This window comes from Rhinatrema bivittatum, chromosome 1 (genome assembly GCF_901001135.1).
Source record: "Rhinatrema bivittatum chromosome 1, aRhiBiv1.1, whole genome shotgun sequence".
Lineage (NCBI taxonomy): Eukaryota > Metazoa > Chordata > Amphibia > Gymnophiona > Rhinatrematidae > Rhinatrema > Rhinatrema bivittatum.
In genome coordinates, this window is record NC_042615.1 from 393,182,621 (window position 1) to 393,470,978 (window position 288,358).

The 288,358-nt window shown below is 45.7% G+C and overlaps 1 protein-coding gene and 1 long non-coding RNA gene across 4 annotated transcripts; one reads left to right on the forward strand and one right to left on the reverse strand.

Annotated features, from left to right (window-relative positions):
• Positions 1-8,282: 8,282 nt before the first annotated feature.
• On the reverse strand, positions 8,283-165,062 carry FUT10 (fucosyltransferase 10). 2 transcript variants are annotated; one of them, XM_029601736.1, is made up of 5 exons: positions 164,939-165,037; positions 103,600-103,947; positions 83,171-83,453; positions 52,406-53,241; positions 8,283-8,850 (listed from the first exon to the last, which is right to left on the reverse strand). In XM_029601736.1, the coding sequence occupies exons 2-5, from the start codon at positions 103,678-103,680 to the stop codon at positions 8,626-8,628; spliced, it is 1,425 nt and encodes a 474-aa protein (XP_029457596.1). In that variant the 5' UTR covers positions 103,681-103,947; positions 164,939-165,037; the 3' UTR covers positions 8,283-8,625. The 2 variants fall into 2 exon arrangements, with proteins under 2 accessions (XP_029457596.1, XP_029457601.1); XM_029601741.1 differs by lacking the exon at positions 103,600-103,947 and having other exon boundaries at positions 164,939-165,062.
• Positions 165,063-165,074: 12 nt separating this feature from the next.
• LOC115091580 lies at positions 165,075-237,467 on the forward strand. 2 transcript variants are annotated; one of them, XR_003856774.1, is made up of 4 exons: positions 165,075-165,314; positions 181,585-181,649; positions 214,782-215,178; positions 236,504-237,467. It is a non-coding gene; the product is annotated as an uncharacterized LOC115091580 (long non-coding RNA). The 2 variants fall into 2 exon arrangements; XR_003856776.1 differs by lacking the exon at positions 181,585-181,649 and having other exon boundaries at positions 165,083-165,314.
• Positions 237,468-288,358: the final 50,891 nt, after the last annotated feature.

Below are 288,358 nucleotides of genomic sequence, written 5' to 3' on the forward strand. Positions count from 1 at the left end.
TCCAATCCTTTGAACCCATCGCAACCTCAGAGATCCAAGCAGTTTTGAAGAAAATGAGACCTTCTTCACATCCCTTCGACCGAATCCTGACCAAACTGCTACTATTAATCCCCAACACCATCTTCAAATCACTGGCTGACATCATTAACTGTTCTTTATCCCAGGGAATCTACCCAGACGATCTCAAACTGGCCTCCATCAAACCACTCCTAAAGAAACCAAACTAGGATCCTATAGATCCCAACAGCTTCCACCCGATCTCCAACCTTCTATTTATAGCCAAGGTCATGGAAAAATTAGTTAATACACAACTATCAGATTACATCGAAGACCACAATATTCTGTTCCCTTCCCAAAATGGATTCCGAAGAGCATTAAGTACAGAATCCCTACTCATTTCCCTGATAGACTACCTCATCATGGGCCTCGATAAAGGTCATGCCTTCTTACTGATTCTCTTAGACCTCTCGGCAGCATTTGACACTGTTAACCACTCCATCCTCCTCAAACAGCTGGCGAACATCGGCATAACAGGAACTGCACTGGCCTGGTTCAAAACATTCCTTGGGAACAGAGGCTACAAGGTTAAAATCCACAATAAAGAATCTCACCGTTATCCTTCCTCCCTAGGAGTTCCTCAGGGTTCCTCTCTGTCCCCCACACTTTTCAACATTTACCTTCTTCCACTATGCCAGTTGTTAACCAAATTGAACCTAAAACACTTCTTATACGCCGACAATGTCCAGATCGTGATCCCCATTAAAGAATCCATCACAAAAACACTTGAATTTTGGGAAAACTGCTTTCAAGAAATCAACTGCCTCCTCACCAGTTTAAACTTAATACTAAATTCTTCAAAAAGCAAATTCCTTCTCATATCCCAGGAAAACAGTAATATCACTATGAATCCACCAGCCAACCTGCACATCTCCAAAGCAAGAGACTTAAGAGATTATTGATAATCATCTAAATCTAAAATCATTTATTAACCAAACAACTAAGGACTGTTTTCATAAACTACATGTCCTGAAAAGAATAAAACCACTCTTTCACTTTCATGATTACAGAACGGTTCTGCAAGCAATAATCTTTTCTAAGATAGACTACTGTAACTCTATCTTATTAGGTTTCCCCTCGTCTCACACCAAACCTTTTCACATGGTCCAAAACACAGCAGCCAGAATATTGACAAACACGAGGAGAAAAGACCACATATCTCCCATTCTCAAAGACCTACACTGGCTACCGATTCACTACAGAATCATACATAAGTCCACAGCATGGCTCTCTGCTTCTACAGCAGGGGAGAAGAAAAAAAAAAAAAAAACAACCAACAAGAGCTGTACAACATAGTCTAGGTAAAACAAATAAGCATGGGTGTAGCTTGCTTATCGCGGCGGTTACTGCCCCTACTACCCCTAACTAATCAAGCTAGATATTTCACTTGCATGCAGCTCCATCACTGCTCTCTACATTAATGGTGGGGGTGGAAGGGGAATAGAACAAGGAGCTAAGAGTAACAGATAAGAATGAGAGAAAAAATGTGTGAGGCTTGCTGGGCAGACTGGATGGGCCATTCGGTCTTCTTCTGCCGTCATTTCTATGTTTCTATTTCTATATAAAGTCATCCATCACCATGCTCCACTCAACCTACAAATCCCATTCAGAAAACATACCTCCACCAGACCTATCAGAGAAGCTTACAGAGATTCACTACATGTACCACACACCAAAACCTCTCAACATATAACATTTAGAGACCGGGCCTTCTCTACAGCAGGACCATCGCTTTGGAACTCTATTCCACCGGATCTTCGACAGGAACCGTGCCTTCTAACATTCAGAAAAAGGTTAAGACGTGGTTGTTTAAGCAAGCCTTTCCAGACCCCAACTGAACCTTAATTCACCAACAACCACAGTCAGACATTCTTTGAACATTGTAAACAATTGCTCTTTCAGTTAAATTCCTCTAGCCTTTTCCTTCTTCTCCCAGTTTTGAACTTCCCTGTTTTATTGTAACTTCAGAGTTTCTCTTCACTTGTTACAGTTTTAGTTTATTTGCATTTTACACCCCCTGTTAAATGTAAACCAGCATGATGTGATCCTTATCTTGAATGCCGGTATAGAAAAACACTAAATAAATAAATAAATAAATAAATAAATAAATAAATAGATAGATAGATAGATAGTGTGCGCACATTTGCGCACATGATTCAAAATACATGTGATTGTGCATGTGCACCCATCTACGTGTGTTTATCGGTGCACTTGCACATGTATTAAAATTATCCTCATACATATTAAGTATAAGCTTTTGTTGCTTTCAGTAGACCTATCTTGTCTTACTGGAGAAAGACTGATCAAAATAGTAAATGAAGATTGGTACAAGGAATCAATAAAATGCAGAGTAAAATTAAAACAATGGGACAGGCACAGATTTTCCAAATCATTGATTTTTTTTTTTTTTTTTGTGAGCAGACATAGATAAATATGTTAGCATGCATGAAACAAAAAAAAAACCAGGATTTAAGGTTGTAATGGCAAAATGCAAATGGCTGAAATAGGAAAGAATACTTTTTAAATTGTAATTGAGTTTATTTGATTTCTAGTGGTATTTAGTATTATACAGATGCTTTTTTCTTACCTTGCAACACAGATGTACTATCAGAAAGTATCGCCACTACCTGGCAATTACAAAAGTACAACAATCTGCAACCAACTCTTTACAATAATTAAGCAAAATAGTAAATTTCTTGGGGATTGTTACCCACCATGGGAAAATTTAAGAGATGGCAAAATGGAGAGCAAATTCAATCAAATAAAAACAATTAGTATTCTATGTAACAGACAGCCATTTTTGGTTACCAGTAAGCCCTGGGTAAGACCTATTTTCAAGCTAGAGTAGTGGAGGTCAGTAAGAACATAAGAACATGCCATACTGGGTCAGACCAAGGGTCCATCAAGCCCAGCAGTGCCAATCCAGGCCATAAGAACCTGGTAAGTACCCAAAAACTAAGTCTATTTCTTTCGGATAGTAGAAAGACTAGGGGGCACTCCATGAAGTTAGCATGGGGCACATTTAAAACAAATCAGAGAAAGTTCTTTTTTACTCAATGCACAATTAAACTCTGGAATTTGTTGCCAGAGGATGTGGTTAGTGCAGTTAGTATAGCGGTGTTTAAAAAAGGATTGGATAAGTTCTTGGAAGAGAAGTCCATTACCTGCTATTAAGTTCACTTAGGGGCAGATTTTAAAAAGTTGCGTGAGCACGAACAAAAGTACGCCTGATTTTATAAGATCTTATAAAATCTGGGGTCGGCGCGCGCAAGGCTGCGCAAAATCGGCTGCCTGCGCGTGCCGAGCCGCGCAGCCTGCCTCCGTTCCCTCCAAGGCCGCTCCGATTTCGGAGCGGCCTCGGAGGGAACTTTCCTTCGCCCTCCCTGCACCTTCCCCTCCCTTCCCCTACCTAACCCACCCCCCCATCTAAACCCCCCCCTTAACTTTGCGTGCGTCGGCCGGGTGCCCCGCTCCGTGGTCCAGTCCCGGGGGCTGTTCCGGAGGCCGCGGCCACGCCCCGGGCCGAAACCACGCCCACGTCGCCGCCCCCGAAACGCCGCGCCCCGCCCCCTAAACGGCGCGTCAACACGCTCCCCGACACGAAGCCCCGGGACTTGTGCGCGTCCTGGGGCTTTACGCGCGCCGGCGGCCTATGCAAAATAGGCGCGCCAGCGCGCGAGGTACCTGCGTGCGTAAATCCAGAAGGATTTCCGCGCGCGGGCCTTTGAAAATCCGCCCCTTAGAGAATAGCCACTGCCATTATCAATGGTAGCATGGAATAGACTTAGTTTTTGGGTACTTGCCAGGTTCTTATGGCCTAGATTGGCCACTGTTGGAAACAGGATGCTGGGCTTCATGGACCCTTGGTCTGACCCAGTATGGCATTTTCTTATGTTCTTATTTTCTTATGTTACTGTTGCTAGTAATAGCAGTGGCTATTTTCTAAGTCAACTTAATTAATAGCAGGTAATGGACTTCTCCTCCAAGAACTTATCCAATCCTTTTTTAAACACAGCTACACAAACTGCACTAACCACATCCTCTGGCAACAAATTCCAGAGTTTAATTGTGCATTGAGTGAAAAAGAACTTTCTCCAATTAGTTTTAAATGTGCCACATGCTAACTTCATGGAGTGCCCCCCTAGTCTTTCTATTATCTGAAAGAGTTTTAGACCTCTCATGATTTTAAACACCTCGAATATATCCCCCCTCAGCCGTTTCTTCTCCAAGCTGAAAAGTCCTAACCTCTTTAGTCTTTCTTCATAGGGGAGCTGTTCCATTCCCCTTATCATTTTGGTCGCCCTTCTCTGTACCTTCTCCATCGCAACTATATCTTTTTTGTGATGCGGCGACCAGAATTGTACACAGTATTCAAGGTGGAGCGATAGAGGCATTAATATTATTACACTTTCCGTTTTATTCACCATTCCCTTTCTAATAATTCCCAACATTGTTTGCTTTTTTGACTGCCGCAGCACACTGAACCGATTATTTCAATGTGTTATCCACTATGATGCCTAGATCTCTTTCTTGGGTGGTAGCACCTAATATGGAACCTAACATTGTGTAACTATAGCATGGGTTATTTTTCCCTATATGCATCACCTTGCCTTATCCACATTAAATTTCATCTGCCATTTCGATGCCCAATTTTCCAGTCTCACAAGGTGTTCCTGCAATTTATCACAATCTGCTTGTGATTTAATTACTCAGAACAATTTTGTATCATCTGCAAATTTGATTACCTCACTCGTTGTATTTCTTTCCAGATCATTTATAAATATATTGAAAAGGGTCCCAATACAGATCCCTGAGACACTCCATTGCCCACTCCCTTCCACTGAGAAAATTGTCCATTTAATCCTACTCTCTGTTTCCTGTCTTTTAGCCAGTTTGTAATCCACGAAAGGACATCGCCAACCAGGGGCGGATTGGCCTATCGGGGGATCGGGAATCCCCCGGTGGGTCGGTCGTGCTAGTCACGTGGTCTGCCGAGCGCGGCCGTGACAGAGCCGCGTTCGGCAGACCACTTGGTATCTCCTGGGCTGGCCTGGGCGGTGAATCCCCGGGCCGGTCTTCATCGGGAATCCGCCGCTGTCGCCACCTATCCCATAACATTTTACTTTTCCTAGAAGTCTCTCATGAGGAACTTTGTCAAACGCCTTCTGAAAATCCAAATACACTACATCTACCAGTTCACCTTTATCTACATGTTTATTAACTCCTTCAAAGAAGTGAAGCAGATTTGTAAGGCAAGACTTGCCTTGAGTAAAGCCATGCTCACTTTGTTCCATTAAACCATGTCTTTCTATATGTTCTATTATTTTGATATTTAGAACACTTTCCACTATTTTCCTGGCACTGAAGTCAGGCTAGCTGGTCTGTAGTTTCCCGGATTGCCCCTGAAGCCCTTTTTAAATATTAGGGTTAGATTAGCTATCCTCCAGTCTTCAGGTACAATGGATGATTTTAATGATAGGTTAAATGCAGCCCCTCCTTTTTCAGGGGTCTGGAATGGCTGTTCCTAGAGAGGTTTTTTTAAGCGGCTCCATAGAAGGAGTCTATGGACAGTCCTGTATGGGTTTTGTGAAGGTAGGAGGTAGCTGGGAACTTTTGTCTTTTTTTGTTTTCAGGCAGTTAGTGCAGTGGAGGAACATGCTATTTTGTTTTTTAAAGAGTATTGATAGGTTTCTGACTGCTCCAAAGACAACATACCCAATACAACACGAGGATCAGAATCGAGAAGTGACATCCGGGACCCTCTGGCATTCAAGCCACGCCCATGAGCAGCATTGAGAACCACACCCCCTATCAGCAGCAGAGGGTACGAGGATTCATCATAAAGAAAGTCAGCTAAGTTTATACTTGCTACAAAGTCTATCTAGACTGAAACTTTTTTTTTTCACATCATAAAGAAAGAGAGTACAAAATCACTGCAGCAGCTGACATGAGTAATTGTGCCAGCGACATACATGAAGAACACACACTTCAACAGCCTCAAAATTCACAGGGACTGGTTAACTCGCTGTAAAGAGATAGAGAAAGAAAAAAAGGGTTAAATAGACATATAGAATCAAACAACACAAAGGATACAACACAAAAAACTTATCTCCTTACCTGCAGTTAGAGGTGTTGATTTTGTCCTGCTGCATTTGCAAGACAGAATTGAGACACAAAGATTCACTTTCTTCATAGTAGCATTAATTACTAAATTCTTGATATAGAAAGTATAGCAGTTGATACTCAAACCATACTTATCTGATTATTTTAAGGTTATCTTCATTTAAAATACTGGTTAACGAAGAATTGAAAGAAAACCAAGTTGTATTAGCTGTGGAAAACTTACAGTACTTTTATAATATTTTCATTACTTGTTTCTCACTGTTTAAACTTGTGCAAATAAATCTGAGTAATAACTCAGAATCTGAAAAAAGGTTATCTGCTTACATTCAAGTTTTTTTTTCCTTTTTGGGTTCTGCCTTCTCTCTCTTCCACTGGGAGAGTCGCTGGGTAGGTTCTGGCCCCCTATTCCTAATATTGGGAGACCCAGTAAGAAGGAGAATTCCTTTTCTATCCTTCCCCCCTCTGGGAAATTAAAATTGGTGACTCTTCTGATACCAACTTCTGCTGTGCCGATGCTGCCTCTGCCACCGCAGCAGGAGGGTTCACTATGAATACACCCTGGAGAGGTGGGGGGTTAGATTGAAATGGAATAGAAATTTTTGAAACTCTTTATGCACTTATTAATTATAGTTGACAGGCACCAGTCACAGTGCTCTATTTTTCTTAGAATCTCTAAACCATTTCAAGATTAAACAATAATGCCAAATGTCATAGGGGTCAATTTTAAAGCATCCATATGGTTCCTGGCGCTCGCACATGCATGCGGCTATTTTATAACATGTGCGCGTCAGTGCGTTCATGTTATATGGTTCCCTTGTGCATAAGCGCGCCGGATTTTAAAATCCGTGCGTGCAGGTTGGGACTTGCGCTCGCGGGGTGGGGGAATTTTCAAAAGCAACACGCGGTGATGCGGGTAGGCCATCCCCAGTTCCCTCCCAGTCCGCTCCAATTAAGAAGCGGACAGGGAGGGAACTTCCCTATACCCCTAGCTAACCTTCCTACTTTTTCCCCTCTCCTCTCTGACCCATAACATCTACCTCTCTATCCTATTTTTGTTTTTTTTTAACTGTCCCGGCTGGCCTCGGCCCCTTCTCCCCGGCCCGCCTCTTTTTGTTGGCCCAGCACTTCTGCATTTACCGGGAGATATGTACATGGCTGGGCTCTTTCGAAAATGTGCTCGGCGCGCGCAGGGCCCGGCCATGGTGCTATCCCCCAGTTTTACGTGCGGACTTTTAAAATTCGGATGATAGGCTATTACAGGTCCGATAGGAAGCTCATAGGGTAAGGTTGAATTGGTTTTATTTGTTGGTTAATGCATCTGTGAAAGGACAGATATGATTAGTTATTCAAACTGTTACACTCATTAGGTATAAATAAAAGCAGCTATGAAAGTTTTGACAATATTAATTTTGAATGTGATAAAAGGCTTCTGGTTAATTTCAGTTCAACCAATACATTTCCGTATGTGTGCACTGTAGCAGATATATTAGAAAACCACTGCCAGTCAGGCCGATTCAGTAAACGCTGCGGGAGAGCTGGCGCTCCGAGGCGAGCGCCCCTCTCCCGAAGCGCGCCCAGGCACCTCTCCTGGGTGTGCGATTCTTTATTTAAATTAGGGCCTGCGCTAATAAGGAGGCACTAGGGACACTCGCGCGTCCCTAGCACCTCCTTATTAGCGGAAGCGGTGACTGTCAGCGGGTCTGACAACTGACGCTTAATTTTACTGGCGTCAGTTGTCAAACCCGCTGACAGCCACGAGTTCGGAAAACGGACGCCAGCAAAATTGAGCATCTGTTTTCCAACCCACGGGCATTTTTTTTTTTTAAGAATTTTTTTTTTTAAATTTTTGGGGCCTCCGACTTAATATCACTATGATATTAAGTGGGAGGTTATACAGAAAAGCAGTTTTTTCTGCTTTTCTGTACACTTGCCCGGTGCTGTCTGAAATTAACGCTTGCCTTTGGCAGGCGTTACTTTCTGAGAGTAAAATGTGTGGCTTGGCCGCACATTTTACTTTCTATATTTTGGATGACTAACTAATAGGCTCATCAATATGCATTTGCATGTGATGAGCGCTATTAGTTTAGGGGGGGTTGGCTGCGTGTTTTCCACGCGCTATTATCCCTTACAGTATAAGGGGTAATAATAGCACGTCAAAAACGCATGGCCAAACGGGAGCTAAACGGTGCACTCGGCCGAGTACATCGTTCTGTATCGGCCTGAATGTAATTAGACCTGCAGGAGAGTCAAAAACAAGATTTTTGATAAGTTAATCAAGAAAAGATATAACATTACAGTGAGCTATAAAAGAGCAGTGACCAAATATTACAATTTACAAAGTACTGAATGAGATATCAAGTAAGCTTTTAAAATACAATATCAGAGGCAGGAATTTCCTTTCTGCGGTGAGTGATCATTTCCTTTTCTTTTTCCATTCCCCTAAAATTAGTTTTTAAACACAAGATTCCAGAACTCCTGAGATGTAAAGTTTATATTCCTGTTCACCAGTTGTCGGAGTACTTGGGCCTCTTTTTTGGATTGTTCAAAGCTAGGTTTCCACATTTCTCTTAGAGGTGTCCAATGTGAACTGCGTGGCAAGAATGTGAAAGCTTCAGGTGATGGACAGCTTAAATGATTGGCCTTCGCAGTCCACCGCTTGAGTTCTAATCCCTGCCAATGATAAAACATGAGAATATTTATTTTATGGGTAGAAAGGCTTTGCAATGCAAATTTCAAAGCAACAGGATACAAGAAAATCATAGAAAAACATTTCATATTTTAAATATCACAACCTGCGAAGCAACTTACTGCAGTATTTCAAATATAGTGATTTCCCTTTAGATCAGTGGTTCTCAACCTTTCTAATGCCGTGACCCCGAAATACAGTTCCTCATGTTGCGGTAACCCCTCGCCCCGCGAGGGCGGGGTGAGGGTGGGGTGAGGGTGGGGCTTTGGTCATATGGGGGCGGGGTTATGGATGGGGTTGGATTTTAGTGCATACTTATTTATTATGACATTTATAAACAGAACCACCATTCCTTATAAAACAATAAAATTAAGAAACATAAAGCATCAGTTATAATAGTAAAACCATACTAATAAAAGAATACTTTAAAATTACTGATAAATAGAATTTCTATTAATTAAAATCATATACATTTTTATAATTTCCCAAACACCAATAATATTTCAAAACAGCACATATATCAAATAACACACAATAATTAAAACTAATAAGGATTTTAAAAAGCCCCTGCTGTCCATACATGGGAGCTCTTGATTTCCAGTCACCCTGATATTGTCGAGGATTAGGAGGTTATCCTCTCTCTCTCACACATACACTCACATGTCCATTCTCTCTCACACATACACTGTCACATACTTACACATTCATGCTCTTATACCCACCATAACCTCTCACTCTCACAGACACTGATACACTCTCAGGGTGTAAGACACTCTCTCCCCCCCCACACTCTTACTCCCCTGGATTTTCTCATACACACTCATGCTCTCTTACTGGCTCCCTCACAACCTCAGAGCCTCTCAGATAAAACTCTATGCAGCAGAAATAATGCTGAATGTTGAGAATTGTGTTATGCAGACTAATCTGGAAAATGCACTAATTTCTACATGAGTCATAATGAATCAGTCCTCAGCTGCAGGCATCAATTGATTATCCTGGCTCCCTTTATGTTTGCCAAATACAGTTCATGTGTAACAGCAATCCTAATTCTCCACCAGATCAAGCTGATTTCACATCCCACTTCATACTTTGTCACCTCCAGCTGAGTCAAACAATTAATCTAATTACTGCCACTGCTGCCACGTGGCTATTGGGGAGGCACTGATTGCTGCTATTGGCACTGAAGCCCATTCTGCTGCCTCCTCTGTGCAGGCCCCGTGGGTTTCCACTTTCTCCATGTTGATCTCGTACATTGTGAGATCCGCCATAGAGAAAGTGCTACTCTTGCACATTCCCAAAGATTACATGTGCCAATCAGTAAAAAGTATTTTTTTTTTTTTTACATCTGCTTCCCTTTCTAATTTTTTGCCATTTCCTTTTATATTGCCTTTTTTTCTATTTCTTTTCTCTCCACCTGTCTTCTTCCCTCAAACACACAGTCAGGTTCTCATTCTCACATGCATTTCTCTCTCACACACACATACACAGGCTCTCACTGGCACAGGCTGTCTGAGTCTCACACACAGGCTCTCTCACACCCCCACATGCTGCCTTGCTCAAGCACAGGCTCTCACTCTTACATGCTGTCTCTTTCACACACACAGAGGCTCTCACATGCTGTCTCTGCAAACACACACAGTCTCTCAACTCATCTCATACTCGCACACACCTCTCTCTCACCTCTGGGCCTCTTCTTTACGGGTTGCCACAGGATGGGCTCTGCAGTGGCCCTAGTCTTCCCGGCCCCACTGCTCCTCTTTTGCACGCGGCTGAAGCGCCTCTTCTACCCACGCGGCTGACGTGCCTCCTCCTTCCTCCCCGTGCGGCTCCGGCAACATTTGTCTTCCGGGGCAGGGCGGGCAGGAAGGAAGTAGAAGGAGCACCTGCAGTGGCTGATACACCTCCTTCCTGCCTGCGCGGCTCCAGCAACATACGTCACTGCGACGCGCTAGCTTTTTGGGCCATGTCTCTTCCCTTTTGGGGTTGGAGAAGGCAGGTCGCCAGCTTCGCCCCGCCAGGGCCGGTGCAAGGGTATTAGGCGCCCTAGGCGAAACGTCAGCTATGCCGCCCCCCCCCCCCCCCCGCCTCCACACACAATTAACTTACATTGTGCATTAATGAAAATAACGAAGTCTGTATTTATAACAGAACACTTATTTGACATTTTTATGCCATGTAAACCATTGAGATGATTTGTCTTATCAACGGTATAGAAACTCTTTTATAAATAAATAAATAAAAATATATAAAATAAACATAAACCAAAGCTATACTTGTTGCTCAAACAAAAAAAGCAGACACATCACATAATATTAAATAATTAAAATGGCAGTCAATCAAGAAAAATGAACTTAAAAAGCCATCTTTACTTACCCCCTCCAGCAGCTCTCTTACTCTTCTTCCATGCAGGCTGTAGTACACACCAGAAGCAGCAGTAGTGGCTAAGCTCTATACCAGGGGGTCAGGAACCTTTTTGGCTGAGAGAGCCATAAATGCCACATATTTTAAAATGTAATTCCATGAGAGCCATACAATATGTTTAAAACTAAATACAAGTAAATGTGTGCATTTTATGTAAGATCACACTTTTAAAGTACAATAAGTCTCTGAAAATATTACACCAGGCCTTAAGACACCAATACATCTCCTATTAGGAAAACGGACCAAGTCAGGCTGCTATAGAGTCCTACACAGAAACAACACGCCAGCAGAAAACCTCACCTGAATCACGTGCTGTCCCTCACCTAACATAGAATAAAGAGACCAAAACGCATAACAAGAAGCATGCAGAAAAAACTGAATTGGAAACTACAACAAGCCAGAGTCTCTGTATGCAGTGTAACAAAGGAAAAAAGAAACATCACCCATCCTTATAAAACAAATCAAGAAATATAAAATCATCAGCAGTAAAACTGTACTAACAAAAAGAACATATTTCAAAACAGCTGATGAGTGGAATAATTAAAAACTCATATAAAACATTTCCAGATACCAACAAAATATTTAAAAATAGCAGACACAAAGACCCAGTAATGAAAAATAATAAGGATACAAAAATTTTTTTGCTCTGCATACCTGGGAACATTTGATATCCAGGTGTCCTGAGATTGTTCTGAATTAGCAGGAGGTGGGGTGGTTTGCTTGGAACTTTCTCCTCTCTCAGTCACATACCAGTGCTCTCTCTCACACTGGCTCTCAATGACACACCTATACACACATGCTCTCAGTACTCACATATACACATGCTTTTTCTCTCACTTATATAGGCTCTTAATTACACATTTACACACATGCTGTCTATCTTTTCACGCTTACACACACACACAGGCTTTCAATCACATAAATACATGCTGTCTTTTTCTCTCACACACAGACTCTCATTCACATGCTTACAAACATGTCCTCTCTTTCTCTCATTTACACACAGGCTCTCAATCACATACTCACATGCTCCATCACCTAAACCAGCTGTCAATCAGACACAGACACACATGATCTCTCTCTTACTTATACACACAGGCTCTTAATCATACATACACATGATTTCTCTCACACACAAAGGATCTCAATCATACACACATACTCTTTCACACAAACTTACACATACAGGTTCCCAATGGTAAACTTACATTCATGCTCTCTCTCTCTCTCACAGGCAGGCTCTCAATCACAGACATACTCTCTTTCACATACACAGGCTCTCAATCATTCACATACATGCAATCTCTCACTCACACACACAGGATCTCAAACACACATGCTTGCTCGCTCATTCACTATCTCTCTCCCCCACCCCGGGAACTCGCGGCGGCAGCAACCTCCTCCCAACGCTAACCTCTTCATTTTCAGCCCTCGCGGAGGCGGAGTCCCATCGGCCGCGGTTGAAACTCCATTTTCCTCCGAGCCCCGCTGCAGTCTTCTTCCCGTCGGACACTAGCGTGGCCTCTTCTTCCTGCGCAGGCACCCGATGCTCTCCACTTCCTCTTCCGGGCCGCGGGAAGAAGAGAGCACGCCGGTGCCGCTGAGTCAGCGGCACCGGCGTGCTCTCTTCTTCTTTAAAATGACTCTTTAAAATGAGCCGACTCTTTAAAATGGCTTGTTACGGCGGTTACTACCCCAAACCAAATAAGCCTGATACTTCACTTTCAATACATATCCAGCATAGCTCTCTGCTTCAACAGCAGGGGAGAAGAAAAACTGATACTTCACGCATAGCTCTCTGCTTCAACGGCAGGGGAGAAGAAAAACTGATACTTCACGCATATCCAGCATAGCTCTCTGCTTCAACGGCAGGGGAGAAGAAAAAAGGATTCGCACTCACAAAGCGGGGAGTAGCCGGCTTGTTACGGCGGTTACTACCCCAAACCAAATAAGCCTGATACTTCACTTTCAATGCATATCCTGCTTCAACCGCAGGGGAGAAGAAAAACTGATACTTCACGCATATCCAGCATAGCTCTCTACTTCAACGGCAGGGGAGAAGAAAAACAACCAATAAGGGCTGAATAACACAGTCTGGGTAAAACAAATAAACATGGGTGTAGCTTGCTTATTGCGGCGGTTACTACCCCTACTACCCCTAACTAATCAAGCTTGATATTTCACTTGGTTGCAGCTCCATCACTGCTCTCTACATTAATGGTGGGGGTGGAAGGGAAATAGAACCAAAGAGCTAAGAGAAACAGATAAGTATGAGAAAAAAATGTGAAGCTTGCTGGGCAGACTGGATGGGCAGTTTGGTCTTCTTCTGCCGTCATTTCTATGTTTCTATGTTTCTATGAGTTTGTTAGTATCCCCCCACCCTCCGGACCCACCCCCCAAATATTTTTAAATACCTGGTGGTCCAGCGGGGGTCCAGCAATGGATGGCCGGCGCCATCTTTAAAAATGGCGCGGGCCATCCAGTGCACCTACCATGTGACAGGGGCCAACCAATGGCATGGATACCCTGTCACATGCTAATGGCAAAGGGCCATCGGCGCCATTTTGTTTACTGGCAGCCGACGGCCCGAGCACTCGAGAATGCTCCCAGGACCCCCGCTGGACCACCAGGTATTTAAACATTTTGGGAGGGTGGGGGGATACTAATAAACTCATTTTAAAGGGTCAGGTTGTGTTTTTAGGTTGTGTCCTTTCTTCCCGCCCCCCCCCCCCCCCAATAACGATAAGAAAACCCACTAAATTAATCGTGGGGTTTCCTACCGCTATCGGGGACCCCCCGATATCTGACGATATTGAAAATATCGGACGATTGAAAATATCGGACGATATTTTCAATCGTCAGATAAACGATTCACATCCCTAACACGCGGGCGTACATTTGTGCGCGCAACCCGGCACGCACAAATGTACACCCGATTTTATAACATGCACGCGCAGCTGCATGCATGTTATAAATTCCGGGGTCGGCGTGCACAATGGGGTGCACGCGCCGAGCCCTAGGGGAGCCCCCGATGGCTTTCCCCAGTCCCTCCCCCCCCCACCTTCCCCTCCCTTCCCCTACCTAACCCGCCCCTCAGCCTTACCTAAAACACCCCCTCACCTTTGTTTAATAAGTTGCGCCTGCCTCTGGGCAGGTGTAGGTTGTGCGCGCCGGCCGAATGCTGGCGTGCGATCCCCCGGCACGGCCGCTGTGCCGGAGGCCTCGGTCCTGCCCCCGCCCCTTTCACAAAGCCTCGACACATACACGCATCCTGGTGCTTGCGTGCGTCGCCGGACCTATGCAAAATAGGCTCAGGGCGCTGGAGCATTTACGTGCACAACCCTTTGAAAATCTGGCCCTATACGTTACAGCTGTCAAACCTGACAAAACAAAACCTGTTTGTTATAAATACATTTGTTAAACAGTTGGGAATCTAAAGAATATAAACTGACCACCTTAATGCTGAATAACTAGTGAGAGGTAGGGACACAATCTTAAATAGCTCTACCTCATGTTGCGCGTCCTGTCCACGCTAGGCCCACGCCCGGGCCTGTTCACCTTGTTCCTGCGCTAACGGGCCCCAGGCTGTCCTCTCCCGCTGCTGCTGCTGCCAGTACCTCCCGTTAGCGGCGCCCCGCGGCAACGTCTTCCAGGCCCTCCACGTCGGGCCTAACTCCACGCTGGGGCGCGGTGTCCTCTCCGGTGCCGGCCCCGCCCCTAGGCATGTGCGCGCAGACCACCCAGCTCTTTAAAGGGCCAACGGCAAGAACCAGCTCCGCGACACAGCCCGATGACGTCACTTAGCCGCCGTATAAAGGCGAGGTCCTGTTCCCAGGACCTCGCCTTGGCAATTGGGTTGAAATCGTGGTGTTCTGAGTTTGCCTATCTCCATGTTCCAGTGTTTCCTTGTTCCAGCATCTCCTTGTTCCTGAGTCTCCGTGTGTTCCTGGCATCCTTCCTCAGGTAGTACCTTACGGAGTGATCTCTGGTACTGACCACTGTCTGCCTGACCATTCTTTTGTCTGCTGCTTGGAACTGACCTCTGCCTGCCTGACCATTCTCTCGTCTGCCGCCTGGAATTGACTGCTTGCTTTGACTACGCTCGGACTGACCTTGGTATTGACCCCTGCTTTGGCTAACCACTTCTGGACTAATACTCTGGTTCTGACCCTTGCACCTCACTCAGACACTCTGTTCTGGCATACTGTGATTACCAGACCACCCTGCTGGGAATCCACCCGTGGCTTCCATCTGACTAGACCTGCAGGTGCTGCCTGTCTCGCCCGGAGAACCTTCCTGAACTGTTACCTCCCTGAGATCTCCAGAGCTTCCAGTTCAGGTCCAGTCCATCCTATCTGCTTCAGCCGCACACCCTTGCTCGTGGTGGGCACACCCCTCCGCTACCTCTGTGGGAGACCATCTGAGGCCCACCTAAGTCCAGGCGGTCCGGGTACCCAAGGGCTCAACCTGCAGAAACCCCGGACTGTTATTGGCGAAGCTCCTGCTAGCCTCTGTCTCCTCATGTGCTCCACCTCCTGGTGGCAGGCGCTCTCTGGATCCGACCAGAGGGCCATACCAATCCTGCACCAGGCCAAGGGTCCATCTCCAGCACAACACCTCATAGACAGACTGATGTACTAAAATACAATAGGCTTAGCACATTATTGTATTTTAATTCCGATTTTGCATACTTTTTTGTGTATTAAATTTACTTGCCTTGTAGAAGAAAGGCAAGATAAAAAAAGATATGATAGAGACATTTAAATACCGCCGAGGTTTCCATGCACAGGACGCAGGCTTCTTTCAATGGAGGATTCCAGAATGAGGGGTCATAGGATGAGGGTGAAAGGGGGCAGACTAAGGAGTAACCTTAGGAATTATTTCTTTATAGAGAGAATGGTGGATGTGTGGAGCAGCATCCCAGCTGAAATGGCATTAGAATGCTCTTCATTAGGTTATCACACAGTTCAGAGCCCTCAACCTCTCTAGGACCCACTGTACCACCGACTTTGCTGAATAAGCCATCATCTAGATATAGATATAACAGCACTCCTTCCTTCCGTAGGGCTGCCAACACCCCCCCCCCCCCATCACTTTGGTGAACATACATGGCACTGTCGCCAAACCAAAAGGAAGGGCACAAAACTGAAAATGGTCTCCCAGAATCATATACCTCAGAACTTCTATAGAAACATAGAAACATAGAAATGACGGCAGAAGAAGACCAAATGGCCTATCTAGTCTGCCCAGCAAGCTTCGCACTTTTTTTTCTTCTCATACTTATCTGTTACTCTTGGCTCTTAGTAACCCTTTGGTTCTATTTCCCTTCCACCCCCACCATTAATGCAAAGAGCAGTGTTGGAGCTGCATCTAAGAGAAATATCTAGCTTAGTTAGGGGTAGTAACCGCCGCAATAAGCAAGCTACACCCATGCTTATTTGTTTACTCAGACTATGTGATTCAGTCCTTGTTGGTTGTTGTCTGTATATAGATCCATTTTTCTTCATTCCCCCTGCCTTTGAAGCAGAGAGCTATGCTGGATATGCACGAGTATCAGACTTTCTCCCCTGCCGTTGAAGCAGAGAGCTATGCTGGATATGCACGAGTATCAGACTTTCTCCCCTGCCGTTGAAGCAGAGAGCTATGCTGGTTATGCATTGAAAGTGAAGTATCAGGCTTATTTGGTTTGGGGTAGTAACTGCTGTAACAAGCAAGCTACTCCCCATTTTTTGTGAATGCAAATCTTTTTCCACATTTCCTCTTGCCGTTGAAGCTTGGAGCAATGTTGGAGTCGCATTAACTGTGTGTATGTTTATTGAATAAGGGTATTCTCTCCAGGCAGTAGCCGTCATTCCCGCGAGCCACCCACTCTTCATTCGCGTCCTCTAGACTTTATGGATCCACAGTGTTTATCCCACGCCCCTTTGAAGTCCTTCACAGTTCTGGTCTTCACCACTTCCTCCGGAAGGGTATTCCATGCATCTACCACCCTCTCTGTGAAGAAATACTTCCTGACATTTTGAAGGCTGCATTGACCTTCTTTAAACTTCTGGTGCTCCTACCTGATTGGGATATGCAATAATGACTCTATGAGGTCTAGTGATATTAGGAACTCTCCCTTGCAAATTGCTGCTATGACCAAACACAGGGTCTCCATAAAAAATGTGGTATTTTGAAGGCTGCATTGACCTTTAAATCCAAAACTGGTCTGAATGTCCCTTCCTTTTTCGAGAACACAAAATAAAGGAAATACCAACCTTTTCCCTTTCTTCCCAGGGAACCAGAACAATCGCTCCGAACTGTTGCAAGTGGTCCACCATTTCACAACCCTCTACCTATTTGGCGCAAGGAGTGCAAGAAGAGACTATGAAGGCTTCCTGCACCGGGCGAGCAAATTCTAACGCGTAACTGTCTTGTATCACTTCCAAGATTTATTTATTTATTTATTTAACTTTTTTTTATATACCGGCATTCATGAACAAGTCACATCATGCCGGTTTACATAGAACAAGGGGTGCAATGAACAGAAGAACTAAACTCGTGCAAGGGGGGAGCAGTTACAAAAAACAGGGGTAGAGTAACTTGGAAGAGCGGAAAGGGGGAGTGGGGAGAGATAGGAACTGTAAGGCAAAATATAAATAAGTTAATAATTAGTTAAATTACTATAAAGAGACATTGTTGTATGAACTGGAGATGGTTAAGAACTGTCCGGGAAGGCTTGTTTAAAAAGCCAGGTCTTTTTTTTTTTTTAAAAAGATCCACTGCTCAGTTGTAATTCTTGCTTCCTCCTCGTAAAGATGGTCTAACAACCCCATGACATCTGGAAGAGGACTGGTCTTGCTTCATTGTGAAGAATTAACCCTCTTAGTTCCTTGACCAGGGGTATCTTGGGTCAGTTTTCACCCACCTTAAAAGGACTGGGTCCTGCCTGTACTGCTGAAGGGGCTCTGTTCTGCTGATACTAGCTGAGACTTTGACCAATCATCTGCAGACCAGTTTCTTAACCATAGCAGTCGCCTGGCCGAAACCATGGACATCATGGAGGATGTCCTAATCAAGGCATACAAGTCATCCTCCACATAGGATACCTCAGCCTCCAAGTACTCTGCCTGTTTCATGGAGGATGATGACAATGTCTTCTTCGCCTGCAACTGCTCAACTCAGTTCAAATAAGCTCTCTGCATAAAACTGCTGCACACCGTAGCCTGGAAACCCAAAGCTGAAACCTCAAAAAATCCTCTTCACGTGAACGTCCAGCATCGGGTCCTGCATATTTTTCAGTGTGGTGGACCCTGTCAAGGGAATAGTGATTTTATTGGTCACCACAGAGACTGAAGCATCTACTTCGGAAGCACCAAAAGCTCAAGTATCTACTTCCGGTACGGGTACAATTTCACTGTTGCTCTTCCAACTTTTAGATCGGTTTTAAGGGTGTCTCACTCCCTGACGAGCTTCTTTAACATCTTGTGGAAGGGGAAAGCCTTAGTTGTACCTCTCAAGCCTTCAATGGCAGGGTCCATTCCTTCCCAGTCTTACACCTCCTGAGGAAGTTGGATGCCCAGTTCTTTAAGCACGTGTGGAATCAAGGGCCACAACTATTCCCTGTGAAACAGACGGATCACCTTAGGGTCATCCCCTTTGGTCACCGGTACCGCCTCTAGATCTGGATCCGAAATGTACTGAGGGGACTCTGCCCCAGAGACCCATCTGGTGGCTCATCCTTGCATTCAGAATCCTCAGACTCTTCCACGGGGTTGCCCTGTTGTCCAGCCAAGCTGAGCACTCTCTGGATGTTTTTGTGCTCCCCCCACCTCCCAGGGAGACTATTCTGTTTGATTTGGAGTGCCTTGGGAAGCTCAGAAAGGGGGGCTGTTTCCCAGCACTCTCTGTGACTCCAACATCACTCTAAGCTACAACAGCAAGAGGAAATGTGGAAAAAAGGATTCGCACTCACAAAGTGGGGAGTAGCTGGCTTGTTACGGCGGTTACTACCCCAAACCAAATAAGCCTGATACTTCACTTTCAATACATATCCAGCATAGCTCTCTGCTTCAACGGCAGGGGAGAAGAAAAACTGATACTTCACGCATATCCAGCATAGCTCTCTGCTTCAACGGCAGGGGAGAAGAAAAACTGATACTTCACGCATATCCAGCATAGCTCTCTGCTTCAACAGCAGGGGAGAAGAAAAAAGGATTCACACTCACAAAGCGGGGAGTAGCTGGCTTGTTACGGCGGTTACTACCCCAAACCAAATAAGCCTGATACTTCACTTTCAATGCATATCCTGCTTCAACGGCAGGGGAGAAGAAAAACTGATACTTCACGCATATCCAGCATAGCTCCCTGCTTCAACAGCAGGGGAGAAGAAAAACAACCAATAAGGGCTGAATAACACAGTCTGGGTAAAACAAATAAGCATGGGTGTAGCTTGCTTATTGCGGCGGTTACTTCCCCTACTACCCGTAACTAATCAAGCTTGATATTTCACTTGGTTGCAGCTCCATCACTGCTCTCTACATTAATGGTGGGGGTGGAAGGGAAATAGAACCAAAGAGCTAAGAGAAACAGATAAGTATGAGAAAAAAAATGTGTGAAGCTTGCTGGGCAGACTGGATGGGCCGTTTGGTCTTCTTCTGCCGTCATTTCTATGTTTCTATATGTTTCAGGAAGGTCATATGCCTGAAAAGCACAAACTCCACTGTGAAAGCCTCTTCTGAGAGTCCCCTCCCAAGAGAGGATGAAGGAGGCAGACCTACACCCTGCTGACTCTTGTGACATGGGATCAGACTCCAAGATGGCCACTATTCCTGCGGTACAGGGGAGAGGTACCTCACCCGACCCAGCTGATTAGGATGTTCTCCCTTCATTGACCACCACTGTTGCGCTGGAACAGCTTTTCTCTCCGGCCTTCCATTTGTCACGCAGCCCTGATGAAGAAAAATGCAACTTTTTATCCCCACAAGCACAGCAGCATTTCCCTGCCTTCATAGCCGCCACCATGCCACCTGCCTGTTCCTGCACGCATGGACAGCGCTCACTGCTAGTCATGGCTGATTCCGGTCACTCCCACAAAGACTGTTGCTGCCTGACACTACTCCTGCACTGTCCCTTGAGCCACATTTGCCTGCTTCCCAGATGTCTGACTCTAAGTAAAGTTGCTCCTTAGTTTTAACTTTTGTTTTTGGCAACTAAAAAGAAAACGTGAAAGGATACTCCCCTGTCTCCAACATCCAGAGCCACTGGAGAGCCAAATGTGAGTAGCAGGGTAACAAGGAGGGAACTGGATTATTGGCTAACCACTCACCTCATCCTGAGGCTGGAGCAAATTAGGGTCACCAACCCCTACTCGCCCACTCAATCTGGGGGATGGTCCTTCCCAGAACTTAACAGCCCAGTGAGTATGATTCCAATTGAAATTTCTGTCCTTTTCTTTTTTTTTTTTACTTCAGACTGCAGGTTTTACCCCTCTACCATCTTCTGGAGACAGAGAAATAGTGAGGGACTGCAGGTAGCACCCTATGTAAAGTATCAGAAAAGCTTTTCTTCTCTGTCTCCATCTGCTGGCAGGGAGGCTAAACTCAGGAATCTGGACTGATCTGGGGTATGAACAGGAAATACTGTTACTCAATATCTTTCTTAAGTCTAGCTGGCTAATAATGCATTATGGACTTTTCCTCCAGAAACGTGTCCAAATCTCTTTTAAACCATACTATGCTAGTCACCTTGACCACTTCGTCTGACAACAAATTCCACAGCTTGATTGTATGCAGAAGAATGAATTTTGTAAGATTTATGCATGTAAAAATTAGCATATATGCATGTAAGTAGCATGTACTCATATAAATGGTAACTTTAAAATGAGTGCAAGGACAGATAAATGGCAATTTTTTATCCTGTGCACACATTATAACATGGCCCTGGTGAGTGTATATGTGCACTTTATTTTAAGCTTGTGTGCGCACAGCAGCATAAGTCGTCTTTGAGTGAATTGTTTTTAAAATGTATTCTTTATTACATTTTTATATTATTATACAAATGATATAAAGAAAGAAAATCGTAGATGGAAGATCCGAGATGGCTGACGGTGTGAGACGTGCTTGAGGTGTTCCTCCCAGGTTCCAGACCAAATTGATTATGCTTCACTGTGGCAGGAAGCGTTGAGCCAGGGAGCGAGTTGTATTACCTTCAACACCTTTGCCTAGAGTCTTGGGCCCAATGGACGCCCATGTGCGCAGGGGATCTCTCAATCCGGCAGACGGTTTGCTAGAGCTGAGCCGGGAGGAAGCGGAACCTGATTCCCTCCCTGAACTTTTGACATCATTTTCCCCAGAGCAACGGTCAGCCCCGGTAAACCCTGCAGAGACCAGAACAGCACAAACGCTTGGCGGAGTGGCACCCTCAGATGTTAGGGAAGCAACTCACGCCTAGGAGCATTGACTGCACCAGAAATTGTCCTGGGGTCCTTTGAAGCCCCTCCGGACACCGAGGACAGTGCTAGCTCCTCTGATCTTCGGCAGCCAGATGAAGAAACTAGTGAACCTGAAATGTTGCCTGAATTGGTAAGGCTTGTTTCTATTACCCTAGAATCTATTTGGGAGGCGATATAGACTTTGAATTATAATATTTCTAAGCAATTTAATTGGGTGATTTCCTCTTTGGACAAGCTAGATAATCACCTGAAAACTGTGGAAAGTGGAGTTGCCCTGAATAAAAGTTCTTGTGTGAATATCAAGATGGAAATTGGAAGAGAATCTGCAGTTCAACAATCCATGATCAGAGAAAATCAGATTCTAACCAACAGATTGGAGCAGCTAGAAAATCAGGTGTGTGGGAAGAATTTGCATATTATTAATTTCCCCAAGGATCCTAAAGTCCTCCCTAAGGACATGGGAGAAGATACCTATTAGAGGTTCTAAAAATTTCAGAACAGACTCTTCCCTTGGTTTCAAGAGTTTATTATATTCCACCTCTTAAGAAGGCTCTGTCAGATCAAAAGGGGTTTCACATTTTGTCGCCAATTGAAACTCCCCAGATGGATCTATCGAATATGTTGGAAACTACTCAAAAGGACTTGATCTCACCAGCTACTCTAATTGTCACCTTTTTACTCGAATCTGACCAAGAATGGATATTGTAATTGTTTTTCTGCCACCGATTGGATACATTCATTGACAATAAGATTTGCATTTATCCAGATCTAGCGAGGCAAACCAAAAGAAAAGAAAGCAAATCCTATTACTAAGGCCTAGGGTACAAGAGACAGGAGCTTTTTTCCTTCTGAAATTCCCATGTAAATATATCATTAAGTATCGGAATGTGTCCTATATTTTTTTCCTACTGGCACAACTTTCAGCCTTTTTTTACCTGCTACTATTCTTGCCTCTTCTCCTATTGCCTTAGATGGAGTATAAAAGCCTAGCATTGACCTGTTGCAAAATAGGTATGATCCCTGAATGCCTGTCTTTCTAATTATTTTCCTAAGGTAGTGATATGGATCCTCATGTAGAGGACTTGGTTAAGAGATAATAATAATAATGATAGTAATAATTATCATTATTTTATTCTTTTCTGTATATTCCTAGAATGATATTCATGTTGTCTCTTATTTATAATTAACAAGTGTATTTCTTGAAAATTATGTAAAATTTTTCAAAAATAAAAAATTATAAAAAAAGAAAGAAAGTCAACTATATCAAGCAATTACAATTCTCAATATACAAATAAATAATAAAAAAATATTTGAACAAGTCCTCATAACAAGGGACAGCTTATTAGGAAAAACGAAGCAAATAAAGGAATAATTCAAACAAAAATAGCCATGGATCCAACCTTGGCCACAATATCACCAACAAATAATTAAGCTTTATCTACCAAGATGTGCGGGGTCCATGAAGATGAATCTGTGACCCTGAAAGCTTATCGCCCACCTACAGGGAAACTTTAGGTAGAATGAAGCCCCAATAGCCAAAACCCAAGGTTTCCATTGGAGAAAATGTTTCCTTCTTAACTGCGTCTCTCTAGAGACATCTGGAAATGCCTGGATCTTTCGTCCACAAAATAAACTGCCCTTATATTTTAAATATTGATGAAAAAATGATTCCCTATCTGAGTCTAGTGCATAAGTACCAACAAAGGTAGCACTTGTTGCTATATCATCAAATGAGGACTGATGAAATAATGAAAGATCAGTACGAGAGAAGGGCACTAACAAATCTGTAGCCCTTTCTTCTGGACTTATGACCTTCCTCTTAGTAGGTAAATAAAACCAATTGGACAATAAAAAATTCCTACCAGGGGAAAATTGTAAAACCTCAGTTACATATTTCTTAAACAATTCATTACCTAAAATAAGACAAGTTTGGGGAAAATTCAGTAACCAAAGCAATTTATTCTCTAATGTTTCACATTTATGGTGGATAAACAAATTATCTTTATCAATACCTGCAGCTATTGAAGAATGTAAATTAGTAACTGCCTCAGAAAATGCATTAAAATTAGTCTCTAAGGTAACTGCTCTGGTCTCTAGATTAAATAATTTAGAAGTTGCTGCAGCTGAGTACTCACATAGCTGGTTCACAGTATAGAACAGAGTAGACTCTTATCCTAGAAATCGCTCTCCAAATGTCCCACAAAGAAATCTCGGCTGGCTCAGTAGAGACAATCATCTCAATTCTATCAGATGACAAACAAACTTGCACAGGAATCGGAACAATGCATGCAGATCTAACTGCTGCAGTTACATCATCTAATACAGGGGTCAGGAACCTTTTTGGCTGAGAGAGCCATAAACGCCACATATTTTAAAATGTAATTCCATGAGAGCCATACAATATGTTTAAAACTAAATACAAGTAAATGTGTGCATTTTATGTAAGATCACACTTTTAAAGTACAATAAGTCTCTGAAAATATTACACCAGGCCTTAAGACACCAATACATCTCCTATTAGGAAAACGGACCAAGTCAGGCTGCTATAGAGTCCTACACAGAAACTACACGCCAGCAGAAAACCTCACCTGAATCACGTGCTGTCCCTCACCTAACATAGAATAAAGAGACCAAAACGCATAACAAGAAGCATGCAGACAAAAACTGAATTGGAAACTGCAACAAGCCAGAGTCTCTGTATGCAGTGTAACAAAGGAAAAAAGAAACATCACACATCCTTATAAAACAAATCAAGAAATATAAAATCATCAGCAGTAAAACTGTACTAACAAAAAGAACATATTTCGAAACAGCTGATGAGTGGAATATCCAATAATTAAAAACTCATATAAAACATTTCCAGATACCAACAAAATATTTCAAAATAGCAGACACAAAGATCCAGTAATGAAAAATAATAAGGATACAAAAATTTTTTTGCTCTGCATACCTGGGAACGTTTGATATCCAGGTGTCCTGAGATTGTTCTGAATTAGCAGGAGGTGGGGTGGTTTGCTTGGAACTTTCTCCTCTCTCAGTCACATACCAGCGCTCTCTCTCACACTGGCTCTCAATGACACACCTATACACACATGCTCTCAGTCACTCACATATACAAATGTTTTTTCTCTCTCACTTATATAGGCTCTTAATTACACATTTACACACATGCTGTCTATCTTTTCACGCTTACACACACACAGGCTTTCAATCACATAAATACATGCTGTCTTTTTCTCTCACACACAGACTCTCATTCACATGCTTACAAACATGTCCTCTCTTTCTCTCATTTACACACAGGCTCTCAATCACATACTCACATGCTCCCTCACCTAAATCAGCTCTCAATCACACACAGACACACATGGTCTCTCTCTCTCATTTAAACACAGGCTCTCAATCACATACTCACATGCTCCCTCACCTAAATCAGCTCTCAATCACACAGACACACATGGTCTCTCTCTCTCATTTAAACACAGGCTCTCAATCACATACTCACATGCTCCATCACCTAAACCAGCTGTCAATCAGACACAGACACACATGATCTCTCTCTTACTTATACACACAGGCTCTTAATCATACATACACATGATCTCTCTCACACACAAAGGATCTCAATCATACACACATACTCTTTCAAACAAACAGGTTTTCAATTACAAACTTACACATACAGGTTCCCAATGGTAAACTTACATTCATGCTCTCTCTCTCACAGGCAGGATCTCAATCACAGACATACTCTCTTTCACATATACAGGCTCTCAATCATTCACATACATGCAATCTCTCACTCACACACACAGGATCTCAAACACACATGCTTGCTCGCTCATTCACTCTCTCTCTCCCCCTCCCCCCCCCCCCGGGAACTCGCGGCAGCAGCAGCCACCTCCCAACGCTAACCTCCTTCATTTTCAGCCCTCGCGGAGGCGGAGTCCCATCGGCCGCGGTTGAAGATTTTCATTTTCCTCCGAGCCGCGCTGCAGTCTTCTTCCCGCGCAGGCACCCGATGCTCTCCACTTCCTCTTCCGGGCCGCGGGAAGAAGAGAGCACCGGCGTGCTCTCTTCTTCCCGCGGCCCGGAAGAGGAAGTGGAGAGCATCGGGTGCCTGCGCGGGAAGACCCGCGCAGGCACCCGATGACTCCAGCGCTGGCACCCGGCTGACACCCGATGACTCCCGCGCAGGCACCCGGATGACTCCAGTCGGCGTGCTCTCTTCTCCTCCCCCCCGCGGCCCGGAAGAGGAAGTGGTGAGCATCGGGTGCCTGCGCGGAAGAAGAGACCACGCTAGTGTGGTCTCTTCTTCCCGCGCAGGCACCCGATGCTCTCCACTTCCTCCTCCGGGCCGCGGGTGGGGGGGAGGAGAAGAGAGCACGCCGGTGCCGCTGACTCCAGCTGTCCTGCCGCGTTCCGCCCGGGCTGATAGCATTTTAAGCCCGGGCGGCGGAGGACCGGGGAGCAGCTGGGTCAGCGGGGAACCGCGAAGTATGGCGACACGTGTCTGCGAGCCAGATGCAGCCCTCAAAAGAGCCATATCTGGCTCGCGAGCCATGGGTTCCCGACCCCTGATCTAATAGGTGCAACTGACTCCCCCATCTCCTGGTTGCTGTGCAGCAGCAGGAGGAATTTCAGTAATCATGTCACCCTGCACTACTTGGGGAGTGCTACTCACATTCAAAGTATCAGTGGCAAGTATGTTAGTACTAGAATCTTTAACTAACATACTTGGTGAAATTAAAGGCCTCGGCAGTGGAGTTCATGCTTCTTGTGAAAGGGAGGTCTCTGCTGATTTGGTATTCAAATTTGCTTGCAGTGTTGAATTAGCCCTTTGAACACATAGGTCCATAGGTCCATGGTTTTAGGTTCGAGTAGATGACAAAACTGAAGGCTTGCTTTTCCTTTTCTTCCCAATCAAACTGGTAGAGGAAGAAAATAAAATTGGCATAAGGCGTGCACCCCTTTGGCGTGCAGGTTAGGTGTGCCTCTCTGTGCCACTTTGAGGGAATTTTAAGAACAAAAGAAATTTCCATACTGGATCAGAGCAAGGGTCAATCATGCCCAGCATCCTGTTTCTAACAGTGGCCAATCAAGGCCACAAGTACCTGGCAAGTATCCAAACACTAAGTAGATCCCATGCTACTGATACCAGTAATAGCAGTGGCTATTTTCTGTCAACTTTGATTAATAGCAGTTAATGGATTTCTCCTCCATAAACTTATCCAAGCTACACTAACTGCCCTAACCACATCCTCTGGCAACAAATTCCAGAGCTTAATTGTGCATTGATTGAAAAAGAATTTTCTCCAATTAATTTTAAATGCGGTACTTGCTAACTTCATGGAGTGCTCCCTAGTCCTTCTATTATCCAAAAGAGAAAATGCCCAATTCACACATACCTGTTCTAGACCTCTCATGATTTTAAAGGCCTCTATCATATCTCCCCCCTCAGTTGGTCTCTTCTCCAAGCTGAACAGCCTTAACCTCTTTAGCCTTTCCTGATAGGGGAGCTGTTCCATCCCCTTTATCATTTTGGTCTCCCTTCTTTTTATCTTCTCCATCGCAACTATATCTTTTTTGAGAAGCGGTGACCAGAATTGTACACAGTACTCAAGGTACAGTCTCACCATGGAGCAATATAGAGGCATTATAATAGTTTCTGTTTTATTTACCATTCCCTTCCTAATAATTCCTAACATTTTGTTTGCTTTTTTGACTGCCGCAGCACACTGAGCCAACGATTTCAATGTATTTTCCACTTTGATCTTTTTCCTGGGTGGTAGCTCCTAATTTGGAACCTAACATTGTGGAATTACAGCATGGATTATGTTTCCCTTTATGCATCACCTTGCACTTGTGCACATTAAATTTCATCTCCCATTTGGTTGCCCAATCTTCCAGTCATACGAGATCCTCCTGCAATTTTTCACAATCCACTTGTGATTTAACTACTCTGAATAATTTTGTATCCTCTGTATTCATTATATTCCTTTCTAGATCATTTCTAAATATATTGAAAAGCACCAGTCCAAGTACAGATCTCTGAGGTACTCCATTGTTTTCCTTTCTTCACTGAGAAAATTGACCATTTAATCCTGCTCTCTGTTTCCTGCCTTTTAACCAGGTTGTAATACACGAAAGGACCCCATCTCCTATCCCATGACTTTTGAGTTTTTTTAGAAGCCTCTCATGAGGGACTTTGTCAATGTCTTCTGAAAATCCAAATACACTATTTAGCGTTGACAGAGGAGATGTGGACCCCTTGCCCAAGGGGGAGTTGACGCTACCTGAGGGAGCGAACTCCCATAGGTCCCCACCGTCGGGAGACGAGGCTGAACTGAAGCAAGGGCCGCTGGAGCTTCACCAATACCAGCCCCGTTCCCCGTAGGTTGAGCCCTTGGGTGCGTAGGGCTGGCTGGACTTAGGTGGGTCCTTGAGAAGATGAAGAAGTCGAAGATGTTCGGTCTGAGGTCAGAAGCCGGAGGATTACCAATTGCCAATCTGAGGTCAGAAGCCAGAGAATCACCAATCGCCAGTCCATGGTCAAAAGCCAAGAATCAACAATCGCCAGTCCGAGGTCAGGAGCCAAGAATCACCAATCGTCAGTCCGAGGTCAGAAGCCAGAAGATCCGTCCAGGAGCTAAAGGATGGGTGGCAGGAACAGGACTCGGAAAGGCAGAAACAGGACTCAGGAAGGCAGAAACAGGACTCAGGAAGGCAGGAAGCAGGAGCAAGAGCACAGTGAAGCACAGACAAACTCATCGAAGCAAGCAGACTCATTGTCAAGTCGAGGAGCATGAGGAAGAGGCTTCTATAAATATTCCCTGACCCTTGACATCATCTGGACAACTGAAGATAATTTTTATGATGTGAGCTCTTTAAATGATTACAGGAGGCGCGGTCGCGTGCCTGCACGCCTAGGAGGGCGGTGACCCGAAGTGGAAGCAGGAAGTGCTGGTGAGCGGCCCGACATCGTGGAGAGGAGTTGGAGGGATCACGCTCCCATCGCAGAGCTTAGCAGGGGTTCGGCAGCCGGTGCTGCCGAGACGAAGGAGGTCAGGAGCCTGCATCGGGGACGTCTCCGCGCAGCCACGGAGGTGCCGGCGGCCGACCCAGCATCGTGGAGGAAGGTAGGAGGGGCCAGCCACGGCGGAACCCTTACAGTACCCCCCCCCCCTTTTTAGGGTGCCTCCCTGGAGGTTTTGGCTTGGAAGGTTGGTCTGCATGGAATTGGATGAGAAGGTTCCTATCCAAGATATTGGCAAGAGGCTCCCAAGTATTTTCTTCAGGACCGAACCCTTCCCAGGGTAGTAGGTATTCCCATTTCTTCTTGTGTTTTCTGACGTCCAGCACCTCTCGGACCTGATAGATAGAGTCATCCTCGGAGGAGAGAGGTTGTGGCTCAGGTGGCACTTTGGACGGCCATGTCAATACCAATGGTTTTAAAAGCGACACATGGAAGGTCTTGTGGATTTTGAGGGATGGAGGAAGTTGGAGCTGATAGGCTACCGCACCTACGCGGCAGAGGATGGGAAATGGACCAATAAAACAAGGAGCAAGTCGCATAGATGGTAGCTTCAAGTGGATAAACCGCGTATTTAGCCAAACTTTCTGACCAGGTCTAAGAAGTTGACTTGGTCTCCGATGACGATCAGAATATTTTTTAGCTGCCTGGTTGGCTTTAAGCAAGGGTTGCTGGGTGAAGGTCTAGAGGTGATGCAATTCTTCAGCGGACATCTGAGCCGCCGGTGAAGGAATGGTCACAGGAACGGGCAGAGGTGGAAGCGGCTGCTTGCCATAGATCACTTGGAATGTGGGGTGCTGGTGGCAGCAGATGGTTGAGAATTGACAGCAAATTCGGCCCAAGGAAGCAGGTCCGACCAATCATCTTGTGTGCTATTAACATAGACGCGTAGGAATTGTTTAAGGGTCCGATTAGTTCTCTCCGTCAGACCATTGGCTTGCGGATTATATGCTGAAGTGTATTCCAGGGTAACGTCAAACTTTCAACAGAGTGATTTCCAAAACCAGTCGGATAGGATGACCTTGTGTAAGCCGTGCAATCAGAAGATATGATATATGAATAACTGGGCTAGCTGGGGTTGCAGAGGGTAACCCTGGAAGTGGCACAAAATGAACCATTTTAGAGAATCGATTGACAATGGCCCAGATGGTGGTGTTGCCTTTGGATGGAGGCAAGTCGACAATAAAGTCCGTTGAGATGTGGGTCCACGGTTCAGTGGGAACAGGCAGAAGTTGGAGCACACCCCGAGGCAACCCTGGGAGCTCTTGTGAAAGGCACATGTGTGGCAAGATTCAATGTAGGATCGAGCATCCCTAGACATCCCAGGCCACCAGTAGTACCGGCGGAGAGCGACCAGAGTCCGGTGTTGTCCAGGATGTCCCGAGCTGCAGGAGTCATGAGCCCAGGTCAGAAATTGACTTCAGAGGCATGGTGGCACGAAGGTTTTTCCTGGTGGAATGGGCATAGTGGCGGCCAGCAGTACCCGGGATGGATCAATGATGAAACTGGGAGGTTCTGATAAGAACATAAGAACATGCCATACTGTGTCAGACCAAGGGTCCATCAAGTCCAGCATCCTGTTTTCAACAGTGGCCAATCCAGGCTATAAGAACCTGGCAAATACCCAAAAACTAAGTCTATTCCATGTTACTGTTGCTAGTAATAGCAGTGGCTATTTTCTGAGTCAACTTAATTAATAGCAGGTAAAGGACTTCTCCAAGAACTTATCCAATCCTTTTTTAAACACAGCTAGACTAACTGCACTAACCACATCCTCTGGCAACAAATTCCAGAGTTTAATTGTGCATTGAGTAAAAAAGAACTTTCTCCGATTAGTTTTAAATGTGCCACATGCTAACTTCATGGAGTGCCCTCTAGTCTTTCTATTATCTGAAAGAGTAAATAACCTATTCACATCTAACCGTTATAGACCTCTCATGATTTTAAACACCTCTATCATATCCCCCCTCCGCTGTCTCTTCTCCAAGCTGAAAAGTCCTAACCTCTTTAGTCTTTCCTCATAGGGAAGCTGTGTCGAAGGCTTGAGAGAGCACATCCACTTTCAAGTTCTTGGCGGCTGGGCGGTATCATAATATGAAGTTGAATCTAGAAAAATTTAGGGCCCAACGAGCCTGTTGAGGATTGAGATGTTGCGCCTGGTGCAGGTACTCTAAGTTTTTATGATCGGTATAGACCTGGTGCTGAGCTCCCTCTAACCAAGGACGCCATTCTTCGAAGGCGATTTTGATGGCAAGGAGCTCCTTGTCGCCAATGGCATAGCTCCATTCCGCTGTGGAGAATTGGTGGGATAGAAAGAGCAGGGATGTAGCGTATGATCGGCAGAGTGCTGGCTGAGAACGGCTCCAACCTCTTTGGATGAGGCATCCACTTCAATGATAAACAGGCGTTGTGGATCAGGATGACGAAGATAGGGCTTGAGGAGAAATGCTTCCTTGAGGCGGAGAAAGGCGGATATCGCCTCAGGCGGCCAATGTTTGGGGTCAGCGCCTTTATGGGTCAGAGCAGTCAGCAATGCCACGATGGAGGCATAGTTGGAGATAAAGGAGCGGTAGTAGAAATTGCTGTAGGGGTTTCAGTCCAGACGGTTGGGGCCAGTCTTGAATGGCCTTCAGTTTCTGTGGATCCATGTAGAACCCTTGATTGGAGACGATATAGCCTAGAAATGGGAAAGCTTTTCTTTCAAAGAGGCATTTTTCAAGTTTGTCATAGAGTTGATTTTCTCTGAGATGCTGGGAAACGTCTTGGTGGTGAGCAGAGAGGGACTTAGAGAAGACTAAGATATAGTCGAGGTAGATGACTACACACTAATATAATAAATCTCGGAAGATTTCATTTATTAAGTTTTGGAATATGGCTGGGGCGTTACAAAGGCCAAATGGCATAACTAGGTATTCATAGTGCCCATCCCTGGTGTTAAACGCCATCTTCCATTTGTCACCCTCCTTGATCCGAATTAAGTTGTAGGCTCCCCTAAGGTCCAATTTGGTGAAGACTTGAACACCCTGGAGACGGTCAAAGAGCTCTGAAATTAAGGGAAGCGGATAGCGATCCTTCAGGGTTATGGCGTTCAACCCCCGATAGTCAATACAGGGACAGAATGTCCTATCCTTTTTGCCCACGAAGAACCCAGCACCTGCTGGTGAGATAGATTTGCAGATGAATCCTCGGTCCAGGTTTTCCTGGATGTAACGTGACATGGCCTGGGTCTCGGAGGACGAGAGGGCAAAGGTGCGTCCCTGGGGAGGCTCGGTTCCTGGTAGCAGGTTAATTGTGCAGTCAAAGGGCCGATGGGGTAGTAGTGTCTCAGCTTTTCGTTTGGAAAAAACGTCTGCGTAAGAAGCATATGGTGATGGTAGGCCCTGAGGCAGGGCGGTCGCAGTCAAGCAGTGTACGGGAGATACCATATTGAGACAAGTTTTGACAGGCCGGTCCCCAGCGGACCAATTGTAGAGTTTTCCAGTTGAACTGGGGGCAATGCGCTTGCAACCAGGGGAGCCCCAGCACGATGGGGTGTATAGACCGGTCAAGGACACGGAAGGAGAGGTGTTCCACATGAAGTAATCCAGTGCGAACCTGGACGGGAGCTGTGACATGGGTTACTCGGCCCGGGAGGGGTTCATCCTGAATGGATGAGAGGACCAATGGAACCTGGGCGTGGACTAGTGGAATCTCGAGGTATTCCACCAAACTCTTCATGATAAAGTTACCTCCGGCTCCCGAGTCCACTAGGGCTAAGGTATGGAATTTGTGGTCTCCTGTAGTCAGCTTGCCCGGCAGAGTCAGTGGAGGTACGGGTGATGCCAGGCCCAGGAAGAGTCCTCCTTCAGATCCTAGGCCCGGGAGTTTCCTGGATGCACCGAGCATGATGACAAGATATGCCCAGCATCACCACAGTAAAGACAGAGGCCGCCTTGCTGGCGTCTACGGTGTTCCTGAGAGGAGAGTTTGCCTCGGCCCAGTTGCATGGGTTTCTCAGCTGAAGCCCCTGGAGGGCCTAGTTCGACCTTCGGAGACAGTGAACGTCGAAGGCGTCTGAAAACACTGGAAACTTTCTTGGAGAGCTGAACCTCTTGGGAGCATTCTTGAAGGCGTCTGTCTATGCGCCCAGTCAAGTCAATGAGGAAGTTCAAGGACCCTGGTAAGTCGCGGGCTGCGAGTTCATCCTTAATTCTTGGGTTGAGCCCTTCCAGGAAGATGGTCCTCAAGCAGGCGGTATCCCAATGAAGTTACGAGGATAATGTTCGGAACTCAATTACATATTCGGCGAGAGTCCGGGAACCTTGGCGCAGGTGTAGAAGAGTCGCTCTGGGGTCGTCAAAGACGATACGGAAGAGATCCAAGAACTCTCTCAAGTTGCCGTAAAACGGGGTCGTCATGCTCCCACAAGGGAGTCGCCCAGGCTAGGGCCTTCCCATCGAAGAAAGACAAGATGTAAGTTGCCTTTGTGACATCGTCAGGAAAGAGGATTGGTTGTAAACGGAAGTGCATGGTGTACTAGTTAATGAAGCCCATACAGGAGCGGGAGTTTCCAGAGAAGCGTGGAGGAGCGGGTAGAGGAATCACCGGTCGGGTACCAGAGGTCGACAGTGCAGTAATAGGCACTGATGGCAAAGTGGGATTCATAGGGCTGGAGTCCAAACATTGGTTCAGGCCTTCTACTGCTGAGGCAAGAGAATCCAGGGCCTTCTGTTGTTCCATAATTCTTTGCGCCATGCCCGGAATGGCTTGAAGAGCCAAAGCCTCTGCCAGATCCATGGACTTGGTAATCTATAGCATTGACAGAGGAGATGTGGACCCTTGCCCGAGGGGGAGTTGACGCTACCTGAGGGAGCGAACTCCCACAGGTCCCCACCGTCGGGAGGTGAGGCTGAACTGAAGCAAGGGCTGGCTGGAGCTTCACCAATACCAGCCCCATTCCCCGCAGGTTGAGCCCATGAGTGCTTAGGGCTGGCTGGACTTAGGTGGGCCCTTGAGAAGATGAGACTATGCTTTGTGCCTTGGACCCTGTCTGCTACCCGCTCCTCGGGGGCCAGTGCACGCATTGGGGACTCGCTCTCCTCAACTACCCCGCTCCTCGTGCTGGGTCTGCATCTACTGGGTTCTAACCTGCAAGGCCTCCCATTCCTCGGGACTACCTCTGGGACAATTCAGCTATCCGTCAGTTCTACAGGGAGGCTTTCCCGCTCCTAGGGGTTGCACCCACAATCTGAACAAGACTGTCCGCGCCTCCCACTCCTCAGGACCGCGCTTACGCTTTACAGTGACTACCAGAGCTTCCCCGCTCCTCGGGGTAGTGCCCTCCAGCTTCTCTGGGACTTTGCACGCTTCCCCGCTCCTCAGGATTGCGCCTATGTACTATGTCGACACTGCCAACATTTCCACGCTCCTCGGGGCAGTGCTACGTCATCACCAGAGGCTCAGCTCAGGCTTCCCTGTCCTATAGGTTGGCCTATGGTATTACATCATCATCTTACACTGTGCAGCTCCTCTCCTTGGGGTTGCCCTCCGGAGTACCTCCTGATTGGCCAAGCCTCACGCCCTCCGCTCTGCGGTCTGTCTGGCACTCCTCCCCTCAGGGTCCCTGCCCAGGTATTGCCTCCAATCTACTCTCCACAGGGGTCCTCTCCTGGTACCACAGGACCTCTCCATTGCCTCACCCAGAGCTCTCCGCTGTCTCTGACCTCGCCTCCCGATGTTGCAGACCTGTGTGGGTCCTTCCCACAGGTAGTAACAACTTGCATCTTGGGCCAAGGGCCCACATACCCACAAATCATAAAAGATTGCCAAGTCCATGGACCCGGTAGAAGTCTGGCACAAAGGATCAGCGAACAGCAAAAGTTCTTAGAGTATCTGGCCGCCGCCATAGACAACCCGAGCTCTCATCTAGACGCTACTGTGACTTCCACTACCACGTCTATCAAGCTCAATACCTCTACGCCGGCTTCTTGGCTGACTGTGCCCTTGCTGGCACCACCGCGCTTTTCTGGAAACCCTCTCCTGTGCCGGGGATTCCTGAACCTATGCAATATGCATTTCTGTCTGCAACCTGCTTACTTCCCAGATGTGATCACCAAGATCAGATACACCCTGGCCCTTCTGGATGGTAAGGCCTTGGCCTGGGCGTCACCTCTCAGGGAGTGAGCAGACCCGGTCATCCGGGACCTTCCATGGTTCCTGGCCTTGTTTCGGTCCATCTTTGAAGACCCTGGTCGATGAGTCATGTGCGGTTCTTTCCTTCTGCATCTTCAGCAAGGCTCTCGCTCTTTAATGGACTATGTCATTGAATTCTGCACCCTTGCGTCGGAATAACATTCGGGTCGATACAGTACAGTGCGCTCCAACTGTTAACCCGCTATTGGACGCGCGTTTTCCCTTACCCCTTATTCAGTAAGGGGCCAAAACGCGCATCCAATCCCCCGAACCTAATAGCGCCCGCAACATGCAAATGCATGTTGATGGCCCTATTAGGTATTCCCGCGCGATTCAGAAAACAAAATGTGCAGCCAAGCCGCACATTTTGCTTTCAGAAATTAGCGCCTACCCAAAGGTAGGCGCTAATTTCTTCGTGCTCCGGGAAAGTGCACAGATATTGTCGGAGATCCCAAAACTTTCCAAAAGTAAAAAAAAAAAAAAAAAAAAAATTGAAGTCAGCCCGCAGCTGTCGGGTCGAAAACCGGATGCTCAATTTTGCCGGTGTCCGGTTTCTGAGCCCCTGGCTGTCAGCGGGCTTGAGGACCGACGCTGGCAAAATTGAGCATCGGTTATCAAACCCACTGACAGCCGCCGCTCTGGTCCAAAAGGAGGCGCTAGGGTCGCGCTAGTGTCCCTAGCGCCTCCTTTTACCTGGTTTTACTGCCGGGCCTAATTAGCATACTGAATCGCGCGCACAGGAGAGTGGCCTGTGCGCACGCCGGGAGAGTGGGCGTTCGCCCGCTCTCCTGCGGACTTTACTGAATCGGCCCGATTGGGAGGCCGACTGCTTATGTTCCATATTCCTCGAAGGGCTGAGTCCCCGGATTAAAGATGAGCTGGCGGCTTGCAAATTGCCCTCCTCCTTGGACTCTCTGATTGATCTTACTGGGCCATCCACCGTCGACTACAAGAACGCTCTCTGGAGTCCAGAACATCCTGGAAGACTACACCAGGGCCATCCCAAGTCAGACGTTCGTCCTCTCCTAGACTGAACCCACTGCAGAATCCAGCAGAGGAGGAACCCAAGCAGATGGGTAGGAGTCGACTTTCACCTATAGAACGTCGACAGCAGTCTGGCCTCTACCTGTACTGCGGCCAGCCGAGCCATGCTATTGCCTCATGTCCGGTCGGTTCAGGAAACTTCCGGGCCTAGGATCTGATGGAGGACTTCTCCTAGGCCTAACCTCGCCATCTTCTCCACTGACAGTTCCCGTATCAATAAAGATGGACAATCAAGAGTTCCACACCTTGGCACTGGTAGAATCCGGGGCCGGTGGGAACTTCATTCTAAAGCAGCTCACGGAACATCTACGGATCCCTACCATCAAGTCTCCAGTACCTACTTCTTTCCTCAATTCATGGGGAACCTCTTCCTGGTGGTTACCCACACTACAGCTCCTATCCAACTATGCACCAGAACCTTGCATGTGGAGACCATCTCGTTCCACATCTTAGACCAGGCCATCTATCCCGTTGTATTGGGACTACCCTGGCTTCAGCAGCACACCCCACACTTTGACTGGGCCACCCTACAGCTCTCTCGTTGGGGTCCTGCTTGTCATAAGAATTGTCTGGAACCCGTTTCACCATTGCCTTGTATGGCAACCACAACCGCCCTTTCTGGCCTTCTGCCGCAATATGCATCCTTCTCCAATGTGTTCTCTAAGAAGGCCGCGGATACGTTACCTCCACATCGCTCATATGACTGCACGATGAACTTACTACCTAATACGGAGCCACCACTGGGCAGAATCTATCCTCTCTCACAGACAGAGAGCCAAGCCATGTCAGAATACATTCGAGAAAACCTGGCCAAGGGATTAATTCGGCCCTCCAAGTCCCCTGCAGGTGCAGGGTTCTTCTTCATAGAGAAAAAAATGGCTCCCTGCGCCCTTGTATTAACTACCGGGGCCTAAATGAAATAACCCTCAAGGATCACTACCTGCTGCCAGTTATCTCTGAGCTCTTCGACAGATTTCAAGGAGCAAAGAACTTCTCAAAGTTAGACCTCTGCGGGGCCTATAACTTGGTCTGGATCCGCGAGGGCAATGAGTGGAAAACCGCCTTTAACACCCGCGACAGACATTTTGAATACCTCGTAATGCCGTTTGGGTTGCGCAATGCACCCGCGGTATTTCAAAACTTGATGAACGAGGTTTTCAGAGATATGCTATACCAGTGTGTAGTCATATATCTTGATGATATACTAGTTTTTTCACAAGACCTCAAAAGCCATCGCAGGGATATTTCTCGAGTTCTACAGCAGCTGCGGGAGAATCAACTATTCGCCAAGCTTGAAAAGTTTTCATTCGAACAGGAGACTGTCCCTTTCCTGGGCTATGTGGTATCTAGCCAGGGGTTTCGCATGGATGCTAAGAAACTGAAGAGCATCCGTGATTGGCCTCAACCTACAGGCCTCAAGGCCCTCCAGAGATTCCTTGGCTTCACCAATGTTGAGATTACTTACCTGATAATCTCCTTTTCCTTAGTGTAGATAGATGGACTCAGAACGAATGGGTATAGTATGCTCGTGCTAGCAGTTGGAGACGGATCTGACGTCAGCACGGGTATATATACCCCAACAGGAAGCGTAGCAACTCAGTAATCTTCCTTGCAAAAGCTGTTATGGATATGTGTGTACTGACGATCAATGAATTAGTGAAACAGGATTCCCCTGACCGATTGATAGGAGCTGGAGACCACCAGCATTCCCAACCGGAAGGCGTCGACCCCTGGCAAAGGGGACGCTCTTATGTAAGCAAAATGACATGGCCTACCTTGAATTGGTGAAACCCATGTATACTGGCAGCCTGGGCGGGATGCCGAGTCCATCTGTCTACACTAAGGAAAAGGAGATTATCAGGTAAGTAATCTCAACATTTCCTGGCGTGTAGCCAGATGGACTCAGAACGAATGGGATGTACAAAAGCTTTACTCCCAGCCTGGGTGGGAGGCTGCCTGAGGACCGTGTAGGACTGCCCTCGCAAATGCTGTGTCCTCCCTGGCCTGGACATCCAGACTGTAGAACCTGGAAAAGGTATGGAGGGAGGACCATGTCGCCGCTTTACATATTTCTGCAGGCAACAGCATCCTGGATTCTGCCCAAGATGCTGCTTGGGCTCTGGTAGAATGAGCCTTGACTTGTAGAGGCGGTGACTTCCCGGCCTCTACGTAAGCTGCTCTGATGACTTCTTTAATCCAGCGGGCGATGGTGGGACGAGAGGCCGCTTCGCCTTGTTTCTTTCCGCTGTGCAGGACGAACAGATGGTCTGTCTTTCGTACTTCTTGTGTCAATTCCAGATATCTGGGCAGCAATCTGCCGATGTCGAGATGGCGTAGTAAACGCCCTTCTTCAGATTTCTTCAAACCCGCCGTGGTAGGCAAGGATATGGTTTGGTTGAGGTGAAATTGTGAAACCACTTTAGGTAGAAAGGAGGGAACCGTGCGAAGATGGATCACCTCAGGAGTGATTCTCAGAAAGGGATCACGGCAGGACAGCGCTTGTAGCTCTGAGATGCGGCATGCGGAACACACTGCCAGCAGAAACACCATCTTCAAAGTTAGCGAACGGAGAGACAGGCCCCGAAGGGGTCTGAAGGTGAATCCAGCGAGGAAATCCAAAACTAGGTTGAGGTTCCACAGAGGCACTGGCCACTTGAGTGGCGGACGAATGTGCTTGACTCCTTTCAGGAAGCGAGAAACATCTGGATGCTTGGCAATGGTCTTGCCATCCCTCCTGGGACCGTAGCAAGACAGCGCAGCCACCTGAACCTTGATGGAGCTTAGGGAGAGACCCTTCTGAAGCCCGTCCTGTAGAAAATCCAAAACAATATTAATTGTGGTCGCATGTGGATTGGTGTCATGAGTATCGCACCAGTCTTCAAATATTCTCCAAATCCTTACATAGGTGAGGGATGTGGAAAACTTGCGGGCTCGGAGGAGTGTATCTATCACAGGCGCCGAGTACCCTCTTTTCTTCAGTCTAGCCCTCTCAATGGCCAGACCGTAAGAGAGAATTGAGCCGGATCCTCGTGGAGGATGGGACCTTGACGAACCAGGTCCCTAAGAGGAGGCAGGGGAAGGGGCTCCCCTGCCAGTAGTCTTCTCATGTCTGCGTACCAGGGTCTTCTTGGCCAGTCTGGTGCCACTAGAAGAACTAGGCCTCTGTGCCTCTGAATCTTGTGGATGATGGCGCCCAGCAGAGGCCACGGAGGAAAAGCGTATAGCAGAGTCCCTAGAAGCCATGGCTGAACCAGGGCGTCGATCCCGTGTGAAAACGGATCTCGCTTGCAGCTGAAGTATCTGGGTACTTGAGCCTTGGACTTGTCCGCTAGTAAGTCCATGTCCGGAATCCCCCAATGATCCACAATCATCTGGAAGGCTGTGGGTGACAGCTGCCATTCCCCCGGATTTAGGCTTTCTCTGCTGAGGAAGTCTGCCGTGGTGTTGTCCTTCCCGGCAATGTGGACGGCGGAGATGTCCTGAAGATTTGCCTCTGCCCAAGTCATCAACGGGGCTATCTCTAGAGATACCTGTCGGCTTCTGGTTCCGCCCTGGCGGTTGATGTATGCTAGGGATGTGAATCGTTTTTTGACGATTTAAAATATCGTCAGATATATTTTAAATCGTCAAAAATCGTTAGAAGCGCGATACAATAGGAATTCCCCCGATTTATCGTCAAAAATCGTAAATCGGGGGAAGGGGAGGGGAAGGGGGAGGGCGGAAAACCGGCACACTAAAACAACCCTAAAACCCACCCCTACCCTTTAAAATAAATCCCCCACCCTCCCGAACCCCCCCAAAATGCCTTAAATTACCTGGGGTCCAGAGCGGGGGTCCCGGTGTGATCTTTTACTCTCGGGCCTGCGGTGAGTTGTAGAAATGGCGCCGGCGCTACCTTTGCCCTGTCATATGACAGGTCAAAGGTAGCGCCGGGGCCATTTTGTTTTTTGTCCCCCAATGTCAGGAGCGTAGGAGATCGCTCCCGGACCCCCGCTGGACCCCCAGGGACTTTTGGCCAGCTTGGGGGGGGCCTCCTGACCCCCACAAGACTTGCCAAAAGTCCAGCGGGGGTCCAGGAGTGACCTCCTGCACTCGAATCGTTTTGCCGTACAAAATGGCGCCGGCCATATGGCCGGCACCATTTGTACGGCAAAACGACGTCATTGTGTAAATCGTAAATTGGGGGAGGGCGGGAAAACCGGCACACTAAAAGATCCCTAAAACCCACCCCGACCCTTTAAAATAAATCCCCCACCCTCCCGAACCCTCCCAAAATGCCTTAAATTACCTGGGGTCCAGAGCGGGGGTCCCGGTGTGATCTTTTACTCTCGGGCCTGCGGTGCGTTGTAGAAATGGCGCCGGCGCTACCTTTGCCCTGTCATATGACAGGTCAAAGGTAGCGCCGGCGCCATTTTGTTTTTTGTCCCCCGACGTCAGGAGCGTAGGAGATCGCTCCCGGACCCCCGCTGGACCCCCAGGGACTTTTGGCCAGCTTGGGGGGGCCTCCTGACCCCCACAAGACTTGCCAAAAGTCCAGCGGGGGTCCGGGAGCGACCTCCTGCACTCAAATCGTTTTGCCGTTCGGCCGGCGCCATTTTGCGCAAAATGGCGCCTGCCGTACGGCAACACGATTCGACTGCAGGAGGTCGTTCCCGGACCCCCGCTGGACCCCCAGGGACTTTTGGCCAGCTTGGGGGGGCCTCCTGACCCCCACAAGACTTGTCCAAAAGTCCAGCGGGGGTCCGGGAACGACCTCCTGCAGTCGAATCGTTTTGCCGTACGGCCGGCGCCATTTATTATTAATACAACAGGCGCACAATAAATGGCGCCGGCCGTACGGCAAAACGATTCGACTGCAGGAGGTCGTTCCCGGACCCCCGCTGGACTTTTGGCAAGTCTTGTGGGGGTCAGGAGGCCCCCCCAAGCTGGCCAAAAGTCCCTGGGGGTCCAGCGGGGGTCCGGGAGCGATCTCCTACGCTCCTGACGTCGGGGGACAAAAAACAAAATGGCGCCCGTGCTACCTTTGCCCTGTCATATGACTGGGCAAAGGTAGCGCTGGCGCCATTTCTACAACGCACCGCAGGCCCGAGAGTATAAGATCACACCGGGACCCCCGCTCTGGACCCCAGGTAATTTAAGGCATTTTGGGAGGGTTCGGGAGGGTGGGGGATTTATTTTAAAGGGTCGGGGTGGGTTTTCGGGATGTTTTAGTGTGCCGGTTTTCCCCCTCCCCCGATTTACGATTTACACGATATTTACAAAAACAAAACCGCGACGAAACGATTCCCTCCCCCCCCAGCCGAAATCGATCGTTAAGACGATCGATCACACGATTCACATCTCTAATGTATGCCACCGTGGTGGCGTTGTCGGACATCACTCTGACTGCTCTGTTCCTCAGTCTGTGAGCCAATTGCAGGCAGGCTAGCCGGACTGCTCGTGCCTCTAGACGGTTGATGTTCCACCCTGACTCTTCTCTGTTCCACCGCCCTTGTGCGGTGAGTTCTTCGCAGTGTGCTCCCCAGCCGCTCAGGCTGGCATCTGTGGTGAGCAGAGTCCACGTGGGGGAGGACATCTTCGACCCCCTGCTCATGTGGTTGTACTGCAACCACCACCGTAACTGGGTCCTCACTCTGGCCGGCAGAGGTAGGTGTGTGGAATAATTCCGGAAGCGGGGGCTCCAGCGAGAGAGCAGGGAGCGTTGTAGAGGTCTCATATGGGCCCTTGCCCAGGGTACCACTTCCAGGGTGGAGGCCATGAGGCCAAGAACCTGCAGATAATCCCAAGCTATGGGCCGGCTGGCTCCCATCAAGGACCGGAGACGCGTCTGAAGTTTTAACCTTCTCTTGGTAGTGAGACTGACTGTGTCTGCCTGGGTGTCGAACTGTACTCCCAGGTATTCCAGTGATTGGGAAGGCTGTAGGCAACTCTTGTTGAGGTTGACTACCCATCCCAGGCTTTCCAGAAGGGCGATCACTCTGTTGGTTGCCCGATGGCTCTCCTCCCGTGATTTTGCCCTGATCAGCCAATCGTCCAGGTAGGGATAGACGAGGATTCCTTCCCGTCTGAGCGCCGCTGCTACCACTACGACCACCTTGGTGAAGGTCCGCGGTGACGTGGCTAACCCGAAGGGCAGAGCCCGGAATTGAAAGTGGCGTCCCAGAACCTTGAAGTGTAGGTAGCGCTGATGATCCGGATGGATCGGGATATGCAGGTAGGCTTCTGACAAGTCTAAGGCCGTGAGGAATTCTCCTGGCTGGACTGCGGTCTTGACTGACTTGAGGTCCAACACGGGCCGGAAATTGCCCTCTTTCTTGGGTACCATGAAATAAATGGAATAGTGTCCAGAATTCATTTCCCAGGCAGGTACTGGGATGATGGCTTTCAAGGACAGGAGCCTCGCCAGGGTAGCTTCCAAGGCTGCCTTCTTGTGTATGGGACACGAAGATTCCACAAACCTGTCCGGAGGGAGATGATGAAAGTCCAGATAATACCCTTCTCGGATGATGGCGAGGACAAACTGGTCCGACGTAATCTCGACCGATCTGGGGTAGAAGAGGGTTAACCTGCCCCCTATGGCTCTGTCCCCCAGATGGATCGGCTGATTCTGATTGGGAGGCACGGCCGGGACCTGAACCCGAGCCGGCTCCCCTCTTGCGCTGCTTGTTCCGAAAGGACTGGTTCCTGGCCTGAGGACGAGGCGCCTAGTAGCAACTCCTATAGGGAGTGAAGCGCTGGGAGCTTCTACCTCTGGAGGGCCTTGGAAAGGCGCGCTGGTTCCTTCTGAACCGATCTTCTGGCAGTCGGGGTACTGGAGAGGTGCCCCATGTGCTGGCCAGTTTATCAAGGTCACTGCCAAACAGGAAAGAACCCCTAAAGGGCATTCTGGTGAGGCGTGTCTTCGAAGGCGCATCGGCTGACCAATTCCGTATCCAGAGCTGCCTCCTGGCGGCTACGGAGGATGAGACCCCCTTGGCTGTTGTACGGACTAGGTCTGATGCAGCATCCATGAGGAACGAGAGAGCTGACTCCATGTCTGTTGCCGGAGCATTGTTCCTGACCTGTGACAAACAGGAACGCGTCACCACTGTGCAGCAGGTTGCGATCCGCAAAGATAGAGCTGCCACCTCAAAGGTCTGTTTCAGGATGGCGTCCAGGCGTCGGTCATGAGCCTCCTTGAGGGCCGCCCCCCCTCAACTGGAATGGTAGTGCGCTTGACCACAGCGCTGACCAAGGCATCCACCTGAGGGCATGCCAGCATCTCCTTGATTGCCGGTTCCAGAGGGTACATGCCCGTCAGGGCCCGACCCCCTTTGAATGAGGCCGCTGGTGCAGCCCATTCCTAATCTATCAGTTGCTGTGCTGCTTGCAAGAAGGGAAAATGGCAGGCTGGAGGACGAAGACCTTCCAGCAGAGGGTTTTGCGTAGAGGGCGCCGTAGTGCTGGGACCTGTAATATCCAACTCTGCCAGGCACTGAGATACCAGGTCGGAGAGATCTTCCTTGGGAAAGAACCGCCTCATGGTTCGATATGGCTCAATCCCCGAGGAAAGCTCCCCCTCCTCCGGGGGTTCGGACTCGTCCTCCAAGACATCAGGGTCCGTCTGAATGGGACTGCTCGGAGGTGGGTGCCCATGATAAGGGCGCGAAGGTCCAGGGGCAGGATCAGCTGGAGTAACCACTGCAGCGGCAGCAGCAGCAGCAGGGCCTGTACGGGAAGCTGACTGCATCTGTACAAAGGCATGGATCCCCTTAAAGAGATCCACCCAGGAAATGGAAGCAGTCTCTAGTCGTCAGCGTACCAGGTCCCCCGGGATCCCAGGTTGTTCGAGACTGCCCGCTAGATCCGGGGTGGCCCCTGGGGAACTGTCAGCAAACCGTGGTTGAGACTGGTCCTGGCCCGAGGCTCCCACTGCCTCCTCACATTGGGCACAAAGGGAGTCTGGCTCCTCGCTATGCGTGGCTCTAAGCTGGCAAGCGGAGCAGAGGCCGAGGGCTTTAATGCCTGAATCAGGAGGCGCCGCCGCTGAAGACGCTGAGACGTTCTGTTCCATTGAAAAATATGCGCTTAATAATATGCGGCAGCAATATGCGCTCAATACAACAGGCGCTCAATAATATGCGGCAGCAATATGCGCTCAATACCACAGGTGCTTAATAATTTGCGGCAGCAATAGGCGCTCAATACAACAGGCGCTCAATAGTGTGCGGCAGCAATATACGCTTAATACAACAGACGCTTAATACAACAGGTGCTCAATAATATGCGGCAGCAATATACGCTTAACACAACAGGCGCACAATAATATGCGGCAGCAATATACGCTTAACACAACAGGCGCTTAATACATCAGGCGCTCAATAATATGTAGGGATGTGAATCGTTTTAGGACGATTAAAATTATCGTCCGATACTTTTAATATCGTCTTAAACCGTTATGGAACACAATACAATACAGATTCTAACGATTTATCGTTATAAATCGTTAGAATCGTGAACCGGCACACTAAAACCCCCTAAAACCCACCCCCGACCCTTTAAATTAAATCCCCCACCCTCCCGAACCCCCCCCCAAATAACTTAAATAACCTGCGGGTCCAGCGGCGGTCCGGAACGGGCTCCTGCTCCTGAATCTTGTCGTCTTCAGCCGGCGCCATTTTCCAAAATGGCGCCGAAAAATGGCGGCGGCCATAGACGAAAAAGATTGGACGGCAGGAGGTCCTTCCGGACCCCCGCTGGACTTTTGGCAAGTCTCGTGGGGGTCAGGAGGCCCCCCACAAGCTGGCCAAAAGTTCCTGGAGGTCCAGCGGGGGTCAGGGAGCGATTTCCCGCCGCGAATCGTTTTCGTACGGAAAATGGCGCCGGCAGGAGATCGACTGCAGGAGGTCGTTCAGCGAGGGTTCCGGCGCCTCGCTGAACGACCTCCTGCAGTCGATCTCCTGCCGGCGCCATTTTCCGTACGAAAACGATTCGCGGCGGGAAATCGCTCCCTGACCCCCGCTGGACCTCCAGGAACTTTTGGCCAGCTTGTGGGGGGCCTCCTGACCCCCACGAGACTTGCCAAAAGTCCAGCGGGGGTCCGGAAGGACCTCCTGCCGTCCAATCTTTTTCGTCTATGGCCGCCGCCATTTTTCGGCGCCATTTTGGAAAATGGCGCCGGCTGAAGACGACAAGATTCAGGAGCAGGAGCCCGTTCCGGACCGCTGCCGTTCCGGACCGCCGCTGGACCCGCAGGTTATTTAAGTTATTTGGGGGGGGGTTCAGGAGGGTGGGGGATTTAATTTAAAGGGTCGGGGGTGGGTTTTAGGGGGTTTTAATGTGCCGATTTTTCGATTTTTCGATTTTTAACGATTTTTAACGATTTTTCACGATATTTTACCCCCCCAAACGGCAACAATATGATTCCCTCCCCCTCCCAGCCGAAATCGATCGTTAAGACGATCGAGGACACGATTCACATCCCTAATAATATGCGGCAGCAATATACGCTTAACATAACAGGTGCTTAATACAGCAGGCGCTCAATAATATGCGGCGGCAATATACGCTTAATACAACAGGCGCTCAATCATATGCGGCAGCAATATACTCTCAATGATAACCAATATGCGCTCATTAGTATGCGATTAGCAACATATACTCAATGAAATCCAATGAAATCCAAAATGCGCTCATTAGTCTGCGGTCAGCAATATACGCACATTGATATACAATATGTGCTCAGTAGTATGCAATATACACTCAAGGATATCCCATATGCGCTTAAGCATAGACAGGCGCCTATCATGGGCGCTCAATACCTGAACAAGGCAGACAAAATGGCGACCTCCACGGCGTGCCACATGCAGGCAACGCCGCCGATCCTCATTCCTCTGAGACCAAAAAGTAAGAGATGTACGCCTTACCTGATCCTTGGCGCTTCCCGGTTGGAACCCGGGCGGTCTCCGGCTGCGGGGGGAGAGGGGAAATACCTTCACCGCTGCGCTTGAGGAAATGCACCCGCTGCCTCGTCCATGCCGGGACCGAGGCGCCTCTTTCGCCACGCCCGAGCCCTTCTCGCCCGGGGGCTACGTCCCTGCCACGATTCGGCCACCGGACCGAGGCCTTAAACCTCCGGGGGATCGCAGAAATCACCCCGGGAAACTCAACTGGGGGAGGGACCCCAAGGGTATCACCGCAGGAGTGCGGGGCTCGATGTTGCTGTAGAAATTTAGTAAGAAGAATATAGAAAGTAGAAAATAGAAAGTAGACTGGAAACACGCTCAGCGAGCGTGCAGGCTCTCCAAACTGCTTTGGAGACGGAAATTACTGAGTTGCTACGCTTCCTGTGGGGGTATATATACCCATGCTGACGTCAGATCCGTCTCCAACTGCTAGCACGAGCATACTATACCCATTCGTTCTGAGTCCATCTGGCTACACGCCAGGAAATTACTATTGCTCTTTTATTCACCATTATTCCACTCTGACTGCACCACTCACAGCCATGACTCATAAAGGGACCAATCCCTCTCAATGGACACCCGAAGCTATGACGGCTTTTCAGGATCTCAAGGCCGCCTTCCTTAAGGAACTCTTTCTCCGTCATCCGGATCCTACACGCCCGTTTGTGGTTGAGGTCGATGCCTCCGACGTTGGCGCCGTATTAAGTCAGTGCTCCACTACTCATACGCTGCACCCCTGTTCTTTCTTTTCTTGATTTTTGCCAGTAGAATGCAATTACGCCATCGGGGATAAAGAACTGCTGGCCATCATTGGTGTTTGAGGAATGGCGACCCTGGCTTGAAGGGGCACAGCACCAGATTACCGTATATACGGACCATAAAAATTTGGAGTATCTATATCAGGCCCAGTGTCTAAACCACTGCCAGGCCCACTGGTCCCTCTTCTTCACACAATTCAATTTCTTATTACGTTACTGTCCTGGCAATAAAAATGGTCGTGCTGATGCCGTCTCGCGGTCATTTGTCACAGAGAATGTACCTGATTCACTGTGGCACATCATAGATCCTGCTAGGGTCATTCTGTCGGCCACCTACCCAGTGCCTCCAGGGAAGACTGTGGTTCCTCGCCCGCTACGACAGAAGATGCTGCAGTGGGCCCACATCTCTCTGACCTCTGGACACCAGGGTCAGTCTAGGACTCTTTCCACCCTTCTACACTACTATTGGTGGCCTAATATTCGAAAGGACACCCAAGCCTACGTCGGATCCTGTCCTACATTCGCTTGTCATAAGCCTCCAGCTGGGAAGCCCTGGGGGTTCTTGCAGCCACTTCCTGTTCCGAGCGAACCTTGGACCCATATTGCCACTGATCTTATAGTGGAGCTGCCTGTCTCCAGTGGGAAGAATACTATATGGGTCACTGTTGATCACTTCTCTAACATGGCGCACTTTGTGGCTCTACCTGGCCTCCCAACAGTGCCCCAGCTGGCCAAACTGTTTTTTTGGCATGTGTTTCATCTCCACAGTCTCCCCAAACATATTTACTGCACATTTCTGGAAATCTCTTTGCAAGAAGTTGGATATTACCTTAGACTTCACGTCAGACTACCACCCTCAAGCCAACGGCCAAACTGAGAGGACCAACAGGACTCTAAAACAACTCCTGTGAGCCTACATGAATCTGCGGCAGGATGACTTGGCCAACCTTCTGCCTTGGGCAGAGTTTGCTTTAAATTCTCATGTGTCCATGTCCACCGGTTCATCTCCATTCCAGCTGGCCTACGGGCGCCAACTTTTGCCACCGCTTCCTCTCCCGCTGTCTGTGGCATTTCCGGCAGCGCAGGCGACTGCTCAAGAATTACATCAACCATGGCGCAGTATCCAACAGCTGCTTAAACACGCTGCCCAGAGATCAAAGAAGGCCTTCGATGCTCACCATCGCTCAGCACTCCAGTTTCAACCTGGAGATAAGGTGTGGCTTAGCACTAAGTTCATTTGCCTCAAACTGCCTTCAACACGCTTTGCTCCTAGGTATACTGGCCCCTTTCCTGTATTAAGCTGCCTGGGTCCTGTTACCTACTGACTTTAGTTGCTTCTGATTCTCTCTGGATTTTCGAAGAAACCACCGGATTCCATACCGTTATCCTCCGAGGCTGATGTCACCTACCAAGTCTGAGACATCTTGGACATCAGGAAACATGGCAGGAGATGGGAGTACCTGCTGTTGTGGGAGGGCTTTGGACCTGAAGAAAACAGCTGGGAGCCAAGGATCTCATTCAACAGTTCCATGCCAAGCATCCTCATAAACCTCCAGGGAGGGGCCTTAAGTGGGGGTAATGTTATGCCCGTCAGTTGCAGACGGCTGCGACCGCGTGTACTTACTTTCTGCACTGCTCTCCTGCCCTCCCTGGGGCTGCTCGCAGCTCAGGCCAGCTTTCACCGCCGCGTTCCCTGGGACTCTTCATGGCGGTCTGGACGATGCCACCGCCGCTGCCACCTTCCTCGACTTTGGGCTTTCCTAGGCGCACACGCATGCCACTGGGCCCTCCTTTGAAGCCTCATCGGTGGGAACCTCAGGGGCATTTCTGATTGATGACATCATCAGACCGGTGTATTTAAATTCCACCTTTGCCCTCAGCTAGCGACTTGGCAACAAGTTCTGTACGTCTTCGACTACTGCCTATGTGTTCCTGAGACTACGCTTCATGCCTTGGACCCTGTCTGGTACCCACTCCTCAGGGGCCAGTGCGTGCATTCAGGACTCGCTCTCCTCGCCTACCCTGCTCCTCGGGCTGGCTCTGTGTCTCCTGGGTTCTAACCTGCAAGACCTCCCGTTCCTCGGGACTACCTCTGGGATATCTCAGCTATCCGTGAGTTCTACACGGGGGCTTCCCCGCTTCTCGTGGTTGCACCCACAATCTGAACAAGACTGTCCGTGCCTTCCACTTTTCAGGACCGCGCTTATGTTTTACAGTGACTACCAGAGCTTTTCCGCTCCTCGGGGTAGCGCCCACCAGCTTCTCTGGGACTTTGCATGCTTCCCCGCTCCTCTGGGTTGCGCCTACGTACCCTGCAACTTAGAACAGACAGTAATTGCAGGAGACTTTAATCTGCATTTTAACAATCAACAATATCAGTCTTCAACTACTAATCTTATAGAAGCTATGTCAGGCTTAAACTTCACCCCTCTTATAGACGTTCCAACACACAGACAAGGCAACACCTTAGATCAAATTTTCATTAATCCTTCTTTTCTTAATCCAAAACTTGATATCACCCCAATACCATGGTCAGATCATTACTTAATAAAAGTTACAGGGAAAATAAAACCTTTAAATACACACATAAATGATCAAAAGACCCACTCAGAATTACGACGAAAGAAACTAAATACAGAAGCTTTCATAAACACATTGATTCCAAAAATCAATCAAAATCCTCACACACAAATTAATAACATGATAAACTACTGGAATGACTGCATAACAGAAACTCTGGACATTATTGCTCCTCTAGAGATGGTTAACAATACCAACAAGAAAACATCATCATGGTATACCGAATCCCTCAAAACAATAAAACGCAAGCTACGGAACCTGGAACGAAGATGGAGAAAGAACCCTCGTCCGGAAAGAAAACAAGAATATTTTACATTGCTTCAAAAATACAAAAAAGAAATAATAAAAACCAAAAAAACCTACTACGCGACCCAACTGAAAAAAGCATACGGAAACCCAAAAATTCTATTCACCATAGTACGAGAATTAACAACTATATCAGAACCACCTGCTATGATAACAAATGATCTCTGTAATAAAATAGCACAATTCTTTACAAAGAAAATTGAGACAATCTCTTCAGAATTTAAACACCTCCCACTGCCAAAATCACTCATCCCAATCTGTGCCTGTAACTTCTCAGAATTCACAAACATAAATGATGCCACAATCATAAATATACTTACCAAATCTAAACCATCAAAAAGTCCTTTTAACCCATGTTCAGGATCCATACTCAAATCAAGTAAAGAACACATTGCCCCTTTCATATCTCAAATAGTAAATGCATCTTTATCCCAAGGAATCTTTCCCGACTCCCTGAAAAAAACATCAGTCACCCCTATACCAAAAAAGAAAAATCAAGATCCTTTAAACTTATCAAATTACCGTCCAATTGCCACATTAACATCCATCGCAAAAATAATTGAATCCGTTGTACTTCACCAAATTTCATCGTACATTGAAGAAAATAACATTCTTCATCAAAACCAACACGGTTTCAGGAAAGGACATAGTACTGAATCCCTTCTCATATCTGTCTTTGACACCATCATCAGAGGATTCGATGCAAACGTAAATTACATACTGGTAATGATAGATATATCCGCTGCCTTCGATACTTTAAATCATACCATACTCCTGTCTAACCTACAGCAAATTGGGATCACAAATACAGCTTTACAATGGTTTACATCATTTCTACAAAACCGTCCACAGAGAATATCCTTAGGAAAATCAAAATCTGACTGGTACACAACTAATACGGGTGTCCCACAAGGCTCATCCTTATCTGCACTACTTTTTAATATCTATCTCTTACCTCTTTGTCGACTTCTAGATGGTTTAAACTTAAATTTCAAACTATACGCAGACGATATCCAATTTATCCTACCTTTCACTGAAACATGGCCCAAAACACTTTCACTACTTCAAATTTATCTAGAAACAATAAAAACCTGGTTAGCTCACAATCGACTCAAACTGAACGCAGCGAAAACAGAACTAATTTACTTATCTACTATTCCTGATTCCACTCAACGCCCTCCAAAAACATTCACTTTTGATGGACAATCTATATCAATAACTAACCATGCTAGAAACCTTGGCATAACAGTAGATTCTAAGTTATCTCTATCAAAACACATATCAGAAACAGTCAAAAAATCATTTTTCAAGATACACATGTTAAAAAAACTAAAGCCACTTCTGCTGTCATCAGACTTCCGAACCGTAGCACAAGCTTTAATATTATCAAATCTGGATTATTGTAATGCACTATACATTGGACTCCCACTATCATCTTTACGCCCACTTCAGCTTATCCAGAATGCTACTGCTAGACTGATTTTCAACCTTCCTAAAAGAGAACATATCTCCCCAGTACTCCAACATTTACACTGGCTTCCCATTACTCACCGCATAAAATACAAAATCTTAACCACTATCCACAACCTACTTTATAACCCCAATTCTATATGGCTCTGCTCTATGCTACACATATATAAACCAACAAGACAGCTCCGTTCCACAGACAAATGTTTACTGGAAATTCCGTCAGTCAGATCTACTAGCTTAGCCCTAACAAGAAACAGAGCTTTCTCAGTTTTTGGTCCTTCCTTGTGGAACTCTATACCAGACAGTATCCGAATGACATCTAATCGAAATGAATTCAAAAAGATGGTTAAAACCTTTCTATTTAATGAAGCATACAATCTCAGTACCACTATTTAAATGTTTACTCTGAATTACCCATATCTGCTTGATACTTGTAAAGAAAGAACTATTTCTGTTTTTATTGTGTCTTATGTTCAAATTGTTTTTATTGTGCATGTAAATTGTAAACCGCCTAGACGGACACGTAAGTGACCCCATGTGCGGTATATAAAAAACTTTTAAATAAATAAATAAATAAATAAATAAATATTGAGACTGCCAACATTTCCACGCTCCTCGGGCCGGTGCTACGTCATCACCAGAGGCTCAGCTCGGGCTTCCCTGTCCTGTGGGTTGGCCTACGGTGTTACATCATCATCCTACGCTGTGCAGCTCCTCCCCTCGGGGTTGCCCTCTGGAGTACCGCCTGATTGGCCAAGCCTCACGCCCTCCACTCTGCGGTCTGTCTGGCACTCCTTCCCTCGGAGAGCCCAGGTATTGCCTCCAGTCTACTCTTCACAGGGGTCCTCTCCTGGTACCGTGGGACCTCTCCATTGCCTCACCCAGAGCTCTCCGCTGACTCTGACCTTGCAGACCTGTGGGGGTCCTTTCCACAGATAGTAACAACTTGAACCTCAGGCCAAGGGCCCACATACCCACAAATCATAACATCTATTCACTTTTTGCCCTACATATGCGTTTATGTTGTGGAGTAGAGATGAGTGTATATCATACATATGTATTAGAAATATTTGCATAGATCTGCTCATGGCTGTTGTGCACATTTGTTTGAAAGTTATCCTCAGAGAGTTTCAAATGCATTCCATTTTGATATTCACATGTGTTTTTTCAAATACATTGGAAAACCAAATGGAAAGCATTTCAAATGAAGGAGATCATTTACTAATCATTTTTCCCATAGACACAGAATAGGGGAAGAGCCTTCGTAAAGCAGGCATAAATGAGAAAAAAATTAAATGAGAATTATACTATGGACACAGCAAAATACACTTAAAAAGCTAGAAAAAAAAGGACAAATAAAAGGAGGGAGGCCATAAATACCTTGTTTTGTCTTCTGATGTTTTCCCAGACTCTGTTACACACCATACACTCAAATGCATCAATGTAGTTGTCCTGCATCATATCCTGTACTCCCCATTTTCGTTCTTTCATGGCAGCCAACAGCTTCCCATTAGAAATGTCACCTTTTAGCTTCCATGTTATATAGGACTTGTATTCAGTATCATTTTCATCCAGTTGCTTGATGTAGCTTGCAAGATCCTGAGGGTGGGAAAACCTGGCAACAAGGATTGCACTTTTGTTACTGGGGAGCCAATCTGCAATGGTAGGAGATCCATAGTACACTGGGATCACCCCCAGCTTTAGAGGCCTCCAGATCTTCTCAGTTATGTAGTCATTGCAAACTGCATTTTCAAAAGCAAGAATGAACTTATACTGGGCCAAGATATGGTGGAACTTACTATTATCCATGGTGGCTGGGTTTTTTAGTTGCTCAGGGAGATCTTTGTTGTGCAGACATTCACCATATGAGTCTACCTCAATGTAATTCATCAGTTCACGCACATAACTGTCTCGGTCTGAAGGAGGGTCACAGTCAGACTGCACGTATGCCAGTGACGCAAGTCTATGTCGCAAGTTGTTTTTCTTTTGCAATGGAACCATGTACTTTAGTGACTTCAACGCCTCTATATTTTCTAAGTACTGAGTGGTCAATGGAAGATGAGAATGTCGACTAAATGTGGCTGTATGATTGAACAAAGTGATGGTAGGCTTGTGGAAGATCTTGTAGTTGTTTTTAGGAGATTCTTCATGAAAAAGAGCCCAGTCATGATAGATTCTCCGAGGGAGGGGTAAGGTACTTATGCTGAAGTCTGTACCTGAACACAAAAAAAAGTGTAAACATTTAATAACCATTTATCATTTCTAAACTGCACCTGAAATATCACCAGAGGCCAGTAATCAAAACAGTAATACTACCAAACCCATTTATTGAATAAATTATTTGTAAATTTCTTAAATAGCAGTTAGAAAAATAAAATCATTCAAAGGATACTTTTCTATTTCTCATATTCAGAGGGAAAGCCGTGTTAGTCTGGTCTAGTAAAAATGACACAAGGCGGGTGGCACCTTATAAACTAACCAATTCATTAAGGCATGAGCTTTTGAGGACAGAGTCCAGTTCCTCAGATGCATGAAGTGCAGAGGTGGATAAAATATATGGAGAGGGGGGAGAGGATACAGAACAAAGAGAAGGCATTGAATAGGCAGCAGGGTGTGGAAACAAAGTGATAATAGCATTATATAGTCCAGACTACTGACAACTGAGATGGGTGTGAAAAGACAGAATGATCTGAGAACATTAAGTTCACAGATAGTTGTCTTGTGCCTTGAAGCCATTGTCTCTGTTCAGACCTAGGGTATTGGCATTAAGTTTTTTTATGAGTTCCAATTTAACAGTTTCATGCTGGAGTTTCCTTCGAAGTTCCTTGTTAGGAGTATGGCAACCTTAAGGTCAGACAGAGAATGTCTTAAAAGGTTGAGATGTTCACCTACTGGTTTCTGAATGTTGTCATTTCTAATATCAGATTTATGACCATTTATTCTTTTATTTAGGGCTGGCCTGTTTGTTCTATGCATTTATCGTTACTATTTTTTTCTAAACAGAAAAGTTTTTTTTTTCCCTGACCTGTTCCCACCATAATACATCTCAGTAGATATTGCTCATCACAATAAACTAGTGTTAGTATCATTCTAGTTTTGCACATCCAAAGTACAAATTCAACCAAAAAAGTACAACAATAACTTCAGGGGCATTTTTTGAAAACAGATCTGTCTGTAAAAAAGCTCCACACATTTATATTTTTTAAAAAATTGGGAAACAAACAAAGAAAGATATACAGATAAATCCAAGAGAAGGTGTAAAAATCCCACTCAGTTGACATTCTGGAGATTTATGCCTTAATTAGGTGAATATCAATCAAATACTGGATTTGCCTGAATATTTACTATCCTAAAGGGGATATTCAGCCACTATTCAGGAACAGGTGAATTTTCAAAGGAGTTACACATCTAAATATAATATACAATTGTAGCAATTTTCAAAAGTCATTTACCTACATTAAGTACAATTCAATGGATTATAATGTAGCAATTTTTAAAAGCCACTAATTGTGGGTAAAGTGTATTTACTCAATTTTAAGTGTGTAAATGTTTTTGACAATTGGGCCCTGTGTTTTGAAGGACTCCATTTCCATCCACAAAAGGTTATTCACCCATTAAGTTATGTGGTCTTTATTCACCTCCTCGAATCCTATACTCTGAATATTTTTACACCTGCTCATAGCAAGGGTAAGTCCAGACAGACTCCCTTTTGGCTGTGTAGCGCCCATGGTTCCAAAAGGGGAAAAGTAGCTTGTGCCAGCATCTGATGATATCACTGGAATGCAATCATGAAAAAAAAGTATCAGAGTCTGGAAAATATCCTATTTTGATGCTTTTTCTTGACAATTTTAGAGTAACTGCAATCACCACAGCACATCAAGGTATTTGTCTTTTGAAAAGTGGCTTTGACAATCCTTATCTACCCAGGAAACATCCTAACAAATTCACTAGTATCACATATAATCCCCTGCAATATTCATCACACCCTCACATTTTCTCCTATACAGCCATATTACTGTGACCTACACTACATAAATGCATTCACACTCCAGCACTCACACCCATTATTTACCTATCACTAAAGCTATTCATTTATATACAGATTATCTAAAATTATTGGACATGGCATCACAGGCAGTGAACAGTATAGGCATGCTGTCATCTGGACCCTAGATTCACAATCTCATTTTCAGCATTAAGGAAAATAATCTTTGTGACAAGATCCTAAAGCACCATTCATTGCCCATAGTGGGGGGAGTCCAACAAGTATTCCTAGGTGGCAAAAGACAAATTGTGGAAAGAAATAGCCTTGTCCATAATCTGTTAAAATGTGTCCCTGCATAAAGCAGGCCACTAATAAAGGAAGTATAGGTACTGCAAGCAAGAGGAATTGGATTCAGAGAACAGCCAAACCTGGGCCCTGAATTTATAGTCCGGGGTACTGATATGCAGACATTAGGGGAAAAAAAACACAGGATTACTTCTATGGCCAAGTCCAAAAGCAAAGCACATTCAAGTAGCATTGTTTGAAATATCAAAGCTGCTCACCCCATAAAAATGTTGCTAGTAGAGTACTACCCTTAACATAAGGCTTGGGTATAACCTGCACAGAGCAGCAGTTACTACTTTTAAGAGAAACATGGGGATAACCTGCATGGACCGGCAGTTACTACCAAAAGAAACTTGCTGGGCAGCCTGGATGGACGATTAATGGTCTTTTAATGCAGCCATTACTATGTTACTAGCAGGCCGATACAGTACAGTGCGCTCCAGTGGAGTGCACTGTTAGCCCGCATTTGGCTGTGTGTTTTCGACGCGCTATTTTTACCCCTTATACAGTAAGGGCTATAGCGCGTCGAAAACACGCCGCCAACTCCCCCGAAACTAATAGCGCCTGCAACATGCAAATGCATGTTGATGGCCCTATTAGTTATTCCCGTGCGATACAGAAAGTAAAATGTGCAGCCAAGTCACACATTTTAATTTCTACCGGCACCGGGAAAGTGTACAGAAAAGAAGAAAAAACTGCTTTTCTGTACACCCTCCGACTTAATATCAAAGCGATATTAAGTCGGAGGTCCCAAAAAAATAAAAATTAAAAATGTGCCCGCGGCCCATGGGTTGGAAGTCGGACGCTAAATTATGCTGGCGTCCGTTTTCCGAACCCGTTGCTGTCCGTGGGCTCGAGAACCAATGCCGGAAAAATTGAGCGTCGGCTGTCAAACTCGCTGACAGCCACCGCTTCTGTCAAAAAGGAGGTGCTAGGGATGCGCTAGTGTCCCTAGCGCCTCTTTTTACCGCGGGTCCTCATTTAAATACTTGATCACGCGCCCAGGAGAGTGGCCTGGGCGCGTGTTAGGAGAGCGAGCGCTCGCCTCGGAGCGCCGGCTCTCCCGCGGGATTTACTGTATCGGCCCGTATGTAATAGAAAATGGAACCTGTTCTGAAGAGAGAACACTTTTAAATTTAGATCCTTCAGTTCTAAATTCATGGTCTCGCATATAATGTCTATTTCTCACAGTCGCAATTATCTTGTAAATTCACCTATTATGTCATTATTTATATAGCCACACAATTGTATATCTTGTAAATAAATCCTTGCAACCTATGCAATTTTGCCTCCCCCTCCCTCCTCCTCCCAATCTTTCCTTCTTGCTACTGCTCCCAAACATTTCTCCTAATGTTATCTCTGTTTATCTATAATTACTATTTAAGTTTCTATATTAAGCCTGGTTGTTAATTTGAAGTTTTAATCACTGTCTTCTTATAAGTTCTATGTAAAGCCTTTGTTTGCTGATTTTGAAGTTTTACTGTAAACCGATCTGATGTTCCTTACGAAGTTCGGTATATAAAAGCCACAAATAAACAAACAAACAAACAAACAAACAAATAAATAAATAAATAAATGGAGTGCCTCAAGTGTTGGTTTTAGGACCGGTTCTGTTAAATATCTTCATGAGCGACACTGTGGAGGGGTTAGAAGGAAAAGTTTGTCTTTTTATAGATGATACTAAGATCTGCAACAAAGTGCACATGCCTGAGGAAATAAAGAGCATAAAAAGTGATTCAAGAAAACTTGCAGAATAGTCAAATATTTGGTAGCTGAGATTCAAACCCAAGAAGTGCAGTCATTCACCTGGGGTGCGCAAATCCAAAAGAGTTGCATATAATGGGTGGGGGGGGGGAGGGTTGTGAAAAATTAATGTGCACGGACCAGGAGAGAATTGTCTGGTGATCTGAAGGGAGCAAAGCAATTTGACAAGGCGGTAGCTATAACCAAATGGATTCTGGCTGCATAGAGAGAGCAAGAACCAGTAGGAAAAGGGAGGTGATAATGTCCTTGTACAGATCCTTGGCGAAGCCTCACCTGGAAATCTTGTTCAGTTCTGGAGCTTATGTCTAAAAGAGGACAGAGACAGGATAGAAATGGTCCAGAGGAAGGTGTGGCGGTCTGTTTCAGAAGATCTATGAGGAGAGGCTGAGGAATCTAAATGTGCACACCCTGGAGGAGAGGAGGTGACATAGATAAGACCTTCAGATATCTGAAAGGTTTTAATGACACACAAACATCAGACATTTTCTACTGGAAAGGAAACTTTATACCTAGGTGTCACAATATGAAACTCCAGGGGAGATAACAGAGCCAACATCAGGAAATATTTCTTCATGAAGCGGATGCTGGTTGTCTGAATGCCCTCCCAAAAGGGGTGGTGAGGAAAGAACAGTTAATGAATTTAAAAGGGCATGAGATAAACACTGTGAATCCCTAAAGGCTTGAGGTTGGTAATGAAGAAATGGGATAATCTATTTAACTTTAGGTGTAACATTTCTGCATGGGAGTAACCTGCACAAAATAGCGGCTACTACCATTAACAGAACACATAGGAGTAACCTGCATGATGCAGCAGTTAGTACCATAAGCCACTTGCTGGGTAAACCTGAAGGACCATTTGGTCTTTATCTGTCCTGATTGCTATGGTACTATGTTATCCTTTGTTACTTGGCAGCAAATCTCCATTAATCGCTCTGAAAATAATTATTCTGTTGGTGTACTACTGGCCTGTTCAGTTTTATTATTTTACATTCCCCCAGAACAATGGAACAATAATGTTAACATGGAAAAGTAACTGCAAATAAAGACAGGCTAAGCCTGAAGTGAGGAAAGAAGCATGGATAGCTTTACAAGAAAGATAATGGAGCAAGACTTACAGAGATCAATTTTCAAAGAAGTCCATACTCAAAAGCATTTAGCAAGCTAACTTAGAAGTTAGCCAGCTACATAAATATTAGGGCACATAACCAGCTAAATTCTAGCTGCCTAATAAGATAGGAAGCTAGAATTTAGCTCACTAATTTAGGAGCATTCAAAAGGCATAACTGGGAGGAGTTAGTCGGCTAAGTTAACCAGCTAACTCTAATATACAGAATTACCCGGACGACTTAGCCAGCTAAATCTGGTCAGGCCAAAGAGCTGTTCTAAGGTTAAATGGTTTTAATTAGCCAGATAACTTTAAGGTAGCCAGCTATATTCAATAGTACGGTTTCACTGTTGAATATTCCTCCAAAGTTAGCTGGCTAACTTTTCTAGCCAGACTGTGTCTGATTATGACCTCGACAAATAATTCATTTTCAGTCCTAGATAGCTAATTTACCCCTAGATTCATCAAGCTATGTTAAAAATAGAAGAAATATGGCGCGTTAGCATCCCGCAATAAAAATATGGATGTAGTTAGGGTAATTACCAAGACAGAGCATCGTGTAAGGATATACTTAAATGAGAGAGGATTTACAAGATTAACACTGGATGATATAATATAAGATGAATATAGTAATGTATATAAAATATGATAAATAAAACTATATAAAATATGATGAATACAGTGAAATAAAGGGGAGGAGGATTGGATGTAAGAGGGGGCACAGGGAGAAGGGGGGAGGGAAAGCAAGAAGAGTGGAGAGAAGGAAGGGGGGGGGAATGGACTCTATTCAGGGTATGCCTGTTTGAAAAGCCATGTCTTAAGCTTTTTCTTAAATTTCTGAGAACATGGCTCTAAGCGGAGATTAGGGGGCATGGAATTCCAGAGGGACGGGCCTGCCAAGGATAGGGCTCATTCCTTAGTGGAAGAGAGGTGTGTAGTTTTCGGGGAGGGAGTGACTAGGCAACCTTTATAAGCGGATCTAGTGGAAGGGAGTCATCGAGCCAGTAGATGTTGTGAGCGTGTAGGGTTTTGTGGATAATGGAGTGTTTGTAGAGTATGCGGGAGGAGACAGGGAGTCAATGGAGTTCTTTGAGGATCGAGGTAATGTGGTCAGACTTGCAAGTGTTGGTGAGAATTCTAGCTGCTGCATTTTGTAGCATTTGGAGGGGTTTAATGGTGGTGAAAGGGAGGCCTAAGAGGAGGGAATTGCAGTAGTCCATTTTAGCAAAAATAGTCATTTGGAGGACAGTGCGGAAGTCGTGGACATGAAGGAGGGGTTTAAGTTTTTTGAGAACCTGTAGCTTGAAGAAACCATCTTTTAAGATTGTGTTGATATGTTTTTCAGATTTAGTTGTTGGTCAATAGTGGTGCCAAGATCCCGTACACTGTTTGGGAATAGATCTAAGGAGGAAAGCCAGTCCACTTTTTGTAAAAGGGGGATCAATTGTCCAGGGAAACCATCTTGAATTTTTTTTTTTTTTTTTTTAGAACTTTGTTCAAGACTCTTAGGTCTAGGATGGGACAGAGTTCTCAACTTCTCTTTGGAATCAGGAAGTACTTGGAACAGAATCCCCACCTTCTTTGCCCTGGTAGTACAGGCTTGACCGCCCTGGCAGTTAAGAGGGAGGAAAGCTCTGCTAGCAGTACTTCCTGATGCGCTACTGGCCTCCAAAATGGGCATGGAGAGCAATTGGTGGGATACCCAATAGGTTCAATTTGTGCCCTTGATGGATGATGGAAAGAACCCATTAGTCCAAGGTTATATTGGGTCACTGGGTCACAAAGAACTGCAGCCTGCCCTCAACAGGAGGGTCCAAGGTCTTGGGTACAGGTGACTGGGCTACATTCCCTATGACCCAGACAAAGCCCTATCCCTGGAGTTGACTGAGGAGCCGGTTGGGGCTTGGCATCTCTGAGTTCCCTGGGATGGTCATGGAAACCCTGATGGTATTGACGGGAGCAAGGGGGTAGAGGATAGTACTTCCTTTGGCAAAAGAAAGACTTACTTTGTCCAGATCTTGCCAGCCTCCTAGAATAAAAATATGTGGAAAGCCATACAAACAGGAAACTGCATGATATTAAAGTTACGAGGACCTCATATGCATATATATAATAGGTGGTTTATAAATGTACTTATTTTAGGTACATTACCATTTTAAATAACCACACAAGTGAGCAAACACCTTTTTAAACATTTTAATCATAGGTCCTCGAACTCTTGTTCTTCCTAATAATATATATTTTTCCAAGAATGCTATGTTTGTGATGTATCACTATTCCACAAAAAGAATTTGTAAACGCCATGGTGGCAGTATAACGCTTTGACAATTTAAGAATTTATTTGAACCAAAACACATTCTGATAAAACATCTGTTTGGGCCCCTAAGGAAAGAGCGCTTCTGGGCCAGGCGGTTAGATGCAAATATGCATGAATTTACCTGATATCAATATGTTTTAAGATAAGTGTCTTATGAGGTCTTTGTAAGTTTAATATCGTGCAGTTTCCTGTTTGTATGGCTTTCCACATTTTGATATATTATTTGCCATATTAAATTCATTTTTTTCATTTATTTTTGGCCTCCTAGAATAGGTAGATGGGTCCGGAATGCTGGCAGAAAGTTGCTGGAGGGTTTCATGGTGGTCCCAAAGTTGGGCCACGGCGTCTCTTACCCTATCTCCGAAGAGATTCTTCCCAGTACACAGCACATCGGCAAGTCATTCCTGTACCTCTAGTTGGAGATCTGAGACCTGCAGCCAAGCCATTCTGAGGGTACCGATTCCCGCTGCAGAGACTCTCAATGCTATCTCAAAAACATCATAGGTTGCTTGGACCTCGTGTTTTCTGCACTCCAGGCCCTTATTCACTGGCAACATGAGGGTGTCTTGCTGTTGTTGAGGCAGTTGCTCAGCCACCTCCTGCACCTACTTCCATATATCCTGCGAGTACTGGCTCACAAAGAACTTGCAGGCAGGAATTCGGACAAAAAGCATGGCACCTTGAAACATCTTCCTCCCAAGAGCATCCATTGCTCTGAGGTTCTTCCTCAGGGGCACTGAGGAATGAGTCCGAGAACACTTGGTCCTCTTGAGAGTGGATTTGTCCACCACTGACTGGGAAGCTGACACTTATCGAATCCAACAGCCTTCTGGACAAGGTAGAACCTGTCCGCCTTCTTAATAACAGAAGGCACTGTGAGGGGGTGTTCCCATATCATCATCAGCAGCTCCTTAAGGACCTCGTGCACCGGGACTGCCACGATCTCCTTAGAAGGCTCTACGAACTGGAGGATCTCAAGCAATTCGAGTCTGGCATCCTCCTCCATTAACAACTGAAATGGATGGCTTCTGAAATCAATCATAAACCCTGCGAAGGTCAAATCCTCAGGTAGAGACTTCCTTCGCTCCTCTGGAGGAGAAGGGTCTGAAGGGAGACTCTGAAGCATTATCCCCCTAGGGGTCATAGGGGTCCTCATCCTCATTGTAAGCTACAGGGGAAGGAGCCCTAAGTGCTCGGCCTTTTTTCAGAGGTGCAGGCACTAGTAAAACGGGATGGGAGACTGCAGGCCTCGGCGTCTCTGTCAGCTCAGGTGGAGCTTTCTCCTCAGAGGAACCGGCAATGACCAACATATCGGTAGGAGGCAGCATCAGTGCCTCGCCAGGCACCGATGCTATCCCAGGAACTGACACAGCTGGGTCGGTAATGCACCAATGATTATGTTGAGCTTCTCCAGCAGTGGTATGGTGCTGTCAGTGCCACAGAATCAAAGCCCTGCAGTTCCTGATCCACCGCCAGCTGGACTCAGCACTCCAGCTCCTCCTCAAACATTACCGATGCTAACACCAACTGGGAGGAAGGAGGGGTGGCCAGATCTTCTTTGGACTTGTGAGGTGGATCTGTGACTGGCATCAGGACTGGTGGAGAACATCACAGATCCCTAGCACTGATGGTGGATTGGCACTCCTCGCTGTGTGGTCGCTTTGGGGGCATCGCAGCATGAGCCCGTACATCCCTGTGCCCGGCACCATGCATTGATGGGAACTGGTGCTAATGTTTCTTTCGCTTCCCTTGATGCTAGGTTTGGTCTTTCCCTAGTTCCAAGGCCAATGATGAGGAACCAGACATCCTCAGCCTGAAGATCAACAGCAGTCAGTCTCTGGTGCCCCATCCACCGATGTCATCGATGGAACCGATGATCCTGCCAATGTTGATGGTGTGGTGTCCATTGGTGCGGCTCCCAGGTCCATCAATGCCAATGTGGCTGCTGTTCCATCTTGTCAAGTCGAAGCCGACGTCCCTTTGGGGTCATTTGGGTGCATAAGCGGCAAACCAGTACGTCATGTGATGCCCCCAGGAAGAGTACACATATCTCATGCAGATCAGTGATGGCATGGTCCTCAGGCACTGGGGGCATTGCCAAAAATTGGACATGGCCATGTCATGCGAAACAAAAGGATCAAAAAACAAAATCGATGGCGGCGGGCATCGAGGCACTGCCACCGAGGAGGATCGACTGCAAAAAGGAAACTAACCAGAATCACTGAAAACCCTGACTAGGAACACTACGGGGAGGTACCTAGAGGGAAACCGGCAACAGAACAAGAAAAAACCCTTGAAAAACTGTGAGAAAAGAGGAAGGTTTTCCACAAGGCCAAAAACAGCCAAAAGTGAGCTCACTCACACCACAAGGCTTACAGCTCTATGGAAAAAGAGACTGGAGAGGGACCCCATGTGGACGCGTGGGCATACATTTTACGCATCGGGGCTCTATCTGATGATGTTACTCATGTGTGAGGACTACCATCCTGCTTGTCTTCACAGAACTCAGAGGTACTCTGCACACAGAAAATTTCAAACTCTGGCATTTGTCTGGCTAATTGCTGCATATCAATTTCTCTGCTTTTTTGTGAATATCAACTTGTATGTAGTTATTTTCTCTGTCCCCTAAAACTACACAAACACAAGGCATCCAGAAGATAAACAAAGTCATGAGAGACAATCTTTAAAAAAAAGAAAACAACCAATAATGACTGGGACAACCCAAGCCAATGCACCCCGAAAGTAAGTGGAAAAACACTGTAGAAAACAAACTGATTTTTCTATTACAAAATGGATCTCTTGAAACGAACATAGAAATGCTAACCACAACTGAGAAAAGATTTTCTAGCTATCAGCTGAAATCACTGAAGGAAGAAATTAAAGCATTGGGAGGTCATGGATGGTGCTAAAATAACTGAAGCCTTAAAATGGGTAACTGTTCATCCTAATCACAATAAATGCCACTAAAGGAGCACAAGAGAATGACAGCTAATGGGTGCACAAATGCATTCTTAGAATACAATGAGACAGGAGTAAAATTAAACTAAATTTCTAGGTCTTAATTTTGAGCACAGTTTTATAATGCTATTATATGTAGAAAAGGTTAAATGGAAAATAACAGTACATAAAAGTAAAATTAAAGAAAGTTAACTCAGATATATGCTGTTAAAATTTAAAGTTTCTTCTTGCATTTTCACTAGATCATGAGCAAGCAGACTGAAATGCTCAAATAAACATCAATCCACAGAGATCATATAACTGCAAACGTGGTATAAAAGGTTCAATTGATCATACTTGGCACTAGTCCTACGCCACGTGGTAAAAATGGGCTTGATTCTTGGTCCTGGCTCCTGCTCCATGGGCCTGAGCTCCAGCTATTGCTTTATAGTGACATCTATTGGTTAGATTAAGAAAACATTTGTGCTTCTTTTCAGTCTGAACTTTAGTTAATGCCTCTCAGCTAGAAAATTGTTGCTATAAAGGCTGAGTAAGACAAGAAGTGAGAGCAAGAAATAGCAAATATCTCCCTCCCCCCCCCCACCAACTGAGTACCCATGTTGCCACAGACCCTCTTGGGACAGGTTCTGATTTGACTTAAGGCCAATGGAGTAGAAAGAGAAAGAAGTGTCTCACTATGTTTGTGACAACCTTCTTTTTTTTTTATTTACATGAAATATATTACACCTTTTTTAGATCCCATTTGACTGTTGTTGCTTGCATGATGTTTGGATAACTTTCTTGCTGTGTCCAAAATACAGTAATTTTATTTATCAGACTAGGAAATGTTATGTGTTTACAAGCAATTCAGTGAGAGCAATTAATATTTCAGTTGGTATTAGAGGACATGAGTAGAAAAAGTTTGCCATGTCAACAGTACAAACTATTTGCTAGATTTATTTTTAAAATTTTAACAAATCCTATATATATACAAATACAAAACTTATATGTGGAGTGTTTAGTTGAGATATTCAGATTTGTGCATTAAGGGAGCAATTTTTATATTACCATCAGAGCTGTAAAGTCTATAGGTACTTACTAAACAGAGTCTTTTCACCAATTTTCAAAGTAAAATGATTTGCATACTTTTACTTAATTTGAAAATTGCTAAAGGAAAAAACCACACGCACAGATCTGCATCTGCTTTTTCCGTGGATAACTGTTCTGATCAAAACTTCATGTCTAGCTTGAAAAGTACAAAAACTATGCATGTAGTTTCCCCACCACACACTACCCCTGTTCTTTCCCCACCAATCAGAATAGCCTCTACCACAGTGCGGGTAAAAGAAAGCATGTTGTGGAACACCATGTGCCCTTTTACCCATATACAGGTTGGACAATTTTAAATGTTTTACCCATGGATATATCTTTGAATAGTGCCTTCTAAATGAAAAAGATATACATCTGAAGTGTGTGCACATTAAATTACCTTTAATTCATACAATTAGTACCTCTCTTGGCAAAACTGCATTCACTATTACAATCTAATTAGATGTCTTATTTTTCTAAATGTTGTGGTAAGATTTATAATGTGGAGACATTTTGCTTGATGATGCTTTGTTTACAGATTTAGTGAAATTCCAAAGCTTTAGTGTATGTAAATTCTGTCTGTCTCTTGATATTACATGGCCTGAATTTATGCATGCATGCACAAAGAGCCCAGGGTTTTTTCTTTTTCATAAGAGCCAATATAGCAGGCCTCGGTGAAATATGGTCTTCATACTGGCCCTGTGTAAATGAAGTCCACATTCTTTTACATTTTCGGGGGTAGATGTTCTCAGGAACAATTCCATGACTTCAAGTCCAAGATGTTATGCATTCTCCTGGCATCTGTAGAATTTTCAGCACCTGAAATGTCATATATAGTAGCTGTGTCCTGCAAAATATTGCATAAATATATAAAATATTTGAAAACATCCAACAAGATGTAGCTCTGAACGCGCTTGGAACATATGGAATTTTAGACTACAGTGTCAGAGTAATGGAACAGCAGTCCAATTCCTTCAAACTATTACTGCAGTGACACTCTTCAGCCCTAAGCAAATTCCTCCAGGGTTTGCTCATTTACAGGGAAAAAACTGCCAGCTCTGTAAATTGAAATCCATTTACTGACCCTGGAAATTGCTGTTCTGTGCAATTGCCTACTATGTCAATTGGATTTTATGCCTCTTGATAGGAGCCATTTAAAAATATACAGGTCAGGTAGTAAAGGATGGATAAATGTAAACTTCCATAGCAGACTAAAATATATTGAACTGCAGTTTCTTAATTCACCTAATGTGATGTCATACAAAATCATTTAAGCTTTGTGTCATCAACACAGACAATGTCATGGAGTCAGTGAGCCCAGTTAATCAAGGTTTGTCTATTCTCCAGTACCTATAGAAAAATCATTTGATGAATCTAAAGACTTTAAGGGACATGCAGTGCACAGTAGTGCACATTATTAGTGAATAGAATTGTCTGAATTATTGCAAGACATTGTACTTTGGACTGCTAGACTGCCATCTCAGAGCTCCAATTTCTGCAAAAGATTGCACCCTCTTCCCTACCAGGCAGCCTGTAAGGGGGGCAAGGCATAGCTAGAGTAGACAAAGCAGAGAAGAAAAGTCACTATGCTCTTTAATCCAGCCCTACACCTCTACTGTCTTGCAGGGAACAGGAGGGGATGGCCAGAATTTTGAGTAGACAAAGCAGAACAGACCAAAGAATAGTTACTCTGCTCTTCAGCCCAGAGGGGGAAAAAGCAGGTAGGCAGGGGGTGGGTTAAAAGAGTAGAGAGCCCTTCTGACAGTGGCACCTATGGCCCATGCCATATTGGTCTTAAGCTTTCTATGGCTCTGCCATGAACCTTGGTGTGAAAACTTCATCAATTTAAAAAATATATCAATACTTTTAAAATAGAATATTAAAGACAGATTACAATAATTTTTGAAATTATTTAAAAATTATCAGCCGAATTTTAATTCCCTTGCGCGCGTAAAAAACAGGGGTTACGTGTGTGGCCGGTCCTTGTGCTCGCATCTTCAAGGGGCCCAGCCACGCACATAACTCCTGTTACGTGCTGGACCCAGATAAAGGGGTGGTCCAGGGGGGCGGAGCTGGAGGCGGCCGGTACAGGGGAAGGGACTGCCGGCGAGTGCAAGCTGCTACTGCTCCAACGGAACAATAAGCAACGAAATAAAATTTAAAAAGGTTGGACAAAGGGTTTAGGGGGTGAGTAGGAGAGGGGAAGGGAGGTTAGGGTAGGGGGTAGGGTAGGGAAATTCTCTCCCTGTCCACCCTTTAATTGGAGCAGATTGGGAGGGAACTGGGGAAAGCCGGGATGCATCACCACATGAAATTTGCTTAAGTCTACCCCCCTTGTGCGGACCTTACGGCCTCAGAAGTATTAGAATCTTGCGGATTCAAGTAATTGTGAGGTCAATATTCAAAAGCCATTTAGACAGATAACCCACATATTATCTGTCTAAATAGCAAATGTGGCTTATTCAGTCACTTATCCGGCTAAATTATAGCTAGAAACTGCTATCCAGCTATAATTTAGCCGGACAAAAAAAGGGCATTTCAGGGCATTCCAGGGAGGATATGAGTTATCCGGCTAACATAGCCGAATATCACATATATCTGTTTACATTAGCCAGATAACTTTAGACCTGCCTTTAGCGCTGGAAGCTTAAATTGTGTGTGTAGGTTATGCTTCTAGCGCAGCTTTGACAGAGGCTGTGCTGGACATCACTGGGAGCGGGTAAGTTTGGATCCCGCTTCTGATATGGGTTTTATGGATTTGGGGAGATGGGAGGAAGGTCCAGGGGGTTGGGGAGTGGCAGCCATGTTATCAAGATGGTAGGAGGGGAGGGCATAGCGGAATTCTTACAAATCCAAGTGGGGGGAAGGTCCGCAGCAGGAGAGGTAAATTTTATGTGGGGTGAAGATTGCAAGACCACTGTGGCCTCTTTGTATTTTGATAATTGTGTGTGGGAGTAAATCGGGGTACAGGAACCTGTACTCCCTTTTTTTTTTTTTTTTATGGACCTGGTGCTACTTACCCTGATATATTTTAAAAATATCTGGATAAGTAGCAAGTTATCCGTCCACACAAGGCTGGATAACTTAGAAAATTAGAAACATTCAACTGGAAATGTATCCAGCTGAATGTACGGAGCAAGTTATCCAGCTATCTTTAGCCGGATAACTTCTTAATTAGGCCTATTGAATATTGGCTTCTATACCTCTTCTGCACCAATGGCAGTAACACAAAATGCAGTACAACGCAGCTAACCAGTCTAGGAGCTGGAAGAAAAATGATAAACTGGAAGCTAGTGGGCCACAGGTTCCTATGCAACATCGTTTCAAAAAGGGAATATTTCACTAAACAAACTTGATTCAATTCTTTGAAAAGATGACAAAGGAACTAGATCAGGAAGGTGCATTTACCTATGACCTCTCTGGACTTCCATAAAGTTTTGGCACTGTTCCACAGAGAAGACTAGTGAGGAAGCCAATCTATCCTTAGATTGGTAGATACATTATATACTAGGGATGTGAATCGTTTTTCTGACGATTGAAAATATCGGAAGATATTTTCAAACTCATCAGAATTCGGGGGGCGCCCGAACCCGATAGGAAAATCCCACAAAATTTTTCGTGGGGTTCTCTTATCGTTTTGGGGGGGCGGTAAGAAAGGGCAATTTAAAATAAACCCCAAACCCACCCCGACCCTTTAAATTTAATCCTTTCGCATCCCCCACCCCCAAAATTTTTAAAGTACCTGGTGGTCCAGCGGGGGTCCTGGGAGCGATCTTCCACGCTCGGGCCGTCAGCTGCCACTAATCAAAATGGCTTTTTTGAAGAGCCATGTTTTTAAGCTTTTTTTGAAGAGTTTGAATTCCTTCATTAGTCTTAATTCCAGTGGTAATGTATTCCATAATAATGGTCCTGCCAAAGATAGTGCTCTCTCTCTAACTTGGGTCAACTTTGCTGTTTTGACTGAGGGTATGGTTAGCAGAGCTTTACTGGCCGATCTGAGATTTCTTTGAGGGACATGTAATCGTAGTGCAGTGTTTAGCCAGTCTACATTTTCGTCATTTATTAGTTTATGAACTGTGCATAGTGTTTTAAATTGCACTCTTTGTTCTATTGAGAGCCAGTGTAAATCTGCAAGTGTTTGGGTGATATGATCTCTTCTGCCTTTTCCAGTAAGTATTCTGGCAGCCGAGGTCTGTAGTATTTGCAGTGGTCTGATAGTAGTATATGGTAATCCTAGGAAAAGTTTGTTACAGTAGTCCGTGCTAGCAAATATTATTGCTTGTAGTACTGTACAAAAGTGTTCCTGAGTTAATAAGGGTTTTAGTCTTCTAAGGACCATTAGTTTTGCGTAGTCTTCTCTTGTTTTTATTGATATGTGTTGCTTAAGGTTCCGTTTCGTGTCTATAATTACTCCTAGGTTTCTAGCTTTACAAGTTGACTCCATTGATTTATTATTTTTAAGTTTGATGGGATTTTGAATTCTTTCAATGTTTTTTTGTTCAAGATGTATAAATTCTGTTTTTTCAATGTTAATTATTAGTTTCATTTGGTTTAACATTGCAAAGTTCAGTGTTTTTTCAATTGATTCTTCAACCGGTAGAATTAATTGAATGTCATCAGCATATATGTAGTGTATGATACCTAGTCCTAAAAAACAAATCGGTAACCGATCCAGTGAGCTGTGTAGCAGTGACGACAATGAGAATCGGATAAAAGAAAGCCCTTTATTAAAACGCCCGACTCTGGCCGAGTTTCGCTCTTTTTGCACAGAGCTGCCTCAGGGGCAACTAGAAATGGACATATAAATAATTAATATACATATATATGAAATAAAACAATATTTAACATAAATGAATAAAAAACTGAATATAAAAATGTATTAATTTGAATTATGTTATAAAATCATTGTATTATAAATAACATAAAATCAGAAAAATTAATACATATATATGTGTTTAGACTTATGGATACAATAACTTAAAAGGCAACATGTATATATGAAAAAATAACTCAAAAGACCACATGTGTATATGAAAAAATAAATAAATAAAATGCAGTGTATCAAGGAGTAAAAAATGTGACAATGTAAAAATGCAAGGAATTGAGAGGTGGTGATCCTGTGTCATATACAATGTATGAAACTATAAACAACATGGAGTCAATAATGGTTTTTGAATAATATAATCATTATATATTTCATGCTTACTTCATTCAAGCAGGACTTGGAAAAGTCAATATCGTATTAATTATCCTAAATATGAAAAAACAAACAAAACAAATGAATATATAAGAATAAACAAACAAAACAAATGAATATGTACAAAAATCAAAAAAATTAAAAGTGAAAAAATGAAAATGACATGAATGTAAATGGCTGTCATGAAAAAAGGAAAAGTAAAAAAATGAAAAATGAAAAAAATCAAAAGTGGATTGTTTGAAAGAAAATGTTGGAATAAAAGATGAATGATTAAAGAACCAAAATGACAATGGATGGATAATTGTTAATGTGATAACTATAGTTAGAAAAGTGTTTAATTTTCAATTGCCAACTAAAGATTAATTAAGTACTTACAGAATACGAGAAATGTATGTGTGGAAAATCTATATTATGCTTAGAGATGGCTTATTTACTGACAGAAGATCTTTGATATAAAGCATTGTAAAATCTGATTGCTCGGATGCTGTCTAAACCACCTTGAATATGATACTTAAAGGGAAATACGCTAAGCATAGTAAGTAGTAAAATTATTACAAAATAATGTATGTTGAAAAATTGTACTATAAGCTGGAATAAAACTATTAAAAAGCCTTTTGATTAAAAAACTAACTGTCATCTTTGTCAGGTTAATTGGAAATAATACATGTTAAAATGAAAAAATGTTTGATAAACATGAGTGAAAAACCAAAATGACAATGGATGGATAATTGGGAAAATCTACCTACAGCGCGGATGATTTCACTCCAAAGCAGTTAGACTTTCATTTGTTCACATAGCGATGCTGTGTGATGTCAGTAATGAAATTGAATGCATTGACTGTAACAAACAAATGGTACGAAATGAATGTAGTATTCAGAACGGCAAAAAACATAAAAACGGCTTATTCAACTACTATTGTATGAGCTGCGGTAACTATAGTTAAAAAAGTACTTAATTTTAAATTACCAACTGAGGTTAAATTCAGTGCTTGCAGGATACGGAAAATGCATGTTTGGAAAATGTATATTGTGCTTAAAGGTGGCTTATTAACTAACAGTATAAAGCATCTGCTTTATACTGTTATACTAACAGTATAATTATACTGTTAGTAAAATTATACTGTTAGTATAACAGTATAAAGCAGATGCTTTATACTGTTAGTTAATAAGCCACCTTTAAGCACAATATACATTTTCCAAACATGCATTTTCCGTATCCTGCAAGCACTGAATTTAACCTCAGTTGGTAATTTAAAATTAAGTACTTTTTTAACTATAGTTACCGCAGCTCATACAATAGTAGTTGAATAAGCCGTTTTTATGTTTTTTGCCGTTCTGAATACTACATTCATTTCGTACCATTTGTTTGTTACAGTCAATGCATTCAATTTCATTACTGACATCACACAGCATCGCTATGTGAACAAATGAAAGTCTAACTGCTTTGGAGTGAAATCATCCGCGCTGTAGGTAGATTTTCCCAATTATCCATCCATTGTCATTTTGGTTTTTCACTCATGTTTATCAAACATTTTTTCATTTTAACATGTATTATTTCCAATTAACCTGACAAAGATGACAGTTAGTTTTTTAATCAAAAGGCTTTTTAATAGTTTTATTCCAGCTTATAGTACAATTTTTCAACATACATTATTTTGTAATAATTTTACTACTTACTATGCTTAGCGTATTTCCCTTTAAGTATCATATTCAAGGTGGTTTAGACAGCATCCGAGCAATCAGATTTTACAATGCTTTATATCAAAGATCTTCTGTCAGTAAATAAGCCATCTCTAAGCATAATATAGATTTTCCACACATACATTTCTCGTATTCTGTAAGTACTTAATTAATCTTTAGTTGGCAATTGAAAATTAAACACTTTTCTAACTATAGTTATCACATTAACAATTATCCATCCATTGTCATTTTGGTTCTTTAATCATTCTTCTTTTATTCCAACATTTTCTTTCAAACAATCCACTTTTGATTTTTTTCATTTTTCATTTTTTTACTTTTCCTTTTTTCATGACAGCCATTTACATTCATGTCATTTTCATTTTTTCACTTTTAATTTTTTTGATTTTTGTACATATTCATTTGTTTTGTTTGTTTATTCTTATACAAGCCGTTAAGCCCGTTAAAACGGGCTACATCCCTCTGTCTCTCACCTCCCCCTCTTTCTCTCTCCCCTCACTCTTCACCACCCCCTCCCTCACCCACTCCTCCCCACCCTCCCTCTCCTATCACTCAGTCCCTCCCTCCCACTCAGTCTCACTCACTCCCTCCCCCCTCTCTCCCTCCCTCTCACTCACTCAGTCCCACTCACTCTCACTCAGTCCCCACTCCCTCCATCCTCTCCCTCAGTCCCACTCCCTCCCTCCCTCTCTCTCCCTCAGTCCCACTCCCTCCCTCAGTCCCTCCCCCTCACTCAATCCCTCCCTCCCACTCAGTCATTCCCTCCCCCCTCCCTCTCACTCACTCAGTCCCACTCACTCTCCCTCAGTCCCACTCCCTCCCTCTCTCTCCCAGTCCCACTCCCTCCCTCAGTCCCCCCTCTCCCTCTCACTCAGTCCCAGTCCCTCCCCCTCACTCAGTCCCTCCCTCTCACTCAGTCACTCCCTCCCACTCTCTCTCTCCGTCCCTCCCTCCCACTCAGTCCGTCCCTCCCTCTCTCTCTCTTCTCCCTCCCTCGCTACCGCCCGCTACCGCCGTCGCCGCCCGCTACCGCCGTCGCTACCGCCGCCGCTCGCTACCGCCGCCGCTCGCTACCGCCGTCGCCGCCCGCTGCCGGTACCGCCGCCGCTCGCTACCGCCGTCGCCGCCCGCTGCTGCCACTGGACGCCGCCATTTTTTTTCTTTCTGAAGCTGCCTCAGAGCGACGTGCTCGCCCGCACATGCGCGGTAGAGCTGGTCTCTACTGCGCATTTGCGGGCCGTCGGTCACAGGCCATTTATAAGGTAGATATTCATTTGTTTTGTTTGTTTTTTCATATTTAGGATAATTAATACGATATTGACTTTTCCAAGTCCTGCTTGAATGAAGTAAGCATGAAATATATAATGATTATATTATTCAAAAACCATTATTGACTCCATGTTGTTTATAGTTTCATACATTGTATATGACACAGGATCACCACCTCTCAATTCCTTGCATTTTTACATTGTCACATTTTTTACTCCTTGATACACTGCATTTTATTTATTTATTTTTTCATATACACATGTGGTCTTTTGAGTTATTTTTTCATATATACATGTTGCCTTTTAAGTTATTGTATCCATAAGTCTAAACACATATATATGTATTAATTTTTCTGATTTTATGTTATTTATAATACAATGATTTTATAACATAATTCAAATTAATACATTTTTATATTCAGTTTTTTATTCATTTATGTTAAATATTGTTTTATTTCATATATATGTATATTAATTATTTATATGTCCATTTCTAGTTGCCCCTGAGGCAGCTCTGTGCAAAAAGAGCGAAACTCGGCCAGAGTCGGGCGTTTTAATAAAGGGCTTTCTTTTATCCGATTCTCATTGTCGTCACTGATACCTAGTCCTGCCAGTAGGTGGCAGAGGGGGAGCATGTAAATGTTAGAGTTGCTGAGAGTGCTGAACCCTGGGGGACTCCTGTCTTTAGTTCGATTTTGTCTGATATTGTGTTTTTTTATCTGTACCTGATAAGATCTATTGTTAAGATAGGATATGAACCATTCAATTGTTTTGTTTTGTAATCCAATTTCTTCCAGTCTTTTCAGTAGTATGTTATGGTTTACTGTGTCAAATGCTGCTGACAGATCCAGTAGAATCATGATGTAGTGTTTTCCGCTATCAAATCCACGAAGTACGTTATCTGTTAGAGAGATTAGTAATGTTTCAGTACTATAGTGTTTTCTGAAGCCATGTTGTGATGGGAAGAGTATGTTATTGTTGTTTAGATGTTCTGCTAGTTGCATTTGTACTGCTTTTTCTATTAATTTTGCGATCATAGGCAAGTTTGAAACAGGTCTATAGTTACTTAAGATGTTTGGGTCACTGTTTTTCTTTTTCAGAATTGGTTTTATTATTGCATTCTTAAGTGAGTCTGGCATAACTCCTTCACTGAGTGATAGGTTAATTATTTTGGTTAATGTGTAGGAGGTTATATCAGCTAGTTTTTTTTATATCTGTGGTGGGAATGGTGTCAATTTTATGTGGTGCAGGATTCAGTTTTTTTATCATGCATTCTACTTCGGTCTGGGATACCTCTTCGAATGTGGAGAATTGTGACACATCTCTTTTTTGCATCTTGATTTCCTGTTTTGTTAGGATCGGAATCTTTGCTTTAAGGTTTGTGATTTTGTCTGAGAAATAGTGTGCTAAGTCATTGCATTTGTTCTCTTGTGGTGTTTGGGGCATCTCTGCTTTATCATTAGTCAGATTTTTTACTATTTTGAATAGCTTTCTTGGGTTGTTTGAAAATTTCTCAATTTTTGAACTAAAGAATTGTTTTTTTGCATCAAGAATTATTTTTTTTATAATAGGCTAGTTGTTTCCTAAATTTGGTTAAATTTTCTGCTGATTTGTCTTTTTTCCACAGATTTTGTTTGATTTTCTTTATTTTTTCATTAAAACAAGGGTTTTTTTGTTTGGGTTCATGGATTCGCATTGTTCTTGTGGGGTTAATGTCGTCTGCCAATTTACTTGTGTTCGTTATCCATTCTGTTGTTGCGTCTATACAATTTTTGTGGTTGAAGTTTATTAAAGTTTCTTCTAATTTATTTTTTAATATGTCATGGTTAAAGGGGGGACGATATTTAAATTCTAAGGGCTCATTTTTCTGTATTTCTTTTGGTTTTATGAATTTAATGGTGGATTGGATTAGGAAGTGATCTGACCATGGAATTTGACTATAGCTAGTATTTATGTGTTCAAGGAAGCTATGATTGATGTATGTCAGGTCGAGTGAGTGGCCTGCTTTGTGTGTGGGTTTATCTGTAATTAAAGTGAACCCCAGTGCTTCCATCATATCGTTTAGTGTCTGGCATGTATTTGATAATGGAAACATGTCCATGTGAAGGTTAAAATCTCCCATTATGATGGTAGGTTTTGATGTGTTTAGGTTTATTGTTAAATATTCTATTAATGGGGATATGTTTAGGTCAAGTAAGCTTGGTGGGCAATAGATAATGCATATTTGAGTGTGTTCAGTATCAAATAGTGCAATTTCATGATTTAGAGGGGGTGTTGTTGGAATCACTTTACATTTAAAAATTTTTTTCAATAATTAGTGCTATGCCGCCTCTGCGTTTATTTATCCTTGGAATTGAGAATATGTCATAGTTTCTGTGTGCTAGTTGATTTTTAATAATGCCAGATTTTTTTAACCATGTTTCAGTGATAGTGATGAAATTTGGTTTAATGTCGTACAATAGGTCCGTAATTATTGGGAATTTCTTTGTTAAAGATTGAGCATTTACTAGAATGAAAGTTAAGGTTAACAGTTTATTTAGAGTTAGTGTGGTTGGATTTTTGGTTTTCTTTACTTTGATGAGATTATGTCGGTTGGTTTTTTTGTTATCCGGTGATTTGTAACTTTCTTTTAGTTTTTGCAAATAGTTGTGCTTGTTGCTGTACTTACATTTGTTGGTGCATGTTTCTATGGGTTGGGCTGTCGATCCATCCCCTCCTTTTAGTGATTCCATCATGTCTTGATTTTGGTGCATGTTTCGATGTTCTAATTCCTTTGGTTTTACCTTAGGCTTTTACCTTAGGCGTACGAAGGGCGTCTACCTTCCCAGCTTCTCATCTTGTCTAGAGTCTTCCAAGTTCCTCGTCTCGTCGAGAGTCTTCCAAGATCCTCATCCACTTCCAGTGTCTGCACGTCTCGAGTCCTCTGTGTCACAAGGCCTCTGTCTGCCCTCATCCATAGTCCAGCCTGCTGCTTCTTGCCGATCCTAAGCGGCAGGTCCGAAAGGGCTGGGAATGGTCGGAGGACTGTTCACATACCAACATCAGCTTGTTGGCTCCGGAAGCATGCAGGTCGAACAGAGGGTTAGTCCTTGTCTTCGTCCATGCTGGGACACGCCGCCAAACCTCGGTTCGGTACTGGATTCGCCTGGGCTCGGGCCGAGGCCCAAGGGCACACTATAACCCCTCAGCTGGGATCGCTCCCAAGCGTCCACGATATGTAACAAGTGGAATATAAATATTTTAAGTAAAAAATTAGTACACACTATTCGCTGACCATCTTTCACCATCCCCCCCCCAAAATCATCCCCAATGAAATGAAATTCAGGCAAGAACACCCCCCCCCAACAAAATAATATTTTTTGGCCTGCACAATCCTAGTAATCAACAGGATCCACTCTGTTGACAGGACAGTGGCCAGCAAGATGCCACAAGGATCAGTGCTAAGTTTAGTCATTTTCAATTTTAAAAGAGTCAGGGCCGGATTTTAAAAGGTTACGCCCGTAAATCCCGGGGGTTTACGCAGGTGGCTTGGCCAATTTTCAAAGGGCCTGGCCACACGTGTAAGTCCCGGGGTAAGTGAAAGTGGCAGTCCGGGGGGGCGGGGCGGTCCAGGGGCAGGGTGGTGCTAGAGGTGCCCGGCACAGAAGCCATTTGCGCACGCGCAATGTTTTAAAATCTACCCCACAATGTGGAAGGGCAAGAAGGGAAAGTGTGATATGAATTTTTTCAACTAAGTAGCCAAGTCAAGGGGATAGATAACATAAATAAAGACTTTAAAAAACTGGAACAAAGATCAAGGGGTTGGCAACTGTCCTTTAATCCAAAAACATGCAAAATAATTTGGGGTACAAAAATCAGGAGCCAACAAATTTTTGAGGGGAATACCTAGTAGTCACCATACAGGAAAGAGACCTATGACTCATTATTATCTTTTTATTTATTTCATGCTTTTCCAGCATAAAGAGTTCAAAGCATGTTACAGCAGTTTAATGTTGCAATACAATTGTTATGACCGTCGGTCGCAGATGGCTGCAACCGTGTCTACTCACATCTTGTGCTGCGGCAGCGGGGGCTAGTCTCCCCTGCCGCGTATCTTCTGGTTCCTCATGGCGGTCGGGACACCGCCGCCACCCACGCTGACTCTGAGCCTTCCTAGACACGTGCCATCAGGCCCTCTTTTGAAGTTGCTACAGCGGGAACCTCAGGGGCATCCCTGACTGATGACATCACTGGGTCAGGGTTCTTAAGCACCGCCTTTGCTCCCTGCTAGCTGACTTGGCAATGAGTTCCATCGCTACTCTACTAGCTCCTGTCTCCTTGGACCTGTGGTGACTGTCGCAGACCCTTCCTTGGATCCTGGACCCTGGCTCAGGTACTGTGCAATGTCCCCGGAGACCTGGTCTCCTGGCTTCCCCCGCTCCTCGGGCTAGCCCTACGCCTTCCAGGAGTCCTACCCGCCGGTTCCCGCTCTTCGGGCTTGCCTCTGGGAATGCTCTCACCACTTGGGACACCTATCTCCGTGCCTCCCCGCTCCTTGGGGCAGCACCTACGTTCTACACCAGAGATTGGCTGTGCTTTCCCGCTACTCGGGGTAGTGCCTATGTTCTACTCCAGAGGCTGTCTGCGCTTCCCCGCTCCTCAGGGCAGTGCCTGCATTCTACACCTGAGACTGTATGTGCTTCCCTGCTCCTCGGGGTAGTGCCTACGTTTTACTCCAGAGACTGTGCTTCCCCGGTCCTCGGGGCAGTGCCTACATTCATACGCCGGTGATTGCTGGTACTTCCTCACTTCTCAGGATTGTCTTCATCATTACCTGGAGACCCAACTCGGACTTCCCCACTCCACAGGTTAGCCTAATTCATCGCATCAGTACCTTCCTCGCTACATAGCTCCGTCCCTCGGGGTTGCTTCTGCAGTATACCTCCTGCCCTTCCTGTCTCGCGCTCCCGCTCCTCGGGCCTGCCTAGCGCCACCCTTTCGGAGGTCTCCGCCCAGGTACTGCTCTCCAGCTCAACCTGCTTACTGTGGGGTTCCTCATTGCGGTGTCTCTCTCCCCACTCCTCAGGACCTCCCCACAGATTCTCTCCCAGAGCTGCATCTGACCTCGCCTCCCAATGTTGTGTATCTGTGGGGCTCCTTCCCACAGGCGGTACCAACTCTCACCATGGGCCAAGGGTCCACTAAACCCACAAACCATAACAGATTGCCAAGTCCATGGACCCGGCAGAGATCTCAGCCCTCCAGGCCATCCCTGGCCTAGCACAAAGAATAAGCAAACAGCAAAAATTCCTGGAGACTCTGGCAGCAGCCATCAACAACTTGAGCACTCATTTAGACGCTACTGTGACTGTCGCCACAACGTCTAGCAAGCTCAATACCTCTATGACGATTCCTCGGCCTACTGTGCCCTTGCTGGCACCTCCACGCTTTTCAGGGAGCCCTCTTATGTGCAGGGATTTCTTAAACCAATGCAATATGCACTTCTGTCTGCAACCAGCGTACTTCCCAGACGTGATCACCAAGACTACCTACATTCTTTCCCTTTTGGATGGTAAGGCCTTGGCCTGGGCGTCACCTCTCTAGGAGCATGCTGACCCGGTCCTTCGAGATCTCTCAGGGTTCCTGGTTCTATTCCATTCCGTCATTTCCGGGTCATCACTTCTCCATCTCCAAGGTTCTCGCTCATTAACGGACTATGTTATTGAGTTCAGAACCCTTTCTTCGGAACTTCACTGGGACTCAGACTGTTTATGTTCCATCTTCCTCGAAGGTTTGAGCCCTCGGATTAAAGATGAGTTGGCAGCTCGCGAATTGCCTGTGTTGTTGGACTCACTGATAGACCTTACTGGACGTATTGATCACTGTCTACAAGAATGCTCTCAAGAGAGTCCCGAGCATCCTGGAAGTCTACCTCGGGTTCATCCCGAACTCGACGTTCTTCTTCACCCAGAATGAACACAATTCAGAATAAAGCGGAGGAAGAACCAATGCAGATGGGCTGGAGCAGACTTTCTCCCAAGGAACGATGTCACCGCCAGAAATCCGGTCTCTGCCTGTACTGCGGCCAACCGGAACATGCCATAGCCTCGTGTCCAGTCTGTCTGGGAAACTCTCAGGCCTAGGTTCTGTTGGAGGACTACTTCTAGGCCTGACTTCACCATCTCCTCCATTGACTGTCCCTGTTCCCATTAAAGTGGATAACCAGGAGTTCCACACTCTGGCGTCGGTGGACTCCGGGGCTGGTGGGAACTTTATATTAAAACAACTTATGGAACATCTGCGGATCCCTACCATCTGCTCCCCTGTGCCGTTATTACTCTCATTCATCCATGGAGAACCTCTTCCTGGTGAGGTTACCCTCACTACTGCTGCCATTCAGCTTCACACCAGGACTCTACACGTAGAAACCATTTCTTTCCACATACTGGACATAGCCATTCATCCTTTGGTCCTGGGGCTGCCGTGGCTGCAGCAACACACTCCGCAGTTTGACTGGGCTACCCTACAGCTCTCTCTTTGGGGTTCCTCCTGTTATGAGAATTGCTTAGAGACAATCTCTCCTCTCTACCTTGTATGACTACCTCACTCTCTCTTCCTGGCCTTCCACCACAATATGCTTCTTTTGCCGATGTGTTCTCGAAGAAGGCCATGGATAGTCTACCTCCGTTCCACTCATACGATTGTGCAATTAATTTGCTGCCTAACACAGAGCCTCCTCGGGATAGGATCTATCCCTATCGCAAATAGAGACCCAAGCTATGTCTAAGTACATCCATGAGAATCTGGCCAAAGGCTTCATTCGGCCCTCTAAGTCTCCTGCAGGGGCAAGATTTTTCTTTGTAAGGTAAAAAGATGGCTCCCTTCGTCCCTGCATCGATTACTGAGGCCTAAATGAAATAACTCTAAAGGACCACTATCCACTGCCTCTAATCTCGGAGCTTTTTGACAGGCTTCATGGAGCAAAAATCTTCTCCAAATTGGACCCCACCGGCAGTGAATGAATGCGTGCCTGTGCGGACCCGGCCTAGATTTAACACGCGACCACCCGCCGCCCGTCTCGAACTAACGCGTGTCCCCCCGCCGCCGCTGCCACCGCCTGGAACAGGCGCCCACCCGCCCGCGGCCTAGATTTAACACGCGACCACCCGGCTCCCGCCGCCGCCGGCCGCCTGGACCCACGCGGCCCTCCGACAGGTATTTAAAATTTTTTATTTTTTCTTCTGACAGGTTTTATGTGTCCCACATCATTACATTTTCTCGATCATCTCTGTATCGCTTTTTTTTTTAAATTGTGTTTTATTGTTTTTGAGTATCTTAAGCGGTGTCGATGTATTTGTTACTAGACTCACAGTCCTAACTTCTACTAGGGGGAGGCGGTAAACTAACACGTTACGGCCGCGGCAAAACAGTGCGTTACTAATGAGAGAACCTGAGTGCCCGTTACGGTATTGGAGGGGAATAGCTAATTCCTTCATTATACAGCTAATTCGTTCATTTACATGCCGGGTGCGGGAAGGGTTACGCGTCTGTTTTAAGAAGCGCTACGGACGCGCAAAACTGGAGACTGTATCGCTGGTTTGCCTTACGCGTCCGAATTGTGCGCAGCGAGCTCGTTACAGACGAGAAATCTTCAACTGAACTTTACTGTATCGAGCTGTCAATTTCCTGCTGCGTTACCGCACAGCCAATAAAAATGGTCACGCCGATGTTCTTTCCAGATCCTTCGTCGTAGAGGATGTACCCGACACCCCGCGGCACATAATAGACCCTACCAAGGTCATCCTGTCCGCCACCTTTCCAGTCCCACCAGGGAAGACGGTGGTCCCTCGCCAACTACGACGGAGGGTTCTTCGATGGCCTCATGACTGTTTGACCTCAGGACATCTGGGCCAGTCCAGAACTCTCTCCATACTCCAGCGGTACTATTGGTGGCCTACTATAAGAAAGGAAACAAGCTTACGTAGAGTCCTGTCCCATGTGTGCCGGTCATAAGCCTCTAGCAGGAAGACCGTGGGGACTCTTGTAACCGCTCCCCATTCTGAGCGAGCCATGGACCCATATCGCGATGGACTTGATCGTGGATCTGCCTGTCTCTAATGGTAACAACACCATATGAGTCACCATCAACCGTTTTTCTACAATGGCCCACTTCGTGGCTCTACCCTGTCTCCCCTTAGCATCACAGCTTGCTAAGCTGTTCATTAAGCATGTGTTCCGGCTCCACGGTCTCCTCAAGCATATCCTCTTGGACCGTGGAGTTCAATTCACTGCACGCTTTTGGAGATCTCTGCAAAAAATTTGACATCTCGTTAGATTTCACCTTGGCTTACCATTCCTAAGCCAATGGGCAAACTGAGAGAATTATTAGAAAGGGAATGGTGAATAAAGGGAATGGTGGAATGGTGAATAAAATGGAAAATGTCATAACGCCTCTGTATCGCTCCATGGTGAGACCGCACCTTGAATACTGTGTACAATTCTGGTTGCCGCATCTCAAAAAAGATATAATTGCGATGGAGAAGGTACAGAGAAGGGCTACCAAAATGATAAGGGGAATGGAACAACTCCCCTATGAGGAAAGACTAAAGAGGTTAGGACTTTTCCGCTTGGAGAAGAGACGACTGACGGGGGATATGATACATAGAAACATAGAAACATAGAAATGACGGCAGAAGAAGACCAAATGGCCCATCGAGTCTGCCCAGCAAGCTACGCACTTAATCCATTTTTTTTCCCTTTTTCTCTCTCCCACCTGTTACTATTGGCTTCCAGTACCCTCCAGCCCTAATTCCCCTCCACCCAATTTAGAGAGCAGCTTTGAATCTGCATCCAAGTGACATCCAGCTCAATTGGGGATAGCAACCGCTGCAACAAGCAGGCCACCCCCTTGCCCCATACTCTTACCCACCCGTTTTTATTTTTTTTTATTTTTTTTTTTTTGTGGAAATAGCAGCCCTCCATCCTTCCGCTCCATGAAGGTGGAACACCAACTACTGGCCACTGGCATCCCGCTCCGTGAATGCCTCTGTGGCTACTGCCGCTCCGTGCAGTGTTTGAATGCCGCTGTGGCTACTGCCGCTCCGTGCAGTGTTTGAATGTCTCCACTTTATTCACGCCCTCTAGACTTGTAGCGCCGGCGCCATTTCTATTAACGCACCCGTGGCCCGAGAGTGGAAGATCACACCGGGACCCCCCCACTGGACCCCAGGTAATTTAAGACATTTTGGGGGGTTCGGGAGGGTGGGGGATTTAATTTAAAGGGTCGGGGTGGGTTTTAGGGTTGTTTTAGTGTGCCGGTTTTCCCGCCCTCCCCCGATTTACGATTTACACGATTTTAAAAAAAACAAACCCGCGATGATCGATTCCCTCCCCCCCAGCCAAAATCGATCGTTAAGACGATCGATCACACGATTCACATCTCTAGTGTGTATGTGAGACAGGGATGGTGCTTCTGTGAGCATATGGTATGTATGTGAGACAGGAAGGTGTGCTTGTGTGTGTGTGTGTGTGTATGTGAGACAGCGGGGTGCTTTGTGTGTGTGGTGAGTATGTGAGACAGGGAGGGTGCTTTGTGTGTGTGGTGTGATTGTGAGACAGGGAGGGTGCTTTAAAAGAAGGGACACATATGACATTTCAAATCAACGAGAGAGCCAGGTATGGAGGTCCCCTTGGAATTTTGATGAGTTGGGAGGTAGGGGATTCTCCCTTGGAGTCTGACCCTTTTGATAATTTTAAATGCTGGGAAGGTGGTGGGAAAGCAAGTGGCAGAGTTCTCACAGAGTTATGCCAGATAGGGTGTCAGTAAAAATATTTATAGAATGTTGACAACCCTGTCATCCCTAGGAATCCTTCCCCTTCCTCAGAAATTTGCTCCCTGGAGATGAGGGGTAGGTAAATGGCAGGGGGTGTGTGCTTGTGACAGTCTTTCCCACACAAATACCAGTATACATTCTTCCTTGCACCTTACTTCCCTCCATACTCACTACCTTTCCATCTCCTCATTCTACCCTTCCCTCCCACTCAGCTCCTTTATCTCCTTTCATTCCCCTCCCCTTATATATCCACTCATTCTTGCCCCCCACACACTTCATATGGGGACGCCTCCTCTGCTGGTGGAGGTTAGAGACCCCATCAACATTACAGCCTTAACCCCATCGCTGCTCGGGGCCCTGCCAGCATTAGCCTTGGGCTCTGTGATCCTCTCCAGCCTTCTCTGCAGCTGAGGCCTGCTTCTTATGCATGGGCAATGGTAGTTCACCTCCAATTTTGAACAAGATAATAAAAAACTTAAGCAAATCGATCTAATTTTTGTTACCTGGAATTGAGAACCCATGCAGTCTTCTCCCAGGACTCAGCAAAATAAAAGACATTGGTCCAAATCTGTTTCCCTTATTCAGAAAATTTCAAAAATTAGAAGTAAAGTATAGTGTGTTCTCCTTACCATAGAAAAGGAATGCTCTAGTCCTTTGGTGATCTTGATAGGTCCTGTTGATAGTAAAGAAACAAACATCTGTGCCACACTGACCTAATCTTCCGGTCTCTCCGGTCAATGGAGACCACCAGAGTAGAATAGGGTATCTACTATCAGCATATGAGGCTGTTATCAAATTGCTGAATGGCTCCTTTCTCTTGAAAAGCTGAAATGACTGCTTCAACTGTGGCTCATCTTCTAAGCCAGAATGCTTTACCTTGCTTTTCTCAAATTTGCCCAGTTCAACCAACACCTTAGGATACAAAACAAAGAAAAAGAATAATGAGTAATAACAGCTACATACTATTTGACTACTGCACTTATGTTGTTAATAGTCTGGTTAAATAGATCCTTCTACTTTGGAAGCTTGGAAAGTCAGAAAGGTGGAAATGTTTCCAGATAGACTTACATAGAAAATGCATATATTTTTCAATATGCACTGTAGGGGTCTATTAACTCATTTAGAAGCAATTAAGAAATAGGCCATGTAACTGTCAAGTATGCAGCCACTTTTAGCACTTGACCTTTATACAAACTACAAAATGAGAAATTACCTGATAATTTCCTTTTCTTTAGACCAGACAGATGAATCCAGAACCCCCCCAAACAAGAGGAGAAAGAAAAAGAGATAAAGGAGAAAGGAGATTAAAGAGACTATATGCACCGCTCTCCTGAGGTGATACCAAAAGGTCCCTCCCTCAGTTGGGTTTTTCCTGGGGTGATACCCATTTGATCCCTCCCCCAGTTAAGTGCCTTGGTTCAGCTGCTGGTTCCCAGTGCGGACTTAGCTGATGGGAGTTCCAACTGAAAGGCTAGTGGTTGAATGCCTTGGTCCGTTAGCTGGTTTTCCACGCAGGACTTAGCAGATGGGAGATCCAGCTGAAAGGCTAGTGGTTGCAGGAAGCCATGCCCGGCAGTGAAGGCAGTAGCTCTCTCCCCCCATAGTAAGAGAGCAGAGCTGTTCTCAGCCAGGACGGGCTGAGATCAGGTAAGGAGTTGCAAAAAAAAAAAAAATCAAAAGAGAGTAAGGGGGTAGAGAGTTTAAGGAACTCCCCCTTCCAGTCTCTGAAGCCTCAGCGCGCTGATCCAACTTATTTCCCTCCTCCGTGGAGGGCTTGGGGATGGTGACAGTCTGGCGGGTTGAGCAGCCTTTTTAGGCTAAGCCACATGGTAGGCCGTGGCAGTGTTCACGCGTTTTGTTTTGTGCATGTCCGCCAAACATCTGGGCCTATAGTCGATTCATGCCTGCAAGTCCAGGTGGGCTGTCCACCTGGGCCGTGTACTTGGACGTTCAGGATTATTTGGGCATCTAGGTTTTGTGCATCCAATTTTTGGATGTCCAGGTTGGTCATACAGGGATAGGCACTCCTTTTCTTGGGCATCCTTATTTATTCTGATGCACAGTTCAACGCTCTGTTTTCAGATGCAGTGGATTTTGTTGATAGTGAACGCATATAATGGATCAGTAATAAAGAAGCCTGGGCGCCTTGCAATGTGTGCTGCGTGCCATATCAGGGCATCACATCCTGGTGTACCCTCTAAATTGTATCAGTTCTGCCTGGAGGCTTAGGGGAGTTCTTCGGCTGTTTTTTGCTGAGCCCACCCTTACCTAAAATAGCAGTAATGGGACCAGAGTAGGATGTGTCAAAGGTTCACCTGGTTTTGAGGCCCCCTAACTGGATAGTCAGCAGGGGAGGAACACTCGGGTGCTAGCCTGTGCCCCCGCCCCCGCCTTTGCCATGGATTCTTTCTACAGGCACAAAAGAACTAACCAAGGTTGACAGTCTGGGATCACAGTTGCGAGATCCCGCAAGGCTGGTGGAGTGGGCAGGAACCAGGGTGAGTCTTGCCCTTCTGCGGGGCATTGTCATGATGACATGGATGATGATGTGGATCCCTGATCCCTGGAGGTTAGAGATATTCCTTCGGGTTTGAAGCCATAAAGAACAGCATAGCGTTTCTTCACAGGGATGAATTGCCATCTCTGGATGTCCGGACAATGAAGGTATTGAGAGTGCCGGGTGCTGAGACCTCAGCTGAGGCATGAGAGAATCTCATTTTGTCTTCCTTGCGTGAAACCTCATGGTTTTTTCCTGTAATGGAGGCCATTCCAGAGTTGATTGATCTTGAGTGGGCACCCCTGAAGCGACTTTTAAAGGGGGAACGAGTCTTGGAAGGACTGTACCCCTGGAGCCAGCTGAGAGAGAGCAGTTATACGTTCCAAAGGTGGATGAGCTTGTGTGTTCTGTCACCAAGCGAACTGCTATTCCCTTAGAGGGAGGGGCGGCCTTGAAGGATGCACCTGAAGGAAGAACTGAGGCCATCCTTAGGCAAGCATTCCAAGTATTGGCAATGGCATGCAGATATCTTCTTATTGTTCCCTGGTGGCTCGCTTTTGTTTACTTATCTCTCAGGTGATCGTTGAATCTCGTGTGAATTCCAGGGCAGTCATGGAACCAGTAGCAGCTCTTTTTGGCGGATGCGGGCTGCTATTTGGTCTGTCCCTCAGCCAGAGGAGTGGATTTGGTGGTAGCGGCCAGGCATCAGTTATAACTGAGAAATTAGTCGGTCCACACGACTTTCAAGTTTAATCTTACAAAGTTGCCCTTAAATGCTCGGTTTTGTTTGGGAGCAAGTTGGAGAAAATGGCCAATAAGTGGGGCAAGTCCCAAGTTCCTTGATTGCTGGAGGATAAGAATCAGATGCCACATCCCTTTAGCATCAGAGACAGTTCTGGGGACTCTTATGTTTTTGACCTTACAGAGGAGCAGCCTTTCAGAGGATTCAACCTTTGGGTGGGTCTCAATCCTTTTGTCCCAGACAGCACAGACGGCATAGACTCTGGTAGTGGATCCTCCCAAGCCTCTCAGTGAAGGTGTACTGACCCAGACCTGGGAACAGGAGGAAGGGGCTCTCCTCTCTCTCTTTTTTTTTTTATCAGAGGTGAGTCAATATCTCGTCAGCCCATTGGGTCATAGAGATGATACGAGATGGATATGCACATGGTATCTCCGTGTCACTTCCTGCACAAGAGGAAGGAAGTGGAGTTGTCAAGGCTCCTTGGTCTGATGGCTATGGTTCCAGTGCCTACGTCTCAGCAAAATACAGGCCGATATTCCATTTCTTTATTTGTGCCCAAGAAGCAGGTTTATTTTTGCCCATCCGAGATCTCAAGGGGGTCAACCAAAATTTGCGAGTGGCTCATTTTCACATAGACACCTTGCGCTCAGTGATAATGGTTGTGCAGTCAGGGAAGTTTCTGATGTCGTTGGTATTGTCCGAGGCATACCTGCATATTCCCATCCAACTAGAGCATTAATGATTCTACACTTCATGGTTTTGAGCACTACCCTTTGGTTTGGCCTCTGTGCCCAGTACCTTTTTCTACAAGATTCTGGAAGAGAGCCTGAACTCAGTTGAGCATGTTGAGCCTGGCAAAGAGCAGTCTTCAGCCTTCCTAGTCGCTAGGGTCTCTCAGTACTGATTTGATACAAAACAGGGCAGGTTGTTCCTGCTGGAGGGTCGTGTTCATTTGTTGATGACGCAGGTGTGTTTATTGATGAACACAATATGCCCGACAGTGTGGTCCTGTCTACAGGTGCTCGAATTAAAATGGTACAGTGGGCGAGGGTGCATTTGTGTCCTCTTCAGCGCACTCTGCTGTCTTGTTGGAGCTCACAATCTCAGACTGTTCAATTCAGCTTCATCTGCCAATGGAGGTTTGCACACACCTGTGATGGTGGTATAATGCGGATCATCTGAGGAAAATAGGATGTTTCCCTAGGCTCACCAAACTGACTGGTGCTCACAACAGATGTGAGCCTCCAGGGTTGGGGAGCTCACTGTTTGGAACTGACAGCGTAAGAGTTCTGGGTTGCAGAAGAGTCTCTCTGGAGTATCAATTGGCTGGAAGCCCATGAGGTCCAGGTGGCATGCTTGCAGCCGAACGATTGTTTTCAGGGTCGAGCGGTTCAAATAATGTCGGACAATGTGACAACAGTGCCTTGTGGAACCAAGAGCCAGCAAATGTCACAGGAAATGGCCTGACTTATGGAATGGCGGAAATGCATCTTCAGGAGATTTCTGCCTCATACATTGCAGAAAAAGACAATGTAAGAGCGGACTTTCTCAGCAGACTCTAGATCCAGTTGAATAGGACTTGTCAAACAAGGCGTTTCAGCTGGCAGTGGATCACTGGGGCCGTCCATGTCTGAATTTACTAGCAACATTTCGCACTGCAAAAGTTACTCATTTATTCGGTCACAGGAGAGATCCAAAGCTCTTGGCCATTGATGTCCTCCTGCAGGAGTGGCCAGAGGGTGAGCTGCAGAATGACTTTTCCCATGGCCTATGTTGGGCAGAATGATTTGGAAGATTGAGAGACATGGGGGAGAGGTGCTTCTGGTGGCACTAGTTTTGCCCAGAAGATGATGGTATGCACTATGCAGATCTGCAAAGGCTTCTGGTGGTCTCTCCCCTCTGGCTTCCGGCGCACAAGGATCTGCTGCACCAGGGGCCTGTTCTTCACGAAGATCTGACTTGATTTTGTCTGACAATATAGCCCTTCAGAGGGCTCACTTGCTAAAGCATGGATATTCTTCTGTGGTGATTGCCACCTTGCTGCGAATGAGGAAGTTCTCCACTTCCTTAGCCTATGTATGGGTTTGGCAAGTGTTCAACACTTGGTATGAAGATCAAAGGGTTCATCCTTGTTCAATTAAGGTCCTGCTCATTGTGGAATTTTGCAGGATGGTTTGAATAAGGGGTTGGCCCTTAATTCCTTAAAGGTACAGGTAGTGGCTCTTGTCTGTTTCAGGGATCAGGTGAATGATGGACCCTTGTCAGCTCATCCAGATGTGGCCCTTTTGAAAGGAATGAGACATCTTTGTCCTCCTTTGTGGTTACTAGTTCTCTTGTGGAGTCTTAATCTGGTTTTGGATTTCTAGTAGAGATGTGTAATCGTTTATCATGAATTAGGCAATTGCAACGAAATTGCCTAATTCGTCGTGGTTCGGGGGCCCCGAAACCCGAAAAGGATTTTCACCGAACTTTGGGGAAAATTCGTTTTTCGGGTTTGTATGGGGAGAGGGGCACATTTTTTTTTTTTTTTTAATTAAAAACCACCCCAAACATTAAGATTAACTATAATACAACCACCCTCCCCCCATCCCGATCCCTCCCCAAGACTTACTAACATCCCTGGGGGTCCAGCGGGGTCCCGGGTTCCATTTGTCCCTCCGTGCCCGGTGTGCCACTGCCAGCTGTGCTCAAAATGGTGCTGAATAGCCTCTGAACTACTATGTCACAGGGGCTACCGGCGCCATTGGTCAGCCCCTGTCACATGGCCATCGGCGCCATCTTGTGCTCATACCATGTGACAGGGGCTGACCAATGGCGCCGGTAGCCCCTGTGACATAGTATGGGCAAAGGCTATCGGCGCCATTTTGATTCCTGGCATCCGACGGCACGAGTGCAGGAGATCGCTCCCGGACCCCCGCTGGACCCCCAGGGACTTTTGGCCAGCTTGGGGGGGCCTCCTGACCCCCCCCCCCCCAAGGCTTGCCAATAATCCCTGGGGGTCCAGCGGGGGTCCGGGAGCGATTTCGTTGTCGGCTGCCAGGAATCAAAATGGCGCCGATAGCCTTTGCCCATACTATGTCACAGGGGCTACCGGTGCCATTGGTCAGCCCCTGTCACATGGTATGAGCACAAGATGGCGCCGATGGCCATGTGACAGGGGCTGACCAATGGCGCCAGTAGCCCCTGTGACATAGTAGTTAAAAGACTATTCGGCACCATTTTGAGCACGGCTTGCAGTGGCACACCGGGCACGGAGGGACAAATGGAACCCGGGACCCCGCTGGACCCCCAGGGATGTTAGTAAGTCTTGGGGAGGGATCGGGATGGTGGGGGGGATTGTATGTAATGTATTAAAATGAATTTAAATGCTTGGGGTGGGGGTTTTTTTAGCTTTGTTTTCCTGCTTAGGGTTTCCTCGTTTTGTTTTTCAAAAAAACTAAACGATAAAACCCGAATTTTACCACGAAGTATCTGAGTCAAAAAACGACCCGGTAGAAAAAAACGAAGCACATCTCTAATTTCTAGCACGCCCTATGTTTCAACCGATGTGTAACATTTCCTTTCGGTTACTGTCCTTCAAAACGGTGTTTCTTCTGGTGATTTCTTCTGTGCATAGAATACCCGAGCTGCAAGCTTTGTCTTACTGGGATCTGTTCCTTTGATGACTCCAGGGGTGATTCAGCCGGTACTATCCATTCCTTTTTGCCAAATGTGGTCCTGGAATTTACTTGAATAAGTCCATTTCCTTGCCGTCGCTGGATAGGGAGAGAATTGCGGAGGAATATCGCCTGTTGTGATCCTTGGATGTTAAGAGACATATTGTGATGTATCTGTAGGTTTCTAGACCTCTCAGGAAGACAGATTGCCTGTTTGTCCTTCATGGTGGAAGTAAACAGGACGAGTCAGCTTCACGAACTACAGTAGCTCGCTGATTTAAGGAGGTAGTCATGGCCACGTATGTGGATGTTGAACAGCCATTGCTAGTCAGGTTAGGGCTCATTCAACTAGCGCTCAGGTAGTGTCATGGGCAGAAGTTAGATTGTTGTCTCCCATCAACATTTGCCGAACTAAGACATGGTCCTCCTTACATATCTTTTCCAGGTATTATCTTCTGGATGTACAGGCCTGGGAGGATGCAGCCTTTTCTCATGCAGTTTTTTTTTTTAATTCTTTAGTTTATTACATTTTCATATTACAAGCAAATCTTGCAATTTGAAATTTCAGAATATGAATATAGCAATTACAAAAAACCAAGAAACATAATACACCATTAAATAATAACATATGCTTATTCTGCATTCTCTAAAAGAAAAAATACGAGAAGCAGCCTATTAATGAGCGTTACAAACTATGGGGGTCATTTATCAAAATGCGCTAAGGTGTTTTCGCATGCGTTAAGGGCTTATCGCATGCGAAAACATCTTTAATGCATGCGATAGCACCATATCATATGGTGCAATGAAAATTTCAAAAAGAGGAGGAGTTAGGGGCGGGGAGTGGGGCAGTTTGCGATGTCTCCTGAAAGGCCTGTTGAGAGAGAGAGAGAGAGAATCTAGCTATAGTGCCCTCTCCCTAGATAGGAGGTGGAGAGAACATTGCCCAAATCTCATCTTGGAGTGAGTTTCCTCTCTCCGTTGGTCCTCAGATCTTCACAAGAGACCACTGATCTGTTCGTACGTCTCACATTGAATGTCAAAGTGGCCCCTAACCCCCTACACCAATACCTAACCCTCACCTCGAGTTACTAGGTGGGTCTACCATAGGGATACAAACACCTATCTAGGGAGAGGGCACTATAGCTAGAGTCAGTCAGTCACTCTCTCTCTCATTTGAGCTCCCTGGGACCATTAAGAATGGTCCCCCAGTGGTTGACTGCAGGAAATACAACAGGTTGCAAAGTCTGAAAATGTTATCACCATTTGCGCTAACTTAGCTCTTCACATAGGTAATTAGCGCAAATTGTGATACACTGTATATTAGCATAAAACATGCCCCTTTTGCTGATACTTATCGCATTTTGATAAATCCAGGCCTATATTAGTAACAAGAAAAAAGTAAGTATTCCCCTTCAACTTTAATTAGCCGGAACTTCAGTTCCCAGTAAAAAATTAAGATGTTCCGGGTCGGTGAATTGATAGTTTTGCCCTTTAAGCTTAACAGCACACCTACACGGGTATTTAAGTAAGAATTAAACCCCCCCCCCCCCCTATCAATTACCTCTTTCCTTAATGCTAGGAATTTCTTCCTATGAAGTTGGGAAGCTCTAATGAGGTCTAGAAATATCCACATCCTGGTCTCCTGGTTCATAGAGAGCAAAAGTACACAATAAGCAACCAGATGTCCGATCTTGTAAAAATTTATTGTGTAGAAGCAAATGTATGCAAATGATCCATTTGCATACATTTGCTTCTACACAATAAATTTTTACAAGATCGGACATCTGGTTGCTTATTGTGTACTTTTGCTCTCACGGCTTTATCATGCAACCTTCCTTGCTGCTTTTTCAGTCACTCCTGGTTCATAGCCCAGTGCTCTAACCACTAGGCTATTCCTCCTCCCAATCCTCTGTCCACAGAATGTTTTTAATCTATTTCGAAAGAAGAATTTCAAAACATTTTCTTTATCTGAGATGAAAACAAACTTTACCAACATAATTCCTCTATTTTCAATATTGATGTCCTCCTGTGACTTCTGAATAAAGTCTGAAATATTCATAGATATCTCAGCAATAGGTTTCTGTATATTTCCCTCTTTATCTCCCAATAATATTGGATCTACTTCTTTTGCCTTTATCTTTGTTGTTGTATTTACATAAAAGGCTCTCACAATTACTGGTATACATTGATCTGGTAATTCCACAGGGCTCATTTGGGGAGCTGTATAGGGCGCCTCGTGGTACAAGGCCTTCTTCTCATCTGCAGGGCAAGCTTCTGGAAGACTTCTGTTTTTAATGCCTTGCTTCTGAGAATGCCTTGCTTCTGAGAATCCTGAGTCTTGAATCCTGAGTTTTGAATCTTGAATCCTGTCCCAGTCTTCAGAGTTCCTTGTGCCTGCTTCCGTCTATGCCTAAGACTCTGCCAGAACCTGCTCCGCTTCAGCATGGTTCGCGACCAGCCACAGGCGGCTGTGTAGGGTGTGCCCCAGTGCAGGCCTCTCCTGAATCTTTGTCATGTCCTGGCTTCAAGGTCCATTGCCTCATCTGGAGTCTGCTTCGTGTTCAGCGTGGTCTGTGACCAGCCATGGGCGGCTGTGTAGGGTGCACTGCAATGCAGTTCTCACCCAGTACTTTCGCCTGACTCCTGAATCCTTGTCTGAAACTTCTGAGCAACCTGAATCCTAAATCCTTGCCTGAAATGTCCCGAGCAACCTGAATCCTTGTCCGAGTCTTCTGAGTATCCAAGTCTGAGTCTGAGTCTCCTGAGTATCCAAGTATACGTCTGAATCCTCCAAGTATCCTGAGTCTTCCTGCCCTCAGCCTCCATCTGGCCTCACACACTTGTTGTTCCCAAGCAGCGGGTCCGGAAGGACTATCAAGTGGCCGGAGGACTACTCTTGAGACCAGCATTGCATTGCTGGATCTCACTGTTGCGTGTAGGTCCAGTGGAGGGCTGAGCCTGCCTTGTTCCAGTTCCGCATATTCCTTGCCTTGTCTTCAGTCCAGCCTTGCTCCTGCTCCACCCATGTTCGTACCTGCTCACCTCTCGTGGTGTGTCTTGGGGCTCCTCCCTGAGCCATGCCGCGATCCAAGGGCTCACATCCTCCCTTGAAATGAGACTGCACCTCCGCGCTCCTAACAGGGCCTGAAGGGCGTGCTCCCTAATACATTTCCTGAGCAGACCAGAGACCTTGGATGCTGAGCCCATCTACATGAGCTCCCCACATCGAAAACAGTTCCCCTGTTCCAGATTTGAAAGAACCTGCCAACAGGACAATGAGTCCCGGAGAGATGGGATGACTTGGATGCAATCCTGGAGGCTCTGAGGGGCCTGGCATCACTGCAACCACAGTGTCCATTGGGCTCTAAGCATGTGTAAACTTGCCAATGGAGTTAGATGGATGGTTGTCGCCATTTGGCCCAACAGCCTGAACATCTTCCAGGCTGAAACCTGCTGGCTGTGCTGAATCTCTGATGAGGCAGGAAGGCCTTGGCCTGAGCCATGTCTAGCAGGGCTCCTGTGAAGTCCAACTGAAGTGACAGGCCGAGATGGTACTTCGGGTAGTTGATAATGAACTCTAGTGACTCCAACACCCAGATGGTCATGGGCAATATCCTGGCAGCTCCTGCCTGAGATGTGCTCTTAACCAGCCAATCGTCCAGATAGGGGAAAGCATGCACTCCCAGTCTGTGGAAGTGCACTGCCACCACAGACAGGCATTTCATGAAGACTTGTGGGGCAGACGCTGACCTGAACGGCAACACCGGGTACTGGAAGTGCTGTTTCCCTACCCAAATTGGAGATACTTCCAATGACTGGGGAAAATCTCGATGTGAGTATATGCATCTTTTAGACAAAGGAAGCATAACCAGTCCCCTTTTTGTAAAAGGGGGATTAAGGTGCCCAGGGAAATCATCTTGAACTTTTCTTTTTTTAGAAACGTATTCAAGGCCCATAGGTCTAGGATGGGATGGAGATGGAGACCTGTTCTGTTTGGAACCAAGAAGTACTTGGAGTAGAATTCCCACTATCTTTGCCCTGGTGGTATGGGCTCGACCACTCTGGTCATTAAGAGGGAGGAAAACTCTGCTAGCAGTACCTCCTGATGCACTACCAGCCCCCAAAAGGGGCACAGAGGGCAATTTGGTGGGATACCCAATAGGTTCAATTGCTACCTTTGACGGATAATGGAAAGAATCCACTGGTCCGTGGTTATACTGGGCCACTGGGTCACAAAGAATTGCATCCTGTCCCCGACTGGAGTGTCCATTGTCGTGGGTATGGGCGACTGGTCCATGCTCCCTATGGCCCAGTCAAAACCCCATCCTGGAGTTGACTGAGGCACCAGCTGGGGCTTGGGGGCTTTCTGCTGCCTGGGACGGCTGCGGGAACCCTGATGGCATTGACAGGAGAGAGGGGGTGGAGGATAGTACTCCTTTGATGAAAGAAAGACTTCCTCTGTCCCTGTCTCGCCGGCCTCCTAGAAGAGGAGGATGGGTCTGGAGTGCTGGCAGAGAGTTGTTAGAGAGGTTTCATAGTGGTCCTAAAGTTGGGCCAGAGTGTCCCTCACCGTATCTCTGAAGAGATTTTCCCCAGTACACGGCACGTCTGTGAGTCATTCCTGTACCTCTGGTCAGAGATTCGAGGCCCGCAGCCATGTCATTCTGAGGGTGCCGATTCCTGCTACAAAGTCTCTCGATGCCATCTCAAAAGCATCGTATGTCACTCGGACCTCATGTTTTCTGCACTCCAGGCTCTTATGCAGCAGCGACATGAGGGTGTCCTGCTGCTGTGGAGATAGCTGCTCGGCCACCTCCTGTACCTGCTTTCAGATGTCCTGCGAGTACTGGCTCATATAGATCTGGTAGGCAGCAATACAGGCAATGAACATGGTGCCTTAATACACCTTCCTCCCAAGAGCATCCATCACTCTGTGGTCTCCGGGAGTGCCACGGAATAGGTCTGAGAATGCTTGGCCCTCTTGAGGGCAGATTGGACCTCTACTGACTGGTAGGGCAGCTTACACTTATCAAATCTGGCATCGTTCTGGACAAGGTGGACCCCGTCCACCTTATTAATGGGAAGAACTGTGAGGGGGTGTTCCCATATCCTCAGCAGCAGCTCCAGTGGTACTGGGTCCAGTGCCATCAGTGCCACAGTACCAAAGTCGTCAGTGCCCATTATACTACTAGCTTGATTTCATGCTCCAGCTCTTCTTCAAACATTGCTAATGCCAACTCTGACTGGGAGGAAGAAGGGGTTGGCCAGATCTTCTTTGTATCCATGAGGTGGAGCTGTGGCTGGCATCAAGACCAGTGGAGACCGTTGTGGACTGACACCGATGGAGGTATAGCACTCTTCACCAAGGGGTTGCTTCAGGGGCATCAAAGCATGAGTCTGTTCATCTCCATGCCCGGCACCTTGCATCGATGGGGACCGATGCCGATGCTTGTTCAGCTTTCCTCGATGCTTGGTCCCGTCCTTCCCCACTGCCAAGACCGATGATGAGGAACCAGATGTCCTTGCCCTGAAAAAGATCGACAATGGTTGGTCTCCAGCGCCCTTATCCACCGACGGCGCTGATGGAACTGACAGTCCCGCCAATGTTGATAGCTCGGTGTCCATCGGTGCAGCTCCTTAGTCCTTCAATGCCGATGGCTCGGACTTCTATTAAGTTCACTTAGAGAATAGCCACTGCCATTAGCAATGGTTACATGGAATAGACTTAGTTTTTGGGTATTTGCCAGGTTCTTATGGCCTGGATTGGCCACTGTTGGAAAAAGGATGCTGGGCTTGATGGACCCTTGGTCTGACCCAGTATGGCATTTTTTTATGTTCTTATACCCAAAGAGCTGTTCTATGTGTCAAGTCAAAGCTGACTTCCCTTCGGGGTCATCTGGGTGCATAAGAACAACCCTGGACATCATGTGATGCCCCCAGGCAGAGGACACATATCTCATTTTGGATCAGTCATGGACATGGTTCTTGGGCAACGGGTGCATCGCCGAAAACCTGATGTGGCCATGATGGACGAAACAAATGGGGGCACAAACCGAAAATGATGGTGAGCAGGCACAAAGGCACTGCCACCACAGGGAATCAGCCACAAAAGGAAATTTACCAGAATTGCTGAAAACCCTGACTACAGGAATGTTATGTTCGTGGACCCTTGGGCCGGTTGGGACAGAGGATGGAGTGCTGTAGGGTCCGCAGCAAGTGTCCCAACCAGGAGGCGATAAAGTCCGTGGATAAGTGAGTCCATGGTTCCGCGGGGATCGGCAGAGGCTGAAGAAAGCCCCAGGGGCGGCCGACGGGAGTCTTGTGTCGGGCACAGGTTGGGCAAGAGTTAACGTAGAGGCGAACATCTCTCTTAAATTGGGGCCACCAGTAATATTCTGAGAGTAATTCCTGGGTCCTGGCTACTCCCGGGTGACCGGCTGTTAGAGAGTCGTGTGCCCAGGAGAGAACCTTTTTCCACAGTCTGAGGGGTACCACCGTCTTCCCTGTCGGGACCGTGTTGGCAGCTGCGAGGAGCACTTTGGCCGGATCAAGAATGTACTGTGGTGAGTCTGGCACATCCTCCATTTCAGCGGTACCGGAGAGAGCGTCCGCTCGAACATTCTTATCGGCCGGCTGGTAGCGGAGATGAAAATCAAAGCGGCTGAAGAATAGAGACCACCTGGCCTGCCGGGGGTGGAGACGCTGGGCACGGCATAAGTATTCCAGGTTTTTATGGTCTGTATAAACAATCATTGGCTGTTGGGCACCCTCCAACCATTGGCGCCACTCTTCGAATGCCAATTTAATGGCTAGTAATTCTTTATCCCCTATTCCGTAGTTCTTTACTGTCGACGAGAACTTCCGAGAGAAGAAGGAACAGGGCAGGAGCCTCCCCCTAGGGGATACTTGACTTAAAACGGCCCCGACGGCAACGTCGGAGGCATCCACTTCCACGATAAACTGTCGTTGGGAATCGGGGTGCCGCAGGCATGGATCCTGGAGAAATGCCTCTTTCAGTTTCTGGAAGGCCTGTAGGGCGGCCGTTGTCCAATTCCTTGCGTCTGATCCCTTTTTGGTAAGGGCCGTCAAGGGTGCCACCAACTGGGAGTAATGTGGGATAAATTGCCGGTAGAAGTTGGCGAACCCAAGAAACCTCTGCAGCGCCTTCACCCCCACCAGTTGGGGCCAATCCTTTATGGCAGCAACCTTCTCAGGATCCATGTGAAATCCCGTAGAGGATACAATATACCCTAAAAAGGGTAACGATTCTTGTTCAAATAAACATTTCTCGAGTTTTGCGTAAAGCCGATTATCACGTAACTTCTGTAAGACCCGACGAACGTCCTGGCGATATGTCTGTAGATCTTTGGAGTAAATTAGTACGTCGTCTAGGTAAACAATTACTGATGTGTGTAACATTTCTCGTAGAACCTCATTCATGAGGTTTTGAAACACTGCTGGGGCGTTGCAGAAACCGAAGGGCATGACCCGGTATTCATAATGTCCGTCCCTTGTGTTGAATGCGGTCTTCCACTCGTCTCCTGGGCGAATTCTAACTAGGTTATAAGCCCGCGAAGGTCTAGTTTGGTAAATATCCTGGCCCCTTGCAGTCGGTCCAAGAGTTCTGGAACCAAGGGCAGAGGATACCGATCCTGCCGGGTAATACTATTCAAGCCCCGGTAATCTATGCAGGGTCGGAGGGACCCATCTTTCTTCGCCACGAAGAAGAAACCTGCCCCGGCTGGAGATGTAGATGGTCGTATGAACCCCCGATCCAGGTTCTCCTGGATATATGCCGACATGGCTTGAGTCTCCGGGAGGGACAATGGTTAGACCCGTCCTCGTGGCGGTGTGGCGCCCGGGAGAAGATTAATTGTGCAGACAAAGGGGTGATGCTCCGGAAGGATCTCGGCCTTCTCTTTGGAGAACACATCGAGATAATCCTGATAGTAAGATAGCAAACGCAGCGTAGTAGTCCAGAGAGGAATCGGTGGCCGAGTAACCGTGGCTAGGCAGGAATTAAGGCACGCAGGTCCCCAGGATGCTAGTTGAAGGGAATCCCATGCAATTATGGGCGAGTGCTTCCGAAGCCAGGGTAGACCCAAGATGACCGGGTGCATGGACCTCTCTAAAACGAAGAAGGAGATCTCCTCCTGGTGCAGGACGCCCGTGCGAAGAATGAGAGGTTTGGTGTGGGTGGTGATGACTCCAGGAAGTATTCTTCCCTGGATAGAGGTCACGCGGAGGGGGGGTCTTTGGGTTGTACCCTGATCCAGAGTTGTTGAACCAGCTCCTGAAGAATGAAATTACCCCCTGCTCCCGAGTCGATCAGAGCTTGCATGTCGAACTCCTCCTCCGGGAAGATGAAGGTCACTGGCACAAGACATGGGGAGTCAGAAGCGGTATGACCTAGGGTTAGCTCCCCGGCTGTCCCTAGGTCCGAGAGTTTCCTGGACGTTCACTACACTGCGCCAGGAAATGGCCTTTGCCACCACAGTACAGGCACAGGCTGAGCGTCCGGCGTCTCCTTCTTTCTTCTTGGGAGAGACGCCCCCGACCCACCTGCATGGGCTCGATGTCCTGGGTCTCTGGGGAACCAGACTGGGAATTCCCGCTGCGGGGAGGAGTAGATCCAACAAGTCCCAGCCTAAAAGTCGGTTTCTTTACTCGAAACCGGCGCTGGATGCGATGGTCGGTCTGTCGGAAATTGAAGCGGAAGCAGGTTAAAGCGAATGTAGCACTGGTTCAGAAACCCTCGGCATAGTTTCGCATCTCCTGAATACCATAAAGGTACCGACATCTGGATGGGAGCTGTAGCGGCGGAAATGGCCCCTGTTCCTGGTACCGTGGAGCTGGCAGCCGTGGCTCCTTCAACCCGGTCAGCTAACCTCTGTACCGTTGTCGTCAGGGCGTCAAGGCATGTCTGCTGCTGTTGCAGCCTTTGGGCAATACCTGGAATGGCTCTCAGGCTGGCTAGGTCCGCCGGGTCCATGGCCTTGCAAACTGTTATGTTCATGGACCCTTGGGCCGGTTGGGAGAGAATGGAGTGCTGTGGGGTCCGCAGCAAGTGTCCCAACCAGGAGGCGGTTCGGAGACCCGGAGCAAGCTGAGATACTGGACCACGGTGGAGTCCTATGCGACCAAGGACTCTGTACCCACTGGGAGGATGGCCGACGTTGAACCCTGGTGATAGAAGAATCTTCACCCTGGAGACCGGCACTCCCCCGTGAGGAGCCCTTAGGAGTCCGGCCACTGGGACTTTTGGAGATTCACCCTGGAAGTCGAAGTCCCCCCAGGAGGATCCCGTAGGGACACGGCCGCAGGGACTTAGGCGACTCCTTAAAGGTGGAAGATGGTCCGGATGCAGGCGCCTCCTGCAGGTCGTGGGATCCGGACGGCTGGCGCCTCCAGCAGGTCGTAGGAAATCCAAAGTCAGTCCAGGAGTCTGAGTCCAAGAGCGGTCCGCAGCCAGTCCAGAGGTCTGTGTCCAGAGAGCAGTCCAAAGCCAGTCCAGGGGTCGGTGTCCGGAGAGTGGTCCAAAGCCAGTCCAGGGCTCGGTGTCCAGAAGAATCAATCCAGCGAGGAGGGCAGAGCAGAAGCGGGACAAAGAGCAAACCAGAACACAGCAACAGCAGGCTGAAGACCAGGAACCTTGTTGCAAGGCACAGGAGAGAGCTAGCTGCAGGGTACTTATACCCTGAGGGCGTCTGACATCATCTTCAGCCCGGGAGAGGTTTTTCCCGTGCTGGCCCCTTTAAATGGGGCTCCTCCCCGCGCACGCGTCAGGGGGCGGGGCCAGCCGTGCCGGAGCGTCAGCGTCTCTCCCGAGGAGGGAGAGACGTGCTGGAGGGCTTGCACCCGGGGCCTGCTGGAAACGACCCGGGGAAGGCTAGAAACGGCCCGGACCGCCCCCGAGGTAGGTGGAGGGACCGGGGCACGGCCTGGGACTGCAACAAGGAAGGCACCAAGAGGGACCCAGTGACGGAATAACAAGGAAAAAATCCGCAAAACATGAGAAAAAGGAAGTTTTCCACAAGGACAAAAATAGCCAAATATGAGCTGACTACACACTTTGAAGTTTATAGCTCTGCGGAAAAGGAAGACTGGAGAGGGACCCCATGTGGACGTCTGGTATAAGGCATGCTGGGCATGCTCAGTGTGCCTAGTCAAAAGTTCTAGAAACTTTGACATAGTTTTCTGCATCAGGGCTTCATCTGATGATGCCATCCATGGATGAGGACTAACATCCTGCTTATCCTCGAAGAACAAGTTGATCACAATTTCTACACTGGTATAGCACTGTCCCATTGGTTTTCTTCCTTCCACCAAGTCTCTGAGATGCCAATTATATCTACCTCTTCATTCACTGTTATACATGCTAACTCTCCCATCTTATTTCTTAGACTTCTGGCCCTGGCATACAGACATTTCAAAGTGTGTTTTTTGTTTGTATTAACAACCTGCTTTTCAGTTGACAGGGGTAATTTTGAATCATTTAGTTTAAGTGATTCTTTTCTTATAGGCACATGGATTACTTTTGCTTTTTTTGGAACCTCTCTGTGGGATGCACTAACTCTCCTGTAAAGATACCGCCCTCCATACCATGCGCTGCTGAGTAACTGTTGGCTTTCCCCCTTGTTCTAGTTTAAAAGCTGCTCTATCTCCTTTTTAAAGATTAGCCTGGTTCCACCCTGGTTAAGATGAAGCCTATTCTTTCGGAAGAGACTCCCCCTTCCACAAAAGGTTGCCCAGTTCCTTACAAAACTGAATCCCTCTTCCCTGCACCACTATCTCATCCACGCCAGAGCTCTGCGTGCCTCTGGAGATCTGCACATGGAACAGGGAGCATTACATAGAATGCAACTCTAGAGGTGCTGGATTTCAGCTTTCTACCTAAAACCCTACATTTGGCCTCCAGACCTCCTGCCTACATCTTCTTATGATGTTGATGCCCACATATACCACAACAAGTGGCTCCTCCCCAGCACTGTCTAAAATCCTATCTAGGTGACATGTAAGGTCTGTCACCTTCATACCAGGCAGACAAGTTATCAGGCAATCCTCACACCCACCAGCCACCCATCTATCTACCATTCCTAATAATCGAATCACCAACTATGACAGTCAACCTAACCCTTCCCTTCTGCGCAGTAGCCCTGGGAGACTCGTCCTCGGTGCGAGAGGACAATGCATCAACTGGAGAGCAGGTCCTTGCTTCAGGATCACTTCCTGCTACACCAGGGTGGTGCTCTCTGACCAGGTGACCTTCTTCCTCCAAGGCAGCATTAGGGCTACCAGTCTGGAGTTGGGACTTGACTACTATGTCTTTAAATATTTCCTCTATATACCTCTCGGTCTGCCTCTGCTCCTCCATGTCTGCCATTCTAGCCTCCAGAGACTGGACTCCATCTCTGACATCCAGGAGCTTTTTGCAATGGGTGAGTAAACTTCTGTGTGGAAGCTAACAAAAAAAAACAAAAAACTGAAGGACTCAAGATGCAATGCACATGTGAAATCCCATGCAGGTTCAATTTTAAAAACCTTACTAAGGTAGAAAGATGGGTCCATTCGATGCCACTGGATGCCACCACCCATGTGTCATGGCTAATTAAGCCCTGGCTGATGAGAGAGAAACATTCTATACTTTTAGTTGAACAAATGGTCAAAAGATGCATTTCACAAAACCACAAATAAAGTCTGCAGTTTTGAAATTGGTACATTTTGTGAATTAAACACCCTATTGGTCTGAGCCTTCACAACAATTTTTCTAAAATTATCTGTTCTATACAATGGTAAATAGGACTCAGTTCCTTATTTATGATCTGATCTTGGGCATCATCATGAATAGGATCTTATTGATCTCTTGTTTAAGTGAAATTCAGGAGTCAGAATACAAGTTTACTTTGCTCAGTAATATTACAACCTCTTCCTAACCTGAATAAGCAGAGGTGCATGATCAAGGTAGATAGTAGTTATCTTATTTTCTATGTAAGGTTATGAATTTTGTTATGACTAGCAATACTGCATCTCTACTGGCTTCCTGTTACTATATTACTAACTTGCACTGTGCCCAGAACAATGTTGAAGAGATATAAATAATATTAATTTAACCCCATCACCAAGGTACAAAAAATGTCGAGAGGTTCTGTCCAAATATTAAAATGGGCAGTCTCTAATTTATTTGGTTAGTTCAAAAGTTTGGGTCATGCATATAGTGAACTGGACCCTATTAAAAATAGTGGGGTAGATTTTCAAAAACGGTGCGTTCGTGTACTTTTGTTGGCGCTCCAGGCGCCAACAAAAGTACGCAGGATTTTAGTAGATATGCGCGTAGCCGCACGTATCCGCTAAAATCCTGGATCGGTGCACGCAAGGCTGCCTATTCCGTGTAGCCGGCGCGCGCCGAGCCACGCAGCCTGCCGCCGTTCCCTCCGAGGCCGCTCCGAAATCGGAGCAGCCTCGGAGGGAATTCGCTAACGCCCTCCCCTCACCTTCCCCTCCCTTCCTCTACCTAACCCACCCCCCCCCCCCCCCCGGCCCTGTCTAAACCCCCCCCCTACCTTTGTTGGGGGATTTACGCCTCTGGACCACCCCGGGCCGAAACCACGCCCCCGGGCCCGCCCCCAAAACGGCACGCCGCTCGGCCCCGCCCCCGACACGCCCCCCTCGGAAAACCCCGGGACTTACGCGAGTCCCGGGGCTCTGCGCGCGCCGGTAGGCCTATTGAACATAGGCGCACCGGCGCGCAGGGCCCTGCTTGCGTAAATCCGGGCGGATTTACGCGAGCAGGGCTCTTAAAATCCGCCCCAGTATGGGTAGCATGCCCTTTTCTAGCTGGTAAGGGAGATTTTGATGAGCCTCCTCTCCATGATTCTGGCCTTCTCCCATGCTCCCTTCCATTGTTGGCCTACATATTCTCTTACAAGGAATAAAGTCACTCCACCCAAATCATAAACAACAACCTCCAGCTTTATTCCTTTTTCTCTGGGCAGTTCCAATCAGCAAACTATATACAGTTTGAAAGAGGACAAGCACTTGATACTGAATATTCAGGGCTCATGGGATACACAGTCAGATTAAAACACACAATAACAATATTTCAAGCACCCCAAAGATTAAAGTGCCAGCCTCCTAATATTCACTTGAACAGAAACAAAACTTTCAACCCCCTCCATACTGTTCTCTCCTCCAACCACCTTCAATAACCTGGTAGATCACTTTTTGTGGAATGCAGAGCTTACATCACTTTATATTCTTGCACCCCTGAAGCTTCCCCACTCTTTAGGTACCCCACTTTCCACACACAATCCTCCTATCAAACAGGACAGGAAAATCTCACTCTCAGCCCCTCTTCCTTTTAAATACTAAATCACAATATGGAACATAAGAGCTTACATACCTTACTCCTGGGGCCTCTCTCTACATATCCCATCCTGTTACTCAAAACTCCATGAACTTCTCACACTCGTCATCTGTCTTCCTGACTCCATCTTTCCAGCAGTGTGTAGGACTCCCTAGTCTCCTCCACTCTATGGAACCCGTTTCATCTTGGATCACCCTTGGATCCTTTTCACTTCGGTCTTTCTCTCAGGTGGAAAAATTGCCTCAGGCACTCCATTGCTCCTTAATCATTTTCTCGGAGGAAGGAAATCCTTCCTTCCACACCATGGCCTCATGTCTTTTCCCTTGAGGGAAAACCCCCTGCAAGGACCTCTCCATACTGGAGGGGTCCCCAGACCCCACCAGCAGCAGGCCGGCTATTCAGGCTCCCTACATCCTGGAGGTCCCACTTACTTCCGGCTCCAACCTAAAAAGGGCAAACTCCCACCAAATGACCCAGAATTTATACCTTACTGGGACAGATCTTCTACCAATCACATCAGCCAGCATTCTCAAGGGGGCAAACTCACCAAACCCTTCAATTTAAACACTGAATCATCATATTGATCTGCCCCACACCAAATGCTATCCAGTGGACATTCAGATGGTTTACATAGTCAAAAATGTTAAACTTAGATAAAACTTTTAAACCATGAGAATCCCAAGGTCTCCCCCACCCAGAATATCATTTGCTGCTAAACTAGAAAGGGACACAAATATTAGGGGAGGGGTACGACTACATTTATAATGTACTTTCAGTAAAAACTGGCCCTGCAATAATACCTGAAGTGTAACAAGAAGAAAGAAGAAAGCAATTAGGAACAAGAAGGATGCCCAAAACTTCTTTCCCCTTATCTTTATCATTCTTCATTTGCCATTGGGTTGGATGGGTTGCACATCAGCAGGCTGGGCTCATCATCAAGGGGCTTTTCTACATCCACTATCCTTTTATATTCTTGCTTTGCTCGTTCTCTCACAAGTCACCAACAGCCTTGGATTCTGCCTCCACCATACTTTGCATGGGTCTCTGGTAGGGTTGCTTTTTGAACTGCCTGGCATCTGGACACAACTGTATTTTTTCACTGTCCACAGAGCAGACTTTCCTAGAGCTGCAGGGATCATCAATCAAGGCTAGATCAGAAAAAGAAAAACCAAAAAGATATTTGAGGACAAGATGTAGAACCTTTGTATAGCAATAAATATTTTTAGTTTGCAACAAGAGACGTTTTTGTGAGTATGGGAGTGGTAAGAGTGGTCTATCAGCCAAGAAGGTTTTTTTTGTTGTAAACGTTTTTTATTGGTAATCAGTACAACAAACAACATATCACAGCATATTCTTCTATGAGCCAAAAGTGAATACAACCCAACACTGACGGAACGATGTGAAGAATACAGAATTAACATCTGGAAATAGCAACCTGCCACTGATACCATTTAAAGAACCTACCATACAATCCCCCTCTGCACCCCACCCCTCTCCCACACCTCCCCCCTCCCCCCTCCCAGGACCAGACCAGTCAGGTACTGTACATGAGGAATGATCTGCCTTCAGGGACCAACTTGTCAGCTGATCGCATAGTGTATGCCGGTAACAAGAGAACCCACCCATTCAAACCAAACTATATGACATAAACAGAAAAGATTACGGGAGAACATCAGGGAGCTGGCAAATTTAAACCTGTGCAAGAGTCCTGTAAACGTAACCAGTCCGTATAAGGCCTCCAGACTTTATAAAAGTCCGCGACTCTATCTCGATGTAGCGCCGTGAGATGATATAACCTGTAGTAAGCATGTAATCGCTGCTGAATAGCTGCCAGGGTCGGGGCCCGTTCCTGTTTCCAGTGCAGTGCTATCTCAGCTCTGGTCGCGATGAAGATCTGTAGAACTAGTCTCTGTTCCATACGAGTGGCTCCAGGAACCGGTAGCCCTAAGAGAGCGTGCCATGGTTCCACCGAAACAGCTATATAAAGGGCTTGAGCAATCCAGTCCAAGACCTTCTTCCAGCAATGGGAGACCTCAGGACATTGCCACCATAGATGAAAATATGTACCCCTTGCCGCACATCCTCTCCAGCAGGTGTCAGGAACGTCCGGTGCGAATTTGTGAAGGGAAACTGGAGTATAATGCCATCTGTAAATTAATTTGTAACAGTTTTCTTGGAGCCCCGCTGAGATGGAACATTTTCGTGCAGCCAGGTATATTTGCTCCCATTCCTCATCCCGTAGAGGAGCACAAAAGTCGCTCTCCCATTGTTTCTGATGCCGTGGCGTGTCCAGTCTCCGGCCATTCAAGAGAGCATAAATCTTGGAAATCACTCCTCTGATAACAGAAGCATTCTTGCACAGAGATTCAAACAGTGTCCCTTTAATTCGGAGAGAACCTTTGCACAACCCCTTACATGTAAAATGGTATAGCTTAGCGTAAAGAAAAAAGTCAATCCTGTCAAGGTTATATGCTGTACATAATTGTTCTTTAGTAAGTAAAGACCCTTGTTGAAACACATGTCCAAATTTACAAATACCCGCTTGAGTCCAGTGCTGTTGATCCCTGGAACCTTCCCCCCATGGGGTAACCACATCAGTAAATAAATAGGACATCAAAGAAAACTGTTCCGGACCCACCAGAACCTTTTTCCATTGCCTCCAAACCTGCAAAGTAGTGTTCAGAGCATATGTCACTACTATATTCGTAGCGGTAGGGAGTGACGGTTGCCAGGGGATGGCATCGATGGGAAATCGGCCCAGACAGGCTTGTTCCAATTTAACCCATTGCGGCCTATCGGTATTGCTATGAAAAACTACCAAAGCACACAGCTGAGCCGCCCCATAATACCAGAGAAGGTTAGGAACCTGTAATCCACCCCTCAGTTTGGTCTGAAACAATGTAACCCTGGCGATCCGCGGCGGTCGCCGCCTCCAGATAAATTGACCCAATATTTGCTGCCAATTCTGAAGCAATTTACTAGGGAGATAGATGGGTATGGTAGTAAAAAAATATAAAAAACGCGGTAACACATTCATTTTGATAATGGCTAGTCTGCCCAGCCAGGAATGTGAATGCTCCAACCATTGATCCAGATTAGCCTGTATCTTAGCTATAAGCGGTTTATAGTTCAGATCAAAAAGTGAATCATTGTGAGGACCCAATCGAACTCCTAAATATTTAAGGGAGGTAGCTGCCCATTTAAATGGAAAACTGCGCTGCAACACAATAGCTGCCGAGGCCGGTACCGTTAAATTTAATATTTCTGATTTGTCATAATTAATTTTCATTCCCGACCTTGCTGTAAACTTCTCCAGCTCCTCCATGACTTGGGGCAGTGAACTATGCGGATCCGTTATGGTGAACATAACATCGTCCGCAAAAAGGGAGATTTTGAACTGAGCATCCCCTTTCTGGATCCCTCGGATGGCCCCATTATTCCGAATGCGTATAGCAAAGGGTTCTAAAAATAGGGCGAATAATAGGGGAGACAAAGGGCACCCTTGCCTAGTACCCCGCTGAATGGGAAACTGCGGGCCGTAGCTCCCATTAACCTTCACCCTAGCCACAGGGTTATTATAAAGTTGACGTAACCAGGTAACAAACCTAGACCCGAAGCCCATGGCTTGTAGAGTGTGAAACAAGAAATCCCAATGAACTAGGTCAAACGCCTTTTCGGCGTCTAATGCTAGTAGAATAGCTGAGTGACCTTCCCTGTGAACCAGATCGATAATATCCACTATCCGCCGTACGTTATCCGCCGCTAGGCGACCCTGCACAAACCCCACCTGATCATTATGAATGAGCCCAGGTAAAACCCCATTCAACCGAGCTGCTAAAACCCTGGCCAGTATCTTCAGATCTATGTTAATGAGGGAGATCGGTCGGTACGAACCGCAAAGGGTTGGGTCTCTCCCAGGCTTAGCAAGCACGGTGATACCTGCAGTGTTGGCGTCCATCGTGAAAGCCGAACCATCTAATAAGGAATTAAAAGCTTTAACCATCGGCTCCACCACCACATCCGCCATTTTACGATAGTAGCTACCCGTGAAACCATCCATTCCGGGTGCTTTACCCTGCTTCAACTTTTTGATGGCCGCCAGCACCTCATGGGAAGTGATGGGTTTGTCTAGAAAGGCTTGTTGAATAGGTGTAATGTGAGGCAAAGAGACATCCCGCAGGTAAGCTTGTATGTCATCAGCCCGTATGGAATCCTCCCTAGTATACAATTTAGAGTAAAATTCGGTGAAAGCCTGACGTATGTCCTCAGAAGCGGTCACCGTTTGCCCCCCAGAGCTAGAGATCTTGGTTATAACGGTTAAGGCTCGCGCCGCCCTCAATTGCCTAGCCAAAAATTTACCAGCTTTATTTCCCCCTTCGAAGTATTGCTGTCTTAGAAGCGTGAGAGAATGACTGATAGCAGAGTCCTCTATTGACTGCAGTTGGGATTTAACGGCAAGGATTTTCTGATATAATTTTGTAGATTGTGATCGACTATGTTGTTTTGTCAAATCAGCTAGATCTGCTAGCAGCTGTGCCCGTCTGGCATTACGTTCTTTATTACAATGCGCAGACTGCGCTATGCAGTGCCCTCGAATCACAGCTTTGGAACACTCCCACACCGTCAGAGGGGACATACCCTCCGTTTGGTTATCCTTAAAAAAATCTTTGAGGTGTGATAGCAGAGTGGCGGCAAAAGATGGATCAGCTAGGAGGCTGTCATTGAGCCTCCAGGACCTAAGGCCTCCCCCTGACTCACTCAACCTACAGACCATCCACACTGGGGCATGGTCTGACCAGGTGATGGGGTCTATGTCTATTTTGTGTACTCGGGTCTGAATAGTAGCAGAGGTGAAGAAGTAGTCAATGCGCGTATATGTAGAGTGGGGGCAAGAATAAAATGTGTAAGACCTGGAATGCTCATGCCTGGATCTCCAGTTGTCCACCAGCCCCCATTTGGTCACAACCGCCTGCCAAGCCTGTCTTATGTCAACATGTGACTGTGCACCTGAACTAGAATCCAAACAGGGATCCATGACAAAATTAAAATCCCCTCCCACAATGATCTCCCCTTCAGCATGTTGGAGCAGCAAGTTAGATATATGTTTAATAAACATTTTCTGACGTTGGTTGGGAAAATACACATTTAGGAGCGTAATAATCCGATTATCTATTTTAATTTTGTTAAGTATATACCGTCCATTAGGATCCTTGACAACTAAAATCTGCTCATGCACTACAGCAGCAGCAAATAAAATCCCCACCCCAGCATATCTGAGTTCCCGAGTACTTGCTGCCCAAATAGCAGTGGGAAATTGGTGAAATTGCAATAAACTCTCATGATGTTGTTGTACATGAGTCTCTTGTATAAAAACTATGCCAGCTGCCTGTCTTTGCAGTTCTCTCTTCAGGAGCTGCCGTTTTTGGGGCGAGTTGAGACCCTTGACGTTAAAAGAAAGCAATTTAGTGGCCATATTGGGTCAACGACCTCTGTCTCCTCCCCTTCCCCAACAGTGTGATAACCATACTTGCTTCAAATCGCACCCTCCGGCTCTCACTAAAGCAGAGCTGACCCTGAAATGTCCCCCCATTCTCCAAACAAACTGATCTGTAGTGATCTGGCCTGAGCCCTACACATCCTTCGGTATCCCGGTGCCAGCCATAGGATACCAGGTTCCCGAGGGCCCGTGGGCTCCCGATCAGAGGTAGCCGCAGTTGTATAACTCCGTCCTCAATCCCCCCCCCCCCCCCCCCGAACTCATGAAAACATATCCCATGATGCAGAACATTCCGAAACTATAAACATGATATATAACTATAAACCTTCATAAAGTAGAGAGAAACCCCTCAAACACCAGCGTCTGTGTCCAGTAGTTACCAAGTGTGTGTCCGCTTAAGCCTCCTCAACCTGCAGGCCACTAAAAGACCTAAAACTTGCAGTAATGAAGGCACAGCCATCTTCATCCCTGTTCATGTTGCAAGGCTTGAGACCCCTCAGCGTGGCGACGAAGCCTCTTGCCACCTTTCCCAGCTCTTTGCCATCCTGAAGCTTTAGCTGTAGTTGCAGCCGATGCTGTTGTAGTAGGAAGGGAAAAAGACACCGGCAGTTGGGCCGTTAAGAATGCTTCATGTGCCTCCGCTAGAGAGGCCATTTTATATGAGATGCCCTGATGTTGAAATAACAATCCGAATGGATAAGTCCATCTATACCGTATGTTTCTTTCCCTGAGTGCAGCGGTAACCTCACGCATCTCATAACGCTTTTTAAGGGTAATAGGAGCCAAGTCCTGATACAAGGCAATATTACAGTTTTGCCAGGTAATTGTCTTCTGTTGTCTGGCTGCCGCCAGAATTCTTTCCTTCAGGGGAAAACTGGTTAAACATAACACAATGTCTCTGGGCTGCTGATCCCGACGGGGACCAAGTGCTCGGTGGGCCCTTTCAAAACTTATAGAGGGCGGGAGGTCCTCACTTTCCCCCTGTGCGGTCCCGGCTTGTTTTAGAATAAAGAGGCAGATGTTAGACGCTATTTGTTTTACGTCTAAAAAATCAGGAGTTTCAGGAACCCCTCTGATCCTAAGGTTATTTCGTCTGCCCCTATTATCAAGATCTTCCAGTTTGTCTTGAATTGCCTTGATTTCAGCATTAGAGGCATCACGCTGGGTCACCAGCCCATTCAGCAACTCACCCTGGGCATCTATGCGGGTTTCAGTTTCCTCCACGCGGCATCCGAGAGCCGCCATGTCCGCCTTCAGATCCGCTACGGACGCCATGATGTCGGCCTTATTTTTTTTCAGATCGGCTCTCAGCTCCATGAACCATCGACGCGCCTCATCACGATCCAAAGGAGTGAGACTGGTTCCTGCTCCGCTTGCCGTATCAGGCTGCAAAGCACCCGCCATCTCCTCCGCGTCAGACAAATCGCCATCTCGGCCCGCGGCGCCATCTTGGTCTGGATCTGGTGGCAGTTTGTCATAAGAGAATTTTCGGAGGTCGGTCGTTTTTCGTTTGCTGGTCATCTTGAATAAAAGCTGGAGCGATACCCCTCAGCCTCAGGGCAAAGTATGTCGAGAAATAATGCGTTCTTTACCGGTTTCGGAGCGATTTTAAGCCCGGGGAGAGCGGAGCTAAGGAAACCTGCGTCCTCTTACATCGGATGCAAACCACGCCCCCCAGCCAAGAAGGTTTTTAATAATAAATTGTGTCTTTTTCTACATTTTTTATCTGCATATTCATCCAAAATGGAAAATGCAAAATACAAGTTTGCAAGACACTTTAGCCCCCACAACCTTGATCTTTTATCAATCAGATTACATAAAATATGTCAGGTTAACTGAGAGTAGTATAATGGGTACACGATCAATCAAACTGATTGACAGGTGAGATAAGGATGACAGCAGCCAATCAGCGTTCACTTCCGGTCTAAGCCCCGCCCACGCCCCGCCCACTCCCCATAGAAGTGAATGGGGACGTAGCCACGCCCCCTCCCGCCTCCTCCCGCCCTCGACCACGCCCCCAACCACACCCCTTCCGCCACAGGCCCCACCCCTTCCGCAGCCAATCAGCATTCACTTCCGGTCTAAGCCCCGCCCACTCCCCATAGAAGTGAATGGGGGCGTAGCCACGCCCCTCCCGCCTCATCCCGCCCTCGACCACGCCCCAGGCCCCACCCCTTCCGCCCCAGGCCCCACCCCTTCTGCCCCGGCCCCACCCCTTCCGCCCCTGGCCCCCGCCCCAGACCCCGCCCAGACCCCATCGATGCTCCTCCCCTCCCAATAGAAGTGAATGGGGAGCCCCTCCCACCCCCAAACCGCCCCCCCATGATGTCACGGATGACCCCGCCCACACCCCAACCCCAAGCCACACCCCCCTGTGACGTAGCGGGTATGACATCACCGGAAGTCCACCCCACACCGCCCCCCAAAAACACACCCCCTAAAACGTCATCAGAAAGGGTCCTGTCGCTTTTTTAATGATGTCAGTATTAATGGACTCTGGCTGTTTTTGATGATTTCACCGGAAGTACAATACAAAAGTCCCGAAATATGCGCTCCTAGAACCTCCTGATGCCTTTTTAATGATGTCGGAGCCGGTAGTATGCTTTTAGGAGGCAGGAAAACTGCAGGAAATATGCTTTTTTTCTAGCCACTCTGTTTTTTAAAAAACCAAACAAAATACAAGCTGATAGGAGGCAGAAAAACAGTGGCTCGTTCTGTTGACAAGGATTTGGTTTTTTTTTTAAAACAAGTGATTGAAGCTACCGGTGGTGAATTGCATGAACTGCAGGATCAAACTTTGCAAAAGACAGGTTTTTTTTTTTTCCAAAAGACTAGGGACCGGGTAGTATAAAGGGTACGCTGTCACTCAAACCCCCAAGCCAAACCCCCCCAGTGATGTCACCAGAAGCCCAAGCCCACCCCTCCAAGCCCTTGCTGTAGATAGGCATGCCCCAATAAAAAAAGTTACCAGAGAGCTGGCAGGAAACTGTGACTCATTCTGTACACAGAGACGGAGAATCCAATTACACCCCTTCCCTCCGCCCCCTCTGCCTCAATCCGACCTTCCCCCAGACCTAAATCTGAGCAGAGGATAATTGAAAGCAGTGGGGGGTGCAGGTTTGCAATGGTGAAACACAAGGCTTTAGTTTTGTTTTAAAAAAAACAGACTTCTGTATTTTACAGCCATATAAAAAACAAGAATGCACCAGCGGATCTTAAAGAAAATTTATAATGAGCCAGGAAATACCGGCAGTTTTGGCGGTATAACACCTCTTTTGCAGGCAGCTAAAGCATGTATGCCGTCTGTGACCAAGAAACAAGTGATTGATTGGCTTACAGAACAAGATGCTTATTCTTTACACAAACCTGCTAGGGTACGATTTAAAAGAAATAAAACCATAGTGTCAGATATAGATTGGCAATGGCAGGCAGATTTGGTTGATATGACAGCCTTGTCTGGTTATAACAGAGGCTACAAATACATTTTGACGGTGATAGATGTTTTGTCAAAATACGCATGGGCTGTGACCCTAAAAACAAAAACAGGTCGTGAAGTGGCAGAGGCCTTTGAAAATATATTTAAAGGTGGTCGTGTTCCCAACAAAATACAAACAGACAGAGGTAAAGAGTTTTTAAACAGATCTGTGAAGAGTTTGTTAAAATACAGGGGCATTCAGCATTTTGTGACCAACAACGATGTTAAGGCAGCAGTTGTGGAGAGATTTAACAGGACTTTAAAATCCAAAATGTGGCGATACTTTACAGCGCGCAACACTTTTCGCTATGAAGATGTGCTTCCGGCTTTTATGAACAGTTACAATCGCAGTTTTCACAGAACAATACAGGCCCGCCCCATCGATGTAACACCCTCAAACTCACTGCGGTTCTGGAAAGTAATCTACGGCAATAACAACAAACATGAAACTGCTAAGCCTTTTTTAAAAAAGGGGGATCATGTTAGACTGTCAAAAACTAAAGGGAAATTTGAAAAAGGTTATGAACAAACATGGACAGATGAGATATTTATAATTACCGACGTCCTAAGCAGGGGACAGAAAACAGTGTACAAGATACAAGATTATGGTGAGGAAACCATTCAAGGTTCTTTTTATCCTGAAGAATTACAGAAAGTCAGCCCTCAACAGGACAGAATATACCGCGTTGATAAGGTTCTAAAGGTAAAAGGGAGAGGTAAGAACAAGCAGTGCTTTGTGAAATGGCGAGGATGGCCTGAAAAATTTAACAGCTGGATAAAAGCATCAGAGATTCAAAACATTTGATTTGAAAAGGCCTTGTCTCATAAAAAGAAAAAAATGAATGAAGGGGGATTTTACGTAACGCTGCCTAGTAACGCCTCTGTGAGAATATTTCCACAAAACAACAGCTCTAATTTCACCACACAATTAGCTAGACCTTTGGACCTACAGGGCCCGTGGGAAGTGGGTCTGGTGGAAATACAGTACCCGAACACATGGGATAATATTAAAGAAGACCATAAATATGTTGTCACCACTGGTGAAGGAAGCACAGAGCATCACTTTGTTGTACGAAGAGGGTATTATGCAACCGTTCAAAACCTGACGGATCAAATGAACCACGACATGAACAGTGTCCTCAAAGCCATGGCACCACGAATCATCTATGACCCCAATATCCGAAGAATCAAATTAAAATCAGAGGACAAAGCAGTAATTTCTGCAGGGGGTGACTTAGCGACCATTTTGGGGCTAGAAGCTAAAACGAATACGAACCGCTCGCTATTTCCAACGGATATCACAGGAGGGTTTAATACCCTATACCTGTATACGGATATTGTAGAGCACCAGCTGGTGGGAGACCATTTTGTGCAGCTGCTTCGTTGTGTTCCCACTAAAGGGGGTAAGGACGAGTTTATCACCTTCACTTATGATAAACCGCATTATGTTCCTGTGAACAAGCAGCACATAGACACCATAACATTTGAAATAAAGACGGACCAGAACCAACACGTCTCATTTCGCTATGGGAAAGTGATCCTTAAGCTACACCTGCGACCCCGGAAAACTATTTTTTAAAATGGTTGTGGTTAAATACTATGGGGACCCTGGCGCATACAGAAATTACTATGCAGCACAGGCCGGTGAAGGCCTTTCGGGGTATTACGGTGCTCCGGTCATGTACGGGGCTGGGATAGGCGGAATTTTTCGTAGTCTCTTTAGAAAAGCAATACCTCTTTTGAGAAGGGGTTTTGAGATTGTTAAACCTCATGTGAAAAGTGCAGCAAAAAACATCGCCAAAGATGTTATGGGCCGTGTCACAACGGCGGTTCTGCATAAAATGAACAATAACACAGAGCAGGAGGGGTCAGGATTAGTGGTTATTAGAAGAGCTGTTAAAAGAAAGAGAACCAATCAACAGGGGCCTCCTGAACCTTTTAAAACAAAGAAGACCAAACGTGCCAAGTCTCAAAAGACTAACCGCAAGGGGAAGAAGAGAAACCTCTCCGCCAAGAAGCAAGATATATTCTAAAAACTATGGCTTTTGTACATCAGGGGTCTGAAGAATGTTTGAAATCAGAACTGGATCTGTTTCAACTGGCCCCCACACAAACCAGCATAGAAAAAAGTGTTTATGTGGAGATTCCGCCATTATCTGCCTTGTCAGAAACAGCCCCTTTAGATTTTTATATAGCCGGACATGGCGAGGATTACCTGGATTTGAACAACACGTTGCTGTACCTGACCTGCAAAATCGTGAACGAAGATGGGTCCGATCTTGAAGTAGGGGCCAGAGTAGCTCTCGTGAACTATCCAATAGCCTCTATTTTTAGCCAGCTGGATGTCACTCTCGGAGATAGACTCATTAGTCAGAGCAACAACTGTTACCCTTACAGAGCCCTCATAGAACTGTTTCTCAATTACGGCGAGGGTCCTCTCAAAACACAGTTTACAAGCGGCCTATTTTATAAAGACACAGCCGGAAACCATGAAGTGAGAGACGTGGGATCGCGTAATAAAGGTTTTACCGAAAGAGCTGTGTTTACAGCCGCTAGCCATAAAGTAGAGCTTCTGGGACATTTACATAGCGATCTGTTTTTTCAAGAAAAGCTGCTCATAAATGGCGTGGATGTGAAAATTAAACTAACGCGGAACAAAGATACGTTCTGCTTAATGAGCGGAGATGCCAACGAGAGGTACAAACTCATTATTTTATCTGCAGCCCTCTTTGTAAGGAGAGTGAAAGTGTCACCGGGAGTGCGCTTGGGGCATGCAGAAGCGCTGCTGAGAGCTAATGTCAAGTACGCCGTGGACCGTGTAAGTCTGAAAGTCTTTAGCATACCGGCTGGCGCCCGTGTGACTAACCAGGAAAACCTCTTTTTGGGACAATTACCCAAAATTATCGTATTGGGCTTTGTGGATAATGACGCTTTCAGCGGTAATTACTCTAAAAACCCCTTCAATTTTAAACATTACGATATTAACTTTGCTGCGCTGTATGTGGATGGTGAGCAAGTCCCAGGGAAACCTCTCCAGCCGGATTTCGATAACGGCTGTTGTATCAGAGAATACATGCAGCTGGTTCAAGCAACGGGTAAACATTTGAAAGACAGTGCTCTCTTGATTGATCGTCAAGAGTTTTACCAAGGTTATACCTTGCTGGCCTTTGACCTATCACCCGACCAAGAGTGCACGGACCACTACTCTTTGATTAAAACCGGTAATCTGCGGGCTGAAATCCGTTTTGCCATCGCTTTGCCACACACGGTGAATATGATTGTGTATGGTGTCTTTGACAACGTGATAGAAATTAACCACAGAAGGAACGTCCTTTTTGATTATCTATGATGATGAACACCGTACAGATCTACCGTATTTTAAAGAAGGATCCGTATGTTACAAAATCTTTTGTAGACGTCCTACCCAGTGACTGGCTGTCTGATGTACAAATAGAAAGGAAACCTGCAAGCTTGGTGGTAAATACCCACCCCCACGACCTTCCTGGAGAACACTGGCTAGCAATATACGTGACTGAAAACGGCACAGGAGAATTTTTTGATTCCTACGGGCAACAGCCTGATAGTTTGTTCTTCCCTAACAGTATTATGAACTTTTTCAATAAACATTGTGAGGATGTTTTATACAGCAGCAAACAACTGCAACACCCTGTATCTACAACCTGCGGTAACCACTGTGTGTTTTTCCTACATCAACGTTGTAAAGGGCTGTCTTTTGAAAATATTTTAAAACTGTATTCCGAAGAACCGTTGCAAAATGACAAAATGGTTTTACAATTTGTAAAAAACAACAAACAGAGAACATGTTGTATGTCCAAATCTTTTCGCTGTCTGTTTCATACCCCCCAGGTGTGTGTACCGTACCAAGAATATTGTACTAATCCTAAATAAAAACAATCTCTCTTGAGAGTTTTTGAAAAACAAACCAAACGTCTATAGTCTATATTTTAAAAAAGCCTTTTTTTTTATTTGAAAAGATATAATTACACCTTCAACCATCTGTTTGTATCAAGTACTTTACGTCTTTTACGGGGGAGGGGGTCTTTGCACTTTACAGTCTTTGTGTACATTTCAGCAGTTGTCGCTGAAGGATTTTCCTTGAGCTGTACCAGCAGATCCCTGTTGGCTGGATTACCCATGACGGTGGAGGGCATGTTTAATTCTGCCAGGGTTTGCATGAACTCTCCCCAACCTTTGGGTATCCTCCGATGTGAAAGAGCACGGGTCTGTGTAGCTCCACGAATCAGGTCTAATAGGTTAGAGCCACTTACAGGTCTTCCCTTGTATACAAAAGTCCCATTACTCTCCCAGGATGCAATGTCCTTATTCTTTGACAGTTTATTGAGCAGTATTTCTGCATTTTTTCTACGGTGCATGCTGATGCTGTTTAACACTTCCTGCAGGATGGGGTCTGGGGGGCTTTTGTGCTCTAGAAATGCAGAGGTTGCTGTATCATCCTGTGGGGGTAGATACAGATTTATTCTTTCTTTTTCCATTTCTCCGTGTCTGTTAAGCACCAGATAGCGCTGTAGCACTTCTGAATAGCGTTTGGCTTTCTCATATTCAGACATACCAGAACTTTGAAGTATACCTTTCATTTCTTCATCGAGTCTTTGAACAGCTGTGGTTCTAATATTTTCCTCATGAACTGAAGGGCTTCTCAAACGGTCAAGTTGTTGACTAGACACTAAATACATTTTTTCTGTGTGCTGCATTAGTATTTTAGCTCAAAAGCCCCGTGATGAGTGGTAGCGCGAATCCTAGCAGAGGCCCGATAAACCCCCCTGACTGTTTGACCAGCTTCTTTTTTTTCTTAAGTGTTATTCTTTTATCACCCAAAATCCTTATGGCTTGACGTTTCCTTTTCAAGATGTTTATCTGCTGTTGTGATAAAGGAACATTACCTCTCAGAGTGTTTAGTGCGATCTCCGCTATGGCCCCCCACTAAATCGTTAGAAGCGGCCTTTAGGATAGCTTTTCTCCGTTGCGGAGAGGCTTGAACTAAAAGTTTTAAAAGGGCTAGGTTCCGCTTTAAGCGAGCAGACATGATCTCTGGGACATACACAAAACAAATATGTGGGGGAGAATATATATTCACTTCTTTTTATGGTGGGGTTGTGTTTTTTCACAATATACAGTGGTCCATTCTGGTGGAAAGATGTTTGTCCTCAATCTGTAACGCTCAGGGGTCGTAGCATTTAAATCCACGATGAGATATCCATATGGCTTTCTGGTGGCATCCTCAAAGGCTTCTAAAAAGAAGCGTGACTTACCGGGGTACATCTGTCTGGCTAAAATAGCGATTTGCAACTTGTCTCTAGGATTCTTAAAGAGCACCATATATTTGGTATTTAAGGCTATAGTTCTGCTTGTTTTGCCTTGACAGAAGACATTTTGTACAATATATATAATACTCAGATTTCTGTGATGCACGTATTGTGTGAAGGCTTTCTCGATTTCATCACTTTTACAAGCAGAAGCCATCAAATCGTCTATAATAACCATATTTATTTTATTGGTTGGAAACAGTTGATCATCATTAAAAGTATCAGGCAAAGAATCCATAAAGGTAATAAAAGGATATTTACACAGCATTTCTTTATACAAAGGTTGCCAGCAACTATAACACCATACAATATTATCAGGCATGTCAGTCAACACACGTCCAGCGTGATCTAGCAGGTTTTTAACAAAGAAGCTTTTGCCGCTATTTGACGGTCCGGCTAAAATACACGAAAATGGGTGCCTCCAGCGCACATCCACAAATTCAGTATCCATAAGGCAGCGTGTTAAAACCCTCTTTTATCACCCTTTTATCGTATACGACCCTTTGTGTTTTCTTAAGTAGGCCGGTCTCTATCGCCCAGGTCTTTTTGTTTCTAATGATCCCAGATTGTTGTACCTGTATCTTTTTAGGACTCTTGTCCATGGCGTCAGTTTTATAGTCAAAGACGAGGTCTTTCAAATTAGTGAAATTGATCTTTTTACAATTTTCTACATTTAACGTAAACCCCTTCACTTTCATACAGGTCTTTCCGCTGGATAGTTTGTAGCCATATGTTTTGGGGCCAGCCGATACAAACTCTGTGATATGCTCGTCTGCGGGTATCTCGCTCGTCAACTGTCCTAAATAATCTCCCAAAGGGGGATCGCTGGCACCCTCACGACTCACAAAAATCACAGAGTCTGTATCGTGGTACAGACAACGTTCTTGCAAACTGTCAAGCAGTTTGTACAGTTCTAAACGAGCATAAGCAGTTGTGAAACAGGCAATGAAGATGTTTGTATTACCTGACAATATGCTGCGGTCTTTTGAATGCTTCCATGTCACACAGGCTGTTTCATCATCAATAAAATCGCATGATGAAACATCATATTCGGGTGAAAACAAATACTTATACAGATCGTCAGGATCTCTCACAATACTTGTAACAGGTAGGTTTGTTCTTTGACCAAACTTCCCCCACAAAGAGTTTAAGAAAAGCTTGGCAATTTGACGCTTTGCGGGGTTTATACTAACCTGTTCAGGCCTTAAAACTACGCCTTCTTTTTTGTAAAAATCAGATATATACATGTTTTGTTTTTCTACATCGGTACACCACTGAGGGTAACCAGAGGCCTCCTGTTTTTGACGGAGATGCATTTTTATGTATTCAGAAAACAGGCTGACAGATTTACATTCAAAGTGCCATATTTCACATATTTCAGCAACCACATACCCTTTTGCAACAGCCTCATTCATCTCCACAGTGCACCAAGTCCCTACGAGGGCTCTCTCCTCATCCGTGTGGTTGCACATATCCTGCAGACTGTTGTCAGCGCATGTGCGGCACAGTGGGAACATGAGCTTACCGCTCACACGGACCGGTAATACTGGGAAAAAGATCTTTCGTGGTGGATACACTTTGGCTTTAACAAGCCCAAAATAGTCTGAGAGGGGTCCAAAGCTGTCATAAATGATTTGCGGGTGGCCAACAGGGTATTCCTTGGTTTTATTGACAAAGGGGTAGAGGCTGGTAAAATCATAGTAATGTATTTTTTCATCAGCCCTGGCTTTATAGTACAAACATGTAGCATTGGTTCTACCACCAAAGAGGGCATCTCTGGGTACTAGCTGCTGCGGCAGGCCTGATTTAACCAGAAAGTCTGCACAATCCCTGATATTTTCTTTCACCATTCTCTTCCATTCGTGTTCCCACAAGCTTATGACCTTAAACCCTCTTCTTTTCAGGAAATCTGCTTTGATTTGTGTTTTGTAATTGAGAAAACCAAAGGTTGTAGCCGTTAAGGGGTTCTGGTCTTTATCGTTATAACAGCTCGGACAACCGTGGAAAAAACAGCCGTTAAATTCAAAAGCTGTTGGTACCCCATCAATAAGTGCATAACCGTCAAGAAAATAGGGACCCACCTGCTTTTCACCCCCCTTTAGAGCATGGGTGATCTGTATTTGCTCTGTGGCCTCTGTATACATCAGCCACTGTATAGAGGGTGTTGAATATCTCTTTGTGTGTCTGTGATAGTTGTCTGGAGGGACGAGTGCCACGGTCTTGGGTTCTAAGAACATAAACCTGTACATAGCCATGCACACAGATGCCAGTGTTATATATTGGAATGGGTCTATACACCTTTTCACAGTTTTAGATCCACCATCCTGCTCTACAACCACCTCTCTCTCTGTCAAAGCCATGATTTCATTTCTGTATAAGACACAAGCTTGCCTCAGAATGTTCACATCCTGTTGGCAATAATAGGCCAGCTCCTTTTGTAAATCAAAGGTGTTATTTTGATTGTCCCTGTACCATTTTAAAAACTCCTCTCTTTCTCCAGACATCATATACCCATCTCCATAATACTCAACACCGGGCATAGGTCCCACATAATTTTGATTAACCCTGGTGTTAAAAAAATGCGGGAAATAACCCTTACAGCCTTGAAACCCCAGGGCTTGCGGAAGCTTGCTAAGCTTCATGGGCAGGAAATTTAAAGAGTCTTTAAACCGTATACCCAGGGGTTCTATCGTGATTTCTAAGAGCTTAGCACCCTGAGCTAACAAGCGCACATCCATCTTTTCCTTTAGCAGCTCTCTAACTACAAAATAACCATCATAGCCTTTAGAATTATGCGCTATGAAGGTGTATCCTTTGAACTTTTTGTCACAAAAAATCTTAACAAACTTAGAAATACTCTCAAGACCTTTGAACTCCCAGTTTCTTGAGTTGTTTAAATCTGTTGCATATATATAATTTGGAACGTGAAAGCCTGTTTCCTGAACACATTCACAATCATAAAATATATATTTTTCAGATATTTGTGCATGATCAATAGGGGGCATAAAACACAAATGCTTGTCACCAGCGATCAAGGGCTCAGAACAAAGCTTACATTGTCTGACCCGGCATTTATGTTTTTTATCAACATACGATTCACATTTTTCGCACAGTATTTTAAGCAAACACTCAACTTCTTTTTTTAAAGCCAGAACTGTATGCCTTTCTAAACACTCTTGAGAACGACAATACAGCCTGCATTTCGGACATCTCTGTTGTACCCCGATATTGTCTACACACATTGCTGTTAAACAGAGACGGCACCATAATGTACAATTATGATCGTGACTATATGGTTTCTGGCAAAAATGACAGAAGTTTCGCTCCCCATAGAGCTTTTTTACATCTAAGATTCCATAAAAATGGTCATCATGTAGCAATATAAATACAGTTTTCTGGAATTCAGGTCTGTCCTTTGTCTTAAAACACCACCATTGTTTTGTATAAAGCACAACTCTTATGTTTATACCCAAATGTTGTTCAAATGTTGAGACATCATCTAGCATGACCTTTTTATGTTCTGACCACCCTAGCTCTGTGTGCAGTTTTTTAGCACGGTCTAATAGCTCTGCATCTGTGAGCTTTGTTGGTGACATGAGCGCTGTAACACTCCCTGCAAAACAGAGCTTATTATCTGTGTTGTTCAAGTCTATTAAATGCCTTCTCTTTTTATGTATGATTTGACTGTACAGAATAGACCTTAAAACCCTTCGTGACCCGCCCCCTCTGTTCCTTATAATAAGAATGACTATGCGGAATGTCTCACCAAACTGTATCTCTCTATAACTCTGCAGGAGTTTACTAACTTGATCTAAGAAATCATCAGCGTTCAAATCCTGAGGGTTTAACTTTCCCGAATACAAAGAATTATGAAAACCTGTAGAATGTAAATGAATCTGTATATAATCATGGGGGGACACGTTATGGCTTATTTCATTTAGAACATGCTGTATGCCTTGTCTCACAACATTTTGCGCATCTATGAAAGAATCTATTCTATCTAAATTAATAAAACGAAATTCCTCTGAATAAAGCACGCCATTAAATTTTTCTAAATCACGGTTCCACCTTCTCACAAATTGCACAAAATTAACCGGTTCATTTTCTACAGCTGCATTTTCAGAGGTCTCTGGTATACAATTATTTACCAACCCCCCTGAAACATTGTCATCGGTACAATTATCTAAGAACATGCTTTCACATTCTTTCTCTACTTCCTCCCTGTGCACAGGTCTGTTGCTGTCTCTCTCATCTTTTCTTTCGGAAATAGGCTTTTTTGCAGTCTTTTCACGGTCTAAAATTAAAAATAATAATAATTAACACGGGTGGGCTCATACTTTTTTTTTGCAATATTTTAAGAAGAATTTTTCTTAAAACTATAACAGTATAGATTCTTACTTTTTTGTTTATCTCTCGGTTTTTTGTACGGTCTTTCGTCAGATTTCTTTGGCATATGCTGCTCATGGTCTGTTATGTAAAAAAACAAAAAAATATGGTAATACCTTTTCTTTTACACAGTTGTGAACTAATTGTTGTTTTACCCGTACAGATATATAAAAAAATACTTCTTACCTTCAACTGCATCTTCAGACTCCTTTCTCTTTCTTTTGGAAATAGTTTTGTTTGCACCATTTTCACATTCTAAAAATTACAAAATAAAATAAAAAAACACAGGGTCACACACACTTTTGATGTCTTTGTAAATAGATCTCTGCTTCGTTGACTGTTATGAAGGAAAAAAAGAGAGGCATTTGGGAGGGTCATAGACATTAAGGAAAACCTATTTCTCACCATTATTTGCATTGCTGTCAGAAATGCCTTGTTGATCAATTTTTTTTCTGTCTAAGGCATTACTGCAGCCAGGCTGTTCTTCTTCTTCTATGTTCAAATGTGTGTCTGATTTTGCAATATTTTCCTGTTCTAATGATAAAACAGACAAACACTGTTTTTACTACTGTTTTTTTAAAAATCATATCTAAAAATATACATTAAAACTATTAACTCACCTTTCAATTTCCTTTGTTTTCTGCGTTTAGTAAGTGACATTTTATTAATAAACACAGGCTTCTGCCTTTCTTTGTTTGAAGAATCCATTTCTGTTTCAAACTCCAGACTGCTGAATCTTTTCTGGTCACCGGCTATACCCTTTTATCACCAGCATTAGGTGGGGCGTAACCACCAACAAACCTCAAAACCTGTGTGTTGAAACCAAAAAAAAAAAAAAGCTACCTGGCCTCTCTGTCATGTGATGGACATCTTATAGAATAAGATTGTTCTCTTGCTTGGGTTATCATTTACAGGGCTTTTTGAATGTATTATCAATATCTCTTTAGATCTGAAGCCCATTCACAAAACTATAGTATGTTGAACCTTTTTTTGTGATTTAATGTTTTGCTGACCATTGTTTTTCCCTGATTAGATTATGTGTCCCAGACAGCTATCCGCACCTACCTCATTACAATATACATCCCCCCTTTTGTTCATGAAAGGTAGTGTGTTACCAACGCCCTCTTAGGTCTTGGGGCACTTTACAAAATAAAAATTGGTCTCTCTTGAATGTCTTGTCATTCTGGTCTTTTTTTTTCCCTTCCAAACATTGTCTCATTCTGATTAGATTAACCATTTACAGATCTTGGATCCAGACAACTTCCCCCCCCCCACACATAGCTCATAGCAATATACATTCCTTAGTTAATGAAATAGTTGCTGTATCAAACATTTTACAGCCTGTGCATTGATATCAAAGAGACTTAATAAAACCATAAGATATCCCCCCTAAAAACTTCCATATCACCTTAAAGCACAATTGACACATTTTGTTAATTCTGATATATTTATTAGTTGTTTTTATTAACTAATTTATACACATGGCAAAATTTGTTAAAATATTACAAAGTATTTCATTGTCAATACATACTTCTGAAATACAGACAAGAAAAAAACAAAGACTGCTTTATTATACATTTTTAAAAAAGGACTGGTGTTTTCTACCATAGATGATGGCATTTATATATTTTATCATTAAAATCTCATCTGTAGGTTTAAGCAAACTGTTTAGTTTTTGAACAGGATTTTCAGCAGTTTTCACACTGTGTATAAGATATATGATCAGATTCATATCGTCATTGTTTAGGCTTAATACACCTCGTTTATATGCAGCTAGTACCACAAGATTCAAAACACGTTCTAGGCACAACCTGTTACAAGCGGTCCTTAATTGTTCCTGTGTGTCAGAGGCAGTCCAATAAACGCAACTATGATCATCCTGACTCGGATCGTCGAGAACACAGCCTTCGCAATTTTCATACCGTATGCCAGACAGACATTTTTTAAGAATACTATAGACAGCCACCCTTACGATCGATCTAAATGTTGTTTTTCGAAAAACTCCATGCACCGGCGGTGGTTTTGGGAATCCTATATAGCTCCACCAGCTGAAATCGTGCACATCTTCAGGATTGTTGTTTTTTTTTTGATCACATGTATCTGGTTCTTTTATATTTGGACAGAAGCAGCAAATACAGTTCATTTTGATACCTGGTGTGTCTCCATATTCTTCTGTTTGTAAAGATCCTTCATTTTCCTATAAAACATAATGTAAAACATTAAATTAAAACCTCTTCTAAACAAACTCTCTATTATAGATAGCTCCCAAACACGCCACCCCTAAAATGCATCATTAGAAGGAAAGAGATTTTTTCTTACCTTACACTCAAGCTTTTCCAACAAATAATCTGCTTCGGCATCCAGAGCAGCTTTGTGCAGCTCTAAATCTTCAGAATCTAAAGCATTTTCATTGATCAAGTTTGGATCCTGCGAATCAAAAAGCTTTTGCCCCAACGGAAGTTCATCAAAATCTGGGTCAGTGCTTCCTCCTTCTTCTTCTGCCCTCCGCTTTCGTTTATGGCTCCTCTTTAGTTTTGGCTGTTGAACGATTTTCATTTCAAGACGCTTAGGTGTTTCATATACGGCCATTTTCAGGAACAATTACAACAACTCTGCTTGAAGATTGTTCTCACGTGATCACTATCACATGCTTATTTCTATATCCGGTCTTGCAAGTTTGGGCGTGTCTAACAGAGAGGGGAGGAGGGAAGGGTTGTGGGGGAGAATACAGAAGTCTGGTTTTTTTTTAAAACAAAACTCCACATCAGACACTATGGTTTTATTTCTTTTAAATCGTACCCTAGCAGGTTTGTGTAAAGAATAAGCATCTTGTTCTGTAAGCCAATCAATCACTTGTTTCTTGGTCACAGACGGCATACATGCTTTAGCTGCCTGCAAAAGAGGTGTTATACCGCCAAAACTGCCGGTATTTCCTGGCTCATTATAAATTTTCTTTAAGATCCGCTGGTGCATTCTTGTTTTTTATATGGCTGTAAAATACAGAAGTCTGTTTTTTTTAAAACAAAACTAAAGCCTTGTGTTTCACCATTGCAAACCTGCACCCCCCACTGCTTTCAATTATCCTCTGCTCAGATTTAGGTCTGGGGGAAGGCCGGCTTGAGGCAGAGGGGGCGGAGGGAAGGGGTGTAATTGGATTCTCCCCTGTCTCTGTGTACAGAATGAGTCACAGTTTCCTGCCTGCTCTCTGGTAATTTTTTTTATTGGGGCATGCCTATCTACAGCAAGGGCTTGGAGGGGTGGGCTTGGGCTTCTGGTGACATCACTGGGGGGTTTGGCTTGGGGGTTTGAGTGACAGCGTACCCTTTATACTACCCGGTCCCTAGTCTTTTGGAAAAAAAAAAAAACCTGTCTTTTGCAAAGTTTGATCCTGCAGTTCATGCAATTCACCACCGGTAGCTTCAATCACTTGTTTTAAAAAAAAAACCAAATCCTTGTCAACAGAACGAGCCACTGTTTTTCTGCCTCCTATCAGCTTGTATTTTGTTTGGTTTTTTAAAAAACAGAGTGGCTAGAAAAAAAGCATATTTCCTGCAGTTTTCCTGCCTCCTAAAAGCATACTACCGGCTCCGACATCATTAAAAAGGCATCAGGAGGTTCTAGGAGCGCATATTTCGGGACTTTTGTATTGTACTTCCGGTGAAATCATCAAAAACAGCCAGAGTCCATTAATACTGACATCATTAAAAAAGCGACAGGACCCTTTCTGATGACGTTTTAGGGGGTGTGTTTTTGGGGGGCGGTGTGGGGTGGACTTCCGGTGATGTCATACCCGCTACGTCACAGGGGGGTGTGGCTTGGGGTTGGGGTGTGGGCGGGGTCATCCGTGACATCATGGGGGGGCGGTTTGGGGGTGGGAGGGGCTCCCCATTCACTTCTATTGGGAGGGGAGGAGCATCGATGGGGTCTGGGCGGGGTCTGGGGCGGGGGCCAGGGGCGGAAGGGGTGGGGCCGGGGCAGAAGGGGTGGGGCCTGGGGTGGAAGGGGTGGGGCCTGGGGCGTGGTCGAGGGCGGGATGAGGCGGGAGGGGCGTGGCTACGCCCCCATTCACTTCTATGGGGAGTGGGCGGGGCTTAGACCGGAAGTGAATGCTGATTGGCTGCGGAAGGGGTGGGGCCTGTGGCGGAAGGGGTGTGGTTGGGGGCGTGGTCGAGGGCGGGAGGAGGCGGGAGGGGGCGTGGCTACGTCCCCATTCACTTCTATGGGGAGTGGGCGGGGCGTGGGCGGGGCTTAGACCGGAAGTGAACGCTGATTGGCTGCTGTCATCCTTATCTCACCTGTCAATCAGTTTGATTGATCGTGTACCCATTATACTACTCTGAGCATTACACATTGGTTATCTGTTCTGGATACATGAAACATGGCTGTTCTCCATATTTCATTTTGTTTTGATGGTTCATGGTTTTTCTTTCTAATTTGTTTTAAAACTTGGTTTAGCTCATTCAGTTTAATGCAATCCCATTTTCAGTTCATGATCCAAAAATGGAGAAATTACTTAACTGATAATTTCGTTTTCTTTAGAGTAGACAGATGGACTCAGGACCAATGGGTATAGTGTACTCCTGCTAGCAGTTGGAGACGGATCAGATTTCAATCTGACATCAGCCCCTAGTACATATACCCCTGCAGGAAGTGCAGCTCTTCAGTATTCTCCTCGATAAGCATTGTGTATATGTGTGTGACTGACTGATTGATTAACTTAATAATTTGATTAACTTGAATAACTTCATAACTTAGCTAAACGTTAAAACTTGATTAACTTGATCAACTTGAACTGGTTGATTGACTATAGCTGGAGACCGCCGGTGTACTCAACTGGGAAGCGTCGACACCCAGCAGGGTGGATGCTCTAGGTAAATGAAAACGTGGCTTACCCTTGAATCATTTGAAAGACCATGCATAACGGCAGCCAAGGGTGGGATGCTGAGTCTATCTGTCTACACTAAAGAAAACAAAATTATCAGGTAAGTAATTTCTCCATTTCCTAGCATGTAGCAGATGGACTCAGGACCAATGGGATATATAAAAGCTACTCCCGAACCCGGTGGGAGGCTGCTCGTGACCCACTTAGAATTGTCCTTGCAAATGCCGTGTCCTCCCGAGCCTAAACATCCAGACGGTAAAATCTGGAGAAGGTATGGATGGAGGACCAAGTTGCCGCCCTGCAGATATCGGCAGGCGGCAGCATTCTAGTTTCTGCCCAGGATACTGCCTGGGCTCTGGTAGAATGGGCCTTAATCTGTAGAGGTGGTGGCTTGCCAGCTTCTACGTAGGCCGCCTTGATGACTTCCTTGATCCAGCAGGCAATGGTTGCCCGCGAGGCCGCTTCCCCTTGTCTCTTTCCGCTATGAAGGACGAAAAGGTGGTCCGTTTTTTGTACGGGTTCTGACATTTCCAGGTATCTGGATAGAAGTCTGCCGATGTTGAGGCGGCGAAGACTACGGGCTTCTTCCGAATTCTTCAAGCCATCCGTCGTTGGTAGCGAGATGGTCTGGTTAAGGTGGAAGTGTGAGACCACTTTGGGGAGGAAGGAGGGAATTGTGCGTAGTTGGATGGCTCCCGGGGTGAACCTGAGGAATGGCTCACAGCAGGACAGTGCTTGTAGTTCCGAGATGCGGCGGGCTGAACAAACTGCCAGCAAGAACACCGTCTTTAAGGTTAACAGGCAGAGGGACAGTCCTCGGAGGGGTCTGAAGGCGGTTCCCGCTAGGAAATCCAAAACGAGATTGAGATTCCACAGAGGTACCGGCCACATTAGTGGTGGACGAATGTGTTTGACTCCTTTTAGGAAGCGTGACACGTCCAGGTGAGAGGCTATGCTGTCGCCCTCGCTCTTGGAGCCGTAGCATGACAATGCAGCCACCTGTACCTTGATGGAGTTGAGGGACAGTCCCTTCTGTAGTCCGTTCTGTAAGAATTTCAGGATCACGGGAACTTTAAATGTTGTGGCTTGATGTTGTGGTCTTCGCACCAGGCTTCAAATACTCTCCAAATCCTTATGTATGTTAACGATGTGGAGAACTTGTGTGCTCAGAGGAGGGTGTCGATTACAGCCCCCGAGTATCCGCTCTTTCTCAGGCGGGCCCTCTCAATGGCCAGACCGTAAGAGAGAATTGAGCTGGGTCCTCGTGGAGGATCAGACCTTGTTGTAGCAGGTCCCTGTTTGGAGGCAGGGGTAGGGGGTTCCCTACCAGCAACCTTCTCATGTCTGCGTACCAGGGTCTTCTTGGCCAATCTGGAGCCACCAGAAGAACTAGCCCCCTGTGTAGTTGTATCTTGTGAATGATTGCGCCCAATAGGGGCCATGGCGGGAAGGCGTACAGCAGGGTCCCCGGTGGCCAGGTCTGTACCAGGGCATTGATCCCCTGGGACTGTGGTTCCCGCCTGCGGCTGAAGTATCTGGACACTTAGGCGTTGGATCTGTTTGCGAGAAGGTCCATGTCCGGTGTCCCCCACCGATTCACTATCATTTGGAAGGCTGCGGATGACAGCCTCCATTCTCCTGGGTCTAGACTTTCCCTGCTGAGGAAGTCCGCCGTGATGTTGTCTTTCCCGGCGATGTGAACGGCGGAGATCTCCAGGAGATTTGCTTCCGCCCACGCCATCAGGGGGTCTATTTCTAGGGACACTTGTTGGCTTCTGGTTCCCCCCTTTCGGTTGATGTAGGCCACTGTTGTGGCATTGTCTGACATTACTCTGACCGCTTTGTCTCGAAGTCTGTGAGTGAATCGCAGACAGGCTAGTCTGACTGCCCGCGCTTCTAGGCGATTGATGTTCCATCCCGCGTCTTCTGCGCTCCACTGCCCTTGGGCGGTTAACTCCTCGCAGTGTGCATCCTTGTAGACTGGCATCTGTGGTGAGTAGGGTCCGGGTTGGAGTGGATAGTCTTGATCCTCGGCTCATGTGGTCGGCCTGCAGCCTCCGACGTAGCTGGTGGAGGCTGCAGGCCAACCACCAGCTACGGTGGAGGCTGCAGGAGTGATAGACGTACGGTGTAGTTCTGGGACCGTGGGCTCCACCGTGATAGAAGTGAGCGCTGTAGGGGCCTCATGTGGGCTCACGCCCATGGCACAACTTCCAGTGTGGATGCCATCAGCCCGAGGACTTGCAGGTAATCCCATGCTGTGGGACGAGGATCGTTCAGTAAGGTATGTAGCCGGTTCTACAGTTTTAATCTCCTTGTGGGGTTCAGGCTGACCTTGTCTTCTTTGGTGTTGAATCAGACTCCTAGATATTCCAGCGACTGTGAGGGTTGTAGGAAATTTTGTTTGTGTTGACCACCCATCCTAGGCTGTCCAGTAGTTATGACTCTGCTGATTGCTTGGTGGCTTTCCTCTGGGGACTTTGCCCTGATCAGCCAGTCGTCTAGGTAAGGGTGGACGAGGATTCCTTCCTTCCTCAGTATTGCCGCCACCACTACTATTACCTTGGTGAACGTCTGGGGTGCTGTGGCTAACCCGAAAGGTAGTGCCCGGAACTGGTAGTGACAGTTCAGGACTTTGAAGCATAGGTAGCGCTGGTGTTCCTGATGAATTGGAATGTATAGGTAGGCCTCCAAAAGATCCAGGAATGTGAGAAACTCTCCCGGTTGTATCGCCCTTATTACGGATTGCAGGGTTTCCATGCGGAAGCAGGGAATCCTCAGGTGGCGGTTGAGCGACTTGAGGTTCAGGATGGGCCTGAATGTTCCCTCTTTCTTGGGGACGATAAAATAGATGGAATAATGTCCAGTATTTATTTCTTGTGGAGGCACTGGGGTTATGGCCTCGAGGGCCAGTAGTCTGGACAGTGTAGCTTCCACCGCTGCCCTCTTGAAGAGGTTGTGGCAGGGCGACTCCACGAACTTGCCGGAGGGGTACGTAGAAATTCCAGGTAGTACCCCTCCCGAATGATGGCTAGGACCCACTTGTCCGAAGTTATCTCGACCCATCTGCAGTAGAATAGGGTTAGTCTGCCCCCTATGGCTTCTTCCCTTGGACAGGTCGGCTGAATCTCATTGTGGGGTGCGGCTGGGGCCTGTACCCGAGCTGGTACCCCTCTTGTTGTGCTTGTTCTGAAAGGACTGGTTCCTGCTCGTAGGGCGGGGCGCTTGAGAGTTGCTCCTGTAAGGATTGAAGCGCTGTGAACTTCTGCCCCTGGAGGACCTGGGGAAGAGACGCTGGTTTCTCTTCGTTTTATCCTCCGGCAGGCACGACACTGGGGACTCGCCCCATTTGTCGGCTAATTTCTCTAGTTCGCTGCCAAAACAGGAGGGATCCTATGAAGGGCATCCTTGTGAGGCGCATTTTGGAAGATGTGTCAGCCGACCAGCTTCGGAGCCAGAGTTGCCTTCTGGCTGCCACCGCAGATGACACTCCTCTGGCTGCTGTATGCACTAGGTCGGAAGCAGCGTCCGCGAGGAATGATACTGCTGGTTCCATGTCTTCTCCCTGGGTGTTGTTCCTGTTTTGGGATAAGCAGGCACGTGTCACCACTGTGAGGCAGGCCGCAATTTGTAGAGACATAGCGGCTACGTAAAATGACTGTTTGAGGATGGATTCCAGACGCCGGTCATGTGCATCCTTGAGCACTGCTCCTCCCTCTACCGGGATAGTGGTGCACTTAGAGACCGCACAGAGATGGCATACAAAAAGTTCTTTGATCGCCGGGTCCAGGGGGTACATGGCTGCCAAAGCTCGTCCCCCTTTGAATGTGGACTCCGGGGCATTTCATTCCAAGTCAATCAGCTGTTGTGCCGCTTGTAACAGAGGGAAATGGCGAGAGGTCTGACGAAGACCCTCCAGTAGGGGGTTCGGTTTAGGTTCCCCCGAAGTACCTGGGCCCGGGATAGCGAGCTCCGTCAGACATTGGGTGACCAGGTCCGGAAGCTTGTCCTTTGTGAAGAAGTGTCTCATGGTTCGGTGAGGCTCTGTCCCCGGGGGGAGCTCCCCCTCTTCTAGGGGCTCAGCTTCCTCCTCAGAGATGTCCGTGTCCCCATAGGTGGGGCTTCTGGGTAGTGGAAGCCTGTGCCTGGGTCTTGAAGGGCCTGGGGCCTGAAGGTCCTCCGGCAGAGCATGTGGCTGACCAGCTGGAGGTTCAGTTTGCATTTGAACAAAGGTGTGAATCCTCTTGAAGAACTCCACCCATGAGATCGACGCTGGATCCAAGCTGAGGGGCGCTGGTTCCCTGGGGGTCCCCGTCTGTGGGGAGGTCCCACTGGGATCTGCTAGGTCTGGGGTACTCCCTGAGGAGCTAGTACTCGGCCCTGGGTGGGACTGGCCCTGAACTGGATCTCCCAGGGCCTCCTTACACTGCGTGCACAGGGCATCGGCCTCCTTGCTTTGTGCGGCTCTGATGTGGCATGCTGAGCAGAGGCCTTGAGCTTTATCCCTGTTTCTGGGGGTGCCATGGCTGTCGGCGCGTAAACTCTTATGCGCTCCGGTGCGCTTAAGATGAGCGTATGAGTTGGGCGCGCAGCTGTGCGTCCAGCCGTAGATATGCGCCCAGCTCTGTACGTGCAACTTATGCGCACAAGGTTTTATGTGCGTGTAAGTCTATGCGCACAAGTTCTTTGTGTGCCTAGCTCGGTTTTGTGCGCTTGGGCCGAACGGCGCGGCGAATAGGGTCAAGATGGTGACAGCGAGCACGCGGGCAATATGGCGACCCCCGAGGAGGGTCTCCACGTGGGTAGACCCTTGGAAATAGCCGGGGCCTGGCTCTGCTAGGGCTGATCAACCCGGTGGCACTGGTCCCGGCCAGTGACCTGTGCTCTTCCTCGATCCTCGGAGACCTGATTCAAGCAGAAGATTTCTACCTTACCTTGTCTTCGGTGCTTCCCGATTTCATCCCGGGTGGTCTCCGGCTGCGGGGGGGGGGGGGGGGGAGAGGGCAAATACCTTCACCGCCACGCTCGAGGGTGCACCCGCTGCCTCTCAGCCGCGCCCAAGGATCGGGGGCTAGGTCCTTGCTGCGATTCGGCCGCCGGACCGAGGCTTACCTCCGAGGGACCACGGAAATCACCTCGGGAATCTCAACTGGGGGAGGGACCCGAGGGTATCACCGCAGGAGAGTGGGGCTCATCTGCAGGTAGGTTTCTTCTTTAAAATTTGGTTTTCTTCTTTGAATTTGGTTCTAACGCTGTGAGAGCGTGCAGATAGTCCCTAACTGCTATGGAGACGGAAAATACTGAAGAGCTGCACTTCCTGCAGGGGTATATGTACTAGGGGCGGACGTCAGATTGAAATCTGATCCGTCTGCAACTGCTAGCAGGAGTACACTATACCCATTGGTCCTGAGTCCATCTGCTACACGCTAGGAAATATAGAATTGTAGTAGGGACCTAATTATTTTCAACCCAGTTTTAATTGGATCATTTGGATATGAACTCAGATTCATATATCTTTAACCTCAACTAACAAGAAGTACTCACATTTTAGGTGAGGTTTTGGAGTATGATACAAGATTGTTATCCTGGCCCACGTCTACTTTACCTTAGAACAGCAGATGGTTACAAATGTATAATTTTACCTGTTAATTTCCTTGAGTTCTGCTAGACCAGTCTGGACCAATGGGCTATCTCGTTCCACTGCTGCTGGGGACAGAGATCATACCTTTTTTTCCCCTTGTACCTCTATTGCTGGGTTCAAGAGGGGTGTGGTTCTAGACAGTTGCCAGTAGCCTTTGCCAGGGCAATGAGACAACCATCATAAATCAAGGCCCCCTATTTTTTTCTTAGATTCCTTCTGTGTCATTGATTTACAAATAGTAATCTCAAGAACCCAATCCCCGTATCAGAGAGGGGATGGGGAGAGAGGAAAGAACAAAAGAAAAAGATGAAGAGAGGGTCCAATCGAGAACCATTCACCCCCTATCACTCCCTTTGTTCCTGGGTGCAATTTCAAGCTGGTATAGCAGGACTCAAGGAAACAAATTTAACAGGTAAAATTTTATATTTCTTTTCTACCTGTTAGGCCACTTTAGAGCAATGGAAGGTACCAAAGCTGTACCTAAGCTGGGCGCGAGGAAGACAGGGCTGCCCTAAGGATTTCACCCCAAACCCTGAGTCCTTCTTGGCTGCCATGTGAGGACTGTAGAACCTTGTGAAGGAGTGCAATGACAACCAAATGGCTGCCCTACAAATCTCATTCGAAGAGCTCAGAGACACTTTTGCACATGAAGAAGTTTGAACCCTCATGGAATGTGCCTTAAGCATTGCCAGGTATGTGGAAAAGATAGCTTCTTTAACCCATCTGGCTAACATAGCCTTGGAAGATGCCTCCCCTTTCCATGGGCCACCAAATAAGATTAATAATAACCTATCTTATGAAAATGGTTAGTGACTTTCAGGTAACTCAGTAGGAGGCATCCAATGTCTAGGAGGCAAAATCTCCTGTCATTCTCCTGATTATTCCTCCCTCTGAACAACAGAAGAGAAACTGATTAAGTGAAAGGAGGACACTACTTTTGGCAAGAAAGAAGGTACCAGTTGCAGAGTGATAACCAATACCAGCCCTCATTCCCCTTATGTTGAGCCCTCGGGTGCTGAGGCCAGTTGGACTTAGGTGCGGGCCTCTGTGGAGGTGAAGATCCTTCACATTGAAGGTGTTGTAAGCGTTCTAGGCCAGCACGAGAAGAGAATGGTGTCAGGGCAAGTGGCAGGTGAGCAGGATCTGGTCCAAGCTGTGGTCAGAGGCCAGCGGAGTTCAGACAATGTTGTGCTTCAGGCAGAGGTTGGTTGCAAGAGAAGTTCCCTCAGAAGTGGTAACAGACAGTGGTCAGTTGCAGGCAGAAGACAAGCAGCGTCAAAATCCAATCCAAGGTCAAGCCAGAAATCCAATCTGAAGTAATATGGGTCGAAGAAGAAGGAAGGATGAGAGAACACAGGAGCAGGATGAGAAGCAAGAGACAGATGAGAAGGAAGACTGACCATGAGGACGAGAACTGAAACACAGACTGGATTGCTAAATGGAACCAGGAACAAGACACAGGAACTCAGGAATGGTCCACAGCAGGAATCAGAAACCAGGAACATGTAGAGGTAATGCACTTCTACGATGGAGATAATCTATTGCTGAGGCATCTGAGTGCAGGATGAGCTGATGTCATTAGAGGGTGCCGCGAGGAATTTCCTGCCGCAGGCTCTTTAAATCACTGGTGTTCGGGCACGCGTGCACCTGGGGCAGCTCTGGAGCGTGTTGTTTCCCTGCATGTTGAGCCTTTACGGTGTGGCAGCCTGTCGTGGACTGAATCGGGGGTTCTGCCCTGGAAACTGGGGTATGTGGCAGCCAGTCAGAGTTGGAGGTAAGAACAGCGGTTCGCAGGATGGTATCGTGGACTGCCAAACACAACAGCAAGGCAACACATAAACCAGGAACAAGGCAAGGCAAGAATCAGGAACAAAACGCAAGGGAAGTCACAGCAAGGAGCAAGGATACGCGATGATGAGGTGGGGAGTAACTTATGAGGGAGGGTTCTATAGGGCTGGCCTTGCTGCATCATGCAGCCTTCAAGGAGGAAGCTAGAACGAGTCCAAGCATGGCAGCTCATATCATTACTGTACCTCTCCCTTTTAGGAACTCTTTCCCCCAGGTCCCAATTGGCAAGATGGCTTTGGGCATCTGGAATGGAGCAAGGCAGAAAGTGAATGCCTGGATCAGAGATCCCCTCTGTCAAAAGTGGCATTATTTATTTATTTAAATATATATATATTTTTATTTCTAGCCCACACGCTACCTTTTTTGTATGAGACGGCTTACAAAAATTAAAACACACATAATAAAAATGTCTTACCTAAAATAAATAAAATAGACAACTACAGGTATAGGATTATATTATGGTGGTTGGTACCTGGTATGATGGAAATAACTGGTTAAGTTCTATGCCTTAGTAAACAGAAAGGTTTTCATGGCCTTTTTAAGCATTTTGGTATAGGAGATATCACATAGGGCATCAGTGATAGAATTCCACAAAAGTAATTCTCGAATTGAGAATGTCCTTTTTCAGGTAATGTCTAGCCTAGCATTTTTCTGAGTTGGACACTGCAGGTAGCATCAGAGACAAGGACTTGAACGCTATAGTGCAACCAGTAACAAAGGCCTGGAAGTTGCGGATGCATCCTGGGCATAGTAGAACTCTGAACAGTTGGCTTGAAGCTCATCAAGGCAAAGGCAGAGACTTGAACAGTAGTGGCAGCAGGCACTGGCTTCACTGAAGTCACAGCAGGCAGACTCTGCAGCTTGGAGGCTGTGGGTGCCATCAGAAACAAATGTTTGGGTGCTGTAGATGTAGCCTGGACTTGGATCTTGGGATGTGCTGCATAAGCAGCAGGGACTGGAACTTTGGGATTAGAATCTACCTGGAGCGGGATAGCTGGATCAGAATCCACCTGGAGAAGAGTAGATTGATCAAAATCCATCGGAGCAGAGTAGATGGATCAGAGACCACCAGGAGTGGAGTTGTGGCAGGAAATGGCTCAGCTTGGCATCGCAGAGACATGACAGGAAAAGCTGGCTCAGCCTGGGACAGAGTCATGATAGGAACCGGCTCAGCTTGGCATTGTAGAGATGTGGCAGAAAAAGCTATAGCCAACAATAGCATTGCAGGCTTCATTGATAGCTGGACAGATGCTGCTGGAATAACTGTGAACGAAGTTTCTGAATCGGTGGGTACAGCTATCTTTGACAAGGTCTCTGGTGCTGCTGAGACAAATCAGCTTGGAGAAAAGTTCTTGTCATTGAGAAAGAACACAGACTAGGAAAAAGGCTTGGATGCTTAGTTGCAACTGGAAGAAGTGTCTTCCTGGGCATGGCAACAGGTGCAGCCTGGAGCAGGATCTCGGATGCTGCTACAAGAAAAGCAGTTTGAGGTAGAATGCTTTTTTTTTTTTTTTTTTTTTATCTTATTTGTAATTTTCAAATAAACATCAACAATCACACTGCACTACCTACCTAGGATGAGGGCATTATGGCTAGGTGCGCTCTCTCTCTCTCCCTTCCCCCCCCCCCCTCCCTCCCCTGTGGTTGTAGAAGGGCCCTGACAGCTAGGCTGGCTCTGGGAGACACCCCTTTTCCTATTGCATGCGATATTTAGTACATTTTGATAAATCCAGGCCTTAGGCACTTAAGAGTTCCCATCATCTATCTGGTTGGTATAGATTACAGTGTACATGTTCTAATTCCTTTTATTTTGTGGACCCCACAAAGTGGAAAACATTACCATCTAAACTTTGTTTAGAAAAAAAGTTAAAAACCTTATTGCTTAAACAAGTTTATGAACTCTACTTGAATTAATGTGAAATGTACTTTTATTGTCTTCTAGTTTTATTGCATATGATGAAATTGTGATTGTTTTGTGGTGTGTATAATATTGTGAATGTTTATTTGGTATCCGTACTGATGGAATAATGGAAGTAGTGGAATAGAAGCTGTTTTAAATAAATACATAAATAAATAAATACACACACACACATACAATGTCTTTTTATATCCATAAAAAACCTGGCAGACTGCCTGCTCTGCAACTTGCTGCTGTTTCTCTGTGCACACAATGCAGTACTCACACTCAGATCACTGGACTTGTGATGTTGCTGGAGTGCCCAATCAGACACAAAAAAATAGCACTCTGTACTGGTATCACCACTGGTCTGCTGCAACTCCCCCATTCTCTCTCACAAACACCACATAGTCCCTGACTGCACCCTACCCCAGGCGAGTTGAAAAATCACCAGTAAAATAGCAATGCTGGAAGCTTGGCACTCCTTTCCTTTGTCAGTGGTTGAGACAGATACAGTGCAGCAGTGACTAACAGTCAGGCACAGCAGCCAAAAAAAGGCAAAAATGTTTTTGCAAAAGTTTGAATTTGAGATATTCTGTGAGTACTTGATCCAGTAACCTTCTCAGACAAAATCTAAGAAGAAATGGACTGGTCTCTACTCTTCACATATGATTAGGCTCCAAGATCAGCGTGCCTGGACCAAGACAGCAATGATTGGATGAATTAGAAAAATGCTTCGTTCTGATATGTTGGCTCTGTGGTTTCCTTGCTGACCTGTCCTGCCCACTCTATGACAAGGCTGTGAGGTCACACATGACTCACATGGAAGGGCTGGTTGCTATGGATACTTCCATATGACCTCCTATTGATTCCAATGGCACCATAGACTTTAAAGGCTCATAGGGATCACTGAGAAATAAATGAATGAAACAAATAGGAAATGCTTCATTTGTTGGATGGCCCCCATTTGTTTTGGGACCCCACAAATTAAACAAATAGGAATCCAATTGTTTTGGTTGTCACTTTTGTTTTAAACGAATGAACATCCTTAATAATGACACTGAGACAGCCTTCCAACCTTCATGTAAAATCAGGCAGATCTTCCCGTAATTAACACATTGCCACAATTAATATCACTTCCCAGGTAATGCTTAGATGCTTAACCAATTCCCCAAAGTTAGCACCAATAAAAAATTAGACTTTCTTGTTACTACACCCCAGCTATCGATTTCATGGAATGGGGTGCACTCCTGAGTCACTTCACTAGATACCCATATCAAAACCCACATCACAAAAGGGCCATAATACAGTATCTCATTTACATAAATTACTCACTCTTCCTCTGATGATCGACCTTCACTCCTACCTCTATAACTTCATCCTTGTAGTACAGGTTCCCCAGACCACTGCACCTCAAGGGACACTTCCTGGGGGCACCCTTTCCGGGACTTACCCCACTCCTAAGTTCCTCAGTCACTTCCTCAAAAGGGAGAAAGAGCATGTCCTCTTTTCACCTCTTGGTTAACTCTTCTGTTAGAGGAAAAACCCTCTCCTTCTTCTCAGCCTCAGGCCTCTCCCCTTGAGGGAAGAGCCCCTACAGGATCCTAGTCCTCCTGGAGGGTACTTGGGCCTACCAGCCCTCAGGCTTGCTCCTCCAGGAAGTTTTCTACCTGAAGGTCCCTTTTATCCACCCCATAAAGGGAAGAGCAGGAATTAAAGAGGAAAAATGCACCAAATAGTTCTCGCGAAACTTTGGTTACCCAAGTCTTAAGGGAAGTAACACACCATTTCTTCATAATCCCATTCATTCATAAACAGCAATATCCACATGCTTAAACTGCCACCTAGTGGTCATTTTGAGGTAATGCAATAGAAACATGTAAAATAATGCTCACATAATAACTGCAAGGTCTTCCCATCCAAACTATCTTGTGCAACTAGAAACCAAAAAGAGGGTCAACTTTTGGAGGTCTTGTCACATTAAATTTAACCATCCATCGGATGGGCAGCCAAGGCAGAAAATAGAAAACTGGGGAAATATTCTCGTGCATCATAGATCCAGGCAATATCCAGTATACAGCAGTCTGAAGAATTTGCAGCACTCTGATGATGCATGTGAGTAAACCAGTGAGGAGAGAGTTACAGTAATCTATGCCAGAGAATATTAGTCTGGATTACAGTCCAGAAATCATCGGTGTCTAATAGTGGCTTCAAATAGCACACATGTGCAGTTTAAAAAAAACTATTTAAAAAAAGATGTTTAATATGTGCACGCATTGATAAGTCGAGAGTCTAAGATGACTCCTAAGTAATGCTCTTCAGATGCCAGAAGTCTAAGAAGTAAGATGGGAGAATTAGAATGTATAGCAGTGAATGATGACATAGAATTAATTGGCATCTCAGAGACATGGTGGAAGGAGGACAACCAATGGGACAGTGCTATACCAGGGTACAAATTATATCGCAATGACAGAGAGGAGCACCCGGGAGGCGGTGTGGCGCTTTATGTCTGGGATGGCATAGAGTCCAACAGGATAAACATCCTGCATGAGACTAAATGCACAATTGAATCTTTATGGGTAGAAATCCCATGTGTGTCGGGGAAGAATATAGTGATAGGAGTATACTACCATCCACCTGGTCAAGATGGTGAGACTGACAGTGAAATCCTAAGAGAAATTAGGGAAGCTAACCAAATTGGTAGTGTGGTAATAATGGGAGACTTCAATCACCCCAATATTGACTGGGTAAATGTATCATCGGGACAAGCTAGAGAGATAAAGTTCCTAGATGGAATAAATGATAGCTTTATGGAGCAATTGGTTCAGGACCCGACGAGAGAGGTAGCAATTTTAGATCTAATTCTCAGTGGAGCACAGGACTTGGTGAGAGAGGTAATGGTGGTGGGGCCGCTTGGCAATAGTGATCATAATATGATCAAATTTGAATTAATGACTGGAAGGGGGACAATAAGCAAATCCACGGCTCTCGTGCTAAACTTTCAAAAGGAAAACTTTGATAAAATGAGAAAAATAATTAGAAAAAAACTGAAAGGAGCAGCTACAAAAGTAAAAAGTGTGCAAGAGGCGTGGTCATTGTAAAAAAATACCATCCTAGAAGCACAGTCCAGATGTATTCCACACATTAAGAAAGGTAGAAAGAAGGCAAAATGATTACCAGCATGGCTAAAAGGGGAGGTGAAAGAAGCTATTTTAGCCAAAAGATCTTCATTCAAAAACTGGAAAAAGGATCCAACAGAAGAAAATAGGATAATGCATAAACGTTGGCAAGTTAAATGTAAGACATTGATAAGATAGGCTAAGAGAAAATTTGAAAAGAAGTTGGCCGTAGAGGCAAAAACTCACAGTAAAAACTTTTAAAAATATATCCGAAGCAGAAAGCCTGTGAGGGAGTCAGTTGGACCGTTAGATGATCGAGGAGTTAAAGGAGCACTTAGAGAAGATAAGGCCATCGCGGAAAGATTAAATGATTTCTTTGCTTCGGTGTTTACTGAAGAGGATGTTGGGGAGGTACCCATACTCGAGAAGGTTTTCATGGGTAATGATTCAGATGGACTGAACCAAATCACGGTGAACCTAGAAGATGTGGTAGACCTGATTGACAAACTGAAGAGTAGTAAATCACCTGGACCGGATGGTATACACCCCAGAGTTCTGGAGGAACTAAAAAATGAAATTTCAGACCTATTAATAAATTTCAGACCTATTAATAAATTATTAAAATCATCCATTGTACCTGAAGTCTGGAGGATAGTTAATGTAACCCCAATATTTACAAAGGGCTCCAGGGGCGACCGGGAAACTACAGACTGGTTAGCCTGACTTCAGTGCCAGGAAAAATAGTGGAAAGTGTTCTAAACATCAAACATATAGAAAGACATGGTTTAATGGAACAAAGTCAGCATAGCTTTACCCAAGGCAAATCTTGCCTCACAAATCTGCTTCACTTTTTTGAAGGAGTTAATTAACATGTGGATAAAGGTGAACCGATAGATGTAGTGTACTTGGATTTTCAGAAGGCATTTGACAAAGTTCCTCATGAGAGACTTCTAGGAAAAGTAAAAAGTCATGGAATAGGTAGCGATGTCCTTTCGTGGATTACAAACTGGCTAAAAGACAGGAAACAGAGAATAGGATTAAATGGACAATTTTCTCAGTGGAAGGGAGTAGGCAGTGGAGTGCCTCAGGGATCTGTATTAGGACCCTTACTTTTCAATATATTTATAAATGATCTGGAAAGAAATATGATGCGAGAGATAATTAAATTTGCAGATGATATAAAATTGTTCAGAGTAGTTAAATCACAAGCAGATTGTGATAAATTGCAGGAAGACCTTGTGAGACTGGAAAATTGGGCATCAAAATGGCAGATGAAATGTAATATGGATAAGTGCAAGGTGATGCATATAGGGAAAAATAACCCTTGCTATAGTTACACAATGATAGGTTCCATATTAGGTGCTACAACCCAAGAAAGAGATCTAGGCGTCATAGTGGATAACACATTGAAATTGTCGGTTCCGTGTGCTGCGGCAGTCAAAAAAGCAAACAGAATGCTGGGAATTATTAGGAAGGGAATGGTGAATAAAACAGAAAATGTCATAATGCCTCTGTATCGCTCCATGGTGAGACCGCACCTTGAATACTGTGTACAATTCTGGTCGCCGAATCTCAAAAAAGATATAATTGCGATGGAGAAGGTATAGAAAAGGGCTACCAAAATGATAAGGGGAATGGAACAGCACCCCTATGAGGAAAGACTAAAGAGGTTAGGACTTTTCAGCTTGGAGAAGAGACGGCTGAGGGGAGATATGATAGAGGTGTTTAAAATCATGAGAGGTCTAGAACGGGTAGATGTGAATCGGTTATTGACTCTTTTGGATAATAAAAAGACTAGGGGGCACTCCATGAAGTTGGCGTGTGGCACATTTAAAAATAATCGGAGAACGTTCTTTTTCACTCAACACACAATTAAACTCTGGAATTTGTTGCCAGAGAATGTGGTTAGTGCAGTTACTATAGCAGTGTTTAAAAAAGGATTGGATAAGTTCTTGGAGGAAATGTCCATTACCTGCTATTAATTGAGTTGACTTAGAAAATAGCCACTGCTATTACTAGCAACGGTAACATGGAATAGACTTAATTTTTGGGTACTTGCCAGGTTCTTATGGCCTGGATTGGCCATTGTTGGAAACAGGATGCTGGGCTTGATGGACCCTTGGTCTGACCCAGTATGGCATGTTCTTATGATATAGGAATAACATTGCCTTCAAACTCAAACAAGGTAGGAGCATTAAGAATGGGATACCTGTTCAATATGATGACCGGTTTTATTATCATTTAGTGTGAGCTTTTTATGAGACATTCAACTCTTAACTGTCATGAGGCAGATGGATATCAATCTAAAGGCTTTTGTAGCCTGTTTCTCGGTAAGGTTTTGGGCATGGGGGCACACAGGCAGGATCATGGACTACGCAAGATCCCATGACCTCTCGGGGTTTCCGCACAGGGGGAATAACATGTATTTTTCAAGAACCTGAGGGTTTTTATTCACGCCAGGGCTCTTCTGCATATCAGTCAGACACTCCAAAAACTCACTTTCCAATATATTGTTCAAAATAAAAAATCTTTACAGCAAACTGGTGGCAAGCAAATAAAACAAAGGCCAACAGTATACTAGAGGGTACAGTACCACACTACACAAAATACATAAATTTAAAAAAACTGATTTCAGTCTTTCACACATACTTTCCATCAGAGGTAAGCTCTTTGGGACAGGTATCCTTCCACTCTAGGCCCTACCAGTACCTTTGGGTATAGCGGATCTTCACTCCTTTCTCCTTCCTTTTTGGGGAGCTTCTGGTTAATTTGCTTGGTCAATCAACACTGTAGATTTTCCCATGCAAATCATTCTTATCCATGATTCTGCAGAACCCCTTTCTCTCTTGGGACTTCTCTGAATCTGTTACTTTCTCAGGTACTTTTCTAACCACTTTCTGCAATCCCAGGAATCCCCCCCCGGAATCCTGAAGTTCTCCTTCTTCTCAACTCCCTAGTCCTTCTCTATGCAGGGATAAGGCCCATCAAATGTCCACTATAAGGAGTGACACCTGCTCCATCCAGCCCTATGCTAAGGCTGATCCTTGACTCTTTCGAGTCTTCTCAGTAAGGTATGGCCAACCTCTCCCTAGGTCCCAGCCACCTTCTCTATGTAGGAACACTTTTTTTTCTCTTAGCATGGAGGGATAAGGCCTACCCAGTGTCCTCCGCAATGAGAGATACTTGTTCTCAACTAAATCTTGTCTCACATGGACACATGAGTTTTGATAGATCTCAAACCTTTCCCAATGGGGAGAGGTATACAACACTCATACACCTACAGTATATTGACCTCACATTTAGGGCAGAGTCTAGATGAAGACCTCTTGACTCATACTGCTGGCAAACACACCTGAGGCCACTGCTGCTTTTCCACTAAGGGGAAACCACTCCTAATAAGGGGTAGAACTGGGCACCTTGTCTCATTTTATTATGAAAACTGTTGACCATTTCAGTAGCTGCCCTCTGGACTGACTCTGGTTTATACCCTTTTGAAAGTGCATTCTACACAATTGAACACAGTATGCCAAATTAGGTCTCATCACACTTATAGAGAGGCAATGTAACCTCCATTTTCCTAGCATAGTAACATAATAAAATGAAGGTAGAAAAAAGATACAAACAATGCATAGGGAGAATAACTTTAAAATCAGTGCATGGGCACCCATAAACTGGAATTTTAAATCGTTCATGCAGTTGCAAACATATGATTTAAAATATGCCTACCACGTATATGTGTGCTCCTAATTTAAAGCAGTTACTTGAGCAAATTTACTGGACATTCATCAAGCTGCATTAAGGCTTTAATGCATGTTATATAGCTCATGATATATATGGGATTATTTTGCATCTTCCCGCCAGATACTCTCCCCTACTACAATAACCTTTTTTGCATGCGATTGCATGCATCAATAATAAAAATGCATGCAAATAAGGTCATTAATAAGCAATTTGATACAAATATTTTATCATGACCAACCGACAAGGTAGTCGGCTGTGAGAAAATAACAGCACCTCCTAGGGAAGCGCTAGATATGCAGCGGGAGGCACTGTACCCTAACCAGGTCCAGAAGCTCCTGACGCACAGTTAAAGCGGCCATAAAAAAAAAAGTGCAGCCAAACGAGGAGGTTGAGTGGCAGTCAGTACTGATCCCTGTTTCAACCCAGGGCCACTGGCAAAGGCAGCCTTGACTCCCCCCAAAATGAAAAGTTAGAGGAAATAAGTACATGGTGGCAGCAGCAGGAGTAGGGGGCTTGAGCCTTAGGGGGTTGAAGTCTAACCCCCTAAGGCTCAAGCCCCCTACTCCTGCCCCCACCAGAGCCCTCCATACCTTATCCTGGATCACGCATCAGGGGCGCGCACACCCTTGCACCTGTCCCATTCAGCGCTATTTTCCAAAATCCGATCCCCGGCCCTTACCCCCTCACATGGCTGGGGCAAGATCAGGTTGGCGCAATTTTTGCAAAAGGTGCCTACCAGGACAGATGCGAAGATGCACCCATCCCTGAAACAAGATCGAGGAGAGGGGTGGCGTGAGGAGCTTGAGCCTTTGGGGGGGGCAAGGGTGGTTGGGTATTGGAGCCTTTGAGGGGCCGGGGGATTGGGTATAGGAGCCTTTGGGAGGGCTGGGGGGACCAGGGGGAACTAGAGCCTAGGGGGAGGGTCCAGGTGGGTGGGGGGTTGGATATTTATTTATTTTATTTATTTAAAATCTTTTCTATACCTTCGTTAAGTTAAATACCATCACAATGGTTTACAGGAAGGCACATAAATTAATGTTGATAAATGTATAGGAACATACATTCTAGACAGGTGCCATTAAGATTCGGCTACATAGTTTTATGATAAATACTATTTGGTGAATGTGATAAATCTTGTCCTTTTATACAGGTATCATTTTAGTTACAAGTATAATTTTATAAGCTGTATATTTCTTCTTATGTTAGCAGTGAGATAAAATAATAAAATGTCACATATTAAGTGCTGTGTGCAGATGTTCTACTGCCTGTCCCCTTCTACTTTCTATTCTCCATTCTCTTTGTGATAAGCTTAAGTTTTTAAACTTTTTTTTTAAAGTTTTGATGTCTCTTTGTAATCTGATCTCTAGTGGCATGGTGTTCCATAGTATATAGGTCCTGCTAATAATAATGCCCGTTCTCTAACATGGGTTAGTCTTGCTGTTCTGACAGAAGGGATGGTTAGGAGTGTTTTGTTAGCTGATCTCAGGTTTCTATGTGGGATATATGTACACGTAGTGCTGTGTTCAGCCATTCTGCTTTATCATTATGTATTAATTTGTGTATTGTGCATAGTGTTTTGTACTGTATTCTTTGCTCAATGGGTAACCAGTGTAATTCTGCTAGAGTTTCGGTAATGTGGTCTCTTTTTCTTTTACCAGTCAGAATTCTTGCTGCAGTGTTTTCTAGCATTTGAAGTGGTCTTAGGTTTGTGTATGGTAATCCTAATAGTATGGCGTTATAGTAATCAGTGCTTGCAAATATTAAAGCTTGTAGCACAGTTTGGAAGTTTGTAGGTGTTAGTAATGGTTTTAATCTCCTGAGAATCATGAGCTTTGCATAGCCTTCCTTAACTTTTAAAGATATGTGTTGTTTCATGCTGAGTTCTGTGTCTATTATCACTCCGAGGTTTCGTACTTTCTCTGATAATTCTATTTTCTGGTTATTTTTAAGCATAATTGGGTTTAGAATGACCTCAATATTCTTTCGTTCTAAATGTAGAAATTTGGTTTTTTCAATGTTAATAACTAGCTCCATTTGGTTTAGTAGCTGTTTGATAATATCTAGGTACATGTTAGCTAGGTTTAGTGTTTTTTCAATTGTATCGTCGATGGGTAGGATTAGTTGAATGTCATCCGCATATATGTAATGTATGATATCCAGGCCTGCCAGTAGGTGGCATAAAGAGTGTTGCGGACAAGGCTGATCCCTGTGGTACTCCTGTTTGAAGGTTTATTTTTCCTGATATTACGTCTTTGATCTGTACTTGAAAAAAATCTGTTATTTAGATATGATTTGAACCAGTTGATTGTTTTGCTATGGAGTCCTATTTCTTCTAGTCTTTTTAATAGTATATCATGGTTTACTGTGCCAAAAGCTGATGACAGGTCTAGCATCACTATAATGTAATGTTTTCCACTATCAAAACCCTTCAAAATAATGTCTGTTAGTGAAAACAACAGTGTCTCTGTGCTGTAATGTTTACGGAAGCCATGCTGCGATGGATACAGTATATTATTGTTATCCAAGTGTTCAGCCAGTTGTTTTTGTACAGTTTTTCTATTAATTTTGCAATTAATGGTAGACTTGACACTGGTCTGTAGTTGCTCAATATAAGTGGGTCATTGTTTTTTTTTCTTTATAATTGGTTTGATGATTGCCCCTTTTAGTATATCTGGCATTGCTCCCTCCTCTAAGGATAGGTTTATGATTTTTGCTAATATTGGAGATACTGTGTTGGCTACTTTTTTTATGTCCATAGTTGGTAGTGTGTCAATTATATGTGGGGCTGGATTTAACTTTTTTAGCGTTGATTCAACTTCCAGGTCCGATATCTCGTTAAATATTTATTTAATGTATTTAAGTTTAACATAGAAGCAACCACTCTGGCCGATTGACTCTTCTTTATGTTTAGAATAGTAATTATCTATCCTTTCCTTCACTTTCAATGCATATACAGCATAGCTCTCTGCTTCAATGACAGGGGAGAAGAATAACTGATACTTCACACATCCAGCAGAGCTCTCTGCTACAACGGCAAAGGAGAAGAAAAAGGGTTCGCACTCAAAACGCGGGGAGTAGCTGGCTTGTTACGGCAGTTACTACCCCAAACCAAATGTGCCTGATACTTCACTTTCCATGCATATCCAGCATGGTTCTCTGCTGCATCGGCATGGGAGAAAGACTGATACATCACGCATTTCCAGCATAGCTCTCTGCTTCAACGGCAGGGGGGAAAAAAAAAAAAAAAAACAAAAACAAAAAACTGATGCTTCACGCATATCCTGCATAGCTTCAACGACAGGGGTGAAGAAAAAAAAGGATTCGCAATCACAAAGCGAGGAGTAGCTGGCTTGTTACGGCGGTTACTACCCCAACCAAATGTGCCTGATACTTCACTTTCAATGCATATCCAGCATGGCTCTCTGCTTCTACAGCAGGGGAGAAGAAAAAAAAAAACCAACAAGAGCTGTACAACATAGTCTAGGTAAAACAAATAAGCATGGGTGTAGCTTGCTTATCGCCCCTACTACCCCTAACTAATCAAGCTAGATATTTCACTTGCATGCAGCTCCATCACTGCTCTCTACATTAATGGTGGGGGTGGAAGGGGAATAGAACAAGGAGCTAAGAGTAACAGATAAGAATGAGAGAAAAAATGTGTGAGGCTTGCTGGGCAGACTGGATGGGCCATTCAGTCTTCTTCTGCCGTCATTTCTATGTTTCTATGTTTCTATGTTTCTATATCTACCATGTTCGATTTCCCTGTTTTAATGTAACTTTTTTTTCACTTCCTATGTTAACTGGTTTCCCCTTGTTTATTGTAAACCGGTACGATAAGACCTTGTCTTGAGCATCGGTATATTAAAAGAACTTAAATAAATAAAGTAAATAATGTAGTCTCTTTTTTTACATTTTAATTTCTTGTTTAGTTGTGTTTGTGATTTTGGTTTTTAAGTTTGCAATTTTGTCACTGAAAAACTTTGCTATTTCGTTACTGTTATGAACAGCGCTGCCCGCTGGTCCCCCCGCGAGCAGGCCACTTACCCCACGTTGTTGTCTTCAGCCGACACAGCAGGATGCCGCCGGCCTGCCCACGCAGCCAGGAGGCCGCCCTGCTTCACCCTGTCTTCCGTGGCCGGAGCCACGGCCTTCTTCGGGGCTGGGAGTGCCCCCGACGTCATCACCATCTTCGCGGCACTAAGGCCGCAGCCCCGGGCTCGAGTAGCGGCTGGAGCTGCCCCCGGGGCCTCCCGCAGCGGCTGGAGCCGCTGCCGACATTAGAGCCTGCGCTCAGGCTCAGCCCTGCCTCGTCTGACGCTCCTACGCGCTGTACGTCGGTGCAGGCCACTGTCCGCGGTCCTGCACAGCTCCTGCACTCTCTTAGGCGCGCGGCCTCGTCTTTCTTCTATATTTAAAGGGCCAGACACAGGAAGTGTCTTGGCCCCACCTTTGGGACTGTTTCCTGCCTCAGCCCTATAAAGGGCTGCTCCGTTAGTTGTCCAGGGCCTTGCATCGTCGTCGTCTCTTCACTCTGGAGGCTCCTGCCTGCCAGAGTCCGTGTAAGGTCTTCTTCTCATGGAGCTCCTCATCATGATGTCTTCTCATTGTTCCATGTTCAAGTCTTCATGCATGAGGTCCATGTCCAGGTGTCTTCGTTCTCCTACGTCCTGGTGTTCCTGCCTTCCGTGATGTTCCTTCCTACTCCATGCCTCGTCTACGCTCTCCAGCCTTCTTGTACCGGTAGGCCGGGAGTCCCTCAGATGCAGTACTCCTGGGTGGACTGCCTGCCGGTGGACGGTTGTCCTGTGCTCCTGAGCCGTCAAGTCCTGATGTGTGTTCCTGTGCTGTCCCGCTCCCGACGTGGTCCGTGACCAGTCTGCAAGGGCTGTGTAGCGCGCGTAACGGACAGGGTGGTCCGCGACTCAGTCCCGCGGGTGGCCTGAGTAGGGCGCCCTGAGAGACAGTGCCAATGTCCATGCCTCGTGTTGCCTATGTGATGTCAAGAGTCTCGTCTGGATGCTGTCCGCATCGTTCCCAAGTGTCTACGTCGTGGATGCCGTTGCATCAGCCTTGTGTCCTCGCCATGGATGCCGTTGCATCAACCCCGAGTCTTCGTGCCTTGTGATGCCGTTGCATCAGCCATGTGTCTTCGTCCTTGGATGCCATTGCGTCAGCCAATCCACAGTCATGTCTTCATGTCAAGGCCCGTCTGCCCTCAACCTCAGGCCAGGCCTGCTGCTCCATGCTGCTCGCAGCAGGTCCGAAAGGGCCTGGAATGGTCGGAGGACCATTCACCTTCCAACATCCTCGGATGTTTGGCCATGGGAGCTTGCCGGCCTGGCGGAGGGTAGACTGTCAGCCATGCAGAGCCACCGTCAACCCTTGGCTCGGCTTAGAAGGTCTGGGTCGGGCTGAGGCCCATGGGCACACAAAACCACCAGTGTATAACAGTTACACCTATTTTCTGGTAGGTTTTGGGGAGATTCTGATTTGTCATTGTTGAGATTTTTTAACTATGTTAAATAAGGTTCTTGGGTTATTTGCAAATTTTTCTATTTTAGTGTTTTTAATGTTTTTTCGCATCAAGAATTACTTGTTTGTAATATGCTAGGTGTTTTCTAAATTTAGTTAGGTTTTCGGTTGTTTTATCTTTTTTCCATTCTTTTTCTTTTTTCCTAAGATTTCTTTTGACTTCTTTTATCTTTTCATTATGCCAGGGATTCATTTGTGTTGGCTCTTGGATGCATATAACTTTTATGGGGTTTATCTCATCGGCTAGTTTGTTGGTTGTTTGCATCCATGCTGTAGTTCTGGAACAGCAGTCATTATAGTCAAATTCAGTTAGTTTTTCTTCTAATTTGTCTTTTAGTGTTTCTATATTATAGGGAGGATGATACTTAAATTCTTTAGGTGGGGGGGGGGGGGGGGGGTGGCCCCAGCTCAACCTCCCCATTTGGTCACAGTTTTGTTTTTTGAGGGCCAGCAGTCCTTTAAGATGATGGCGGTCCCATGAGGTTGGGGCCACCATAATATTCTTTTGTGTCATGATGTTTGGCCACAACACAAAAAAAGTGCCATACAGCCGAAATGTGTTTTCTGGGAAGGAGCCCCACTAATACAGCCACACACTAATACAGCCACACACCCCCATGCGAAAAAACATAGCTTGATGAATCTAGGCCTTATATGGCATATCTTCCTTAGGACTTTGTCGGCTTTAATGCAGCAGGTAAGGGGATTTTAAAACATGCTCGCATGAAGGACATTCCCTGTTTGCCCAGTCCATCTTGAGTTCATCCAGACCCCTCTAGTTCTTCAGCCTGCAATCCTCCCAGTTAATCTGGACCCCCTCACTCAGTCATTTTAGACCTTAACAGAAATGTATGCAGACTTACACCTCATCAAGAACAGAAGTAAACAGGCCCGGCTAGGAGAACTGCGGAAGCCAGATTTAAAATATGGCTTTATGCCCATAAATTTTGGCCTTGTGCTGGAACGCCCCAACACGCCGCTTTTTTTTTTTTTTTTTCATGAACACGCGTATATACGCACAGAATTTGTGGCTGAAAGAACTAAAAAATGAAACTTCAGACCTATTAGTAAAAATTTGTAACCTATCATTAATATCATCCGATGAACCTGAAGATTGGAAGATGGCCAATGTAATCCCTATATTTAAAAAGGGATTCAGAGATGATCCGGGAAACTATAGACCGGTGAGACTGACTTTAGTGCCGGGAAAAATTGTAGAAACTGTTATAAAGAATAAAATCACAAAAACTTAGATAGACATGGTTTGATGGGAGACAGCCAACATGGATTTACCCAAGGGAAGTCTTGCCTCACAAATCTCCTACATTTTTTTTGAAGGGGTGAATAAACATGTGGACAAAGGTGAACCGGTAGATGTGGGGTATTTGGATTTTCAGAAGGCGTTCGACAAAGTCCCGCATGAGAGGCTTCTAATAAAACTAAAAAGTCCTGGGCTAGGAGGCGATGTCCTTTTGTGGACTGCAAGTTGGTTAAAAGACAGAAAACAGAGAGTAGAATTAAATGGTCAGTTTTCACAGTGGAAAAAGGTAAACAGTGGAGTGACTCAGGGATCTGTACTTGGACCAGTGCTTTTTAATCTTACTAGATAAACGAAGCTTGACCGACGTGCCGCAAATGCGCAGTAGAGACCAGCTCTACCGCGCATGTGCGGGCGAGCACGTCGCTCTGAGCAAGCGTCTGAAAGAAAACAATGGCGGCGTCCAGTGGCAGCAGCGGGCGGCGGCGGCGGCGGTACCGGCAGCGGGCGGCGACGGCGGTAGCGAGCGGCGACGGCGGTAGCGAGCGGCGGCGGTACCGGCAGCGGGCGGCGACGGCGGTAGCGGGCGACGGCGGTAGCGGGCGGCGGTAGCGAGCGGCGGCGACGGCGGTAGCGGCGACGGCGGTAGCAGCCAGTAGCGAGGGAGGGAGAAGAGAGAGAGAGGGAGGGACGGACTGAGTGGGAGGGAGGGACGGAGAGAGAGAGTGGGAGGGAGTGACTGAGTGAGAGGGAGGGACTGAGTGGGAGGGAGGGAGTGGGACTGAGGGAGAGTGAGTGGGACTGAGTGAGTGAGAGGGAGGGAGAGAGGGGGGGAGGGAGTGAGTGAGGGAGAGGGAGGGACTGAGTGGGAGGGAGGGATTGAGTGAGGGGGAGGGACTGAGTGGGAGGGAGGGAGTGGGACTGAGGGAGAGAGAGGGAGGGAGGGAGTGGGACTGAGGGAGGGGACGGAGGGAGTGGGGACAGAGTGAGTGGGACTGAGTGAGAGAGAGGGGGGAGGGAGTGAGTGAGACTGAGTGGGAGGGAGGGACTGAGTGAGAGGAGAGGGAGAGAGGAGAGGGAGGGTGGGGAGGAGTGGGTGAGGGAGGGAGGGAGGTAGGAGGTGGTGAAGAGTGAGGGGAGAGAGAAAGAGGGGGAGGTGAGAGACAGAGGGATGTAGCCCGTTTTAACGGGCTTAACGGCTTGTATATTTATAAATGATCTGGAAAGCGGTACAATGAGTGAGGTGATCAAATTTGCGAATGACACAAAATTATGCAGAGTAGTTAAATCTCAAGCAGATTGTGATGAATTGCAGGAGGATCTTGCGAAACTGGAAGATTTGGCTTCCAAATGGTAGATTAAATTTAATGTGGTCAAGTGCAAAGTGATGCATATAGAGAAAAATAACTTACACAATGTTAGGTTCTATCTTAGGAGTTACCACCCAGGAAAGAGATCTAGGTGTCATAGTGGATAATACATTGAAATCGTTGGCCCAGTGTGCTGTAGAAATCAAAAAAGCAAACAGAATGTTAGGAATTATTAAGAAGGAAATGGAAAATAAAATGGAGGATGTCATAATGCCTCTGTATTGCTCCATGGTGAGACCACACCTTGAATACTGTGTGCAGTTCTGGTCACCGCATCTCAAAAAGGATATTGCTGCACTGAAGAAAGTGCAGAGAAGGGTGACCAAAATGATAAGGGGCATGGCATGGCTGTCCTAAAAGTAAAGGCTAATGAAGTTAGGCTGTTCAGTTTGGAGAAGAGACAATTGAGAAGGGATATGATAGAAGTCTACAAAATCATGAAAGGACTTGAATAAGTTAATGTAAATTGGTTATTTACTCTCTCAGATAATAGAAGGACTAATGCCATGAAGTTAGCAAGTAGCTCATTTAAAACAAATCAAAGAAAATTATTTTTCACTCAGTGCATAGTTAAGCTCTGGAATTCATTGCCAGAGGATGTGGTTATAGCAATTAGTGTAGCTGGGTTTAAAAAAGGTTTGGATAAGTTCCTAGAGGATAAATCCATAAACTGCTATTACGGTAATTAATAAGAAATAGTAGATTGTGATCTATCTAATGTTCAGGTACTTGCAGGTACTTGTGACTTGGATTAGCCACTGTTGGAAACAGGATACTGGGCTTGGTTTACCATTGGTCTTACCCAATATGGCATATCTTATGCTCTTATGTTCTTACGTATTGCTCATGTGTGGCCCATATACTTGTGTATATGGGTCTTTTAAAGCAAGCAACACTTTTAAAATTCATCCCCCCCCTTCCCCAATTTGCCCAGCAAGATTTTTCAGGGTTGTAATTGATGCTTTGTGCAAGTTACCTCCATGCCTTCTGTTAGGTTTGTAACTGCCTCTCTGTGCAGGTTACCCCAATGCATCAATAACATCCTAGGGATCTTTTGTGTTTATCCCATGCCTTCTTGAATTTGGGTACCATTTTTTTCTCTACCACCTCCACTAGGAGGGCATTCCAGGTATCTACCACCCTTTCCATGAAAAAATATTTTCTGACGTTGGTCCTGGGTTTACCCCCTTGCATCTTCATATCATTCCCCCTAGTTCTATAACTTATTTTCCATTAAAAAAAGGTTTTTCTCTTGTGTATTACTAACACCTTTCAGGTATTTAAAAGTCTGTATCAAATCCCCTGATCTCTTCTCTCCTGTAGGTATTACTATAGTTAGATCCTCATGTCATATAGCAGGGTTAGGCAGCTTCAGTCCAGGATTGCCACAAAAAGGTCTGGTTTTCAGGACATCCATAATGAATATGCATGAGATATATTTACATACAATGGAGGTAGTGAATGCAGTTATACCTCATACATATGTATTGTGGATGTCCTGAAAATCAGACCTGGTTGTGACACTCCAGGACCAACAACGTCAACCCCTGTGATATGGCATCTGCAAGCAGTATATCCTTTTGTGGAGGAAACTAAAATCTGCAATAGAATAGATACCACAGAAGGTATGGAAAACATCAGGCAAGATCTAGTGAAGCTTGAGAAATGGTCGAGTTTGGCAGCTAAAATGTAGTGCTAAAAACTGAAGGGTCATGAATTTGGTTTGCAAAAACTCAAAAGGAGCAATACAGTATAAGTGGTGAAGTTCTTCTATGCACAAAACTGGAGCAGGGTCTAGGGGTAATCATATCTGATCTTAAGGTCATCAAACAGCTAGATAAGGTTATGGCAAAAGCCAGAGGGATAACTCTAGCCTCTCTCTATCCTTTCTGTGATGTGGTCTCCAGAACCAAACACAGTATTCCAGGTGAGGCATCACCAATGACCAGGGCAGGGGCATTATAATCTCTCTTTTTCTGCTGGTTATGCCTCTCTATGCATCCCAGTATTCTTCTAGCTCTAGCCTTGTCACAGTTTTGATACCTTGATATCAAATACTATCACTCACAGATCTCACTCCTGGTTGGTGCAAATTAGCTTCTCTCTCCCATCATTTGGACAGCTCCTTTGGATTTATATACCTCATCTGTATGATTTTTAACATCAAATTTCAACTGTTGAGCACTCAACCACTCCTCAAATTTTCTTAGATCACTTTTCATTTTGGAACGGCAGTGCAGGCTGGTCCCGCATTGCCTATGACAACATGTGCCACAGGTCAGCCATAGATATGGCCATTCCTTCTTATTTCCCCTCCATTTTCAGCTCAGCGAGACCAATCCCAGGTGGCCACCAGGTCTCATGAGTAAGAGATGGGAAGTACGAAGATGCCAATTGGTTGCCTTGACCTCTCCTATGCATCTCTACGGGCAACAACCCTCAGCAGCAGTGACTGTCCAGCTGCACAGGGTTTGTTTTAAATTAGCCGTACCCCTTCCCTTCCACGAGGATTTCCTTGAGAGCAGAATAGGTGGTAGCAGCTGTTTCATGACTTTGAACCTTCTTTTCTCCTACGTACCTTGCTTGACTCCTTAGAGATGCCAGGGGAGGGAGGGAAGAAAATAACTAAATCACAGGCTTTGGCGTTAATATATGCGGGCCCTTCTGAAGAGAGAGAGCACTGATAGAGCTGCCGAGCCGTGTCTGTGCAGCTACTCCGGACTTGCAGCAAGACCTCTTCCGGAGAGAGAAGAAGGTGCAGCGAGACCACAGATACTCATACGGCAACATGAGGATTGATGCCCTGCTTCCACTATTGCCCACAGAGTTGGTATTGCACTGCCTGAACTGGCTCTAGGTGGGAAGGGCTCCGGGAATCCGACTTGGCAGGTCTTATGCTGGATCCATGATTAGAGGTATGGGAGAAGGGTGAACTGTGGGGTACATGGCAAGGCCCGATGCTGCCTTATCCAATTTTGCTGCTAACAGCAGCGGTTGTCCTCAAAGGTTGAAGAGGCCTTCTTTGAGCGCAGGGGAGATTAGAGGCTCCTCCCTTGCCGTTGGTGTATCAGGAGATGTTGGTGGGTTGTCTGGAGCAGTTCCCGCCCCTATCCCCTTCATGGCCAGCACCTGATTTTGCTCCTTGGCAGACTGGTCTGGGATTTGGGCAGATGCCTGGAGCTTATGGTCAGTGGCCCACTGGCTTGGGCTCCAATTCTGCAGGCTTGCATCTCCCCCTTAACCCATTGGCAAGACAGGTGGAGGGTTTCTCTTTCAGCCAGTATGGGCCTCCACTAAGTTTTGGTTTTCCCATGAGTGCTCGTCCAGCTTTCGGTCCTGGCCTCATTCTTTTGCCTTAGGGGTGGTCGCAAGTTCCCCTCTCCTATATGCTGCCTCTTCATGTTCCAGTGGGTAGAATGACTCTCATCCCTGCCTCTGGGTGTGGCAGCTCACAAAATCTACCATGGGGGCAGTGGCTTGGGCAGCAGACAGTCAGCTGGTTACATCCAGACAGGAGGAATGAAGAATTTGTCTGAATGGTATGGGACAACCTTGTGGCTTGCCAACAGACAATGAAACTGAGTCTACTGCTCCTCTGAATGCAAGTGGCAGGTGAGTCAGTTGCGGCCCTCAGTGAGAGGACGCAGATGGGGGTGGGGTCCTGCAGATCAAGATGCTAAGGTTGGGTCAGGAGCTCTGCCGAAGGATGGAAATAAAATTAAAGCATCGAAGAGTAAGCACAAGCATAGACATGGGAGCTCTTTTGGGTCTCTGTCAAGTTCTTCTAGTTCCTCATCTGAATTGGAGGCTCCTCTTTTGGAGCCATGCCCTCCACTAGCAGTGAGAGGAGCCCACAAGTCCTAGTGACTCTTTCTGATTGTGGGAGTGGGTCGCAAAGTCAGTGTGGAGGAAGGTTAAAAAATTACAGTATTTAGATATATTTTGTTTATTGGAAGGACGTAGGGGGAACAGTGGCTCAAGTAAAAATAAGGCAAAGAAAGATGTGGTGTGGGGAAAAGCCCAGAAATATATTGAATTGGATTCGCTGTTTCTTATGCTTAGCTAGTGTGGTGGGTCATTGTGACCCCATTATGGCCCACTATTAATGTATTCGGATATGATAATAGCAGCTTACAAGGAATACAAAGGGTAGGCTTGGCTCAATTACAATGAGTGTTTTAGGGATAAAAATAGAGGATAATAAATTTATGACATGGGTTACGCAGGATGTGGGTTGTGGTTGACACAGATGACTAATAAGTCTATTGGTTCAGGAGCTAAGTCGATGGCCCTGGCTGAGGTGGGCCGCCCCTTTCGAGATGCAGCTGTGTCGACTGTCTTGGCCAAAATGCCAGCAGGCATGCCGGACATATGCTGGCGATTCAATAGGTCCACCTGGATTTTCTCAGACTGCTCAGTTTGCAGCACCAAAAAATCTTGCCCCAGAAGAGTGGCTCTGGCTAAATGAGCTGGTGGACAGAGCCCCCATGCCTGTCAGAATTGAAATTATGCATCCATGGTTGAACAGATATCTGGATAAGAGGACTGCAAAATCCTTGTTAGAGGGATTTTTAGTGGGCTTTCGTATACTGTACTTTGACCCCAGGGAGGGTGGGCATATTCCTAACTCTAGGTTGGTTACTCAATACAGGAGCATGGTGAGGAGCTATCGATGGGTAGAATTGGCGGACCTTTTTCTAGCCCACCATATCAGCAGATGGTGTTCTTCCCTTTGGCGGTGATTCCCAAGAAGGAAAAAGGAAGTGCAGTCTACTTCATCATTTATTTTTACCCAGCGGGAGGTTCGGTGAATGATTTTGTTCCTAGGGAATTGTGCACTGTGCATTACTCCTCTTTAGATTCTGTGGTACAGGTGGTACGGAGCTAAGGAGTTGGAGCATTAATGGCCAAGGCGGATATTGAGGCTGCATTCTGACTTTTACCTGTCCATCCTGACTGTTTTCATCTATTGGGATTTAAATTTGAGAAGTGCTTCTATGTGGACTGATGTTTGCCTATTTCTTGTGCTCTGTTTGAACTTTTTAGTATGTTCGTTCATTGGGTGGTAGGGCAAGTAGCGGGTAGGGAGAATGTGGTCCATTATCTGGATGACTTTTTGTTTGTGGCTGCAACTGCTACTCTGTGCTGTTATTCCCAAGCCTTATGATAACCCATAAAAAAATGTACTGCTAGCAACATTTTTACTAGGTGATGAGCCTTCTTGAAAATTCAGACAGTACTGACATGTTTTTGCTTATGGACTTGGCCTTAGAAGCAGTGCTGCGCTTTTTCACTTATGTCTGCATATCAGAACTCCAGACCATAAAAGTCAGAGCCCATGTTGGTTGTCGTCCAAATCCAATTCCTCTTCCACCCTTCATTGTCAAAATAGAGACTGATGTTCTAGTTGTGTCAAAAGCATCAAGGCTTATTTGTTAAGTGTAGTAATCCCTTGCTTTCCATTAAAGGTAATAATTGCTGCTCCATGCAGGTTACCCCCATGCTTATCAGTTCCCCAGACCATAAAAGTCTGGGCCCTCATTGGTTGTTGTCTGAATCCAGTTCCCGTTTTCCTCCTGCTATTGAAGCATAAGAACATAAGAACATGCCATACTGGGTCAGACCAAGGGTCCATCAAGCCCAGCATCCTGTTTCCAACAGTGGCCAATCCAAGCCATAAGAACCTGGCAAGTACCCAAACACTAAGTCTATTCCATGTAACCATTGCTAATGGCAGTGGCTATTTTCTAAGTCAACTTAATTAATAGCAGGTAATGGACTTTTCCTCCAAGAACTTATCCAATCCTTTTTTAAACACAGCTATACTAACTGCACTAAGCACATCCTCTGGCAACAAATTCCAGAGTTTAATTGTGCGTTGAGTAAAAAAGAACTTTCTCCGATTAGTTTTAAATGTGCCCCATGCAGTTGCATCAAAAGTATCAAGGCTTATTGGTTAAGGGTAGTAACTGACACACCAACAAGTTACCCCCCTGCTCCCTTTTCTTCATGTCCATTCTCTAGCCTTTAGGGATCCATAGTGTTTATCCCATGCCACTTTGAATTCTTGACTGTTTTCATCTTCACCACATCCTCCAGAAGAGCATTCCAGGCATCCACAACGCTCTCTATGAAGAAATATTTTCTGATGTTGGTTCTGAGTTGTCCACCCTGGAGTTTCACTTCATGACCCCTAATTCTACTGATTTATTTCCAATGCAAAAGGTTTGAAGTTTGTGCATCATTAAAACCTTTCAGGTATCTGAAGGTCTGTATCATATCTCCCCTGTACCTCCTCTCTTCCAGCGTATACATATTCAGATCCTTTAGCCTCTCTTCTGATATTTACATGGCAACATTTTGGTCACACTTCTCTGGTCAGCCTCCATCCTGTCCCTATCTTTTTTGATATACGGGCTCTAGAACTGGACACAGTACTCCAGATAAGGCCTCATCAAGGACATTATCACCTCCTTTTTCCTGCTGGTTATTCCTCTCTCTATGCAGCACAGCATTCTTCTGGCTTTAGCTATCGCCTTGTCACATTGCTTTGCTGCTTCAGTTGCCAGACATTATCACCCTAAGATCTCTCTCTTGGTCCGTGCCCATTAGTCTGTGCAAAAAATTGAAAATTCTGCAAAATTCTGCATTCTTTATATTGGTCAAAATAAAACAATATACATGACAGTCTTTAAGTAATTAATTTAAAATACAGAAATTAATACAGAAAAAAGTTATTACTTAAAGATGCAGAGTTTTAAATATTTTGAGCAGAATTTCCCTAGAAGTACATTGTAAGAGTGCTCCTTTCACCCTCTCTCCCTACTCCCCTGGCCAGCCTCCTTTCACTTTGCCTTCTCAGGCCCACAACTCCTCCACTATCTCTTCCTTTCCCCGCTAGGCTCAACCCCTTCCACTCTATCTCCACTCCCAGAGTTTGACCCCTCTCTCAGTACTGCCCCTCACACAGGCTCCCTCTGTCCCTCTCTCTCACACACACACATACACAGGCTTCCTCTTTCTTGAGCACACACATCCATAGAGGCTCCCTTTCTCTCTCATGCATACACCATCACACAGGCTACCTATCTCTCTCACATACACACCTCTGCACATTGGCTCCCTCTCTCTCACATACACACATACTGACTCCCTCTCTCTCTCTCTCTCACACGCACATCCTTTCACACATACTCCTTCTCTCTCACAAAGAAACAAGCACCCTTACTCCCTCACAAACACACTATCCTTTTTTCACGCATATCAGCTCCCAATCTCTCACAGATATACACATTCCTCACAATCTCCTCACATAGACTCCATCTTTCTGGCACACATACTCACCCTCATATATGCTCTCTCTCTCTCTCACACACACACACACCCCTACATAGCCTCTCATTCTCTCACACAAACTCACTCTCACCGGGACCTGCACACTCTTCACCACAATGCGACACGAAGGGGGCCTGCTGCTTCCTTCTTTGCCGCACCGTGGTATGCGGGACCTGCTGCTTCTTTCTTCACTGCGAGTAAGATGGGCTCCCGTCATGGCAAGCCAGGGCCTGCTGCTTCCTTCTTTACCCCGAGCGTGATGGGCTCTGCTTGTGGCATGCCTGGCCTTCTCTAAATTCTGCGCAGAAAATGGAAATTCTGCACAAATTCTGTGGTCCGCAGTAGCACAGAATTCCCCCAGGAGTACCATATGCAGTGCAACAATGAAAAAACAGAAACATAACCATTCCTTATAAAGCATCAGACAATTAAACCAAGAAATATAAATCATCAGTAATAGTGAAACCATAATAATAAAAAGAATAAATATTTCAAAACAGCTGACGAATAGAATATCCAATAATTAAAAACCTACACATTTTTTAAAATTTACCAAACACCAATAAAATATTTTAAAACAGCAGAATCATTAACTCCCAATAATTAAAACCAATAAAAATTAAAAATTACCCATTTTATGTATTTGGGAACTTTTAATTTGCAGTCATCCTAAGACTGTTGCAGAAACTTTCTCTCTCACATACAGTCTCTGGCACACAGAAGCTCCCTATTCACACTGACACACATATCTACACTGAAACACACATACACACATGCTGACACACATACATGCTCCTTCACGTACACTGATGCCGACACACACACACATGCTCCCTTGCACACAGGGCTCTCTCACTCATAGATTCACATACATGCACACACACACACACTGACATTTTCACTCACTCTCCACCCTCTGTTATTTCTCATAAAAAAACACTTTTACTTCCATTGGTGTTCAGGGGGAATATAGGCAGGGCTACTTGCTGATGCTACTGGTATAGAAGGAGGTGGACACAAAGGCCCCGATGCAGGAAGCTGAGGAAACATTATTATTTTGTCACAGCCCCAGTGTAAGGGGAGCCAGGCTGGCCAGCAGCACAGATCAAAGAGAGGCCTTCCGTAACAGAGAGACAGGGGTAGGGCTGGTGTGAGGGGAGGCGGTGGGAGCATTTCCTGCTGCTGCAGAGATGAGAAGAGGAGGAGCTCAGTCCCAAACCTCATTGGCAATGCCATGAGAGAAAAATATAAAAACAAAAGGCAGCCCATGTAGCTGTGGGGGAAAAAAAAGAAATAGAGGTGAAGGCCCATGGAGGCTAGCTCCAGCCATGCAAAATACAAAAGTTAAGAACTGAGCTGAGAGCCTCAGGGGAGACTCCTGTTCTGTCAGAAGAGTTGCTGCAGGGCCTGATATTGATCGCAGAGGTTCCGCAGGTATGAGGCTGCTGCAATCAATACCAGTCATGTGACTGGTCTGACCGGCCAACTAGGGCATGCCCGAAGCCCGATAGGCCATGCCGCCCCTGGCTGTGTACCTTTTTGCCCAGACCAAGAGGAAGTTACAATGCCCAAGTAAGGTTAAGATAAGTTTTTTTCCCCTTAGTTTGAAGTTTTTCCCTACTGCATAGGGAAAGAAATATTTTTTCTGTCACCCATAACTGGCAGACTCTGACAGCTGTTTTCCAGTAGAGGCCTTTCCTTCAGGAAGGCCTGCATCTTTGAGGAAAAACCCAAAAGAATGAAAAGAAGGACACCCCAACGGAGTTTCTACCCCTGGGATGCAGGACACTGACAGAGTGGAGATTGGGAGTATTCGTAGACCTCAGGTACTGTGAGGAAAACAGATGCAGCCACACATAGGATACCTCAGCCTCTTTTGGGATACTTGTTCAATCCACACCATGGAGTATAAGAAAGATTCAAGACCCTACACAGAGATAGAGACGCTAAACATTTGTACTCCTATACAGCTGACAAACCTAGATGTAACTGGACACTTTATTATTTGCTCCTATTGATTTTTTCACATTCACATTCAATGAGTATAGCTTGTTTTGTCATGGTACCCGTCCCAAAGAGCCATAACAACACACATATAAGGAGGATTATCCTTCTCCCCAAAAGAAAGAACCCACCCCTTGGGACAAGAAAAACAGGAATGAGACTGAAATTGTATCCCCAACAAATACTTTTATGGCCCTTTGGAATACAATTTATGCACCAAAAAAGGGTTATATGGGTGTGAAAGGAAAATTGTGCCGCTCTCCTCCCCCAATCTGACAGGATGACTGGAAAGTAAAAGATCTCAGGTATTGCAAGTGTGAGATTCTTTTTTTATTCTTATTAGATTTAACTGTTGGGTGTTATTTGATGTGTGTTATTTTGAAATATTTAATTGGTTTTTGAGAACTTTAAAAAAAAGTTTTTATTAATTATTGAATGATCTCCTGTTCGTCAGTTGTTTTGAAATATACATCAAATAACATTTATAATTAAAACTAATAAGCGTTTAAAAACCTCCATACGTGGGATCTTTTGATTTCCAGTCATCCTGAGATTGTCGTGGACTGGGGGAGGTGGGGCTGCACAAACTTTATCTTCTCTCTCATACATACACACTAGTACGTTCATTTTTTCGCAAACTCTGTCTCATACACATGCCTATGCTCTCACATACATTCACTCTCTCTCATATACATAGGCCCTCTCTCCCTCATACACACACAGTTTCTCACACACACATAAATCATAATAAAACTATACTACTAGAAAGAATAATTCTGCTGTTTTGACATTTTTTATTGGTATTTTGGGGAAATTTATAACATTTTTTAATTATCAGATGTTTTATTCTGATGTTTTCAAATATTTATTCCTTTTGTTAGTATGATTTTACTATTATGATTCATTATTTATATTTTATTGTTTGATGTTTTATGAGAAAAGGTAATGTTGCACTACATACAGAATCTGTCTTGATCAGATTTCCTCTTCAGTTTTTGTCTGTACATTTCTATTTATGCTTTATCGTCTATTTATTCTTTATGTCTCCAACAGTTACCTGACACTATGGGTATATTTTGTGTAATCTATGAGGTGCTGAATATTATTTGAATAACATCCATTTTCTAAAATTCTTGATTCACTGCTGGCCAAGGCTTTCTCTATTGCATATAGGGTTCTAAGGAGTTTTTCTTGTAATATTTTATAGCCAAAATGCTAGATACAGTTAATGGCAGGCCAAGGTATGCATAGTCTAGGGCAGGGTGAGCAAACGTTTTGAATCTTGGCCACCCCTTCCATCAATACAATTTGTTGGGCCCCCCATCCACCAAAGTTGGGTTATATCATGTATATAATATATATATATATATATATATATATATATTATACATTTATATATTATATAATATATAAATGTTTAATATAAATTTATTTATATAAATTACATACATATATAATATCAGGTTGCTGATAGGACAAATCAGATATACACAAAGAGGCAGATACCACACCACATCCAGTCAGGTACCTCACAGTAAAAGTGGCACAAACTCCTTCCATTGCCAGACACATTGTAAAAAGACATTCAAAATCTATACTGCAAACGTATCTTAACGTAACAATAGTAACACCAAGAACTCAAACAAGAACCCTACCTGTGAAAAAGCAGCACTGTAAATATTACACTGAGTCCCAGAATACCAATACAGCACTTACTGGGGAAACCCAATTGCTATAGATCCTTCCACAGACAATTCATGCTTGCAAAATCTCTCACCTTGGTTAGTTACACGCAAAGGCCAGAGACAGACCCTCATCAAATACAGAATAAAAGATCACAAGCAGACAAAAACTGAAATAGAAACTCCAAGAATCCAGACTCTGTCTATAATGTAACAATGACAACCACCATTCCTCATAAAATAATAAAATCAAGAAACATAAAGCATCAATTATAATAGTACAATCATACTAATAAAAGAATAAATATTTCAAAACTACTGACAAATAAACATCTATTAAAGTCATATACATTTTTTTAAATTTCCCAAGCACTAATAAAATAATTTCAAAACAGCACACATGTCAAATAACACCCAATAATTAAGACTAATGATAAAAAAAAAGCCCCTGATGTCCATACCTGGCAACTTGATTTCCAGTCACCCTGAGATTGTTGAGGATTAGGGGGCTAGGGGGACACCCAAACTTTATCCTCTCTCACTCACACTCACATGTTCATTCTCTCTCACACATACACATGCTCTCATACATACCCACACACTCTCATACATAGGCTCTAATTCCCTTTCCTCTCATACGCACAAAAGCTTACTCCCCCAGGTTTTCTCATACACACACAGGCTTCTCACCTACACAAATCCTCAGGAAGGTACCCATTCATTCTCCCACACACACAGGCAGGTACTCATTCTCTCTCACACACACAGACAGACCCCCGGGCAGACATTCATTCTCTCTCTCACACACACAGACCGACCCCCGGGCAGACATTCATTCTCTCTCTCTCACACACAGACTCCAGCAGGCACTCATTCTTTCACACACACACACACACACACACACACACAGACTGATTCCCCAGGCACTCATTCTCTCTCACACACACACACAGAAAGACCCCAGGCACTCATTCTCTCTCTCACACACACAGAAAGACCCCAGGCAGGTACCCATTCTCACACACACACTCCCAGTCAGGCACTCATTCTCTCTCTCACACACACAGACTGACCCCTGGGCAGGCATTCTCTCTCTCTCTCTCTCACACACACACACACACACAGACCCCCAGGCAGGCACCCATTCTCTCTCTCTCTCTCTCACACTCACACACAGACCCCCAGGCAGGCACCCATTCTCTCTCTCCCACATACACACACAGACACCAGGCAGGCACCCATTCTCTCTCTCTCACATACACACACACACAGACACCAGGCAGGCACCCAGCCTCTCACTCACACACATACACACAAGCTCCCATTCATACACACACACACACACTGAAGGCAGGCCCCCTCTTTTTTTGCCAGCAGCCTCAGAGCCTCTCTCATTCATGCTGCCACTGTCACTGCCGCCGCATGGCTGTTGGGGAGGAGCCAATCGCTTGTTGCTGCTTCTGGCACTGAAGCCCATAATACTGCCTCCTCCTCTGTGCAGGCCCCACAATATTAACAATTGGCAGGACTAGCACTTCCTCCATGTAGATCTTGTGCATCGCGAGATCAGCATAGAGAAAGTGCTACTCTGGTGAGTTCTAATACCACAGGCCTGCACAGATGGGATGTCCTTCTCTGCTCAGCTGCTAATGAGATGAGGTCCACTGGCGGTTGTACGGCCTCTCTCTGTTTTTCGTCTGCTGGTGGGATCGGATCTACCGGCAGCTACATGCACCTTGCCCAGCAGTACGACATTTGCAGCTCCCTGGAAGCTTGTTTGTGGCCCCCTTGTTTGCGCACCTTGATCGAGGAGAGTGCTCTACTTCTTGGTTATTTAGACAAAATTTGAAATGTGTGTGGGAGATTTTCTGGCTCAAATCTGCTGGTCATATGTGATCCAGGGATATGTGATTGATAGAAAATGAAAAATAATGTATTTTTATTTTGTAGACGCATGTCTATATCTTGAGCCTGTATATTTTTATATTTCTAAGGCCGGCACAGGAGTGGTGGAGGAGGGGAATGGGGTGAGATAGCATGTGCCCATTGCTGCTAATCCATATCAGTCTGGAGGGCTGAGTGCTGTGAGTATGTTTGTTCTTCGCCTCCCTCCTCCCAGTCTGACTTCCCTACCCTTTGCCTCAGAGAAGCAGGGTTCAACTGGGGTGAGGTGGGCTGTAACCTCTTTTCACATAGGGCTCCATTTGCTCTAGACCGGACCCTGAAATCCTCTCTAGTTATGCCCCTAATTTAGCTGGCTAAATTCTAGTTTGCTAATTTATTAGCTGGCTAAAATATAGTCAGCTAAATGCCCAAATATTTATTTAGCAGGATAACTTCTGAGTTATCCTTCTAAATGCTTCTTCTGAATATGGACTTCTTTGTGTTTGACTTATATAAACCTCCATAATGATATATGAACTATTTTTCAGATTCTTTTTGTAAAAGTCTGCATTATGTAAAAGCAAAATATTCAGAGCACAGCCTTAAGCTCCAGCCAACCAGGAGCCCATATACCACTGAATTTATAGTGACCCATTTTATAACAGTTAAGATGATGTATGAGTACTTTATTGTTTAGCTATTGCATTTATAGAAGCACAAGGTGAATAATAGGCTGTCTGTTACTCACTGCTTATTTCTCCTAAGAAAAATAACATATCCTACCGTAAATTATATTTTGTAAAGTTAAAGAAAATGACTTTCAGAGATGTATGACTGCTATTTCCCCTGCAGTGTTATGTTACCTATATTTCTTCTTGAGGGTGAAGTATTATTATCGAAAAAACTTTCAGATTCGCACATTTTCACCACTTGGTGAACGGGTAAATGTTACATAGGAGCCAGGAGGCCTTTGCACCAACTAAAAGCCTCGGGCCATGATGAAAAATATGATACATGATATGTCTACCTATGGAAGATTAATGAATACCCTATTATATCCTAAATATTTTATTGCAAAACCTCACAGTTCATTTGGCAATATACGTGTTAAAGAACTTTGCACACAAAGGGTTAAACAACGGCTAAGGAATGAATCTTATGACACTCCCGCTTTCCCAACATTTAATTCTCTTACATCGGATTTAATTCAATTATAAACAACAGGATTTCAAAATCTACTCACAAAGAACAGAAACTGCTCTCTCGCTCCTGGACCTCTCCAGCTGCTGCACATTTTTACTTTCACTTTCCGCAGCTGCTGCAAATCCCTGGTACTTGGGTTCCTTGGTTGTTGGGATCTGCTGAGGCCTTCCAAGCCATTGCATTACAACGAATGAAGAGAAAGCAACAGCAGCTCTCTAACTCCAGATGCCGGACTCAGGGAAATCCACAATCCATATTTTGTGCCAGATCATCCCGAATTTTTGCGTTTAGCAAAGCAGGCAGCATCCTCCCATGGTCTTGTACTTTGTGTAAAGAGCAAACCTGGCAAAGAGTGGCGCTGCAAGTCTATAAAATGAGTCGATTTCCTGAAATTGTGTGCCGGTCTCTTTTCACAGGTCAGGTAACAGTGTTAATTAGGTATTAAGATGCTACAGTTTGGGTTTCTTGTTCTAGGACCTGGGAAGTTCTAGAAACAAGACAGGGTGGATACAGGGGTATTGTATCAGTGCAGCTGATGACTGTTATTCTACTGCAGTCGGTAGTTGTCTTTATAAATTACAGGCAGACTTTCCATAGAACAAAATGAATCACGTGGATTTGAAATCGTATGGTTCTCCCGTCAGAAATACCCAACTGCTTTTTTTTTCACTCCCATCCCTTTTATCTTGTAGTGACGTCCATCCACTGCAGTAACAATCCAGGTATGGATCTAGGCCTGGATTTCCCCCTAGGCATACTAGGCCTGTACCTAGATCAGCACAATTTGGGGGCAGCAAATGTCTTGCCCACTTCCTCCCAGGTTTGCAACTGTATACATTTTTCCAGACATTGCTGAATTTCTGCTTCATGTACAGAAGACTAATTAGAGAGGTCTAAAATGTCAGGAAATGTCTGGATTTTAGCCCTTCAACTCCAGAACTGCAGCATCTGATCTTGCCCCCAGCTCAGATATTTATGAAAGAACAAGCACACTGCTAAAAAAAAAAAGCAAAAAAAAAAGCCTAAAACATGCAAAATTTAAACTACTTTTATTAGAATGTATTTATATACAGAAAACATTTTAAAAATACTTTTGTGAGTGTAATGGAGGAAATAATTTGTCGTAGCTCTCACAGTTAACTAAAAAACGACAAGAGCCAGTACTTCTTCATAGTCTTTAATGTCAGCATCGTCACAATACATATTTTCACTAAATCGCTGCAGCATATTACCCGGGCGTCTCATTCCATAATGCACTTGCAGTATTGCCACTTATAATAATTTAAAGATGATTAAAAGAATCAGTTGGGAAGGGAGTACATAATTTGGCTAACTTGAAAACTTTACTGTTGCGCTCGGGGGTGGACCCTTGTCCTGGGGCAGAGATGGAAAGTCTCCTGAAAGGGAACAGGAGGTAATTGCCCCTAGGGGGTGGAGCACTGGAGGAGACACAGGCTGGGAAGTGCTTCACCACTGGAAGCCCGAGGTCCCCCCAGGAGGAGTCCGTAGGGACCCGGGCCGCTTGGACTTAGGTGGGCCTCACAGGGTCTCCTAGGAGAGTGTAAGGCAATATACGTGCCCACGGACACAGGGGGAGCGCGATCGGGTTCAAAGTTGGAGGCTGGTTGGTACAAGGAGAACCAGAACAGTGTTGGTGATGACAAGGTGAGGAACAGAGCCAGAATCTGGAGGTGAGGTCAGACAGGCAAGGGTCAAGTTCCAGAGGTCAGTCCAAGGAGTGGTCAGCGAAGCAGAGGTCAGGTACTGGAAGTCAGACGAGGTCAAAGGCAGGCTGAGGTCTTGCGGCAGAAAGGCGAGTCAGGAACTAGCTGGGTTCGTTGAGGCAGGTCAAGAGCAAACTGAGGTCAGTACCAGTAAGACAATCCGAGGGTAATACCTGGGTAGACAGACAGACGAACACAGGAACAAGCAGAATGCAGGAACGAATCAGAAACAGAACTGGAACAGAAGGATCCTGGAACGAGACTAGGAACAAATGCAGAGGCAATCTTAGAGCAAACCCACCCGATTGCCAAGGCAAGGAAGCAGAGACAGGATCTTCCTTATATGGAGGAACCAATCAGGGCGCGCTGTGGAGCTAAGACCCGCCCTTGGCTCTACATGAGTCTGGGCAGTCCGCGTGCGCATGCATAGGGACGTGGCTATCATGGCAGAGGACGCCGAACCTCGGCGTGAGGCCTGGCGCGCATTGGAAGGCCCGGCGACCACCGCCGCGGGACGCCAGGGCCTAGCAGGGCTGGCAACTACCGCAAGGGAGGTCGTCCTGGGACCCGCTGTGGAACTATGAAGGTAAGCGGTCCCGTGCGAGGGACGGCCGCAGGCAGAGAGAGTAACATTTACAACTGTGAAGGGGAAAAGAAGGATCCAAACAACTACTTACTTAGGGCAATACCAGAAGTTTACATTTTAGGCCAAACATATTTGGCATTTTCAATCTATCTGTAAAATGGGAAAATCCTTTAAAACATCTATGGCAATCTGAATAGCTTTTCCACCCTCCAGCTAACATATCAGAAACTATATTTATTTTAAAAGAGAACAATGTCTTTCAACCCTTATAAGTTCCCAGGAAATCATTCGGAGCTATAGGATAATACCTTCTCCCTGATTTCACTCTTAATCAGCCATTAGCAGCACTCAGCCCCATTAATTTGATTTCTGAATACAAGGCTTACTGGAGCACCCACCACCTGCTTCCAGAAGTTAAAGCTCCAAATTTTAGAACTTTCTTTCTAGCTGTCAGGCACACAAACGACCCCAACATGACCATGGATCAAACAGCAGACAATGACTCTCAGCAATTGGTCCGTGCGCTCCACCGCATGAGGCAGCAAGAAATGTGCGTCACAGTGGCGTAGCCAGAACTGATTTTTTTGGGTGGGCACAAGGTTAACATGGGTGGGCTGTAGGCATGCAGGTCTGAGACCTACTAGTTGTATTCTTATTGATAAAGAATGCCATATATTGCACCCATCAATGGCTTTTTAAGTAGTTTGCAATAGCCATTATGCATCATGCGTGAAACTTTAAAACATTTTACCTCAATTATTTCAAGCACTTAACAGCATTAAAAATTCCTTATTAATCTGTATTAATTTATTTTATATTTATTAGGGATGTGCAGAGGGACGCCATACCTTGCATTCGGGATTCGTATTCGTCAGGGGGCAGATACGTTGCATTCGGCAAGGGGGCCCCCAATATGTTCATGCGTTAATTCTTATTCATTTCCCGGCTAAAAAAGAATGAAATACAACCCCCCACCCTCCTGACCCCCCCAAGACTTACCAAAACTCCCTGGTGGTCCAGCGGGGAGTCCAGGAGTGACCTCCTACACTCGGGCCGTCGGCTGCCAGGCCAAATCGGCGGAGGTCAGCATTGGCCACAGCAAGTGGTGAGGAGGGAGAGCCGGGGCTGGTTGCCTCCTGGCGTAGGTAAGAGGACCTGGCCACGGGCAGCCGCAGCCAGGGATCCTAATAGAGAAACCAGTGAGCCTGATGTTGGTGCTGGGCAAATGCAGATCAGAATGCAGGATCAGACGTCAGGACTGGAGCAGAAGTTCAGTAGGCAAGACTGGAACACAGGATTAGGAGACACCCAGACTATGCACTCTGAAGCAGAGCAGGACCCTTTGCTGAGGCAAAGTGCTGGAGTCAGGGTTGGGTATATATACCCGCCCTCACTGATGTCATCTTCCCGGGCCGTGGGGAAGTTTCCCACTGCGGGCCCTTTAAATTGCAGGCCATGATGGCACATATGCGCGCCTAGAGAGGCGGGCACAGAGGCCGAACCGGCAGCGTGTTGCGCCACAAGGGCAGGCCCCATCAGCAGAGGTCAGCATTGGCCGCAGCGAGTAGCAAGGAGGAAGAGCCGGGGCTGGTTGCCTCCTGGCGTAGGTAAGGGGACCTGGCCACGGGCAGCTGCAGCCGGGGATCCTAACAGAGAAACCAGTGAGCCTGATGTTGGTGCTGGGCAAAACGGTAAAAGCTATTCTTAAAAACAAAATCACTGGCCATACTGTTAGATATGGCTTAATGGGGAAGAGTCAACATGGTTTTAGCAAGGAGAAGTTTTATCAATCTAGATGTTTTTAAAAGTGTAAATAAACATAGATAAAGGTGAGCCGCTTGACATAGTGTACTTGGATGTTCAGACAGCATTTGACAAAGTTCCCCATGTGAGACCCTTCAGGAAATTACAAAGTCATAGGATGGGAGGCAGTGTTCTGTTGTAGATTGGTAACTAGTTAAAAGGCCGGAAACAGAGGGTAGGACTAAATGTTCAGTTTTGCAAATGGATAAAGATCATTGGTGGAGTCCCATTTATTGGGACTGATGCAGTTTAACATATTCATACATGATCTGGAAAAGGGAATGGCGAATGGGCAGGGCCGGTGCAAGAATATTTGGTGCCCTAGGTAAACCTTCACTCCCACACCCCCAACTTACCTATTGGTGGCAGCTCCAGCACAGAGCTCCCTTCTTTGGCATTATTGGCTCTTGCCCCTCTGGGTCTTGTGCTGGTGGAATTTTGCTGCCTCCATAATTTTAGTGCTCTTACCAAGTGAGGAGCTCTGCAAGTGAGGAGCTCAAATCTATTAAGACAACAGCAGATTGTGAGGAACTGCAGAAGGATCTTATGGAACTAGGAGACTGGGTAACTGAATGTCAGATGGAATTTAATGTGGAGAAGTGCAAATTGATGCATATAGGAAAAATAACCCCAACTACAGTTGCGCAATGCTGGGTTCTGTATTGGGAGTCTCTACCCAGGAAAAGGACCTTGGAGTCCTTGTGGACAATCTGTTGACATCTTCAGCTCAGTATGCAGCATTGGTCAAAAAACCAAATATAATGTTAGGAATGATCTGAAAAGGAATGGAGAATAAAATATCATATTACCTCTGTATCAACTTATAGTGCGACTGCACCTTGAGAATTGTGTGCAGTTCTGATCTGCTCATTTCAAGAAAGACATAGCAGAACTAGAAAACATGCACAGGAGAACAAGGAAAATGATAAAGGGGATGGAACATTTCTCCTTTGATGAGAGTTTACTCAGGCTAGTGCCCTTCAGCTTGGAAAAGGGACGGCTGAGAGGGAGCATAATAGAAGTTTATAAAATCATGAATAGGATGAAATGGGTAAATAAAGACTGGTTATTTACCCTCTCAAATAAAACTAATACACGCCATAAACTAACAATCAGCAGATTAAAAACAAATTGTAAAAGGTACAGTTTCACTCAGTGCACCATCAAGCTGTGGAATCTGTTGCCAGAGGATGTGATTAAGGTGACTAGGATAGCAGGGTTTAAAAGAGATTTGGACAAAGTCCTGGAGGAAAAGTCCATAACACATTATTAACCAAGTACTCTAAAGAAAGCTATTGCTATCACTGGGAGTGAGTAACAGAAATAGAACTACATTATGAGATCTGCCAGGTGCTTGCCATCTGGATTGGCCACTGTCTGAGATAGGATGCTGGGCATAATGGACTTAGGCCTTACCCAACATAGCAATTCTTATGTAAAGAAATCCCAAATCTGCCCTTTTCTAGCAGTATTTGCCCTTTATTGGTATGGCAATTGTGGCCTCTACCAGGAGTGTGAGTCAGAGGTCTCCCTCTAGATAGACCCTTCCCCTATGTGTAAGGTCAGTATATTGTAGGTGTGTTAGTGTAGTGTATCCCTCCCCACTGGGAGGGGTTTGAGATCTAACAAAACTCCTGTGCTCATGTGACATGGGAGGAGTGGAAAATCAGCTTTAGCACAGGGCTGAGGGAGCAGGTGCCTCTCCTCATGGCGGGGCCTTATCCCTCCACAGCGAAGAGCTGGAGGCAGTAGGGAGAAGATTGTAACCACTGGAATCCTGTTGAAGGGAGTTCTTGGAAATCCTGAAGTTGATGAAGGGAGTTCTGGAAGCTGAGGATGAGTGTACTAGGAAGTGTTAGAGGAAGGACAGCCTGCCTGGGCAAGACGATCAGATTGAAGTTTGGAGTCCTAAGGAGAAGAGGATTTCCTTGGAGATGTGGTAGATAATGGTGTACTCAGAGGGCAGCCTGTTTGGGAAAGTTCACCAAGTCAGAGATTAATTCAGCTATAATCAGCCCGAGACTCTGGAGCTTATGTTTATGGCTGCCACATGTGGCTGGCAGAGATCCTTCACTCCTACTGCTCCCAACATTGTGAGTGAGTCAAATCCAATAGTTAATGCATGCCCTCCCTGTCTCAGGCTGGGGATAATACCAAGGCTGAAAGGACTCAAAGGAGGAGGCTCAAGAGAGAGAAGATCAGGAGGTGCCAGAGGCAGATTGGCCTATCGAAGCTTCGGGCATGCCCTGGTGGGCCAGTCCAATGAATCATGTGGTAAATGTTGGTCGCAGTGGCTCCCATGCATGCAAGGCTGCTGTGACTTACACTGGGCCCCCAGTTGTTTTTCTCTCATGAGAGCTTTCATCAGGGGTGTTGTTAGCCCCACAAGTGCCCTAGGTTGCAGGAATTGCACTTGCTAAGGAGGAGGCTGCAACATGGCTGTGACAGCGCGGTCCTGCATGGCACAAGCAGGCGGGGCTGTAGCTGTGTCAGTGGGGCCAGGCAACTCAAGGAGGTAATGGTTGAGCCACATGGACCAAGGTGACAGGACTGTAGCTGTGTTGGTGGGGCCACACAGCCCAAGGTGGAGGAAGAAGCTCAGAGACCTGAGGAGGAAGGACTGCAGCTGGGTCGACTGGGCCGTGAGGCCCAAAGAGGTATCAGCTGCTATGTCAGCTGGGCTCAGCCCCCACCTGCACCACAGAGGCAGGAAACGGTGCAGGTGCCTCACCTCATCAGCTTGGGTTGTCTTTCTCCCTTTGGGAGGCGGGCGGTAGGCTTCCCGCTGCTGCCTCACTGCTGGCTCCATGCTGCAAGCTTTCTGCTCCTCTGCCATGGGTCCCCCTAGTCCTCAGGCCATGGCAAAAAAAAAAAAAAAAAACCAGTATTGAGACTTACAGCCTGCTTCCTCCTGCAGCAACACGCAGTCATCTCACCGGAAACCTGTTAACCTAGGGCTTTGCTTGCATTCTCCTAACCATCAATCGGGCCGATACAGTAAACCCCGCAGGAGAGCCGGCGCTCAGAGGTGAGCGCTCGCTCTCCCAACGAGCGCCCAGGTCACTCTCCTGGGCGCGCGATCAAGTATTTAAATGAGGGCCCGCGGTAAAAGGAGGCACTAGGGACACTAGCGCGTCCCTAGCGCCTCTTTTTTGACAGAAGCAGTGGCTGTCAGCGAGTTTGACAGCCGACGCTCAATTTTTCCGGCATCGGTTCTCGAGCCCGCTCACAGCCACGGGTTCATAAAATGGACGCTGGCATAATTGAGTGTCCGACTTCCGACCCACGGGCTGCAGGCACATTAAAACATTTTTTTAATTTTACATTTTTTTTTTTTTTTGATATTAAGTCGGAGGGTGTACAGAAAAGCAGTTTTTTTCTGCTTTTCTGTACACTTCCCTGGTGCCGGCTGACATTAGCTCCTGCCTTTTGACAGGAGTTAATTTTTGAAAGTAAAATGTGCGGCTTAGCTGCAAATTTTGCTTTCTGTATCGCGTGGGAATGGCTAATAGGCCCATCAACATGCATTTGCATGTTGGGGGCGCTATTAGTTTCGGGGGAGTTGGCCGCGCGTTTTCGACGCGCTATTACCCCTTACTGTATAAGGGGTAAAGCTAGAACGTCGAAAACGTGCGTCCAAATCTGGGCTAACAGTGCGCTCCACCAGAGGGCACTTTACTGTATCGGCCCAAATTTGAGTAAAAAACAAACAAACCCAATATTTAAAGTTAATAGGCTGCCACTACTGCTCCTGCACTTTTTAGGGGGTGGGAGAGAGAGAGTGAGTATTGGTAACTATATGTGGGTAAGCATGAGTGACTCAGTGTGTGAGAAAATGTGTATGACACAGTATTTGTGTGCTAGCATGTGAAAAAGTGTGTGTGACTGAGCATATGTGTGTCAGTGAGCATATGAAAAAGTGTGTGTGAGGCTGGGCAATTGTGTCAGTGAGTGTCAGACGAAGTGTGTGAGATTGAGCATTTGTGTGTGTCAGCATATGAGACTGTCAATCAGTGAGCATGTGTGATAGTGCTTGTTTTAAGAGTCAATGAGTGTGTGAGAGAGTGTGTATGTGTTAAATGTGTATATATGAGAGCAAGAGGAGAAAATCTGTGCACATCCCTTACTCCTGACCATCTCAGGGCTTTTGGAATCAAAAGAAAATATTCTGAGACATTTTATGTATTTATTTAAGAATAGGGGATTTTTTTTTTATCTTTATTGATTTTAATTGTTGGGTGTTGTGTCTGCTGTTTTGAAATATTTTATTGGTGTTTGGGACAATTTTTAAAATGCTTTAGCCTTAACAAGGAGTGCTAGAGGTCCGGGTGGACTCTGGCCAGGGAGGAAGAATAATCAATAGGTCTTAGATATGTAAGTGATAAATGGACTTTTGAAAACTGCTACATGTAACTCCTTTGGAAATTGCCTCCTAAGTGAGCACATGAGCAGCAGCCCAATAGCAGAATATGTTGGCAATGTGGTTGTCTCATCACTTGGCAACTTTTCCAAGAGCTGATTGATTAGCAAAATACTTTAACACCAAGTCAGGAATCCAGGAGATCGTGCCACAAAAGAGATAGAAACAGAATGAAATCTACCCAGAGAAAGGCAACCAAAATAGTGAGGGGTCTTTATCAAAAGCCATATGAGATGAGACTGAAGAACCTGAATATGTATCCCCTGGAGGAGAGGAGAGAGAGCAAAGAGACAAAGCAAAGGCCAGGCACAAGGCCAACAAAGGAGCACAAAAAGCTCAAAGGAGGTGCGAGAGCAGCTACGCTTAAGGCACTCCAAGTATCCAGGTGGCCGCTGACTCACTGTCACCAAGGCCCATGACCCAACACAACGATGCCGTCAACTTGCAGCGGAGAAAGAGGAAGTCACCGTGGAAGCTGCTTCCTCTTTATGCCACTGCAAAGCTGCCCTGCCCACGTCAGGACACATGTCAGTGAAGCAGGTACTGCTCCCAGCCTAATCCCTCCATACCGTGCAGGGCTGCCCATGTGGCCATGTTATGGCCTCAAGACTGAGACCAGTGAAGATCCTCTGTTCTGTGTGCACGGTCAGTTTTAATGGCACCATTTATTGCCATCAGGCCCAATAGATTTGGAATCCAGCGTGCCATAAAGAAACAGGATCATTGCCTTCAGTTTTTTCAGCAAACCTGTCGATCCGAATATTATTGCATTGGGATCAGTTCTCAAGGTCATCAAGCTTAGTTATAGAAGTAGCTTACAATCCCTCAACTTTTTCTAGTTTGGCGAGCATAGAGGTTAGTGATCTCTTGAGATAAGACACGCTACTCTCTACTTTGTCTAATTGCGCTGCATTGTCAAGAACCAATTTGATCAGCTGGGCAATTTTTTCAACTACAGCACCCAGCAATATATCAAGGCATTTAGTAATTTCAATAGCGAAGGCATCCAACAAGTTGGAGGCTGAGTCCTTACAGTCGTCAAAGGCCTGTGCTGCCTCCATAATATTGAGTTCCAGTGCTTTTTGCATGTTGTGACTCATTTCAGCCCACAGGACTGGGCTAGGGCTTTGCCTGGCTTCTTTAGAAGCAGCTATCACCAGCTGGTTTGGTATATAATGTGACCAAACTGAAATCAGCAGATGGGCCATGCAGCCTCTCAGCTCAAAGCATAATCAGAAGTCTTCTCTACCTATCATTTTTAAAGTGCTGCTAGCATAGGCATCGCTGTACAGGTACATATATAAAGACAATCTCTGCTCCATGGAGCATACAATCTAGTCTACAATCTAATTAGTAATTAGTACCTTTGTTTCCATTTCAGCAGCTTTAAGAACTCTGGCAGCTTTTCCCATGACACTGGCTTCTTAGCTGTAATGTAAGCATAAGTAACACTGCAGATTATATCTGTTACATGTGCTAAAATAACAAGATTAATGGTAATTTCATAACAGTGTGTTTAGGGCTAAAGTCTGTATGTAGAAAGCACATACAGACTTTAGCCTGAATTTTCAAATCAGACATATTTATAACACAACATAGTGCAGCATACATGCACACATTCACACTTGTTTGTTAGCAGGAGTAAAAGTGTGCAAGTAGATTTAGGCGCATACTATTGAAAATTTAAAGTATGTATGTAAATGCTATCCCAGCCCCAACTGCAGCCCCCTCCAGATGCTTCTTTTCCATGCATGTAAAAGTATATACAGAATTGCTTCTGTATATACTTTTACATGCACAATCCAAAGACAATTTTCTAAAAGCCCAGTTACAAGCATAAAACCACATTTTATATTCATACATGCTTTTTAAGATCAGGCCCATTATGTCTCTTCTTATTGGGTCTAAGTGCACTGTTATAAAATTACCTTCCTTATCTCTAAAAAGAGAAAACCTAAAACTGATCCCGTCTACAAAGGCTAAGTAACAAAAACACCCTCATTTTTAATAATAAACAATTCTATATTATTGGAAAGGGACTATGATACTACACATATCTAAACATGTTGCTTTTAGTCTGCCTGCATCACTTTGTCTATTGTGATGTAATAGATGGTACTGTAGATCCAACACTGTAGAATATGGGGCACCTGTACACTCAATGCTAGTGGTGTCGAGACATAAGACATTAAAAGGAAACCTGAAGAGATTACTACCCTACTGGCTAAGAATATTGAGAAGTCTGAGGTGTTATCCAGAAAGACTTGAAACAACAGGAAACAGAAAAGAGATTAAGGAAGAGCAGAATGGACAACTGAATGTCACTGGTGAAAGAGGTGAAGTACAGACAGCTAAATAAGACCATTACAGTTTTGGCAAGGAAAGTCTGGTCTAGGAGCAGTATTCAACATAATTATAATAAAGCAGGATCACAGATGAGCAATGGATCCAGTGTTCTGCTATTTGGTATGTGTCAATTTAATATTTTCTACATGGGGTCAAAAATAACAAATGCAATCCTAAGGTTGCAACTGATGTTAGGTTTTGGGATTATCTTATTATATCTGTCTAATGATAATTCAAGTGGAAATAATTAAGGCTACATATGTTATGGGAGTCTCTGTTTAGTGGACCCTTGGGCCGACCTGCTGGAGACTGGGAAAGGTGGTCAATGTTTCTAGTGAATAGCAGGCCGGGAGGCAGATGTTCAGGCAGGACATAGATGCTCTTCACCCTGGAAGCTGGTACTTCCCCGGGAGGAGCCCGTAGGGGCCCGGCCGCTGGGACTTAGGCGGGTCGTGGATCAGGACAGGTAACAGGAACCAGTCTAGGACAGTAGCAATACTGTAACTGGGTTCGGGTTCTGGAACCAGGCAGGATCTGTAGCAAGACTCGGGTACTGGAACCAGGCAGGAACAGTAGCAGGATTCGGGTGCTGGAACCAGGCAGGTACTGTAGCAGGCAGGCAAGAACCAGCAGGTACTATAGCAAGCAAGCAGGGACCAAGCAGGTACTGTAGCAGGCAGGCAGGAACCAGCAGGTACTGTAGCAAGCAGGCAGGGACCAAGCAGGTACTGTAGCAAGCAGGCAGGAACCAGGCAGGTACTGTAGCAGGAACGGAGCGACGAAGCAAAGCGAGTCACTCCGGGGCACAGAGCAACAGGAAACCGGGAGGCTAACCCGTTGCAAGGCAAAGACTGGATGGCCACGGCCGGCTTATCAAGGCCGCGGTGTCTGACGTCAGGAGTTGGGCAGAGTCACCACTGGCGGGAAACGGCCTAGAAAAGCGCCCAAGTCGGAGAAAAGCGCTAGTCGGAGGGCCCCCAGTCGAAACCCTGCGGCGCAATGAGCTGTGAGCCCTTCCATGGGAGGGCTCACAGCAGCAGCGCAGCCCCAGCGGGGACACCACCAACCAGGCCGCAAACCAGGCCTCTGGAAGTGGGAGCAGGTCTGGGAGCCCGGAGGTAAGGGCCTGGCCGCGGTGCTCGCGGCCAGAACCGCAACAACATAGCTGGCAGAGAAGTTTGTATACTGTTAAATTCCATAACTCCTGCAGACAATGGAATTGTGTGTATCCCATGGAAAGAGACTGAATATCTCTTTTGAATGCAGTTATAGCCACTTCATGGTTTTAATCAGCACTGCTATGATCAAACCATGAAATCGCATATATTTAGTCATGACAAGAAAAAGTAAAATTGGGTGCCATTCACTCAAACTCAGGATTTAGAAAAAGTTGCATTTTTCAGCTTCAGCAAATTTAAAATATGTACCGGTATATCCTATGTTTTTAGATCAGTTTATGATCTGAATTGTGAAATACATTATCAGCTTTATTATTTTATGCATACACTTCATTACCCTTTTTTTTAATATGTTGAGTTGGTGTTCTGACATAATTAACATCTGGAATTGGGCAGAGGAAATGCTGTTACTGTAGTACCAGCTTAAACTAATAGAAACAAAATCGGAAAGGTATACTTCATGGAGTATGCAAAACTGAAAAGGCATTCTTTACTTCTAGCAGTTATTTGCAATTACATAGCACTTGCTATGTAATTGTGTTGCTGACCCTTCCCCAATAAACGTTTTGAGGTTGGAGTGTGTCAACAGTATATGGTGAATGTATATTTGTGAGAGAGGGAATGTGTGTGTGTGTGTGTGTGTGAGGAGGCAGAGGGGCTATGTGTAGGGGATGTTTCTGTGCGCATGAGTCTGTGTGTGTGTGTTTGTGTAGTGGGGTATTTTTGTGAAGGGATTTTTCTAAATTTTGGGGCATGTATGAAGTAGTTTATGTGTGATTATTTGGATTTTTCTGTGGAATTGTATATGTAGGGCAATGTGTATTTTGAGGGGAAGATGGAAAGGGAGATGTGTAAGGTATGCATGGCTAGGTGGGTGGGGGCTTTAGGAGTAGAAGAGAAATGGGTGTGTGTTGAGGGGCTGGATGTTATATATAGGGGTATTTCTGTATGGATTTCTTAATTTTTGTGTGTATCCAAAAGGGTGATTGTTTGTGTTTTGGAAGGAAATGTATGTGAGTGGTGGAGTAAATGTGTGTCTCTGGGGGAATGTGGGCAAGGAGCACACTATTATTGCTGGCTATTTAGAAGGTGATATTCATCATTACTTAGCCAGATAAATTGGAACTTATCTGGCTAAGAAGCGGTGGCTGAATATCTGGCCCCGCTGAATGGCCACCACTTAGCCAGATAAACTAGTTATCTGATTAATTGAGATTGTGATATCCAAAAAGGTTAATTTTCAATTGAGTAGTTTATTTCAAATATTATTGATGGATGGAATACATCAAAAGAATTGTAAAATTTTAGAGAGTCTCTTTTCTCTTAATCCAAATCATAAAAACCTGATCAATATATCAGTAATATTTCAAAGGTTTAAGTCTGGCATGTAATGACACATTTTTCTTCCAGTCCTGCCATAAAATGTTTGGCATACTATGGTACCTTGTTGGTGTGCTTAGCAGTACCCATAATCTGGACACAGATGGAATTATTGAAGGTGAAATATCTGTGGACCAAGGCTGAATTTAACTTTGTAAAAGTTTATGGTGTGCATTGGTGATCCAGGGTAGATGTCTTTAGAAATTTGTAACAATCAGTTATACTATCTGCATTCTTAAAAATAGCATGTGCACAGGACTGAACGGAAAATTGAACTGCAGTAAAATCTCATATTAAAGAACCCTGACCAGTCTACCCTGACAGAATGTATATACCAGAAATAGATTTTTCAATCTTTCAAGCCAAAGTTCGTACCTTGGAAGGCGGAACGGCACCTATAGCCAAACAGTACACACTTACTGTAGGTGCTGTGCATTCCTAATGGCTGTAGTTTCTTGTTCAAGAGAACTTACCCTTTGATTTCATGGGGCCCAAAAGGCCTTGCATGTGAGATTGTGCCTAAGTTGGGATGCCCAGTGCCAATCTCGCATGCAAGGCTGTTTTGGTCACACTCCTTCCAACTTCAAGCACTTACCTCCTTATTCTTGTGTTTTGTTAACTCCTTGACTTGAGGTGGAATAAACGTTAACTCACATTTCTGGTGGCCATGATAGTCTACTGCTGTGCCTATGTAGTAGTGTCTAGCTGTTTCTACCACACTGGGCACAACAATAGAATGACTTTGGACACCAGAAATGTGAGATTACGCCACCTCAGACCAAAGGAGGAGGTGTAAACTCGTTGGGGCTTGCACCTACAGCTGAACAAAACCTAATTTCTCTGGGGAAGGCACTTTCAGCTGAATAATATTTGTTTTAGTGTTGTACATCCTGACTTCGGTATACTGTATGGCTGTAGGTGCCCTCCCAGGAGAGCTTACACATTGTTTAGTTGTAAGTTCCAGCTCAGGAAATTTAAGTCCTTCCAGGATTTGAGGTCGAGTAGCACACAGGGCACAATAGACAAAATTGGCCACCAGAAATGAGTTTACTCTACCTCAGAACCAGGAGTTCTCAGGCAGGCACCAGTCACAGGTTTTCTTTGTTTTCCTGGATAGCTGGACAGTACACTTACAGTGCTAAATATGCACTGTTCAGCTGGTGGTGTCCCCAGGCAGCCTATGCTTTGTTTATCTAGCCATAGGTGCCTTCTCATAGAATTTATTATTTTATTTTACTTGCCATTCCTTGTCAAAGTGGCCTTGAATGACAGAATGTACCCACAAATTGGGATCCATAGCACCAATCTCACAAACAATGCCATTTTGGCATGAAAAGAAAAATCAAAACATACAGGTACTTTTAGGTGAACAATATGCATTTTGGTGCTGTGCATCCAACTTTGGCATCCCCTTTGGAGAATTTATGCATTGTTAAGATAGCTCTAGGTGCCTTCCCGAGAGAGCTTATGCTTTCATTTTACTTGCCATCCTTGCCAAAGTGGCCTTGGATACAAGAAATTTCTCTCTGGAGTGGGTACTTACAGCTAACTGAACAAAGTGTAAGCTCCCTGCAATGGACATCTACAGATGAACAGTGTGCTAAAGTTGGGATGCATAGCGCCAGTATACAGATCAGCTGTAAGTACTCGCCTCTAGAGCTTACACTGGAAATTGAACTCCTGGCTCTAAGGTGGAATAACATTCTAACATTCCATTCTAACATTTGGTTGCTGTTCCCATTTGGGTAGAAGCAACTAGACACTACCATACCGGGCACAGCAATAAAGCTAATGTCTTCTTTTACATGGGATTTGCATGAATCTTCTCTAATTTTAACAGTAGTTTTTACTCCAGATTTAATGCACATTTTTAGGAGTTAAAACTCCTCTAAAAACAAGAGTTAACTTACTGCAGAAAAATGTACACTAAAAAAACAGTAAAAACCTGAGCTAATGTTAAAGTACCTTATTACATCGGTCTCATTGAGATTAGTGTAGATTATTGGGGATAGAGAGATTATGCAGACTCTCTTTCCACCCCATCCTCCCCAAGATATTTTATTAACCTTCTCTTTCAGAAAATAAAAGTTTTCCAACTTTTGGTGTCTCCAACGTTAGTTTCTGTTCTGCTTCTCTCTCTCTCTTTTCTCCCCCTATTCCACTTGTGAGCATAGATGGGACTTGATTGGGGTGGGGGGGGGGGGGAATGCAGCCTGCCACAGAGTCAGTGATGAAAGAGCCTGATGGAAAAGTGGGGGAGGGGGAAAGAGTGAAAGGCTGAGGAGGTCAGGAGAATGTAGTAGGGGAAGAAAAAGACAAGCTGGCCAGCTTGAGGCACTTGGGACCAGAGTTGCTTACCCCTGACATAAATTTTGGCACTCTACTTGAAAGATTGCCAATCCATGTTCCAGAACTAGGAGTCATAATGAGGCTCCAATGAGTAGAGTGAGGAGAAACATCAAAATTATTTTCACAGAAGGGGTAGTGGAAGCATAGAAATTCCTCCTGGTTTAGTTGGTGGTGGGCAAAACAGTAACAAAATTTAAGAGGGCATGGGATAAGCACAGAGGATTCTTACCTGCTAAAACTGGAGAAAGCAGAAAATGCAACCTGACAACACGTATTAAAGAATTGACAACTCTGTATTCACTTGATTCAACAATGGGTGTTGAGGCTGCCAGAATGTATGGCAAAGAGGTTAAACCAACAAAGCGACAAGGAAGGCTGTCTAAAAAAGCCGTGAGGGCAACAAAGTGGATTAGAAGTCAAGAATGTCCGATTAGAAACTTTTATTTTATGGAGACGTATTTCTTTTAGGCAACCCGACTATTTCCAACAGAGCTCTCTTTTTAGCATCTATTTGTAGTTTTATTTCTTTAGCAGATTTTTATAGACAACACTCCGTTGTTTCATTTATTTTTAAATAACATCCCATTGTTTTAATTAAGTCTTTTTGAGCCTGGCACATACATGTTAGTAATTTATATGTCTCTGGTTGGCTGTGTGTAGCATAGCCAAAATGCTACCACAACTGGAGTGCAGTCTTGTTCTGAACATGACAATTTAAGTTGAGAGAATGTTTTTTATGGTTAACCGTGGCAGACACATGTTCAGTAAATAGATCTACATTCAGCTTTTATCAGTAATTGATCAATTTTTACTATATATTTTTAAGACATTTCTTTTATCATGTTCCCCTTCTATTATATGTTTTTTCAATTATTTAATTTTTATGCACACCTTTTTCAGACCATCAGAAACAATCTGTCATATGAGACTGATTCTACAGACATTATATGATTGACTACATTCAGGTAAAATCAGGCACTACTTGCTTACATAAATATGTATTTAATTCAATACTATACACGTTTTTTCATTTACTTTTACTTTCCACCATCTGCATACAACTAAAATTCTACTGTTTTATATGTTACCATTATATATGTATTAGCGAATTGTTGTGTTTTTAATTATGACTTTATATGTTCTGTATTGTTCAGTTATGTATGTTGATTGTGTATTTTAGCCCCTGAGGCAGCCCCAATGTGGGGGCGAAACTCGGCCTGAGTCAGGCTTGCCTAAAAGAAATATGTCTCCATAAAATAAGTTTCTAATCGGACATTATTGGCAAAGAGGTTAATACAGTGGCAAGCGATGCAATTGGCCAGGTTGTCTGACAGTCTTGCAGGCTGCATGTTCTGTAGTAGTTAGAAGTTCCAAACCAACCACAGGGGCTCAAACAGCTGGATCTGTTTGGCAGGCTATATAAAGAAGCTGGCAGGCTCACTAGTAATGGTAGCTATTTAGATATAGATATTACTGTGATGACAGAATCAACTAGCAGCTGGGTCTGTTTGACAGTAACTAATAGAGATGTGAATCGTGTGATCGATCGTCTTAACGGTCGATTTTGGCTGGGGGGGGAGGGAATCGGATCGTCGCGGTTTTGTTTTTTTTTTTAAATCGTGTAAATCATAAATCGGGGGAGGGTGGGAAAACCAGCACACTAAAACAACCCTAAAACCCACCCCGACCCTTTAAAATAAATCCCCCACCCTCCCGAACCTCCCCAAAATATCTTGCCATTTTGCAATACGGGAATACGATTCGAGTGCAGGAGGTCGCTCCCGGACCCCCGCTGGACTTTTGGCAAGTCTTGTGGGGGTCAGGAGGCCCCCCCAAGCTGGCCAAAAGTCCCTGGGGGTCCAGCGGGGGTCCGGAAGCAATCTCCTGCGCTCATGACGTCGGGGGACAGGAACCAAAATGGTGCCGGCACTACCTTTGCCCTGTCATATTACAGGGCAAAGGTAGCGCCGGCGCCATTTCTATTAACGCACCCGTGGCTCGAGAGTGGAAGATCACACCGGGACCCCCCCACTGGACCCCAGGTAATTTAAGACATTTTGGGGGGGTTCGGGAGGGTGGGGGATTTATTTTAAAGGGTCGGGGTGGGTTTTAGGGTTGTTTTAGTGTGCCCGTTTTCCCGCCCTCCCCCTTCCCCTCATTTACGATTTTTGATGATAAATCGGGGGAATTCCTATTGTATATCACCTCTAACGATTTTTGATGATTTAAAATATATCGGACGATATTTTAAATCATCAAAAAACGATTCACATCCCTAGTAACTAAAAGTCTTAGTGGAAACACTGACCACACAGAGGACCTAAGAGCCCAGATATTTAGACAACAGCCATGATAGAATTGCTGGTTATTTAGATTATTGCAAAGCCCTGTGATTATGCATGGAAAGATGCGTGGGGATCTTGTATGATCTTCTAATCAAGATGGTGGAATACAAAGGAAGAAGAGAAAAAAGACTGTCCTGGGCAAGGGGAAATCTTACAGGTTATTATATTCTGTGGCTGGTAGCTGGGAAGTGTCTTTAGCAAAGTGGAGAGCATAATTAAGCAGACTGGATGGTCTTTTTTGTCTTCATTTATTATATTACTATGAGGCCCCAAGGAGATAGGAACATCATCAGAAAATATTCCTTAATGGAAATCATGGTGATGCATAAAATGGCCTCCCAGAAAATGTGGTGGCAATGCATCTTGCAAATAGGTTACTGCATGTCAGACTGTAATTGGCATCACACATAGCAGAGTTGAATGTCATATTCCTTAACATATCCAATGCTTTGCATTAGGCCATCTCTAGGCTGCTTTTTCTACTTAAAAAATGATGCATTTGTTAACAAATAAGTGTCCACAAAATACCAATACCGATAATCCCTTGTCCAATAATATTTACTTATCAAAAAAACAAAAAAATGTTCTCTTGTTTTTTTTGATAAGTAAACAAATAAGTGTCAACAAATATTACATTTTTGTAACATGAAAAACCAACGTGGAGTATTTCCCAGCAATTCTGACACATCCTATTAAGCCTAAATAATATTTCTCCTACAATGTAACTACAGCATAGCAAATCACTGCCTTTTACATAACAGATATCTTATTAACTCCAGAAGGAAGCATTTTTTGACACAATGCAAGTATTTACTAGCAGTAAATTTGAGAGATTGAATTTATATTCAATATACATGGTTTATGAGTGAGGTTCATATTGGTCATGGTATGTGTAAAACAACCTCATTTAGAGACATTACCCCTGTGAAAACCAAAGGTATATAAGGTTGTAAAATAATTTTACAGTGATGATTGTCATAGGTGTTGTGGAGCGCTAGGAGAGCGATCCCACTCCTGGGAGATGTGTGTCCTTGGGCCACGGCTCGACCCCAGAGGGATTCTGAAGAAGTGCCGCGGGAGGCGTGGCATGCCCGAGCATGGGCAGGACGGAAGCAAGGCTGGAGAGATGACTGGAGACAGGCCCTCCTCCGGAGCTGCATGCTTCGGAAGACCCAACAACGCTATGTTGGTCTTGTGAACAGTCCTCCGACCGTTCCCAGCCCTTTCGGACCTGCCACAGCACGGCACAAAGCGGCAGGCTGGATGGAGGCCAGGGCAGTGAAGACTGGAACATGGAAGCAGACTAGACTCAGGCACGAGGTACTGGAAGTGCAAACGTAGACTCAGGAACAAGGTACTGGACGTGCTGATGTAGACTCATGAACGAGGTACTGGAAGTGCAGACGTAGACTCAGGCACAGGTACTGGACGTGCTGGCGTAGACTCAGAAGCAAGGTACTGGAAGGGCAGACGTAGACTCAGAGATGAGGTGCTGGATGCGTAGAGGAGAACTCAGGAATGAGTACCGAAGGAAGACATGGGCACTGTCCCACAGGGCGCCCTACTCAGACCACCCGCGGGACTGAGTCGCGGACCACCCTGTCCCATGCGCGCCCTACACTGCCTGGGAAGGCAGGTCGCGGACCACGCTGAGAACAGGAGAGTGCAGGGAAGATCCAGGCGAGAACTCCGATGCCGGGACAAATGACATCCGAAGCCCCGTCGGCTGGCAGGAAGGGAAGCTCCAGAGCACAGGGACGAATCCCTCCTGTTGGCCACTCCAGGGCCCAACAGGACAGAAGGCTCAGGAGCCAGACGAAGACGAAAGGCAGAACATCTGGGACTGGATCAGGAACTGGATCAGGTACAGTCATGGAGGCAACAGGGAAGAAGCAGGTTGCTGCACTCCTGGCAGCCTATAGCAGGGTTGCTGCACACCGGCAGCCTAAAGCAGGGTTTGCTGCACACCGGCAGCCAAAGGCAAGGTAAGCATCATCTGAACTGGAACACGGGTACTGGATTGGAAGACAGGCCAAGGGCAGGAACAGGAACAGGCAAACATCAGGGCTGGTACATCAAGCAGACATCAGGACTGGAACAGCAGGTAAACATCAGGACAGGACGAGGAGCTCCGACAGAGAACAAGCAACACTGGACCTTGCAGAAGGCTGGAACACGGACAACTCCTGGAGCAAGGAAGGTAGAGTCCCAGGAGTGACCAACTCCTTGCGAAGGCGAAGACAGACTGAATGCTGAGCCCTTTAGTAGGGCTGATGATGACAACGCCCAGGGAGGGGTCAGCAGGGGGCCACACCTGGCTGGCCCTTGAAGAGGAGTAGAGAGGCACGCGCCCGCGCCCTAGGAAGCTGGAGAGACAAGCTGGCAGCTGGTGGCGTCCTCCTGGCCACGTGGAGAATCCAAGGAAGCCAGGCAGGCAGGGGAGCAGCCCTGCCCTGAAGCTGGAGAGGTGGCAGGCTGCTAGAGCGGCTCCCAGCCGCGAAGACTGAAGCAGGAAGGCATAGAGAGGTAAGGCTGGCTGCAGGGAGCTGAAGAGGCTGCAGGCACTGGCAGGGACGGCCCTCCCTGCCGACCAAGGACCTGGGCTAAAGCAGGCACCGGCAGGGACGGCCTCCCTGCCGGCTGAAGACCCCGGGAAGCCTGCAGAGCGTCGGGGAACACCGGAGCGGTGGCAGCTGACCCAGCCGCATGGAGGAGCTCCCGGTGGCCCGATCCTGCCGCCCAGGGCTGGAGGCAGCCGGGAAGGGACCCGGCGACGGTGGCAGGCCTGCCGCGAAGAGAACAGCGTCAGCGGCCTGACTGGCCGCGTGGAGGTAAGGGCCTGCCCGCGCTCCTCGCGGGCAGGATCGCAACAATAGGACTGGTTTAGCTGTCTTTCTTATGCTCAGAGAGGAACACACTGCTCAAACTTGTTGTTCTCAAGCTGTAACCGTCTCTTTTTAGTCAGTAAGGAGGCCCAGACAACTGATCCGTAAAGATAGACTTTTATTGCCAGCAAGATGCAGCTAAGACAAAGGCTTAGTACAACTGCATGCCCCTCCCATTCAGGAGCAGACTCTTATGCACTTTACAGTTCTTATCTTTTACACATGCGTTCTAAGCATTGCTGAGCAAGCATATTCCGGCTGAAGGGGCTACTGACCCCCTCCCTAGACACCCTGGAACTTTCGTGAAACTTCTCCCATGTTCTGCAGGAGAGGCTGCTGGGACTTGCAGTTCTAGAAAGGAATTCGCGAGTCTGCAGTAATACAGCCCTTCACATAATACATCCATTGTTCTATTCTAGGTTACAGCAGTGAAAGCTTATCAGAGAATAAGAACAGCGAAGCCAAAAAAATGAAAATGTGCAATGTGCTGACAGAAAGTTTCTCAATGTCCTAATTACAGCTGTATTGCAGACTGTAAGTAAACCCGTCATGAAGCAGGGAATTCTGGTACATGAAGTCCTTTGTCAGGTTGAAGCGTTCAGACCCCTTCATTCCCCCCTTTGATACTTATCATTCTTTATGAAAAGTATCACACCATCACAACGCAACTGTGGAGCTGAAAGAAACAGAAACAAGAAAAATTAGCAATTTGAGTTCTCAGGGGGCCCTAATTTCCCAAACAGTCCGATGGTTTCTTCACGGGTTTGAGACGGATGGGCCCTATTGGCTCCACCCCCCTTTGTAGCCCGAACTTGTCATGTATGGGAAGATGGCCCAGGATAAAACATGAGGATGGTTAAACAGGTTCTATAGGCTCAGAGGAATACATGTACAGTGACAGAAGCTGCGTGGCTGTTTTGCGTTCAGCAATGTCCTTCATCACCCGACGAAGGCGGTTTGAGCAAGAAAGGAATAATTCAGGGTCCTAAAAGACAAAACAGAATTAAACTGGCTGGGATAACAAACAAGCTCTTAAATCCACCGATCATGGAAAACCAACCACGGAATCCATTGGTCCAGTCCCAAGCACTATTCCACTGCTGGACAGGGACGTGTGCCATCTTGACCATGCGATCAGTGATGTCTTGGATAACCTTGTTTTGGTCATCTACCTGTAAACAACAATTGGAGAGGTTAAATGTTCCACAAACCCTCCTTCCTGGGCCAGAGGATAATCTAAAACCAATCTATTCTGGTACACTGCAGTCATAATTTTGGTATTTTGTTTTGCCCAGAGTTTAAGAGCGAAAGCAGTCGTTGGTGATGAGCTCCAGGACTGCCTGAAGCCTGATGATTCGATGCAATTAATACTGCTTGGAAGGGTTCCCGAGTTGCCCCTTTTTGCTGCTTCATCTGCTCTCTGATTTCCTTGACAATAGGGTTTGATTTCCTGGTGTGTGCTTTGCAATGCATTACAGCCACCTTGCGAGGTAGCCAAACTGCGTCTAGTAATTCACGTACTTCTGATGCATTGTTCAATTTTTTTCCCTCTATAATGCTCCATGCACTTGAATTGTAAGGAAGGCATATTTAGAGTCTGTATAGATATTTACAGTTTGTCCTTCTGCCAACTGCAGAGCTCGAGTAAGGGCAATTAGTTCAGCCTTTTGTGCAGATGTTCCTGGGGGAAGAGGTTGAGCCTCAACGATTTCATCTTCGGATACAACAGCATATCCAGCAGAACGTATCTCATGAATGATTTGGCTGCTCCCATCAGTGAATAAAGTCCAAGCTCCTTGCCAGGGTTGATCCCTCAGGTCTGGTCTACTGGAATGTATTGTAGTCATGACTTCTTCACAATCATGGGCAACTGGTTCAGGTGCCGGCATAAGAGTGGCCGGGTTCAAGTTTTTGCTGTCTTGTATTTGAATTTCAGGTGTTTCACACAGTAAGGCTTAATACTTGACGAGACGTGAATTAGTCATTCATTTTGGTCCATGGGTCTCTAGCAGTCCTTGAATGGTGTGGGGAGTTGTTACGTTCAGAGTTTGACCAAAAGTTAATTTGACTGCTTCTGGAATTAGTAAGCATGCAGCTGCAATGCTTTGAAGGCAACCAGGCCATCCTTTTGCAACATTGTCCAATCCTTTTGAGAGATATGCAACAGGTCGTTCCCATGATCCTAAACTTTGAGTCAATACCCCAATGGCCATGCCTTTTTTCTCGTCGACGAATAGATGGAATGGTTTCATCACATCTGGCAATCCTAAAGCAGGTGGTTCAATTAAGGCTTCTTTTAGTCGACGTAAGCTTGCCAGCTCGTTTCCTTCCCACTGGAAGGGTTGAGATTCTGCCTCTTTACCCCGCAGTTTGTCGTACAGGGGTTGGGCAATAACTGCATAGTTAGCAATCCACAGCCTACAGTATCCTGCAGCTCCAAGGAACGCCCGGAGCTCTTTCTTGCAAGTGGGTACAGGTTGATCTCTTATAGAACTGGTGCGAGAAATCCCCAGACATCGGGTTCCTCCACGTATTTGGAAGCCTAAATACTCTACTTCCAATTCACAGATTTGCGCTTTCTTTTTACTTGCACGATACCCTTTTGAGTACAACGTCTTTAGCAGCTGAAGAGTGGATACCGCACATTCGAGGTACGTCTCTCGAAACAACAGAAGGTCATCCACGTATTGTATGACTGGCCCATACTTTACTTGATACATCTTTAAGTCTTTTGCCAGTTGCTCACCGAACAGCGTAGGTGAGTGCCTAAACCCTTAAGGCAACCGAGTCCATGTGTACTGCTGCTTTATTCCAGTATGTGCATTTTCCCATGTGAAAGCAACAATCTTTTGACATTCCTCCGCTACCGGAACGGAGAAGAAGGCATCTTTGAGATCAATGACACTGTACCACTTGGATGCAGGAGAGACTTGAGCCAGGATTGAGTACGGATTTGGGACGAGGGCTACTAGATCTGCTACTTGACTATTCACTTTTCTTAAGTCTTGTACTGGTCGATAGTCATTTGATCCAGGCTTCCTTACTGGCAACAGAGGGGTGTTCCAAGCAGATCGGATTCGCCGGAGAATGCCCAAATCATACAGTCTTTGCAGGTGTATCTGAATTCCTTGTCTGGCCATATACGGAATGGGGTATTGAGATTGATTTATCACCTGTGCATTCTGTTTCATCTCTATCCATATGGGGGTAGCGTCGATAGCTATTCCACCCGGGTTCTGTTCGGACCATACTTGGGGTACACTATCCATCAGTTGTCTTCGTTTTTCGTTGAGGGGGGTGTTGTTTTCATATCGATGTTCGATGGTTCGTTCGACTATCTCCATTCTTCTTGGAGGGGACAGATGAGTATCAATGGATGGTCCCCGAAGGAGGCTTTAACTACCCCTGTTGGTTGAAATCTCAATGTGGTCTGAGGCTTACACAGCAGGTTCCATCCGATAAGGGATACCATGGTCCCGCCTACTTGTATACTTCATTCTTTCTGCAGAGGGGCAGTGAGTACCTGACCTGAGGCACCCACTATAGAAACAGTCTCTTTCGTCGGGGGGGCCGATTGGTGCAGTCATGACAGATCGTTGGCCTCTGAGTCCAACAGGCCCCTGATTTTTGTTGTGTTACCTCGTGGATCTCCACCAGAGGGTCAGTGGGGATTCTTCCCTCCCGGTCTCTTCAGGCTGTATGCTCCTTGTCGCCTCCCCCGCCATCTGCCAGTGGGGGTTGTCCGATCTCCTTCCTCCTCGGCCCCTTTGTGTCGGTGCAGGTCCATTTTTGTCGTTAGTCTTCACTGCAGGGCTCCCGTATTTCTTTTGCCATTCTTCACAGTCTCTCTTCCAATGGCCTTCATTTTTGCAGTACGCACACTGATTCTTTCCCAAAGGGGGGGGGTCTTGTTCCCCCTCCTCTTCGCGGTCTGCCATTGTCTTGGCTCCTTCCCGTCCGCGTGTCCTCGAGACCGGCGGCTAACAGTCACTTTCTCCTTCATGTCTCTACTTGCTTCTCTCTTTTCTCTTCCACATACTTGGTCTGCTATAGCTTTTAACTGGCTGAGGCTCATGCCCTCAAAGCCTTCGGCCTTCTGCAGCTTCTTTCGGATGTCGGGTCTCTATTATTAAGTTCCTGGTTGCAGGGACGGGCCCTTTTCTTCTCTTCCTGATCCCTGTTCCCATACATCTCAAAATACGATGAAAAGATCACAATCCATCTGGAAATTGAATAGGTGACCTGCGCCTGGAGGCAAATCAGTTCTGACGAGGCTGAGAAGCTGCAAAACATTGCTTCCTTCTTACTTGTAAGTTTGGCATTGGGTTAATTCAATAAAGTCAACCTGGATCTGCAGGCAAGGATCCAGGGGAGGCGCTTTAGGTGTGCAGGAGTGATGATCAAACCCTTGGAAGCCTTGTATCAATTACATTGCAAACACTAAGAACATATGGTAATAGCCAGAGCCCAGCCCCCACCAGTGGTAAAAGAACATAATTGCAATATATATATATATGTGTGGGGGGGGGCCACCACTTTATCATTTGGGTCGACTCATATTTGCTCTTGTTCCTAATCTTGCATAGTGGCCCCTTCTCTTGCCCACAACTTCCAATAATCCTTAACTTGCGCCTGCCACTGAATCAAAATTTTTAATATTAAGTCTTTGTTTTCTCCGGTTTTTTTTTTTTACAAACGGCATCCTGTAATTCTCACAGTCAGCGCTGCACATGCTTGGCTGTCTTATCTTGCCAGTTCCTTAAAACAGGGAGTAGCTCTGTATATTTAACTACTGCTAGCCAAAGAAGCAACAAGAAAAACTTTAACAAAGAACCCATTCTTAATCATTTCTCTAAATTTCCCAGAGACAGCTTCAAAATAAACTGCGTCAGCAAAAGAGAGTTCATACTTTATCATGCGTTCCAATGTAACTTTTAAATAACAGATAATATATAGGAGACAAGTAAGAACAATAATTAACATGGTATTAGAGAATAATTGACTAACCTGTGGATGTATCGAGTGAAGGCGCAATGAATTTGCTGCTATAAAATGTCTGAAAAATAGCCCGCATCATAAGGCACTAAATGATTTGTAAGGGACCCTTGGTTCTGGTATTTCTTTGCAAGTAGCAATCCTTTGTCAGATTACAGACAGTTTTAGCAAGGACCTTGGAGAATAAATTTAATCAGCAGAAACTCTGAGCTACAAAAACTTCAACTTCTGTGAAACAGCCACAATTCTATCTTTATTCACATACGCACACCATCAACTAACTTTCAATAATGTTCTGTTAAAACAAACGAAACAATTTTTCTCTCTCTTTGTCTTCATTACCCAGGCTAGCCCAATGTCCTTTTTTTTTTTTTTTTTTTTTTCTTTCTCTTCTCTCTCTGGCTCGATCCCCTCCTCTCTCCTGTAATTATCTCTGCCGTTAACCCTTAACTGCCATCAAGTTCTAAACTTCAACACCAGTAAATGCATTCTTCAGCAATCAAATCAGTATTTTAACTTAACACTGTAAATTAATTAGTTGTATAGTAGTCTTGTGCAGCATTTGTAACCCAAAACTCTCTTCTTATTAGGGTTTAAAACAATTAAAACAATAAAAAAAATCCCTGGTACATGTGCTTGCAATTCACAGATAGCAGTTACATACATTACAATCCTTAATTAATAATGGGGACTTGCAGTTCCCCATTTTGTGCGCCTGAGCCACCATTACGAGGGCGGCTCCCTCCACTAACTTCTTTGCCCACGACGGAGGATTTTCAATAACTGCAATCCAAGCAGTTATGTACGGTATATCCTCAGGGCAACCCGGATTCCCTTCTCGTATAACTATATTCTGGACCCTTGTGGCCGTTTGGAAATCGAAAGTCCCTACCGGAGGCCAGTTTACACACAAACTGGGCCACCTATGGGTACATTGTTGAATCATTCCGGGCTTTGTACATTTATGTCTATCGAACACTTCCCTATAGTGTTCCATCATGACTTTTAATGGAGTAGAACCGCCCCCTCCCATTAGGATAGAGTCACAGACAAAGGAGGGAAGGGAAGACGGATAGGTAAGGGGTCCGTATCCGTCAGACACAAAAGGGTCACTTTCACACAACAAGAAACCTATTCCCACTATCGTATGCGTTACTTCTTTTTCCTCTTTTTATGCGCGTGGCTTTCGGAATGCAATTCCTACCAAACCACCGCTTGGGGTGTGATCAAAGCCCCCTCGGTCCCCTCACGGATGGACCGGTTATTTGCTACTCTTTTAGCTATTCTTCACTTTTCCCATCATTCCCATAATACTCGCCTGCAGGGTTCTTCCGATCGTCACGAAAGCCTTCTTCCCAGATCACCAGCCCAAAGGTCTCAGAGGATCTCCGTGGAATGACCCCCTCAGATACCTGATCACTGAACTCAGCGGTGGCCACTCACCAGGCAAGTCTGGGGGATCACTCCGCCACAAAATCCCCTGGACCAACTGGGGGGCTAAAATAGCGTCCCCGGTACCTCCTGGCTGGCTCGCCAAATGTAACCGTCTCTTTTTAGTCAGTAAGGAGGCCCAGACAACTGATCCGTAAAGATAGACTTTTATTGCCAGCAAGATGCAGCTAAGACAAAGGCTTAGTACAACTGCATGCCCCTCCCATTCAGGAGCAGACTCTTATGCACTTTACAGTTCTTATCTTTTACACATGCGTTCTAAGCATTGCTGAGCAAGCATATTCCGGCTGAAGGGGCTACTGACCCCCTCCCTAGACACCCTGGAACTTTCGTGAAACTTCTCCCATGTTCTGCAGGAGAGGCTGCTGGGACTTGCAGTTCTAGAAAGGAATTCGCGAGTCTGCAGTAATACAGCCCTTCACATAATACATCCATTGTTCTATTCTAGGTTACAGCAGTGAAAGCTTATCAGAGAATAAGAACAGCGAAGCCAAAAAAATGAAAATGTGCAATGTGCTGACAGAAAGTTTCTCAATGTCCTAATTACAGCTGTATTGCAGACTGTAAGTAAACCCGTCATGAAGCAGGGAATTCTGGTACATGAAGTCCTTTGTCAGGTTGAAGCGTTCAGACCCCTTCAAAGCCATTCTTGATCTACTTCAGTCTGATTTTCACCCTCTACATTCACCAGAAACAGCCCTTGCCAAAATCTCCAGTGATCAGTTTATGGCTAAAATTAAAAGCCTTTACTTCATACTTATCCTTGTTGAGATGTCCACTGCTTTTGACATTGTCGAATTCCACCTACTTCTTGATATTCTGTCCTGACTTGGATTTTGGGATTCTCATCTTATTTCTCCTATCATACCTTAAGTGTGTCCTCTGGTGGATATTCTGTCACCATCACATTATTATACGCAACTTGAACAGATAGTTTAACTCTGTCTTTACTCGCAGACAGAGAAGGCTGCTTCTTCAACTCCAAACTTTATTAGCAGGTAAAACAATTAACAGAGTCGTACTGTGCATAAACTGAAGATAACAGTGACCAGTGCAGACTGGTCACTGTTATTTCAGTGGCAGACTGGGCCACTGAAATAACGACAAGTAAAATGAGGATAATTTTACAGGATTGGCCAGATTATCTGCTGAATCACATAAACCAGAGCTGTCTGAAAATACAAAGCTTCCACACATCCCTGCTTCCCAGTCAAATGTAACCCTTTAGAGCCAGTTGCACTGAATACAGCAGAAGCTGTGAACATGCAGGCTGACCACCAGTTGGCAGTATAACAAACATGGAAAAGAATAAAAGCATGAAAACAGCATTAAAACAGAAATGAACTGCTGTGGAAGCAGGACACTGTGAAAGCAGGACAACAATGAACAAACAGAAAAGCACCTTTGGAGACAGGATACACCTATAAACTGTTCTGGAATGAGGCATTTGCCTTGCAGACTGGATCACGCAAAACAAAGAAAAATAATAATATGGATTACTTTGTATGAGAAACTATAAAAAGCTATTTTTTAATATAATATATGCACAAAAACTTAGGAACAAATAACAAACAAAACAAATATACAATTCTGGAGACACTGAATCTTTTTTCTCTCTCTCTGTTCAACTCTGTTCAGCAGTCCTACCAATTCCACCTTGCATCTGTATATTATGTACTTGGCTGGGACATGCTCAGAAGGGATATCTTTATTTATTTATTTATTTATTTAAAAACTTTTCTATACCGTCGTTTAGTAATGCACCATCACAACGGCTCACAGTTAGGCACAAATAAGTTTGGTTTGGTTTCTAAATTATCCATAGGGTGCCAATATAATATGGTTACATAGTTCAATAATATACTCTAAATGGGGAATGGGTTGGGATTACCATATATATGATTGTTATAATCATATATGTTTATACTGTCTTTCTAATTTAATACTTAATTATGAGAAAATAATAACATGAGCAATTCTGCTTTTTTTTTTTTAATATAGGTGACTTTCAGCTGTGTGTATGTGTTGTTATTCAACGTCCTCACTGTGAAAGGTTTTTTTGAAGAGCCATGTTTTTAAGCTTTTTTTTGAAGAGTTTTAATTCCTTCATTAGTCTTAATTCCAGTGGTAAAGTGTTCCATAATAATGGTCCTGCCAAAGATAGTGCTCTCTCTCTAACTTGGGTCAACTTGCCTGTTTTAACTGAGGGCATGGTTAGCAGAGCTTTATTGGCCGATCTGAGATTTCTTTGAGGGACATGTAATTGTAGTGCGGTGTTTAGCCAGTCGGCATATTCGTCATTTATTAGTTTATGAACTGTGCATAGTGTTTTAAATTGCACTCTTTGTTCTATTGGGAGCCAGTGTAAATCTGCAAGTGTTTGGGTGATATGATCTCTTCTGCCTTTTCCAGTAAGTATTCTGGCAGCCGAGTTCTGTAGTATTTGCAGTGGTCTGATAGTAGTATATGGTAATCCTAGGAAAAGTGTTAGAGTAGTCTGTGCTAGCAAATATTAATGCTTGTAGTACTGTGCGAAAGTGTTGCTGAGTTAATAAGGGTTTTAGTCTTCTAAGGACCATTAGTTTTGCGTAGCCTTCTCTTGCTTTTATTGATATGTGTTGCTTAAGGCTCAGTTCCGTGTCTATAATTACTCCTAGGTTTCTAGCTTTACAAGTTAACGCCACTGATTTATTATTTTTAAGTTTGATGGGATTTTGAATTCTTTCAATGTTTTTTCATTCAAGATGTATAAATTCTGACTTTTCAATGTTAATTACTAGTTCCATTTGATTTAATAGTTGTTTTATTATGTCTAGGTATAACATTGCAAAGTTTAGTGTTTTTTCAAGTGATTCTTTAACGGGTAGAATTAATTGAATGTCGTCAGCATATATGTATTTATTTTTTATTTATTTATTTAATTCTTTTATATACCGGCCTTCATGACAGGTCATATCAGGTCGGTTTACATTGAACCTGGGGGTAAACATTCTTTAATGACCATTAACAAAAGGTCATTAACAGAAGCAAAAACAAAAAGCCAGAAATTACATTGAACAAGGAGTATCAACATGGGAGCTAAGAAAGAAAGAAGATAGAGATAACCAAGTTAAAAAGGGGTCATATCTACTTATATAACGGGGCAGACTTCAATACCATGTAGTGTATGATACCTAGTCCTCCCAGTAGGTGGCAGAGGGGGAGCATGTTAAATAGAGTCTTTGTCTACTAACTTTCCTTAAATATTGAGGTACTGATAAGAAAAACGTACTGTGTGTATTCTCTAAAGATGGTAGACTTCTTGTCTTTGTCCACTGCTTTTAATTTCTATATTGTCAGACAGTCTCTCTCACATGTGTGTGACTACTAGCTTTGCACTTTTTCTAAACCTAATAAAAAATCAGCATATGTGTCACTAATGTCAAGTTTCAGGTAGCAAGAAATGACTACTGTTAAATGAATATGTGTATCCAAAAAGCTAAAAGTGTATCTATCCAGTTTATACTAATTCTGGGCAATTGCCAGGTATTTCAGCTCTAAGCTTTTGCCAAAACAACTTATGCTGCACTTCAAAATCAAGCTGGCTCCAAGTAAGTGGTGTTCTTATGTTGCGGGGGTTGGACCATTGGATCGAGATGAGGTTGACGCTACCTACAGAAGGAGGTCCCCCAGCAGGTGCTCATCATTGGTAGGTGGTACAGATGATGCAGAGACCCAACAGGACCTTCACCAATACCAGCCCTTATTCCCCGCAGTTTGAGCCCTTGGGTACCGGGGCCAGCTGGACTTAGGCGCAGGTCTCTAGGTGATGAATCCAAGAATGACAGCAGACTAGCAGAATCCAGATGACGGGCTGAAGATTGGTGCAGGCAACAAGCAGATGGGTCCAGGTGGAGGCCAAAGGTCAGGGCAGGTGGCGAAGTGGGCAGAGTTCAGGGAACAGGCAGAAGGTCAAGGCAGGCAGCAGGCAGGCAGCAGCAGAAGTCAGAGGAACATACCGAGGTCAGGCCAGAGAATCAGTCCAAGGAACGGGGGCATGGAGACAGAATCAGGAACAGAGCCAGGAATGGAAGCAGGAACACGAGGCATGAACAAGGCAGGAACATGGAGATGGAACAGGAATGCAGAGCAACTCGCTACTCAGCTGAGTTTAACCCATTGCTGAGGCAAGGGTTTGGCAGCAGGCGCTGCCTTAAGTAGTGCTCTGGACTGATGTCATCATCCGGGGCCGTGGGAAGTTTTCCCATCGAGGCCCCTTTAAGTTCTGAAAAGAGCCACGCACGCGTGCCTAGCGGGGGCTGAGACAGGTACCACGACAGTGGCGTCGGCTCCCCGCTGCACTGGAAGGAAGAGGCAATGGTGGTTCTGCGAGGTCGCAAAGAGACCAGGACAGGTTTGGGGGGTGAATGTGGCTGGCTGCGGAGCCACGCATCACAACACTTATGCTTTTTAGTCCTGTTTCCATTTTGTCTATCTGTTTGTGACCTAGAAGCTTGCAGATTTCAAGACAGAGAAAAATGGAGGGCTGTGTATGCTGTAGCAAAGTGGGCGGGAGGGTGGGGCAGGGGAAACTGTGAAGGGAGCCATGGGTTGTGTATACCTGCTGACCTTGTACATGATAATGGAATCTAACTTGTAGTTTCTCTAATATCCTCCTTCTCAATTTTAACTAACTCATACTAGACGAAAAAAGTGGGAGCTGGGGGGGGGGGGGAGGCTGTGAAGCAAGAACTGTTTCTTGGTATGTTTCTCAGTGAAGACAAAATAGCATGCAATAACTGTAACTCGTTATAAACAAATCATAACTATGTGACAGTATTTCTCTCTTATAAGGGACGAAATTACATACAACGCTGCACCTGGAATCGTAAGATTTTTCTATTAAACGTTTTTTAAATTAAACACTACTACATTGTATTCAATGTAAGAAGTCCAAAGTGGAAGTGGTGGAGACAGAAGCAGTGTCTGAATTCAAGAAGGTATGAGATAGATACAGGGGATCTCTAAGGAAGGGATGAGAATTAAATTAATTGGACGGATCAGCAGACTGGATAGGTCATACAGCCTTTTTCTGCTGTTATGTTTCTGTGTTTCTAAAGTACTCACATTTCTTCATTAGCCAAGAGAAGCACTCTTTCAGTGATGGGTCTAACAATGTTATTTATAGTCCCTTGTCTAGCAGTCCATATTTCAACTTTATGGATCTTCTCATCTCTGCTGGGCATTGTCTTGGTGATGAGTTCTTTGGGTAGTGCCAGATTCACATCAATCTTTTAGGTAAGGATGATAGCTGGAGCCAAGATGGTTAGAGACTTCAGGTCTATAGATATGGTAACCAAGGATATGGCATTGGTGATGGCCGAGACTACAACCATCAGTGTGGTCAGAATGAGCATTGCCCATCTTGAAAACTGATTGAAGCAGTGTGTTCCTAGTTGCTTTTTATTTGGAACATTGGTAAATAGGGCAGTCACTTGAGGGCAGATCACTGTATCCAGTTCAGGATTTACCAGTTGAAAGCAGACTGTTGAGTTTAAGAAATTCTGGCCCTGTCAATCATTAGGTGAGTTGCACAGACATACATTGTAGCATGGTCAGCAGGGTTCACTGATAATGTAGTGCCACTGTTCTGGCTGGGTTGATTTCTGATGTGTTCAACCCTATTCCTTCCATACACACAAAATCTCCTGCTCTGATTGTATATGTAATGGGGATGTGAATCGTTTTTTGACGATTTAAAATATCGTCCGATATATTTTAAATCGTCAAAAATCGTTAGGGCCACGATACAATACCAATTCCCCCGATTTATCGTCAAAAAATCGTAAATCGGGGGAAGGGGGAGGGCAGGAAAACCGGCACACTAAAACCCCCTAAAACCCCCCCCCGCCCCTTTAAATTAAATCCCCCCCCCCCCCGAACCCCCCCCCCCCCAAATGCCTTAAATTACCTGGGGGTCCAGCGGCGGTCCGGAACGGCCTCCTGCAATTGAATCGTGTTGTCTTCAGCCGGCGCCATTTTTCAAAATGGCGGCGCAAAATGGCGGTGGCCATAGACCAACATGATTCGACTGCAGGAGGTCGTTCCGGACCCCCGCTGGACTTTTGGCAAGTCTTGTGGGGGTCAGGAGGCCCCCCCCAAGCTGGCCAAAAGTCCCTGGGGGTCCAGCGGGGGTCCGGAAAACGATCTCCTGCCGCGAATCGTTTTCCGTACGGAAAATGGCGCCGGCAGGAGATCGACTGCAGGAGGTCGTTCAGCGGGGGTTCCGGACCGCCGCTGAACGACCTCCTGCAGTCGATCTCCTGCCGGCGCCATTTTCCTTACAGAAAACGATTTGTGGCAGGAGATCGTATTCCGGACCCCCGCTGGACCCCCAGGGACTTTTGGCCAGCTTGGGAGGGCCTCCTGACCCCCACAAGACTTGCCAAAAGTCCAGCGGGGGTCCGGAACGACCTCCTGCAGTCGAATCGTGTTGGTCTATGGCCGCCGCCATTTTGCGCCGCCATTTTGAAAAATGGCGCCGGCTGAAGACAACACGATTCAATTGCAGGAGGCCGTTCCGGACCGCTGCCGTTCCGGACCGCCGCTGGACCCCCAGGTAATTTAAGGCATTTGGGGGGGGGGGGTCGGGAGGGTGGGGGATTTAATTTAAAGGGTCGGGGTGGGTTTTAGGGGGTTTTAGTGTGCCGGCTCACGATTTTCACGATTTTCACGATACTTTAAACACCCAAATGGCAACAATACGATTCCCTCCCCCTCCCAGCCGAAATCGATCGTTAAGACGATCGAGGACACGATTCACATCTCTAATATGTAACCCAAAACCACTTTACTGTAAATGTAAAATTTAACCATGCCAGGTTGTAAGTTATGAACCATGTCAGTTCAGCAATTTCCACTACTAACACTGCTCCACACAATTCAAGTCTTGGGATGGTGTGGCTAGTTTATGGAGTTAATTTAAGCTTACCACGGATAAATTCCACATGGGGCTTACCTTCATTGTTGGATATCTTCAAATAGGCTACTATAGCTATGGCTTTCACTGAGGCATCTGAAAAAACAAAGATTTCCCTGTATTGTTCTGTAGTGAGAGAAATAGAGGTATATGTACATTGAATCTGAAACTGATCAAGAGCTTGTAGGGAGACTCTCCATGTCTCCCACTCCCCTTTCTTGCTTTGGGGCAGTGGGGTGTCCCATTCTCATATCCAATCAGTGGGAGCACTGAGAGGAGAGGATTACCTTGCTGGTGGCTGAAGAGATTTGCTAAGTACTGCTTGGGGAAATTTTAGAAGTTAAAAGTTTTGGGGAAAAGTAAACAATTTGAGCATATTCTTTAGTATTTTTGTGTCTCTGTATTGAATAGCTGGTCAGAAGAAAGGCAAAAGAAACCCTAGGAGTTTAAGTGTTTGTATTAAATAGCTAATCAGAAGGCAAGCAAGGAGTTTTTGTCTGTCGTTCCCTCCCACCCACCCCTAACTCACTCTTTCATTTATAGGCAGCTGACACTTTCACATAAAAAAATAATCAGCCTTTTAACTTAAACTCAGGATTGCCCCAGCCCTTATCAAGAGTTTAATCATCCCCTTGTAGGTCGCTACCAAATAAATAGTGAATATACAAGTACATTTAAAGAACCCTAATTGTATACATTCCTACTCCCATAGCAATCTAAACTTAACTAGGAATTGAATTAAGATGAAAGCAGCAGTCCAGCAGCAAGAGGGGGGTCTTTCAGTCTTTTGGATCGAGTGTCACATGTATGATTTTTTAGCCGCTGGTGAGATGTTGTAGGTATGCACCCGGTGCAAAGAGCTCCTGGCTCTCAGAAAACGAATCAGATCTCTGGAGGCTAGAGTGGCAGACCTGAAGCAGACAGACAGGTATATAGATAAGACATTCAGGGACATAGAAACCAAGTTTCAACTATAGTCTGGCAGCCCTGGTGCTGCCTTGGAGGAGGAAGGTCTTCTGGTCAGAGACCATCAATCTGGTGCAGCAGGAAATGATCCTGTATCAAGGACCTTCTCTCCAAGTGATGCATTTCCCTCTCACACCAAGGATTTGTCTCCCAGGGCTACTGCCCAGGAGGGAAGAATTAGATTGGCCATTATAATTGGTGATTTGATGATTAGGAATGTAGACAACTGGGTGGCTGGTGAATGTGAGGATCACCTGGTAACATGCCTACCTGGTGCAAAGATGGCAGACCTCACACGTCTCCTTGATAGAATTTTAGAAAGTGCTAGGAAGAAGCAGGCTGCATTGGTACATGTGGACACTAATTACATAGGAAAATATGGGAGGGAGGTTCTGGAAGCCAAATTTAGGCTCGTAGATAGATATCTGAAATCCAAAACCTCCAGGGTAGGATTCTCTGAAATGCTCCCTGTTCCATGTTCAGGCCCCAGAGGCAGGCAGAGCTCTAGAGTCTCAATGCATGGATGTTGAATGAATCAATGGTGCAAGGAAAGAGGGATTCAGTTTGTAAGGAAATGGGGAACCTTTTGGGAAGGGGAAGTCTTTTCCAAAGGGATGGGTTCCACTTGACCAGGGTGGAACTAGGCTGCTGGTGCTAACTTTTAAAAGGAGACAAAGCAGGTTTTAAACTAAATCAAAGGGGGGAAAGCTGACAGTTGCACAGCAAGTACATGGTTTGGAGGGAGGTATTTTCGAAAGATATTAATTGAAGCAGTAGAGTTAGGCATCCCAACTGAGAGGTTTCCAATAATAAGAAATGTAGTCTATGTGCCTATAAGTAAAGAATTACCTGAGCTAAAGATTCCAATTTATCCCTGTCAATTGAAATCAGAATGCTAATACAAATAAAAAAACACATTTTGAAATGTTTGTATGCTAATGCCAGAAGTCTAAGAAGTAAGATGGGGAAGAATTAGAGTGTATAGCAATGAATTTATTTATTTATTTATTTATTTATGGTTTTTATATATACCGATCTTCTTACATTTATATGTAAATCAAATCGGTTTACAGAGAACAGTTGAATAAGCTTGCTTGTGAGCAATTACATATAACAAAGAACTTTTTTGAGTAACATATTGTATAACTTTTTTGAATAACTTTTTTGAATAACATTTAAAACATAACATTTAAAACATAAGAGCAAAATATACATGGCACAACAAAGTCTTATATGTCTAAATCTTAATGTTTTAGATTGAGCTTTTCTAAATAGCATTTAAAGGAGAAATAAAAAGCCAAAAAGACAATGTCTAAAATATGGTATTATGGAATATCCTAGTTCCTAATTGTACAGATGTCTTACAGGAGTTTGTTAACAGTAGTCTAAGATAATTTACTTCTGCATTGGTAATTCGAAGCGATCAGGGAGGAATGGGGATGGGTAGAGTAAGGGTGAGGGGTCGGGATGGGTGGGCGAAACTCAGAATGATGACATAGATTTAATTGGCATCTCAGAAACATGGTGGAAAGAGGATAACCAATGGGACAGTGCTATACCAGGTACAATTGATATTGCAATGATAGAGAGGAGCAACTTAGTGGTGGGGTGGTGCTTTATGTCTGGGATGGCATAGAGTCCAACAAGATAAAGATTCTGCAAGAGACTAAATACAAAATCAAATCTTTATGGGTAGAAATCCCTTGCATGTTGGGGAAGACTATAGCAATAGGAGTATCTACCATCCACCTGGCCAAAATGATGAGATGGCCAGTGAAATGCTAAGAGAAATTAGGGAAGCTAACCAAATCAGTAGTGCAATAATAGGAGATTTCAATTACCCCAATATTGACTGGGTAAGTATAACATCAGGGCATGCTAGAGAGATAAAGTTCCTGGATGTAATAAAATGACAATTTTATGGAGGAATTGGTTCAGAAACCCATGAGAGAGGGAGCAATTTTAAATCTAATTCTCAGTGGAGCGCAGGATTTGGTGAGAGAAGTATTGGTGTTGAGGCTGCTTGTCAATAGTGATCATAAAATGATCAATTTGGATTAAAGACTTGGAGGGGGACAGTAAGAAATCCATGGCTCTAGCACTGAAAGTTACAGCTACAAAGATTAAGAGTATGCAATATGTGTGGATGTTGTTAAAAAAAAAAAAAAAAGCATTTTAGAAGCGCAGTCTAGATGTATTCATGAATTAAGAAAGGTGGAAGGAAGTCAAAACAATTGCCAGCATGGTTAGAAGGTGAAGTGATAGAGGCTATTTTAGCCGAAAGATCATCATTCAAAAATTTGAAGAAGGATCCATCAGAAGAAAATTGGATAAAGCATAAGCATTGGAAAGTGAAATGTAAGACATTGATAAAACTAAGAGAGAATTTGAAAATAATTTGGACATGGAGGCAAAAAGTCCTAATAAAATATTTTTAAAATATATCTGAAGCTGAAAGCCTGCGAGGGAGTCAGTTGGACTGTTAGATGATTGAGGGGTTAAAGATGCACTTAGAGAAGATAAGGCCATCGTGAAAAGATTAAACAAATTCTTTGCTTCAGTGTTTACTGAAGAGGATGTTGGGGCGATACCCATTCTGGAGCCAGTTTTCAGAGGTGATGATTCAAATAAATTGAACCACTCAATGCACAATAAAGCTCTGGAATTTGTTGCCAGAGGATGTGGTTAGTGCAGTTAGTGTAGCTGGGTTCAAAAAAGGTTTGGATAAGTTCTTGGAGGAGAAGTCCATTAATGGCTATAAATCAAGTTTACTTAGGGAATCGCCACTGCTATTAATTGCATCAGTGGCATGGGATCTTCTTAGTGTTTAGATAATTGCCAGGTTCTTGTGGCCTAGTTTGGCCTCTTTTGTAAACAGGATGCTGGGCTTGATTGACCCTTGGTCTGACCCAGCATGGCATGTTCTTATGTTCTTATTATGTATATGCACTGAACTTAGTCGCTTTATGTGTTCTGAAGATTCATTCCCCAACCTTTTCACTAACAGGTTAATCTCCTCGTGTGGCATAATGTTCAATTCTGAGATGATTCCTTTGAATAGAGATTTTCCATGTGGTCATTGAACTTGGTGAGCCCTGTATTGACAAGCTCATGACAAATCATATATTTAGCAAGATCTGACATGCCTATGGCCTCATTCTGTATATGATGAAATACTTATGGGATGCTCTTGGAAGTTATCTTTCCTTCTTCATCAGCTAACATGTCAGTTTTGAATACTAAGATAGGGTGAATTGGTTAGGTGCACTCTGGCTGTGTGAAGGACGTGTGTCAGGTACCATTAGGTGAGGAAAGTTTGCAGCCATATCATGACTCCTGTTCACATGGAATAATTGAGTGTGGGCATGAGGTAGTGTGCGTCTCTGTGCAGACATATTTGGATCTTGAGCTATAGTAGGGCATCCATACTAAGGCATGCATTGAGCTGGTGTCTGTCAGGAGCAATGTTTGCTTCATGAGATGGCTGTGTTTCTCAACATCTGACACCTCCTCAACATGGGAGAGTGAGCTGCAATACCTGACAGATTTGCTTAGTATGTAGTCTCTGATATGCTGGTCTCTATCCTCTCAGGCAGTTTAACTTATTTGGTTCTCCTCGCCATCCTATCTTGCAGCCGTTTCAAGAATTTCAGCCTGGGCCTTAGCTAGCTTCTTCCTTTTGCTTTTGTAATACTTCTAGGTTAGCTTCTAACTTGGCTTTCTTGCATGCAGCAGCAGCAATCTGTTCCTGCTTCTCCACTCTAGCTTGCTCTAGTTTTAAGGTTGTCTCATTCCTGTTATAAGATGCATGTATCTCTACAGCTTCTGTTTCAGCATGTGCTCTGGTGGCAGCTGCACTTGTTGAAGATATGTGTGAGCATACTGATTTTGAGAATTTAGTGGTGTGTCAGGATCTGAAGCACTGCAACATAGTTTCTTTTGAACATAACATTTAAGATGAGGTATGTTCTCTCTGATCAAACTGCCATGTCCCGGATCAATATTTTTCTGAAGATCATGTTCCTGAAAGCTCTCATCTGAATTAATCCATGTTAGGAAAGTGAGGTATGCTTGTGACAGGAGTTGGTAGTTTCTGTAAGTAGACCTAAGCTGGCTCACCGCTTATTTCCTTTTTGTGCTTGTAATATTACACATATCACTCTGAATCTTTTCCGAAGATTCATCTAATTTCTCATAATTCTGTTATCTGACAATTTCATAGTTGTCTCTTTCCTTCTTTGTGAGAGTCACAGTCAGCTTAGAGCTTCCACTTTCCTGAATTTGCTGAGGTAGGTTTTCAGCCTCTGCAATTTCTGGGGATAGAATAGAGCTATGCTTGTGGGCCTAGATTCAATCATGATGCACTGCTTATGAATTTGTAGCACTGGGTAACACAACTTAAGGGTAATTATCTTGCAGCAGGATTGAAAGTTGACAGAGTTCAGATGGCACTGCTTAGAGTCCTATTGTGAATCAGCTGAATACTGAGAGAAGTCACAGCAATCAGAACAATGTGTCTGGACCCTGTGCTCCATTCCTGGATTTGACTGTATGTCTGAATCACGGCCATGAAGAGAGGCATGAATGTAGATATGAAGCCACAGGAATTAATCCAGAGCTTCCCAAACCTGTCCTGGGGACCCCACAGCCAGTCAGGTTTTCAGGATATCCATATTGAATATGCATTGAGATAAATTTAAATATCACGGGAACTCAGAATATGCAAATTTAATTCATGGCATATCATTGTGGATATCCTGAAAAGCCGACTGGCTGTAGGGTCCCCAGGACAGGTTTGAAAAGCCAGGAATTAATCTGCTGTAGGGGCACTAACGTATTGCTTCTTTTTAACCCCATGGTTTAATCCCTCACTGTCATGGTTCCACCTGTTTCACAGATTCTCTGTGCCCTGGTTCAGCCTGTTGTGCAGACTTTCATCCAAAGGGGTCCTCAGCAAGCCTCACCTCTAGTCTTGTCACGCTCCTCCTCGCTGCTCACACCACACCCAAGCTCCAGCCCCATTTAACCCTGCCTTGTCAAAACCCTGGTGCTTCTTCATGGAGTCACCCTTGGCTCTCTGACCTGGCCACTCTTACTTTGCCCCATGCCTTGTGGCCTCCAGGTCTTCTCGTACCTTACATCTTGTCTTGTGGCCTATCTAGGCTTCTCCTTGTCTTGTGGCCTCCACATCTTCTGTTACCTTGTACCTTGCTCTGAAGCCTACTTGGCCCTTTCTTTGATTTCTGGCCTCCAGAGCCCCTCTTACCTTCTGTCTTGCCCAGTGGCCTATCCAGGTCTCTCCTCACTTAGTGGCCTCTGGGCCTTTTGCTTAACGGCCTACGGGCTTTCTGTATCTCTGCCTTCGAGCCTAAGTGTTCTCTGCTCTGTATTGTCTTTTTCTAGTTCCTGTCCGTTTCTGTCCTTGTCTGGCCTTATTGTGCCCTGCTCAGTTCAGTCCTTGGAGTCCATTTCCTTTCCTTGCCTTGTCTTCCCCCAGTCTGCATCCGTATCTAGTCCCAGTTCCTGCTCTGTGTTCTTCCCAGTCTATGCCTCTACCCAGCCCCAGCCTTTGCTCAATATCCTACTATCCCCCTGATTCATTATCCAGTCTTCAGGTTCAGGCTCATCCCGCCTGTCCAGTATTGTCCAGCCAGCCCAACCTGGTCATCCTCATCAAGCCTCATCCATCCTTGCCCAGCCTGTCCACCATCATCCAACCACATCCAGCCTGCCTTGCCTTGTCCAGCTTATTCAGCTCTTACAAAGCCTAGCACCAGACCAGCTTCTAGCCATGATGTTCTGTTACCACAGCCAAACTCTACCAGCATCCAGAACCCAAGGACTCAACCTGTGGGGGTGATGGCTGACTAGGCAGAGGACCAGCCTTTGTCCAGCCTTGCAGTCCTGCACCGAACCTTTGGAGGTGTATCTCATCTCCAGCCCGGCACCCCGTGACACTTATTTTACTATTCTGTCTCTGTCATATATTCCCTATGAGCAACTTGAACAGATAGATTAACTTGGTCTTTACTTACAGACTGAGGAAGTCATTTCTTCAACTCCAAACTTTATTAACAGATAAAACAATTGAGTCTTATTGTGCATAAATTAAAGATAACAATGACTAGCATAGTCTGGACCACTGAAATAAAGACAGGTAAACTGAGGATTAGGGATGCACATTCGTTTGCAATGAAATAGGGAATAAAGACGATATTTCCTATTTCGTTGCATTTTGGGGGGGCTGACAAAACGAAAGGAAAACCCATGAATTTTCATGTGGTTTTCTTTTTTTTTTTTTGGGGGGGGGGAGAAAGGGCACATTAAAAAAAAACAAACCCCAAACCCACCCCAACTCTTCAAATTTAATTAATTGCAAAACCCCCACCAACCCGACCCCCCCAAGACTTGCCCAACCGCCCCCCCCCCCCCAAGCCTTGCCGAAAGGCCCTGGTGGTCCAGTGGGGTCCTGGGAGCAATCTTCCCCCCCCCCCTCGGGCCTTCGGCTGCTAGTAATCAAAATGGCGCCAGTGACTCTTTGCCCTTACCACGTGATAGGGGCTACTGGTGCCATTGATCGGCCCCTGCCACATGTTACATCTTAAAAAATGGCACGGGCCATCCATTGCTCTTATCATGTGACAGAGGCAGGCCAATGGCCCTGATAGCCCCTGTCACATGGTAAGGGCAAAGGGCCACCGGTGCCATTTTGATTACTGGCAGTCAATGGCCTAAGAGTGGGAGATCCCTCCCGGGACCCCCGCTGGACCACCAGTGACTTTCTGCAAGTTTTAGGGGAGTCGGGAGGGTGGGGGGGGGGGGTTGTAGTTAATTGAATTTGAAGGGTTGGGGTGGGTTTGGGGTTTTTTTTCAGGGCAGCCAAAAAAAATCAGCCCGAACCGCGGGAAAATGAAATTTCCCACAGCGGGCTGATAACGAAGGCTGAACCGAAAAGTTCGGCCGAATTACATCTCTACTGAGGATAATTCTGCAAAGTTGACCAAATTAGTGCTGAATCACATAGTGGGGCCAATGTAATAAGCCAATCTCAGCTTGCTGCATGTATTTGCGCTTAGTTTTCCTGTGCTGATCCTATGCATGTATGTATGTAATGCTATGTTCTGTGCAGGAAAATGCGTGCAATTGCCCACTTAAAAACTGGTGGCTGGTTTTGTGTAAGTGCATGCAAATAGCTTGTAAAGGAGGCAGTTATTTATTCACGTGCAGTGTATGGTGGCATGCTAACAGGGAGAATGGTTAGTGTGGGGTTTTTTAAATAGGATTTTTAGCGCTTGGGTTGAGGAGGGAAGGGAAAGTGCTGTCTCTGGAGGCCATTTTACTCCTTTGCTGGCATTGGTGTGGGTATGTGTCTATGCAGCGCTGGTGTAATGATAGATTACGTGCATTTTTTCCTAATGCTCTGGTACATTTTGTGGGTCAGCAGAAGAATATTAGAGGCAGATGCCTTACAGCATGGCAGGAGACAAAAGTCAGAGCGGGAACAGGCGGAGAGAAGGCACTTTCTCGCCAAGGAAGAGAGGAGGACCCAAGAAGAGCAGGTGGTCTTGGCTCAAGTGGTTCACAGAATGGTACACAGGCAGCGGACTTTTCACCTGAGGACAATGCTGCTGGGGATTCCGGAGACTGATGTCATCTGTAATTACAGGCTGAGTTCCAGGGCTATTTTCTGTCTCTATGAAGAGATCAAAGAGGACATAGATCCTCTAACAGAGTGTGAATGTGCCATTCCTGGCTTAGTCAAGCTTCTGGGAACCCTGAATTTTCTCACCACAGGTTCATTCCAGAACACAGTGCTCCATGACAGCACCACAGCCAATCAATGTTCTCCACTGAAGATCATGAAGAAACGTGTCAGGTAGTACATAAATTACCCATAGCAGCATACGGAGTGGCAGGAGATGAAGCATGCTTTCTATGACATAGTTGGCATGGTAAATGTAATGGGTGCAATTGATTCCACCCATGTCACTCTCACCTCTCCTCATGGTAGAGAAATGGAATATTGCAACAATCCATTTAAATGTATATCTTAGATTATTGACAACACTGAAAATGTAAACTGTACACATTTAAACATAGACAAATATAATCGAAAGTAAATTTTGTATTTTTGCAATTTTTTTTCATTAAACTTTATAATAAATTTGATTAAAAAAATGAAAAATGGGAAGGGAGAGGAATTCTAGGGAGTAAAGAAGTTACAATTAAAAAGAAAAAATCCCAGGGAGAAGGGTTACCTGAAAACCAGACCAAATAGGAGGATGTTCAGGAATCGGGGAATCCTGGTGGCAATATCCCCACTGCCATGGTCAGGCATCAATTACCTGACCATGGAGGTCCAACATCTTGATCAAACTCCTGTGGTAGACCTGTGTCGCTCTCTGCTCCACTGACATCCGCTATACCACAGCAAACAATTTGTGTCTTGTTAGATGCTCATCATCTTGAGCATGTGTCCGCATGGATGAGCCTCTTGGCTGCTGTGGTGGAGGGGTGGTAGAGGAAGCAGAGGGGATGCAGGCCTTCTGCAGCTAGCAAAGGCTGGCCAATCTGGGTCACAGTATCCCTAACTCCCTGGGCAAACCAGGGAGGAGGCATTATGGGGTTGGGGAAAGGAAGTGTGGCCTGAGGCCCAAGGTGCGGCTCTTGGGTGTGGTAGGCATGGACCACCGCCCCTTCCTCTCTAGGCGGTGGACAGGGTGGGGAGGAACAGGATGCTGCTTTCCAGTGGTGGCTGCTGCTGCTGCTTCTGTGGAATCTGGGGCTGGGTCATCACTGCTGCTTACCTCTCCATTTTCCTCCTCCTCATCTGAGGAGGAGGAGAATGATGTGCAGGTATTTTCTGTAAAGGCAAAGCAGGTGTGTGTGAGTATGATATGCAGGCTGAGAGAGGAGAATAAATAAATTGGCTAATGAGAATCAGGAGATCATAAAAACAAAAGATATGCCATACTGGGTCAGACCAAGGGTCCATCAAGCTGGATATCCTGTCTCCAACAGTGGCCAATCCAAGTCACATGAACCTAGTTAGTACCCAAACATTAAATAGATCCCAAGCTACTAATGCTAGTAATAAGCATTGGCTATTCCTTATTGATTCCAGTTTATGGACTTTTCTTCCAAGAACGTACCCAAACCTTTTTTAAACCCAGCTACACTAACTGCCTTAACCACATCCTTGGCAATGAATTCCAGAGCTTAATTGTGCATTGAACAAAAAAGAATGTTCTCTGATTTGTTTTAAATCTACTACTTGCTAACTTCATGGCGTGCCACCTAGTCCTTTCATTATCTGAAAGAGTGAATAACTGATTCACATTTACCCATTCAAGTCCTGTATCCTCCCCTCAGCCGTCTCTTCTTCAAGAACAGCCCTAACCTCTTTAGCCTTTCCTCATAGGGGAGCTGTTCCATGCCCCTTATCATTTTGGTCGCCTTTCTCTGCACTTTCTCCAGGGCAACTAAATATTTTTCGAGATGTGGCAACCAGAATTGCACACACTATTCAAGGTATGATCTCACTATGGAACAATTCAGAGGCATTATGACATCCACTGTTTTATTTGCCATTCCTTTCCTAATAATTCCTAACATTCTGTTTGCTTTTTTGACCACCACAGCACACTGAGCAGATGAGTTCAATGTATTATCCACTATGATGCTTAGATCCCCTTCCTGAGTGGTAGCTCCTAATATGGAATCTAACATTGTGCAACTACAGCAAGGGTTATTTTTCCCTATATGCATCACTTTTCACATGTCCACATTACATTTCATCTGCCATTTGGATGCCCAATCTTCCAATCTCACAAGGTCCTCCTGAAATTTATCATAATTTGCTTGTGATTTAACTACTCTGAATAATTTTGTATCATCTGCAAATCTGATCACCTCATTTGTCATATTCCTTTCCAGATCATTTATAAATAAATTAAAAAGCACCAGTCCAAGAACAGATCCCCGAGGCACTCCACTGTTCACCTTTACAAACCAGAAAACAGACCATTCAATCCTACTCTCTGTTTCCTATCTTTTAACCAGTTTGCAATTCCTGAAAGGACATTGCTTCCTATCCCATGACGTTTTAGTTTTCTTAGTAGCTTCTCATGAGGGACTTTGTCAAACGCCTTCTGAAAATCCAAATATACCACATCTGTTGGTTCACCTTTATCCACATTTTTATTCACCCCTTCAAAAAAAGTAGCAGATTTGTGAGGCAAAATTTCCCTTGGGTAAATCCATGCTGGCTGTATCCCATTAAATCATGTCTGTCTAAATGTTCTGTGATTCTATTCTTTATACAGTTTCCATTTTTCCCAGCACTGAAGTCAGGCTCACTGGTCTATAATTTCCTGGATCACCTCTGGAGTGCTTTTTAAATATCGGGATTGCATTTGGCCACCTTCCAGTCTTCAGGTACAATAGATGATTTTAATGATAGGTCACTGATTAGTTGTAATAGTTCTGAAACTTCATTTTTTAGTTCATAAAGTATAAATAGAAATGTGAAAACTAAAAAGGAACTAGGGAAACTGCAAGGAGCCAGACTCTGTATGCAGTGGAACAATGGAAAAAAATCACCATTCTTCATAAAACATTAAACAATGAAATCAAGAAATATAAATAATCCATAATAGGAAAACCATACTAATAAAAAGAATAAATATTTCTAAACAGCTGATGAATAGACCATGCAATAATTAAACTCATATACAATTTTTCAAATATTTCCCAAATACCAATAAAATATTTTAAAGCAGTAAACACATCAGATAACATCCAGTAATTGAAACCAATAAGAATTAATAAATCCTCTGCTTTATCTACTTGGCAACTTCTAATTTCCAGTCATCTGAGATTGTTGTGAAATAATGGGGGTGGGAGTGCAGAAGCATTCTCCTCCCTTACATATACTCCCCGACAACCACACTCCCATGTTCTATGACACTTACATGCTCCCTCACGCACACACTCACATACTCCCTCACGGTCTCTGGCACATACTCACTCCCTGACATACATGCACCCACACATATTCCCTCGTGCACACTTGTTGACACACATGCCTGCTCCTGTGCACCCTTGCACATGCTCACACACACACACACACACTCTCCTACTCTCACTTACTCTTTTCCCCTTCCTCCTCTGAATATATTAAAAAAAAATTTTAATTACATTGGTAGGCAGAGGAAATCCAGACAGGAGGGAAGAGAAAGTCAGGAAGGCCCCGAACCAGGGTGGGTTGGGGGTGGGAAGGAAGTTTTTCGTGGTCTCAACATAAGTTGGGTGATGGTCAGCAGCAGAGATCAAGAAGCAGCCTTTCAGCCAGTTGACAGAAATTAGCATGTTATAAAATTGGGCGTCCATGTTTAGTAGAAAGACACTACCATATGGGCACAGCAATAGAATACCATGACCACCAAAAATGTGAGTTAACTTTACTCCACCTTAGGCCAAGGAGTTAACTTGAAAATCCACTTAAATGCATTAAACCAGGAGTACAGAGGTAAGCACTTGAAGTTGGAAGGAGTGTGACCATGCATGCAAGATATTGCTTAAGTCAGGATGCCAAGTGTGAATCTTGCCTACAAGGCCATTTTGCTAAGTAAAATCAAAGGGTAAGCTCTCTAGAACAGGCAACTACAACCATATGAGATACAGAATACCAAACTGCATACTACTCTGCCGTAGGTGCCTTTGCTAGGAGAGCTTACCCATTGATTTAACTTGTCATACTTTGCCCAAATGGTCTTGCATGTAAGATTGTGCCCAAGTCGGGATGCCCAATGCTAACCTTGCATGAAGGTCATGTTGGTCACACCCCTTCCAGCTTCAAGCACTTACCCTCCTTATTCCTGTTTTAATGCACTTTTAAAAACACTTCTCTGCATTAGGGTGGATTTTTCAGTTTAACCCCAGTTTTAGCGTGTTTTGTTCATTTAGCACACTATTTTACCTCCTATTTGATTTGCATCCCATTAGCTTACTGCATCCCATGGGGACCACTGTCTTTTTAATGTAAGCACTAAGTAAAACCCATGCTAAAATGTAACTCTAAATGCAGTGTGGGATTTATTACATTGAACTTTACGGATAGTGGATAATCTTCTTCCACAATTCCACTATCAATTGAATGTGCTTCAGGGCTCTGTCTTGGGCCCTTTTCTCCTTTCTCTACTAATTCCCTTGGTGCTTTGGTCTTCTCCCATGATTTCAATATCATTTTTATGCATTGTAGGAGAAGAGAGATATGATCGAGAAATTTAAATACCTCAAACATACAAATAATACATAAGAGGAAAACAGTTTTCAGTGGAATGGGTGTTGTGCAACAAGAGATTATAATATGAATATGAGCAGAGAGATATAACAGAGCTTCCCAAACCTGTCCTGGGAATCCCACAGCCAATCAGATTTTCAGGATATCCACAATGAATATGCATGAATAAATTTGCAATTATAATCTCCATAACTCATGCATTTTTATTGTGGATATCCTGAAAACCAGAATGGCTGTGGGGTCTCCACGACAGATTTGACAAGCTCTAGGGTAAACATAGAAGTAAAGAAGCATAGACTGGCTAAGAAACAAGAAATGCTTCCCCAAAGTAACATATATCAAAGAATTAAGAGAATGAGCATATAATCAATTTCAATAACATATTTTATCAATAAATTTAAAATATAATTTTATTCAATTATCTATTTCAAATTTTAATACAAATTAACCTTCATATATCTTACATACCCATTTAAATTTAGATAAATTCTTTAACATATATCAAAAGATTTTTTAACCGTCCTTTATCATACAAAAATAAAAAATATTCACATGCATACATGCATACTAGAGTACTCACCCATACATATACACAATCACATTTTAAAAAACCTCAAAACCCCACTCTAAGGCTTAAAAGAGTGCAATTTTCCAATTAGATACACAATTTATAGATACTCTTAATAGAAGAGATTATATTAATTCCATTTTGAGATTCTTCATGCAATCCAACAAATAGCTTTTTCAATCAAATTCCGATCTGATAAAAAATCCTATCTGATAGAAAATCCTGACAAGGGCCCAAGTTTTGCCTCAAAAATGAGACTGCTTCAGGGGAACTGAACTGCAGAAAGAAAAAAAATACAAAAAAATAAATATTTTCAAAAAACATTTAAAAACAATTTTAACAAGTCAAAATAAACAAGTCTAACCAATCACTTACCAATTTTAAGTCTGAAATTTCTAACCAATCACTTACCTGCGCAAAAGTATGTTTTTGATAATTATTTTGCTAAGCCTATCAGTTTTTTGTATAGAGAAGATAATTGAAATTAAAATATTTTTGACGCTATGTAATTTTTTTTTTTTTGTTTATTTTTTAATGTCATGTGGGACACTGACACTTTGAGCAGATGCAAGACTCATATAGAAAGATACCACTTCACTAAGAGATAGATTTTAAAAACACGCGCGCGCGTACTTTTGTTCGCGCACCAGGCGCGAACAAAAGTACGCTGGATTTTATAAGATACGCGCGTATTTTATAAAATCCGGGGTTGGCGTGCACAAGGGGGTGCACATTTGTGCAACTTGCGCGCACCGAACCCAGCGCGCTGCCTGTTCCCTCCGAGGCCGCTCCGAAATCGGAGCGGCCTCGGAGGGAACTTTTTTCCTACCCCCCCCGAACCTTCCCTTCCCTTCCCTTCCCCTACCTAACCCACCCCCCTGGCCCTATATAGACCCCCTCCCCACCTTTATCGGAGAAGTTACTACTGCCTCTGGGCAGTAGTAACTTACGCGAGCCGGCGCGGCAGGCCCCGACACAGCGGCCTGTGTCAGGGCACTCGGCCACGCCCCTGGACCGCCCACACATGCCCCCTAACCGTGCCCCTGGCCACGCCCCCGACCGCCCCTTTTTGCAAGCCCCGGGACTTACGCGCGTCCCGGGTTTTGCGCGCACCGCTGAGCCTATGCCAAAATGAAATTGAAGTGAACAATAGTTTTGATTTTAAATTTCAGACTGGTAACAGCCTTTTAATGAAAGTGTTGGAGACCAGAACAATAGAACAGTACCAAAATTCAAATAATGGAACAAATAAGAGTTGTGGGAAAGTATATGTAAGGACAGATCAAGTAAGCTCTGCAATATTACAGCAGGAAGGGAAAATTAGCAGACTAGATGAAATGCTGTAATCATTCCTTACCATTATATTCTGTTTCTGAAGGGAAATGCAGCCAATGACTTTTGGGCAGGTTCCACACCACTCTAATGGCTAGACTGCTGATGGTAGTAGTGATATTTACCTAAGAAAAAAAAATCCTAGGTGTCTCAAATGAAAGTCTATGGCACCTCAGCTTTGGGTACCTCTCAGTAGCAGAGTTGAAGCGTGTTACAATAATTGAGAATCCCACAAATTAAAGAAAGAGTAGCCAGGCCCGATGAGGGACTGATATATTTATTTTTTCTATAGGAAAGTTGCATCATTTCCATGGCACACCTTGAACATAAGAATATATATCAGCAAAGAAACAGCCAATATTTATCCCAGACTTCCTGAAGAGAATTTAATTATCAATATTGAGTGGATCCGTGATGTGTACACTGTAAGAACCAAGAGAAACACAATTACAAGGAATTCATTCTTCTACTGCTCTCTTCATAGAAGAGCAGTATCAAATAACAGACAAGAAGAAGCAGAAAGTGATGCAGAAAGGAAAAGAAACAGAGGAAAAAGAGAAAAAGAAGAAGAGTGATAAATCTCATAATACAGGGAAAGAGGCATCTAGCAAATTGGGAGAACATTCTAGGGAGGTTGAATATGTTACGAAAAAGAAATGGTATCACTTTCCATTTCGTGTCAAAAAAAGGTAATTGTTTTAATGTCTTATGAACACATTGTAAAGTAGCAATTTATATATAGCATATTTCTCTAGCCATCTATTTATATTCTTATGATAAGAAGTAGGGATGCCGTCACAGGTGCCCAGAGAAAGGCAGTATAATCTACTTCTTGTACACAGTAATTCATGTGAACTTTGCCTTTCAAATGTGTAGCATAAGGAAATTTGGTTTCATGTTTTACAAAAGGGGAAGATAACTTTCCAAGAATTACATATCACATATACACATGTTATAAAATATGCATGTGTTTACCCCACAACATACATGTATTTGTAGGCCAATATGAGATTACATGCAATGCATTGAACTCACATATTCCAATGCATTGAGCCCGTCCCTGGATCCTCCTAGCTCGCCACCAGTCCTGCCCTCTGGATCACCTGACTCTGCCTTCACCTTCCGTCTTCAGGATAGTCTTCTTCGGAAACCCGCTCCTAAGTCCTGCTGGACCCGGCACCCAAGGGTTCAACCTACAGGGAACAAGGGCTGGTATAGGTGAAGGTCCAGTTGGGTCTCCGCTGCCTACATCTACCTCCTGACGACGAGGGCCTATAGGAAGCCTTCTATAGGTAGCGCCAACCTCATCCACTCTCTGCATAACAGTTTGCTGAGGCCATGGACCTGGTGGATCTTTAAGGCTACCAGGCTATTCCAGGTCTAGCGCAGCAGCAGTTTTTGGAAATGTTGGCAGCCTCCTTGCAGTGCATGAATGCCCGCCTTGATTTCTCCACCGCCAAGGGCATGCCCCCAGCCTTGCCAGCACCTGCAGCTCCCTCTCTCCGGTTACCGGATCCTCCTCAGTATGCAGGTAATCCCAAGCAATGCCAGAGATTTTTTAATCAATGTTTCATGCATTTCATGCTACAGCCTGCACAGTTCTCCACATACACCGTGAAGGCCAACTTTATCCTCTCCCTTCTCGACGGCTTGGGCATCCCTCCTATGGGAATGAGGGGATCCACTCCTCCAGGACCTGCAACACTTTGTCCAGGTCTTCAGCAGACCTTCGACGAGCCTGGTTGGACTGGCCGCCACAGGGTTTGATATTCTACATCTCCGCCAAGGAGTGCGGCCACTGTCGGACTACGCCATAGAGTTCCGTACCATGGCTACTGAGCTAAATTGGCGGGAAGACAGCCTGAGGAGTATCTTCTTGGAGGGGCTGTCCCACCGCATCAAAGATGAACTGGTAGCTCAGGACCGCCCTCATTGACCTAGCTGGCTGGATAGATTGTCGCCTCCAGCAGCGCGCCCGGGAGTTACGGGCACTGTGCAGACCCGTCCCTTTGGCGACGTCCTTCTCCAGGCCACTGGTGGGAACCCCTCCGGCATCTGGAACTATACAGCAGGAAGAGCCCATGCAGTTGGGACGAAGCCCTCTGACCCCCGAGGAGAGGCAATGCCGCTGGGCCATGGGTCTATGTCTGTACTGTGAGGGGAAGGGGCATTTCCTGGCCCCAATGTCCGGAGAGGCCGGGAAACCTCCAGGCCTAGAATCAGCCTGGGAGGTGGTTCTAGGCTTCACAAAGCCCGCTCCCCAACTCGTGCTCCTAGTGGCCCTTCTCACGGACCAGTGTGAGTTTCCTACCCTGGCACTCCTAGACTTAGGTGCAGGGGGAAACTTTATTATGAAAAACCTGGTTGACCATCTGGACCTGTCCATAGTGCTGAGAAGCACGCCATTGGTGATCCCCTCTATCTTGGAGGACCCTCTCCCAGGGAGAATCTCCAGGACCACTCTTCCCGTTTGCCTCCGGACTGGCATGCTGCACTTTGAACATAAGAACATGCCATACTGGGTCAGACCACATTCTATTTCCAACAGTGGCCAATCCAGGCCATAAGAGCCTGGCAAGTACCCAAAAACTAAGTCTATTCCATGTTACTGTTGCTAGTAATAGCGGTGGTTATTATCTAAGTCAACTTAATTAATAGCAGGTAATGGACTTTCTCCATCAAGACTTATCCAATCCTTTTTTAACACAGCTATACTAACTGCACTAACCACTCTTTTGGCAACAAATTCCAGAGTTTAATTGTGCGTTGAGTGAAAAAGAACTTTCTCCAATTAGTTTTAAATGTGCCACATGCTAACTTCATGGAGTGCCCCCTAATCAAGCCAATTATTAAGAAAAAGAACCTTGACCCCTTAAATCTTAGCAACTACAGACCAGTCTCCAACTTACCCCTAATAGCCAAACTAATCGAAAAATCAGTTCAAAAACAACTATCTAACCACCTTGAAAATAACAACATACTATATCCAGCACAACATGGATTCCGCAAACACTACAGTACAGAAACATTGCTATTAGCTCTATCAGACAATATCTTAAGAGGATTCAATACAGGAACACACTACATTCTGGTTCTGTTAGATCTCTCTGCAGCATTTGACACTGTAAATCACAGAATACTAATCAATAGACAAAGAAATAGGACTCACTAACAAAACACTAAATAGTTGAGTCATATTTAAACAATAGATGTTTTCAGGTACAAATCAAAAATGCACTTTCAGACAAAGTCAAACTGCTAACTGGCATTAGCAGCTAGAGGCATTATGACATTTTCCGTTTTATTCAACCATTCCCTTTCTAATAATTCCCAACATTCTGTTTGCTTTTTTGACTGCCGCAGTACACTGAACTGACGATTTCAATGTGTTATCCACTACTACCCAAGAAAGAGACTAGATCTCTTTCTTGGGTAGTAGCACCTAATATGGAACCTAACGTTGTGTAACTATAGCATGGGTTATTTTTCCCTATATGCATCACCTTGCACTTGTCCACATTAAATTTCATCTGCCATTTTGATGCCCAGTTTTCCAACCTCACAAGGTCTTCCTGCAATTTATCACAATCTGCTTGTGATAGAGAAGGCTGTCCACCCTGTCGTCCTCAGACTATCATGACTGCAGCAACACTCCCTGTTATCGACTAGGAGATGCTCCAATTGGCTAAATGGGGCTCTCAGTGCCGCCCGTATTGCCTTCTTCCTGTTGGGTGCCCTCCTTTGCTATTTGCTACAGTCTTCCTGGGCTTATCTCCTCAGTTTGCCAGTTACACCGATGTCTTCTCCATGGAGAGCACGGAAATCCTGCTAGAGCACCAGTCATTTGATTGTGCCATCGATCTGGTTCCCGGAACCACCCCTCCTCAGGGAAGGGTGTACCCCCTATCCTTCCCGAAACCAAGCCCATGACCAATTATGTTCAGGAGAATTTGGAGAGGGGGTTTATTCGCCCCTAAACGTCACCGGCAGGGGCCAGCTTCTTCTTTGTGGCCAAGAAAGATGGTTCTCTTCGGCCCTGCATCAACTACAGGGGGCTTAATGCCATAACCAAAAAGGACCAGAACCCTTTGCCCCTCATCCCAGAGTTATTGGACTGCCTTCAGGGAGCCCAAATCTTTACCAAATTGGACCTCCGGGGGGCATACAACCTGATTCGGATTAAACCTTGGGACAAGTGGAAGACCGCTTTCAATACACAGGATAGCCACTACGAATATTTGGTGATGCCGTTCGGGCTATGTAACACCCCGCGGTTTTCCAATCTATGATGAACGAAATCTTTCAGGACCCACTATATACCAGTGTGGTGGTCTACCTCGATGATGTCCTTGTCTTCTCAAGAGACCTCCAGTCTCACTGTCATGATGTTCAACAGGTTCCCCAACACATACATGCCCATAGACTCTACGTGAAACTGGAAAAGTGCATATTCTAAGAAGAGTCTCTTCCCTTCCTGGAAATATTGTCTGTAGTACAGGCTTTAGAATGGATCCGGAGAAGGTGGCCTGCATCTGGGACTGGCCCCACACTTCAGGCTTCCGATCCCTACAACGATTCTTGGGTTTTGCCAATTTCTATAGGCATTTCATCCCCCACTACTCTCAGTTGGTCGCCCCTCTTACGGCACTCACCAAGAAAGGAGCCAGTGCTAGAGAGTGGCCTGCAGAAGCGCTGCACGCCTTCATAAACGTGAAACAAGCCTTCTTCCAGGAAGCCTGCCTCCGCCACCCAGACCCCACGTGCCCCTTCATCTTGGAGGTTGATGCTTCCGCCATCTCAGTCGGGGTAGTTCTGGGCCAGCTCACTGTCAAGGGGACCTTCCATCCCTGCTCCTACTTTTCTTACAAGTTCTTTCTAGTGGAGAGAAATTATGGCATCGGGGATATGGAGCTCCTGGCTATAAAACTGGCTTTAGAGGAGTGGCGACTGTGATAGTATGCTGTGCCCCCTCCAACCACTGTCTATACCGACCATTAGAACTTGGTGGACCTTCGCCACATCCAGCGTTTGAATGCCTGTCAAGCTTGATGGTCCCTGTTTTTTAGCTGCTTCAACTTTGTGGTGAAGTACAGGCCAGCTGCCAAGAATATCAGGGCTGATGTCCTCTCCCGGTCTTTGGCGCACGAAGATAACCCAGACCCCCCCCCCCCCCCCCCCCCGGGCTCCATCATCAATGCAGCACGCATCTTCCTCCAGGGAAAATGGTGGTCCCAACCCAACTCCAGCAAAGAGTACTAGAATGGGCCCATGACTCCAAGATAGCAGGGTCACCCTGATCATGCACGGACCCATTCTCTATTCAAACAGTACTATCGGTGACCGTTAATGGGCAAAGACATTAAAGCCTATGTGGACTCGTGTCCCACCTGCACTCATCAGAAGCCCTTGGTGGGATGACCTTGGGGGCTGTTACAGCCACTGCTGGCCCACAAGGAACCCTGGACCATATATCTACCGACTTTGTGGTAGATCTCCCCTCTTCTAATGGTAACCAAGTAATTTGGGTCATCATCGACCGCTTTTCCAAGATGGCTCATTTCGTTGCCCTCCTGGCACTCTCATCCGCTCCAGAGTTGGCAAAGCTGGTCACCTCCCATATTTTCCACCTCCATGGACTATCTCGTCACGTCGTCTCCGACCATGGGGTCCAATTCACTGATTACTGGCGATCCCTTTGCTGCAAATTCAATATCAAGCTAGATTTCACCTCAGCCTATCACCCTATCACCCTCAGGCCTGGGAGGGGTATGGCCAAGCGGAACGAACTAAGACCCTCCTGCGGGCCTTTGTAAATGAGGAACGGTACAACTGGGCTGCCTTCCTTCTATGGGCGGAGTTCTCTCACCTCGCACCCCAATGTTGCCACTGGATCATCGCCCTTCCTCATTCTGTATGGAAAACAACTGCTCTCTCCACTTCCAGTACCTCTGTCAATCCCATCTCCGGCAGGCCAGTTGAGTGCACAAGAGCTTCAGACATTATGGTCTCAAATTGAGACTTTGATTCGCAGAGTCGCTCAGAGAGCGAAGGCCATTACAGACAGACATTGACGCCCTGCCCCACAGCTCAAACCGTGGGACAAGTTATAGCTGAGCACTCGCAATATACGACTCCAGGTGCCCTCCATGAGGCTGGTGCCCTGCTACATTGGGCCCCTTCTCCATCCTGTGACAGATTACTCCAGTCACATATCAGCTCCACCTCCCCGCATCATTGAGAATCCACAATATCTTTCATGTCTCCTTACTGAAGCCAGTGGTCCTGTTTTGGCCAGCCGGGAGATTGCCTGAGCCAAAGAGGATCTCCTCCCTGGGAGATGAGACGTACCAGGTGAAGGAGATATTGGATGTCTGTCACCGTAAAAAGAAGTGGGAGTACCTAATAGCCTGGGAGGGGTATGGCCCAGAAGAGAACTCTTGGGAACCCATGCCCAACATCCTGGATAAAGGATTCCTCAAGAGGTTTCACACCACACACCTGAAGAAACATAGAAACATAGAAATGACGGCAGAAGAAGACCAAATGGCCCATCCAGTCTGCCCAGCAAGCTTCCCTCATTTCTTCTCTCATACTTATCTGTTTCTCTTAGCTCTTGGTTCTAATTCCCTTCCACCCCCACCATTAATGTAGAGAGCGGTGATGGAGCTGCATCCAAGTGAAATATCTAGCTTGAGTAGTTAGAGGTAGTAGGGGTAGTAACCGCCGCAATAAGCAAGCTACACCCATGCTTATTTGTTTTTACCCAGATTATGTTATACAGCCCTTATTGGTTGTTTATCTTCTCCCCTGCCGTTGAAGCAGGGAGCTATGCTGGATATGCGTGAGGTATCAGTTTTTTTCTTCTCCCCTGCCGTTGAAGCAGAGAGCTATGCTGGATATGCATCGAAAGTGAAGTATCAGGCACATTTGGTTTGGGGTAGTAACCGCCGTAACAAGCCAGCTACTCCCCGCTTTGTGAGTGTGAATCCTTTTTTCTTCTCCCCTGCCGTTTAAGCAGAGAGCTCTGCTGGATGTGTGAAGTAACAGTTTTTCTTTTCCCCTGCTGTTGAAGCAGAGAACTATGCTGGATATGCATTGAAGTGAAGTATAAGAATGGAGTGATCAAGCTAGTTGAAAGGCATCAGGAATAGAGGAAGGTGGAGGTAGTAATTTGGATATTTGGTTTGGGGTAGTAACCGCCGTAACAAGCCAGCTACTCCCGTCTTTGTGAGTGCAAATCCTTTTTTCCACATTTCCTCTTGCTGTTGAAGCCCAAGCCCCGGGGAGGGGGGCTTAGAGGAGGGGGTACTGTTGCGGTGGCCGGCTGTGGAACGCCACGACTGGCCACACTTACCTCCCGACCAGGCCCAGGTCTCCCTCATTTCCCCCCGAACTGCTACCGTCATCCTTCCTGCGGGAAGCCGGCCACAGCTGCCATTAGGCACGTGCGCATGGCCCTTACCTAGCCTTAAAGGGGCCGCGGTAGGAGAAACCTCCCACATTCCCGGATGTGTAGCACTGCCCTGGGACCTACTTAAGGCAGCTCCTGCTGCCTCATCTTTGCCTCAGCAACAGGTCTCGCTCTGCTTGAGCTGCTGGTTGCTTCTGCTTCGTGATCCCATTCCTGTTCCTGCTGCATGTGATCCTGTTCCTGCTCTGTGTGATCCTGCTCCTGTTCTAGCGCCATGTGGTCCTGTTCCTGCTCCGTGTGATCCTGCACCTGTTCCTGCTCCATGTGTTTCCATCCCTGTTCCAGCTCCTCGTCCCCTCGGCTTGCTCTTCTGGTTCTTGACTCGGCTCGTCCCTGGATTCTGCTTTTGTCTGCTGACTGCCCTGACCACTTGCCTGCTCACCGTTTCTTCTGCTCGGCGCCTGTCCTGCCTCTGGCCTATACCTCGATCCTCCTAGCTCGCTGCCAGCCTGACCTCTGTATCGCCTGACTCTGCCTTTGCCTTCCATCTTCAGGATCATCTTCTCCGGAGACCCACTCCTAAATCCTGCCGGCCCCGGCACCCAAGGGCTCAACCTGCGGGGAACGAGGGCTGGTATAGGTGAAGATCCAGTTGGGTCTCTGCTGCATACATTCACCTCCCGACAACGAGGGCCTATAGAAAGCCTTCTATAGGTAGCGCCAACCTAGCCTTGGCCAAGGGTCCACCTCTCCGCTTAACACTGATCTATCAAAATGTGAAATAAATCTACTGACTTGAAGAATTGTATTCTGGGCTTTCTTCATTCTGCTTAAGATATATTTGTTGAATTGAAGTGGATTTGATGAACTATCCAATTTTTGCAAGTCTTTTGAACTGGTTTGTGAACCTTCATTGTGAACCTTCATTAAGAGGGCAATTTTGAAGAGTTTTTACTTGAGTAAATGCATCTTTACACATTTATAAATACGTCTTAAAATTGCCCCCTGTGAATGTGGACAAAGGTACATAAGTACTTTACTTCATGTACTTTGAAGGCCTAATAAAAAAGAATTGCAGTAATCAATGCCGGAGAGCATTAGTGATTGTACAATTGTGCGGAAATGAACCAGATCAAATAGTGGTTTTACATATCTCAATAGCTTTATTTTCAAGACAGAATTTCTGTTAGGATATGTAAATATGTGGGCCCCAGGGGAGGAGCTCCGCTGAGCCTCACCGTTGAGAGGCGGAGCCTCGGCTGCGGGATGATATACAGCAGTAGTTATGGACGGAGAAGAGAGGGTGACCGCAGGAGGCGGGCCATGGAGCGACAGTGCAATACTGACGTCAGACTCCGCTCGGATGACTGGAGTCAGGCAATAGCTGTGGCACTACCCGAGAAGCGAGGGTGCCAGGAGGAAGTTACAGTTACTTTAATACACTGGGTCCATAGAGATGGTACACAAGAGGGTTCCTCGGTGGAAGGTCACGGTAGTGGTCTGCAGAGCGAGGTACACCGGTGAGGGTTTCTTTAGTGATATCACGGTGCGGGTCCGCAGAGCAGCGTAGACCTGGAGGTGGATCCTCTAATGAATCATGGCAATGGTCTGCAGAGCGGGATATACCGGAGAGGGGTTCCACGTAGATAACACAACAGGGGTCCACAGCATGGTACTCACAGCAACTGGATATTATGGTTTTGAGGTGTTTGAGTGGATTCTTGGGTACTGCGGTGATGGCCACTCCCACGGGGAGGAGCCCCGTGAGGAACCGCAGTACTAGGCTAGACTCAGGACACGCAAACACAGAAGATATTGTTTTTATTATACAGCTGGATAATACCACCAGAGGTGGCAGTAGTGAGGTGATCCGGTAGCAGCTGTCCAGGGGCCCTCGGCAGAGGAGACCCGTCCCACAATGGTAGATGGTAGCAGCACGCAATAGTAGAGGGAGTCCCGGGTACAGGTTCCCAGTCCCGGGTAAAGGTTCCCAGTGCTGAGCTGTAGATGATACCTGGTAACCCAGATAGGCACCTGAAAGAAAGCAAAGGGCCTTCGAGGAGCGGATACCCAGGTTAGATGAATGACCCCGAAGGGCAGAGAGAGCTTCAAGCGGCAGCAAGGAAGCGGCAGACCAGTTTAGACCAGAGGCATTCCAATCCTTTCTAACTCGAATTGTTAGCAAACGAAGGGCAGGCTAAATACCCAGATGACGTGACTTCACTTGAGGGGGATGCCCTTGAGGTTCCTGCCATGACATGAATAAAGACATGGGTGGTATGCGCACACACACACCCTAGGAGGCCCTCAGGAGAAACATGGTGGATAGCCTTGCCATTGTCGTTCCAGGGATGCCGGAGAGAGCGGCATGAAGACACGGCGGTAGCCATTTTCCCAAGGCTAGTAGAGAGAGCAGGAAGAAAGGTGAGGCACTGAGGTCTGAGACCGACGGATGCAACACTGGAGATAAGTAGTAGTTCCATAGAAAGCCTCGGGAAGCGAGGCAGGCAGGAGTCCAGATGAAAGGCCCTCCAAGAAGCGGATAGCTAAGAGATAAGGAAGGGCCCCTGAGGAGCGGGTACCCGATAGCCTCACACCACAGAAGCAGGAACTGGAATAATTCTGAAGTGAGAGTAGGTAGATACCGCAAGTGAACTCATTGCCAAGTCGCCGGCACTGGCGAGCTTAAATATCTGTGTAGAGTGATGTCATCTGATGGGGACGCCCCTGAGGTTCCCACCATGACATGGTTAAAACAGGTCGGAGAGCATGCACGCGCGCACCTAGGGAACCCCAAGGGAAGATGGGGGTTGGCAGTGTCCATGCTGCACAGGTAGGCCCGGGAACGGAGGCTGGAAGGCCGGTGGTAGCTGGCAGAGGCCATGAGTTCGCCCATCAGAGCCAAAGTAGTGGAAAGAGATGTGAGCAGTAGCGGTCACAGCCATCTGCGACCGCAGAGCTTAACGGTTTCTAAAGAAAGTTTTGGTGTGTGAGTTAAGGTTTAGTTTTGTGTCGAGGATGATTCCTAAATTACATACCTGATTGACTATATGTATTGTGCAGTTGTCATGTTGAATGAAAGTGGGGATGCTTTTGAAGCAAGGATTTCCTAAAATGAGTATTTCTGTTTTATTGAGATTTAGACTTAATTTATTGTATGTTAACCAGGTTTTGATTGTTGTGAGGTATAAGGAGAGGAATTTTGATGTATCTTGCCAGATCTGTTTGGTGGGGAAGAAGAATTGAATATCGTCTGCATAGATTCTGTAAGTTAGGCCAAGTGTGGCTAACAGTTGACGAATCGGAGTGAGATAGATATTGAATAATGCGGCTGAAAGGGCAGAACCTTGGGGAACTCCGGTTTTTAGTGCAAATGAAGTGGAATGATTACGACTGATGAAAATTTATTGAAATTGGTTGGATAGATAAGATTTGAACCAGTTATAAACTGTTCCAGAGATGCCTATGTGGGATAGTTGGTTTAATAGGATTTGATGATCAATGGTGTTAAATGCTGCTGAGAGATCAAGAAAAAACGACAATGTAGAATGTTCCAGAGTCGAATCTGCAGAGAATGGTGTCTGTACTGGAAATTAGTAGCATTTAAGTACTATAGTGCGGCCTGAAACCAAATTGGTATTGCTCAAGTAGGAATTGCTGATCAAAGAAGGATGTTAACTGTTTTAAGACTGCAGATTCTAGAATTTTGGCAAGGAATGGAAGTGAGGAAATGGGTCGGAAGTTAGAAAAATTTGGACTTTGTCCTTCCTTGATTGTCACCTGGACCTGACCTTTTGCTTTGGATCTGACCATGCTTGTCTGCTGCCTGCCTCGACCTGTGGCTTGTTTCCGGCACCTCCTGTCTGCTGCCTGCCCCAGCTCCTGATCTGTCTCTGGTATCTCCTGTCTGCTGCCAGCCCTCACTTTGGTTTGTCATTGGACTCTCATCTGCTTGAATGCCCTAGGAACCCACCTAATTCCTGCTGGCCACCAGAACCCAAGGGCTCCATTTGTGGGGAGGCAGCTGGTGTAGGAGAAGCTCCAGTCCATCCTATCACAGGACATGTCTGCCAGTTTTTGGCATGGGCTTAGTGGGCTAACCCGCTAGGCTGTGCCAACGATGCCACAGCAGTAAGTGATCATTGATACTGAGCTCATTATATCATTATAATCAATGGGGAAAAAATGCAGCCTATTTTGGGATCCCAAATTGGAATTTTTTAACCATTTCTAATTTAATTCTTTGTGAAAGCACGCAAACGCATGGACTATGTCAACATGGCACCAAAAGTGGAATGAAGAGGCCAAGAATCTGTAATGGGGCAAAAAACTACCAGCAGTGGCAGGAGTTTTATAAGGCACTGTCAGAGGAGCAAAGCAGTAGCAAAAGTAGCCAGAACACCCCAAGACTCCAAAAGTGGCACAAAGTGCACCAGCAACAGTGGCATAAACACCCCAAGGCTGCATGAGAGGGGCAAAGCTGCACCAATGTGGCATTAACAGCTCAACGTTCCATGAAGGGGGAACGATGTACCAATAAAGACAGAAAACTTCCCAAGGAATGTCAAAGCAGTTAAAGGAGTGGCCTGAAGACCCCAAAGTATCATGATAATCACAAAGCAGCAACCCAGAGTGTCAAAAATACCAAAAGATTCCAAATGAAGGGCAAATGACACCAACCAAATTGGTAGGAAGCCTTAAGCAGGGATAAGCCAGAGAAAATCCCTGGAGGAGGTCAGATGTTATTTCCAAATGGCATCATTAGGTGAGGTTGCTGGCTGTTCAAGCTTGGAATTGGTCTTCTGTTATTGTTTGTAAGGTTTTGGGTGGACCCTTGGACACTGTGGCAGCTGACCACGCCCACGGGGGGAAGTCCCGTGAGGGGCCACAGGTAAGGCTCAGATTTGGGACACACAACACAGAATTATATCTTTTATTAGACAGATTTGAGAAGCCACCAGAGGTGGCAGTAGAGAGTAGAGATGAAACCCGACTGGGCTAGGGTTCCTCAGGATACTGGAACAGCGATTCTCTCTATGGCTGTGCTGTAGTGGAGAAAACTGAGATAGTGAGTACAGTGGAGCATACACAGAATTCTGGTATAGAGCCTCATTGGTCAAGTTACTCACACAGCAGTTTCTCCCGGAAGCTGGAATAGAGGCAGGCCCTCGAGGAGCAAGTACCTGGTTCCAGGGAACAGCTCTGAGGAAATAAAGTTGGTAACTCACTGATGATGTAGGCAGCGGTTTCTTCCAAGCAGGAGAGATAAGTTCAGGCAGCGAGACAGGGAACATGGGCCCTCGAGGTTCCTGATAGCGACCTGAAAGAAATGAGAGAGGGCCCCCGAGGAGCGGGTACCCCGTTAGGATAAAGTCCAAATGTTGGAGAGGCAGAGTAGCTAGGTATGGAGAGTGAATCCCATCCATAAGGAGATCCTGACCTTGCTAACTCGATTAGCCAGCAAAAATATGTAGGCTTTTGTATCCGGGATGCGTGATGTCATCACAGGGGGGCGCCCCTGAGGTACATGAAAAACAGAGAATAAGAAGCAGGACCACACGGCTCATGCGCCATATGCTACCTGGACAACATGGTGGGATGCAGCACCCAAGCCGGACCGGGGACGTCGGAGAGGACGGCAGGCAGACGCTGTGGTGGCCAGACGTCCATCAACCGCGGGAGGAGTCACAAAAAAGGTAAGGTGGACGGAGTGGAGACGTCGGGCAGCGACAGTCGTAACATCTTCACTAGAAGCTAAGATTCAACTGACTAGAAGTGCCAAATGCTCTCTAGTCACTATCTGTTTAATATTCAATGATTCAGGGAATCCAGGACATCATTCTTCTTCTGAATCAGTATTTTCTAATAGTGTATCTATTACCTCAAAAGATGTAATCATGGATGAGCATGATTCTTGTTCTGGGTGCTGTACTTCTTCAGTCCTTGCCTTTTGCTGTGGTATAATCCATTGAAGCCCAAATACTGGATAAGAACAATGATCATAAAAAGAACAGATTTTGAAGAAAGCATGAAACCATTAAAGATAACTGGATAGGTAAGGCCATTGGATGGCCAGGGCAAGACCAAGATTCAGCAAGTACTGTAGGGGAAGGGGATTTGGAAAGAGCCAACATGACAGCTGGAGTAGAGGAGAAAGAACCCTAAGGTACAAGGCTGGCTTGGAGTGATGGTAGTAGCAAAGGTGGTGGTGATTAAAAAGAGAAACAGTAGAAGCAGAGCAACACAGCAAAAGGAGTAGCTTGAAAGCCCTTAAGGTATACCCTGAGGGCTTAGGCAAGAGGAAGAATGTCAACAAAAGCTCAAGGCACCATGAGTGGCAAAGTGGTACCCAGAGTGGCATGAAGTACCCAGGGAATGATGCAAAACAATGGATAGCCAGAGCAAGACCAAGAGTTCAAGTACTATAGGGGAAGGGGATGTAGAGCAAAGGAGAAAGCACCCTAAGGTACCAAGAATGGCTTCCCATTGGGTCTCCTCCAGAGGACTTTGTTGCAGGGTGTGGGGAGCCCCTATTGGGGGCTATCTTTAGGATGGAAAGACTGATCACTCACTGATCACAAGGTCACTCAGAATCTTGACCACAAATGTGGGAATGGTCCCTTCTCCTGACAGTTGGGGTGAGTAGAGGGTCAGTGCCTGGCACATGCAAGTTCTTCTAGCTTTTGTGACTGCTCTCTCTTCAGAGCATGGGACTGCCCTACTCCCCAACCAGGGGGAGGTCATGTGTCCCCCCATTTTGTTCTCAGCTGTGCTGAGGCCCACCCATCCATCAGAGAGCAGAGGGTGGGCTTCCATCATACATGGCAGCTTGAAGCTGTGTAGAGTGCCTACCCCAGTCAGAGGCATGGCTACCTGTTGATCCTTTCAAAAACATATGCTTCTGTCATAGAATTTAAGACCGAGTCATGCATGCATTAAGTACATATGGTCAGAATAAAGAAACTGGGAATGGTTCCCACTGACAATATATGGGGGATGGGAAATGGAAACAGTTGGTAGCTTGACAAAAAAAGTAATTTGATCAGTCAATGTGACTAGAACTTGTGCCCTATCCCTGATACCGGGAGTGTTGTGATCTTCCTGCACACAGTGCCCTGTGCCTGATACCGGGAGTGTTGTGATCTTCCTGCACACAGTGCCCTATCCCTGATACCGGGAGTGTTGTGATCTTCCCTCACTCAGTGCCATATCCCTGATACTGGGAGTGTTGTGATCTTCCTGCACGCAGTGCCCTATCCCTGATACCAGGAGTGTTGTGATCTTCCTGCATGCAGTGCCCTATCCCTGATACTAGGAGTGTTGTGATCTTCCTGCACGCAGTGCCCTATCCCTGATACCGGGAGTGTTGTGATCTTCCTGCACGCAGTGCCATATCCCTGATACTGGGAGTGTTGTGATCTTCCTGCACACAGTGCCCTATCCCTGATACTGGGAGTGTTGTGATCTTCCTGCACGCAGTGCCCTAACCCTGATACCGGGAGTGTTGTGATCTTCCTGCACGCAGTGCCGTATCCCTGCTCAGTGCAGGAAGATCACAACACCCCCAGTATCAGGGTTAGGGCACTGCGTGCAGGAAGATCACAACACTCCCACTATCAGGGTTAGGGCACTGCGTGCAGGAAGATCACTACACCCCCGGTATCAGGGTTAGGGCACTGCGTGCCTTCGGTAGAAGTCATTCAGCTTTCCTGCACTACAGAATATCTACACACCAACTATGGGAGCCACTTCCGGGTTCCGGCATCTCTACCAGTTCTTCAACTACTACTATACAGACAGCATCGGCGTACCCCACTCCGTGGGCCACTACCAGATCTGTGTTACTGAGATGCTTACACTCGTCAGAGGGGATTCCCAGCGTAACCTGCTTCGCAGGCCACTACCAGATCTTCTTGTTTGTGGTCTCACTCTGGGCATTCCCCATTGCTCAGCATTGTACTAATACATCTGCTATTCTGTGGACATTATTGTTTTCTCCATTTATAATAAAGTCTCTACTTCTAGCTGTGTCCCACGCCACTGAGACTGCACCTGCTGACAGTGAGGCTCACAGGGCTCCTCCCTGTGGGCGGAGATGCCTCTCATCTCAGCCCAGGGTTCACATTTTTTCATAAACATAACACAATCATAATAGTAAAACCATATCAATAAAAAGAATAAAAATTTCAGAACAGCTGACAAATAGAATAACATCCAATAATTAAAAACTCATCCACACATTTTTAAAAATGTGCCACACACCAATAAAATATTTTTCAAAACCTGACACATCAAATAACACCCAATAATAATTAAAACTTTTTAGGATTAACCCCCCCCCCCCCCCAACTTTCCATCCCTGGAAAGGTTTGATTTCCAGTCATCCGAAGATTATCATAAATTAGTTTGGATGGCAGAGGGCGCACCCAAATGTTCTCCTTTCTCACATAAACAAAGTCTCATAAGAACATAAGAAAATGCCATACTGGGTCAGACCAAGGGTCCATCAAGCCCAGCATCCTGTTTCCAACAGTGGCCAATCCAGGTACCCAAGTACCCAAAAACTAAGTCTATTCCATGTTACCATTGCTAATGGCAGTGGCTATTCTCTAAATGAACTTAACAGCAGGTAATGGACTTCTCCTCCAAGAACTTATCCAATCCTTTTTTAAACATAGCTATACTAACTGCACTAATCACATCCTCTGGCAACAAATTCCAGAGTTTAATTGTGCGTTCAGTAAAAAAGAACTTACTCCGATTAGTTTTAAATGTGCCCCATGCTAACTTCATGGAGTGCCCCCTAGTCTTTCTATTATCCGAAAGAGTAAATAACTGATTCACATCTACCTGTTCTAGACCTCTCATAATTTTAAACATCTCTATCATATCCCCCCTCAGCCATCTCTTCTCCAAGCTGAAAAGTCCTAACCTCTTTAGTCTTTCCTCATAGGGGAGCTGTTCCATTCCCCTTATCATTTTGGTAGCCCTTCTCTGTACCTTCTCCATCGCAATTATATCTTTTTTGAGATGCAGCGACCAGAATTGTACACAGTATTCAAGGTGCGGTCTCACCATGGAGCGATACAGAGGCATTCTCTCTCTCTTTCCCACATACAATCACACACACACACACATTCTCACTCTCTGTCTCCCCTACATGTAACACACACATACTCGTCTCTCCCCATATGCAATCACACAAACCCAAGCTTTCTCTATTACATGCAGTCACACGCACTCTCTCTCCGACATGTAATCACACATGCATGCTCACTCTCCCCCACATGTAATCACACACACTCAAGCTTTCTCTCCCACATGCAATCACACACTCGCTCTCTGTGATTTCCACATTCATTCACACACATACATGCTCACCCTGTCTCTCACACATGCAATCACACACACACACAGATGCTTGCCCTCTGTCTTTCCCTCATGCAATCACACCCACACTTACCTTCTGTCTCTCCCACTTGCAATCACAAACAGCCATGCTCACCCTCTGTCTCTCTCATGGGCGTAGCATCCATAGCACAGGTACCACCAACTTAAAAATGGGGTGTGCCGAGAATCACCAACTGCATGCATATCCAGAAGAACAGTGAAGGAGAAGAGTAAGAAGCCCATGAGGCTACCAGTTGACCCCATCTCATTGGTGGATGAGGAGCAAAAGGCCTGCAAGGCCACCAGCAGTCCCCTTCTTATCAACATCCAAGAAGAGGAACAGGCCCGGGAAGCCGCTGACAGACCCCAACTTGCTGGCAGCCGAGAAGTGGAAGAGGCCCGTGAGGCTGCCAGTTGACACCATCCTGTTGGCAGCCAGGAAGAGGAACAAACCCGGGAGGCTGCCAGCTGACCCCATCCCATCGTTGGCCAAAGAAAGAAGAGCAACCGAGAAGAAGAAGAAGCTCATTCTCCCACTTCTCTATGGGGCAGATTTTAAAACGTGTGTGGGCGCAGATTTGTTCACACAACCCAGTGTGAACAAATCTACGCCCGGTTTTATAACATACGCAGTCGCGCACATGTTATAAAATCCAGGGTCGGCGCGCGCAACGGGGGGGGGGGGGGAATTATGCAGTCTGCACGCACCGAGCCGCACAGCCTGCCTCCGTTCCCTCCAAGGCCACTCCGAAATCGGAATGGCCTCAGAGGGTACTTTCCTTCCACCTCCCCGCACCTTCCCCTACCTAACCCGCCCCCCAGCCCTATCTAGAACCCCTCTTACCTTTGTTGAAGAAGTTACGCCTGCCTCCTGGCAGGTGTAACTTACACAAGCCGGCCAACGGCCGGCCCGCGATCCCAGGCACAGCGGCAAATGGCCGCTGTGCCTGGAGGCTCAGGCCACACCTCACCCCGCCCCCAGACTGTCCATTCCCCGCCCCTTTTTGCAAGCCCCAGGACATATGCGCGTCCCGGGGCTTGCTGCCAAGCCTATGCAAGATAGGCTCAGCAGAGGCAGGGGGAGGTTTTCGGGGATTGCGCACGTATCCTACGCGTGCAACCCTTTGAAAATCTACCCCAAAGTGTTTCGACCTTCTGGCATTCAAATCACGTGCGGCTAGTATGTGCTCTATACTGATCTCTATGTGATGGATATACATCTTCACAAAGGCCTGTCTCTAAGTCCAGATGGCCCCAGCACCCGAGGGCTCAACTTAAAGGGAACAAGGGCTAGTATTGGTGAAGCTCCTGTTGGGGCTCTGCTCCAGCCAGCTCCACTTGTCGATGGTGGGGACCTACAGAGCTCTTCCCTGTGGGTTGTGTCAACTCCACCTCAGCCTAAGGGTCCCTTTCCACAACAGCTTGCCAAGGCCATGAACTCGTAAGACCTCTTGGGCCTCCAGATCATTCCCAGCCTGGCACAGAAGATCCAGCAGCAGCAGCAATTTTTGGAGCTCCTGGTGGGCTCCTTGGAGCAACTCAGTGCCCACCTGGATGCTACAGCTGTCTCTTTGTCTCCTACAGCCACCACAGCACCTCCAGCCATAGAGGATCCACCCATGATACGCTTACCGGTTCTCCCCCGGTATGCTGGAGATTTGAAGCAGTGCCCTGGGGTCTTGAGCTAATGCTTCATGCACTTCTCTTTCAGTCAGTACTGTTCAGCATTGATTCTGTCAAGACCACCTTCATGCTCTCTCTACTGGATGGGAAAGCTTTAGCCTAGGCTTCTCCCTTGAGGGAGTATGAGGATCCCCTTCTGCAAGATCTGCAACAATTTGACAAGGTCTTCAAGCTCATTTTTTATGAAACTTGCTGTCTGGCCACTGTGGGTTCGGACCTTCTACACCTTCATCAGAGCAATTGTCTCTTAATGTCCCTATGCCATTGAGTTTCAGACCATAGCCACAGAGTTGAGGACTGCCTCCGTAGCATCTTTAAGGAGTGGCTGTCATCCCAGGTGAAGGATGAGCTACTCACCTGAGAGCTTCCTGAATCTCTGGATGCTGTTATTGATCTGGCCGGGAGAATCAACCACCACCTCCAGATTTGGGCCCAGGAGCTTCATTCACCATGTAGACATGCTCCCTTATTTTCATGCCCTCTCTCTCCTGCACCGGTGGCAGCCTCAGCCCAGGCATGATTGGAAGAGCCAATGCAACTTGGACAGGGACGCCTCACCCCTGAGGAAAGGCTCTGCTGCTGCCAGTTGAATTTTTGCTTTTATTGTATTGGGACTGGTTACCAGCTTTTGCACTGTCCTAACAAGCCTAGGATCTAGTGGGATGTGATTCCAAGCTTCACAACTCTAGCTCCTCAGTTTACCCTTCTGATGGCTATTTCTGTGGATAAAACCATGAGTTTCCACCCTGGCACTAGTCGACGTGGGTGCCAGGGGGAACTTTCTAATGAAAGCCCTTGTTGACCACTTGCAAATTCCCGTAGTTGCCAGGAGGACATACCTTGTTGAATCTGAATCAAACTTTATTTTAAAATTTTATTAGGATTTTAGATATATTTTACACACTGAAGAAGAATTTGGAGTGTCGTATATTTTATAACTTTTAATGGGTAATTTTAGCTGGAAGAGTTTAGTCATAAGTTTTATACTGTATGTTAATTAATTTTATATATGATATGTTAATTATTATTTGTTGTAAACCATTCCGATAGATTCTGAGGGACGGTATATAAAAGATGTTAAATAAATAAATAAATAAATAAATCCCCTAATTCACGAGGAGCCTCTCCTTGGCCGGATCACCTTGGCTTTGCACCCTTGCACCTCTGCACCAGTATTCTTTACATGGAGAGCATAGTCTTTCAAGTCATTGACAAGGCAGTACACCCCATAGTGCTGGGGCTACCCTGGCTGCACTCTCCTCACTTTGACTGGGGTTCAATATAGCTGATGAGCTGGGGCTCCCATTACCACACTCATGCCTGCAATGCATTGAATCACTACTGTCCTTGCCCTTGGCAACAATCTTGGTATGGATGCCTTCCCAGTATGCCAAGTACACCTATGTGTTCTCCAAGAGGGAGGCTGAGATCTTGCCTTCCCACAGGGTGTACGACTGCATCATTGACCTGCTACCTAACACCGAACCACCTTGAGGGAGAGTATATCCCTTGTCTGCCTGGAGACTAAAGTGATGTCAGAGTACATCAAGGAAAACCTTGACAGGGGTTTCTTTTCATTAGACTCTCCACGTCTTCTGTCCAAGCAGAGTTCTTCTTCATGTCCTTGAAAGTTGGCCCCTCACACCCATGTATTTATTACAGCGATTGAACGCATTAATGAAGAAGGACCGATACCCTTTACTGCTCATTTCCAAGCCTTTTGACTGTCTCCAGGGATCTAGAGTATTTACAAAGCTGGACCTCTGCGAGGCCTACAACCTAATTTGTATCAAACATGTTCATGAATGGAAGATGACATTCAATATGCATGATGAGCACTACAAGTATCTGGTAATACCCTTTGGGTTATGTAATACCCCTGCAGTATTTCAGAAAATTATGAATGAAATCTTTAGAAACCTCTGTGTCATCATGTACCTCGATAATATTCTCATCTTCTCTAATGACCTTGTTTCTCACTGTCAGGTTGTTCACCTAGTCCTACAGAGGCTACAAGATAACAAACTATACAGAAAGCTGAAGAAATGCCTTTTTGAGAAGGAGAGTCTTCCTTTCCTTTCTATAACAAGGCCTTCCATATGGATCCAGATAAGGTCAAGTCAATCCAAGACTAGCTGTGACCCACTGGTCTTCGTACCCTGCAAATATTCTTAGGCTTTGCTAACTATTACCAGCATTTCATTCCCAACTACTCCCGAATTGTAGCCCAACTCACAGCACGCTCCCAAAAAGGAGCCAACACCAAAGCCTTGCCTTTGCCCTCCAAGAGTTGAAGAACACATTCTTACAAGAACCATGCTTCCATCATACCAACCCTGCACATCCGTTTATACTTGAAGTCGATTCATCCTCACTGGAAGTAAGAACAGTATTGAGTCAACACTCTATTAGGGGGATCCTTGACCTCTGATCCTTCTTCTCTCATAAATTCTCCCCTGTGGAGCGCAATTATGGAACTGGAGATAGAAAAGTGTTGGCCATCAAGCTTGTACTTGAGGAATGGCATCATTGGCCTGAAGGATCTCAAAATCATACTACTATTTACTAGAGATGTGTTTAGTTTTTGCATGTCAGCTCGGGCTTCGGCTCAGGCAACCCGAGGAAAACTTTGTTTTCCAACGGGTCGGTTTTTTTTTTTTTGTTCGGCGATTTTCTTCAAAAATGAAAAGCCCACCGCGGCTCGGTCCGTGCAGACTGCGCGCACCGAGCCGCGCAGCCTGCCTCCATTCCCTCCGAGGCCACTCCGAAATTGGAGCGGCCTCGGAGGGAACTTTCCTTCCACCCCCCCGCACCTTCCCCTCCCTTCCCCTAACTAACCCGCCCTCCCCCCCGGCCCTAACTAATTCCCCCCCCCCTACCTTTATCGCGAAAGTTACGCCTGACCGAGGCAGGCATAACTTGCGCGCACTGGGCCATCTGCCAGCGCACCATGGTCCAGTCCAGGGGCTGGTCCGGAGGACGCGGCCACGCCTCGACATGCCCCTGATGACGCGTTGCCACGACATGCCGCCCCTGAGACGCCACCCTGACACGCCCCCAATGACGCGCCAGCCGCAACACGCCCCCGACATGCCCCCGATGACACACCGGCCACGACATGCCCCCCCCGGCATCCACCGGCACGCCCCCGGCACGCTCCCCAGGAAAGCCCTGGGACTTACGCGCCTCCCAGGGCTTGCGCGCGCCGCCAAGCCTATGCAAGATAGGCTCGGCGCGCGCAGGGGGGATTTGAGGTAGGTTTTCGGGGTGCCACAATGGCATTTAATAGATTTTTCATTTACATTGATAACAAATGTTTTTGTCATTTGCCTATCCTTATGCTGTGGATAGGAGATAATGACACTAAAATCTGGACAGGCTGATGGAAAAGCATGCAAATGTGTGGTGGTCTGAAAAATTGAGCAGTGATCTTTAGTATGGTGGCAAGAAGAAATAGTGAGTTGATTCAAAGAAATAATGCATACGTTAAAATAAAGACTAGTTACTAATGCTGTATTATCCATCTCCAGGGCAAAGGAAAAAGATGCTGTTTCAGTGTACTACAGTGCTGAGTCAGTCACTTCATCTATCTACGATGATGCTCTCAGTCGTTCAGGGTCCAAAGAATCCATGAAGGAGACGGCTCAAGTCAGCAATAGTGTAATTTCGATTTTTGGGAAGAGCGAGTCTTCTACTATCACTAAAAAGTATTATTTCTCTTTCTCTTTGTTCAATTATTGTACAACAAATTTATTTAAAAGAGATAAGATTGTGTTGGAAACTGTCAAACTCAAAATGTACAGTACAGAGCCTTACCTTTGAAGTTTTAGATACATTCTCAAAAGTCAAGCTACAATATGCTGCCATAATACAGTCTTTATTTATTTATTTATTTATTTAAGGGTTTTTATATACTGAGGCACGTTTGGAACATCACCTCGGTTTACAATAAAACATAACGCAGCAACAGGCTTTACATAAAACACGTATAAATAATAAATGGTATCAGGAGTAAAACATACATTCTAGGATTGGGAGGAATAACAGGATAAAACTTAATAACTATAAGACTGCAAGATGAGCATACATACAGAATAATAATGAGTTAAAGGCAATGCTGTGAAATGGAGAAGGAGGGTGATTGATTAGAAGCAGGTATTGTCAGGGAAGTTGTCTTGTGGGGGGAGAAGAGTCATGGTGACTGGAATCATGGGAGATCACCAGAGTGGGGTAAGTTGAAAGTCAACTTTCTAAAGAAGGAACCTGCAAAGAGTGCCACAGTCAATGAAACATTTCTCTTTTTTCCCCTCTTCCTTTTAGTAGCTGTCACTGAAATCACTGTCATGTGTTCTAACCCAGAGAGGATTGTATGCATGTCTCAACAGTGCTATGACTGTATACACTTATTATAGCTTGATGAGTTTCTCCATATGTTAAAATAAATTCAGCTTATTAAAATCTGTAAACTGCAATGAATTTTTAGAAATAAAATTTTGTGAGACATACTCATTTTTCATTCCATGAATGTCCCTCTAGCACACACAGCATTTATTTCCTCTGCTGATAATGGGAAGTTATGAAAATATGTTATCATATTTTCTCCTGGCTTTATCAAATATTGGCAACTCTATAGCAGAGTTTGTTTGCTGCTCATAAAATAGAAAACACTCATATACAAGAAAGAAATTAGTGGTCAGTTTACAACAAACCAGCAATAATTCTTACAGTAAATCTTTGAAACAGGTGTGGTTATCTGAATCTGCTTATTATTGCAAGAAGCATAAACAAGTTGCTCTATGCCAGGTATTCCATCTAGTCCTTCTGGAAAACCTAACCCTAAAGTCCTGGGCTCAGGTTTCTCATGTGCATGTGTTTATCCTTGAGGATCACCAGCTATCCTGCGAGTGTCACCATCCTCCTCTGTGCTATGGGATTCACTGTACTATTCAGAATTAACTGAGCAACCCATACCCCCTTGGGCTCCAATCTGCCCCCACCCCAGCCCTGCTGGTCTCACCAGTTATACACAAGGAAAACCCCACACATAATTTGGATGCAAAGGCCGCAGTCGTTTATTAGAATCCCTATCAGGGGAGTCTAATCAGGTGCCGAGTCCGGAAATTGAGGCTGGGCAAGTGCCGATACTTAATCTCAGCCCACGCGAACTGTAAGGTCCTGCCCCTTGCAGCCCCCGGAACAGGTGCTGTGACCACCAAGCACCAGATGGGCTCCTCGGCTTGGGCTGCCACAAGCAAGCCCCCTGCTGGCACCCATTTGCCGGAGGGGATCTCGGCCCAGCTGCCCCAAAGCAAGCTTTGCTGGAGCCCCTCCCCTCGTATCAGCCTTAGATCCGTCGAGGCCATGCCTGGGCCCAACATTGATCATCCGTGGCAATGAAAGAAGGCCTTTAGGCCTCCCACATACATATCGGCACCTCCCAGCTTACTTCTAATGCTTCTGCATTTACAAATGCTCTCCTGGACTCGGTTGCTGCTGCCACAGGGTCCCGGCATGTGGGCATGGAAGTATCTTCCGTCCGCACGTGATGGGCACCCTCCAAATAATGGCTATGGCTACTGCAGCGGATGGGTGAATAGCCTCTGTATAGCTTGCAGGAATTGATCGTTTCATGAGTTTGACAAGCGTACTCCATCAGGGGCATATAATTCGGCACAATGTCGCTCCACCCATTCATGTCGCCAGTAATAACCATCCTGCCATTGTATAGAATTGGCTACCTGTCAATTGCACTTGGCAGGTTACCTTCTCCACCCCAGGGCAGTGCACTTTCAAGGTATAGTTCTTGGCCTAGCGGATTCTTGAGGATGGCCTTGATGAGGCAAGGCGGCTCTAGTCTTCCGTGATTAATGCCTAAGCCATCACCTAAATCTTTGCTACCCAAGTATATGATGACAAAGTCAAGCAGGGTCGAGCTCACTCTTCCTGATTATACGTTCTTCTCCAACTACCCGAGTTGAAGGGTGGTCCCGCTATGACTGCCATTGCCAGAAGGGTCCTGGGCAGTCCTCCATGAAGCAAGACCCTCCAGGGCCCCTCACAGACATGTACCGCTGATTATCTATCAGGCCCCAATCCCTGGGCCTGACCATAGTGCCCATGGCCCAAGCACCAGGGGATCTTGGGCAGTCCTCCACACCACAGACCTTCCAGAACCCCTCAGGGCCAATCTCCGTATCTGACCTTATTACCCCTGGCCCAAGCACCGTGGGTTCCTGGGCAGTTCACCACACTGCAGGACCTTCCCGGGCCCCAAACAGATGTATCCAGCTGTTTATCAGTCAGGCCCGATCCTCAGGCCTGACAGCACCCATGGCCCAAGCGTCGAGGGGTGGCCAGAAGGCCATGTGCCTCTCAAACAGGGTCTCACGCTCCAAGAGTACCTCTTATGACTGTCTTCACCAGAGGGGTCCTGAACAGTCCACCACTTGGCAGGACCATCCAGCTCCTCATGGACATGTCCGGCCGCTGGTGCATCGAGCCTCAATCTCCGGGCCTGATGCAGCAGGATAATCCAGAGCCCCTGAACAGAGTCTGGCTCCCGGCAAGTCCCACTTATGACCACCTTCACCGGAGGGGGTACTGGCCCTCGACCTGTCAGATTGATGAGACGTGATAAGCATACTGCATGCACCTCGATCCATCCTGGAATATTCAAGACGCTGACACTCTCATCGTAAGCCAAGCAGCTATAACACGTTCCGCGAAGGCTTTGCTGCTGTAACACCTTCCTCCAAGGCTCTGCAGCTCGCTGACGTGATAAGCTCCAAGGACTGCAAGCGCGAAGGCAATCTGGATGAACATAGTCTCGTACTCGCCCGCTGCTGCCCTGAGCAGAATGCTCCAAAGCGCTGAGCTGATAAGACGCGCCAAGGTGGTAATGAGAGCTTTGCATGGCCCATTTTCAGCTTCAAGCGAGCGGCAAGATGCAAATGTGCCAAGTCCTTGGATGGTCCCTACTGTTTAGGGTATACTATGCAGCTGATAAAGAGACCCTTTAAAACCTGGTATGGCAATGAAGAATGCCACATCTCATACGCCCTCTGGTTTTGAAGGACCACAGCTGCCTGGGTACCTTTCCAACGCCTGCCTCTGCTTGTACAGCAAACATGTCTCGCTTGCGACACATGGAGTAGCACTGCAACTCCAATGCCAGGGCTCCCAGAAGCCTGCTCGTTTGCTGACCGAACCACCATGCATTGCCATGCCAAAATACCCTCGTTAACGACCAAGTGCATCACATAAGATGCACTTGGTCGTTAACTATGATGGGGAGACAGCTGTGAAGTTACTGGTTGATGCAACCTTTGAATGAGGCATTTGATAGTCAGGCTCACATACATTTCTCGTGCATGATAGATAAGTAGCCAACTCTCCTTGCTAAACGACATTGGACGACAGCAGTGGTCTGTGGAGAACTTAAATCTTAGCATGCACGTGAAAAGGAGCCCGTCGAGACCAATGTATTACATGTAAGCTCCTGACCTCCATTGACACAGCTATTATAAAACAGCAGTGTGAAGGCACCACAGGAAGAGCTCAATGCAGTGAGTGCAGCAACATTTGCTCAGAAGCCCTTCCTCTGTGAGGGTTTCTCGAAAACTGGTAATGGCTAAGGGGATTTATCGCTATGAAGCAAAACAGCCCGTCCCCTTTTGGGCATAAGGTTGGGGTCCTTGGTCGGTCTTGAGCTAGGCTGTTCATGCTAGGTATAAGGCAAGTCCCCATTAAGCCACGTAGCTGTGGTGTATTACATAATGGCGCTGTAAAGGCGCCAAGTTCAAAACAATACCAGTACAAATGCAAGCTGGAAGAGCATAGTCTCAAACTCGCCTATTGCTGACAAGCAAGACGTGCCAAAGCCGTGAACATAGGTCATGGGTCAGAGGTCTTTGTACATCACACCAAGGCAGGGGGAAACCTCTGGCCTCACTGAGAATTATCCCTTTAAACGGCAAAGTGCTGCCCTTCGTGGCACGAATCAAACGAAAACTAAAACGCGAGCAAGCTTACAACATGTCTGTATGAGCGCTTTCACCTTGCAATTCAATGTTGGCAGTGTCGAATCCACTCTGAAGAGTTCTATCTTGCATAGGCCCACAAGAACCAAACTTTGTATTCTTAGGTGCCAATAAGAACAACAGGCTGAAATATGATTTTCCTAAGTGCATAATTTGTTCCTTGCCTGAAAATACTGAATTACATATCGCAAACTTTTGCAGCTGTCTCGGCTCCCCCTCACTGCAAAGAAAGTTCTGAAACATTTCCCGCTCACAGACCCAGAATCTTAAAGTGAATGAACAGAAATGTTATTGTATAAGTTTTCCTCTGCTGTACACTGACAGCTTATGTGGCACCGATTTAGGAGGGAACTAATTCAGATTCTTAGAAACATTAATTTTCACTGCCAATAATAACTTTCCGGGAGCAGAATGTCACTTCCCCTCTTAAAAGTACTGATCAGCATGGCACATTTCTGTTTCAAGAAAACTAGAGTCGCTAGGTGTGAACGAACCATGTTCCTGGGCTATGCTTGCTGTATGGCGTGCAATATGTAGCAACTGAAGGACCAGCGGTTAGCAGTGCGAGACGCCTTTTCTTTGCTGTGGCTACGAATGCAGGCACACCATCAGGGTAGGACCAAGGATAAGCCAGTGAATCAATAAGTCAAGCCTCCCACCTGGCTGAGTATGCTATGCCTCTACTTGACCCTTACTGGGGGGGGGGGTAACCCCTAGACTATGGGACATGATTGCTTCCCACTTCTGATCAGCTATCCTAAGTGGCTTCTTTAGAGATATTAGGGCCCATATAGGTTGTAGAGTTGGTAATTTTATATGCTGCTACATTTATTTATTTATTTATTTAGAGCTTTTTTTATACCGGCATTCATGATACAATCATATCATGCCGGTTTACAGATAACAAGGGGTGCAGTAACTTAGTACATATAACAAGTGCATAAGAAACAATAAAGTTACAATATAACAGGGTTGCTAGAACTGGGGGAGAAAGGAGACAGTAGTTAAATAAATTATACTGAAGTAAAATATTTACAATGAGCAGTAATTACATTATGCAGCAATGGTCTGTTAATGGATGTTAGACTCGGGAAAGGCTTGTTTAAATAGCCAAGTCTTAAGCCTTTTTCTGAATGTTAATAAGCATGGCTCTAGTCTGAGGTCCAATGGTAATGTGTTCCAGAGAGAGGGGCCCGCCGTGGAAAAGGCCCGATTTCTGAGTTGTAGATGGTGTGTGGATTTGGTAGGGGGGATGAGCAGGGACCCTCTGTAGGCTTCTCTGATGGGTCTGGATGATGTGTGTCGTCTGAGGGGGATTTGGAGGTTGAGAGGGGCTTGGGAATGGATGGTTTTATGGATAATGGTCATGGACTTGTGTAGAATTCTGAAGTGTATTGGTAGCCAGTGTAGATTTTTTAAAATAGGAGTGATGTGGTCTCTTCTTCTGGAGTTTGTCAAGATTCTAGCTGCCGCATTCTGGAGCATCTGAAGTGGTTTTATGGATGAGGCCGGGAGACCTAGCAAGATAGTTGCAATAATCTATCTTGGAGAATATTACAGCTTGTAGGACTGTTCTGAAGTCATGAAAGTGTAGGAGAGGTTTCATTCTTTTTATTACCTGTAGCTTGTAGAAGCAATTCTTGGTAGTATTGTTGATAAATGTTTTTAGATTCAGGTGGTTGTCTATTATTACTCCTAGGTCTCTTACTTGTGTGACAGTGGTATTAGATGGGGCAATTTGCAGGGAGTTGCTGTATTCGGGAGTGATGAGGAGGAGTTCTGTTTTGGCTGAGTTTAGTATTAGGTTTAGGTTGGCGAGGAGACTGTTAATCTCTCGGAGGCAGTTATCCCAGTGTTTCAGTGTTTTGGTGATATATTCTTTGATGGGTATCAGAATTTGCACATCGTCGGCGTATAGGAAATGTTTTAGTTGTAGTTTGGTTAGCAATTGGCATAGGGGAAGAAGGTAAATGTTGAATAAAGTAGGGGATAGTGAGGAACCTTGAGGAACTCCTAGCGAGGAATTGTAGCGGGGGGATTCTTTGTTATTGATTCTCACTTTGTAACTTCTGTTACAAAGGAATGTTTTGAACCAAGTATGTGCCGAGCCTGTTATTCCAATGTCCAATAGGCGATTGAGGAGGATGGTATGGTTTACAGTGCCGAATGCCACCGACAGGTCTAAGAGAATTAATAAAAAAGATTGTCCTTTGTCCAAACCCATGGTGAGGTGGTCTGTTAGCGATAAGAGTAGGGTTTCAGTGCTTAAAGCCTTGTGAAACCCATATTGTGAGGGGTATAGTATTTCGTGATCTTCAAGGTAGTCTGAGAGTTGTGAATTGACCAGTTTTTCCAAAATCTTTGCTGCGAAAGGCAGGTTGGAAATTGGGCGGAAGTTGTTGGGATTTTTGGGATCCAAGTCTGATTTCTTCAGTAGTGGTTTAAGAGAAGCAATTTTTAGGGCGTCAGGGAAGATTCCCTGTGTTAAGGAACAGTTTATGATGTCTGCTAGTGGTTTGGAGATGGTTTCAGGTATTAGCAGAAGGAGTTTTGACGGTATAAGGTCGAGGGGATGGGAGGAAGGCTTCATTTTCTTTAATAGAGACTGGATCTCTGAAGCGGTGGTAGGTTCGAATGCATCCAGCGAGGTTCTTTTGCTGAGGAGGTGGTAGGAGGTAGTAGGCGATGTAGGGCTAGGAGGTAGGAGGGTTAGGAGATTGGAGATTTTGCTTTGGAAGAATAGGGCTAGTTCATCGGCTTTGGCTTGTGCTTGTTCATTAGGGATAGGTGGTGTGTTATGTTGAGTTAACTCGGCCACGAAAGAGAAGAGTGCTTTTGCGTCAAAGGTGAGGTCGTGAATCTTGTGAGCGTAGAAATCCCTTTTTGCCTTTGTGGTTGAGTTCCTGTAAAGATGGAGGGCAGATTTGTAGGCAGAAAGTGTGTTAGGACAAGGAGTTTTGCGCCATTTGTTTTCCTTTTTTCTGAGGAGTTGTTTGAGTTTCCATAGGTCATTAGTGAATGAAGGTTGTCTCTTTGGGGAATTTGGTTTGAGTTTTTTTGTTGATAGTGGACATAATTTATTTGCTATTTCCTCTGTGATATTGTTCCAGGATGATAAGGCTGAATTGGGATCTGAGAGGTTTAAGTGTGGGAGTTCTTTAGCCAGGTGGATGCTGAGGTCAGCGGAAGAACAGGATCTTCTGAAGGTAAATGAAGATTGAGGGGGGTGAGGGTTACAGGATTCAGATATTGAGAAAGTACCGGATATTAGTGAGTGATCCGACCAGGGGACCGGTGTGCATTCAGGAGGGGACGAGTGCTTGATGCCAGCGTTTGTGAAGATGAGGTCTAGGGTGTGGCCTGCTTTGTGGGTAGGCTCCTTGATAATCTGTTGGAAGCCCATGGCTGTAAGTGTGGAGAGTAGAGATTCACAGTTGGTTGTGAGTGTAGTGTTGTCAACATGTAGGTTGAAATCTCCTAGTATCAAGGCGGGGGAGTCGAGGTTTATGTATTTTGCAATTAATTCTACTATGGGGGAGGCATCTGAGTCAAGGAGTCCTGGTGGGGCGTAGACTAAGAGGATTTGGAGTTGGTCTGTTTTGAAGAGGCCCGTTTCTAATTTCGAATCTGATCTTACTGGAAGTTGGGAGACTCTCAATTCTTTTTTGGTTGTTAGAAGGAGGCTCCCGCCCCTTTTCTTTGGTCGTGGGAGGGAAAAAAAGTCGTACATCTGTGTGGGGAGTTGATTTATTAGGGCTATGTCTGTTGGTTTTAGCCAAGTTTCTGTTATGGCGCAGATGTCCGGTTTGGCGTCTAGGAGATAGTCATTGAGGATCAGAGTTTTTTTTGTGATGGATTGTGCGTTGAATAGTGTCAGGGAGAATAGAGTGAGACCTAGGAGTTGGGTAAGAGGTGAAATCAAGATCGGAATGAGAGATTTAGAAGAGCGTGGATGGTATTGCATTGTTGCTCTTCCTGTGTTGTAGAAGTTGTGGTGAAGAATAGGGATTGGGAGTCCCGGAAGCATTATGATCTAGTTGTGCGGTAAAGGATGAGTTGCGTGCTAGATGGTTGCTGTAAGAGTCTGGAAGAGGCTGGATGAATGCTAGAAGAGGCTGGATGAATGCTGGAAGAGGATGGAAGAGGTTGGATGAATGCTGGAAGAATGCTTGAAGGATTGCTGGAAGAATGCTGGAAGGGGCTGGATGAATGCTGGAAGGGGCTGGAAGAGGTTGGATGAATGCTGGATGAATGCTTGAAGGATTGCTGGAAGAATGCTGGAAGGGGCTGGAAGAATGCTGGAAGAATGCTGGAAGGAGGCAGGTGAACTGTGTTGGCTGCGAGTTGTTTGTAGCAATGTTGAGGCGAGGGTGTCTATCAAAGGGTGGCTTTTGTCCTGATTCCTTCCTTAGGCTCACAAAGGGGCGCACTAAGGGGCAGGCCCCTTAGGGCGCGAGACGCCGCCAGGATTGAGCCTGCGTTTAAAGGGGCAGTAGGTGCCCTTCGATTGGCCTGGTGGCTGCTTTGGGGGCGCGGCTCCTCCCCGCGAGGCTTTCTGGGCCTGGAGCGGGTTTCTCTTTTTTTTTTTTTTTTTTAATTCAAATTTCTTTCCCGTTCGCTTCGGTCTCCCCCTGCACGGCTCACCTGATTTAAATGAAGATCGGACGGAAGGTGAGGTGAGCAGGCTCTCGCCCCGAGTGGGCTGTGCCGACCGCGCGAGCCTCGGCAGGGGAGTGGAGAGAGCTGGACGTCTGGAGCGGGTGGGCGCCGAAAAGAACGCCGCCGGGATTGAGCCTGCGTTTAAAGGGGCAGTAGGCGTCCTTCGATTGGCCTGGTGGCTGCTTTGGGGGCACGGCTCCTCCCTGCAAGGCTTTCTGGGCCTGGAGCGGGCTACAGCCGACCCTGCTTTCCCCTTGCCCCTCCCAGACACAGGGACCAAAAGGGGGCATACAGTATGAGGAGAAGGTGGAGTCATGCTCCGTAGGACCATGAGGGACAATTCTAAATACCGCTCTCCTCCCCCTCCAGTGCATCAACAATTAAGTGGCTCCCCCTACAGAATGCTGATAGGGGATTTTGCTCCCATCCCTGGCATCTGCCCACAGCACTGCAATGCTGTATCCCTCCTGGAATGTAAGCCAGGAGCTAAGACATTGTTCTTGCTCTGACTAATGAATGGTGACCTATGAATTAATTAGCAGTACCTTAGGTTAGACAGAGAGGAGCTAGCAAATGCTTACCTTTGAAGCCCACAGAAGTCCTTCCCACCTATACCAATGTTAATTACCCTCTGGATTCAATAAGGGGGAGGGGAGTTTACTCCCTCCATGCAGAAGGGTGGCGCGAGCAAGTCACCTGGTTCACTACCTTTTGTCTCCCTTAGCTGTCTAGTATATCCCTGCAGACCCCCCAAAATGACCCTCAGTTGCGGGTCTGACAGTGAGGAATCACGGATTTGCTAGAAAAGCATGAGATGTGAAGCAAGTTTGAAACTGGCCAGAGACGCAGCCCTCTACATACCACAAAATTGATGGGAACGCTGAAGGGTCAGAACGAAGCGTGGGTGCACCGCAGCCACCAGAAAAGCTGTTTTGTTTTTAACTTTGTGCAGTGGAACTTGGGCCGTTCCCATTTAAGAGCGGGCCTGGACCAGCTTACTGATTTCTCGGTGTCGCAGGAGAGCTGCCGAATTGGCGGCACATTGTAGGCAGAACTGCATATTGAGGGGGCCGTCTCCAGGGACCGTCAGCTGCATCGAAGGAAGCATTTTTCGCCACAGTCTCCCGACGGCGAGAAAGTAGTAGCAGAACGTGGTCATCAGAGGATGCACCAAGGTAAAATGGGAATGATGGGGGAAGTAGTGCCATCAGGGCGCATTAAAACATCGAGGATGTGGCACGAAACATACGGAGAACCCCCTTGCTGGCGGCCGCCGCCATGTGCTGCGCCCTGCTGGAAGGGCTCGGCACCCACCCCCCAGCATGGCCAAGCCGACGGTCAGAGGAAGGGGAAACAGAAACAGGGGTAGAGCCTCGATGCTCAAAATTCCTTCACAGGAAAAGGATTTTTTTTTTTTTAATCTAAGAGTAGGAGTGCTGATTCAACACTACTCACCAGTGGGACCCAAAGCTCGGCCCACAGAGAGACGATCATCAGCAGAATGGGAGACAAGGAGAAGGTTTCCAAGAAACAGCTCTGGTTGGGGCTGAGGAGAAGGAGGCCAGACCCCCAGGGAGCCAATGGGATTGTCACGTTGCATGCTGCTCCGGCCAATCGAATGCCCCAGCATTGGGGCATGTCCTGATGACATTGCAACTCCCAATACCGGGCCAATCAGCTGGTGCAGCGTCATAGGCAGCGCCAGTGTGCCACAGTACCCCGCAGAGCTGGCAACACAATGCTGGCACCATTCCAGCACCACGCAGAGGGGAAGGGGGGTCGAACCCTTCCCTCCTCCAACCGGAGGTGAGCCATTGGCACGGCCACCCGCACGGATGCATCAGGCACCCAGTTATTTACAGCACCTTCACATTCCTGCTGGGGGGTGGGGGGGGGCACCCATTAGTGATCATCGATAAGATATCATATAGATTTCTGCTTTATATTTCACTACATCTGTAAATATGCTCACTGATGAGGATTTATTGGATTTAAAGTGGCAACACTCTGACTTCACCCAGTGATTCTACTACTGAGCTATTGCAGCATTTTCTATGTCCTGCCATTTATTTAAGGCTTCACTTCTTCAGCCTTTGCCTCCCATTATGCTAAAATGAACCTCGGATGCTTCCCTTAAATATCTATTCCTGTCTGCATATCACAGGGCTTCCCTACCTCCACAAGGAATGTGTTCTCAGAAATAATCCCTGTTTTACTTTTTATTGCCAGAATAGCCACCACAATAGTGGCATTTACCTTCTCTGCCTCTCTGGGATCACAGGGATTTCCTTCATAATGAATCCTGCTGGCCCTGGTGAACAGGAGATTAGAGGTTGAGGCTCCTGTCCTCCCTCAGATTTGTTTTGCTGTCTACTGTCCAGGATATAGTATCATCTTTCCAATAGGTACTCTGCTGCCATCCTTTGTGACCTTCTCCTTGGCTAATGCTTAAGTACTCCTATCCTCACCACTTGATCTCTGCATTTATTGCACTTTCTCCAGGCTCACTGCTTGTTTCTGAGTCTGCATTCCCAGTATACAAGGGCCCCCTCCTGCATGCTAGTCTCTCTTCTCTTATTCCAGTGTCAAGGCAGATCTCGTCTTCTGTAAAGCAATGGATCTGCTTAATTCTTGACCCAGAGCTGTTTCCGCATGCGGCCTAAACTTTTCGTCCTTAATATAGTGGCAGTTTCCACTCTCTAAACTGTTGCTGCAGGACGATTTCACTGAGTTTAGTATCAGAGATGCTGCACTTTAGTTCTATTTTTTTCTCAACCTTACTGACATTCTTTCACATTTTTTTCAAATCTGTGGTGGTAAATCACATCCTGAGGAAGTTCTCTGTCCCAGGCTCTGTTTTTCTTCTCCCTTTCATCTGTGAAGTCCTCATGAATGGAGTTACCAGCAAACACTGAGGGGTCAATATTTAAAGTCATTTACTCCTGGAGGCACTAAGCTGCATTGTTTTATTGCAGGAGTGGTCCCGATATCATGGGGGGGGGGGGGTATAACCATGAGAATGGCCCCTGCCCTGAAAAGGCATCATGGCTGTCTGATGTGTTCTTTTGTCTCGTAGCCAAACACTGCAGCACAAAAGAATGCGGCAGGTGGGTCTTTAATATAATGGTGACCCCAACCTCATAGGACCTCCATTGCCTTAAAGGGCAGCTGACCAAAAAGTAAAAGTCATGGCAAATGGGAAGAGGAGGGGCCACCAGTGGAGGCGGTCCGACACCCCCAAAAAATAAAAAATGTAGGCAAGAGACGACAGTTCTCCCCCCCAGAGCATAATTCATAAAAATTAACATCCCAGCCCGCTTCCTCCCACTTCCCCCTCCCCCAATTCCAATAAAAGATGTGAAGGTCCTGGCCCCTCAACCCCCCCAAGAGATAGAGCCCACCCAATAGTCTCAACCTCCTCTCCCCACACCCCCAAAATGATACTGATGATCCCCTAAAAGTCTTTAGCCGCCTCCCCTCCCCTCAAGGGGAGGTGGGGTGGAGTGGAGCTTGGGGCCATTTTTTTTTTTTTTAAATAGGAGGACTATCAGTATCACTTGGGGGGTGTCAAGACTATCAGGGGAGGTATCAGTATCATTTGGGGGGGTCGAGACTTTCAGGGAGGTTGTCATTGTCATTTAGAGTGTGGGAGTTGGGGATGGGAAGGGGGGGCCGGAACCTTTATTTTATTGGAAGGATTTGGGGGCCAAGGGTGTTTTTAAAATTTACATTATGGGGAGTCAGGGCCGCCTCAACTGGGAGCCCTGGGTTGAGACAGGGGTCAGCACTCACCTCCACTTAACCTCCCCATTTTGCCGCTATTTTTTTCTACTACATGACTGCCTCTTTCCCTGCGCCCCCCCCCCCCCATCCACTCACAAGGAATCATAGTGGTGCCTGCCCCCAGCCCTCTGACCCGCCCCAGTATCCACCGATACCTTTTTGATCCAAGCTCGGAGCGAGGGACCCTGTGCCCTGCTCCTGGTGCCTCCAGTGCTGCTCTGACAGAGGTAGCGCTGGAAGTGTAAATATCAGTATAAGCTTCCGTTTCCAGTGCTGCCTGGAAGCACTGGAGGCACTGGGAGTGGGGTAGAGGGTCTTTCGCTCTTGGCTCAGATCAAAAAGGTATCGGGGGATACTGGGGAGGGTCGGTTGGATGGGATGTAAGCACCACTATGATTCCTTACTGATGGTGGGTAGGTAGGGGGGGGGGGGGGCTGGGAGGGAGACAGCCCGATTCTGTTTAATAGGAAATCAGGACCAGAGCTGGCATACAATACCAGCCCCTTCCTAAGTCTTTACAAAGTTTTGTGTGTGTGGTGGTGGTAGTAGTGGTGGTGGTGGTTAGTTGAATACAGCTTGAGGGCTGTGTATTAGTTTTAGGAAAGGAGGGAGAGGTTTGTCCCTCTGAATCTTTCTTTGGTTTGATAATGACAGCGCTATTTAGCTGGTTAGCATTCAAGATATTGGATTACATTATCTGGCCACACAAGGCGGGATAACTAAAAGCCTACCCAGCTATATTCAAACATAGCCAGTTAGGTTTTTTGTTATCTGGTTATATGTAGCTGGATAACTTTAGGCTGGTATATTCAGCAGGACATTTCTCATGCTGAGTATATGGGACAAGTTATCCAACTAATTTTAGCCAGATAACTTGTGCACTAACCGGCCTACTGAATATGGACCTCCTACTGTCCCGATTACAGTCTATTGGAATTTCATCAGTAATTCTGGGTTGGTTTGCAACCTTTTTGTCTGGCAGAAAGCAGTGGATTGTAGTAGAAGACAGATGTTCTACATGGCAGTGCATTGTTTCAGGTGTGCTATAGCGTTCTTCTTTATCTTTCACTCTTTTTAATATTTATTTACATCCACTTACCGTCTTTTCAAAATGTTAAAGATGGTTTATGAAATATATGATGATGGCTTGCAGTTTTTTTTGAGGTTTAATGAAGATGGCTCTTTACCTGTGCAGCAGTTTCAAGTATGAAGGAGGCTGTACAGAATTGGTTAGGTCAACTGAGAGTGATTTTAAATGCAAATAAAACAATCCTACTTTGCTTAAATAGGCAAGATTTTGGTCCTACTATGGAGGAGACCTGGTTCAAAAATTATGTTCTTTCTGTTTTTACAAAGACATGTAACTGAGGTGTGCTTTTTGATATTAGATTGTCATTGAAACCACAAATTGCAACAATGGCAAAGTCAGCTTTTTTAAGTTTGCAAATGATGGGACAGCTGAAACCATTGGTCTCTAAGTCAGATTTGTATACTGTGGTCCAAGCCCAAGTCTTAAATAAACTGGATTATTATAACTTGCTGTATGTGGGGTTGCCCAAGATGCTTCTTTGTGTGCTGCAAATGATGCAGAAATGTGTTGTCTCTATCACCATACATGAAGGCAATGCAAATAAAACTTTCTCAGCTGAAACTAACTCTAAACTAGCTCTAAACCCCAAAGAACCTGAAATAGTGTGGTTAAGGAGAGATACCATGATAATCAAACTGCTACACCTAGAACTAGGAGATTTTAATATTACTCCCTCAGATAAAGAAAGGGATCTTGGCATACAGATTAATGAGAACTAACTTCACAATGAAAAAACATATAAGAAAATTAATCAAAACAGGATACTCCAAGCTGAGAATATTACATCGGCTGAAACCTTTACTAACAATACAGGACTTCCGCACTGTTGTGTTCTGCGGCCGTGGCCGTCCACGGCCGCAGTCCCCTACCTGACCGCGATGGTGTCCCGCCACGGCGACATCGGGCAAAGCTGCAGGAGACCGGTGCCTGTCACCCCTGCACCTGGGTGCGGGCCTCCGAGGTGGACGCCGGGCTGGGAGCCATCCCTGCTCCTCCCTCGCGGCGTCGGGCAGCTTTCCCTCCACGGCTGAAATCCAAGATGGCTGCTGCCATCTTAGGCACGAGGACGCGCCTCCTCACTAGATTTAAAGGGACCTCGTCCCTTTAAGTGCTTGTACCTGTGTTCAATGAGCCAGAGCAGAGGAAGTATATAAGGAGACTTCCTCTGCTCATTCCTTGACTTGGCAACTTTCGGGTTAGTCGAGTCTGCTTGCTTCGGTGAGTCTTCTTGTGCTTCAGACCCTTGCTTCTTGATTCCTGTCTCGTCTCAGTGATTCCTGGTTCCTGACTTTGGATTGGCAAGCGGTGATTCCTGGTGTGTGACATCGGACTGGCAAGTGGCCATCCCTTAGTGTGTGACCTTGGACTGGTAAGCGACGACCCTCTGGCACTTGACCTCGGACTTCTTCTGGACCATCGTCTCCAAGGGCCCACCTAAGTCCCAGCAGCCTGGGTCCCTACAGGCTCCTCCTGGGGGGATCATGGGCTTCCAGGGGTGAAGCTCCAGTTAGCCCTTGCATCAATCTCATGACTCCTTGACCTCTCAAAGGTCCACCTAAGTCCCAACGGCCCGGGTCCCTAAGGGCTCCTCCCAGGGGACCACGGGCTTCCAGGGGTGAAGCTCCAGTTAGCCCTTGCATCGATCTCACGACTCCTTGACCTCTCAAAGGTCCACCTAAGTCCCAGCGGCCCGGGTCCCTATGGGCTCCTCCTGGGGGGACCGCGGGCTTCCACTGGCGAAGACACAGTTCTTCTCCTCGACGTCAAGACTCTTCCTCTGCCTCCACGGTCACCTCAGTCTCCAATGCTGAGGGTCAGCAGGTCGCATCTTCTGTTCCGCCTCGCCACCCGAAGGGAGAACCTACGGATCCACCTCCTAGGTATACCATCCTCCCGTCGGTCCAAGGGTTCACAAGCCTGAGCATAACACGCAGTATCTTATCAAGTCTATTATTTTCAAACTTAAGACTACTGCAACTCCCTGCTATTAGGCCTAACTTCAGGAATACTAAAAACCACTACAATTACTTCAAAAAGCCTCTGCTAGACTATTACTAGGGAGAAGGAAATTTGACCACATTATCCCGTCGCTGATAGCACTGCATTGGCTTCCTGTTCAAGCCAGAATTCACTATATAAAGTATTAACTCTAATTTTCAATATCATCAACAATAAGAACATAAGAAAATGCCATATGGGTCCATCAAGCCCAGCATCCTGTTTCCAACAGTGGCCAATCCAGGCCATAAGAACCTGGCAAGTACCCAAAAACTAAGTCTATTCCATGTAACCATTGCTAATGGCAGTGGCTATTCTCTAAGTGAACTTAATAGCAGGTAATGGACTTCTCCTCCAAGAATTTATCCAATCCTTTTTTAAACACAGCTATACTAACTGCACTAACCACATTCTCAGGCAACAAATTCCAGAGTTTAATTGTGCGTTGAGTAAAAAAGAACTTTCTCCGATTAGTTTTAAATGTACCCCATGCTAACTTCATGGAGTGCCCCCTAGTCTTTCTACTATCCGAAAGAGTAAATAACCGATTCACATCTACCCGTTCTAGACCTCTCATGATTTTAAACACCTCTATCATATCCCCCCTCAGTCATCTCTTCTCCAAGCTGAAAAGTCCTAACCTCTTTAGTCTTTCCTCATAGGGGAGTTGTTCCATTCCCCTTATCATTTTGGTAGCCCTTCTCTGTACCTTCTCCATCGCAATTATATCTTTTTTGAGATGCGGCGACCAGAATTGTACACAGTATTCAAGGTGCGGTCTCACCATGGAGCGATACAGAGGCATTATGACATTTTCCGTTTTATTCACCATTCCTTTCTTAATAATTCCCAACATTCTGTTTGCTTTTTTGACTGCCGCAGCACACTGTACCGACGATTTCAATGTGTTATCCACTATGACACCTAGATCTCTTTCTTGGGTTGTAGCACCTAATATGGAACCCAACATTGTGTAATTATAGCATGGGTTATTTTTCCCTATATGCATCACCTTGCACTTATCCACATTAAATTTCATCTGCCATTTGGATGCCCAATTTTCCAGTCTCACAAGGTCTTCCTGCAATTTATCACAATCTGCTTGTGATTTAACTACTCTGAACAATTTTGTGTCATCTGCAAATTTGATTATCTCACTCGTCGTATTTCTTTCCAGATCATTTATAAATATATTGAAAAGTAAGGGTCCCAGTACAGATCCCTGAGGCACTCCACTGTCCACTCCTTTCCACTGAGAAAATTGCCCATTTAATCCTACTCTCTGTTTCCTGTCTTTATAGCCAGTTTGCAATCCACGAAGGACATCGCCACCTATCCCATGACTTTTTACTTTTCCTAGAATCCTCTCATGAGGAACTTTGTCAAACGCCTTCTGAAAATCCAAGTATACTATATCTACCGGTTCACCTTTATCCACATGTTTATTAACTCCTTCAAAAAAGTGAAGCAGGTTTCTGAGGCAAGACTTGCCCTGGGTAAAGCCATGCTGACTTTGTTCCATTAAACCATGTCTTTCTATATGTTCTGTGATTTTGATGTTTAGAACACTTTCCATTATTTTTCCTGGCACTGAAGTCAGGCTAACCAGTCTGTAGTTTCCTGGATTGCCCCTGGAGCCCTTTTTAAATATTGGGGTTACATTTGCTATCCTCCAGTCTTCAGGTACAATGGATGATTTTAATGATAAGTTACAAATTTTTACTAATAGGTCTGAAATTTCATTTTTTAGTTCCTTCAGAACTCTGGGGTGTATACCATCCGGTCCAGGTGATTTACTACTCTTCAGTTTGTCAATCAGGCCTACCACATCTTCTAGGTTCACCGTGATTTGATTCAGTCCATTTGAATCATTACCCATGAAAGCCCTCTCCATTACGGGTATCTCCCCAACATCCTCTTCAGTAAACACCGAAGCAAAGAAATCATTTAATCTTTCCGCGATGGCCTTATCTTCTCTAAGTGCCCCTTTAACCCCTCGATCATCTAACGGTCCGACTGACTCCCTCACAGGCTTTCTGCTTCGGATATATTTAAAAAAGCCAACTTCTTTTCAAATTCTCTCTTAGCCTGTCTTATCAATGTCTTACATTTAACTTGCCAATGTTTATGCTTTATCCTATTTTCTTCTGTTGGATCCTTCTTCCAATTTTTGAATGAAGATCTTTTGGCTAAAATAGCTTCTTTCACCTCCCCTTTTTAACCATGCCGGTAATCGTTTGCCTTCTTTCCACCTTTCTTAATGTGTGGAATACATCTGGACTGTGCTTCTAGAATCGTATTTTTTAGCAATGACCACGCCTCTTGGACATGTTTTACTCTTGTAGCTGCTCCTTTCAGTTTTTTTTTTAACAATTTTTCTCATTTTATCAAAGTTTCCCTTTTGAAAGTTTAGCACGAGAGCCTTGGATTTGCACACTGTTCCTTTTCCAGTCATTAAATCAAATTTGATCATATTATAATCACTATTGCCAAGCGGCCCCACCACTGTTACCTCTCTCACCAAGTCCTGTGCTCCACTGAGAATTAGATCTAAAATTGCTCCCTCTCTCGTCTGTTCCTGAACCAATTGCTCCATAAAGCTATCATTTATTCCATCCAGGAACGTTATCTCTCTAGCGTGACCCGATGATACATTTACCCGGTCTATATTGGGGAAATTGAAGTCTCCCATTATTACTGCACTACCAATTTGGTTAGCTTCCCTAATTTCTCTTAGCATTTCACTGTCCATCTCACCATCTTGACCAGGTGGACGGTAATATACCCCTATCACTGTAGTCTTCCCTGACACACAAGGGATTTCTACCCATAAAGATTCAATTTTGTATTTAGTCTCATGCAGGATGTTTATCCTGTTGGACTCTATGCCGTCCCGGACATAAAGCGCCACACCTCCTCCCGAGTGCTCCTCTCTGTCATTGCGATATAATTTTTTTTTTTTTTTAATTTTTTATTTATTGCTTTTTAAAATATACAAGTGCAAATCTTGACAGAAATTTCTCGAGTACAATTATGAATAATCATATCAGTACAAACATTCCAAAGAAAAATATTTCCAATAATACTCGATCTTAATAAAGGAAAAAAGGGAGAGCAGAAATAAAGAGCGTTTCTAATTTAGATTTTTAAACAATTTGCAGAAAGATAGACATCCTGAGCATCCACCACCTGTTTAATCACTTTTCACCAAGAAGTAAGCATTATTGGGGATTGGTATGAGAGTCCAGGAAATCTCTTAATTGTTCCGGTTCCAAAAATATATATCGATGTTCCCCATATTTTATGTGACATTTACACGGAAATTGTAATTTGAAAGTTCCCCCCTTCTGGAGAACTTCCATTCTCATATTGAGGAATGTTTTCCTCCGCTGTTGTGTTTGTTTAATTAGGTCCGGAAAGCACCAAATCCTTTGTCCAAAAAAAAAGCGCTTGATTGTTTTTGAAAGTACTGCTTAAAGACATTGTTTTTATCCATCAGGAATGCAAAGGAGACTAGTAATGGCCTCCTTTGAGTGACCACCATTTCTTGTGAGGAATTCAGAAGTGTTGTCAGGTCTGGTAGTGAAATTTCTTCCTGATTATTCTGATTTGAATTAGAAGGAAATAAATAATATGCTTTTGTAACTACTGGTTTAATTTCTTCTGGAATTTTTAATACGTGAGATACATATAGCTTGAAAATCTCCAGGGGAGCAATATTTCTTATCAAAGGAAAGTTAATAAACCTAAGATTGTGGGCTCTCAGATTATTTTCAATTCTTTCCAGCCTCTTGTTAGCTTCCATTTCACTTTTTACCAGATTTACCTGCGTTTTCTCAACTGTTTCTATCCGTTCTTCTGTTTTTTTCATTTCATCTTTTTGAATAGCCAGCTCCACTACATTCTGTTCAGTTTGTATTTTAATAGTCTGAACATCATTTGAAAGTGCTGTAATAGCGTTCTCTAAGGATTTTAGCGCACTCCAGATCATAGATAAAGTTATTTCTCCCGAGGGGATCATTGTAGATACACGTTTGCCTTCCCGAGCCTCTGCTTCCCTTCCCCCACTTACTTCTTCGCCGATGCCTTTGCTCGAACTCAACGGTCCGCCTCCTGGAGCTGGCTCCAAGCCCGTAATCTCCTCTCCCCTCCGCGGGGCTGAGCAGGCCTGCTCCACGTTGATAGATCTTTCAGCTGTTATTTCTTGCGCCTCCAACTCTACCCCTCCGATACTCTCCTCGGAAGGGGGGGGGGGGGTGGCTTCCAATTGCTTTAGTTGTTCTCCATGGGCCGGCGGCAATGGTCTAATTGGTGAGCCGGGACTCAAAGATATTTCGGTCAGGAGGGGGTTCCCGCGCTCATCGTTAGCCTCTTCAGCGACCCGGTCTCCCGGTGTTGGTGGGGGAAGTGCAGCGAAAAAGCTTCCGATTCTTGGCTGGGAGGCTTCGGTCGGTGTGGAGGAGCTTTCTCCACAACGGACCCTGGCCTTCCGCTTAGTATGCGGCATTCTCCGCAGTGCTGCGGTTGGAAATGTTTTTAGGCAAAATTCGGGAGCTCCCTCTACGCACATCTGCTCAGGACGCCATCTTGGATAGCTCTCCCTGCGATATAATTTTTACCCCGGTATAGCACTGTCCCATTGGTTATCCTCTTTCCACCATGTCTCTGAGATGCTAATTAAGTCTATGTCATCATTTACTGCTATACATTCTAATTCTCCCATCTTACTTCTTAGACTTCTGGCATTAGCATACAAACATTTCAAAGTTTGTTTTTTGTTTGTATTTTCATTCTGCTTTTTAATTGATAGGGATAAGTTAGAATTTTTTAGCTCAGGTGAGTTTTTAGTTACAGGCACTTGGACTACTTTTCTAATAATTGGAACCTCACTGTCGGGATGCCCTAATTCTAATGCATCATTAGTATCCTTTAAAGATACCTCTCTCCGAAACATGCGCTGCTGAGCGACTGTTGGCTTTCCCCTTTGTTCTAGTTTAAAAGCTGCTCTATCTCCTTTTTAAAGGTTAGCGCCAGCAGTCTGGTTCCACCCTGGTTAAGGTGGAGCCCATCCCTTCGGAAGAGACTCCCCCTTCCCCAAAAGGTTCCCCAGTTCCTAACAAAACTGAATCCCTCTTCCTTGCACCATGGTCTCATCCACGCATTGAGACTCCGGAGCTCTGCCTGCCTCTGGTGACCTGCGCGTGGAACAGGGAGCATTTCAGAGAATGCTACCCTGGAGGTTCTGGATTTAATCTTTCTACGTAAGAGCCTAAATTTGGCTTCCAGAACCTCCCTCCCACATTTTCCTATGTCGTTGGTGCCCACATGTACCACGACAGCCGGCTCCTCCCCAGCACTGTCTAAAATCCTATCTAGGTGACGCGTGAGGTCCGCCATCTTCGCACCAGGTAGGCATGTTACCAGGCGATCCTCACGCCCACCAGCCACCCAGCTATCTACATTCCTAGTAATCGAATCACCAACTATGACGGCTGACCTAACCCTTCCCTCCTGGGCAGTAGGCCTTGGGGAGATATCCTCAGTGCGAAAGGACAATGCATCACCTAGATAGCAGGTCCTTGCTACAGGATCCTTTCCTGCTACACCTGGTTGGTGCTCTCCCATCATGAGACCTTCTTCCTCCAAGGCAGCACCAGGGCTGCCCAGTCTGAAGTGGGACTTGACTACTATGTCCCTGAAGGTCTCATCTATATACCTTTCTGTCTGCCTCAGCTCCTCCAGGTCTGCCACTCTAGCCTCCAGAGATCAGGCTCGTTCTCTGAGAGCCAGGAGCTCTTTGCATCGCATGCACATGTACAACTTCTCACCGGTGGGTAAAAAATCATACATGTGACACTTGATGCAAAAGACTGGGAAGCCCCCCTCTTGCTGCTGGACTGCTGCCTTCATCTCAATTTTGATCAGTTCCTAGTTAAGTTTTAGGTTGCTATGGGAGTAGGAATGTGTCTAACTTCCTTTAAATGTATTAGTGAATTCACTATGTGTCTGGTAGTGGCCTACCAGGGTCTGATCGAATTCTCAATAAAGTTTTTGTTGATGGTTTTTTGTTTTTTTTGTGAAAGAGGCACCTGCCTATAAATTAAGGGATGAGCTAGGGGTGGGTTGGGAAATACAAACAGTCTAACTTCAGTTAGTCAGCCTGAGTGACTCACTGCTCCCTTGATTAACAAATGTTGGTCCCTATTCAAACCCAATCACACTACCTCAACACCTTTCCAAGGTGAGTAACTGAGCTGACCTATTCAACTTTTTTACTTTGGTATATACTGCTCCTAGCTTATTTCTAGCTTCTGGCTACTTTTTTTTTTGGGGGGGGGGGGGGGGGTTGTGGTTTTTTTTTTTTTTCAATACAAGCACTCAGTTAGTATTAAATACAAACACTCAGCTCTTTAAAAGTCTGGAGAACAGACATTACACACCACAGAGAACCTTAAGATCACAAAACAAAGGACTTCTAAAGGTACCTTCTATTCGGAGCACACACCAAATGCAAATAAGAGAGCAAATGTTTTCCATAGCAGGACCCAAGTTATGGAACTATCTGCCAGAGTCATAACATCAAATAACAGAAATAAAAAGTTTCAAGTGTAGGGGGGAGGAGTCAAGATGGCTGTTGATGAGAAATGCTGAGAAGAGCTCCTCTGCCGCGTTTGCTTTTACCTTTCTTCCTAAATTTCCTATGCCGTACATGAAGCACAAGGCCAAGCTGTGGGGAGCTAGTATAAGTTTCCCTTTGCTGGAAATTCAGCAGCCACAGATTGAGGGTTTTTTCCCAGTCACTCCAAAAATGGCTCCGGAAGGGATCGCTGCAGGGAACGACACTGGGCTAATGCCGTCCCTGCTGATCGGAGAGACATCCCTAATCCCTGGAGCACCTACCACGCCTTCTCCTCCAAAATGTGAGCATTTTGAACAGCTGCCCACTGAGGAATTGAGCCAGCATTGAAAACTCCTTGAGGAGCTATAATTTGCAAGTTATAAAATCAGTTATAATTTCCATGTTATAAAATCCACATCTATTATGGAATTAATCAAAACTTATCTTTCTCAAATTTTAAAAATTCCAGAAACAGCAATGCCAGTGATCACTAAAATATATTTTCTTCTTAAATTAGAAGAAACAGTAACAACAGATTCTCCTAAAGAATCTTCAATGAATTTAACTCAATTTCTGGAATTATCACATGAGATGGAAGTTTCTAAAAGAGGAACTCTTTTGGTTTCATTCGCTTTTCAGTCGGATCATAATACTATCCTTAGATTCTTCTTTCGCAATAGAGAATCCATGTTCTATGGTCAGAAAGTATGGATTTATCCAGATGTTACAATATCAAGCCAACTTTGGAGGAAAAAAATTTATCCATGCGTGATGAGGTTCTTTCAAAGGGAGCTCATTTTATTTTGTTGCACCCATGAATATATCGTCTTAAATATGGAAATGTTAATTATCTCTTTTTTGAACCTTCACAACTTCGCACAGTTTTGGATACAAACACCTAATAAGTCTCGAGGTTAGGCAATAGATGATTATCGTGGTGTTTTCTTATATATTTCCTTTTTCATATTTCATTGTTATTTGCTTTATATGACTCTCCCTCCCATTTCTTTAGGTGAGGAAGATACAGATTATAATTTAATTTTTCTTCGGATTGGATTGTAAATTTTTGCTCTGGAAAATAGTTACTTGCATTGTAACTGTATTTGATTATTCCTAAACATCTTGATTTATGTATTCCTTGTTGTTTTTTATGTGAATGCAATCAAAAAGAAAAAAAAAGTTTCAAGTGTGAGCTAAAATCATGGCTCTTTAGAAATGCATTTACTATTTACTGTAAAATGCCAATATGCTGATAACTTCAATGGAAATACCAGTGCTATACCAGTGATAATGTTAATAGAGCAAGCAATAAGAACTGAATGATGTAAATTATATTGTTAGTAGAATTAGAAATTGTATTTGCTACTGTGTTAACCTAGAAAATGTATGAATATGTACCAAATTACATATTTGCTGATGTGTTGACCTAGAATATGTATGGATATAAACTATAATATGCATTTGCTATAATGTTGACCTAGAATAGTGTGCTGCAGTGCAGCACTGCTGGGGTCAGGAACAGCCCTGGCACCATAGGATGAGGTCAGATAATACCAGAGGCAGACAGCAGAGGACGATGCCAAAGGCACAAAAAACTACAACTCCCAGGTTCTTCGAACCACCACCTTACCCGTGGGCAGAGCAAGAGGGGAAACAGGTGTCAGAGTTCAAGGATAACGAGTCAGACACAGCTGAATCGATGGAGTTGGAGGAAGGGGGCATGGTGGCAATGGCCAGAAAAGGCCAGCTCCTTCGAACAAGAGGAGGAAGGGATGGAGAAAACTGTGTCTTTGCACTATCTTTTGATTGGGGGTGGTTTCACCACCCACTGCTTCTAAGGAGAACCCTGAAGCCAAGCAGAGACAGGGCCTGCTTAGACCAGGACCCTGGGAGTTACGAGTGCCTGGTGGCTGCAGGGGCAAAGAGTGACTCGCTGAAGATGTAACCAGGGACACAGAGGAGTGGCAGATCCAGGCAGCGCTGGCGGTGAGGCATTACATATGGTGGTAGCAGTGGGATCTTCGGAATTTGCCACCCAGAGGAGCCCTGCAGAGGGAAATGGGTACCAGTGCATTTACTGACCTCGTGAAGGTAAAAGTAGATAAGACTGCCTAAATAGGATTGCCAGCGTGAGTCGGTGGGAGAGGCCAAGCTGCAGAGGTTGCAGTAGCCTTGAAAAAAAAATATTTTTTTTTTTGCTACCAAATAGTAGTAGCTGGTAAGCAGCCAGAGCTATGGGGTGAGGGTATCCCAGATAAGAAGGCGGTGGGGACAGGAAGAGTCAGGTGTTGAGCGGCCACACTTGGGTCCGGTCTCACTGTTTTCTTGCAGGGATGGTGTCAGACGATGTGTTGAAGTGGATGGCTGCACAGATGCAGAAGCAGCAGGAAGCGATGCAGAAGCTAATGCTTCAGATGATGGAACAGCAGCAACAGCAACAACGCCCTTTGCTTCAGCTTCTGGAGGAGCAGCGGAAGGTCTCACAGCTATGGGTGGCCCAACAAACCGCAGGACCCTCAGGTACCCCACAGCCGATTATGGGTGCTGCTTGACTTGGCCAGACGGAATCAGCACTAAACATTCATTTGGAAAAGATGGGGCCTAGGATGACCCGGAGGCCTTTCTTATTACTTTTGAACGGGTAGCCAGTGTGGCAGGCTGGCCCCGAGAACAGTGGACTGCCAGGTTAGCACCGTGTTTAACCGGCGCGGCTCAGGTGGCCTACCGGGCATTGGCACCAGAGCAGGCAGTGAACTATGCAGTGTTGAAAGCAGCTATTTTGGACAGGCTGGGCATAACACAGGACTGGTATCACCGTCAATTTAGGGAGACATGCTTTCAGCCCAGCGATAGACCCTGAGCACTAGCCCAGCACTTAAAAGATTTGGCGTATAGGTGGCTAGAGCCCGAGGGTAAGACTAGAACGAAAATAATGGAGATGATTGTGTTGGCGTATTATATAGAGGCGCTATCTCCCATGATGAGGAATTGGGTGGTCCGCCAAGGGGCGATAGGGCTCGAGAGGGCCGTGGTGAATTCAGAAAGGTATCAAGAGGCTGAAGCTGCCCTAGGGGGAAGCTTGATCTCTGCAAGAGGGAAAGCACAAAGGGGGGTAGGTCTGAGAAAGAAGGAGAGCCAGGCGCCTCCCGTAACCTCACACGACAAACTCCAGATGGCAGAAGGAGAGGGCCGTTCCCAGGAGAGGAAGGGCCGGAGCTGGGAACCCCCTAGGAAACCCGGGACGCTTAAGTGCCTTCATTGTGGGGAACCAGGACATTTCCAGAGGGAGTGTCCTCGCCTGGCCGTGGGGTATGCTCAACCCCCTAAGCTTGGAAGGGGAGAAGCATCTAGGGGGCAAAATCCATATTTCCAATGGGTTAGGGTCAATAGGCACCCGGTGCAAGCCCTCATAGATACAGGCACTAATCAGTCGCTGATTTCTGGGAAGACCGCTCTTGTGGTAGGGCTAAACTCCCCACAGACCCAGAAAGGGGAGGTGCTGATACGATGTGTGCATGGCAAAGTAGTTAAGCACCCAGTGCATGAGGTTATCATTCAGTGGGGACAGTACGAGGATGTAGTAGAAGTGGCCCTGGTGGAGGGGTTACCGGTACCCTTCATATTAGGGCGAGAGTGGAAGCACCTCGCCGAGGTACTTAGAGATAAACAAACATTTATAACCACGAGGGCTCAGGCCCAAGCGCAGGTCGCCTCGGACCCCGAGCAATAAATTGGGGAGGTCTTTCCCTTTGAGGAGGGAGGAGTAGTGGAGAATCCGGGTGGCAGTAGTGAGTTGATGTGCCCGGCAGGGCTGAAGTCCCTCAGATACTGGAACTGTGATCTCTTGCCTTGCTTCAGGTCCACCAAAGCAAACCCAGCAACAGACATACTAGCAGGGTCATCAAAATGGATTTAAACAAGTCCATAAATCCTTCTATGTCCTGCAAGATAGGGTCTTTTCATTCCCACAAGGTAGATGCCCAAGATAAGGCTCTCCCATCCCAGTAAGACAGAATGTAGCTGGTCTTAGAGAGGCCTGTGGGAAACAGTGAAGGTTGTAAGGTGAAATGTAAGCTGAACTGGTTCAAGAAGCCCCGAGTCTTCTGGAGTTCTCCGGAGAATCGAATAGGCGCCGCCAGTGAAACAGTTGACTTTAAAGTTACCTCTGGTAAATGACCTTCGTGTATAGAAGCTGTGCCTTGTGCCTTCTGCGTATGAAGCTGGTGAAAAGCTACAGTAAATTTCTCCAAGGTTTCTTGCTGTTCTGAGATGCATTGAGCCAGGCCCGGAATAGCTTTCAAGGCAGAAAGGTGAGCCGGGGTCCATGGGCAACAGACATCAGATACCTTTAACTGAATCCCCAGGAGTACTGCTTCTCCAAATACTTTTCTTGAAAGCTGAATTCACTGAAGTTTTAGGCTTCTCCGAATTCTTTTCTTTTAAAGCCAAATTCAATGAAGTTAGTTTCTCCAATACTTCTCCAATACTGTTAGCCAGATTCACTGGAGTTAGCAATCTGTTATTGATCAGCTCCACCAGAGGGGAGGAGCTGGCAATTTGATGTAGATCACCGCGCCAGGGAGGCAGAGTTAGCAGTCTGATATGGATCTGCTTCCCCAGAGGGGAATAGATAGCAGAGTGATTAACTCCGTAGATGGAGTTAATGATCTGTTGTGGGTTGGCTCCCACAGAGTGTCAGTCTGTATGATACTGCTCTAGTAGTGTAAGGAATAAACACTGAATGGAAATTGGTGAATCCTTGGGCCGATGGCAGATGACAGCGCCCCCAGGAGGATATCCTGAGAGGGACCACCAGCTAGGCTGGAGTATGGAGACAAACACAGATAGGGGCAGATTTTACAAGACCCGCACGCGCCGGCCTGCCTATTTTGCATAGGCCGCCGGCGCGCATAAAGCCCCGGGACGCGCGTAAGTCCCGGGGCTTTCGAAAAGAGGAGGGAGGGGGCGTGGCCGGGGCGTTCCCGAAACAACGTGGCGTTTCGGGGGCGTGCCGCGGTGTTTCGGGGCGGGCACAGGGGCGTTGCGCCGGCACGGGGGCGTGGTCGAGGCCTCCGGACCAGCCCCCGGGACCGGAGGATGGAGCGAGGCTGCCAGCCGACGCGCGCAAAGGTGGGGGGGGGTTTAGATAGGGCCGGGGGGGTGGGTTAGGTAGGGGAGGGGAGGGGAAGGTGGGGGGAGGGCGAAGAAAAGTTCCCTCTGAGGCTGCTCCAAAATCAGAGCGGCCTCGGAGGGAACAGGCAGGCCGCGCTGGGCTCGGCGCGCGCAGTTTGCACAAATGTGCACCCCCTTGTGCGCGCCGACCCTGGATTTTATAAGATACGTGCGGCTACGCACGTATCTTATAAAATCCAGCGTACTTTTTAAAAATCTGCCCCATAGTTCTTTATTAGACAGGAAGTAGAACCAACAGAGGTGGCAGTAGTGAGTTGATGTGCCCGGCAGGGCTGAAGTCCCTTAGATACTGGAACTGTGATCTCTGGGTTGTTGAGCTGTAAAGAGAGACTATAGATAGTGAGTAGACAGGGTATGCTGGATACATAACCAGTAGTAGATGATACACTCACAATTGTAGATATCTTGTAATGGCTTCAGTGCAACAGAGAGTCTTCACTATATTCAGGAACAGGAGCTGTAGGCGAGTAAGAACATAAGAAAATGCCATACTGGGTCAGACCAAGGGTCCATCAAGCCCAGCATCCTGTTTCCAACAGTGGCCAATCCAGGCCATAAGAACCTGGCAAGTACCCAAAAACTAAGTCTTTTCCATGTAACCATTGCTAATGGCAGTGGCTATTCTCTAAGTGAACTTAATAGCAGGTAATGGACTTCTCCTCCAAGAACTTATCCAATCCTTTTTTAAACACAGCTATATTAACTGCACTAACCACATCCTCTGGCAACAAATTCCAGAGTTTAATTGTGCGTTGAGTAAAAAAGAACTTTCTCCGATTAGTTTTAAATGTGCCCCATGCTAACTTCATGGAGTGCCCCCTAGTCATTCTACTATCCGAAAGAGTAAATAACCGATTCACATCTACCCGTTCTAGACCTCTCATGATTTTAAACACCTCTATCATATCCCCCCTCAGTCGTCTCTTCTCCAAGCTGAAACGTCCTAATCTCTTTAGTCTTTCCTCATAGGGGAGTTGTTCCATTCCCCTTATCATTTTGGTAGCCCTTCTCTGTACCTTCTCCATCGCAATTATATCTTTTTTGAGATGCGGCGACCAGAATTGTACACAGTATTCAAGGTGCGGTCTCACCAGGGAGCGATACAGAGGCATTATGACATTTTCCATTTTATTCACCATTCCCTGTCTAATAATTCCCAACATTCTGTTTGCTTTTTTGACTGCCGCAGCAGACTGTACCGACGATTTCAATGTGTTATCCACTATGACACCTAGATCTCTTTCTTGGGTTGTAGCACCTAATATGGAACCCAACATTGTGTAATTATAGCATGGGTTATTTTTCCCAATACCTTGCACTTATCCACATTAAATTTCATCTGCCATTTGGATGCCCAATTTTCCAGTCTCACAAGGTCTTCCTGCAATTTATCACAATCTGCTTGTGATTTAACTACTCTGAACAATTTTGTGTCATCTGCAAATTTGATTATCTCACTCGTCGTATTTCTTTCCAGATCATTTATAAATATATTGAAAAGTAAGGGTCCCAATACAGATCCCTGAGGCACTCCACTGTCCACTCCCTTCCACTGAGAAAATTGTCCATTTAATTCTACTCTCTGTTTCCTGTCTTTTAGCCAGTTTGCAATCCACGAAAGGACATCGCCACCTATCCCATAGGGATGTGCAGAGCAAAATTTTATGTTCATATTTTTTATGTCCGAAAGGGGGTCCCACTTGCGGCCAATATGGACATAAAAAAAATCCAATGAGTTGGGTATATGTACATATGTGCAAAAAAAAAATTTAAACCCCCTCACCCTCCTTAATCCCCCCCCAGACTTACCACAACTCCCTGGTGATCGAGCGAGGAGTGAGGACGTCATTTCTGCAATCCTTCGCGAGAAGCATGTGACGTCGGTGGCACGTCGAGTGACGCGGCGTCACGTGATTCCCGGCTCGTTCGCGCCGGACGGCTCGTTCGGCCCAAAAAGAACTTTTGGCCAGCTTGGGGGGGCCTCCTGACCCCCCCAAGCTGGCCAAAAGTTCTTTTTGGGCCGAACGAGCCGTCCGGCGCGAACGAGCCGGGAATCACGTGACGCCGATGTCACATGATTCCCGGCAAGTTCGCGCCGGACGGCTCGTTCGGCCCAAAAAGAACTTTTGGCCAGCTTGGGGGGGGCCTCCTGACCCCCTCAAGCTGGCCAAAAGTTCTTTTTGGGCCGAACGAGCCGTCCGGCGCGAACGAGCCGGGAATCACGTGACGCCGGCGTCACTCAACGTGCCGCCGATGTCACATGCTTCTCGCCAAGGATTGCAGAAATGGCGTCCTCACTCCTCGCTCCATCACCAGGGAGTTGTGGTAAGTCAGGGGGGGGATTAAGGAGGGTGAGGGGGTTTATATTTTTATTTTGGCTCAACAATCGAGATTTCCCACATATCGAACATATCTATGTTCGATATGTGGGAAATCCGATCGTTTATGTCGAATCAATTTTTTAAGTAAAAAAAAAATATGAGTTGCGTTTTACTAATGCGGTCAGTCCGAATGCACACCCCTACTATCCCATGACTTTTTACTTTTCCTAGAAGAGTACTGGTTCCTATATGCAGTTCCTATATGCAGTCTGGAATAAGAACTCACAGTATCTGTGTATGAGGTGGCTTCTGTAACAGAAGAGAGTCTTTGGAAGGTTTTAGGAACATAGGCCTTCGTGGAGTGAGTGCTTGTTCCTATCTGCAATCTGTAATAGTACTTCACAAGATATAGGTATGCGATAGCTTCTGAGATAGAAGAGAGTCTGTGAAGGGTTTTAGGAACATGGGCCGTCGTGGAGCGAGTACCGTTTCCTTTCTGCAATCTGCAATGACAACTCACGATCTCTGTACCTGCGATAACGTCTTAGACAGAAGGGAGTCTTCAGAGATTAGGAACATAGGACCTCGTGGAGCGATTACCGATTCCTATCTGAAATAGAACTCAGTGTTCAAGTCTGGAATCGCTTCCAGGCATTAAGGAGTCTTCTGAGCATTCAGGAACATAGGCCCTCGAGGAGCGAGTACAGGATCCCGTCTTAGCAGTCTGAAATCAAGAAGAGAGAGTGGGGCCCTCGAGGAGTGGGTACCCCTTGGTAAGTTTGTGGAGGCAGAGCAACAGAGAAAGATTTCCTCTTGCTAACTCAATTGTTGGAAGCAGATGACATCACTACGGGGGGACGCCCCTGAGATTCGCGCCCTTGCCGGTACAAACTCTGGAATGCACACGCGTGCCCTTACGTCATCAGGAACATGGCGGATCCGCAGCATCAGGCCAGCCCGGGGATTCTGGGGAGAAGCGGCAAGGAGAAGCCGCGGCAGCATCTGTCCGTCAGAGGCGAAGGGAGTCGCCACAAAGGTAGAAAGGGTGGAGCGAGGGCGAGAACAGGCACGAACGCAATAAGTGAGGTAATCAAATTTGCAGATGATAAAAAATTATTCAGAGTAGGTAAATCACAAGCGGATTGTGATGAATTTCAGGAGGACCTTACGAGACTGGAAGATTAGGCATCCAAATGGCAGATGTGGACAAGTGCAAGGTGTTGCATATAGGGAAAAATAACACATGCTGTAGTTACATGATGTTAGGTTCCATATTAGGAGTTACCATCCAGGAAAAAGATCTAGGCAACATTAGCCGATCATTAGCCGACCTTAGATTTCTATGTGCCACACAGAAATCTAAGATCGGCTAATAAGGCGCTACTAACTGTTCCATCTGTTAAATCAGCATGACTCACACAAGTAAGAGAGCGAGCGCTGTCACTGTCAGGACCCGTACTGTGGAACTCAATGCCACTTGAAATTAGACTGCAGAGAAGCTTTAAACTTTTCAAAGTAAGTCTAAAAACCTGGCTTTTTAAACAAGCTTTTTATAAGCACCAAGCAATCTTTTGTTCGCGCCTGGTGTGCGAACAAAAGTACGCGCTCGTGTATTTTTTAAAAATCTGCCCCATAGCTTTTTATATTAAAAACATGTTACCATTCTCTAATGGCACACCTATAATATGTTATCTATACCAATCAACGTTTAACCCTATTTGTGCCTTTTTGTAAACCGTTGTGATGGTGATTTAATGATGGTATAGAAAACATTTCAAATAAATAAATCATAGAGGATAATACATTGAAATCGTCAGCTCGGTGTGCTGCGGCAGTCAAACAAGCAAACAGATTGTTAGGAATTATTAGGAAGGGAATGATGAATAAAACAGAAAATGTCATAATGCCTCTGTATCGCTCCATGGTGAGACCGCACCTTAAGTACTGTGTACAATTCTGGTCACCGCATCTCAAAAAAGATAAAGTTGCACTGGAGAAGGTACAGAGAACACGAACAGTGACCAAAATGATAAAGGTGATGCAACAGCTCCCCTCTGAGGAAAGGCTAAAGAGATTAGGGATGTTTATCTTGGAGAAGAGACAGCTGAGGGGGGATATGATAGAGGTCTTTAAAATCATGAGAGTTATAGAATGGGTAGATATGAATCAGTTATTTACTCTTTTGGATAATAGAAGGATTAGGGAGCACTCCATGAATTTATCAAGTAGCACATTTAAAACTAATTGGAGAAAATTCTTCAATTCTTTTTCACTCACACAGTTATGCTCTGGAATTTGTTACAAGAGGATGTGGTTAGTGCAGTTAGTGTAGCTGGGTTTAAAGAAGGTTTGGATGGGTTCTTGGAGGAGAGGTCCACTGACTGCTATTGATCGGGTTGACTTGAGGAATAGCCACTGCTATTACTGGCAGCGGTAGCATGGGATCTACTTAGTGTTTGGTTACTTGCCAGGTACTTGTAGCCTGGATTGGCGACTGTTGGAAACAGGATGCTGGCCTTGATGGACCCTTGGTGTGACCCAGCATGGTAATTTCTCATGTTCTTATCTTTACAGAAGCTTCTGAATCACAGATGACCCATCTATGGCATGACCAACCCTTATAGAACATGGGTGTCCCACCTTAGGAGCACTTAGCATCACCTCCGCTTCTCCCACTAATGCTATGCACATCACATGGAACATAGAAGATGTACTGACACACTGTTTTGGCTGTCTTTATAGTTAAAACAGCTTGTCTTCCTCATTGGAGGTGAAGGAGGAGGAGAAGGAGGAAGAGCCCAATGAGGGAGGTGAACAGGCAACGCCTCCTCCAGCAGTAGAAGCAGCAAGCACCACCAGCAGCAGCGGCCCCAGTAGCGGCAGACCAACCACTTTTTCCCCTACAGGAGCCTCTGGGCCTGAATAGCCAGCAGTACCTTTCTCCTTCCCTATAGGGTCTCCTCCCTTTTGGACCCGGGACCTCAGGAAATACATCGGTCCTGAGCCTTTCCATCCCTTGCAGAATTCTTGCAGATTCCTGGAGACCCTGTTCCAGAATTCTGCAGTGCCCTCTGGCAGCAAAGGCTGCCCTTGGTGCTGGAGCTCTCGCAGTATTGCAAAAGTGGGCTCTAAATGCCATAAAGGTGCTGTGGAGGGATGCGGGAGGAATTCTGCAGCCTGTGGGATGACTGCAGGAGGTTGCTGGAAGTCCTGGAGTGGTTCACTGAAGATCAATATGATGTCATAGGTGTTCTTGAGCTTTTCATTATGAAGCTACCACCATTACATTCACCATCCCTCTAGCCCTCACGGAACCTTGCCTCCTGGGGTCCCTGGCCTTTTTATTTATGTTGTATAAATAGTTATATCCTTAGAAATCTCTCCCCCCATATTTAAGTTTACAATGCAAATAGTTTGAATATTTAAAACATTTTATTTTTGATAATTGCTTATATTTACATTTTCATTGCTGTGTGTCTCTTTTTAGTTAAATGTATGTGTTGGTTCTTTTCCACCCCCAGGTATGACGTTTTTAGGTCACCCTCCACGCTGCCATGAATGTACGTAGACATGTGGGTCTGTTCACTATTCTCATTCCTCCATTCTGATTAGGGATGTGAATCGTTTTTTGACGATTTAAAACAATCGTCAGATATATTTTAAATCATCAAAAATCGTTAGAGCCGCGATACAATAGCAATTCCCCCAATTTATCGTCAAAAAATCGTAAATCGGGGGAGGGGGAGGGGGAAGGGCGGGAAAACCGGCACACCAAAACAACCCTAAAACCCACCCCGACCCTTTAAAACAAATCCCCCACCCTCCCGAACCCCCCCCCCCAAATGTTTTAAATTACCTGGGGTCCAGTGGGGGGGGGGTCCCGGCGTGATCTCCCGCTCTCGGGCCACGGCTGCGTTAATAGAAATGGCGCCGGTGGCCCTTTGCCCTTACCATATGACAGGGCAAAGGGCGCCATTTTGGTTCCTGTCACCCGACGTCACGAGTGCAGGAGATCGCTCCCGGACCCCCGCTGGACCCCCAGGGACTTTTGGCCAGCTTGGGGGGGGCCTCCTGACCCCCCCAAGACTTGCCAAAAGTCCAGCGGAGGTCCGGGAGCGACCTCATGCACTCGCGCCGTATTGCCAATATTCAAAATGGCGCTGGCGCTACCTTTGCCCTCACTATGTCATACGACCCGTATGTTTTGGTGTGCCGGTTTTCCCGCCCTCCCCCAATTTACGATTTTTTTACAAAAAAAACCATGACGATCAGATTTCCCTCCCCCCCAGCCAAAATCGATCGTTAAGACGATCGATCACACGATTCACATCCCTAATTCTGATAACCTTACAACTGCCTTTGTGTACCTTTTGTTTAAGAGGATGTACAATGCATATCTACTTCCCCTCAATGAACTTCCTGCATTGGGCATAACACTGCAGAGAAGTTTGTCAACATTGAATTCTTAGCACAGGGCTTCCAAACAATGGGTCAGAATACCAATGAGTCACTAAAGCTTCACTAGAAACTTGGAAGTGGGGGAAACCGAACCTCAGATGACAGATGTCTTAACACAACAGCAACGTTAGTATTAGAAATGTGTGAGCTCATACACACTCACAGGCCTTTGCATGGGTTTCAGTGTTACCAGGAAGCCCTTCAGTGGGAGGGATAGGTGTCAGTGCAGAGTCTGTGAGCTTGCACTGGATCTATGGGATATTGCTGATTTCAAGTACAAATGCTGCAGGCACTTATGGCTTATGACCAACTATGAAGGGAACAGGACATTCAGTATGCTAAGGAGTAGATTTTCAAAGGGATACTCGCGTAACCCCTGAAAACCTGCCCCTGCGTGTGCAAGCCCCGGGACGCGCATTTGTCCCGGGGATTCGAAAAAGGGGCGTTCTGGGAGCGGGGCTATTAGCGGGGCGCTGGTCTGGGGGCATTCTGGGGTGAGGTTGAGGCCTCCTCCATTGCGGCCCTGCCGAGGGATGGCACGCTGGCAGCTAGCCGGCGCATGCAAGTTACGCCTGCCCAGAGGCAGGCGTAACTTCGACAATAAAGGTCAGGGAGAGGGTTTAGATAGGGTTGGGGGGTGGGTTAGGGAGGGGAAGGTGGGGGGAGGCGGAAGGAAAGTTCCTTCCAAGGCCGCTCCAATTTCAGAGTGGCCTCAGAGGAAACGGAGGAAGGCTACGCGGCTCGGCCGCACAAGTTGCACAATTGTGCACCCCCTTGCACGCACTGACCCTGGATTTTATAAAATGCGCGCGGCTGCACGCGCATGTTATAAAATTGGGCGTAGATTTCTTTGCGCCGGGTTGCGCGAACAAATCTACGCCCGCGCGTATATCTGAAAATCTACCCCTATGGCTCCTGGAGATTGCCATGGCTATTCTTTCTTCACAGACCACATAATCTCCCAGTACTGTACAAATAGATGAGAAACTCTGCCTGCTATCTCTTCTCACCACCTTTAGCTCTGGGGCTAAAGTAGAATCTTGTAACTTTTTTATAGATGGGGTTGTTGAATGAAGGATCATAGGCCGGAGAGGTTGAGGATTATATCAGCAGTGGAGAGATCAAGAAGGGATATGAAAGTAAGACTGTATAGGTGAGAGGACATAGGGGTTTGATTGGGAACCAAATGGGGATGTGAAAGAAGGGTTGGAGGGGAGGGAAAAGGTAACAGCTAGGGGATGGGACTAGAAAGGCAAAGGTTGAGCTATGAGGACTTGAGGTAGAAAGGATTTGATGACTACAATGAAAATGGCTGAAGGGGGGGGGGGAAGGGACTGGAGAGCGGGAGGAAGAGAGAAGAACAGGGGGTTATTAGAGGGTAGACACTGGAGTTACTGTGGTTGAGAGAGTGGCTTGGATTGGAGGAAGTGCTCTGGAGGGGGTGGTTCCACTGTAGAGGCTGAAAGAAGGGATCAGCTGCATAGTGGTGAAGGTGAGAGTGGAGTGAAAGTTGGGATGGGACAGCACCCCAGCTATGTTCTTAAGGTTTCCTGACAGGTCAGGGATCATGTGACATAAAGTCAAGAAAACATGGGGTGACCTTGGCAACATGAATGCAAGACCCATTTTTTTCTGTTCAAAGGGACACAGATTTTTTTATGCAGCCCTGCCACTATCACAGGTATATTTATTCCCCTGGGAACAGAAAGAGAAGTCTTAAAGCCAGGACATGGGCCTGGACATTCATATGGAGAACCTTTAATAGGTCAGTATTATCTTCATGTATGGGGTTTTGTACCATTATACTATAGCTAATGGAATGGTTGCAGGAATCATAGGCCAGACTGCCTGTGAGAATTTAGGAAGCATCTTCAATTGCAGGAGTAAGTTTCAGTGCAGCAGGGGTTGGCCTTGTAGCTGATGGTATGAAATGTGGCCACATTCTAAGCACATTAGAATTTGATTAAGCAATGTAAGTAACCATATTGATACTGGCCCAGGCCCTTTAGTTGGTGTCTGCCATGGCAGATAGACTGCATAAGGTCTTTTTGGAATGTCTGAGCTAACAATGTTAATGTGAATGGTATGCCAGAACCACAGTAGATCTGGACTGGACTCATCTGCTACCTTCTCTGATACTGTTAATACTGCTGCTTCAATGTTTGTGTTGGTTTAAGGGTAAGCAAAGGTGAATGTTAAACATTTGCCTACATAGCATTGTAGCCTCCAGCAGCCCAAACAAGAAGTTGCAGGTATCAAGGGAAAATGAACAATGGACACACAAGCCATGGTCAAGTGGTTAAAAAAATACTAGGAAGAATAGCACACCATTGTTTAATTAGTGTACATAAAGAGTTAGCTTGAAAAGTAAGCTGGGGAAAATGAGGAACATGTGTGGTTACTGTCAATGTGAACCAAACAAAAGTCCCATACATAGTGTATTATTACTTACATGCCATTATCTATCCAATAGCAAAGTGACATCTGCTGGGACATGGAGGGACTAAAGGCCAGATTCCGTGGTCTGAGACACAATGAACCAGTGCTCCTATAGGAGCTAAGAAGCCAGGTGCAGCCTCAGGATGATAAGTGCAATTATGTGGATGCCTCATATTTTCTTACTCTCTGCAAATAGTTGTATTATTAAATGAGCTAAGGTTACATATTATTTACAAGCCAAACACAAAGGGCTGCACAGTGATATAAAGGCAATGCAGCATATACATTTATCCAAACAAGTGAACTCTCTATATATAGGATGCATGTCTACCATACCTATACGTTAAATGAGGGGAGCCATTGACAAAAAAAGGTGCTGGATTAATACAAATAATCTAGGACCATCTTGGACATATTACACACCCTATATTATCATAAGCAACTGACTGACTACAATACAAGCTTAATGTTGTGTAACCCTTTTTTAGTGGATGGCACATATCTTAAAGGGCAAAAAAATAATTTATTATACATGGCTATCTCTTTAATCTCTTGCCCCACAATCTTTTTGCAAGGGGTGGGTCCTTTCTGTGGGGGTGAAGGAAAACCTTCTGGCCCAGGCAGGGTTGTATAGTATGCTATAGGTGTGTGTTATGCTTGCTCTTTTGGACAGGAATGCTTACAAACCAGGTAGATTGTCTGGATGGGTGTTTAAATTCAAGTTTACTTTGACTGAGTTCAAAATAACCAAGAAGTACAGCAAATGAAATGTTCAGTTATACATGAGCCAGGATTTAAATGATCTGTAAATCTGTGGATGTGTCCCTTCAGGCAGGGGCTTGAAACTGACTTATCCTCCATGGCAGGGAATAAGTGTCCCAAGTAGGCTGGGGGTGACCTAACTGTGATGGATACCTGGTACCTGAGGTCTTCGAAGAATCCTGAACTCCAACCTGGCGGTGTCCTTCTTTTATTGTCTCTTTTGAACTCCTCTTCACGATGCTGATGTAGCCCTCCTGAAGGAAAGGCCAGCCACTGAAAGCAGTCTTTACAAAGGATGGGTGACAGAAACAGCTTCCTTCCCTCTTGGTGTAAAAACTAAATCTCTGATCAAGACACTTCTCTTCACTCTGCATGGTCACTGTGGCCTCCTCATGAACTGGGCAAAGAGGCACACAGATCCCTACTGAGCCACTTAGCTGGGGCTTCTACCTGTCAGAAGGATCATGGCAAAAGTATGAGAAAACTTCAGAAAATTGCATACATTCTTCTGCCTCTCTCTTTTTCCTCCAATCCAATTCTGGGGACCTGACAGGACAGTCTCTTCCTCTCTGTGCTAAGCTGAGGGCCGAACTTGGAAAGTGTAGTGGTTGAGGACCCAGCCAAGCTGGGGAACCCCTACAGGAACAGTCCAGTGCTACAGGGCAAGACAGAACTAAGTTAGGGAATCTTCAGCCTACACTAGCCACCTTCCCCGCAGCTTGAGCCCTTGGGTTCTGGTGGCCAACAGGATTTATAAAGATGCTGGTATTGAGGATAGTGCTGGACTGGACCTGGTGCCATGAAGCTGAGCAAGACTTAAGATGTAGGCTGTAGGACTGGAAGCTGAGGCCAAGCAGGGCTGGAGTCAGAGACTGGGCAAGACTGGAGCTGAGGTCAAGCAGGACTGGGTATGCAAGCTGCAGGGCTAGAAGCTGCAACAAGATTGAGGTTAGGACAATGACTAGGTACAGGAACAGGACAGGACCAGACAGGACAAGGCACAGGCAAGCCAGAGACTAGACCACACAGATAGTGAAGGCCCGGAGGCCATACACAGAAGACCCAAAGGTCACTTAGGTAAAAGGCCTGAGAAGGCCGTAGAACTAGGCTAAAGCCAAGAGGCCACAGAACAGGGCTAGAGCAGAAGGCTTGGGAAAGCCTTCTTTTCTTTTCTTTCCTACGCCAAGTTCTATTATCCCTGTTACATGTAACTGCTTTTTCCGCACTATTGTTTTAAGTTTAAGTTTAATTTGCACTCCTGTTCTATGTGAACCAGCATGATGGGACTACCAGTCTTGAATGCCGGTATATAAAAAACTTAAATAAATAAATAAAAGCCACAGAGCAAAACTAGAACAAAACTAGAGCAGAAGGCTTGGAAAAGCCACAAAGCATTCAGAGACGTGGGGCCAGGCAAGGAGCCGAGTAGACTCGATGACAGGGCCCTGAGCATAACCAGGGGCAGGGTCAAATAATCTGGACCCTGCTGAGTCATGGGATCATAGTGGCTATGATTGGAGAGAGGGTAAGTACAGCTCTCTGAGGGCCTCTGGTGGTTGGGAGGCTGTATAACAGGCAAAATCAAGACAGAGAGCACGCTGAAAAACACTCCTTCTCCCTTGAATTCAAATCTGCAGTACCATATTTCACAAGGGCTCATCCCCCCCCCCCCCCCCCCCCCCCCCCCCCCCCAGATCAGCATCCATAGGCAGCCTCTGGGGGAGAGCCTATGCAGGAATGCTATCTCCACCTAAGCTGATATAAATCAGCTTAGGTCAATTAGTGGCTGACCAAAGGTACGGTCACAGTTGGTTACAGAATTCCCTTCACCTTGATTTGTTTAGGAAGTTATGATATGACATTTTCCCTTTGCCATATGTTGGTACTGCTCTCATTCCCTACCTGAATGAGATACAAAGGTAAAAAATGACCTTGTATGGAATGAGATAATCAATTTTGAACATATTCCAAATATTATGCAATCTCTGTATTTTCCTCATGCTGTTGTCTGTAATGGGATCATCATGTACTAAATTATTTTTTACCCCGGGGAAAAACTTAGTGCTTATTTAGGTAGCAGCATTATTTTACTGTATCCATAACAACTTCTGAGCCTTCAGGTGAAACAATTTATTATCCTCCTGGCAGTTAATTTAGCTTAATGTACCACGAACAACTCAACGAACACATAAAACTCTAGAGCAATAAAGCAAGTTGTGGACCTCAACATAACTACATGGCCTTGCTAGTAAGATCCTTGTCCCACCACAGGGATGTACCCAAATAGGTCACCCTCACAGATTGAAATAATGTCTTATATCGCATGTACTTATTAGGGATGTGAATCGTTTTTGAACGATTAAAATTATCGTCAGATAATTTTAAAATCATCCAAAATCGTTAGAGTGCACGATACAGTACAAATGCCCCCGATTTATCATCAGGGGCATTTGTATTGTATCGTTAAATAGGGCGCGAGAAAACCGGCACACCAAAAAAACCCTAAAACCCACCCCGAACCTTTAAAACAAATCCCCCACCCTCCCGAACCCCCCCCAAAATGTTTTAAATTACCTGGGGTCCAGTGGTGGGGTCCCAACGCGATCTCCCTCTCTCTCTGGCCACGGCTGCGTTGAGAAATGGCGCCGGTGGCCCTTTGCCCTTATCATGTGACAGGGCAAAGGTAGCACCGGCGCCATTTTGGTTCCTGTGGGGGTCAGGAGGCCCCCCCCAAGCTGGCCAAAAGTCCCTGGGGGTCCAGCGGGGATCCGGGGGCGATCTCCTGCACGCGTGACGTCGGGAGCCAGGAACCAAAATGGCGCCGGCGCTACCTTTGCCCTCCCCCGATTTACGATTTTTAACGATTTAAAAAAAAACAAAACACGACAATAAGATTTCCCTCCCCCCCCAGCCAAAATCGATCGTTAAGACGATCGATCACACGATTCACACCTCTAGTACTTATTATATAATCATTGCACATATGTAATTGCCAAATTTTCAGAAACATAGAGCCATGCATCCTGTGAATGGTTGTCAGATAAGGTCATTACTTGTTGGCCATCCTGTGATTATCATATGTACCTTGGGAGAAAAAGGTCTTTTGAAACAGAGTTCATGAAGCACTAGAAAAAAGGCGAGGGCATCTGCATACATAGCTAGAGGAATTCATTTTTCTGAATGTATTTTCTGAATGCAATACAGACTTCTCTGTGTTGATGTTTTCCATTAGCGGACTCTCAGAGGGTGCCATGCCAAGTGGAGGGACCTGATGATGCTGCCATCCAAGAGCAACACAATGAAGTGAAGGCGAAGGAAGAGGAGGATGAGGGAAAAGAGTGGCTACGATGGAGGAATTACAGTGGTGAGGATGACATTGAGAAGGATGTCCCCCTCGCTGTGCATACCACTTCTGCCACACAGTCTCCTTCAGCTCCTCCTGCTACCAGCCACACACAGAAGTTTATGGTGGCCATCCACTTATTGACTGCTGCAGTGAATTCTCTGGTGAGGCAGTTTGATAGACACATTGAGGTAACAATGCTCTCACCAGGGAAATGCAGGAAGTTAAGGAACACATGGATCTCCTTAAATGGACAATAGAACCCTCTGGCCCAATGGACCGCAACTACACCAGATGCAGTATAATTGCAGGATGGAATGGGGTCCTAACCATGTATTGTTTTTATGTTTCTTGGTTGGGGGGGGGGGGGGGGGGGTGAAGAATCCAAATTGTAAATAATTGTGATAGTTTAAAAATAAAACCATATATTTCTTTTCACTAGTATGTGTTCAGATTGTTTTTTTGGTAATATTTCTAAGTACATGGTGCCCATAAATATCTCTCTATACAGTTACAAACTCTTGGAGCTATTTCTTGCCTGGATGATATACCACATAAACTATTATTAAATACATTAGGCATAAAAGGTTAAATGTTGCTAACCATATACTCGTTCTTATAACCAGCCAACCAGAAAACTATTGCTTATTTGATATTCTGTATCAAACGTGAACATTGACTACTATCCTTATTATCATCCATATACTAGTATAGAGAGTCTATCTTGAATTATCATCTGTGAACCTACTGTCATGTGAGTCCTTTTCTGTGTATGGAGTAAGCACACCTGACAGACGACATTGCATGGAATGCACATCTGTGCTATCCTTAAAGGACCTGGGTACAAGAAGCTCTCACAGAGAAACATGTACAGCATGTGAGGCACTCTCTCTCACTGGTCTCCAATAGGTTGCCTGAGAAGGAAAATTGATTCCAGTAATAACTTGTTTCAGCTGTCATAGAACTTCACAGAGTACATGAAGGGCTAATTGGCAGCAAAGTCTCTAACAGAAATTGCTATCGTGACAAGCTCCCTATATAGTTGACAATCACTTTAATACATATGTTATATATAGGAAAAGGTAATACATACTCTTCCACAAACATAGCAGCATATTTTAAAAAGTACATGGTAGACAGCAAAGGAAACACATCTGTCTTCCAGCACATCCCTATCATTTGCGGCCCTGCTTTTCAGGGGCAATAGAGCACTGTCCTATATAAGACACACAGTCGCACTTGCTGTGATTATCAAAGAAGACCACATCTTTAAACTCTACATGTACGCTTGGTCTGTGTTAGCACACTTCTTGAACCACATAAATGAAACATGGGATTTGTTTATATGACTATGTACTGTCACTAACTGAAGAACTATTCTTGAAGAGGAAATTCCAGGTTAACCACTTCTCTGCTCATAACTATTATTACAACTACCTTCTTTGCTCATGAAAGCATGACATACCTCTCATGTCATTGTACATACCTCTTCCAGGACTTCTATCTGGGCTCAAGTTCACCTTTGAATGTGGTCTGTACATAAATTGTAAGGCTATGTGGGTAGGAAATTTATATAGTATGCTAGCTTCTGTAGCACACAATACCATTATAATTTTACATATGAGCAGCTGGAGCTATGGGCCATTCACAAACAGATGGAAGCCCATATAGCTAGGGGAGGATGTCCCCCTGTGAACCATAGCCCCCACCAGCTATGTAGTACATGCTGCCTGTATGGATGCAGCCCCCATCAGTCATGGCAGCACCAAAACCCTGGATGTCACCTCCCCAGCCTGGAGTGTCATATACCCCCGGGCCACTCCACTTATTCCTATTGCTCCACCACTGCTCATAGGAGTTGAACATCTGTTTCTGTCACCACCACCTGCAGCAAGGCAGCTAGCAGAATTACCACTAACATTTCAACCACCTCCATCAGAGAGAAATATTTCCACCCTCTCCAAGATCACAGGCCATAGTGCAGGATAGGCTCACCCCTGCTACTAGAGCCCCTAATTGTTAGCATAGGCACATGACTTGCTTTTCTGAGAGATCCAAAAACTGTGCGCTAGTCCTGTATACTCTGTATGGTGTACCTCCTCCTCCTTTATTCTCTCTCCCTCCTCGACCGTTGTGACATGAGTACCCATATACACGAGAGTCATTTTGGATATGGTTTTACCACCATGGAATGCCAACCCCTATTATAGGCCTGTCAGTCTCAGGTACACTTACTCTCACCCCCTAGTATAGCCCAGTATGTCCCAGTAACCAACACCGCCCTCCCCCCATCATAGGCTAATCTGTTCCAGGAACACTCACTGCCACCCCCTAGCCTGATGCCATGTCCATTCAAACAGAGAAGCCAGCCCACCAAACACCAATTGGCACAACAGCATGAAAATTTGAAGTTCTGTTCCTAAATGAACAGTAGTAAATGTACTCACATAGTTTTGATGATGTTCGAACATAAATCACTTTTAAAATAGCTCATTACATGTGAAAGTGCAAACCACACACCTATCGTGCTCTTTTTTCACACATACGTTTACTCATGATGGATCATATACACATATATGTAACCTCTTTATAAAATACGGATTGCACGCAGATATGTCTTAAACGTGTGCATATGCATATTTTTGCACTTCTAAGCTTTTGAAAATTCACCTGATAATAATGAGGACCCCAGTACTCGGACATGTAATAATAAAAACATTCATTACATTGAGGAAAAAAATACAAGTGCCTTAGCAAGCTCCCATGCATGAGGAAATAATGGCTTGCAAAGCCACTACATATTTAGTTTAGTTTGATCTTTTAGTTTACTATCTTGCAAATAATCCAAGAACACTATTCTCAATAGTTTCAAACCTAACCAGTGACAAACAGGAATCAACACAAAACCTACCAGAAACAAAATGTAATGAAATTACCAAATTTTTCAGTGACAAAATCACTAAATTAAGAGACAAACTTCCAAATACTGCCAACCAAGAAATTAAAATGCAAAAAAGGAATGTAAACCCATGGACATCTTTCACTGGGATATCTGAAATGGAAGTGGAACAGATGCTAAAAAATGTAAACCCCGCCCCACACAAAATTGACACAATACCTACAATTGAACTGAAGAATTCAGCTAACATAGTTGCCCATACGCTGACTAAAATCATAAACCTATCCCTAGAAGAAGGAACAATGCCAGATATACTGAAAGGAGCAATAATAAAACCAATAATTAAGAAAAAAAACAGTGATCCCCTTATTCTAAACAACTACAGACCAGTATCAAATCTTCCTTTAATAGCTAAACTAATCGAAAAAACAGTACAGAAACAGCTAGCTGAACACCTGGATAACAATAACATACTGTACCCATCTCAACACGGTTTTCGAAAACACTACAGCACTGAGACTCTTCTCCTCTCTTTAACAGATAACATCCTGAGAGGCTTTGATAGTGGTAAACACTATATTCTACTAATGCTTGACCTATCGGCAGCCTTTGATACAGTAAACCATAAAATACTACTAAATAGACTGGAAGAAATCGGATTACACGGCCAAACTTTAAAATGGTTCAGTTCATATCTAAAAAACAGGTTTTTCCAAGTTCAGATCAACAACACAGTATCAGAAAAAATTAATCTCAAAACAGGAGTTCCACATGGATCAGCACTATCTGCGACCCTTTTTAATATATACATGCTGCCATTATGCCACCTACTTGCAGGACTAGGAATTATCCACTACATTTACGCCGACGACATCCAACTAATTCTACCCATAGACGACACTTTAGAGGAAACATTAAACCTAGCCAACATGTATCTAAGCATTATAAAACAACTACTGACACAAATGGAACTTGTAATTAATATTGATAAAACAGAATTTCTACACTTAGAACGAAAAAACTCTGAAATCAGTCAAACCTCAATAATTCTCAAAGACAACCAGAAAATTGAACTAACTGGAAAAGTACGTAACCTGGGAATAATTATAGACCCTGAAATCAATCTGAAACAACACATATCACTAAAAGTAAAGGAAGGTTATGCAAAGCTCATGGTACTCAGAAAACTTAAACCACTACTAACTCAAAATGATTTCCGAACAATACTACAGGCACTAATTTTCTCCAGCACAGACTACTGCAATGCCCTTATGCTAGGACTACCAAATACGACATTAAGACCACTGCAAATACTACAGAACACAGCAGCTAGAATACTAACCGGAAAAAGAAGGTGGGACCATATAACTGAAACCCTAGCAGAGTTACATTGGCTACCAATTGAACACAGAATTAAATACAAAACCCTATGTATCATTCACAAACTAATTTATGATGAGAAATCAGATTGGCTAAACACAGCATTACGGGTACACACGCCACACAGGAATCTCCGATCAGCAAATAAAGCACTCCTAACCATTCCATCATGTTAAAATAGCAAGACTGACCCAAGTAAGAGAGAGAGCCCTATCACTAGCAGGACCCATAATATGGAACACAATGCCTCCAGGGATCAGACTACAAAGTGATCTAAAGACATTCAAGAAAAGTTTAAAAACATGGCTTTTTAAACAAGCATTTTACAAAGAGACAAAAGAATAGAGAGAAATTATTCAGGAAAAAACAGAAAGGCACAGACACACAGTAAGTAGAACTTTACAATAGATTAATCTATGAACTCTACACCACAACAAACATAACTATAATACTATGTGTGATAAAACCACCCGTGTAAGTACCTTGGTACAACTGGTCATGAATTACTTCGCGAAATGTCTATGTCTAATGATATATTGTAACCGAACCTTTAACGGCACCTGTTAGAATGTACTATAGTACGCTTTTACCCTCATTAAATATGTGCCTACATGTAAACCGTTGCGATGGTACTTAACTTAGCAACGGTATAGAAAAGTTTTTAAATAAATAAATAAAAATAATAATAAAAGTGGTTCGCAAAAATAAAATAAGAATATATTATATAAATATAAAACAATGCACAGACATATCATTAAAAAGTTAGAATAAAATGCATAAAACCATAGGGGCGGATTTTCAAAGGCCAGCGCGCGTAAATCCTTCCGGATTTATGTGCGCAGGGCCCTCGCGCGCCGGCACACCTATTTTGCATAGGCCGCCGGCGCGCGTAAAGCCCCGGGACACGCGTAAGTCCCGGGACTTTTGTAAGGGGGCGGGGCCTACTGACGCGGCATTTCGGGGGCGGGCCGTGGCATTTTGGGGGCGGGCCCGGGGCGTGGCGCCGGCCCGGGGGCGTGGTCGAGGCCTCCGGACCAGCCCCTGGGACCGGAGGACGGAGCGGGGCTGCCGGGCAACGTGCGCAAAGTTAAGGGGGGGGTTTAGATAGGGCCGGGGGGGTTGGTTAGGTAGGGGAAGGTGCGGGGAGGGGTGACGGAAAGTTCCCTCCGAGGCCGCTCCGAAATCGGAGCGGCCTTGGAGGGAACGGAGGCAGGCTGCGCGGTTCGGCGTGCGCAGGCTGCCGATTTTGCACAGCCTTGCGCGCGCCAACCCCAGATTTTATAAGATACGCGCGGCTACGCGTGTATCTTATAAAATCAGGCGTACTTTTTAAAATCTGCCCCATAATGAACAGCATATAATAAAATAACTTAGAGCAAATAAAAACAGAGAGCCTAATATTTTGCAGCACAGGAAGTGGATAAAGTTATCTGGTTAACCTATATCAGATATTCAACAGGACACCAGTGTCATTGATACAATTGTGCATTCCATTAAAAATGAATGTAAAAAATGCAATGAATGAGGCCATTTTCAGTTCATTCCTGTTCTTTCTCCGTAGTTTATTTATATATTTCTTTATTACACTGAGACCCTGTGTCATCTTGTAAGATCACTTGGCTTCGACTTTCTAAAAGGTATAAGTTTTCTCTTGATTATTGTTTAAATGTTTCTGAACTTCTTATTGGATCTGTTCCTGCTTAATTTCTTTCTCTCTTTGTACCCCTCTCCTCTTCCTGGGATAATTTTACTTCCTGAAAGGATTTTCAGATGGAAGAAGGCTCTTGGCAAACTAACAGCTCTTTCTGAACCCTGCCTCAGGATCCACAGACGCTTTGCTTTTCAGCATTCATACCTCACAGCTTCTACTACAGATCCAGTTGTTTCCTTTAGACTACTGCGTTTCCAGACAGAATTTTTCACATATATAACAGTCCCTTCTATCTGTGCAGCTATTCTTCATGCCTTCTCATTCCATACGTGTCCTTTTATCCCCCTCCAAAAATGATTATGTCAGTAGTCTATGAGAGGGGTGCTGAAGTATTCAGAGCTGTAAAATGATCCTGCAGTTGTTACAGTTTTGGCTGCAGTGCAACCGCCTCACCACCAGGGGTCCCTCTAGTGCTGGCTCTCCTGACAGGCCCAGGCCATCTCCCCGGTCCACTCTATGTTCTGGGTTGGCCCTTATAACCCTGCCTGACAGTTCCCTCGGTGCTTCGGCATCGAGCTCACCTGGGCTCCCTGCTCTAGCCCTGCGCGGCCTTCGGGCCTTTCCTTGCCTTGCCCTGCGCGGCCTTCGGGCCTTTCCTTGCCTTGCCCTGCGCGGCCTTCGGGCCTTCTTCCTCGCTTTTCTTACCTGGCCTACGGGCCTTCTGACCTGCCTGCTCTGCTTACGGTGTGTGGCCTACGGGCCTTCTGTGTATGTGTGGCCTACGGGCCTTCTGACCTACTTGCCCTGACTACGGTGTGTGGCCTACGGGCCTTCTGTGTATGTGTGGCCTACGGGCCTTCTGACCTGCCTGCTCTGCTTACGGTGTGTGGCCTACGGGCCTTCTGTCTGTGTGTGTGTGGCCTACGGGCCTTCTGACCTGCCTTGCCCCGCTTATGGTATGTGGCCTACGGGCCTTCTGTGTGTATGTGTGTGGCCTACGGGCCTTCTGACCTGCCTTGCCCCGCTTATGGTGTGTGGCCTACGGGCCTTCTGTGTGTATGTGTGTGGCCTATGGGCCTTCTGACCTGCCTTGCCCCGCTTATGGTGTGTGGCCTACGGGCCTTCTGTGTGTGTGTGGCCTACGGGCCTTCTGACCTGCCTTGCCCCGCTATTGGTGTGTGGCCTACGGGCCTTCTGTGTGTGTGTGTGTGGCCTACGGGCCTTCTGACCTGCCTTGCCCTGCTTACTGTGCCCTGACCCAGCCTGGACCCAGACACTGCTGACTGCCGCCTGCCCTGACCCAGCCTGTACTTAGACACTGCTACTTGCTGCCTGCCCTGACCCAGCCTGGAACCTGACACTGTTTCTAGCTTCCTGTCTCTCTCCACCTGGAGCCACCCTGCTGGGTGGTGTTCACGACTCCTGACCGGAGCCCAAGCGTAACAGTATGCCGAAGCCATCAATTTTCCAGGGGAAGAGATAGGTCTTGGTACTACCGGTGAGCCAATTTTTCTTTTACCTCTACTCACATTATGCCTCAGCCTCCAAGTTTTTATGTCTGTGCTTGTTGCCAGACTTTGAACTATCTCAGTTACAAGAACTGTCTTGCATGTCAACTCTCAGACCAAGAACACTGGGTATGCAGTGGTTGTCATAAGAGGAACGTCTCAGTCTATCAGGAATGTTTAAATTGTTTAAATCCTAAACCAGGGTGGTGGAAATGCTCCTGTCTTCTGTGTCTGTTACCACCAGGCAAACCCTGCCCCCGTTGTTCTGCTTTAGGATCAGCTGTTCCATTAGAAAAAACAATCAGCTCTCCTAACCGGTATTCTGCTTCTGGCTCCACTAAAACAGACATTTTAGCTGGCAGTTTGTGGATAGAAAAACCCAGGACTTACCTGGCTAAGAAGGTTTCTGTGACACCAGTGCTAGAGCCTCAGGAACAGGTTTCTCTCAAACGGAGAGAGTTGATTAACTCTAGCAGGGCTCTGCTTCCCACAGCTGCTGTTGAGACACTAACGAGCACATTCCCTAGACGTCCTAGAACTGCCTGTGCCTTCTCTAAACTGCTCCTCCAGAAACAAAATAAGGAGCCTCAGAGTTTGGCTCGGGGTATCAAGCCCACAGCAGTGCAATCTGTGTCTTCTATGTGCACTGCTTCTAACCTTGCTGCTCTGCCATCTGAGCCTGTTTCATCACCCCAAGAGGGGGCCAAGCCTGCTGCGTCGCCCCAAGAGGGGGCCAAGCCTGCTGCGTCACCCCAAGAGGGGGCCGAGCCTGCTGCATCACCCCAAGAGGGGGCCAAGCCTGCTGCATCGCCCCAAGAGGGATCCAAGCCTGCTGCATCACCCCAAGAGGGGGCCGAGCCTGCTACATCGCCCCAAGAGGGATCCAAGCCTGCTGCATCACCCCAAGAGGGGGCCGAGCCTGCTGCATCACCCCAAGAGGGGGCCGAGCCTGCTGCATCGCCCCAAGAGGGATCCAAGCTTGCTGCATCACCCCAAGAGGGGGCCGAGCCTGCTGCATCGCCCCAAGAGGGATCCAAGCCTGCTACATCACCCCAAGAGGGGGCCGAGCCTGCTGCATCACCCCAAGAGGGGGCCGAGCCTGCTGCATCACCCCAAGAGGGGGCCAAGCCTGCTGCATCGCCCAGAGGAGGATCCACGCCTGCTGCATCGCCCCGAGGAGGATCCACGCCTGCTGCATCACCCCAAGAGGGGGCCAAGCCTGCTGCATTGCCCCAAGAGGGATCCAAGCCTGCTGCATCACCCCAAGAGGGATCCAAGCCTGCTGCATCACCTCAAGAGGGGGCCAAGCCTGCTGCATCACCCCAAGAGGGGGCCGAGCCTGCTGCATCGCCCCAAGAGGGATCCAAGCTTGCTGCATCACCCCAAGAGGGGGCCGAGCCTGCTGCATCGCCCCAAGAGGGATCCAAGCCTGCTGCATCACCCCAAGAGGGGGCCGAGCCTGCTGCATCGCCCCAAGAGGGATCCAAGCTTGCTGCATCACCCCAAGAGGGGGCCGAGCCTGCTGCATCACCCCAAGAGGGATCCAAGCCTGCTACATCACCCCAAGAGGGGGCCGAGCCTGCTGCATCACCCCAAGAGGGGGCCAAGCCTGCTGCATCGCCCCAAGAGGGATCCAAGCCTGCTGCATCACCCCAAGAGGGATCCAAGCCTGCTGCATCACCCCAAGAGGGGGCCAAGCCTGCTGCATCGCCCCAAGAGGGATCCAAGCCTGCTGCATCACCCCAAGAGGGGGCCGAGCCTGCTGCATCGCCCCAAGAGGGGGCCAAGCCTGCTGCATCGCCACCACAAACTCCATTGCCTGATCTAGAATTGTTCACCACACATCTCTGTAAACAAAACTTTTCCAAATTTTTCATGCCTAATATCCATTAAAGAGAGGTTGGCTCCTAGCCCCCTCCACTGTATATAGTATTTATTCTATTTTATTGCACTTTATATATTTATTGCTCCGTTCACCCCTTCTTTATTTTCCTACTCCAAGTTAAGGCTTCCTTGTTATAATGTAACTGTATGCTCTGTATCTCTTGTTGATTGGTTAATTGTATATTCTACTTAGTTCATTGTAAACCGAATTGATTTGATTTGTATCAAGAAATTCAGTATATAAAAGCCTTAATAAATAAATAAAAATAAAAGAGGGATCCAAGCCTGCTGCATCACCCCAAGAGGGGGCCGAGCCTGCTGCATCACCCCAAGAGGGGGCCGAGCCTGCTGCATCGCCCCAAGAGGGATCCAAGCTTGCTGCATCACCCCAAGAGGGGGCCGAGCCTGCTGCATCGCCCCAAGAGGGATCCAAGCCTGCTACATCACCCCAAGAGGGGGCCGAGCCTGCTGCATCACCCCAAGAGGGGGCCGAGCCTGCTGCATCACCCCAAGAGGGGGCCAAGCCTGCTGCATCGCCCCGAGGAGGATCCACGCCTGCTGCATCACCCCGAGGAGGATCCACGCCTGCTGCATCACCCCAAGAGGGGGCCAAGCCTGCTGCATCGCCCCAAGAGGGATCCAAGCCTGCTGCATCACCCCAAGAGGAGGCCGAGCCTGCTGCATCGCCCCAAGAGGGATCCAAGACTGCTGCATCACCCCAAGAGGGGGCCGAGCCTGCTACATCACCCCAAGAGGGGGCCGAGCCTGCTACATCACCCCAAGAGGGGGCCGAGCCTGCTGCATCGCCCCAAGGAGGATCTACGCCTGCTGCATCGCCCCGAGGAGGATCCATGCCTGCTGCATCACCCCAAGAGGGGGCCAAGCCTGCTTCATCGCCCCGAGAGGGGTCCGAACCTGCTACAACGCCCCGAGAGGGGTCCGAACCTGCTACAACGCCCGGAGAGGTGTTCGAACCTGCTACAATGCCCGGAGAGGTGTTCGAGCCTGCTTCATCGCCCCGAGAGGGGTCCGAGCCTGCTTCATCGCCCCGAGAGGGGTCCGAGCCTGCTTCATCGCCCCGAGAGGGGTCCGAGCCTGCTTCATCGCCCCGAGAGGGGTCCGAGCCTGCTTCATCGCCCCAAGAGGGGGCCGAGCCTGCTGCACCACCCCAAGAGGGGGCCGAGCCTGCTGCACCACCCCAAGAGGGGGCCGAGCCTGCTGCATCGCCCCAAGAGGGATCCAAGCCTGCTGCATCGCCCCAAGAGGGGGCCGAGCCTGCTGCATCGCCCCGAGAGGGGTCCAAGCCTGCTTCATCGCCCCGAGAGGGGTCCGAGCCTGCTTCATCGCCCCGAGAAGGGT

Coding starts and splice junctions, on each gene's coding strand:
- FUT10 (XM_029601736.1), bottom strand. CDS start 103,680: ATGATAAAGATAAGGGGAAAGAAGTTTTGGGCATCCTTCTTGTTCCTA. Junction 83,454..103,599: donor TTCTTCTTGTTACACTTCAG/GTATTATTGCAG, acceptor TTGTATCCTAAG/GTGTTGGTTGAACTGGGCAA. Junction 53,242..83,170: donor TAGAGCATTCCTTTTCTATG/GTAAGGAGAACA, acceptor TTTTGTGTTCAG/GTACAGACTTCAGCATAAGT.